Consider the following 288,358-nt stretch of genomic DNA (forward strand, 5'->3'; position numbering starts at 1 on the left):
TCGATATTACCAGTCCCTTGCCTTTGTTGATTAACATTGAGGTCACCTCATCTATAGACACACTTGTGGCGTTTGGTCTTTGCGTCATAGATTTCATGAGGACTTTGATTTTTTTTACGGTGAAGAACAATACGCCGTAGAAGTGACGTCATAATCGGATTAACCACCATAGCAATAGATGCATACAATTTTTGAATAGACCACCCTGCATTAAAAGCAGATTGCACTAATCACCTGTGTATGTCAGCAAACATAGATTGAATACAATACCGCTCTTTTCAAAGATACTTATCTTAAGCTGGACATACACGAGGCAATTTTCCACGCAATTGCCTGTTGCAGACCACCTCAGTACACCTTGCAAGTGCAACAAGATTGCTCCGTGTATTTTGGATTTGCAAGGTGAAATTAATCCCCCGAGCAACATGAAAAAGTAGAGACATGCTCTACTTTCAAGGTTGTTGCACGCAATCTACCTTCCTCCAGCCAATCAGCTGAGGGAACATCAGCTGGTCGCTGCATTCATTTGGGAAATGTAGGGACCAATTTGATTCACCAACATTGTAATGTGTGCTACATTGCATTGTATAATACACTTGTAGGCCTGTGCTGTTATTGGCGTACCCAACAAGCCCTTTTGATTTTTGTTTACCTTCTCTGTCTCTTTAAGATAAGTTGCATAGGCTTAGGAACCGGGGCTTGGTGGGGGGGCTCAACCCCTAAATAATTTTGGTCAGTGCGGGGCTGGAATACCTTTAATCCAATAATCCTAGGTGAAGTTGAAAAATTGTGATAAAATAGAGGGAAAATGGGTATTTATGACCTATATTTTACACAATTCTCTGACGCCCAGGAAGGAAACCCCCTCAGGCACCCCCATGGTGGCCCACCAAAAACTTTTTCAATTATCAGCCCCTCTCCGCCATGTTGAAAATTTTCCTAAGCCAATGAGTTGTATAGATATACACAGGATGGCGATCTTTTGTTGGCTAGACAGCACAGGTGCCATTTTGATATGATTATGAAAATCTGTAACCACTATGTTTCAGTATATCTCCAAACTATTCACCATAGTCAGGGAATTGCAAGGCCCCACATTGCTTCGTGTATTTCGACCAATTGCTGAGCTTCATGGTCAGTGAGCACATAACTCACTCACTAAATAATAGGCCTTGCAATTGAAATTGCCTCGTGTATGTCCTTCTTTCCAGGTGCGAGTGATCAGCCTTTCCTTGACATCTATGGTTCAATGCATCGGTACCGCGTGAACGATGTAGTGCGGCGCGGTATAGTCAAAATTTTATTCATCTATTGCTATGGTATTTAATCCGATTAACTACATCACTTCTACGGCGTATACTGTGCCTAGCCCGAAAACCGCAGCTATAGATATCTTGTGATTTCTTCGAAGATTGCGCTGGACGAAGTACGCGCTTACACTAAGTAAAATCCGCTACACGGGAACAATTTTCAAAGCGCTGTTTTCCGATCCCGTTTTCTTCTCTAAATAGCGAAGAGCTCGACTCATTCTGGCACCCCTAAGTACGATTAGCAACGAAAAAACCCCTTTTTGCAAAAGACGTCGACGACGTCATATGTCAAAAAATTACCCCTTTCGACGCTTTTTGTGTTCGCGGTTGCGTAGCCAATCATTAGGTGATCCCCGGACTGACAAAATAGCTATAGACTACTGTGATATTTGGGTAAATATTATTAGTTATCCGGTAACCCCTGTTTGTTCATACGATACGAAAAATATCAGTGGTTTGAGGTCGTATCCACTGACTTCATACGATACAAAAGATATCAGTGGTTTGAGGTCGTATCCACTGACCTCTATACATGGATAGCGAAAAGTGAAACCACTTGGCCGCCATATTGGTGAGGGCAAACAAAATATCACCTCACTGATGAGTAAAAAACCAGAATCCCCACCCAACTCTGTATAAAGGAAGGTATACATTAAAATTGAAAAAAATCCATAGAGGTCAGTCGTATCACACGAGGCCGCAACCAGTCATATTGTTCGTATTGCATGAACAGGCAGGAGGTAACGAATTTATCATTCAGTAGACATGAATTATAAATGACACCACAATCCTCCTAAAATTGTCAAGTTATACTCAAACTCTTCCAACGAGTTAACTCGTAATTGCCGTCTCTTCCGCATACGCGATTATCCCGCTGATTGCCAGTGCTGATTAACGAAAGGGAATTATATTATTTGACTATTAACAAAGTCTACTGAATGATAATAGTGTATCCACCACAACTGGGGGTATACGCTGGGTGTAAACGCTGATCAGTAGTACACTGAAGATGGAATTGGTATCGATATTTGGATGATGGGTTTCCTATCAACACATAGTCCGACGAGTAGGACCTGCTTTTTTCTTACACTGAAAAAATATTTGGTGTAATTTTCACACCAAAACTAGTGTCCAAAAATGGGTCCTCAGGTGGCCACCTAAATGTGTCAAATTTACTCTTTTATGGGTGTAAGAAATTGACACCTTTGGGTGTCATGTTCATTTTGACACCTAGGGTGGCCACCTGAGGACCCGTTTTCAAAAAAGGTCATTACACCCAAAACAGGGTGTTAAATTAGCTCTGTAAGGTGTCATATTGAGATATATTTACACCCTAATTGGGGCGTATCTTGGGAAATTTTTTCCATGCTATCGAGTCTGTATGTACTTATAACTGCAAGATTTCAGGACATTTTGATCATAATCATGATATACGATAACTAATCCAAAATCACCTGATACATCCATTGCATCATTTCATGATTTTGTTTTCATTAATCATTCAACCAGTGAGTAAGCTTACCAACACAGCAGCCCAAAATGCACAAAATTCCAAGTCTCTGACAGTGAAATTGCAATTTACTTCTTCATTCAGTCGACGCAAAAGTAATCAAAGCTTACATAATTTCGTCGTCGTCGATCTACTCATATCTGAGTATTCGTGACCTTTCTGATGAAGTTTCTCCACTCATGTCGATCTTGTGCTTTGGTGTAGCAGCTGTAAATTGACATTTTGGTTAACGAAACAATCCCATCTGTCCACCTGAGTCTCTGTCTTCCTCTGCTTCTTTTCCCCTCAACTTTTCCAAACATTATCACTTTCTCTAGATTGATTCCTTCTCGCCTGGCAACATGTCCAAAATACTGTAGCTTCTGTTTCATCACTGAGTTGATGAGTGAGAATTTCTCTCCTATTTCATGTCGAACACTCTCATTTGTCCTTTGGCGGTCCATGGGATGCATAGAAGTTTTCTCCAACACCACATCTCAAACGATTCAATCCTTCTCTGATCTGCCGCATTGATCACCCACGTTTCACACGCATATGTTGCGATCGGGAAAATCAAAGAGGAGACAAGTCTAATCTTTGTTGACTTGCTGATGCTTCTGTCCTTCCATAAGTTGTGCATGGTGCACATTGATGTTTTTGCCATTGCTATGCGACGTCTGATCTCAGTAGAGCATCCGCCTTGGTTTGAAATCATGGATCCAATAACCTCAATTGCTTGGTTTCCTGCATAAACAGTGGTGTTCTCTTCTTGTTGGTTGATTACCATCACCTTGGTTTTGCTTACATTTAGAAAAAGGCCAAACTTTTCACTCTCCGTTCTCACTCTTTCAATCAGCTCCTCAAGTTCACAAGCACTGTCTGCTAGTAGGGTAGTGTCGTCCGCATACCGTAAGTTGTTGATGGTTCTGCCTCCGACAGATATTCCAATGCTGCAACTCTCAAGGGCCATTCTCATAATATACTCTGCATATGCATTAAACAGATGAGGAGACAAAATGCATCCTTGTCTCACCCCTTGCTCGATTTTGAACCAGGTACTGTCACCACATGTTGTTCTAACAATTGATTCCTGATCGTCATAGAGTGTCCTAAGCAGTTCTACCACATGTTTTGGGAAGCCCATTGATACTAAGGTGTCCCACAGTTTTTGATGTTGAACAGTATCAAATGCTTTTGAATAGTCGATGAAGCACATGTTTACATAATTTACGCTAATGTTATCATGATTATTATCACAAATGTCTGGAAGTGTGGTACAAGAATGGCGACAAGAATGTCGAGACACTTCTGTTTGTGCCAAGGCGCATGCGTTAATATGTTGTCAGACGCTCAAATTTTGCGCTGTTCCCGCCACTTTTTGACACCCTAGGAGTCATTTCAATTAATCTTACGCCGGTTTTGGCGTAAATCACTAAATGATCACCGAAAGGTGTCGGTCGGACACTTACGGTGTCACCGTAAATTAAATTATAACATATTTGCTTTGCTTGCTTGCGTGACGTTTTTTTTATGATGCACTCGCGCTTGCGTTTGCTTCATGTTTTGAAATGTTTCCATCGTATAAACCTCATAAATCTATAATTTATATCCCATTTCAAGTTGAGAGTATAATGTTTGATTTCACATTGGCAGATTCGAATCGCGTGCGCTAAAGTTTGTTCGGTTTAAAATAGGCCAAGAAAATTAGACTCATAACATCGTGTATTGATATAGAATGGCATACACGCAGTTGGGAGCAGCACTTACGCCCGGGGCACTTACGCTAGACTGGCGAACTCTCATGTGAATTTACGCGAGCATAAGTTGGGACTTTATTGACGCGCGCTAAATCCTTCGGGGTGTATAATACAAACGCAATGATTAGAATCTTCCACTGCAAAATCCAACATGGCGGTACTCTCAACTCAACGAGACACGGCACCCGTACTCTCACCTGATGGCGCTCGAGGCCCAAAAATGTGTGAATTAAATTTCCTTTGCGGCATTACATTATACTTAGTTGTGTATGTTTCTTTTCTATAGGCTATATCAACTTATTTGAGATATTATATTTTTGTTTTATAGGTGAATGATCGTGTGGTTTTGCGGGACTGTTTCAGTTGGGAGTGTGTGGGGTGGGTTAAGGGATATGTATATTTTGATCAGCTCGTAATACAGGCAAGAATTATTCGGTTTTTGTGACTGCTCGAGTCAATAAACCCCAACTTACGCTCATGTAAATTCACAAAAGCGCGCGTCAGTCACGCAATACTTAGTTGTGTATGTTTCTTTTCTATAGGCTATATCAACTTATTTGAGATATTATATTTTTGTTTTATAGGTGAATGATCATGTGGTTTTGCGGGACTGTTTCAGTTGGGAGTGTGTGGGGGTGGGTTAAGGGGATATGTATATTTTGATCAGCTCGTAATATAGGCAAGAATTATTCGGTTTTTGTGACTGCTCGAGTCAATAAACCCCAACTTACGCTCATGTAAATTCACAAAAGCGCGCGTCAGTCACGCAATACGCAAAGCGCAGTTCGCGTAAATGATGCGCCAAGCTATGTGAGTATTGACCCTTTTCCCTCTATCCCACAATGCACTATTCCAGGGGGTATGACGTAGTTTATCAACCTCATAGATCGTGTGCATCCGATGGTCTTTGCAATTATTTGGTCTTAATATGGGCATACTGATTCCATATATGCATTTATCGTAAAGGCCATCGATGTTACCAATTATGCAATTATTGAATACACGAGTAATGCAGTTTTGGAGCGATGCAGAACATCTGTGTAAGAGATTTTTGTTTACATTTTTTTTCATCTCCGAAAAAAAGTGAAACGGACGCCGACAAAATATCACTGCGTGTCCCGTCATTAGTTTTTCACCTTTTAGGTCTATAAAATGTGTACAAAGTTAGGTTTCAATAGCAGGAACATTTTTTTGCGATGACACCATGTCAATAAGGCATAGAAATGTTGTTTTTTGCCCCCGAAAGGTATTAGTGATCGTGCGCCATTATCATGATTATCGGTGATTCCTTTTTGTGATGAAGGCACCAGCCGAAATGTCCGTATTCCAATATGTAATCAACATAACTCTGTACTCCCCCGTGGAGATGATGTATTTTGCGACACGCATACCCCCTGGATGGGAAAGAGGGAAAAAGGTCTATAGGAAAAGTTTGTTCGGCTTATAATAGGCAAAAAACTATATAAACATCGTGTATTGATATAGAATGGTATGCACGAAGTTTGGCACTGCATTTACGTGAGTAGCGTAATACGTGACCATGGTGACTTGCGCACGAATTTACAAGAGCAATAGTTGGGAATTTTGACCAAAATAGCCGAAAAAACCCCATTTGTGTGGGTGGGTTGCGTGCGTATGCATGTTTGTATGTCATTGGAGGTGTGTACAAGTAAGCGCAAATTAACCCTCCACCTATCGCAAACGACAACTGTGCTTGCAGACCAGGAACTTTAAAATTTAATGGAAATTTGTGAAAGCACCTTTATAAGCCTATTACCTATACATGTTACATGTATATGTAGCGATTATCATTATACAATAATACAATACTAAATGGTTACCTCTCCTAAAATTATAAAACATTTCTTTGCATAACTTGACATACATTTCGCTGATTTGAAAAACCTACCCACCCAAAGTTCTTTCTTGGGTCAATCTTGGAATTGAAAAATCGGCCAAAATAAAGTATCTCTAAACTACTCCTTTTTATTCATAAATCAAAGGCAGTCCTTGGAATTGAAACATCGGCCAAAATAAAGTATCTATAGGGAGTGTTCATAAATACTTTGGTGGGGGGGGTGGGGGGGTGGCTGGAAAATATGTAGGGGGTCATACAATTTTAGAAGTTCTGAATGGGGGGTTAAAAAGTTTTGGGTGTATGAACAGGGGGTAAAATTTTTTGGGCACGTAGGGGGGGGGTGTAAAACTTAAGCAACATTAGTCCTGAAGCAAAAAAATATAAAATAGCCTGAAATTTTTTCGCCCGCTACGCGCAAATGTTCCATTAAAACCAGAACAAAGGTTCATTCCAGATAAGGGTATTTGATCAGGTCCTTTATGTATTTTGACAAGTTATTCAATAGTCAAAGATATATATTAAAGTATGAAGTGTTAAAATTGTCTTGTTGTCTATAACTTAATTTTGAGGTTTGTGTCAGTTCCTTCTGGTCTGCTCTTTAAATCACTAAAAGCTGCAATATCTTTGCTCTTCTTCAATGTTGACAATTTTTACAATAATGTTTCATGCAGTACAGATTATTAATTTATTATCACTGATATATACAACTAAATCATGTTGCATTACAATCATAGGTAGAGGAAGCTTGGAGAACCGGGGTACACGTTTCCACCCGCTAATTGTTTCATGTGGGACATCCCCCTAAAAATCCTAGTAGGAGAAAAAAAACCCAATAATTGCCCTATACTTTTTTAGCACATGGAAAAGCACTGTGTTTTTGGCCCCTTTGCACAATTTTGCGCTTCGCGATCACACGAACGGGCCCATTAAATATCAAAACACACCATTTCGGCAGTAGCATAGCCAGGGGGGGGGCAAGCTGGGAAAGTGTCCCTTGACAAAGATGAAAGAAAAAATTCCCGTGTCAAAAATGAAAGATAAAATCTGCAGGGCAAAGGAAAAGAAAAGGGGCAAGGAGCCCCTTTTCCAACTAAATTCACCCCGATCATGGGCCAAAATAGAGTAAAATACAAAATGTTTGTGCGCTGTGTACGCACATTGTCACAATAAAGGCATCCCCATCATGGTCAAAAAAAGTCGAAGGTCGAAAATACAACATTTTTGCACATCGTCACAATAAAGCCTTTTTTGGAAGCTCAAATACATGAAATGCTCAAATACAGTCTCTCTAAAAAACAAAACTGGTATATGTGAATTTATTTGCAACTGCAATTATTTTGTCAACTGTGCCCCCAAATTCCAGTAAAACCAGAACAAAATATACTCGCCCCGACCCCCTAAATTTCAATGCTTCCATTGCCACTGATTCCAATCATAAATGGATGTTTTTTAATACTGGGTTCCGGGTTGCATAAAACATACTTACATGAGCTACTTTACAAAATAATAAAACATTTCCACAATTTCACATATTTTATATCAATGACATGGACGTACAATTTCATTGCACATCAATACAAATTTTAGTATCATTAATATATTTCCTTTGATGTAGAATGGTACATTAAAATGAGGGGAGGGGGTCAAAATAGTTTTGAATCATACCTTAATCCTTACATTGAAAGGAGTTACTGCAAGGTCTTTTGTTGACAATGCATAAACTAATTGTTTTGGCATAAAACAATGCAATGCAAATTGGGATACCTTTCATTGAGCCTATTTTCGGCAATGCCCCCTTCCTAAGTACTTATAATGCATGGTGGAGTTACTAGTATAAGAAAACAATACACGGGTAATCGGGCGTAGTTATAGTAAATTTTAGTAAAAATCTTGGTAATGCATTAATGAAATAATATTAATAAAGTTTATCAAGTACACCTGCGGCTATAATTTGCTCAACAGCTTATAGTCACTTTTTTGTTTTAATCCTCCACTTTATGGTAACGTATGTTACATCTCTTTAAATAACGTTCTGAACCTTCGAATTTCCTAGGATTTCTTTCTCAAATACATAAATCATGTGAACCTGATAACATTACTAACATATAACTTGCATGATAAACCGTATATTTAAGGACACTTTGGTTTAATTTCAGTGTTTGCAACGACTAAGGTACGTGTTAACATATCGGGGTAACGTAGGTTTTACGAAACCTTGCAACATATTTCGATGATATTAAAAAAATTCAAAGTAGGCCATGGCATTTAAATTTTCGCTGCTTTGTATCAATATAGATTGTTACTTCAAATACGAGCCATGATCCAACTGAATGCACGTATCAGTTAGGACGCTGGACAACCAATTCTTTAGAAATGCATAGTCGCGCTAAAAGTCGATCGATACATGTTAAAATCAGCACAATTCAGAGATACACCTTTTTGCTATGAAATTTATTTTCTCGGTCAAATATAAAGCAATATTTTTTTTTTCTTCAGTAATATCAGTTAAAGACATAGTGCTTGGATATACATTTTTTTAAAATCCTGGTGTTAAAATTCAAGCATCATATTTTGTCTTTTAGTGTGATATTTTTGATTTTTATAGTTCGCCCGCGAGGTTTTTACGGAATTCATTTTTTAGCGTCTCAAACTAATATAGTTTGATAAAGAAAGATATTTCCCACCTCTGTAAAGCACATCGTGTGGGTCTATATATTATAGTTTTGTCAGAATTTCCGTTTTTATTTTACCCTTTTTCCCTTCATGCTCCGAAAATGTACTTTATACTCAGTACTTTATCTGGAGAGCAACCAGCAGAAATAATCGATATTTCAATTGTTGTCAACCAGGTCCCTTTTCCATTGAAAACCAGGATTGCCTGACCAGCGATTTGGTAGCCCAAATCCCCAATTCTGGTATATGAGGTGAATTTTGGAAATTTGCTCCCGTGATAGCCTGCAATTGCAATTCATAGGGGCTATGGATTCCATGATTATGAAAACCATTTTGTCTGTTTGTTTGTTTGTTTATTTACCTAGGATGAGGTCCATGGGAAAATCCACTGTTCAAACCTAAAAAAATTCGCGTGTTATTAGAGGGGATTTTAATTTTCTGTCCCTCCTATCTCCAGGTGAATTTTGAATGACCCCCCCCATCGCGGGTTGGCATTTTCATTACACCCTTCAGACTTGCGTTCGGGTTTGTGTAGGCCTATTTGTCATAATTCAGCGCTATAGGACCTACTTTCTAAATGTATAGCTATAGCCGTGCTATATAAATATTATAAGGTACCGGTATGTAATATTATGTAGGCCTATGGGGGTGGGGTGGGTACTCAACACATTTTAACCATGACTTACAATGCAATGATTTTTCCTTTAGGTCATTATAATAGGTTGTTATAAACTTCCATGTTTGACCTTGTATTGTTTTGGCTGCTTCATTATGACTTTCGGTGGGTTTAAGCAATTTCAAACAAACACAAACAAAAGGCACTATACCCAGTCACCTTCATGACAATTGAAACACTAGGTAATTTCTTTGCTATATTGAAGTTCTGGCAACACTGTATCCAGGCCGGGCACCCAGAGATATCGATCCACAATGCTAGTATTAGCCTAAGATTTCACGCGTGGATTTGAACATTTTTCAGCTGGTAGTCAAAAATTATGGAATCAAAACGGAAATTCTGACAAAACTATGATATATCGCTCACGGTGATGTGCGTTAGAAAGTTGGGAAAAATCCTTCTTTAGCGAACTATATTTCTTTGAAAAGCTAAAAGGTTGATCCAAAAAAAGGCTCGCGCAGCAGAGTTGAAGCCTATCAAAATCGAAAATCTTACACTAAATGACTGAATTTCACGACTAAGTTTAACACTAAGATTTGAAAAAAAATACAGTATCAAGCATTACAGTTTTTCCTGACATTTACTGAAAAAATGAAAATTATTGCTTTTCATTTGGCCGAGAAAAAAAATTTTACACTGAAAAGGTGTAACTCAAAAATTTGTTCATTTGAATACCAAATTCGATCGTTTGTATTGCCTTATTAAATGACTGAGTGAGCCTTGCAGAACAATAACAATCGGTTGTCCAGCGTCCTAACTAGTATGGTTAAGAATGAGCAACATTAAATATCAAAATTATTACACCTGCGACACAGTGTTTTGACCCTAAATCCCTCAAACAACCTGCCGCTGTTTATAAAGGGAATTAATGCAAGATTAAAAAACATTACCATTTTTTCTAAGTGTAGTCTGGTTGTTTGATCATACAAAAGAAATTAACAATGGAAGTTAAAGCATTCATGAAAATTATTATTCAATGCGTGCGACACTATTTTTTCCAAGTACTGCCGATTTATCGGTTTTGACTGTCAAAATCTTTTTGCTTTGGTCAAAAATCAACATCATATACATGTAATGTACAAAAACATTCTCGATATCAATGGAATATGATTGATTTAATGGTGTTTTTGTTTTTCTTTAATTTTTATGTACACGATAACCCAGTCATCTTGTAAGACGATGATTCATTCAATGATTCATTCATTGATGACATGTACGGGTTTTTCTAGAAGGTTTTATTGTGCCCGTGTTTCAAAATCGTAAAATCAATTTAGGAGTTACAAAATATTTCTTTGCATAACTTGACATTCATCTTGTTGATTTGAAAAATTTAAAACTTGTGAATAGAGGAATCTTTTTGCTACCCTACCATATTTATTCCTTCTCGAAATCCTTTTGTTTTTGTCAAGAATAATCACATTTATTAAAAATGATGCTTTATATGCTAGTCTCAGATTGATCACGCTGAAATTCTAAGCTAAAATTTTTTTAATTTTAATTTTAGGCCAAATATTTCTCATGATATTGATATACATATGAATTGTAGTATCACAATTTACTAATACAGGGTGTCCCAGAAAAAATTACCGAGTGAATAAAATTGAACGTAAGTCGCGAAGTAGACATCAAAATTAAAACATTTCAAATGTAGCGCATAGCCTATTTTATTGTGCATCACATACGAAAATTTTGATTGATTCGGTTGTCTGGTTGTGAAGAAATTAACGATTACATAATGCGCACATCAATGCAGTTCATTCCAAGTTTGGTCATAGGCGCTTTTTTCATACTCGCTCACCGCAGTTTGTGTATCTCATTAAATTTAGTCCACATAATCCATTCTATAATCCGATGATGTTATGTTATTCATGCTTTCACTGAAGATGAATAACAGTTTGTCCGAGAAAACTTCGATTTCTGTAACTGGAAGCTTTCCAACTTTAATTCTTTAGGTTGTGCAAAAATGTTATATTTTAACTTTCCAAAGAACATTTGAGCCAAGAATAACAATGATCAAGCATGCAACAATAATGTTGAAGCTTTAAACGATTTAAACTTTGCATTACAATTTCTAAGAAACATTCCAAAAACTTTATTGTGTGTGAGAAATATTTTAAGTCAGCTGGAATTATTTTATGAAATAATTCTTTATGCAACATTATCAACATTAACGAAAAAAGATATTTACAAGTACCGAGCATCTTACATGCAAGCTTTCATTTTCAATATCGTGCAGGTTGTCAAATTTAAACAAAACCTAATTAAATGTTTTGCAAGAAACAGATTGTAAGAGCGAAAAGACCTGAAAGTGATTTCACAGAACAAAACATGAAGCCCATTGACAGTTAACCAATATAGCGCGCATTGTGTTGAATGATGATCTTTCTTTCAAACTTGGAATGAAGGGAATTGACGCATGCGTTATGTAATCACTCATTTCTTCGCAATCAGTCAACCGATTCCAGTAAAATTGATGTATAGGATGCAGAATAAAATGGGCTATACGCTGATGTTTAGATGTTTGGATTCTAATGTCTATTTCTCGACTTGCGTCCAAATTTATTCGCCCGGTAATTTTTTTCTGGGACACCCTGTATATAAAAAAAAAACGGCAAATTTTATCCATATGTTTAAAAACTATTAAATTTGTAATACTTAATTCAGAGCTTTTTCTGTGAACAACAACAGTATACGTTCTGTGCACATTGAGAATGTTTATAGTCCCTTCTCGCAGAGCAGGCACAGTCATTTCATGACGTCAACTTTTTTCTAGGTCAAATCTGTCTCGTTCGAAGGAACTCATCTTTTAAGTTGGTTTTTGCGGAATATCAATTTTAAACGCCTTATTTTCTCAAAAAAAGAGTCATTTTCATTGTCCTCATAATATTATCTTGCCAATGATACGATGTTGTCCGAGCAATATACCTGACCTTTAAATTAAAGTGGGCTTACGTCCCGGTACGCTTATTCATTGTCTGCATGGCTGTTTCTGTTATGAACTTACCCCCCTCTGAAATAAAGCGCATGAAAACCCTTTGGCTAACCTTCAGCATAGCCGAGTTAACAAAAATACAAAAATAAGTTGGTTGTGGCTTTTACGCAAAATTGATCATTGATAAAAACCAACAATCATAGTCGATTCAGAATGCTCATTGGAACGTTTGAGTAAGGTCAAATGAATAGATAATTATTAGAGACAACCTGCACTTAAAACGTTGAAAGCTATAGGCGTAGCCATATTCTGATATTGATGTGGAAAATAATGGTAGAAAATGGAAAAATAAAACCCCAGGATATACTCTATCTGTCATGGATCATCCACGGGTATTGTTATTGTTGATTCTTCTTACACGCTATTGGATACAAATTACAGGACAAAGTGAGTAAAATATAAAAAAAGTTGTTTGATATATTTGAAATAAGTCACGACATGAGCGGTTATACATAAGTAGAACTACGTGAAAGCTGATGGTGTGACGTATGTTGAGGTGGGGGGGGGGGAGGGGTGTCGGGGAGGGGTGGAATATCAATAATCATCCGAAAATGAATTCGGTACCCGTGGCTGCAAACTACTAAATTGTTCGAACACTTTAATGTCCTCCCCTGTTTTTTTTTCTTTGAAAAAATCAGCCCGGCATATTTCAGCCAATCAGCCCCTAATAAATAATATATGCAGGTGCACTTCGTGCCCCTGGGCTAGCCAGTTTCTAGTCCGCCCCTGAGTCATTTATAATTCTTAGTTTCCAGTGACAGACATTGTTTCTGAGATTGTAGCCTAGGCCTACCATAATCAATCCAGTGGGAAAGAATTATTGTGAAAGATGCTATGGGTGATTCTTTCTGGTCGGCAAGTCGGCATACTATTACATGTACTAACTTTTTTGTCCAACGCGGGCCACCGCGAGCTCGCATATACCTCAGGTCTCAGCGCGGCCAGAGAAACCGACCGGCCGGGGAACTAGGTAGGGAAAGAAAACCTGAACAAACTGGGAATCCTCGCCAGGGTCCTCGAGGAGGTTTATAAAGGTTGTGGTGAAGTCATTCACCGCCGCGTGCCCAGAAAGTAGAACCAGGTCACTACTCTTGCAAGCTCCTAACCTTGAAAGACTACCCACGGGTATTCACGATATTAAACGAATCGATGAAGAAACCTAAAACAAAACAGAGGAAAACGTCAGTTGAGGAACACACGAAGAAGTTGATCATGCATATATCAGGATCCAGGCCCTGCCAGCCTGCCAGGATCATCAGTGTTAAGTAACTGAAAGTTGATGAAAATGCCAATATGAGGCCGCGAAAAGCAAGCCAAATAGCATGCGATCCAGTGTATTAGATATAGGGAATGCGCCTTCTTAAGGGGGTATAATACCCTGATTTTCATCAGTACCCCTCTTCTTTTTTTTGTTGCAAATTTATGAAGTACATAAATATGTTCATCACCTCATGTCCTGAACTTATAAAATATATATCTCTACATACAAAGTGCTTTTAAACCATTTTACTAAATCATTTTAGCCCTATATATTTTTTGTTTACTGTATCCTAGTAACTCAGATGTGTGTTTCATAACAAACCATAATTTATTCTATTCAACATGTTCAAGTAGAGTACATGAATAGAATACATTAAATCCTTTGTTATACTATCTATAGAAATGTACTCAACGATTCATGCTAAATAACACTGAATAAATTAAATAAGCTCTTCCACATGTGGATGCATAGCCAATTTAATACTACACAATGTATGTATCTTCTATAATGTATTGTTAGGAAAAGAGATTTAAAAAGGCTATCTAGGTCATCATAGGTCAGTTTATAGGTCACTTGGTTCAGGTCAAATGTAGGCATCCATTTTGAATACATGTGATAGTCTGTGATATCATAATGAGGCATCAATTTTGATATTTTGTCTGTTACTGGATATATGATGGAAATGTGTGAGGTGGATATACTAAAATACCTTGGGATGCAAATGGTGAGTACCTAGTTGAGATGGATTGGGCAAAAATATAAAATAGTTACCAAAATCACAAAAGTGAAGCTTACGGAAAACTACATAATATGGTGGTATAGGTGACAAGAAATACAATTTTTTCAACATTGCTGTAGTGTGGTTGTGGTAACCTGTTACCTATGGCTTAATTAAGTTTCAGTGAAATAATGTCGCAAGTTAAAAATACAAAATATAGCTCAACAATGAAAATAGAAGCATTTTAACCAGTTCGTTTTTTGTGGTGTGGAGCACCAAGTTCATGAAGTCATAAAAGAAGTCAGGAACCACTTATTCTTAATTTTAACGAAATCCGTTGATAGTAAGCTTTCCAAAATGAAGTGAATTTAAAACATCAGTGATGTACCACCTTTTGGCTTATACCATCAGTAGCATGTAAGCTACATTGATACCGATGCCACCAATAGAACGAGAAGATTTGCCCCTTTATTTTGCATACCACTTTGTCCAATTTTTTTCTCATTTCTTCACAAATTGCAAAAAAAAAAAAAAAAAAATGCAATGGGTGTAGTACCCCCTTAACAACATTAGTATAGTATATTTATTAAAAACACATTGCAGCCAAGTAGCTGAATTACATGAATTTTACAATTTGATTTAAAAAGTATAATACATCAAATAACATTAAGAGACATTAGAAATTGTAAAACATCAAATTAAATTCATGCACACAAGGAACATTTACATATTATAAAAAACATAAAATATTGCACATTAGAAATAATTAATAATACCTAACAAAAATGAGAACATGGGGGATTTATACACAGAACAGACCAGCTGTTTGAAAGGGGCTTAATTTGAAAATGGGGGGGGGGGTACATATGAATTATATATTCATATGAATTATATATTCATATGAATATAAATATTTGAACAAATAGATAAAAATAAAATAGCTATCACAGAAAATTTTTTGCATTGTTAGAAAGTAGAATGTAGGCCTCTCACCTGGGATGTACCAATAACAATAACAATAAATTTCTAAATAGGTTCAGTTAAGGAGAATACACGAGAAAGTATTGATTCGTAGATCCGAATCCACGAGCGATAGCGAGTGGATTGGGATCTACGAATCAATACTTTCTCGTGTATTCTCTGACTTAAACCATTGCCCCAAATATAAATAGGCCCAGAGAGTGGATACATTTTTTTAATTATTTATTTATTTATTTCAATTTCTTTCTTTCTTTCTTTCTTTCTTTTTTTCTTTCTTTCTTTCTTTCTTTCTTTCTTTCTTTCTTTCTTTCTTTCTTTCTTTCTTTCTTTCTTTCTTTCTTTCTTTCTCTCTTTCTTCATTTATTTAAGTATTTATTTATTCATCTTTTCATTATTTTTTTTTCACTTATTTTTTTATTGATCTATTATTATTTTATTTATTTGAAATTATTATTATTATTTCATTTACTGCATGAATATTTATTGCATGACTAGGTCCAGTGAGTGGATACATTATTTATTATTTATTTTTTTATTTTTATTTCTTTCTTTCTTACTTACTTTCTTTCTTTTTTTAAATTTATTTATTCTCTCTTTCTTTCTTTATATATTAATTTTTCTCATTTATTTAATTATTTATTTATTCATCTTTTCATATATTTTTTTATTCATTTATTTATTTATTGATCTATTATTTATTTATTTGAAATTATTATTATTATTTCATTTATTGCATGAATATTTATTGCATGACTAGGCCCAGAGAGTGGATACATTTTTTATTACTTTTTTTTTCTTTCTTTCTTTCTTTCTTTCTTTCTTTCTTTCTTTCTTTCTTTCTTTCTTTCTTTCTTTCTTTCTTTCTTTCTTTCTTTCTTTCTTTCTTTCTTTCTTTCTTTCTTTCTTTCTTTCTTTCTTTCTTTCTTTCTTTCTTTCTTTTCTTTCTTTCTTTCTTTCTTTCTTTCTCTCTTTTCTCTTTTTTAAAATTTATTCTCTCTTTCTTTCTTTCTTTCTTTATATATTCATTTTTCTCATTAATTTAATTATTTATTTATTCATCTTTACATATATTTTTTTATTTATTTTTTATTTATTGATCTATTATTTAATTATTTGAAATTATTATCATTATTTCATTTATTGCATGAATGTTTATTGCATGACTACGCACAGAGAGTGGAAACATTTTTTATTACTTATTTTTTCTTTCTTTCTTTCTTTCTTTCTTTCTTTTTTCTTTCTTTCTTTTTCACTTTCTTTCCTTCTTTCTTTCCTTCTTTCTTTCTTTCTTTCTTTTTCTTTCTTTCCTTCTTTCTTTCTTTCTTTCTTTCTTTCTTTCTTTCTTTCTTTCTTTCATTCTTTTTTATTCATTTATCTATATATTTATTTAACTATTTATTTATTCATCTTTTCATAATAAGCTTTTATTCATATATTTATTTATTGATCTATTATTTATCTATTGAAAATTATTATTATTTCTTTTATGCATTTTTTAAATTTAGGCATATTCATTGTATATATATATTGTATTCATTGTATATGTTTGTAATTTACTTTTTAAAAGCACTTCTAATAATATTTAGTCTTCATTTAAAATATTTCATTCACTTCCAGCATTATATTTGTATATATTAAGAACATGCACTAATGCGGCATTAAATCGATTTATATTACCTCACTTGTTATTTTAACACCTTTAAAACCACTTGTTGATTCATCGAATTCCTCCTTGGTCTAACGGGCTAAGGCGCTGGATGTTTAGATTTTCTGTGTTAGACCTATGTAAATGTATTCTTTTATCATGTTGCGGGTTCGATTCCGTGGGTTTTTTTTTTTTTTTTTTTTTTTTTTTTTGTAAATTAAATTAATTGGTGAATTCAATAAAGCATTCACTGCCAAATTCAGTGTAATAAACATGGTAAAGACAAACCTTTCATGAAAAAAAAAAAAAAAACAAAATATTCCATGATTTTACTACGATACGTCAATGGCAGACTTAACTAAGCATTGTTACGTGAATCATCGACAAGGTAGCAATAGTGTAGTGGTCAGCATTGACACCTCTCACGCGTGCGACCCGGGTTCAATCCCCGGTAGATTCGGTGGATTCGTACTTACGAATCCACACTTAACCGTTGATTCGTTCAGAAAAGTGTTGATTCGTAGATAATAATCAACAGTAAATTGAATAGAGTGACGTCACGGCAATGGTTTAAAGATGTGGGAAATGTTGCAAAGTGTTATTTTCATTTAAAAAACAACCGTTATTTGATGACACCTGTGATGGCCCAATGTTTTTGTAGACGCCATATTGTTTTTTAAATTGTTTTTCTAGCTACCTAAACAAGTTTAGATAATGGTGACCTATTCGAGATTTGGCTCGTTGAACAAATTGAAGAAGCTACTAAGCTCACGGTCATTGATTCATTATTATGTTGACCTTGGAAAATCTGACCGGGGTGTAACGTAGAATGAAAGTATTATTTTGATTTGAGCAGACCAAACTACCGGGCCCATCCGGCCGTGTCACTATACACAGGACACGGAGGAGGTAGCATTATAAGGTTACTAAGGGAGTGTTCATAAATACTTTGGTGGGGGGGGGGGTGGCTGGAAATTATTTTTTCATGTCAAAAATTTTGTAACCTCCCTTTTCGTGAACCGAAAACGTTTATGACCCCCCCTGTTAATGGACCTAAATTTTTGACCCCCCCTCATATTAGGTTCAAAACTATTTTGACACCCCCCCCCCTCATTTTAATGTAGCCTACCATTCTACATCAAAGGACAGAGGAAACATATTAATGACAATTATTAATAATTGTATGTCCATGTTATTGATATAAAAAAATTATGTAAAATTATGGAATTGTTTTATCATTTTGTAAAGTAGCTCATAAGTATGTTTTATGCAACCCAGTATCAATAAAACATCCATTTATGTGATTTAGGTTATGATTGGAATCAGTGGCGATGGAAGCATTGAAATTTAGGGGGTCGGGGGACGAGTTTATTTTATTCTGGTTTTACTGGAACTGGGGGGGCGTAACAGCAGAGGTCACGTCGGTAAAAATTACCGGAAGTGAGCTAAGTTGCCGTCGTACTGCCGAGTATTGAAAACAATGACGTTAAAATTATGGATTTCGTTCTTATTTCAACTGGTTTCATCGATACAATATAAATCGTGTTTTGTTTAATACCATAATTCTTTCCCAAGAATATCAGCATTCGCTTGACATTTTCAGATACAGTGAGTTTAAAGTTTTCTGTAACCTATGTCATTGTTTTAAATATCATTTTCTTCAAATGTCCTTCTTATAGTTTGTATTCAACAAACAAAACGAAATTACAAATTGAAAATAAATGTGTAGTTTTATATTAGGCCTAGGCCCCACACCTTCTCAGACCCATCCGCACAATAAAAAAAAAAAAATAAATAAATAAATAAATAAATAAATAAATAAATAAATAAATATGCATACATGCTGGACAATTTTTCCTGATGCGGATGGTCGAATAAATAACATCTCAACGCATCTAATTATTATGACATTCGTCCCATTGCACTTAATGGATTGATTCAAGTTTATGGTACTCGAAGTTCTACAGCTTTTTATAAAAATGTCGCGGGAAAGACCAACATTGAAAAGAAATGGGGTTTCAAATTGAACTTTGGAATTTGAAAAGAATAAATCACGTTGGGTCTAAGGCTGTGCTAACACTTTTCTTTGACGACTTTTACCACAATTTATTATTTTATCAAATATCTAAAAAATGCAAAAATCTAAGCTAATTGAACGAACAGTAGTACCGATAGGGAGCGTGACGAGCTTTCAATAAGTGAGCACGTAAAATGTGATGCGAGCAAGCAAAATCAGTCGGAGCTCGGAAATATTAAATTTTCAGTTTCTTATAGGATAGTAAAAACCCTTTCACAAGCTGCATTTTGCAGAAAGCCCCATTGAAATTGAACAACCAGTTCCTTCCAAAGATATGAGCAATTAAAGAGTTCCAAAACAAGAGGTAACAAAAGGAAATATTTCCTTTCTTTCGCTATATCCCAAAATCAATATTTCCGAGTTCCGACTGATTTTGCTTGATCGCATCACAAATCGTTCTCTCTTTTGATTCTTGTTGATTCTTCTTACACGCTATTGGATACAAATTACATGACAAAGTGAGTAAAATAAAAAAACAAGTTGTTTGATATATTTGAAATAAGTCACGACATGAGCGGTTATACATAAGTAGAACTACGTGAAAGCTGATGGTGTGTATGTTGAGGTGGGGAAGGGGTGCCGGGGAGGGGTGGAATATCAATAATCATCCGAATATGAATTCGGTACCCGTGGCTGCAAACTACACAATTGTTCGAAAACTTTAAGGCCCTCCCCTGGTTTTTTTTTGTTGAAAAAATCCGGGCAAAAATCAGCCCGGCATATTTCAGCCACTCCAGCCCCTAGTAAATAATGTACGCAGGTGCACTTTGTGCCCCTGGGGTAACCAATTTCTAGTCCGCCCCTGAGTCATTTATAATTCTTAGTTTCCAGTGACTGACATTGTTTCTGAGATTGTAGCCTAGGCCTACCATAATTAATCAATCCAGTGGGCAAGAATTATTGTGAAAGATGAAATATGTTATGGGTGAATTCTTTCTGGTCGGCAAGGCGGCATACTTATTACATGTACTAACTGTTTTGTCAAACGAGCTCGCATATACCTCAGGCCTCAGCGCGGCCAGAGAAACCGAGCGGCCGGGGAACTAGGTAGGGAAAGAAAACCTGAACAAACTGGGAATCCTTGCCCGGGTCCTCGAGGAGGTTTATAGAGTATGTGGTCAAGTCATTCACCGCCGCGTGCCCAGGAAGTAGAACCAGGTCACTACTCTTGCAAGCTCCTAACCTTGAAAGACTACCCACGGGTATTCACGATAACGAATCGATGGAGAAACCTAAAACAAAACGGAGGAAAACGTCAGTTGAGGAACACACGAAGAAGTTGATCATGCATATATCAGGATCCAGGTCCTGGCAGCCTGCCAGGATCATCAGGGTTAAGTAGCTGAAAGTTGATGAAAATGCCAATAATTATGAGGCTGCGAAAAGCAAGCCAAATAGAATTCGCTCCAGTGTATTAGATAGGGAATGCGCCTTCTTAACAACATTAGTATATAGTATATTTATTAAAAACACATTGCAGCCAAGTAGCTGAATTAGGCCTACATGAATTTAACAATTTGATTAAAAAAGTATATAAACATCAAATAACATTAAGACACATTTAGAAATTGTAAAAACATCAAATTACATTTAGAATAATTGCACACAAGAAACATTTATATATTATAAAAAAAAACCATAAAATATTGCACATTAGAAATAATTAATAATACCTAACAAAAATGAGAACATGGGGATTACACAGAACAGACCAGCTGTTTTAAAGGGGCTTAATTTGAAAATGGGGGTGGGGGTACATATGAATTACATATTCATATGAATATAAATATTTGAAAAAATATATAAAAATGAAATAGCTATCACACAAAAAAATGCACTGAGCAGACCAGCTTTATATGCACTGAGCAGACCAGCATTGTTAGAAAGTAGAATGTAGGCCTCTCATCTGGGATGTATCAATAACAGTTCTTAATCTTTTTTTGAATATAGACACAGACGCCGATTCCCTGATGTCAACGGGGAGACTATTCCAAAGGCGAGGTGCAACAACAACAAAGGAATGAGCAGCATGGATACTGATATTGGACTCTGTCATTCTTGACATTTGCTTAAAAAATTCCTTTTTTCAGAGCAGGGCCGTCGCGATCCCCCAAAAAGGAGAAAAAGAGAGAAAGGAAGAGAAGGGAGATAGAAGGGGAGAGAGGAGAGAGGGAGGGAGAGAGAAAGAGGGGGATGGAGAGAGGGAGAGAGGAGATAAAAACTACAATAAGTTCATATAGCGCCTATTGGGCCGGTTGGGCCGCTATATTGGGCCTATACAATGATGTTTGCCAGGCTTGTTGATGCAGACAATGAACTAATAATTTTGCAAGATCGGCAAAATATGTCATGTAGGCCTAATGTGCGCACCTCATCACCAGTGATCACCTCCACCCTTCATCAGCATAGGCATAGATCTTGGGGGATGGGGGATAAATCCCTTCAATATTTTGCTTGGGGCCCAATGTTGACGCCCGTATGTGGGTTTCTGACCAAATAAACTTCATATTTGGCCATTTTAGACACGTGTCAATTTTTGCGCGAATTTATTCCACTTTTGCACGATATTTCACCAGTTAAGCTTCAATATGGCACATTTTTTTCGCGCGCTTCGCGCGAATTCATCATAAACTTATTCTGTCGCCAAAGGCTGCTGGATTCACTAGGGCAGCTCCTCTGGTGCCTGGAAAGAGCATAAAACTTGTATTCTATATCAAAATACCGGGACTAAATTAACCAAAAGTTGTAAAAGGCATAGATGCATCTTCCTTTGGCACGATTTTAGGGCACAAGTTGTCCTCAATTTTGTTCATTAGCATTGATATTGCAATTTTTCGCGCGCATTTTTCCCAGTAATGTTCTTTCAGATCAGTAGGTCGAGTTGGAAATTTTACCCCTGGCTCGATGACTTCGGTACATTCCCCTTTGAATTTTTAGCACTGAAATAGCAAATTTTCGCGCTTTGGTTTACAGTTGTGGGGAGGGGTGTCTTCTATCCGAAGAGCCGGAGGTGGCAATCATGTTGCCTTGCCCAGGGGCCATCAAAAGGTAAATTCGGCCATATACCAGAACAAAATTCTTGACACCCCCCCCCCCCCTGAGAAACTGGTCTAGTGACGGCCCTGTTTCAGAGTCTTGGTTAGCAGCGACGTAGCTTGCGACACCATCACGGCGTCTTCATTCAGCGTAAAGTTTACAATACTCCGGTAACATGACCACCCGATGGGTGGTCAAGTGTCAGCAGATCATTGTAGATGGCGGGCAGGTCGTATCCGTATAACAAAGTCACCATATACCGCAAACCAAAGCATACCGACCAATATTTGAACTTTGACTCGAACCACCATCTGGAGCATAAAAGGTCGGTAGTCAGAACGCTGATGGATAGAGTAGACAAGTTGGTCACCACAGACGAGGACAAACAACAGGAAACGAGCCATTTTAAAACTGCACTCAAGGCAAACGGCTATAAATCCTGGATGTTCAAAACCCCTAAACCAAAGAAAAAGAAAGATCGCAAGGAAACAACTGGACAGTACGAGCGCAAAATCAATGTCCCCTTGCCTTACATCAAAGGACTTTCTGAGAAGTTATCTTACATTTTCCGTGGCCCCGGGGTCAATGCTTACCACAAACCGGTCAATACCATCAGATTCTTTTTAGTACACCCGAAGGACAAGACCCCAAACACCAACAAATGTGGTGTAATTTACAGAATCAGCTGCCCCGAATGTGAGAACACTTATGTTGGCGAGACAAGTAGAAATCTTGGTACCCGGTTCAAAGAACATACTAGAACCACCACCCCCGAACAGCAGTCGGTGACCACAAAGCTGATCACAAACACGACATCAGCATGGACGATGTGGAAGTCATCGGCAGGGAGGATCGCTTCTGGAACAGAAAAATCAGGGAAGCCATAGAGATAAAGACACTGAAACCTACACTCAACAGGGACGCTGGATACGACCTGCCCGCCATCTACAATGATCTGCTGACACTTGACCACCCATCGGGTGGTCATGTGACCGGAGGATTGTAAACACTACGAAGAGCAAAAAAAAAAAATGCTTTTTCAGGTTTGGTACTATAACTTCAAAAGTTTACATTAGAACCCAATAAAAGTATATATTCTGAGAGCATATACTCAGACGATGTCAGAAACCATACAATGGGAGTAATTATACAGGATGGCCCATATAATATACAGGGTGTAACAAGCAAAATAAGAATGAAAATATTAATTCAGTTAGGGGTGTCACCCCTCGACGTACATTGATAATGTAAAGTTTTGACACAAATGTTTAATATACTTAATTGCCCACCTAGCCATACTTTTAGCGGTCAAGTACTTCAATTATGTAGATACAGGGTGGTCAAAATATGTCAATATTTATATTAATTTCTTTAAACCACCCCTTATCTGGCACTGGAGATGCAAATTTCCATGATTGAGACATGAAACTAGTTGTACAATAAGCTCAACAATCCAGTTTTGAAAGTTAAAAGAGAATTCGACAAAGCGTTTTCGTAAAAATGGACTTTTTGGATCAAAATTGAGCATGAGGGCGCTCTTTCAGATTTGTCGCAAACTTTCTATATTTTACTAGTTTTTAGTTTACTGAAGTAAAGAGGATCACAACCAAGGTCTGCTCAAGAAATTTGAGCCTTTTATCATATTTCGTTTGTCCGTAGCCTTTCATATAAATCAATAGTATCTCGCTATCAGTTGCAGGATATTTAATCCGATTCAACTCGGCGTGTCATCATATTTTATTCGTTGCCGTATATATTTTGACGTCACAAAAAGTATTCGACAACGAATATTCACCTTCGAATATTCACTATGAACCGACCCTTATTATTGATTTATATGAAAGGCTCGAGGTCACCTGAATATCGTTCGACGAACGATGATTTCAAAAATCCCCAATGAAAATTAACCTGCACAGTTGTGCAAAATCTGATAACGAGCTGAAAGAAAACGTTATTAGTGCGGTACAAACCCATTTTATATGACATAAAAGTAAAGAACTTTATAAAGACGTCCAGAAAAAGGAAAATGGCTGGCAGGCAATAGCATTCCAATGCTGTAGTAATGGAAAGTTATGTTTTATGCAAATAATATGATATTTAGGCTTACAAACATAACCTACAAATGTACAAGTGTACGGTTCATTGTTTGCTAAATCCAAGCGAGATCACCCGAAAATCTATGCTGGAGAAATTTCTACTGCTGCTGATGAAAAATCCTAGAGTGCGTTTGGAGTTTTTTTCTGCACTTTACCAGAAGGCCTAATAAATTCATAAAAAAATAAAAATCAAATAAACATTCAGAGCGAACGTTTTTACTCACTGCTCATCTGATCCACTTTCCCAGGAAATATCGATACTCCTTAGTTTTTTTCCCTGACTTTCCAGACATAATTATGAGTAAACATCAAAATTAATGTTTACAAAACAATCAAATATATATACAGGGTGTCCCAAAAGTCTCGATACCTTTTTAAACCATTGTATCTTTAAGAAGAAATAGTATACAGAAAATATGAAAACATATTTAGAAAGAGGACATTTGGGCAATTTTTTTGGTACCAAACTTGCTAATAGTTGCATGTTGTAGTATGAAGATACGAGCAAATGTTTATCATATTGGAAAATCGTTCTTTCAACCGGAGAAACAAAAACACTTAATTAAATGCAAACGAATTGTCAAATTAACACCCTCTTCTGCATTTGCTCACAATCCTAACAAAGTGACTTGGTAAAGTAATTTTCCTTATCTCAAGGATTTTATAATGTTTTGATTGAGTTGATACCCCTATCATTACTGAATTGTCACATTGAAACTCCCTTTTTCAGTCAGAAGACATTATGCATGAATATAGCGCATATGCAAAAATGGTTAATGGGAACAAATCACCAGGAACATTGTCAAATTGTAACACTATTCCCAACAACTTCACATTATTTTTATTTTGTTCTTCCGTAGTTTGGACTTTTTTTGTTTTGCAAATAGTCTAATAGGAATATGTTCAAGATGTCCATCATATAAATTCGCACACTCGTGTACTCTGACGGTGAAGTACTGAATGACGCTTCTGCAGGTGTCTCTTTCAAGTTTTCTTATCTCACTCTTTATGTTTTCCTTCAAGTCGGGTATGCTGCGAGGTTTTGTGCTATACACTCGGTCTTTGAGATGGCCCCACAGAAAAAAATCAGGTTGACTTAAATCCGGAGAATTAGGTGGCCAAGTTTGATCAGTTTTGAGGAACATGATCTTCTCATGGAAACGATTTTCAAGCCATTGGAGAGTCACTTTGGCTGTGTGTGGAGTCGCACCGTCCTGTTGAAACCATTGTTTTGCTCTGCATTCAAGCGGTTTGTTTTTGCACGGTGCTGACATTTTGTATGCACGAATAAGTGATAAATGGCGTTGTATCAACATTACTTACAATATTCAACAACAAATTCACATCCTTTGGTTTTATGCCGAAACGAAATCGGTCAAACTTACTCAAAAGAAGTTCAACGAACATTATCAACTCACTGGACATGCTCGAGCACCATCAAAATGCTGCCTAAAAACATTGTCAACAAATTCTTTAAGACAGGATCAGTACGTGATTCAGTGCGCTATGGACGTAGGAAGACAAGGCGATACACGAAACATTGATAAAGTAAGACGTGCTGTATCAGCAAGCCCAAGAAGATCTGTGAATGTTCAGAAAGGGAATGACTGCTGTATGGTACTACGCGTTATGTGCATATACATTCATCTAACATTATTTTTAAGTAGGAGGCACAAAAGGGGGCAAGTTTGGTACCAAAAAAATTGCCCAAGTGTCTTCTTTCCAAATATGTTTTCAAATTTTTTATATACCATTTCTTCTTAAAGATACAAAGGTTTCAAAAGGTATCGAGACTTTTGGGACACCCTGTATATACATTCGTTTGCATTTTGTACATTAATATTAATATTAATAATGTACAAACATTCAAAAGGGGGCTTAAGAGTATGTCTATTTTTAATCATATACTAATTCCGCCATGCCCAAACATATTCTTTTATATGAAATCGTGTAAAAACTTACCCTTTGTAATTCTATGGAACCCCAAATTCCAATCAAAAATAAAAACAACTTTGTTATCAAATACACTAGGACTATACATTGTATTACAGGAATTTAATAGATGGTGCATTTTAATAAATAAATAGATTAACACGTTTAATGGACGAGAAATATTTGGCAATACTGGATTTACCACATAGGCAGTGAATAAAGAAATTAATAAAAATTAAAATAAATTAAATGAGAAAATGAAAGCAAGGACATTTGGTGAAGTATTGTTTTAGAATGCGAAGGAGTCCTACATGTTATCCTGGCCCAGGACACTGATTAATGTAAATTCGACAATAGTTATTTTATCTACTTTTGCCAGCATTCAACCTGTTCAAGGTGATTTATGCCTATTTTAAATAAAATTCCGAAATCTGAAGTATCAACGTTGTATCGTGCACAAATTATGATCCGAGACTATTTCATTTGACACGGTTGTATGGATTTCAAAAGATCGGTCCTATAATAGATATCGATTAGAGAATTACAGCAAGAGACTTTGAGGATGCCGTAATCCTTTTGACCATCAACCAATCAGATAGACATATTTCAGAAATATATTCGTAGAGTTGAAACTCGTTCAACTCTGGAAATATATATTTCAAGTAGTCTCGTTTCACATTTAGCAGCACTTTGGCTTGCAATAAAGCCACGAAGGGGGCGGTAATGCTAATATACGATTTCAGTCAAATATTGGTGCAAATATACAATTTCGGTCAACTATTTGGCTATTCTTTGCCCAAAATTATGAAATGTATATCAGTAACAACTCTTAGGAGGGTTTTCGAGTAATGTTAACGAAATAATGAGGTAAAATAAAAGAAAACCCACGTACAATTTTGGATTTGACGCTTAACTGTGGTGTTCTAGGGGAATTAAAATATCACAATTAACATGTTTAATTCAAAATCCTTGTCCTACAAGCACATGTTAAATGGCTCGATTCACATTAGGTATAAGTTGGGACATTGTCAGATTGTGTGAACATTACAAATACAAACAATAAGGTTGAAAAAGAAAAAGCCATTTAAAAATGAATTTAAAAGATCGTCTATTTGTAATTTTATGACACTGAATAGGCCAAATATCTGCCTCTGACGAAAAAAAAATGTTTTCCATGCTGATTTGTTTTTGTAACGAGTATGTCATTTCAAAAAGAAAAAAAAAAAGGCGGATATTACTTTTTAAAAACTGAACGCATTACTATTTAATAAGCCTATAATTATAATTATAATGTTATACTTGATTATATAACAATTAGCCATGTGTTTGATAATTACAGAAAATAAAATATGCAAAATTGCTTCTCAAAGCCTGGAATATGATTGTATGGTGTTAAAGTATGCAATTTAAAGTGAATTGTCAACAAAATGTGAAAAAAGAAATGGACCTCTTGCATTATATGACCACTGGGGGTCACTTATATTCAATTTGCTCCTCCTAATCGTCCTCCACCCCGCATATTATGCTAATTATATACCAATTATTCAAATGTTAATAATTTTTTACAACATTTATTATGCTTACTGTATTGGTCTCATCACAAGCTTTAGTTTGACACCAAATTTTACTACATAGGATGTAGGCCTCCCCGGGGTAGGCCTATTATTATGAACCCAAAAATGTTACATCTCCACTTAAAACGCATGGCCACTTATTGACTTATTTATGGACTTATTTATTTCTTTATTAACTTATTAATTAATTTATTCATTTTTATTTTACAGACATTAAATCATGACAGTAGTTCAATATTGAGTTTACCTATTATTGTATTGGCTACGTTAAAGAAATTCTCTAAATTTTGCTTACCTAGGTCAACGGGCAATACTTGTTAACAGTCGGGCAACGCTGTGAATTGTAGAAATATATCTTTCTCCGGTTCATAGTTTTATAATCGAAGCCGCATATATTTTGACGACCAAAAAGTATTCGAAGCCGAATATTCGCCTTCGAATATACACTTTGAACCGGCCTTCACAGGATTTTATTTGAATGAGGATGACTCTGTCATACTCGACGTCATATTGCATAATCTCTATACAGTATATGCAATTCGCTGTCGTAGTGCACGTTACAATATGGCCGTTGCCAGGTCAACTGGATCACGCTTTCTTTGTTACGACCACTGATCGAAATGATCACAACACAAAGCCTATGGCATATCAAAATTCGGAACAGGTGTATGAGCCCAGGCTTGGAGCAGTAACCAATGGTTACTAACGTGCACTACGACAGCGAATAAACCAACCAGAACAGTATAACAATTGATATAGGCACGTTGGAGGGCAGTTCTAATATAGGTTAAGATGACAGAGGGACAAGTCTCTAGATTCCACAACCATTCATACCTATCACCTGTTTTACTGCAAAATCATGCGAAGTGCTCTGTAGTACCCTAAAGACAGAATTTTATTCGGAAAGTATATAACGTCACAGACACGCCCCCGGTACAAACAGATGTAATTTGTAAAAAAGCGTGATTATGACAAAAAACATTTAAAAATTATACTTTAAGGTATTGTTTTGTTAATTTTTGCATGGCACAACATACATACACATATGCTGAGGTCAAAACGGTAACTATTTTCTTTTTGACCCCTGACTCACCTGCCATTCCAAACAACCCCTTAAGTAAGATAAATAAAAATTCCTTTAAAAAAGGAACGGGGCGCCCAATGTGAGCTTGGATGTGATGGTGAATTCCATGGTGTGTAGATTTGGTATTATAATGATTTTTCTAGGGAAGAGTAGAAGATGATCAAATGCAAGAGAAATGTGTTTGATTGGGGAAGGTGTTCTGACAATCCAAATATATCATAGTCCACCTCAGATGACCTATAACAATTTTGGCGCAGAATTGTGATCGACATTACTTAATTCACCTCGGATGACTTTGACCTGACATTCAACATTTTCGCGCTTACACCAATCATGTCCATAACAATTTCCAATCAGGTGGTGAATGACGTGCATTCTCTAAATTCAGTAAATTTCCATCGTCAACCGCGTAATTGAATGGGATTATTTTGAATTTTTAAAACGCTTGAAATATCACAAACAAATAGGCCTATGTTAATAAATAATATAAATAGAAGCTAAAACCGTTCGGGTTTGATAGTGAACCCCACAAAACTAACCGAGTATGTGGAAAATGCCATACGGCCGGACGGTTTCACAAGTTGCCGGCTCTATCATTTCACTCGCCGCCTGGAATTAATCTTGCATTTTCCGAATGAATTGAATTGTCAAATTATGTCGTAAAAACTTTATTTGTGAACGGATTTCCATCGTTAAAAAAACAAAATGCATGTTTAATATATCAATTATTTCAATGAGAGCAGTTCCATTAACTTTCTTCCATAAATAATCACAGATTATTATCTGTTTACAAAATAAGCGGTTTTTATTCAGATTTAATTAGCGTGCTGTGTGTGACTGCAATTATCATTATCAGTATACTACTCAAAAACATGGCCTTGTTCATGTTTACATAGTCACTGCCTTGTTTGATCTTAGGCCAATAAAAAAAATTGTTTGCTTGCTCTCAAATGAATTGTCAAAATTGGGTCGGTCGGCCGTGGGATTTCTTTTTTTTTTTTTTTCTTCTTTTTTTCTTTTTTTTTTATTACTAGCAAACTCTAATGTTTGTATTAATTAAGGTTCAAAATATGAAAAATCAGACAATTTTGGTGTCAGAACATTCATTCTTCATAAAAGTAGCTACCCAGCAAACACAAAACGTTTTCGACATCATTCGCAAAAGGTTATAAAAGGTTGTCAGAAAACGTTTAAATGTCGGTTATATAAAAGGGTACATTAAGAGTATAAAACGTTTTCATAACATTAAATAACATTTGTTGGTAATTTACTGCATAGCAAACACAAATGTTTTACAGAAACATTTAAATGTCGGGTTATATAAAGGGTATAAAAACGTTTTAATAACATTCCAAAAACATTTGTAAAAACTTGGTACAAATCATTCTAAACAGAATGTTATTTTGGGGTTGAAAAATTTTTTGCAAAAAATGTTTGCCCAAAATATTTTAAATAACGTTTTATAATGTTTTCACGACCTTTATATAACCCGACATTTAAATGTTATTAAAACGTTTTGTAAAAAACATTGTAAGAATATTTCTGTGTTTGCTAGGTGCAAATATTTTAACATAATGTTATTTAAGTGTTGACAAAATATCAATACTGCTGGGTACCAAACTTTTTGATACAGCTTGTATAGTAATTTGTTCTAATTTCCATGCAAAAGGAGCCAGTTCTTTCATCCTTAAAACAAATACACATATTTTCAATTACATGCAGATAGATAAGACCTTGGTAAGATAAGCATGTTAATTGTTATGTCACTATCACTATCTTGATCTTGATAAGATGCCTACCATGCTGCAGCGTATTAAACAAGGACATTCATTGAATGACTTTGAAACTTTGGGTACAAAAAACTCATACTCTGCAAGTTAGGTCAAATTTTGCACTATGATTGTTTATTTGAGGTTATTGGACTATGCCATTGAGATTAGGCTATTGTAGTCCATAGTGTTGGTCACCGTCTATCGGGTTCTAAGAGGCGGTAAACTGGTTAAGCCATACAAAGGTCAAAGGTCTCGATTTATTTGGTGTTTTTATAAATCCATTAATTTTGTATTTTAAACAAAGAATATACGCACACCATTTTATCCCGTGCATATCAGAAAACAATAATAAAATAAAATCCAAGCATATTGTGGTTTTATTTCTGAGCAAGGGCATAATTTTAGCAAAACAATAACCGGAGTAAATCTAGTAAGAGTGAAATTAGAAATGCCTATATGGTGGGCGCCTCCGTAGAGGGCGCCCCAAAAATAAGTGGGCCGTGTGTGTTGGCACTGTTGGGGTCATAATGGGGTCAAATTAATTCATCCTCATATTTTAGTTCAACCGTCACATCTCCTAAATCTTGCATCGGTACTCTCTCACTCGCTGACAGGAAAATGGCCGTGCTAGGGGGACCACCACTACACTCCTCATGGTCCACCTGAATCGATGAATTATTAGTTTTAAATTGTGCTTCACATAATGTGTACGTCAGATGCACAGATCATGAAATAAAGCCAGTGCAGAAGTTTAAAAAATGCTTTGTACATGGTTAAATGTAGGAAAATGGACATTTTAAAGTGCTGTAACTTGAAAACAGATCTCTTTGAAAAATTTTTTCTATGAATTCCATTTGCTATTGTCATTTTTCAATGTGAAAATACATAGGCCTACTTGTTGTGAAAAATAATAATCATCAGTGGCTTCAGGCCAATTCTGATTCGCTCCCTGGCCGTAATGAAGCCAATTGCTTATTATTGGTGCCTAATAATGTCCGAAGGGATATAGGGAAGCTTTCCCCTTCGCCTAATGGCCAGGAAGGGACGGAGGGAGGAAGGGAATGACTCTTTTTCTTCTCCCCCTCCTCTCTTCCTCTCCCTCCTCTCTTTCTCCCCCTCCCTCCTCTCCTCCCACTTCTCTTTATCTTTTCCTTTTTGGACATCATGTTGCGCCGTCCCTGCTATAATGCGTTAAAAAAATTTATATGCCATTAAATGTGTTATGTTTTCTTCTAAAAAATCCGGTAAATTTTAGGCTTAATAAATAAATGTAAGGTGCGTTTTGGGAGCTTGTAAAGCCATGTTGTATGTTTTTTCCCTCACCACTACTCCAAGTACTGGGAATAAAAGAATAACAAGCTCGGTCTGTAAAAGATCACAGACCTCAAGATACATGTCAGCACAAAAATAGTACTATTTTGAATATTACTAGAAAAAAAGTTATTATCAGGGACGGAAATTACAGGGCTACCTGACAACTTTGACGTTTGTCACATAATTGCGCCCTCAACGATGTTTCACCATTTTGAGTAACGCTAACGCCATTCGTGTGGTGCATTTAAAGGAGTATTTCGTGATCCTAGCATCCTCTTTTTATGACATTTTTCGGTAGATATCCACGAAAAAAGCTTATTCCCAAAATTTCAGTGGATTCTGATTTTGCGTTTGCGAGTTATGCATGATTATGTGTATTCACTGCTCCATAGACAATGTGTTGTAATTTCGTTCTAGTGCACCAGAACGAAATTCAAATTTGGCGATATTTTTGCTAAACGAATTAATCTGCAAGAAATATTTGGTACATAAACATTATGTAGCCAGAGGTATCCAGTGGTGTAAAAATCTCAACTTTTTTTGGGAAAAGTGGGGGGATGAGGCTGTGGATCACGAAATGCCCCTTTAATTCAAATAGTACATGTACAGTGTAGTATATCCCTTTTCTGTTAGTAAAGTGAGTGAGATCAAACAGATGAAGAAATAATTAATTATATTTTCAAATTCGAAAACCAGTGGGAGTAGTCTACACCTCCATAATGCTGAAAACGCTAACCAACCTAGCAAAAACGTTATAGTCTAGGTAAGATTATGATACAGTCCCGGGGATACAGTTTCAGGTTTGAAATCAGTTACAGTTTGTTACCACTACCTTTGATACTCGTAAAACGTTACTCGTAAAATTCGTAAAAACCATGTTAAAATCTAATGTATTATATTAATAATATTTTCTCTTCTGTATCTCTCCAGCTACCGAGACTGTGGGTTTCAGTATAATAAACCGTGAAAATCAAGTAAACTCTGGAAGTGTTATCACCGAAATTTATCCAACAAAAACAATAACCAATCCTGGAACAGTCACACAATGGGATTTTTGGCCCAACGCTGCACAGCCTTTCAAATTTATAGTCGTTAGACTAGATACGGGGATGACATGGGATATTGTGGGCATTAATGACATCACAGCTGGAGACATCACACCAGGTCAGGCTAATACGAAAGTAGTGCCACTTCTTGACCAATTTCAAGTCCAAGCTGGAGATGTAATAGGATTATCAGTTGGAAATCCAGGTCCAGAGTTCGATTTTTTCTTCAGTAGGTCAGGGTGAAGCAGTTGGTACTAATGCTCAGTGGGTGATCGGCACGGGTCCAGCCAGCCTTGTGGTTGGAAATCAAATAACATTTACAACTGTTGGGGACCGAGCATGGTCTCTTTCCGCGGAAATAACAGGTAAGGTAGTAATACACATTGTCATTATTTTATTGGCCGTGTTTAGAGAAGATATTTTCTCCGCCCCCGTTTCCGCCCCATCAGATAATCAATCATTTACGTCATTTTACTCTTGCATGGAAGTTGGAAGAGACGAATCTTATAACAAAACCTGACGTTTTGATTTTTAAATTGGACACGCTCTCATTTTGTCAATTTGTCCATTTTGGTGAAAAAATAAAATGCCCCATGCAAAATTTTCTTTGGAATCAAAATTTAGAGGGCGCTATTTTATTATTTTGGAGAGATAACAAAAAATGTCATAATATCATTTGTTTAAGTTTGTCCTGTGGGTGAGAATGCTTGTGCTGATGGCATGGGATGCTATACTGATATAGAGGCGTGTGATGGCAATAATGACTGTACAGATATGAGCGATGAAGCAGCCCCACCGACAGGAACATGTAAGTAGATGTTATTATTGTTCTTCATGTTCTATGATTCTATTGTTATTTGTTATTCCAGGTTTTTAAAGTTTATTTTCGATTCTCATCAACCTTGGTATAGTTTTTATTGTTTATTCACGGGAGGATGATCTACGCCTAGACTAAATTTTGAATGATCAGTAATAAAAGGTTAGATTGTATTGTAGAATTATAGCATGTTATAACATTTTTCGTATATGGTCAATTCCAGCCAAAGCGGGACAAAATTCTCTCTGGGGGCCATTTTGAAAATGTTTTCCTTTTCAATTCTAGACTTATCAAATGAGACGATCATATCTAGTGAATCATCAGGTGGAAGTGCCATCGGATTGAAAAATAACTTTTCTTGCTAGACCAAATAAAGTGTTAAATGCGCATATGCATGTTACCCACGAATTCAAGCCTTTTTTCACCTGTTGTACGCCATAAAATTTCACTTTCTTTAATATCTTTCAATATTTTATGTGTGACTCATATACACTAGAAATCGGTGAAGACTTTGAACTTAAAATAGAATTTTATTACATATATCTACAAGAAATATTTTGGTTATTACAAATTTTAAGAAAGAACCAGATGTACAGTTAAGATTGTGTCAATTCTTCGAACTCTTTCCAAAGTGGCTGTCATTTAACATTACTGTATTATTTCGAAAGATTAGAATAAATGCTTCATATAAATATAAAGTTAGATTTTGTATCTCGTCGCAGGATGAGGATCTCGGATGGATTCGTGGGTAACAGCGTCTGGAAAATAGCAATTCCTATTAATGTTTTTCAATAAAAATAAAAAATACTTTCCCGTATGTCAATAATTCAGGCTGCAATGGCACTAAAATGAATTTTAATCAAAATACAAACTACATGGAATATTTAGAATGGATCATTATGGCATTTTGGGTATAAAAATCTTGAGAATAATGAAGTTGCCAAATTCAAATAGACAGATCAAATAGTTTTATATTATTATTTTAGTAAAATCATTCCATATTTTCATGCAGCAATATTCTATTAACTCGTGTTTGACAGTTCCTATTAACTAAAACACTATCAATACATTGTTAACGATAATTTAAGTAGGGATTCGTGGGTAACCAAGAGGGTCGTGGGTAACACATATTTGAAGGTATGTATTGGTAAGCGGCAAAATGAAAATATTACAGAAGGTTGGAAACTATCATGCGGTTATTCCTCCATTGTGTTTCAATGACTCCCGTTTCTCTAACCAATTGCATTTACCCCAAAAATGGTAATTTAGGATAATCAATCAAAACTTCATGATACAGCTTCAGTATACCTTCAAGAGGACGCTATTAAACAGGACTGTTTTGGAACCTATTTCGCATGTTTTCAAAATGTTAAGATGCATAAGAAACATATAATTTACGAGTAAATCCTTGGATTCGTGGGTAACGCCGAATTCGTGGGTAAAGCTATAAGTACTGTAGTACCGTTTGGGGTTTGCGTTTCTTAGGTGCATAAACTGTAAGTACTGTAAAAATTATAGCATACCCATGGCTTGAATATGTGCTGATTTAAACTTAAAATAAACAATCTCCTTGTTTTTCAAGGTTAGCATCTATTCGGGATTCGTGGGTAACAAAAGTTTAAACCGTCGTAGATTCTTTTTTAAAGCGGTGAACTTATTTTTACGATTTACAATTTTAAGCGCTTGTCAAACTAAATTCAGTGTCCAAAGTCATTAAATATTAATTTAAGTTATGGCAATTATATTAGCTGGACTCGTGGGTAACAGTTGATACGTGGGTAACGTCAAATTTGATTTTATGGGTAAAACGTATTTGCATAAAATAATCACTTGGACCTCAGAATTATAGAACGAAACTTCGTTTCATGATATAGTCATTTATGGCATATTCACTTAACTTTTTTCAGAACGATCATTTTATTTTTGATACGCGGGTAACAAAATTATTAGCCAAATTGACTTAATGGCCTCTAGAGTCCACAAACTTCGGTGGAATTCAATCGTTTTACATATGATGAGAGATCATGCAAACGTCTTTCTAACGGTAATAATTTCATTTTGATTGAAGGACATTCAATGACATATATGGTGCTTTATCTTTGAATTCGTGGGTAACGCCAATTCATTTAAGCCATCATAACTTGTCCCCTGGTATGACTTGCTAGTAAAGGCATATATGCACAAAGAGAGCACATTGGACTTGACATGATATGCTCCATCAAGAACGTGATTTCCTTTATTAATGACATTTTAAAGTGGAAAGTTAACATAGAGAGAATTTTGTCCCGCTTTCGCTGGAATTGACCATATATAAAAGTGAAATTAAGGGCTGGGGTATGAACGTTTGGACAGTATTTATTTTGGGACATTGGAGCACATCAGACATATCGAATTTCATTCTGAATACGAAGAATGTCATTCTGATATCAAATAATTTTGATTTTTGAAATTCGCAATTTAATACACATTTTATGGCAAATCATTAAAATTGATATTTTTGATATTTAACAGTACTTGAAGTAAACTTTATAAATCTGATGATTTATACTTAAAGTGTATATATGTAGGTGGGATGAAAAGCCGACGATCAATTGAAAATTTTGACCTTTCGTATTGAAGATATGGATTTTGTTTCCAAAACACCCAAAAAATTAGGTCTTTTTGGGAAAAAATCCATATCTTCAATATGAAAGGTCAAAATTTTCAATTGACCGTCGGCTTTTCCTCCTGCTACATACACTTTAAGAATATATCATTAGATTTATATAATTTACTTCGAGGACTGTTATATATCAAAATTTGAAAAATATCAAATTTTTATAATTTGTCATAAAATTTGTATTATATTGTGATTTTTAAAAAACGAAAATTATTTGATATCAGAAAGACATGCTTCGTATTCAGAATACAATTCGATAGGTCTGAAGTGCTCTCATGTCCAACAAAAAATACTGTCGAAACGCAATAAACGCTCATTTTGGATCCCTTAAAGGGTGCTGGACAAATGTGACATTTCTTACCAAAAATGAATAATTTCAACAACAAAAATATCGACTGGTATAAATTATTTATAATTTGATTTACATAATGGCGCACTTGGACTGCTTTGTCTTAGGGTAAAGTCATGTGCAAATAGAGACCCCCTCTTTTGAAATCCCAAATGCCCTTATTTGCTGGTGGTAATTTTACCGTTAAAATGACACTTATGTCAAGTGAGCCCATATATAGCGTCATTAGGCGAATTTTGACGGTGTTGGTGTGTGCGTAGAAGCATGCATATAAGAAGTGCAGTCTCAAGATCTACATACAGGACAGCTCACTGAAGAATAGGTTCTAGGAAATGGTAAGCACCTTAAATGGTTCTTTCATGCTTGGTAGAACCTTTTTAGTCCTTTAAGACAGGACATTTTCGGGGACTGACATTTTAAAGGCCCATGCAGAAAAATCAGATGTTAATAAAAATTCCCTTTAAAAGGGAAGGCCAGCCTCAATGCAGAAGAGGTCTTGTAAATAGTTTGGGTCACCGTGAAAGGCATTTATTAGGATCACGCTTACATCCATGTTACATGACAGTTCACCAAACCATCAATGGTGAGAACATGCACACTGAAACAGCAAAAAGCATTAACTCCTATAACTCCTGTCAACTCTTTAATTCATTACTCCAAATTGTTCTGTAGGCCTATTTCTGTCTTGACTGCTTTTTACCCATGCTTATTATTAAAATCAAGAAATACACTGCAGTTGTTAGTTAATTCGCTATGTAAACTCAACTTACATGCACATTTTATTTTAAAATGATTTTATATTATTTTATGAATCAAATAAAAAAGATAGAAAGTGGCCTCACTTTAGTTATGTGTCATTTTACAGTATTTATAATTTATAAAGTAAGACAATAATTTATTTATTTTCTATAAGTGCATGTCAAAATATGGGATATACGAGCGTATTGTTCAATATTATAGCTAGCCCCTAAAAACTTTATTTTCCATCGGATTTTTTCTGTTGAAAAGACAAAACTGATGTTAAAGATAGCAATAATATCATCAATAACATTTTGAGTCAATTTTATCCATAAAACGATACAGAATTACTTTGACTTCAATGTGGTCCATATAATGAAGATTTTGATTCTACAACATTATTAGATCTGTTATCAACATATCAATTATGCACTCACAGGCAACCAAACATCATGCGATGCTCAGTAGTCCACTGATATGACCTTGTTCCATCATTCCCTGCTAATTACTAATTGTTGACCATGTCATTTTTTTTGATATGCTGATTGCTGAACAAGTTTATGTTTATATGTGTAGGCCTAACCTAAACTTTTTAAGTCAGAATTAATTCAAACATAACTTTGGCAATACTCAATCGTTTTCGTTCGTTGAAACGGAAAAACATACTTTCTTTTCCTTGCAAATCGAATTAGCAGATATCAAAAACATTTCCACCACAAGAAGTAAAAAAAATAATTCATACCAATAGAAGAAGGCTATAATCTTAGCTAATCTTTAGTGTACACAAATCCCATCTCAGAATTAGATACCAGCCCTATGGCTGGCGAAAATAAACTGAGGTCCATTGTAGTTCTATGCAATACATACAAGCCCTTAGGAAGGTCAATCCAGTTCCTTTAAGGTTATACTTGGAGCGGGACTTGGAGCTTTTTATCGAAGAGTGTGGCTGTATGTCTTCTTAAAGCCATATTATAACATTAGCTGAGGAGGACGCCCTCAATATTGTTCAAATTCTTTTTTATTACACGATTATATTTTACTTTATGAAACCAACATACCCTGCAAAAATCAAGACTCTAGGTGCTGTAGTTTAGTCAAAATCCGAGATTGTGAATAAAACGCAGGAACCGTCGTTTTATTATTACGATGGAATTATTAGTCGAACGCATACAGCCCTGCGCATACACTAAAGGAACTGAACAAAAAGGTGTTGTTCAACGATGTTTTAATATATACTCTTAACGTTTTCCTGCGCATACACGATGTTCATAATACAAGCTAACACAGTACCGTACACGGTGTGCGGAGCAGTGATCTACACAACAAAGGATCGTTGGTACTTGGTAGTAAATTCCAATTTTCATTGATTTGCCTGAGTTATTCGGCTCAAAAATAAAAGGGGGTATATCTGACAGTAAAAGCTAACATTTTATGGCAAAGAAATACTAATCTATTTTGTATGAAAATGTTATAATATGGCTTTAATGATATACGTTCCCAGGTTGTTTTCTGCCAGATGTTCTCTGCGCAGACGGATTATTATGTTATGATTCAACAACTGAAGCATGTAATGGAGCAAATGACTGTGCAGATATGAGCGACGAAGCAGCACCACCAACAGGACCATGTAAGTAGATGATATTCTTTCTCTTGATCTTGTTGATGTTGATTTTGATTGTTGTTTCACTTTTTTGCGAATCTTATCAACACATGGTATTGGTTTTTATCCTTTGCACATTCAGATGCAACCAGAGTAATTACGTCATCACAATATTACATCTTTATTTTTCAAACACTTTCACGCATAAGATGAACTTAAATGTTTGCATAGTATCTTTTGTGGGAGATGACAGTATACCAATTGAATTATGAATACGAGGAATGTCCTTCTGATATCATGTTGTTTTTGTTTTTTTTGATATTTAACGGTCCTCGAAGTAAATGTTATAAATCTAATGATATGTACTTAAGTTAAAGTGTATGTAGCTGGGATGAAAATTTTTTTTTTCCCAAAAAGACAATTCATATTTGCACACCGGCGTCGGACTTTGCCAGTATTGATTGTAAACTGAACAAGTAAAATTTACCATTTGAAGCTTGCTCTCTCTTTTTCCCTTTCTTTCTTACTGTTTCATGACTTCCACTCACTTAAGCTTCTCTTACCCACACACTGGCATGTTTAGCCAGAAAATATCAATTTGTCCAGCTTAGCACCAGTACTGACCCAATTCAACGCCGGTGTGTAAACATTTATCGACCCAATACCGGTGTCCAGTTTTGGACTTTATTGGCCGAGTATTGGCCCAGTACTACAATGTTTGCTGGGATACAGGGTGTATCAAAATGATTGGTACCGGGCTATGTGACATTTTCAAAAATTAATCAAAAATATAAAATTGCCAATTAATATAGTTTTTGTACTATAAATAGAAAGGGGCATATGTTAACTTATTGATCTAATAATCTGAAGTTGATAGGTAGATGCATCTGGGATCTATTGTCATTTAAACGAAGATCGACGTAATCATGGTGAACACAAGATGAATAGGTTCACTGCTTTAACCATTTATTGCATACATGCTCTTCAATATCTGATATCTCACCTCAGTCTACATAACATAAAATTGCTTTACACACGCTTTTAGAACGATAGTTCCTGAAGTCCCTGCCTTACGACTCTAACAGTGTGAGGTGAAGCCCTATCTTGAAAGAACTTAACTCCTGGGATGGATCCATTCTGTAACTGCAAGCCCATATCAAATTTTGAAACATTGCAAGTTATAGCTTGTTTGCATGAGATATTCCTTGCGATTGGCAACTGTCTTCTAAATCTTCTCTGCACTTCTCCATAGCTTCGTGTCAACCAGTCATTCTCAACTATGAATGCACACTGAAGTAACAATAACCCTTACCAGGTCTAAACTAAAATACGCTGTCTACAGTCTATATAGCCATTCTTCCACACCATCTACTTAGTAATCTCAATACTACAATTTAAATTACCGCCCTGGAAGGTGTTGATACACAAACTTCTTTCACCCCACCTAAATTAATCAAGTCAATAATATTACTCTCAACCAATAAATATTGATTATAACATTTATATATATTATGAATGAAGAAATAGGCAAGGAAAATATTTAACATTTCCATGATTTTCAACATATCATTCTCACAAGGTATTTGCAGTAAAATAGAGCTTTGAAAATGGTGCGCTGCTGATCCAGCGTTACGATGAAAAGTGTAAAAACACCTACTTTCCTTTAGAATCATGTAACTTCTGAACAGAGTGTGCTATCGTTATGATCTAAAATTATTAGAGAAGATAAAACTACTATAATTACAAATATTGAAGCAATTAATCCCAAACTGACACAAAAACTAGTAAAAAAATTCGGCAAAAATGAGAAGTCTTCGGTACCAATCATTTTGATACACCCTGTAGTTGGCTTTTCATCCCATCTAGACACTTCAAGTACATATCATTAGATTTAAATACATCCAAGTAAGGTAAATCATCCACAGTAAAGTGCTTAACAAAGAAGGGAGCTGGAATGCATATAAAATAGACTTTAAATTTAGACAGTTCAATTCAATTGACTGCTTATATGTTATGTAACCATTTTTGGACTGTCTATATATCTAGCACTAGCTCCACGCGCTTGCCGTCGCCGCCGCTTCGCGACGTGAGCGCTCCGCGCTAGATATCGGGGCATCATAATCAGTTTCCAGTGAATAGCATATTCTGATGAGTGTAGGTCAGCTTTGGCTGGCCTGCATGAAACAATATTGTAAATAATGCTATAATAAACCACCAAGTCTATTTGTAAATGTATCATTAGATTTACAAAGTTTTTATTTTTTAATAATTTGCAATAAAATGTGTATGAGATGCCGTTTTTTGAGTGTACAGATCACAAAATAGCTTTTCATAGACTTCACGTTGTAAATAGGGGTTGTGTATTAGGCCATAAGTCGAGATACCTTGAACTTTGAAATATATATTTGATATCATCTTAATCAGAACAGAATTCTGCATAACAAATCTGAAAATGACTCCACATTTCCAGTCTACTTTTGAGAAAATTAGCGCTATATAAAAAGTCCAGATATTCATCCGACTGCTAACCGCGTTTTGGCCTCGTATGTTCATGCCCACATAATCGTAAACATCATTCAAATTTCCGCGTTTTCTTTTCAAAAGTTTATGCAAAGTTGAGACAATAATAGGCGTGATAAACTTTTGCCGGAAACCGCTTCACAGGCGGATTTAGTGGTATACACCCTTGACGTCACGCCGATGTGCACATCGCTTAGCGGACATCACTACTGCGAATTTGAAAGTGCGCACTGATCTAACCGCAAAGAATTATGAAATTTACCGAAAAGATAAATTCTAATGCCCAGATAGACCAAACTGAGGTTAATTTTGGTTTGAAACTGTTCCAAAGAAAGCTAAAGAAATAATAACAAATATAGCTCGATTTTGTACCGGTATTTTGAGCAAGAGGAAATGTGCCCAATTTATTGGCGTATATGCCTATTCGTAGCCTATAGAAGTAAGCATGTGCGTAACAATGGGCGATCTCTACACTTTTTAGGGACATAATATAACGTAATGGCTGTATGTTTTCTTGATGATATATATTCCCAGGTTGTACTCTTCCTGAGGTAATCTGCACAGACGGCTTGGCATGTTACAATTCAGATACTGAAGCGTGTGATGGTGTTGACGATTGTGCGGATGGTAGTGATGAACTCTCCTGCCGAGGTAAATAAATTGATACCCAGTGGGCACACGGGTCAGTTTCTGACGTTGTATCGACGTTGTATCAACGTCCGATTTCGACGTTGAAATAAGGTTGAAATCACGTTGTATTTGCAAATGGGCATCAACCTTGATACAACGTTGTATCGACGTTGTATCAACGTCGAAATTCAACCTGATTTCAACCTGATTTCAACCCGTTTTCAACCCGATTTCAACCTGATTATAACCCGATTTTATCCCGATTTTGTAAATTACCATTCAAATATAGGGCCTAAGTACTAAATAATAGTAATAAATTGATACTTACCCGTGTAGAGTTTCACAATCGGCCGGCTGGTGTATTATATCATGATTATAGGCCTGGTATCGCCCTGGGGAATTGCCACGGGTATATCGCCCGCATCGTAGTCGGTGCAGAATGCGCAGTTGGCACTCATACGCGGGAGCCCGCGCGGGAGGCAACCCGGTGTGGAGTTGGTAGGTCGTGCGCAGCGGTCATGCGTTGTGGTCGGTGCAGAGGGCCCCGTGCAGTAGGCACCCATACGCGGCAGGCAACCGGGTGTGGAGTGCCGTGTGCAGCGGTCACATTTTGACCAAAAATCACATTTTTGACTAAAAATCACATTTTTGACCAAAAATCTCATTTTTGGCCAAAAATCTGATCTTTGACCAAAAATCTCATTTTTGACCAAAAATCACATTTTTTGATCAAAAATCACATTTTTGACAAAAATTCACAATTTTGACCAAAAATCTCATATTTGACCAAAAATCTCATTTTGACCAAAAATCTCATTTTGACCAAAAATCATTTTTCATTTTGACCAAAAATCTCATTTTTGACCAAAAATCTCACTTTGACCAAAAATCTCATTTTTGACCAAAAATCTCATTTTGACCAAAAATCTACTTTTTGACCAAAAATCTACTTTTTGACCAAAAATCTCATTTTTGACCAAAAATCTTTTTGACCAAAAATCTCATTTTTGACTAAAAATCTCATTTTTGACCAAAAATCTCATTTTGACCAAAAATCAAATTTTTGACCAATTTGTTTTTTCAAGATGGCCACCACTGAGTAAACCTGCAACCTTGTGCTAATTTCTCACCTTTTCATATCAGTTTACCGTAATAAGCCTCAATTTGATGATTGGACCTACTTTTAACCTTCAAATCCTAAATGGCCGCCAAATTTATCAGCGCACATAGGCTCTAATTAAAGCACTGATCATGCTGAATTGAGGGTGCAAAATACACGATACCCAGTTAAATTGCACTACATGCAAGCATTAGATATTGATTAAAGTATTTGAACAAAAATACAGCAATTTAATTATTTTCAGAAATAAATCTGTAATGACTTCCACATAGATGTAGGCCACCTTTTAAATCAAACTTGCCTTTTTTTTCAGACCGTTTCCGGCGCACCAAATCTGTATTCGCTTCAACAAACACATCTTAAAAACCAAACATTACATTTAATAACTTTTATTTTGTAGCCAAGATGTAAGGGTATAATCATCCCAGCAAACACAAAAACGTTTAAAAAACGTTTTAGATAAGTTATATTTTGGCTTTTGGCTTAGGTAAAAACGTATTTATAACATCAAAATGTCGGGTTATATAAAGATCATGAAAACGTTTTAAAACGTTTTGTATAAAAAACACACTACAACAATATTTTACCAATGTTTTCAAAATGCTATTGTAAACTATCAACGCAAACATTTTTGCCAAATATTTTGTCAACACTTAACTAATTATGTTAAAATATTTGCATCCAGCAAACACAGAAATGTTCTTAAATGGTTTTTTTTTCAAAACGTTTTAATAACATTTAAATGTCGGGTTATATAAATGTCATGAAAACGTTTTTAAAACGTTACTGCAAATATTTTAGGCAAACATTTTTCGCAAAATATTTTTTCAACCCCAAAATAACATTCTGTTCAGAATGTTTTGTATCAAGTTTTCAAAAATGTTTTTGGAATGTTATTAAGACGTTTTTATACCCTTTATATAACCCGACATACGTTTCTGTAATACATTTTGTGTTTGCTGGGCAGAAGATTATCAAAAATGTTTTTAATGTTATGAAAACGTTTTATAACCTTAATATAACCCGACATTTAAACGTTTTCTGACAACCTTTTATAACCTTTTGCGAATGATCTCAAAAACATTTTGTGTTTGCTGGGATGTTTAATTTCAATTGCCTGATACGTAAGATAGAGAGGTGACGATGGAGGTAGAACTTTTTGAATGAACCTCGTATTTAATGTTAATAAGGGGTTTCCCTGGCTTGCGCATTTGGAATATCCATTCAATACTAACTTGAAGAAAACGCGTAAAAATCTTCTTTTCACGTTACAACTTACTTAAAACTTCTGATACCATGCAAGGTATCTTTAACATATGGTTTCTAAGTCTTGACTTTTGATACGCTAACTAAACTGGAAATTGTTGACAGATTATACAACTAAATACTTTTATTTTTCTCATGGAAGAACTTCACACTAACTTTCTTAGACTGATGATCAGATCATACAGAGAATGTAATCAATAGTTTTGGAACTGTTCTGCGCTTGCACCCTTCAACACATGTTCAAAGGATCCTTGTCGTGCTCAGTTTTAGCTGAAGGAGATAAGCATCGAAAACGTCAACCCTATCAGTAGGCTTATTTCGCATTGATGATGTCATCACTACCAATATCAAGAAAATCTAGACCAGAATCTGTATTGCTTGCTTAGTTGTAGTTGTTCACCTTCTTTCTTTGTATGTTAAGACACATATCAAGGCAATAACAGCTGTTATCATTAAGCTGATGGGTTGGCGCCTAGATAGTTGTTAACCTCCGTTTTGAAGCTGGTCCGTTTCACAATTCCTGGAATTTGAGGCGGGAGTGCATTCCATCTGCGGGATTTAGATGGAATGAAGGACCCTTTGACCCTTCATGACTAACAAGGTTAGAACTTGAACTGATGAGTAGTACGTCTGCTCTATGATGGACCCAAAGGCAGAATTTGCAGGAAGAAGGAGGGTTGATCTAGGAGTTGCTCCATGCCATTGTTTTAAAATTACGGCTCTCTCAAGTGGCCAGTTCATCCGAAATCTTTGGCTGCATCTAACCTTTCTGATGTTAAGTCAATTTTCTTGATGCTTTATACATTGTACATTGTCATGGACTATAGTCTGTCTATTGCATGGCCAATCTTCACTGATCTTGTTTTGATTCCTTTATCATGTGGCGCAACGACACGTCAGCTGTAACGACAAAAATAACAATTTAGGGATTATCATTTAAAATAAAAACACAACTATTTCCATAATTTACACAGAAACATTATATTTGACATAGATATGCAGTATGATTAAATATGCGTAATGTAAGTTGTAAGATAGCCCTACTGAAGGTAGACCAGTTACTCCTGACTGTTTATAGGGTCATTCTGCTGTACATTTCTTAGGGCCATTCTTCGGACCAAAAAGAGGGAAATTGTAGCTTATTTTTGCTCTAGTTTCTATACATGTTTAAAAAAAAAACTGAGTTCGCTGAGCTGATTTACATTGAATGGCAAGTCAGACTAAGGGCGCATTACACCAAATCACTGCGCGAAAGGTGCAATTGTGATGAGTTCCGGTTAAAAGTATATGGCTATATTGGAGACAATGTGGTGTCCTTAGGGACCATGTTCTTCGTGAGGTCGGCATGTTCTGATTTAAATGAAAGATGCTAACCTATTAATGACTAAAATAGATATGAAATTATACAAATCGATTTCACAAGAAAAGTAGGCCCTGACCGAATTACTGCTAACGGAACAAGTTTTAATGCTAGTTTTGCCGTTGAAATAGCGGCGTCGCCTTTCAACATTTTTTTAATAAAAAACTGAATCTGTAAAGTTCCCCAAAATTGAAGCTCAAATGAAAGGTCAGTCCTTATTAATACAGAGATTACGTGAAAAAGTTAAAAATTCTAAACGTCTTTAGCTTAGGAACCGGGGTCAATCCGGCCGGTAAAACCTGTTTGACATCTCAGTAATATAGGCCATATAGAATAGGTTTTTAAGGTCTTCTTCCGGGTGCGTGCACAATACTAATAAATTTCCCTACACTTTGTATTCAAAATGGCCTCTGTTCAAATGGCTCTATATACCTTTGCACAGATTTTTTGTGGGACCTGAAAGCACATCAGACATATCGAAAATTTTGAATACGGGGATGTCCTTCTGATATTTATAAATTCGATTTTTTGAAATTCGCGATACAATAAAAAAGTTTAGGGCAAATTATTAAAAATTGCAACTTTTGACATTTAACAGTCCTCAAAGTAAACTTAATAAATCAAATGACATGTACTTAAAAGGGCATTTCGTGATCCAAAGCCTGAGATTTTTAAACCACTGGAAACCTCTGGCTACATACTGTTTATGTACCAAAATTTTCTTGCAGATTAATTTGTTTAGCAAAAATATCGTCAAATTTAAATTTGGTTCTGGTATGTCCAGAACGAAATTACAACAATGGCCTATATAGACTAGTAGTAGTATATTATAGGGCCTACACATAATCATGCATAACTCGCTAACGCAAAATCGGAATCAACTGAAATTTTGGGAATACGCTTTTTTCGTGGATTATTAACTATTGATAAATATCATAAAAAGAGGATGATAGGATCACGAAATCCTAATTTAAGTGTAGGCCTATGTAGGCCTACCTGGGATGGATGAAAAGCCGACCATCAATTGAAAGTTTTGACCTTTCATATTGAAGATGTAGATTTTCCCCACATATCATTAGATTTATATAATTTACTTCGAGGACTGTTTCAAAATATCAATTTTAATGATAATCATTTGCCATAAATATTATACATTAAAAAAAAAATAGTATATCGAATTCACAAAATAAAAATTATTTGATATTATTAGAAGGACATTCCTCGTATTCAAAATGCAATTAGATATGTCTGATGTGCTCTCAGGTCCCACACAAAATAGGGGGCCTACGTGAAAACGTCGCTATCCGAGTCCAAAGCCCTATTTATTTGAAAAGAACTTTATTCAACAAATTCCACTAGCCTACCCTTACGAAAATGACACGCTTTTTTTGCAAGCGTGCAGCATGAATGCGCACACATGTCGCACATGTGCATATGAAGCGTGCGCATGCGTGTTTTTGGAAAAAAACACGCATGCACATGCATGCACGGTGCACGGTCTGCACGCTTTTATAGCATGCAGGGCTGCATGCGTGCAGGTGCTGCACGCTTGCAGGAGCTGCATGCACGCGTGCAGGAGCTGCACGTTTGCAGGAGCTGCACGCTTGCAGGAGCAGCATGCGTGCAGGAGCTGCATGCGTGTTTTGGAAAAAAACACGCATGCACATGCATGCACGGTGCAGTCTGCACGCTTTTATAGCATGCAGGACTGCATGCGTGCAGGTGCTGCACGCTTGCAGGAGCTGCATGCACGCGTGCAGGTGCTGCACGCTTGCAGGAGCTGCACGCATAATATACAGGTATTTACACTTCATGCATGTCTGCTGAATTCAACAACTATACTTAGACTATGGTTTCCTGGGGAAAAATAATCATAAAAAACAGACTTTTGAAACTTACGCAATTCGATTTTGCTTGCAGAGACAATTCTTGATATGCTCAACATCAACAAGACAATGATGAAAACCCCTAAAATACACTTAAAACTTATAAATTTTCAAAGTTATTAGGAGCTTCTGAGGAGCCAGCACTTCTGTGATTCTTGGCAGTTGGTGACCTCTGACATCCCATACTGCACTGCTGCTTCCTGCATTTATGCGTGCAGTGCACGCATCAAGTTTGCGTGCAGAGAATATTAGGTGTGCAAATGCGTGCACTGCACACTTTAAAGTGCGTGCAGGGAATAATGTGCAAGTTGCGTGCAGCGCACAGTTTATTATGTGTGCAAATATGTGTGCAATTGATACTTGTGTGCATTGCCTGCACGCACATGGCTAGTTCGCACACATGAACACGCTCTTGCTCGCTTCTGCACACTTTTGCACACTTATTTAAGCGTGCAGCACGCTTCTGCACACATATTTTTTTGCCTGCATTTTCGTAAGGGTAGCCCTAACATTACTAACTAAATATTACTGGTACTACTAATACGCCTAGCCATATTTATAGGTCCCTGGGCCCTGTATCTTTTTCTTCATAAATCATTGTCATTGACATTGAAATTTATGTTTTAAAATCATTAAAAACTTGACGGAGTTACAACCTAGTGTCTCTTCTCGGTAACGTAATGTCTAAATATAAAATCATTTAATACACGACCTAGCACATCATGCACATGCACATGACATGAACATGACTAGGACGTAGTCTAGGGCCTAGGGTTCACCTATCTATGCTCCCAGCAGTACCAGTCCAAGCAAGACCTTTTACTGTACGATATGACTAGGGCTAGGGGCCTAGCATGCCTAGTTTGTTAATTACATTTGCATTGCCCCAGCAAATATTCCAAACTGACCGAGTCTTCTACAAAGTACAAGTCAAGGCACTGTCATGACTGTATTGTGTCTGTCTAATGGTGCATTCATCGTATATAGTATACAGCATGCAGCAGGCATGTTGCTCGAAAAACACTAGCAACGAATTTGCTCACGGATACCCTCGCATTGCGTTAGAGAATATGCTCGAACAACATGAACAACAGGCATGTATCTTAACTGCTTAGTAAGCTTAACTATTTTAACATATCCTGATGATACAAAATGGAAAAAACAAGTTGAAATATACATGCTGCAATATGTCCAAAATTCCAGTAGACTTTTAAAGAAAATTTAAATGTTTACTAACCTGTTTTATTTGCAAATTTAGGCCTCAAGTTCATGTACGTCACTCGTACGTGTGTAACTCCATTTACATGATTTACTTTCTGTACATTGGGCAATATCCCGTAGTGTTGGGCGAAAGCGATATGTACTTGCAAACACCTGCGCACGCACGTGCGTACCCGAAATAACTTTTGAACGCAGGTGCGTATCCATAAACACTTGCAGATGTGCGTGCGTACCCATAAACACTTGCGCACACGCTTGCGTACTTGCAAACACTTACGAACGTGCATGCGTACGCATAAACACTTGCGAACGAGTGTGTACATGCAAACACTTGCGCACACGTGTGCGTACTTTCAAATACTTGCGAACGTGTTTACGTACTCGCAAACATTTGCGAATGGGCATGCGCACATGCAAATAACCTGCGCACGCACGCGAGTACTCATAAACACTTGCGAACGCACATGCAAACACGAAAACACTTGCGAACACTTGCGAACTCGCATGCCAAATGCGTGCCCATTAAACACTTGCGAACGTACGTTTGTACTTGCAAGTACCGTACTTGTGTACGCGCGTGCGTACCCGCAATAACTCGCGAACGCATGTGCGTACCCATAAGACTTGAGCATGTGCATGCGTACCCATAAACCGCAATATCATATAATCACTTGAGATTGCGCATGCGTACTTGCAAACACTTGTGCACGCGCATGCGTACTTGCAAACACTTGCGAACGTGTGTGCATACCGGCAATGTTCGCAAGCGTACGCATGAAAACTTGCAAACGTGAGTGGGTACTCGCAAACATTTACGAACCCGTGTGCGTACTCACCAACACTTGCGAACGCGTGTGTGTAGATGTGCGCGAGCGTACGCACCCACCTACAATAGCTTGCCAAACGTGCGTGTATAGGCCTACCTATAAACACTTGCCGTCCCATGAAAAAATTGAGAGAGTGCGTTCCCCCTCCCCTGCTTTCGCCGACTATGATCGACAACATAGAGGCCTATGATGCAGCCGGCTCCATCCAGCCAGGGGCTAGGGGCCCGACTACATGACCGCTGCGTACGGCCCACTCACTCCACACCCGGTTGCCTCCCGCGTATGGGTGCCGACCTCTGCACCTCTGACGCCGGCGGCGATACCCGGGGCATTACCCGGGGCGATATCACGGGTTAGTCAAATGGTTAAAAGATTATGCGAAATAACAATAGGCCTATTAGGGACCGTTCAAAAACACTTGTTAGGGGGTCTGATGCAAAAAAAATTATCAGTTCTCAAATAGTTCAGGGTCCCTTTTTGACATAAAAATCCCATCGAAAATCATGTAAACTCAATTTTCACAGGAAAATGTTTAGTTTATTTTTTTTCAAGGCCACCCCCCTGGAAGGGTCAAAACTTTTAAGCACCCCCCTTTTTTTGCATCCCCTAACAAGTGTTTGTCGCACCAGCTTCCACCAAGTTGTAGGAATTCCCATATCAACATCAGCCCGCCAATTGAGCGGCGACGGGGCCGTATAGCATACCCCGTACCACCCGGTGTTTTCGCGTAAGTCATTACATGCTTGTTGGAGGTAGTGAACGCCGCGGCGGGCCACTTTTGAAGAAGAGAAACGGAAGTACGGTATAAATCGGGAGATCATGCGGCATGGATATAATTTACTTTAATCATGTTAATATACTAAGCATAGGCCTATTTCGTCCTAATAATATTTTATGTATTAAAAAGGCCATTAAGTTGTGCGTTGAAACATTGGTTGAAATCAGGTTGAAATTTCAACGTTGTATCAACGTTGAAGTTCAACCTGATTTCAACCTTCTTAATTTTTGCATTGAAAGTTGGTTGAAATCAGGTTGAAATTTCAACGTTGTATCGACGTTGAAATTTCAACCTGATTTCAACCAATCTCTAGGTTGAAATCAGGTTGAAATCTGGTTAGGTTAGATTTCGACGTTGTATCAACGTTGATACAACGTCGAAATCCTAACCTGTGCCCACATATAGCCAAATGTATGGAAATGTATAAAAAGACGTGCGCCTACTGATTAAGTCATTATCAACAATTATCAATAGTACATGCAGTTGCTGCTAAACTCACAATCTGACTGGCACCATTGTGCACTTTCTGTTAGAAGCGTAAAAGTTTCCACTCATGAAGTATAATAACCCCGATGTCGATTTTAGATGTAGAGCCATGTTGGATCGGACCTTTGGTGACCGCTATAGGTCACGAAAGGTCATAATGGGGTAAAGAAATTGAAAATGACCAGATGTTGTTGGAAGACATACAAAATTACTAGTTGATCACAAGGATTAAAATTAAAGCAATGCATGATTTGTGATATACGACCTATCGTAAAAAACTTCATCGGACACGAATCGGAAAAAGGTTTTGCCTATGTTCGATGCACCCGGTGTTCATCAATTGGGACAGATGGCAAACATGGCCATTTGTTGACCATATAAGGCCATATAAAAAGCGTTTCACGTCCCCTCCCGCTTCCTTTTTTAAAAGTTTCTTTAATTATATTTGTATTTTTTGATATTCATTTAGGCGTATAACTTTTCAAAAAATATGTCTAGACTTAATACTATTAATACAAGAAACACTTTTGGGAGATTTGTGATGATTAGAGGGGGCCTACCCTCAGAAAAATAAAATAAAAAAGACTTCCTCCTTTTTCCAGGCATTATTGATATGTTAGTAGATAATTAAATCTGGTCGACCAGAAAAACTAACTTTTTGGTCAGATGGAATCACCGACGTTTCGGCCAAAACCTTTGGCCTTCAGCTGGGTGGATGATTTAGGGTCGTCCGAGGTCAATCGATGAGGAAGTTGCTTGATGACCGATCCCAACCATGTGACAGATTAACTCTAACGCCCCCGCTCCTGTTATTGATATGACCTTGAATGTTTTCGGTGCTTAATTGTGATTACATCCACCACTTTTCACGACAATCTGACAATCTAGACTCAGTTGACCACGGATGACCGTGACCTGACCTTGAACGCTGTTCGCACTTACACCCATCATGTTGATTAAAATTTAATAGACATACATGCACCAAATTTGGTGAAAATCCAAAAATCTATACTCAATTGACTATAGCATGACCTTGAATTTTCTGGCACTCAATTGTTATCACATCCACCAAGTTTCACGACAATCTGACATTCTATAATCAGTTGACCTCGGATGACCACCCATCATGTTCCTGACGATCTAACAAGGCCATTAATAATGGGAACATACACCCTTTTTTGTCTTCTACGAATGTTTATTTTAAATTAATATTAAGAAGTACACAGACTGCAATTTTAGAAAGACCCACTCGCCTTAAAAACAACCCCATAATAGCAATACTTTTAAAAGCTCAATAAGCAAGTGTTATTCTGTATAAGTACATCCTGTAAATGAGCCCCTATGTACCTCCCAAAAGTGTGAGCTAATTCCAGGAGAGGGTAAATCCATAATACTCTTCTAAAACCTAATGGAAGAAGAGTTAGCTCTGTTCAACTTTCTTCGAAATCAGCCTCGGGATAATCTAAAATGAATTTAGTTGCCCTTCTCTGGACAAGACAAACTACTAAAATTTCATTTTAAAGTCATTTTTGATAAGAGCCTATTCAATTTTTAACAAGAACCTATTCAATTTTTTAAATGACAAGGTAATCTTATCAAATTTGATGAGTTCCTTGTCATTTTGATTAGAATATCCGATTTTATTTTGAAAAGAAATCTGCTCACTTTGAAGAGAAATCTATTATATCCCCATCTGAATAGTTTCCTCTATCAAATTTGAAAAGTTTCTATTTAAAGATCGTTTTAAGAGTGTACCTCTTTCAGAACGGATATGATGCAAGGAATCCAACTACCACAGCAGAGTTTTTTCTTAAATAAGATGATGAGAAAAGCAGATGATGAGAAAAGTGCCAAATTTGATTTTCCATGCCATTTTCCTTTGTCAACCACAACAATTTACCTTAAATCATCAAATCGATGAAAACTGCATATTTATGTTCTAAAGATACAAAACTAGATAATGATTTTTCAAATATTTGAATTAAGACCTTAAAATATCCAATATTTTGGTCAAAATTGAAAAAAGGTATTTTTATATCATTTTTGACCCATATTATTTAAAACAAAGAAAAATTCTAAAATGTAGCCTATAACAATAGACATTGATAATTAATTTTTCCACAGGTTACTGGATTCATGACGAGCAGTATTTTGTACCTGAAGGGGGTACCGTAACCATCACCATGTTACGAGATGTAACGGACACATGCGATGATGCAGGTAAGGGAAGGAAGGAAGGAAAGAAAGAAAAAAAGAAAAATATTTGACATTTGGGGGAAAATCAGGCCAAAATTTAGCATTTTTTGACCATTTTTGGTGCAAAAGTTGGTCAAAATTCAAAAAAATTTAAGAACGGGTCCTAGATATTTTGATCTAGTTTTTAAAACTTAATAACATTTTTACTCAAGAATTTTTTTGTTATATGGTCCGAAAAAATTTAGGCCAAAAAACCCGTTGTTTTATTTTCTCAAAACTTTTTGCAAAAATTTGACGTCATAGATGAATTTATCAAGTCTTTGCCATTCTAAATATGTATACTTTTATATACTTTAGACCAACAATTTAACAGTTATGATGCTCAAAAGTTTCCATAATTGCAAGGTTAAGACCAACCTTTAAAGACATAATTAATACTCCATTACGACAGGTGAATGCCCATTTAAAAAATAAATAAACATGGCGTTAATATTTTGAATAACTGAATATTGCAATTATTGCTCTTACTGAATTTTCACCATAGCATTTGAATGGGTAGACGCCGGTGCAAACGTTGATGCTTCATTTGGCGACGATTTTGATTTTGCCGAGGACGAACTCACGGAAACAAGTACTATTTCCGGCACTGCAGATAATATCGCATGGGAAGGTGTAGAATGCTACTTGTTTCAGATAGATGAAACCACGTGTGTGACAGCTGATGGTATGGACCTAGCAGACGATGTTATCCAGGCCGAAGTTTGTGTAATTGACCGTACACGTAAGTTACTTTTTATAATAAAACTTTCAAAAGTACAAATAAGGCTAAAACTAGAATAAAAAAGTAAAAATTGAAAGTATCCGTGATTGCGCGTCGTGTCACGGGGTCATTAATTATGTGATTTTTAAAATCTAGACCCCCTAAATTCACATTTCTTGCCAGATTTAATTAAAATTGTTTTTGTAGTTACGATTGCCAAATATAGGACAACTATAATGCATATATAGAAAATTAAGATCACAAGTCATTTAAAATTTGAACAGCGCCCTCACGAATATGAAATTTATTGAAAATCCCACATTTTTAGGGGGCCCAGAGTTAATGTGGTCCGCCTTTCAAAATAAACATAACTTTTATAACCCTCTCAGCAAAGAGATTCATTTGGTAGGATTGTTGAGATCATAAACTGGGTAATTTTGTTAGCCAAATCTAAAATGTATTACTCACGGAACTGAGCTTTTGCCATAGTGTCTGACATGTCTGATGACTTGATCGCAGATGTCCTGGTCCACTGCTTTTCCCGCGAAACTTGGTTGATAACGACGCGACGTATCCTCGGAAGTGATGTTGATTTCAGCAGTGGGCCATATACGAGGGTTGGTCAATAAGTCCTCACAACTACTATATATCTCTGCTGAAGCATGACTTTGATGACAGTTACTTATCATAAATACAAGTTTGTACCTTTGTCTTTCAAAACACATAAAAAGTTTCTATTAGAGTACCTTAAATTACGTAACCTCATTTGCATAAAGTCACTGCTATATATGCACTGACATTATTGTCAACATCGGCGGGAAATTTGATTTGTAGTTAAGGAACGTGTAATTAAAAGTAGCAGAAGTAATAACCAAAGCAGTTTACAAGCTTTGTTTTTGGTATGAGGTAATCTAAGTATATTCACTTGATAATTGCGAGAGAAGAAATGTATCCATTAACAGATGAAGAAAAGGACCGTCTTTTAAAGGCATCAAAAATAGGCCTTAACAACAACCAAAAATGCTGTGAAAATCATAAGAGACGAGCACTCAAGGTAGACACATTAATCAAAATTATCTCCAAAATGAAACAAAAACAAATATGATTATTGGTATGGTGTGAGAGGTTATATTCAGGACAATAGAAATTGTTACAATAAAAATGTAAATATGCGCATGCGTTGCTGGTATATATGATTAAAAGTGCCAAAATGTATGAAAAAGGAAAATTTCATCAAAAAGCGCTAAAATATGACTAAATACAATATTGCGGGACAGTAACAGTGTGAGTGATTTGCTATATTTTATTTTATTTTATTTATTTATTTGGAAAACGCTTTTATAACAGCGGCACCCACCGTCTTGGTATCCATCTTAAAATACTAAAGTAAAAATACTAAAAAGAATACGAAGAATGTCTTTCTGATATCAAATAATTTTCATTTTATGAAATTCACGATATAATACAAATTTTATGACAAATTATTAAAATTTGATATTTTTCACATTTTGGCGATATAATAGTCCTCGAAGTAAATTTTATAAATTTAATGATATAGTCACGGGATATAGTCTTAAAGTGTATGTAGCTGGGAGGAAAAGCCGACGATCAATTGAAAATTTTGACCTTTCATATTGAAGATATGGATTTTTTTCCCAAAAAGACCTAATTTTTTTTGGTGTTTGGGGAAAAATCCATATCTTCAATACAAAAGGTCAAATTTTTCAATTGATCGTCGGCTTTTCATCCCACCTACATACACTTTAGGTAGAAATCATCAGATTTATAAAGTTTACTTTGAGTACTGATAAATATCAAAAATATCAATTTTAATGATTTGCCATAAAATGTGTATTACATTGCGAATTTCAAAAATCAAAATTATTTGATATCAGAAGGCCATTCTTCGTATTCAGAATGCAATTCGATATGTATGATGTGCTCTAATGTCCCACAATAAATACTGTCCAAACGTTCATACCCCTTCCCTTAAATGCAAATGTAATAATCGTTTTCAAATGAAATGCAAAGATGTCTATATTGCCCAGAATCTTTAATGTCTTACCTGAAATAAATTTAGATAATACATAATGTATGTATTAGAGTCACGCGGTAGCCGTGACCAGCAAGTTTCAAAAATAAACGACTGACAAAGAAGACAAAGCAGATGCTCCGCGAGACTATTACACGAAACACTAAAACACGAAACACTAAAATACGTGAGTTCTATTACAGACCAACAGACCAACAGATCTGTATCATACTTAGATACACATAGCATTTTGTATAAGCGCCAATATGGTTTTAGAAAGAACCACAGTACATATATGGCAGTGATAGATTTGGTGAATAAAATTACGGACGCAGTAAATGAAAACAAATTTACTGCTGGTATCTTCCTGGATTTATCGAAAGCGTTCGATACAATTGATCACTCAATACTTCTTAGTAAACTATACCATTATGGCTTTAGAGGTGTATGTTATGACTGGTTCAAAGACTATCTGTGTAACAGAAAACAGTTTGTAACTTACAATGGTGTTTCATCAGAGAGCAAAAATATCACTTGTGGCGTGCCTCAGGGGTCAATATTGGGGCCACTGCTCTTTATTCTGTATGTTAATGATATCCATCTCGTTACAAATTCTCTCGATGTTATATCCTTTGCAGATGATACTAACTTGTTTTTCTCACACAGCCAACTTGAGGAGGTAGAAACAGTAATGAATAAAGAGCTTACTCATATAGACAGATGGTTTAAAGTAAACAAACTATCTGTAAACGCCAAAAAACCAACTACATGTTACTTGGCAGTGGTAAAAATACATGCTCTGACTATACTCTACATCTTTGTCTTGACTCAAATGAAAGTGAAGTCACTCCTCTTGAAAGAATCACCAGCACAAAGTTTCTAGGCCTTCAAATTGATCAAAATCTTACTTGGAAGGAGCATATTGTAAATGTCATTAAAACTTGTTCTCGAAATGTCGGCGTTATTAACAGAGTTAAACATTTTCTACCCAGTGAAGCTTTGTATACATTATATTGTTCGTTAGTCTTGCCGTACATGAATTATAGTATTTTAGCATGGGGATGTGCCTGCTCTTCATATATTCATAATCTGTTTAAAATTCAAAAAAGAGCATTGCGTATTATTAGTAACAGTAATTACAAATCTAAAACTAATCCTCTGTTACTTAAATATAATACTTTAAGGTTAGCAACAACTTTAAACTGTTGCGATTTGGTAGTTTACAGCATCTTGCGAATGGTAATGAGCTTTGGCAAAAATTGCATTGCTCAATTCATAGCGAACTTGTAGAAGAATATAAATATCATAGATATACTTTTGTAGGTCCTGTGGTTCTTGAGTTATGTTGTAAAAAGGGCTGAAACAACAACACTTTTGTAAAACGTGGATAACTCATTAGCAGCAATAAATTAAGCAAGTTATAAAGTATATGATTTGTAGAATAAACTTTTGCAAAAGATCAAAGTGTTATTTTTCAATAATATATTGATTTTGATAATGAAAATCGATTTTTTTTCGGTTGCTTCGACCAACAATACCTCGTCTCCCCTTAAGCATCAAAGATATGTACGCTCTAGAGCTTGGGACATTCATGTATAAACATACAAATTGCTTATTACCCAATGTTTTTGACGACCTTTTTACAAAGCACTCTGAAATTCACGCTATAAACACTAGATATAGAAACAATCTCGTCTTACCTCGAGTCAAGAAAGTCTTTTGTGAGAAATCTATTAAATATGCAGGTATAAAGCTTTGGAATGCTATTGATACTGATATCAAGTGCTCGTCATCAGTGAGGCAATTCCGGAAAAAGTATAAACATCATCTTATGCAAAGCTATTCTTAGTCTTTCAATCATGTGTACCTCACCAATATTTTGTTCACTAATTTCATTAATTTACTTTCAATAATTAGTTTTTGATATGTGCATTTTGTTTTTCTTTGTTTTTCCTTAAATGTTAACATAGGATATGTCATTGATGGACATGACAGCTGGTTGGTTGGACTCGGCATTTTTGTTGTCTACCAACCTGCTGCCATGTCAAATAAATGCCATATACCTGTATCAAGGGGTTACAGAGCTACAGGCCTTAGGGCCTTTACTGTAATTCCTTCACTCATCGTTGTATTATGCATTTCCATAGTTTATTATATGTATTATTCCTGATATCTTTTATAATGTATTATTCTTATGTATTATTCTTGTATCATGTAATGAGTGAAAAGATAATAATAATAAATCTATCTATCTATCTATCTATCTATTGTTCTATGATTTTTCGCTGTGCACAAAATAATTATATCTAAAACCATGCTAAATATTATTTACTGCCCCAAGCAGCTTAATATTTTAACAACTCATTAGTGACAACAATCCAACAGTCAATCAGTGATAATAAACAAACATTCTTGCTTTATTCCGGGGGGCACTTCAATATAGGTGTACATGTAGGGCTGGCACTTTCGCACTAAGGGGCATTCGGTGAGAGCAAATTGTAAAAAATATGGGGTCATTGGGTGAGAGCATAATTTTTGGCATTCGGTGAGAGCAAAATGTAAAAATTATGGGGTCATTGGGTGAGAACATGACCTTTTTTTAAATGGAATCTTTGGGTGAAAGCCGAAATGAAACAGCGCCACAAAAACCTCGAAAATCAAATTAATTTCTAGTTCTAAATGGCTTCAAATAACAAAATCAGTGAAAAATGAAAGTTGCTGTTTAAATTGAACTAGTAAGGGTCTTTGGGTGACAGATCATATGGAAACATAGGGGTCTTCGGGTGACAGAACCAAAATATGTGGGTCTTTGGGTGACAGCGATGCTGAAAAATGGGGTCTTAACAGCCCTACATACGGGTCACCTCCAAAGTTGGAGTGCCCCCGGGTTTTTATTTCACTCGATATTTCATAGCCAAAATTATTGGAAAATAATACTGATATCCAGGATTTTGAACACTACTACAGCCCCAGCTGCGAATCACTTTCGAACTACTTTTTCAGATTCGGTGTTTATGTTTAGATGATGTAAATAAAAATAGAATGGTGAATTGTGGTAACCACATTATCCTAAGTGGAATTGCTATACACGTTTTGCTTTTCATATCAAAACAGCGTGAGCATAGCAATACAACTCAAAATTGGGAAATATGCTGTTTTAATGGAAATTTGAACCAGGCTCGGTGGCCCTCAGTTTTACACCCCTGGTATATGTCTACGGGGGTATTCCACCCATCATATGTATACGGTTTCTTCACAATACGTATTACCAATGGTATTTATTTACTATACTTTTCATAATTATCATTTCTTCTTTACTTAGCATGGGTATACATCGAAGAACCTAAATATATTTGGGGAGAACAAGCTGCAACTAACCTTAATATACGCCTCAGACGTGGTGGTTTTCAACAGCACGGTGACGGCGAAATAACAGTCGGTAAGTTGCAGGCCTATACCATGCCAGTGGTTAAAGGCCTTGTTATGTTTTAAAGCACCACAATTGTGGTTAAAAATTAGCGATGGGTCCGTATTTGGAGTGGGAAAAAATTGCAAAAATTGGGGACACAATCGTCATAGGCCGAATGTTTTTTTAACCGGTAGGCCCTGCCGTAGGCAAGACAATGGACATAGATTCATATAGCTGATTATGGTAAAAATATTGTATTATGTTTTCAAAGAGATTGAAACCACAGCCCTGCGACAGCAATGTCATGTCAGACTGCTAGTAGTTAATGTCTTATTTCTGTCTTCAAAGTGATTACATCGAGCGATGTTACAGCGACGGCTGGTGCGACGGCTGATTACGTTGCCATTAACACACAAACGGTCACCTTCAACCAAGGAGAAGATTGGGCGGATTGCACCGTGCAAATTAACGCAGATAACCAACGTGAAGATGTAGAAACATTCGAACTGTGTATTACCGGCGCTTCTGGAGGTGTTGCTCTCGGGACACCCTCTCGTGATGATCCTGGTGGAATTGACAGGGGATGCGCAATAGTATGCATACTAGATGAGTCAGGTATGTGTTTTTATATACGGCGCGGGAGAGGTGCTTTCAGGGGACAGAATGAAAATGGTCAAAAAAGGCCTCATTGCGGTCAGCATCCAACAGCGAGGGGGGAGCAAGGGTCAGTGTACTACTGTGCCAGCTTCACCCTTGACTACGCCATTGACGGACGTGTCTGAAGAGTGATGTCAGTCTAAGTTACCGAATAAGGGCATACCATATATTTGTCAAAGCCATCAGCAAAAATATTATACAAAATTAATATTGAATGCTTATGAGTTCAATGGTAAGAATATTTCATGAGGTGAGATATGGACAGTTCATATTTCACCGAATAAACATTCAATATTTTGTATAATAATTTCTAAAGCAAACATTGGGGTTTCCCGTTGAAATCCCTACACCCCAATAGAAGACACGACCTTGATCTCCCACACAGGGTTGAAGATTTCAAATGGAGACACCCATTTAAATAACCCCATTTGAAAATCACACACCTTGTGTGACAAATTAATGTCTGGGGTGTATGGATTCAACTGGAATATACATAGCCCACTAACAACCCAATCAAACCTTAAATCGTTTTGTTTAGCCTATATAGTTATAAAGGTGTTCTTTCACACAAGTGGTACCGTTTTTACTCTCTAAATGTAAGAAGAGGGACAACCTGTTAATCACTCGAAGAGAAAGAGAGTACATTTTTTTCTAAGCAGCCTACTTTTTGTAGTTTTGATTTTTTCCACTCAAAAAGGGGTTGTCCTCCATTTCAGTCTCTCACCCCTTTTCCACTCTTTACACTCGGTGTACATTTAGAGAGTATAGTTGTTCAAAAAGGGAGGGGAATTCGTGAAACCAGAGGCCCCACGTTGAAAAACGTGTTTTTGCTTTTAGGTGTTTGTTTCTCTACCCGGTTTTCAATAAATTGAGAAATTAGGTTTTTCGATTAACGAGGTTTAGTGGCGAAAACCCGGTTTTCTCTTTTATTTGTCAATTCACCTTTAAAGTAGTTATGTAACAGGATTAATTACCATAGCGATATTTGAAAACAATTGTTGAATGTATTGCCTTATCACACCATTGATTATCAAAGAATAGGCAAAAGATCTGGATCTATCATGCTCAGTGACGTACTTTATCCGTCTTCATGGCCTGTGTTGGTCTGATGGGTGGGCGTGGGGTGCTGCTGGGTGGGTTGGTTGGGTCCAGGTGGGCCGGGGAGTGGGGGGGGTAAATCCATGTGTCTGATAGGTAGGGGTCACTGAGCAGATTTCCATCTTGTAATAATGTGTACATCCATATCAGGAGGGTGGGCTTGTCGGCTGCTGCATGTGTCTCTTTTCATTTGTTGGCTTTGGGTGGATGCCGGACTCGTCCCGGGTCCCGGTCGCTTGGGGTCGTCCCCGGGTTGCCTGGTTTGGGAATGTTTTCTGTATTCCTTCATGTGGGCAATGTGGCTTGGGGATGATTTGGAGTGGCCTCCACGTGGCATGGGTCTGGTTTTTGTTCCTGGCTGGTAGGTGGGGGGAGACGCGTGTGGTGGCTGGCGGGTGCATCCTTGTGATGTGGATGTACACACAATGTGTTTAACAGTGCAATAGTATATCTTTTTATGTAATTGCCCCAATGGGTTGGAGGAGTCACACCTTTTGGTGACAGTGTCTTGATGCTTCTGACTCTTCCTGGCTAGCCCATTGGGTCTATTTATTTTACTTTTATTTCATTTTGTATGTATTGCGTAATTTTACTTTGCTTTTCGATGTATTTTAGCCGAATTTGTAAAATAAAATAAAATAAAAATAAATAAAATCATGGTGTCTATGGAAATTTCACATTATGCAGAGCACGTGTACGTTTTACTCGGACCGACGGTTAATGTCTTTGAAAAGAGCGGTATGATATTTAATCTATGATAGCACACATAGACAGACATGACCGGTGATGAATGCAGCTTACTTATATTGCAGGGCAATACATTCAAAATTGTTTTCACCTATCGCTATGGTAGATCACTACATCTGCGGGGAATTGATAGATGCGCCTCTTTCTTTGAAGATTATGCTTTAGTTCTTGTTTCATTGCTGAGTTTCTGTCTTTTATGTACCATCAGCCTGTTATTTCATCGAAGAGGCTCAGTATTGGGTTGGTGAAGAAGGACTGACCTTAACCATACGGATCAAAAGGGACGGTTATGTTGATGTTGCAGGAAGTGTGGGTAGGTATTTCCGAGAAGGGGTACTTCCGCCCGAAATATCCCCGTTTTTCATACTCATTTTCCGTTCCGAAGAGACTCTATTAAGCTCTTCATCTATTCTGGAGACCCCATTGGGAATTCATATGAAGTTTTCAAAGACTTTTTGCTAAATTTCCCCCAAACTATCATTTGAGTTCCACTGTTAAGCAGTTAAGTTTTGTGAGAAATGTTACCCACAATAAAACCCCAATTTAGGTCTGGTGATCCCGTATTATGTCCTAAAACTCCGACCCGGAGCCTACATTTTTTAAATATAGGCGTCACTAATACCTACCAAACACATTTCAGTACCCCCATGTGTTTCACTTCGCTGTTGGCTTCGAAGCTTGTGAATTCACAGACAGTATAATGTGAAATAAAAGGTATCTGTGTTATGTTATTTATAAACAATTTTCTCAAAAACTGAGCATTTCTATATCAATCTGATTCGACCAAGTTTTTCCATACTTCTGTTATACGTTAGACCAACAATTTAGTAGTAATGGCTAATGAGTGTCCACAATTCCAGGGTTCATACCAACCTAAAGCAATAACAGTGTGTGATTTCCGTATCAAATATCATCAAATACATGCACTGTGATTCTGGATTTTAGTCCGAGTATTTCATGATTGTATCATAATACCTGCGGATGTAGTTGCATACCAAAATTCACCATTACGTAGGCCTATATAGAACATCATAGTTCAATCGGCGAATGTTATGAGGATTGATTTAAAATGTTTGTTTCAGAAATTGAATAAAGTGGAAAAAAAAAAAGAAGAAAAAAAAAAAAAGAAAAAAAAAAAAAGATATTTGTAATGAAACATAATAGAACAAAAAGAACATATGCCTCTATTCGCAAATCTTAGATTCATGATACAAAATAATAAAAATATAATGGCCGAGTCAAAATGCAAAATATGCGTTGTTATTTTACTTACAAATACAATTTTGTGTACAATTACAAAAGCTCTTTTATATAATTTTGGAAAAACGCTTGAATTGCTGTATCGTACATCAGTTTTCCATAAAATAAATTTTTTGCTCTTTTTTATTTGGTTTCTTCTTATGTCAGATGTAACGGTGGAGGGGTCGGGTGATAATAAGGGAACAGCAACAGGTGGCGGCATTGATTTCTCATACACAGGTGAGTGACACCAGGGAACTTTGGATTGTGGGATGGACAACTGGAATTATGTAACGATCAAGAACATGTAATAGGCGCCATAATTGCAGGAAGGTTAGAGTTCATAGGGCAAACGTTAAAGGTTGAGTAGATTAGGTCACCCAGGCACCGTCTCTAATCATGCTAATTATTAATCACGTTTTGTAATACCTGTAAGTAAAAACATTGATTTGCTAAAATTTCTCGATTCCCAATTGAGCTATTCCAGAAAATAGATGCACACCCCTATAGAGGATTTCGGATTTTCGGACTTTTTGTCCAGTTGTGATTGTTGAAAATCCAGACTTTTTTAAAGTGTCCAAAAGCAAAAAAATCCAGCAGAAAAATAGGTCAAAATCAGAAATCCTCAATTGGAGAGCACATTTTCGTGATTTTGCCTTCATTTAAATTGGATTTTCAGACTTTTCAAGTGACATTAGCAACTGGAATTCCAATCGTTTTCAGAAAACAGACTTGGAAATCCGGACATCTCTTTGATTTGAAGTTACTGCTCTATAGGGGATGTGCACTTATTTTCTGGAATAGCACATTACTAAATATAAGTATAGTACTTTACAAACTATTCTTTGGTAAATCTATCAAATATGACTGTGACTTTTGAGATATCTATGCATCACATTTAAACGTTGTCATGATTCATCTAGAATATGTACGTCGATTATTCTTTGCGCATGGTCAAAGATGCTCTAGACTAGACCACAGACTATCCGGTGGAAACCTTAACAAACAAGGACCATACGTTAATAACTACAAAATGGCGAAATATGTTATATGTATTATGTCGAACATTAAACTAATGAATAGATTTTGAGCAAGTGAAACTATACATCGTGTACTGGTTGCATTGATTGAATTAATTATTACAAGTGATTTTGCTGGAAAAGGCGATTATGAAGTACCATGAGTACGGTATAGCCTAATTGTAATCTGATATTGCAAACAAACACCAAAACAAGGAAAATATTTCGATACTATTAAGGAAACTATGACTCTATTTTCTAGACACGACTGTCAACTTTGCCAAAGATGAATACTGGAAAGAGATAAGCATTACAATTCATCCTGATGCCGTCATCGAGGAGTTAGAAGATTTTACCATCACCCTATCTAATCCGATGCCTGCTACTCAAGCCGCTATTTGTGAACCAAGTGTAGCCACTGTCTTTATCATCGATGAGACATGTATGTATTACACTGTAATTGTGTTTGAGCACATCGTTTAAAGGCTCATTCAGTGATCCCAGCGGTAATGTAAAAACAAATTAATATTGTTTATAAATTGCCTAAAAGGGAAGGATAAGTCAATCAAATTGAGGATATTTTTGAAATGAATAATTTGCCCCCCAAAAAAAAACCACACAAAAAACACACGAAGAAATCAGTAGCATTGACAGTGTACTTCGGGTATATTTATAAATGCGCTTTTATAAATGCCCACGTGACCAGCTGCCCAACGCCCCCTTTGCACTTCATCATTGAAATTCACTGTCAATCACTGACTATTGAGGGAGTGGCTACAGTTGTGACCTTGTTTCGTGGCTAGCACTAGCACGGAACATTGGTTGGAGGTTCAATGCTAATTTGCAAGGGTAATTGATCAAAGGAGAACGCATAGTTCCTTTGATGCCTATTTAATTAATTAATTAATTAATTAATTAATTAATTAATATTAATTAATAATTAATTAATTATTTATTTATTTATTCTATCAATTAATTTCTCTATCACGTCCGCATTAATAGGATAAGGCCTACGGTAAGTAGCGTATAGCCATCAGTAACTGTTGTCTGATGATCGCATTAGCGTAAAACTCAGAGTTACAACTTTCGTTCCACAAGTTCTACTCGTATTTATTTATTTATTTATTTATTTATTTATTAGTTATAATTTACTTATGTACTTACTCCATTATTTTATAGATATTATTTGTTCCCCGTTTCGGCTGGAAAAATCCACCACCTCTTTTACACTCATAATTAGCCTAATTAATAAGTCCCCCCCTTCCGTGTAAAATTAAACTTTATCAGCCGTTTGAACCAAACGGACTCAAATTGAAGTTTACAATTACAATATATAATACCACAACAATAATGTGTATGACGATCTAACTTGCCACACTGGCCGAATACATCATGCCTCACATGCGTGAAATGTACGTCAAATGTATGTACAGATTACCGATTTAGCATGCGGCAACACAAAAAAAGACAAAAAGATGCTTAAAACACATTCTGAATTTGTTTTTATCAATTTTGTTAATTAATTGAATGTGAGCGAGCGAATGAGTAAGTAAGGGTTGAGGGGTCGGGCGGGGACAGCTAGCCTTTTAGTCCGAGGGGGTCATTATTCCGAAAGTTATAGTTTCGTCAATTAACGTTAAAATTAGGGTCAGGGTTATGTTCAGTGGAAATACAATAAATTCATTACCCATGTAATCCTTCCGAAGAAAATAACAGCCCCCTAAGTTCCCTGTCCTCACGTGCAAAAATTATCAAATAACATTATCGGCAGCTACACAGTTAGTTCTGACCTTAATGCCTGTAAGAATCCATTACGTCATCGATATGGCCAATTGCTTTTATATCAGCTATATCTTGCTTTTCCATCGTTTTTTCTGTAATGGAAAACGCAAATAAAGAGTTTATCTTTCGGTTCAAATTATTTTACCCTTTGCAATAAATGCCACTATTTTGCAAGAACAATTTATAAAGGCGCATTTATAAATATAACCGAAGTATACTGATTGACAAAGTTGAAGCTACATTCACGAACCAATAGAGAAATAACCGATTCGTGTAAAACGTCTTCCGTTGTTTGTTACGATCCTACCGTCGGGTGAGTAAATCACTAAAAATAGTTCTCACTAATCTCGTTTCTAGCCGCCTTGTGCTCGTTAAGTTTCAGTGCTCAAAAATGCCGGAAATGTACTGTTCTGTAGAAATTACCCCATATTACGTCACCTTCCGATGCACATCGGAGTGGCGTGTGTGAAGGCCATTCGCATAAAAGCTTCGGAGATTTACTGAATCATTGGAGTCGAGTCGAGTATCGAGTCACTGTGTTTTGCAAAATCTGATTCGAGTCATTTCGTTTTTGAAAAGGTCGAGGTTATTTCATTTCGGATGACTATGTACAAGTTGAGTGCTTGCCCAAAACGCAATTTCAAACGCTTGAACTCAGTAACGATTGTCATCCTATTTAATAGCTTTATTCCGAGTTTTGGTTTTCAATTTATATTCTGTATTAGTTTTTATTTTTCCTTTCAATTTTCAATAGCTGTTTTTTGGATCGAGCAATACCAATACGTTGTCGGAGAAAGAGACAGTACAGTAACTGTCAAAATCCGAAGATCAGAGTATCTCAATAACGAAAATGGAAATGATCCCATTGCTGTTGGTAAGTCTCCTGAAATTTTGACAATAATTTATTATCATCTATTTTTTTACAAAGGGTACCCCTACCATAACTCGCGTCCTAAACATTTTTGTATAGGTCGCGAAGTTGAGGCTTTGTGCATTGAATACTTTACTGGGTCGGTAAGGTTAATTTTTGTGCCCAATAATTAGGGAAGTTATTTATCCATTTATTAAATGTTGCTAGTTAAGGTGGGAAATGCTCTAATTATGCCCCAGAATTACTAGGTGGGGCTGTAATACCCCAAGGTTTTTCATCCGTTGTAAAAACTGCGAGTCTTTACGCCCAAACGACTTAAGCTGTTCGTATATAGATCCATTCTGCGCTCACTTTAGTGCTACAATTTACCGACCTTCAAAGATGACCAAATAGGGGGAGGGGTGAGGCCACCATATGATCCTTACTTGTTTGCGAGTTTGAAATAGTCATTTCCTTTTATCATGTTTATATTTTGAAGAAATTAGGCAAAAATCAAGTTTGCCTATACTTTTGAGCCAGAATCTCCTAATTTTGCATGAGGACGCTCATATTATGACATCATAGCGATATTATGTGGGGAATGTTTCTAGTGATTTTGGTATCACTGGATAGAGGTGACCCATAGCTATACATTAGTGTCAAATATAACGGTATTATGACGTTTATAATTAAAAACAATTATTCACAGTCCATGTTACAAAATATGGCTCAGTATAGTTCTAGGGTTAAGCAGATTAATTAAGTAGGGTAAAGTACCGTAGAAACCCGTCTATAAGGATATACCTAAGAAACGCCCTCAATAAAATTGGTTGCTTTTTGTATTTGGAGTTTGAGCAAATATATACTGGCACTGGGTGGCTATGCATTCCATCTAAGTATGTTGTAACACCAATCAATTGTATTGACATAATAACGACTGTTTCGTATATCAGGATCGTATAGCTCAATTGATAGAGCGTCAGACTTTGGAACTGAAGAGAGCATGGTCCGGGCACCGGTTCCGTTTTTCATTCTCGTTTAATTTTAACTTTTGACATGTTCTTTTTATCTTTCTTCAAATCTACCTTTCTACTTTTAATTTTAGGTGTTTTTTTGGGTTTTTTTTGGTTTTTTTATTTTTAGATAGTTTTTTTTTAGTAATTTTGTGGTTTTATAGAAACTAGTAAAAGCATTTATTCTAAATAATAGCGAAACCCACGGTTAGACAGATGTGTATGTTGTAACTACTTGTCTGTCCTCGTCTTTGCAATAAAAACCTATGTTGCACCTTTGTGCCATCCCAATTCTTGAGGAATGGTAGGTAGGGTGCGTTTTTGGCTTAAGCACGATTTTGTTTCTACATATGTGTTTAAGTGTGTCATCAAAAAGACCGGCCACCACCGTGGCCGCGTCTCTTTTTAGACTAGCTTTCTTGCGGCCAGAACGGTCGACAATGGCAACTGCGTTCTCATCGTGGGGGTTGTCCCTATCCCTGCGAAGTACACCACATTTCGCCATAATACATTCTAGAAACGCTTGCTGTTAGAATAAGAAAAAGTTTAATGCTAATTTATTGCACATTCTAGGAAGCGTGGTTACCTGTTTAAAATAACCGAGTGAGAGGGTTTTCAAGAAAATATTTTTCCTGTCAAAACTGAAGCATCCTCTGTATAAAAGAAAATATGAATATTAACTGCACATCATATATAACGATTCGTGATACCCAATTGTGGCACATTTGATGTCGTTTATGAGGTAGAGAATTTTATTTCAATTTTATATACGCCAAAATATTTTTTAATTGAGCAAGAATAAGGATAGAAAAACGTTGAAAATTCTATGTATAAATAACATTAGACCCGGCAAAAGATTACTGTTTCGTTTTTATGGTAATCTAATCTTTTATTTCCTTCAAAAAATTGGGTCTAATGTCGAATATTCACATACTTGATCAAAACATCGAACGTGTATACAAGAAAATGGTAGGTTTTTCTCTATAGTATTTTACTGACCATGGAAATGTACTGAGACACAAGCACGTGTCAAAATCGATATAATGTATTGTCCATATAGACGCCCAGTTATCATGCTTATCGTTGGATTTTTTGTATAAAACACGCAGTTAACAGCAATTGAGCGCTAATAATACACATAAATGTTTTTATTTGAAATAAAATTCCAAAATATGGTACGTTTTCTGCCTTTGCCTGTCACGTGGTAGGCCTATGTTGAAGTTGCGATTATATCTTCAAATAAGTTTCAAATGAATTCCAACAAGACAAGTGGGCGAGTGGTCTAAGGCGCTAGGTTCATAATCATAGTGTGTCCAAAGCAGTCCGCCGCCGTGAGTTCGAACCCTGCCTCCGCCAAACTTTAATGAAGAAAAATTAAAATTTTACTTTAAAAAAATTTCATATTGGGGAAATGTGACTGGCAGAATTTATGTATGGCGTGGAGTGGTGTGCCTGCGAAGGTAGTAACCTTCCCCTACGACTTGCCCGCTGTTGCCATAATGACGCATTCCGACCGCAAGAAGCCCGCACAAGAACACTTTCATCGTGCTGGAAAATATATGAAGCAAATCTAATCTAAGCATTTTAATGTTGTATACAAGAACCTGTTCCAACTTACTGCAGGGGTGTTCAATTTAGTTAATACTCTTGGTCCTTTTTACGAACTTAATATATGCATCTTCTACCCCTCGCCAGAATGAAAGACTTGTGATGAAATCAAAATAAATATTGTTCTGTTGCCACAATTGCAGTTTTTCAATAAAAAAAATAGATGAGGAATAATAATTATTCCATATTTGAATCTATTGTCCCATCAAGAATAGAGTGTCTTCAAAAACTTCAATCAATTCATCTGACAAAGGAAACTATTCTGGTCATTCAATTTTGTTTCGCTTGCACCTGTTATATCACAGGCGTTGGTAGAGAAGGCACACTTCTCTTGTCTTCACCGAAGTAGTGATGTAAACACTAACATGATTAATTACCATAGCAATGGACATACACTATTTTTTGTTCCACTTGAACCCATACTCATAGGCTATTCGCTGTCGATGTGACGTAATTAATCGGATTAACTACCATAGCAATTGATGAATACAATTTCGAATATATAGCCCTGCACTTCATCGTTCACGTGGCACCTATGCATTGAACCATAGTTGTCAAAGAAATGCTAATCACTCGCCATGTAAGATTAGTATTTATGAAAAGAGTGGTATTCAATCTATGTTTGGTGACATACGCGGGTGATTAGTGCAATCTGCTTGATGGTAGTTATTGCGATTATTACGTCACTTCGACAGCGAATTGTAGTATAGACGAATCCAGAGAAGATGTAAAGAAAGGAGATAGATCCAGCTATCCACAAACAAAATATGTGTGTTGCCGCTCATTCAAAAGCAATCACGCTATTTAGGTTTAACAATAAAATACAACAAAAGGGTTCGAACCCATGACGGGTGTGATACACAAGTTGCTGCTTACTAGTTTTAGGGAAAGGTCAGTGTCTGTATACCATCAATACTGTGCATACCATGCATGCAGATCCTAATATCCAGTTTATTTCAAATAAAATATGACCGAAGTTCCAGGGCAAATAATAATTTTGCACGCTTGGTTACGCTTTCAACCTCTACGATTTATGATACAGCCTATTTTCAATTATCAAAATATCTTTATTAGGTTTGCAGGAAATGACAGGAAAATACATAAAACAATAAAATATAGATGATCAAAAATCATCCCTTTTCTAACAAAATCCTAAAACACTCTCCTAAATAATTAATATATGTTCCAAAATAGGCGGATTTTTTTGGAATCTTTACAAAACTACATTTCTTTCCTATAGTATCCACGTGTGGCATCCCTTCAGAGCAACATCAGGTACTTAACACACACGTGTCATACTTTCAAGGGATTCTCTATAGAAACATTGGATATGGTTTCAATTCTGGAGTGAAAATTAATCAACCGTAGTCGGCAACACACATCACATCAAAGGCTACTTTCGAGTAGATGTGTAACTACTTGAGAATAAAGGACTATGAAAGCTTATGAATAGGTGCGACAGGATTACCTACGGGATTATCTCAAGGATATAATTCCGTTCTCCCTCCTTCTTTTTCAACTTTCCTGGACGAATCCAACAAGCCAAGTGATGGTCAGAATTTATTCGGCCATTATACGCTGGCGAAGTTACGTAATTAATCGGATTAATTACCATAGCAATAGGTGAAAACAATTTTGAACATATCGCGCTGCGCTACAAGCAGGTTACACTCATCACCTGTGCATGTCTGCAATCATAGATTGAATACAATACTGGTCTTTTCAAAGATACTAATCTTACAGGTGCAGCATGATATGGTTCAAAGAGGTACCGCCTGAACGTATCAGTGTAGCGCGGTATATTCAAAATTGTTTTCACCTATTGCTATGGTAGTTAATCCGATTATTACGTAACTTCGCCAGCGTATTGAAATAAATCAGGAGGATGTGAGTTCATAAGGGCAATGTCGGGGATTATAGGTCACAATCGATGTGGAGAGATGAGAGGTCCGACCAACAGCCATTATAGCGAATGGTTCATGTTCAACTAATTCCAGCGGACGGTCTGTGGCTAGTAAGGAATCGTCTTTGACCACATGCGCAGATCTGTCTCGTCCGGAAGATATTTAATATCCCGAATTTATAATAGGCCTATGCCTACCAGTTCCATCGTATAACCGATCTGCTAGAGAATATTTGTTACCATGTTTAATAAATTCGTATTTATCGTATAATAAAATGTAGCCAAATGTATTATTAATGTGTCCATACGCCGCAGAAGTGACGTAGTTAATCGGATTAACTACCATAGCAATAGATGAATACAATTTTGGCTATATCGCCCGCACTACAACGTTCATGCGGTACCGATGCATTGAATCATAGATGTCAAAGAAATGCTAATCACCTGCACCTGTAAGATTAGTCTCTTTGAAAAGAGCGGTATTGTATTCAATCTATCATATGATTGAAGACAGGCGATGAGTTCATCCTGCAGCGCGGTACATTAAAAAATTGTATTTATCTATTGCTATGGTAGTTAATCCGATTATGACGTCACTTCTACGGCGTATAGTGTGTGGATACTCTTCTACGGATTTGGCTACTAAGCATGTCAGGAAGGATATATATGGCCGTATGCTGACCTGTGTCAATATGTTTTGGCCAGATGAAGTCCGACCGATTGCGTACGTCACTGTGTGCGATCATGTGTGACAGGCAATTCCCGATATCATTAAAATTCCCTGTAAACATTCATCCTTCTATTGTCTACGTATAACACGGGTGATGGAATACGTAGGCCTCCAGCCCATAGTACAAAGCAAACAATAATTACATGGTGACAGACTCCTATAGTAATGTTTGCCATTGAGCGCTCTAGGTTTCATCCAACCTGAAATGTGAAATGACGCAGCCTTGGCGGTGACTGTACTCCATCGCCTGTTTTACACTAGACAAACGAATGTCAGCTTACAACACAAGACAATATAAAGTAGATTTTAAGGTAATACACAATTTTAAAGTGTTGCGATTTGGTAGTTTACAACATCTTGCGAATGGTAGTGAGTTTCGGCAAAAATTGCATTGCTCATTTCCTTGCGAGCGTGTAGAAGAATTCAAATATCACAGAAATGCTTTTATAGGTCCTGTGGTTCTTGAGTTATGTTGTAAAGAGGGCTAAAACAACAACACTTTTGTAAAATGTACATAACTCATTAACAACAATAAATTAAGCAAGTTTTCAAAGTATATGATTTGTAGAATGAACTTTTGCAAAACATCAAAGTGTTATTTTTCACTAATATATTGATTTAGACAATAAAAATCGATTTTTTTTGGCTGTTTCGACCAACAATACCCTGTCTACCCTTAAAGCGGGTTTTATGCACTTAATTCGCTGTATAAGTAGTGATGTAACAGGATTAATTACCATAGCAACAGGTTTACACTATTTTTGAATGTATTGCATTTAATATAATGGACTCAGCATAACATAACATTTCTATAGAATTACGACCCGGTCTACATCCCTGTTCTTTGACAGCGTAACGACTTTTGCAAGACAATACACTACTCCGACGAACCAAGTGATGGTCAGAAGTCATTCCGCCATTACTGGGGGGCATCGGCACCAAACTGGTGTTGAAACTGCCCAATTGGATGGAAAAGCCCTGCTTCAAAATCAATCTTATTATTTTTATTGCATTGTAAACTTTCAGCATCCTTTTGTCACACAGCTGATGGAACACAGTTTAAAATTCCCGCAAAGCCTGCATCATTTCACATTTCAGGTTGGACGCCCCCCATCAATGGCTGCCATTGAGATGTAGGAATGCGTGGAATCGGATTTGTCTATTAAGGAATAGTGTAAACCCATTGTTATGATAATTAATCCTGTTACATCACTTCTTTTATGGAGAATAGCCCGGCTTTTCATTTCGGTCTAAATATCCATGCACTAGTCTATAACACAATTACTATGGGATAATAAAATCATGATGTTCCAAACAAGATATGTTATAAAATGACACGACTAAGTTCAAATTTTCGGTGCTGTTTGCTGATGGGGGTTTCTGTGCAGTGGAGGTGGCAGCTCTATAAGAAAGATCATTACGTTCTTTGAATCTGTTGAACCAGCCATTGGAGAAGGAAAGGTGGTGATTGGGGTTCATTTCCTTCTTGAGTTCTTTGGCACGACTTAAAATCCACCACCCTTTGTGCACTTTCATATTTCATTATATTACGGACGAGCCGCCCAAATTGGAATGTTTTCACAAACAATTCCCTCACACCGGGATAGGTTTATTACAGCAAATCCGTAGAAATAGATCCGTGTTTTATTAATCGTCCAAAAACTACAAAATGGGGTAGTTTTTTTTCACAAAAAAAAACCAAAACCTTACACATGAATTGATTCATTTTCGAGAAAAATATCTTCAACAAGCCCAAATTTATACCTCGGGAAGCACATCCCGTGAAGAAAGTAATCTAAATACCCCGGGGTTCGGACTTTGTAATAGAATTCAGTGATTATTGACAGTAACACCCGACATAAATCTGGGGTTCGAACCCCTGAATATCATCTATGAATAAAATCAATGATGTGTAGGTAATAAAAGAAGTTAATTTCATGCATTCCCCTCCCATTTATTGCTGGTTATGTACATGTTCATGCATAATCAGACTCGAGTTAAACATGGCTCCCATTCGCAAAACATATACCAAAGAGTATAAACTCGCAGTTATTGACTTCTATGAGCGTACAAATTTATCCCAAACGCAGAAAAAATACATGCTCAGCGGTACAAATATTATTCGGTGGGCCGCTCAGAAAGTTAAAATAATCTTAAGCAAGAGTAAGAGTCGTAAGATCAAGGGCAGCAGAACAGCGTCTTGGCCGGAATTGGAAAACAGACTTGTTAAGGAGATTCGAGAACAGAGAGAGAAGGGTTTACGTGTCAAAGGGTGGTGGATTTTAAGTCGTGCCAAAGAACTCAAGAAGGAAATGAACCCCAATCACTACCTTTCCTTCTCCAATGGCTGGTTCAACAGATTCAAAGAACGTAATGATCTTTCTTATAGAGCTGTCACCTCCACTGCACAGAAACCCCCATCAGCAAAGGAGAAGACTCTCCAGGACTTTCACCGTTTCATACGGCGGAATGCTGTGAGATGGGCTACCAAGAAGCAGAAGAAGGCTCCTCTTGGGAAGTGGAAGAGAATTATAATTGGCAACATGGACCAAACGCCACTTCCGTTTGTCTTCGGTGGGGGAAAGACATATGCTCCCAAAGGAGACAAGACTGTCTGGGTGCGTGGTGGCCAGTCAGGTCATGACAAGAGGCAGTGCACGGCGCAGCTGACCATCTTCGCTGATGGCGAGCCACGGGTCAAGCCTATGGTAATTTTCCGAGGCACTGGCAACCGCATCAGTAATGTCGAGAGGGAAGCCTGGGACAGCAGGGTCGCAGTATACTTCCAGCAGAATGCATGGTGCGATGAGACAGTCATGCATCGCTGGATCAATGACATGTGGCAACCGGCGGTGGAGGACCTTGGAAGGCACCGGCTCTTGGTAGCAGATGTCCACCGAGCGCAGAAGACGGAATCAGTTCTGCAGCGGTTGAAAGAGTTAGGGACAACTCCAGCTCTGATCCCACCGGGCTGCACATCTCTCATTCAGCCACTTGATGTGAGCTTCAACAAGTCTTTCAAAGAGAAGTGCAGCAACCTCTTCAGTCAACATATGGAGGTACGTATATAAAAATGGTGGGGGTTGGGGTGGGGTGGGTAGTAAGACAGAAAGAAAATTACTATTATCTGTTCGATGACACCTGTCACTTTCAACGAGGTATTAAAGTGTTTTGATGAGGCAGGTGCCCAGTTCAATTTTAGAAACTTATGAAGGCTGTATTGATTACAGATTTAATGCTTCATTGCATTTACACCCACAAAACCACCTCTGACAGTAAAATAGAATTTGTCCAGCGTTACGTCACGAGGTGTCGCGTAGCTGGAACGTACAATGATAAATGAAAGTAAAACTCTTTAGTAATTATGATTTGAATAACTCTCATGTTTTGTCTCCGCAGAGCAACTTGTCTTCGTATATCAATAATGAGGTAACCACAAGCCAAAGACGTGTCCTGATAACTAAGTGGGTTGGACAGGTGTGGGAGGAGATGACCACATCTACTACCATGAAAGCAACAGTCGTCCGTGCGTTTGAGAAGTGCGGGATATGGCATGTGATGGGACAGAAGACCACCTCATCAACATCGAGGGGTTGGCCAACTACAGTGTTGAATGAATAATATGACCAAGTATCCCATTAAAGTCCCATTCAGTGATCCTAGCGAAAGTGTTTAAAAAAATCAAAAATTGTTTATAAGTTGCTTAAAAGTGAAGGATAAGTCATTCAAATTGTCATTTGGTATTTTTTAAATGAAAAAGTTGGCAACAAACCAAGAAAAGAGCAGTATTGACGAAGTTGAAGCCCCATTCAAATACATGTAACTAATTTATATACTGTCAGTATATATATTACAGATTCACGTAAATGCATTATTTTTGTCTTAAATACACGGTTTTCTGCTGAACCACTAGCAGGCTATGTTACCACATCTATGACAATGACAAAGGTGAATTTTGATGATTTTTACGATCGTCCGGATGAGCAAATCACTGAATGGGTCTTTAGTTCCCTCCTCTCCTTATCCTGCCAATATTATATGAATCAAAGAAAAATAAAGAAAAAATAAAATTAAACAAGAAAAAAAGACAAAGAAAACAAAGAAAAGAAACAATAAAAGAAAAGCAATAGAATAAATTAAACTAAATATGAAAAAAAAATGATCACGAAAGGAGTCTTTAGAAAATGCAAGAAAATATAAATGAAAAGTTTGAACAATATTTTGTTTATAAACGTTTGTGTGACCGTGATGAGGCTCGAACTCTTCCGATCTAAAGAACCAAAGTCTTATGCCTTGCCAAGTGAGCTATGCTCGTGAGATGCGAAATAAAGATAAAATAATACATTGTATACCTGCTTGTGTCGGTAAATGATTTGCTCAAATTCCATAATGATATAATTTTGTGGAGGGCGCTAGCGTGAAATTTGCTATCATCACAGTCGCTGCTATTCCTTGTAGACGGGTTTCTACGGTATACTGATCAACATACGGTTTTCATAATGCATAAATGTGTAGGTTACTTCTATTATGCAAACTTTTATCTTGAAACTTTGTCAAAGTGTTTCCAATGTATTCTAATTTATTATATTATATATCCGCCTTCTAATTTGCATAATTAATTAGCTAATTTGCATAAAGGGTAAGTATACAAATGAGTTTCCATTGCTCACTGCAGTTTACTTTCTAAGATCAAATGTGCACTGCAAATAAAAATGTTTAGGTTTGTAAACACATGGACGTGTTTATTAACAACTGAAAATAGTATCCGCATTTTCTAGAAATTACTGGTACATTTTCAGGAACCTCTACTTCTACATATGACAAATACGAAATAAAAGCTAACCTTTTCATTCCTTAACAAATAACCGCTCTCTAAGGTTTATACTGAAACACAACAAAGTGCTATAAACGGTTATAAATGATATAAACGCTTCCTGTTATACAATGTGTAAGTTTAAACATTGTTAATGGTCAGAGTTAAATCTAAAAGTGTTAACCTTAAGGGATCTGCAATGAGCGTTTCAACAGTATTTTTTGTGGGACATGAGAGCACATCAGACATATCAACTTGCATTCTGAATACGGAGAATATCTTTCTGATATCAAATAATTTTCATTTTTTGAAATTCACGATATAATACAAATTTTATGACAAATTATTAAAATTTGAAAAATATATCAGTCCTCGAATTAAATTTGATAAATCGTATGACATATTCTTAAAGTGTATGTAGCTGGGGAAAAAACCGATCAATTGAACATTTTGACCTTTCATATTGAAGATATGGATTTTTTCCCCCAAAAGACCTAATTTTTTGGTGAAAAAATGGGAATAAAATGATCGTCGGCTTTTCATCCCACCTACATTAGCTTGGGGGATAAATGGCAAGGTCAGAATTTCCCACTTGGGAAATGAATAAGACTATCAATACAAGCAATTTGAGACTATCAATAATGTTGTGGCTTAAAAAAAACCGTTCCCCCTTGAAAATCAAAATTTGCCCCCAAAACAACCAAAAATATAGATTTAATAGTACAGGAGTCAATAAGATTTCACGTTAATGAAATCGACTAAGGTAACTATGTATACTACTTGACCTAACATGAACAGATTTGTATTTTAAACAGATTTGGGGGTCTTCAGACCTCACTACTACCATAAGACCCTAAAATTTCAGAATATATGTCGACTTTATGGGGGTCATTGTGTCACCACCACTCTCACATGCTCATAGGTCTGCAAGTACAGAAAGTGTATAGTTTGTAATTACATGGGGACTTCAATACTGATATTAAATAGGTGTACTTCAAATAAACTGATAAGTAGGGTCACCTTGTTAAATGATGTTTACTTCTTGACATAAACAATTGCTCTAACAGGCCAGCTTGTCGAGAGTCTGCTGAAAGTTCTCATAATATAATAGTGTCCTGTCACTTCTCCTCCCCAGGTAGGTATTGAGGGCATCCCCAAACTCCTGCGCAGATTTTAATTTCGCTTACCACTCGGCAGTGTTACCATTATTCTGAAAATGGGGTCTATCTTAGGAAGGAGAGTGGTACTTTCTCTGGCAAACTGTATCTCAAGCTTCATCCACTGTTGCTTTGTACCACCATCCACACTTGGGTCTGCTAGAAAGGTCTCAACGTCCACACTGTCCGTGAAGGGACCACCGCACGACTTGAGCTTGTCCAGCATGTCCAGCCTCTTCCTCTCATTCCTTTGAGCCATTTCTTGTCTCTATTCTGCACCTACTTCAAATTTGTCCTTCATGTTTTTACTCCAGTTGAGTTCAAGCTCCCGCTTAGCTTCTGCTGCTGCCTTGAAGCCGCGGAGGGAAGGAACTGGCCCTGCTCCTAGTTCCTGGCTCTTCTGAAGTATGACTGACCTGCTGACTGCAATCAATGTGCATAGCTGTCTCTGCCTGTAATCTACTGTCCCACAGTGTCTCTCCATGCCAATATTGTGAACCGGTGTTGCATCAATGTCACTTGCTTGGTATTCTAGGATATTCCATTGGGAATGCTTCCATATCAATCCTTAGTCCTTCCCCTGCCTTTCTAGGACAGTCTGCGGGTATGTGGGGTAGTATTAAGTAGGTCAGCTTCTTCACTTCTTCAATGTGTTACTCAGCTAGCTCAGAGACAGCGTATAGACTTCTTCACACCGGAGAATAGATCTTCAGATACCCTGGGGTATTCAGGCTTGATGAATCTTGTAAAGTCTTTACTGATAGGCTGACCATAGGTTACTATCACACTCAACGAAGTAAGTAAATGTGATTCCACATGTGCACAATACAGTATATTGTGTACTCCCTTAATATCATTGATTATAAGAACTAAACTGATTAAGATTTAAACTTACCATCAATTAAATCCCTGTCTACAGTTGAATTAAATCGATATGTCTGATGTGCTCTAATGTCCCACAATAAATACTGTCCAAACGTTCATACCCCTTAAGCACTAAATATTTGGTATGTTAAAGAAAGTATAAACTTAAGAGTGTGATTATTTGAAAAAGGAATGAAAGTGTTAGATTTTGTATTTGTAATATGCAGGAGTTTCTAAAACTACCTGTAATTTCTCGATTATGTGGATACTAACTATTTTCAGTTATTAATAAACACTTTCATGTGTTTACAAAGCGTTACAGAAACCTTAACATTTTTATTTGCAATGTGACTCTCTAATCTCTGATAACTGTTCTCCTCAGCTGTGACAATTGCTGCAGGGACTGCCACCGTCACCGATGATTATACCGACCCAGGTGTAACGATGGCCTCATTTGATGCAGGCGAATATTGTGTTGATATTCCCATCACGATCAAGACAGATGAGCTCTGTGAAGACTTAGAGACGATAACCATTACTATAGCAACTCCCGTTTACACAATGGGTAGCACTGTGGGTAGACCGAACATGGCAACCATATACATCATCGATCAAACTGGTAAGATAAGAAATAAGATAAAGATAACATCAATTTCAACAAAAGAAAGGAAGGAAGAAAGGAAGAAAGAAAGAAAGAAACTTAGGCGCCCTTGTGTTCTTACACAATGCAATTTTCTGCGACAAATCAAAAAAGACTCTTAATGCTACAAAATTCCGGGAAAATAACCTATTAGACTCATATTAACAATAATTATAAAAAGCCATAATGTACGATTTTATTATATGATATTGGTTACTAATGTTTTAAATACGTTTCTTGTTTGATTTGTTTCAGCTTGGTTTGCTCTAGAGCAATCAGTGTATGTTGTTGGCGAACGTTGTGCGACACTATCTGTATGTGTGACTAGGAGAGGCTATGTCTCAGACACCGGCACGGTCAGCGCAAGTAAGAAAGCAAAAGCATTAACGATCAGAAACAATCGAAGGACGACTTTTATTCAGAAGGGTCGCCTTGTCCGAACATTCTTTTCTATGGAAGATCATAATCCCCGACAGATTTTAGTCCGAAGGGTCGTGGTCCGATAATGTCGGCCATTACTCCTAATGGTAATTGTTTGGAAAAATAATTTATCCGAAGGCTTATTACCTACTCAACTAAGATGGCTCTCTTCAAAAGTTTATCTTTAAAGTTACCAATCAGGCAACCAGATGAATGTGTAATATATATAGTTAGGGGCACTATAGATGACCCAAATGGAATGAGTAACATACGATTACAGCCCCTAGTCCTCTCCTTTCAATATTTGCCATGTTCACCACAACAATGGGCTTTCAATGGTAACACACAGTTTGTAGCTGTTTGTAATAAATAGCCAGGGGATCTATTTGACCCAATAGGGAATGAGTAACAAAATCCGTTCTTATGCCATTTGGTCCGGCAATTAGGCATAATGTTACACTGCTTTCTTCTGTCTTTTTTTTTTTTTTGTATGTTGATTGATTGATCATAAAAAGCACTCACTGTTTATGATGTGGACAGCGACCAAGCAGTAGCAATGATTCCAAATTTAAGTGCAGAAGATGACAACGACTTCGACGAACCAATCGATCTTGTCTACACCTTTCAACCAATGAATACCTACATATGTAAGGATTTCGATATCAATACGGACGATTTCATTGAAGACACAGAGAAGTTCGCCGTTAGAATAACCGCAATGACAGGCGGTGCATTGAAGAGTCCGGATACTGCGACAGTGTACATCTTAGATCAGACAGGTGGGTATTATAATTTTCTTTAAGGGGTCTGGTCATTTTGAAGAAATGAGGAAAAATGCAAGGAATCTGCCATATTTACTATGAGTTTTAGTCTAGAAATATTTATCACAGGTGCAAAATTTATGGTGTGAAATTAAGGAGGGAAGTCTTTAGATAAATATTTTAGTATGCTCAATTTTGTTAGCAGATAGAAAATTCTTTGAATAGGCTTATACTCGTAGCGATGCATTTTATCAATCCCTTTGCAGAGGTATTAACAAACCTAGGTTGCTCAAATTTAATACCAGCACTACACCGCTGGCAACACAATAAAATCTGTAAAACTTTGACGAAGCTACAAGTCGTAAAACCGTTCCGGTTGGTTTATTGCATATAGGACATTTCTAAGGTGACAAGTTCGATTCCACAACCATTCAAACGGATCTCCTGTTTTATTGTATTTTCATGCGAATTGGCCCCTGCTACCTTACGGATGCCAGAATTGATTTAATGAGGATGACTTTGTCTTCATGGGTTGAAGCAATAGAGTGTATGCAATAAACTGTACGCAACGGTATAACAATTGAAATGCCAGCCGTGTTGGAGGACAGTTCTAAGATACAGGGTGTCCCAGAATGATCTATGCCATGTTTGAAAATATAATAATAATAATAATAAAAAGTAATCAACAGTGTATTTAATTTTAATACGTGAAATACAATGGCATATACATGTCACCTACTTATTGTGCTACTTTCAAAAAAAAAAAAAAACTCGATTCGTTTTGGCGTTATATTGATATTGTTGAAACTGGACAAAACTGCATATGTGTAATTTACAGGGCATAAGACATTGCTGCTTTATCACTATCGCCAAGCCGTACTTTGCAATATAATTGTAGAAATCATACATTTGTCACATGCAATACACCAAATTTGGTACAGATGTAGAGCTTGAAACACTGAATAATTCTTGATATTGGATTAAGTGAAATGTTTTTCAATATAAGTCCCGATATTTTGCTGAAAACATACTTTTTGGGATAATTTTTACCCCAAAATGTAATTCTTACAGAGGATATAACTTGCTCAAAGAAACCTTGCTGCAAATTTAATCTTCACCGTTACCTAGCTATGGGTTTGCCAATATGGACATAAATACATGCTGTGGCACTAGGACGAATCGTCTCTATAATTTTTTTTTACAACAAATCAATCTCTGCCGGCATTTCAAATGATGAAACTCACACACCGCAATAATTATTTTTCAAAACTGCCGCAAAAGAAGAAATAGTATTTAAAGGTCACCCAAGCTTAACAAATCCTTTATACTATGCATGCAAGGATTGCTTCTTAACATCATAATTAATAGATAGATAACAAACATAGCTGCAAAACTTTTTCCAAATAACTTTGTGCTGAACGGTTATTAATTTTACATATTTTCAAAATAGGTTGTTTTGTCAAAATGAACTTAAACTTCGCCATTTTTACGCATGATTCTGGAACTTCTTTTAGAAACATTCGATTTGATTCCTAAGAAATCTAAATGTATGTGATATTTAGAATTCAATACAATACGACTGATAACAAAATTCAACTTTATGGTATGGATCATTCCGGGACACCCTTTAGCTTAAGATGACAGAGAGACATGTCTCTTAATCGATTCCACGACCATCCATACGTATCATCTGTTTTATTGTAATTAGTAGGGATGCCCACTGTCCATACAGTTTCCACTAGAACGATTTTTCATTTACTGTGTGCGTGCACTCACACACGTATTGTCTATGGAGAAACTGATCGATACAAGAAATCCCAGGCCTGTTAAATGGCGTACATACTTGTTTTTGATCCCAATGTAGGCCTATATCAGGGTGTTTCAAGAAATTCCTGATTCCACCGGAAAACATTAACCAAACTTTTTCCTGATTGGTCAGTAAATAGAGAGGACCCTTCCTCCATGCAGAGATCAACTTTTTTAATGAAAAATTTAATGAGATGAGAACTACAACAGGTTGAAGTGACACCATTCCGTGCATCAGGTGTTCAAACGCAATTATTTCCGAATTTGGAGTGAATCAGACAAGCAAACTTACATAGTCATAAAATGTAACTATTTTTGAAGACAAAATGTACAGGATGTTAAGAAATTTAAGAATGTTTAAGCCTACTGCGGCCCATCTCAAATCATGCACTTCTCACTACCATGTCCATTTCATATGCTATCCATCATGGCTTCCATGCACACACAGTGTATTGCTCAATGTATTAAAGATAAATTTTGAGTTGGAGCAAATTTCTCAAAATTGGTAGTGATTAATATTACCAAACTTATGCCATGATGAAATATAATAATTTTTGAAGATAAAATGTGCTGACCGTAAAAGATTGAACAATGTTTAAGACTACCGCCATTCATTTGAAATAATGCACTTATTGTTCATCTCCTCTATGGAGATATTTTCCATGGCGGCCATCTATGATCATGCTTGCGGTTTCACCAAACAAACCATGGGTTTTGAGGTCTTATATTTTTTGTTGTATGTCAACAAAATCGATTAAATTTTCAGGATGATCTTATTTTCATGTTGTTATAAGCAAATATAATGTTCCAGATAACGCTAGTTAATAAATACATTAAGAAAAAGTACCTTAAAATTGCACTTTCTGTTAGTAATCCTTTTTGGACTTTAACTTTTTAACATTTTCTAGCAGCCCTATATAAAACCGTAACACTCAAAAGGCCATATCTCTGGAATGAAACGTCCGATTAAGATTATTTAAACGCCAAAATGTTTCTTTCATCAATTCCCAGCCAATAAGTTAGGTCTGAATCAATTTAAAAGTACTTCAATTTTTAGTGGACATGCCTACTATTAGCGTTGTTGCGGCTCCCGTATCTGATAACTTTCTTTCTTTCCACTTCCTGCCTCCTCTCGTCTCCCGGCCGGGCCTTTCCCTGCTCCGCTCGCGATTTTTTTCATACATCATATAGGGCCTACATATTTGAAAATTTGTTCCGTTTTTCATAATCAAACACGAAATATTCAAAGCAAAATTGTCTGAAAAATCAGCTGATTTTACCACATGCGATACAAATATGAGGCCTAATTGTGATGTACGGAAAAGTAATCGCCCCGCTCCTATCCTGTCCTCTATCTCTTTTCTTCTTTTCTTCGCCTTTCCTCTCATCTCATCTCCACAGATGTCCGCATCATTCTCAAAGGTTCCTCAAAGTTTAATTTGTTGGGTAGGCCTACACCCCGTCAAACCGAAACACCGTCAGTGCAGTCCGAACCACTCCCTCATTTCAAATATATAGTTTTGGTTTCTCTATTGTTCAGAAACCAAAAATCAAGGGATTAAAATGTGGAGATGAACTGGTATGCAATCATAACACTATTGTGCTGGGAGGACACAAGAGGGTATATATAATCAAAAGTATAATGGCCTATAACCATACGTATATAATAGCCTATTGTGCTAACATTTTCATTATCGATATCTATCAACGCGGGCGACTTTTGCCGTAGGTGGCACACTTCCATGACACCATAAAATTACACCCGAGTTCGATAAGTTATGCATAGACATCGTTGAGACACAAATGATGGATATATACGAGACCTAGGCCTAGGCCCTACATGTAGAAATCATGTGCATATATTGAGGGGGGGGTGTTTTGTTTATTTGTCTGAAATATAAACGATGCATGATGATGTAGATGATTTGATTATGAATTAGATTATTCCCCGGAAAGCACAACCCATACCTCTTACCTATGTTCCTCCGCCACCTATATATAACCTCCTCCTCCCCCTCCCCACACTCGATATCGACTCTTCCCTATTATTCCACTCCACTCTTGAGCCCCCTCTCCCCCTCCTTCCCTTCCCACTTCCAATGCTCTCTCCCTCTGTTTCTCTTTCTCCTTACCCTTACTCCCTCCCCCCCACACACACACACACACACCCTCTTTCCCTGGCGATCTCTTCTATCTCTCTCTCTCTCTCTATTCTCCAATAAATAAATTGAATAAAAGTTAGTTTAAACCAGCTTTCTATGATATTGATCTTCCGTCATGCGACATGCACATAAATAGAGCTATGTATAATAGTGTTGATATCAATGAAGTCATAATCTGTCAAGTGGCTATTGTAATGTCTGTGGAAATATTTCGATGGTCTATATATTTTCACAGTGAAATCAACTTAGGCTAATTCGTAGTCTCAAGTCAATGCTTTCAAACTAAATCAATGCTTTCAAATGTAGACTGCTTTGTTCGACTTCTCTGCTCGTGAATATTGCACTGCGAAATTTAAACATTTCTTTTGTATACTATTTCTTTTGTAGGTAACTTCAAATCAAATAATTTTACGATCCACACCACTTATAAGAAACTGAAACCAAAACCGAAACTGACTGACACAAATGTTCGGTTTTAAACAAAAGGTAGAAACAATGAGTTCGATATCTTATGATTCAAGTGGTTAGGCAGGACAATAGGAAACCACGTGACCAAAACCAAAACCAAAACTAAAACTATATATTTGAAATGAGGCACTGTCAGTCCCAATTTTTAGGGTTAAAGCTAACCCTAAATCTAACCCGAACCCTAAACAATTCGGACTGACGGTGGTTCTGACTGACGGTGGTTCTGACTGACTTTTTGCTCCAATTTTGCGCAAAATGGGTTGATTCTACCCACCCCCTGAAATTCTCCACTGCCCCCTCCCCACCCTTGTACCCACGAAAAATGTCTGCAGCCGCCACTGCCCCCCCCCACACACACACAATCCCCACCTCCCCCACCCCACCACTGATATGGTTAATTTGCGTAAGGGATTAGAGAGACTGCTCAGCTGCGCAAGCCCGTTCAGTGTTATGCGAATTCTCTTCATTGTTTTACCGTACATGTTAGACACCTTAGGTAAAGGTTTACACCCAGTCGCCTTTGGAACAGCGGTTTTATTCAATAAAAGTCAATCAATCGTCGCGATAGCGTAGCGACTGAGTTTAAACTTTTACCTAAGGTGAGTAACCTGTTCCGTAACAAACAATGAAGAGAATTAGCATAACAAGCGACTTGCGCTCTCTAATCCTTTACGGAAACTAACAATGCAGGCACGGAGTAGCCATGGTTCCGGTCATATCCTTTATCCAGAACAATCAAATGTACGGTATCTAACAAAGGAGAATTAACATATTAACAAAGGAGGTACATAGTAGCCATGGTACCCGTGATACATAACAATGAAGGCACGGAGTAGTCATGGTTCCGGTCATATCCTTTATCCAGAACAATCAAACGTACGGTATCTAACAAAGGAGAATTAGCATATTAACAAAGGAGGTACATAGTAGCCATGGTACCCGTGATACATAACAATGAAGGCACGGAGTAGTCATGGTTCCGGTCATATCCTTTATCCAGGACAATCAAACGTACGGTATCTAACAAAAGAGAATTAGCATACTAACAAATGGAGTACCTAACTGTACCTTAGCGGTCATTCACCTAATCCCAGAGAAGTGGGTGTGTTTACATGTTTGTTTAATTTCGAAAGTAACTTGCGAGTTTGTCCACACGAGACGTAGGCCTACTTGTAAGTTTACTCCCTGGAGAGGAGAGAGTGGAGTTGAGAGGGAATGAGAGAGACGGTGTGGGTGGATTGGGGCCATATGTGGGAGAGAGAAGAAAGGGAGATAGAGCAGATAAGGAAAGTGGGTGGATTGGGAGAGGAGGAAGAAGTAATGATACAGGAGGGAAGCGGACTCTGCCATTGTAGTTGGTAACTTCAATCAAAGGCGGTCAGCCCCCCCCCCCCACGCCTAGAGGGAAAGAGGGTGTGTGTATGTATTTCATGGAGTAAAAATTGTGTGTGGAGAGAGAAGAAAGGGAGGGTGGGATGAGAAAGGGACCGGGAGATGAGGGACAGATGAAGAGGGGAAGGGAAAACTTAAATTGGATCAAGTTCCCAACTTAAGGGATCTAAAATGAGCATTTATTGCGTTTCGACAGTATTTTTTGTGGGACATGAAAGTACCTCAGACCTATCGAATTGCATTCTGAATACGAAGCATGTCTTTCTGATATCAAATAATTTTCATTTTTGAAAATCACAATATAATACAAATTTTATGACAAATTATAAAAATTTGATATTTTTCAAATTTTTGATATATAACAGTCCTCGAAGTAAATTATATAAATCTAATGTTATATTCTTAAAGTGTATGTAGCAGGGAGGAAAAGCCGACGGTCAATTGAAAATTTTGACCTTTCATATTGAAGATATGGATTTTTTTCCCAAAAGACCTAATTTTTTTTGGTGTTTTGGGAAAAAATCCATATCTTCAATACGAAAGGTCAAAATTTTCAATTGATCGTCGGCTTTTCATCCCACCTACATACACTTTAAGTATAAATCATCAGATATATAAAGTTTACTTCAAGTACTGTTAAATATCAAAAATATCAATTTTTAATGATTTGCCATAAAATGTGTATTAAATTCCGAATTTCAAAAAATCAAAATTATTTGATATCAGAATGACATTCTTCGTATTCAGAATGCAATTCGATATGTCTGATGTGCTCTAATGTCCCACAATAAATACTGTCCAAACGTTCATACCCCACCCGAGTTGGTTCAAATAGTGATAATAATTATTATCATGAGTGAGAGGGAGAGCAGTGGCGTACCGTGGGGGGGCCGCCCTTCTTCTTTTGCCGCCCTTCTTTTTGCCGCCCTTCTTCTTCCGCCTCCTTCTTTTGGGCCGCCCCATACCTTGACCCCGGGGGCTGGCGCCCCAAAGCCCCCCAAAATACGAGAGCATGGAGAGAGAGGAGAGATAGAGAGGGGCGCCTGACCACTTCAATGACAGTATAATAAGCCCTATATATATCAGTATTTGGCAGCATGCTGAATTCTATTGAAAAAAGATAAATTGATGAGCAAATCTTTGTTAAAGAAGCCAAGTTATAAATCAACTCACATAACCCCTTCGGTTTTCGTTTGGTACAAATACACAAACAGAAATTGAGTTAAATAAATGATTATGATATTACATGTATTATGATGAGAGAGAGATAGAGAAAGGCCGCTTGACCATTTCAAATATAACCAACCATACATAGTATATCCATGGAGGTATATAAATAATTATTTATTTATATACCTCCATGGTATATCTATTAGTATTTAGCAGCATGCTTAATTGTATTTAAAAAGATAAATTGATTTGCAAATCTTGTTTAACATGTTTAAAGAAGGCAAATTATAAATCAACTCACATAACCCCGTTTGTTTTCGTGTGGTACAATAAACAACCAGAAAGTGAGATAAAAAAGACTTTTTGCTCCAATTTTGCGCAAAATGGGTTGATTCTACCCACCCCCATTAAATTCACTTTGCCTCCTCCCCACCCTTGTACCCCCGAAAAATGCTTGTCGCCGCCACTGCCCCCCCGCAACATTCCCCACCTCCCCACCCCACCACTGATATGGTTAATTTGCGTAAGGGATTAGACAGACTGCTCAGCTGCGCAAGCCCGCTCAGTGTTATGCTAATTCTCTCAAGTTCATTGTTTTACCGTACAGTACAGGTTAGACACCTTAGGTTAAGATTTACACCCAGTCGCCTTTGGAACAGCGATTTTATTCAATAAAAGTCAATCAATCGTCGCGAGTTTAAGCCTTTACCTAAGGCGAGTAACCTGTTCCGTAACAAACAATGAAGATAATTAGCATAACAAGCGACTTGCGCTCTCTATAATCCTTTACGGAAACTAACAATGAAGGCACGGAGTAGCCATGGTTCCGGTCATATCCTTTATCCAGAACAATCAAATGTACGGTATCTAACAAAGGAGAATTAGCATATTAACAAAGGAGGTACATAGTAGCCATGGTACCCGTGATACATAACAATGAAGGCACGGAGTAGCCATGGTTCCGGTCATATTCTTTATCCAGAACAATCAAATGTACGGTATCTAACAAAGGAGAATTAGCATATTAACAAAGGAGGTACATAGTAGCCATGGTACCCGTGATACATAACAATGAAGGTACCGAGTAGTCATGGTTACGGTCATATCCTTTATCCAGAACAATCAAACGTACGGTATCTACCAAAGGAGAATTAGCATATACTAACAAAGGAGGTACCTTAGCGGTCATTCACCTAATCCCAGAGAAGTGGGTGTGTTTACATGTTTTTCCGTAATTTCGAAAGTAACTTGCGACTGTGTGTCCACACGAGATGTAGGCCTGCATGTAAGGAGAGAGGAGGAGAGAGACGGGGCCGGTGGGTGGATTGTGGCCATATGTGGGAGAGAGAAGAAAGGGAGAGAGAGCATTATGATGAGAGAGATAGAGAGGGCGCCTGACCACTACAAAGTACCCTAGGCCCCTCCCCATTAATCTAGGGTAAAATTCATAATTTAAAGGTAAAGTTCATAATTTTAAGACCAAATTCACAATTTAAAGGTAAAATTCATGATTTTTTTTTTTTGTATTGTATTGTATTTTACGGTCAAATTCATAATTTTAGGGTATAATTCATAATGTAATTGATTTTAGGTATTTTATGTATGCATTTCAAAACCCGCCCTCCCGCACCCATCCCCTTCGGCATATCGCGTCTCGGAACAGGCTCAAAACAATTGCCCCCCCCCCCCACCTCTCCCTTACAAAATATTCCACAGCTTCTGTCTGCTCCGCTTTGAAATATTAGACCTACTATTATGCATCGATGCACAAACCCTCTCATTGTTATGTATTGTATATACTTAGGATTCGATTTCAAGTGGGATTTATTGATTGATATCAGCACGCTCTTCGTGGTGTGTCACGCAGGTTGAGTACTTCAAATTATACAGCTGATTGACTTTTACCGTCAGTCTATTCATCAAAATCTACGGTGCATAAGCATACGGGAGCCGCAACAACGCTATTATCATGCGAATTGGCTGACTCTGACATGAGAGATGTCGTATAATACCCTCTATACGGAACGTTACGTCACAATTCTGTATCATTATTCAAGGTGGTTACTTGTGTCTATCGACTTACAGGCATGCCCGGTACAAACAGTTGTAACTTGTGGAAAATTGTGTTTATGGCAAGAAACATTAAAAAATGATACTTTAGGGTATCGTTTTGTTAGTTTCTGTATGTCACATCATACATACACGTGTGCTGTGGTCAAAAAGGTAACAATGGGTTTTTTTTACCCCTGACCCACCTGCCTTTTCAGCCAATCCCTTAAATATCATTACAGGTCATGACCATTGAACTTGATAATGAAGGGACATTATGAATACATGTATGATTGAAGTAAAATTCAAAAATGTAATCAAAAATGGTTTGAACCTATATGCTATGGTACTTAATCCGATTATTACATCACTTCGACAACGAATCGTTTACTTGTTACTAAAGTTTTATTCAGATTTCCTTTTACAAATTAAGCGTACTGCTAGCCGTCCAGCGCGTATTATTTGCACAAGGTCCAATGCACACGTTTGACGTCGCACACGTATACGCGATGGTTAAGCTGTCAAAGGAAATCTGAATAAAACTTTATTATTCGTTGAATACTTCCTTGTTGAATTGACGTCCCCGAGTCACACCGACATCGCCTGGTTAATAATTACATTGTACAGCAGAGACACTAAAATCAATACCCGTATCGATACACATGAATGTGCTATGCACAGACGATAACTCTTTGGATACCAGGGTAGAAATTGATGAATATCTCCTTATAATTCTTGTTATTCTAAAGAAGCCATATTTCGATGCTTGCACTTGAATATATGTGTTAAAAGGATATGATAGTCGTTAGCTTGCTTATTGAGAAAGAACCGTGCGTATTGAGCTCAAAAACTGACACAAATTTTGATCTTATATGTGCCGAACTATAGCGCAGCGTAGGCCACACGTGGAGGCAGTCTAAAAGCAGATGACCTCATGGCGTATTATACAAATACAACATGTTTTGAGGGGAAGTAGTCAAAACTACTGGTATCGAGGTGTTGGATGATTTGACTAATTATGTGCCGAACTATAGTGCAGCGTAGGCCACTGGTGGAGGCAGTCTAAAAGCAGATGACCTCATGGCGTATACTGTGCTCACTGACATCTACAGAGGTCAGTCACCAGGCTATTGTCAATAGCCTTAGTCGGATGTCCCTCGGCCCACTATGCGTCTCAAAACTATTAAACAGGTCGGAACAAAATGGCCATGCGTGGCTGTGGATTCAACCTACCATGGCAATTTCTGCCATGAAGATATCGGGGCGATGACACTGCGAGTTTGACCATGATTGATGTACACGACCCATGCCGTGAAAATTTTGCCGTGACATGTTTCTAAAACCCTAGATAGCAATGTTTGTACTAAGTTTTATACTTTTCTTCTTTTACAGCCTACTTTTATATCGAAGAATCCAAGTATATTTTTGGCGAGAGGGCTGGAACCATAAAGGTGCGCTTTAAACGAGGGGGATACAGGTCGGATACAACATCAGCAACTGTTAGTAAGTAACCGGAACCAAATGGGAATAATAATGCCTTTGGTTAAATTCCAATTAAAGCAGAAACATGTTCCATTCTCACAACATTACAAGACACCATTATCATGATTATGCTACTCCTATTATGCCCTGCTTTACCAGTGTACTTCGGTTATATTTATAAATGCGCTTTTATAAATACGCACGTGACTTATGGGCACGACATACCAAGATCAGCAAGCGTGACCAAATCCTCATCAGAAAAGGACAGGAACTCTGTAGATAAATAATAAATTTATTTATTAATTGAATTGCAAAATTATTACACATTTTGCAATTCCGAATTTGTAATATATTATCTAAAACAACATTTTTGAAAGTATTTGACGACGGAAAAAAAATTAAATGACGGAAACGTTTACAATATAATCACAAAGTTGAACAAAATAGACAATTTTGCTGCACAGTAGTCTCGCGTTGTTCCGCATTTGCATTCAAATGTATAGGAAGACCACCCGCTATGTAGAAGGTCACTTCGAGACTTACTATCTACAAGCTGTTATGGCAGCGCGGAGGCGGTCACGTGAGTATTTATAAAAGCGCATTTATAAATATAACCGAAGTACACTGTTTATCGTTTAGAAACTTTAAAGGCCTAGATTTATTAGATGTACATTCACTAGGATTAAAGTAAAGCGTTTGTGTAAATTTTACGTAAAATTGGTATTGGTTGAGACAATTAGTTAATTGGTAGCCGTTTTATATACAGTTGTGCCATTTCCCTCTGCCCTTTGGATCGACCATGCACAGAACAAATCCTGGTGCCGTCACTATGAAAGTATATAACTTTATTTCCTTCTTAAACGATCTCGAACTGGCACTCGCGTAAAATAAGTAAAAACACATGAAATCACTGATATGTATTGATTTTGTTCTATTTCCCCGGAAGATTTTGCCACCGGCGACGTTACAGCAACTATAGAGAACGATTACACAAGTGACGATAGTTCGACGGTCACCTTCAACGCTGGCGAACATACCATCGAGAAAGAGTTTACCATCAATACGGATGACATTCGAGAATCTTTGGAATATTTCACCATTACGCTTGGCTCAGCAACGGGAGGAATTATTCATAAGCCGTCAGTGGCAACTGTTTTCATTGTAGACGAATCTGGTATGTACTCACCCAAAGACATTTTCCCTGTCATGGCGGGGTTAACCCTGAATTGACACTTAATTTAGCTGTAATTTATCTTGGGTCCAATCTCTACCCTGGAAAGTTTGCTATATCTTTATAAATATAACGATTGATTGTTCTAGATTTGGGTTTTAGCGTTTTCATATTTTGAAAGAACTAATATTTAATTGAAATATATCGAAACCACAAACCAAAACTGGGTGCTATGATGTACGATATTGGGCTTCGAGTATACATTTTACCATGTTAGCAATAGGATTTTGCTTTATTTTGCATGCATGACTTTCTTGTGATGACCTTCAAAATGTGGCTATTTTCAGAAAAAGGATCAGGTTGTTCAAGACTTTAGGTGTATATATGAAATGTGCTGTATAAGTAATCAACGGTAATCAACAGTATCTTGCGAATGGCTCATTTTCAGTCCAGATTGACATATTCAAATTGGTTAAATTTTGACCAAAATAGGATCGATATTTTCCTTTGAGTTAACACTTATCCAATTGTGTTTCCCATATTTACCAAATGGCAAAGAAATTCCCAGTGGCCAAAGTTCACTAAATATTATAGTTAGTTATACCACATAACCATCCCTATATCTGAGTTTTTCGCATTACATATACTCAGAAACGGATTTCATAATAAGAAAGTTATCTAGTGCACATAGTCTCCTTCACAGCCAGTTTCTGTCGTGTATGTTTGCGATTGAGCCACAGGCTGGGCCGTACTGTTCAAAGTATCTGTTTTGACTATTACATATGAGTTAGGTTACAATACAATGTTTTTGTCCAGGCAATATCTGTAGTCCTAGCCACTCTACCGGTTTACTGATAAGTGTGCAGGACTAATCATAGATAGACTAATTGAATTCGAACAACAAACGCTTATTTTGTAAACAGATAATACGCTGTGATTATTTTAATATGGATGAAAACTAAGAAAAATGATACTATAAATGAAATAATTAATATATAAAACATACGTTTTGTTTTGTCAACGATGAAAATCCGTCAACAAATAGCACCTATAATATTTGACATTAAACGCGACTTTTGCACAATAATTTCGCAGAAGTATAGTCCTAGCAATCAACACAAAAAAACAGGCGATTGAGTAATCAGTCTTTTTGATTATAATGTGCTTGTAACTAACATTGGGAACAATATATATTAAATAAAATGCCATGCTTTTAAGGGATTACATGTCTGCAGGAGCCATATTTTTCAGTTTTAGCCATTTAATTAAAAAAAACCTGTAGTGTACTAAATGGTAAAAGACAGAAAAGGCAAACAGACAAAAATTTAGAGTTATGAATTAGAGAGTTGTCAGGAAATTGTAAGAGTTAAATTATTGTTATGGACATGATGGGTGTGAGCGCGAAAATGTTGAAGTTCAGGTCAATGTCATCCGAGGTGAATTAAGTATAGATCGTCAGATTGTCGATCACAGTTCTGCGCCAAAATTCTTTAAGGTCATCCGAGGTCGAGTATATATTGTTGGATTGTCAGAATGTTCAATGTCGTGTCATAAAACGTAATCACAATTAAGTATCAAAACCATCAAAGTCATAATAGATATTTGGATTGTCATGGATTGGTTATGATCACCCTTGGGCAGCAAACATTGTTAAGGTCGTCTGAATATAGATTGTTGGATTGTTGTCAAACTCGGTGGATGTGATTTCCATTGATCTCTAAGTATGAATTAAATGTAGACCTATTTAGCACACATTTTTTAATTTAGCTTTCAACATGAAAATTCTTGAGAATTTCCAGTATATCATTGGTGGTATAACCACCCGGTTAGTTGTGTAGGTGCCACACACAAACAATTACTAGCATTCCAAATACTTGTCAATGTAAATTATGAAACGTGAACTTCATCCATGAAATTTTTAAAAACATTTCTTGTTTAATTTTGCTCTCTTGGGTGTTTCTGCTTCAACGTTTTAATGCACTGTCCGTTTTAATGCACTGTCCATGTACGTATGTGACCATAATTTCCCCCAAATTGATTTCGAAATTCTATTTAATTTAGACAAATTTTGTATTATGGCACTGACTGAATACATGTAGCTCCCATATTTAAGAGCTTCTCACAGAATGGCGCTACGATTTTTTTGGCATCAAATCTCTTATTGAACGGTTTTGAATCGCTGCTCACACAATCTCGTTACTTCGGAATATACCTTCTCGGAGCTTCTCGGAATGTATTCACAAACGTGGGCAGTGGCAGTGGTGCAGCCAGGTTTTCGGAACTGGGTGGGGGGTGCCCAACTTGTTAATATACCAACGAAAATATTTTCTCATTGCCGATGGAAGTTCTGAACTATTGACCCAACTTCTTTGTGTCCAGTGCGGCGCTCAAGAATCTTAAAAGTAGTGTGTGTGTGTGTGTGGGGGGGTGGATGGAGTGTTAGATCAAAAAATTTCAAAACGGCTGCAGGCCAAAAGGGAAGCGTCACATCCAATATTGAATTTGTTTCTACTGTTAACCCATTTTTTAACCAACACCCTTAATGTACCGACGGTCTTAGATGCACCGACGGCCATGATGAGCGGGGAGGGAGACAACGGCCGCTGCCCCTGGGCCAGTGGGCAGGGATATAGTACGACTCTGCATGCCCCTCACAATCGTTTAATACTTTGTGAGTCTTTGTCCATACATAATAAATTATAGGCTGTATAATCATTGTTGTTTATTTCAGCGTGGTTGTGTATAGAGGAATCTCAGTACTTTGTGCGTGAAAAAGATGGGAGCGTTACCATTAGAGTTAGACGAGATGGCTATATTTGGGACGGCGCTGACCTTACCGTTGGTGAGTAGGCCAGCTATAATATAAGAGATTCACTGTAGTAGATAATGCATGCGGTAACTCGGTACCCTAGAATACAGCTGTAGTAGACTTGCGTAGTCCTATTGTGCTATATTGGTGGTCTGATAGTTATAGATGACTGTTTCCAGGAGCATAGTGGGGCAACCGAGCCAAATGGGTCAAAATGTACAAATTGTCCCACTACTACAAATTACTTTACCAGCACAAATGCTCGTGAAGCGCCTGGAAATGTGCAATTTTAACACTAAAATGGTCAAAATTTGTCAATTTTGGCCCGGTATTCCAAACCTGGAGGCAACTTGACCCTTTCCCTCAGTTGGTACTTTCTATCATACCATGGATATGTAATAACTTGTATCGAGTATAATCATGAACAGTTGCATAGTGCTATCATTTTTTATTTCAATTTTTTATTTTTTAGTTTACCTTTATGCATTCTTTATGCAATGTCTCTTTTCTGTACTTTTTTACAATTTTATTGTCGTTTTATTAAGAGATCCATATATTTATATAAATTTTTACCTACAGACTTACTGTATACCGGGACTGCAACCATGGGAACTGGCAGTGGTACCGACTATGCTCAGTCTGCCCCCGACGCTAACCCTATATCATTTACTAAGAATGAATTTGAGGACTACATGGACGTGACGTACACTATTAAGAATGATGGAGTATTGGAAGATACTGAAACTATCATTGTGACACTTGACAACCCATCTGGTACTTATACATCGCTAGATGCCCGTATGTCCACCACGATATACATCGAAGACCAATCAGGTAGGTTTATCAGTCCTTTATATCGAATTTATTAATTCGTAGTAAACAATAAGGCCAGCACTGCAGTGGTTGCCATTAATTACTGCTTATTCAGGAAGCCTGGAAAGGTGACTATCACGCTGTGAAGTTTTGACCAAAATAGGATATTTTCTTTTGAGTTTATACTTGTCAAATTGTGTTTCCCATGCATATTTCGTAATTCGTGAACTTCTACCTATTTTTATAGAATCCTTATAGTTACTGATAACAGATATTTGGATTGTAATGAATTGGTTATGATCACCCTTGGGCAGCAAACATTCTTAAGGTCGTCTGAATATAGATTGTTGGATTGTTGTGAAACTCGGTGGATATGATTTCCATTGATCCATTTGTTACAAGTATGAATTAAATGTAGACCTATTTAGCACACATTTTTCAATTTAGCTTTAAACATGAAAATTCTTGAGAATTTCCTACATGTAGTATGTCATTGGTGGTAGCGATATTTCCCATCCGGTTAGTTGTGCAGGTGCCACACACACAAAATTACTAGCATTCCAAGTCTTTTTTAAAGACATATGTGACGTGTCATGTCAAAAGGAGACACTTTTGGGTAGGATCATAAATGGCGAAATAGCCAAAAATCTGCCCGGGGTGATTTTTTTCACAATTTGGGTTTGTTGTGAAATTGTGATGTTATTAATGTTTTAAATATTGTCTGATAGTTTCAGACCGGAATATAACTGGCATCTTGTATTTTTTGAGACATTTTCAAGGTAATTCCTACTCTCAACATTGTCAATAATATGTTTTATAATACCATAACTTACGAACTCAATATTTTCGCTTATGAATGTCCGATTTCATTGGGGAAAACGGCACTGTGGAGCAAAATATCTCTATATCTAAGATATGTAAAAACCTCAAAATTGATAACCTGCCCAAAAGTGTCTCCTTTTGACATGACACGTCACATATCTTGTTATCATTCAAGTGATAGTCATATAACATGTACAACGACCAGAAAAATAGATTTCTGCCTACTGATGAATACCAGATATTCTATTACCCCCACGACCCATTATTCAAAATTGCGCACTGTGATTTGTTGAAACGCATCACGTGAAAGACTATTAATTAGCAATAAAGTGGCCAGGGCAACGAACTTTATCTTCTTCTCGCATCACAGCGCACAGCAAATATTTCCTTACAGGGAGGGTGAATTTCAAATGTCACCTATAGGAGGTGAGTGGATTTCAACTGGAATGAAAAGTGTAGCGTAAATTGGGCAAAGTTAGAAAAAAAAAAGAATTTTGCTCCTTTTTTCTAAATTGTACACCTAATGACACCTATTTTGTCATTATGTTACACCCAATGATCCCCAGGGGATTAATCCCCTTTTCTTCGAAAGAGCAACTTGTCTCTGTATCAACACCATTGGTATACCTAGCTACGGACATGGATTGTCTTCAACACCATTGGTATACCTAGCTACGGACATGGATTGTCTTCAGTTCAGTGGGCCCTACATTCATTTTGATCCAAAATAGATAGGGGATATTTGAAAGGAATTATTAGTGGCAATAATTTTCGGTAATATTTAGCACATTGTATTTTAGGTTCCAGAATCAGTCTACAGTCAGAACAAAATAATAATTCCGTTGTATTATTCATGTGTTATTGTTCCAAATAGTTTGGTATTACTTTCAAGAGCAAACCTACATCGTTGGAGAACGTACTGCGACTTTGATTACACGAGTGTGTAGAGATGGATGTATTTGGGACGTGGGCTCAGTCGGTAAGTGTTTGTTTGTTGAATAGGGCATGGTAGGGGGGTTACTCTCTTAAATTGTCCGGATGAACATTCAATCAAAAAGATTAAGATTCACGGTTGTTTGATGTGGTCATCTATATATTAAATAGAGGTTATCCGTGTTCTATAAGTTGCATATCCTATCAGCGACTGCTATAGCTTGTTTAGTGCTTTCAAAAGAAGTACCGGCATGTGTAACCATGACTGTTTCAAAATAGCCCGCCAAAGTCATGCAGGTAACTCTGAGGTCATGCATTGAATTGGTTTGAATGAGGAATACTACGGGAACCAGCTCCTTTTGTTAGAAGTCACACATGAGTGAAGTGGATAACCTCTATTTATATAATGTTCCAATTCTGGACAATACCAACTGCAGCTATCACACGAATATACACATATATTTTAGCTATTTTTATATAATTTATTCATCTTTTTCTGCTTTTTTATGGTAAGTTATTCTTCACATTTCATGAAAAAAGTTTTTTTATCATGAAATGTAATTTCCTTGCCATTTGTCACTATTTTTCTTGATAAAGTTTCAATACAGCTCTTGCTTCACGAAATCTTACTGCATTTTTTTTGCACTTTTCATTCTCTGTTTTAGATATAGCCTTTGATGACGCTACGGACACGGCTACTGGAGGCGGGACTGACTACGAAAAGACGGACCCAGTTGGCAAAACTGTTGCCTTCACTACGGGTGTTAAATGCGTCGATGTTGATTTCAACATCGAGAAGGATACTATCATTGAAGACTTGGAGTTCTTTACCATCACTCTAGGAACACCTGTGGGTGGATTCATCAGCGTGCCAGGTGTATCGACAGTGTTTATTGTGGACGAGACGGGTGAGAATTTTTTGTTGATTTAGCAGTTATGGCCCGCAATGTTTTGGTATCGTAAGCCTACAATATAGATCCTTTCTCATTAAGCCTTCCATCCTGAAATTTGACGTTTGGAATTTACCCGAGCTAAAACGCCATCAACGGCAGGAATGGGCCAATTATAAGAAACTCTATAGATTAGTTGATCACAATGTTTAGTTTTTTTAATTTCATGCATTTATACACCACAGTTTTTAGTGTTGGTGGGGAAAGTTGTTTTCCTCATGTAGCATGTGTAGTGGGGGAAGGTTTTTTTTTTTTTTTTTCTAACCCCCACTGTAAAGTCTAATGATGCGTCCCTTATCAATAAAGGCAAGATTATAGGCGCTAGCGACCTAACAGCACGCAATATGGATGTATAGTTCCATTGGTTTCACAATTTTAAAAACATTTTTTCACAATTTTTCCGCCCCTTTTTGCAGCACCTTCTTCTACCACCCTTCTTTTTTTTCCGCCCACCAGCTTTTACCCCGGGGGCTCGCGCCCACAAGCCCCCCCCCCCCACACGCGCGCATGCTTATTGTGATGTTTACAGTGGTAGGAATTTCAAAGGCACGAGCCCGGAACAAAATATGATGTGCGCGCATACCGCCGGGCAATACTGCTAGGCAATGACGTCACTCCTGTTTTAGAACCGACAAAATATCGAAAACATCAACCTAGCTGTAATGTTGATAAATGATAATGTTCTACTTAGTTATATTGTGCATTGTAAGTAATACGTTTTTTAATATCCTTTATTTCTTTACAGCCATCTTTTGGTTAGAAGCCCAATACATAGCCCACGAGGGGAATAATTTGGTTGTTACCGCCCATAGGAAGAGGTATATTGATGCAATGGATGTTGTCAGTAAGTTACTGGAAGTGTGTGTGTGTGTGAGGCCAGGGAGTAGGGTGGTAGGGTGTGGGTGTGGAGTTGATTAAGTGTGGGTGTGTGTTTGCTTGTGTGTCTGCGTGGTGGTGGTGAGGGGGGGGGGGGCGAGTGTCTTGTTTGTGCAAGAATTGTTTCAGTTCCAAAAATTAGTGCATTTGTTTTAAAGCCATATCGTAACATTTGGTGAGCAGGACACCCTCGAGTTTGCTAAGCCTGATAGTAATGTACATTAATAAATATTAACATAATCTGCAAAAATCGATCATGCCTTTATAAAGATGTTGTATTTGTTATAAAATCCGACATTTTCGACACAATCGAAATATTAGTTGAACGCATACACGCGATGTTCATAACATTCATACACTTTACGTACATCATGTCGTATGGGATGATCATAACACATCAAAGGACCGACTTCTGCGCGACCAAAGGAATGAAACGCATTGGCGACATCAGTGCTGGTATTAAATTCCAATTTCCTCTGCTTTCCCTCAGTTGTTCGGCTCAAAATGAATTAATGAAAAGGGGACATATCTGACAGTAAAAGCTAACATTGTGTTGATTAGTTGAACGCACACACGCGATGTTCATAACATTCATACACTTTACGTACATCATGTCGTATGGGATGATCGTAACACATCAAAGGACCGACTTCTGCGCGACCAACGGAATGAAACGCATTGGCGACATCAGTGTTGGTATTAAATTCCAATTTTCTCTGCTTTCCCTCAGTTGTTCGGCTCAAAATGAATTAATAAAAAGGGGACATATCTGACAGTATATAAAAGCTAACATTGTGTTGATTAGTTGAACGCACACACGCGATGTTCATAACATTCATACAATGTACGTACATCATGTCGTATGGGATGGTCATAACAAATCAAAGGACCGTCTTCTGCGCGACCAACGGAATGAAACGCATTGGCGACATCAGTGCTGGTATTAAATTCCAATTTTCTCTGCTTTCCCTCAGTTGTTCGGCTCAAAATGAATTAATGAAAAGGGGACATATCTGACAGTAAAAGCTAACATTGTGTTGATTAGTTGAACGCACACACGCGATGTTCATAACATTCATACAATGTACGTACATCATGTCGTATGGGATGGTCATAACAAATCAAAGGACCGACTTCTGCGCGACCAACGGAATGAAACGCATTGGCGACATCAGTGCTGGTATTAAATTCCAATTTTCTCTGCTTTCCCTCAGTTGTTCGGCTCAAAATGAATTAATGAAAAGGGGACATATCTGACAGTATATAAAAGCTAACATGTTGTTGAAAAGAAATACAAAGCTATAACAATATATGGCTTTAAATGTATGTGCGTATTTCTTGTGTTGGATGCATTATATAGGCTTATGATTTAGCTCATGTTTATCGTGTTTATGATAATCGTTTTCTGTTTTGTTAGCTTTAACTGCTGCAGATGGTATTGGATTATCACCTGCCACTGATCCTGCTGACTACGATTTACCAGTGGACGCGACCATAACCTTTACCGCTTTAGCTACTTCTGGTGACAGCAATCCTATTCTAATCGAGGCGGATGCTATAATAGAAGATACCGAGGACTTTACATTAAGTCTAACCCTGACTGGGACCACTGCCATGTGTAGTGTGGTTATAGACCCCGACCCATCCACTGTATTTATATTGGATCGCACAGGTCAGTCTCTTCTGTCCTTTGTTTAAATAATCATTCATATCAAGGTTTTGTATCGTCTCCTCCGCCATCAATTTGATTCCGCTCGCTCTCCACCCGTCTGCCAATGATAACATTACAAACCATCTTAGCTCCATTTTGATTGGCTAAAATCTTTCCCATCAAATCATATCAGCCACGTCATCAAGCATGACTTGTAACAAGCTTTCAATACGTAATCGGCTAGTATTAAATATTCATTAGGCGTGATCATAGTCACGTGGAGCCTAGAATCTGTGCGTGGAGTGATTGAATATCGAACTTCGTCGAGCTCAAACGTGTGTTGACCTTTTATTTACCCCCTAGTACTGCGCTTACGGTCACTTTTCAATTTTGGGACCATCTAAGGTCTAAGGAACATAAAAAGGTTGGGTTGGCTTACTCCTGGGGTGCAAAGGCTGTGGGGCTATCTTCCCGTCTAGCATTTGTATAGTGGTCGTCTTTGCTTCTTTGACATTAAACACCGGTTTTTTTTAACAGCTTACTTCTGGATTGAAGAGAGGCAGTATATAATTGATGAAGGCGATTTTCTTGATGTTATCTTCCACCGAGGTGGTTTTCTTGGACGGGTAGACACACTCAGTAAGTTACATTGATATCTCATGAGCTACTCATTACTTTGCATAACTACGCAAACCCCTTTATATTTTTTACCAATATTTGAAAATGGTAAAACTCAAACAAGCCCAGTATTAGTTAACTTGTTCTTAAGATACCTCTTAAAGGAGAATTCGTAATCCTAGCATCCACTTTTTATGACATTTTCAGTTGATATCTACGAAAAAAGCTTATTCTCAAAACTCCGATTTTGTGTTTGCAAACTATATATGCATGATTATGTGTATTACACTGCTCCATAGGCCACTGATTTCGTTCTGGTACACCAGAACGTAATCCAATTTGACGATATTTTTGATAAATGAATTAATCTGCAAGATTTTTTTTCATAAACATTATGTAGCCAGAGGTTTCCAGTGGTATACACAATTTTAGAGAAAAGTGGGGGATGGGGATGGATCACGCAATGCCCTTTTAATAGTGTGAGAGAATTTGTTTTAAATGTTGAAGCCTAAACAATTTGTATTTCCATTCTTCACAGCCCTCGCAACTACTGATGGTCGAGCAACAGAAGCAAGCGACTATGATCCCCCTGCCGACGGTACTACGATTACATTCAATGCATTAGACGTTACGTCCACGAAAAGATTTACAATTGATAACAGTAACACTATTGAACATTTGGAGGATTTCGATTTTGCTATAACAGTTGATGCAGGGTCCTCTACTACGGGGACAGTTCACTCTCCAAGCGTCTCTACCGTCATTATTCGCGATCGTAAGTCTGTTGATTTTAGCCTTTTTTAAAAAGTCCTCAAACAATCGGTAATACCGAACATGTCCTCACATCACGGCATTATTGAACACTCGGAGGACATTAATCATGTTAAGCGTATGGTAGGGGGCAATATGGTAGAGGACCTCGTTTTTTCGACATGTTCGACGTTTCCCGAGAACTTGTTGTCCTTGTTGTGTCTGCCACGTATTGTTCAGTTGGAATACTAGGAAGTAATGGAAGGCAAAGGCACAAAAGGGCACCACAAGTGGCGGGTTACTTTGTGTATATCGGATGGGTAATTTCCTAAGTACATTGTAACAATAGGCGGTATAGTTTGTGATAATTATAGTGTCAGAGTCTTTCAGAATAATCAGCCGAATGTTTAGTGTTGAAAAAACTCCCAACAACTTAAGCTTGTTATTGCTTATGTCTTCACACATTTTTTTTATATCCTTTATGTAGCTACTTGGTACAACTTTGACTGCGCAAAATATACCGTATGGGAGGACGCGACAAGTGTCAATATCGCCATACGACGGTTTGGCGACGTCACGTTGGCAGGAAGCGTGGGTAAAGATAGCAAACTATATATTTTTCAAATAGTCTTGTAATCAAAGAAAAGATTAGGATTCAACTCATAAATATTGCAAGGCTGTGGGTTCAAATCTTTGCAGAACTGACTTGTGTAAGGGTATGATGCCTTGCCTTAAAGGCTTCAACCAACCCAGTTGTAAGGGAACTGTTAGGGGAATAAATCAAAGTGCTGAATTAAACTGCCCTGCGCTTTTGTTGTTGAGAGAAAATTATTTTGATGTACATGTGGATTCTGATCTCACTCATTTATATGTAACAAATTGGTGTTTGAAATGGTCAACATCGATATTATTTCACAGGATTTTTGTGGGGATCGTCCAAATTTTAAACAGGAATTCAATGCAAATATGCTTGAGCCTCTAAATGTTTTTTCGATGACACATCCCAGATTTCATGTAAAAATATTGATATTTAAGTTGGATTTAGCTTAAAATATTAAATTTATTTAAAAATATAATCTAGCTCGTCCCAATTATTCCAGTCCCACACACGAGGGAATATTATAACATCAGGAGAACAGTGTCCATTTTTGTCGGCAACAACTTTTATTAACGCAACAAAACCTTTGCAATCACATCCAGTAATCTCGACTCAAGATAGAACCGCCGAAGCAGACAGCGATTATACAGCTCTCACTACTATGACCGTGGCTTTTGGCGCTGGGATGGAGATGGTTAATGTACCCCTGACCATCCTACCAGATGATATCGTAGAAGAGGAAGAGGTTTTGGTGATGACACTAAGTAGTCCTGCTACGGGCGAAGCACTTGGAGATCTCTATAAAGCAACTGCTATGATTTTTGACGATGATGGTGAGTGTATCACTGTTGATGCCTCTATAAAACTTTAAGGGACGTAAGAATTCAGTTATTTGCTCGCGGGCTATGGAGGGCAACAGGGTCAAGCTGATTTCAAAAATCTGTGTCTGAGGGCCAAATACACATTGTGTTTCTTTGTTTACTGTATATATGTTTCAGGACTGCACGAGGGCCAAACACCATTGGTCCGCGGGACGAATCTGGCCCGTAAGCTGCCTATTACGATCCCATGATATAAACCAATATCATTATAATATCGTAAGCCATCCTCTCTACATAGACGGTCAATACTTCCAACCAAATGTCCCTGAAACATTCAACTTGACCATAAGGTGCAATACAATACAATTCAGAGTACCTGCAATCCATGAAATAAATAGATGGCACACTAGCACTAAACAATGGAAATGAGTGCCCTATTAAAATTGGGGAGGCGAGGGAAACATGCATGCAATATATCTGAAGTACAGACTCCCCCTATATCTCACCCTTTCCCACTCCCCATCTTTCAATGTTGGAGGGTCTCACGGACCTGTTGACAACATGGATTGGTCCAACATTGAATTGGGGGGGAGCGGGGGCAGAGATATACCAAAAGACAGGCAAAGTGTGCCAACCTTTTTTTCGTAAATTGCGGGTTTAACATGTTTAATAATAATAATAATAATAATAATAATAATAATAATAATAAAACGGAATTTATCCACGCTTTCTGGATTATCATCCCTCAAAGCGCGCCACGGGTCGATAGGCTGCCAAGCCCCTAAGGGCGGCGCAAGTTGACCTCAATGCTGAGTGTGACAAACAACAGGCCCGGGTTGATCCCCTGCTCTTTACGAAAAGCCCTGCAACTTTCACATGTCCAGATATTGCTCGTCTGGTACACGGGACCACCATTTTACGTGACTCTCCGAACCACGAAACGCTATGAACCCACTGTGGAGTGGGATAGAGGATAAATGAGAAAGCTCATTATCTTACAACCTTCCGACAGATAGCCTAGCACACAAAACTACATGACCACCCTCTACCTCTAGGCTAATACTGTAGCCTTCTAAAGGGTGGACTAAGGATAACCAGCATTTCCCTGCTCCTCTGTTCATCCGCCAGTGGACTGCCGTTGACTTTGAAGGTGGTAACTCATCCTCCTTCACTACCGATGCTGGCTCGTTAGATCCACCGTTGGTCTTCGCCATAACCCTGGCTAGGGAGGCTAAGGGGCACTGCCCCCAAGTCTACGGAAAGGGGAGGGGTGTCTCATCACCGTCCCTCCACGGGCTGCCTTAAAAAGGGTCCCGTGCCGTACCCTAAATCCCCCACAATAATCGCTCTTTGTGTTTTTACTTACGCATGAGGCAAATCAGCCTACATCTATTTTCTAACGCATCTCATTTACATGTACTAGTATATATGGTCATGTTGAGTGTGGAAAGGGAAGAAGTATTTTGTTACGTGGAAGGTTTCCGTTACACAAACCTATTATGAACCATAATTAATAATCCCAGCAAACACAAAACGTTTTAAACAGGTTATATTTCGGGTTTTGGTTTTGGTAAAAACATTTTAAAAACATTAATTATCGGGTTATATAAAGGTTATGAAAACGTTATAAAACATTTTGTATGAAAACACACTACAACACTATTTTTAAAATGTTTTCAAAATGTTATTGGGAAATAGTTTTTGCAAACAATTTTTGCCAAATATATTGGGAACACTTAAGTAACATTATGTTAGAATATTTGCAGTAAGTTATCAAAAAATGTTTTTGAATGTTAGGAAAATGTTTTATGCCTCTTATATACCCTTTGTGTAACCCGACATTTAAACGTTTTCTCTGGTAACCTTTTCTAACCTTTCGCGAATGATGTCGCAAACGTTTTATGTTTGCTGGGATGGCTATAATATAAACCAACAAAATCCAGAAAGTACCCATTTTATGCGAGAAAGTATGGGTTGGGTGAGAAAAGGCAAGCAAAGTCCAGGAAAGTCGACGTGAACACTGGTGAAGATAATTTATTTAAGTCTTGTTCAGATCCTAGGTGGTTTTAGACAGAAAAGGTGAGAAAAGTGAAGAAAGTAGATGGATTATTCTGAAAATAATTACTTTTCTACTTCAATGTACGTCATCATATTTTACAGCATACTATTCGATAGAGAAGGCTATCTATCATTCGACAGAATCAACTCTAATCCTCACAATCAATATATTACGTTTTGGATATACTGGCCGAGCTGGAACTGTTCGTAAGTATGGCTGTATCCCATGCAGTTTGTAGTTAAAGCCATGTTATGTATGATCTTTTAAAATAAAATTGAATGAGTCCCATTCAGTGATCTCAGCGCAAGTGTAAAAAAAATGAAATTGTTTATATTGCTTAAAAGTGAAGGATAAGTCATTCAAATTGTCATTTGGTATTTTTGAAATGAAATATTTGGCAAAAAACGAAGACAACAGCAGTATTGGCGAAGTTGAAGCCCCATTCAAATACATGTGGCTAATTTATATACTGTCAGTATATAAATTACAGATTCATGTAAATGTCTGATTTAGTCTTAAATACATGGCTTTCGGCTGTGACTACTAGCAGGCTATGACAAAGATACCAAAATCTGAATTTTGATGATTTTTACGATCGTCCGGATAAGCAAATCACTGGGCCTTTAATGTAAGCAAGTCTATACCAAGAAAAAACTATTGCCTTTTCATACCAAAACCATACTTGGCATGTATGTTACATTGGACAAAAGTAAAATTAGCCCAGGAGCCACCTCAATTTTGTCCTTAAATCCAAGGTGGCGGCCCAAATCACACTAATAATCCCTGAAAACTCATGTTTACAATCTTAGAATGTAATGAACTATTTCATTTTACCTTCAACCAAAGTATTCTTAGATTCAGTCAAAAAACCAAACACCTGTAGCCCCTATCAAATATTATGTTGTTATTACAGAGCTGAGTACCAGTGATGTCTGTGCAGTTAGCGGTCTAGACTACACCGCACAAACAAATACATTGGTTTCATTTGCCGCGGGTGATAAGTCTCAACCAGTCGCTCTCGGCATACTGAATGATAAGATCGTAGAGGATAACGACTGGTTTCGTTTCAGTCTCAGCAATCCTACACAAGGAGAGTTAGGTGTAATCAGATGTGCCAGAGTTAATATTAAGGATGATGATTGTAAGTTGAATCAGGGAATAGAACAATAATAACAATGGGAAGGGAGAGTACACGGAGTGACGTTACGATTCAATTGCAGGAATGTGAGATTTCATAGGACAACGGTGAAAGGTTGATCATATATTAAATATATGAATAGAATATAATATAATATAATATAATATAATATAATATAATATATTCTTAAACACTTGAGAACGTTCCTGCAATCTTATTGGTTCTTACCCAGCTTTACCCGTGTGATATGACACGATATCACACGGGACAGCGCGTGTGTGTCGTGCATCTATCGTCTCATATAACACGGGCGACATCATTATTTTTGGTGTAAAACAACTCGGCTTCGCCTCGTTGTTTTACTTAAAATAATGATGTCGCCCGTGTTATATGAGACGATAGATGCACTCCAGGGCTAAAAACAATACCTTTATTCTCTAAATATAATATAATATAATATAATATAATATAATATAATTTTCAGGCTTGACATTACGAACTGCCAAGACTAGTCTGGAAGGGGTCTGCATAAACCGCACGGGCTAAATATTAATTGCGGTGTTTCGGGAGATGGTGTAAAATAATTGTTTGACAGAAAATGTGCTTTACATTATGGTTCTCATAATGCAGTGCATTTGCCTAAAATGGCGAATTTAAGGAGGCGTGAATTTGAGCTTTGTGGGGAACACAATTTCGGACTTTATGCAACATTGTTCTGTTATTATCAAATTTATTGGGGTTTGAGGTGAAGAGGTTCGAAGACTAGTGCAATATTTTTCCATCGAGTGCAATATGTTCTTGTATCAAACGAAAATAAGCCATTCATTATTATTATTATTATTATTATTATTATTATTTATATCAGGCTTTCTCTCTGCGGTAAAATGAAAATTTAAGCTTACCTAGCCACCGGCATGACCGGGCCTAACCAATTGGTAGGCCTGTTGTAATTAATGTGAGCTTACTGTTTGACCTTCTTGTTTTCTGCTCTTTCCTTCCCCAAAGACAAATTCGGAAAATATACAGGTTTATTTGTAGATGTGGATTATATTTCCTAGGTTATTCATCATCCAGATTTGCCGCAAACTAAGTTTGTGGTTTTTACTTGTTTATAAAATCTCCTGTGAGCCGGTACGGTGGCCGTGTTGTTGTATTGTGATCATCGATATTAAATAGACTTCGGTGATTGTGATGCGTGTTGGGGCTGTCAGGTGCCGTGACCATGGTTACTCGCGGTGGCGTACGCGTACCGCGTACAATATTAAAAACAATATTGTATTGCATATTTTGCAAAAACTATACAATACATAGTTTTGTTGTATCGCTCAAAAGCCTGATATAAATAATAATATAATAATGACCGTGTCTCGTGACGTAGCTAGAACTACGCTTTACAGTGACCGCGTTACGTGACGTGTTATGCATTGGAACAACTTACGCGGACGCTGGTCGCCGTATTTGGTCATCACATAATTGCGCGCTAGTGTGATTGGTTGCTAGCGGTATTTCTTTAAGGTCCGTTCATACTACCACCGCATTTGCGATGCGTTGCTTTGCGATGCGGTGCGTTGCCGCACTGCATCGTACTGCAAACTACTGCATTGCGATATCGCAATAAAGTTTAATACATTTTAAAAGTCCGTTCATACTACCACCGCATTTGCGACGCGTTGCTTTACGATGCCGATATATCGATTACTTTTTGCCGCAACTCAACGCAACTCCAAGTTAAAATGTATTTAACTTTATTGCGATATCGCAATGAGTTTGCAGCACAATGCAGTGCGGCAACTCACTGCATCGCAAAGCAATGCATCGCAAATGCGGTGGTAGTATGAACGACCTTTACCCGGCTATTCGATTTTTTACAGGGAAAACGAAACTTACAGTTAAAATTGTATTTCGTTTTCAAATTTAAAAGAAGAAAATGTGACGTTAATTGTATTACAAAATTGAAAAGTGACGGTTATGAATACGCCCCGAGGAATATTCCGAGGTCCAAAGCACAATGTTTAGATATTTCACAATACCCGAAAAATAACTGGTGCAAAGTCATTAACCTCTAATTAAGAAAATTAATGGTAATGCGGTATCATTTACACCCACATAATGTGTCCAAGACAATATAAACGTTAATAATGGGCGAGGCGCAGCCGAACCTATTAAAACAAGAATTCCTGAAAAAAATTGGTGTCAGTTCCAATTTACAATGTAATTATTATTTGAATGTAATGTTAAAGAGAAGTTTTGCACTGTAGCACTGACAAGAACATTTAGTGGTAGTTCATATATCATTAAATAGGCCCACATGTTTTGGCGCAACGTCAGCCTTCTATTCTTCAAATCTTTTCAGACGGCGCACCACTAATCACTCCACGATTTATGTACCGGTGAAATTCGGTTAAAATAGTCCACCGCTTATTTGAGCTTGTTGTTGCTTTATTTTCTAAAGATAATTGTCAAAATTCGCCCGTTTTCAGCTCATTTGCTTCTGGCAAATGTCTACATGAAGGAATCTGAGAAAAATCCCAATATTTTATTTCAGAGGTGAAGTTTTGGCGCAAATTCGAACAACGTCCGGTTTCAAAAATGAGTGATTTTTTAGGGTTACATTTGAAATTGAGCCTTGATCTTTGGTTCGAGTTGTATTTTTTCCTGAATGTATTTTATGCTTTCTCTCCCCCACCAGCTCCAAGTACAAATAAATACAAAAAGCTGAAAAAGGAAAAAAAAAAAAAAAAAAGATGTGGACACCGTCGGCTTCCCCGTGTATTATCCGCCGGTGCCATTATCACGTGATTGTAGAAAAATGCTGCTGCCACCAGATATAGGCTAAGTAAAGCGTAATTACTATCAAGACTTATGTTTGAAAGCTGTCCTCAGATTGATGCGTGAAGTTTCCAGTCCATCACACTACGTGTCGATATTATCAAGACAGAGATTGCGTCTGACGTCATCTGTCAAAGTCGTTTATGATGACTTGCTAAGTAACGGCGCCTTATTTTAAGCTTATTGTTAATTTTGCACCTTCAAACCGTACAAACCATCTCAAAAGTTAGGTCTTTATAGTAGGAAACTTTCTTTAGCGGAGGCACCATGTCAACAATGCCTAGAAAAGTTGCTTTTTGCCTTGTAAAAGTACGTAATTTCTCGCCATTTCCTGGTATCAGCATGGAAGCAGGTCGATTCGGCCCAAACCAATTCGTCCACAGTTGACTTGGCCATATGCTAATTCATGCATTGGCCCCAAGCTAAGTCAGCCACAAACCAATTCGATATTGACCAAAAGGGATAAACGATTTAATATGTTAATGAATATATGTGACCGTCCATCACGAAACAGCTGTAAAGTCGGCTGGCGGTCAATTTTGTTTTATTTCGTGTTTAGAAAATATATCATAAGCTTTAAAATGAAAAATCATTTGACTCCAAACGATATCCAGAAGTAAAAAACAAGGGGGTTAAGTGCACAATGTACAAAAAAGTGACTATATCTCATTAACCGATGATCCTACAGATATGCGACCACTGACTTTTCTGTTCCTTTTTGACATATGGCACGACTCTCTAAGATATTTGGTTAAAATTTAAAAAAGTGACTATATCTTATTAACCAATGATCCTACAGATAAGCGACCACTGACTTTTTTTTTTTTTTTATGACAAGGGAAAGTTTGACATATCTCACGACTCTGTAGGAAATGATGTACATCATCATCATCATACATCATCATTTATTTTCATTCAAATCGACATACAAAATATATGTAAAAGACACAACATTTGAATGAGGAGATGCTCAAAAGGCCTGAAGCGAGCACCCCCTTTCACTGCCTTAAGTTACAACATACAATTACACAAAGCTAACCAATAAAAGAAAAAAGAAAGAGGAGAAGAACATGCAAAGAAAGAACCAATATAAATATTTATAACATTTCATATAGACATTCCACAGTTCACAGAAGAAATTGATAGTTGGGGTGGAGATGGGTGGGGATGGGTGAGGTCATTAAATAATGCCTAAATATTAGATGTAATTTTTTATTAGACTTTTCTTTATTTGTAACTTAAACTGGTTTACTGATTTTGCCATCTTTATATATGGAAGCCCGTGTTGTGAGGGCCACAATAACTGCGGCTTCGTACAGATACGCGAACGCTGACTTTTTTTGTTCTTTATGACCAGAGGAAAAGTTCGACATATCACACGACTCTTTAGGATATTTGGTTTAAAAGATAGAGGGTTAAGTGCACAAAGTACAATGAATTGGTTTGTGACCGAATGCAAGACATCAAGGCATCTAAATATACAGATCTGGTGTAAAACAACGGTTATGGAGAAAATCACGAAATAGTTAAATTTGGCCAACTTTTTTTGTACATCAATATACAGGGTTCGAATAAGCATGTGGGCGAATTGGTTTGGGGCTGAATTGACGAATAGTATTGATATCGATATTGATATTTTTACATATTGGCAGTTCTGCAGGAACTGACACAAAAATGAACTGTTCAGGACACATTATTTGGGTGTAAAGGATAATGCTACACCCATTATTTCTATTCTATTACCACAAAACTGCGATTTGAAGAGAAAATATCACTTTTATCAAATAGTTTAGTTGTTTACTTCAAAGTGGAGCACCTACGAGTAAGTGACAGCAGGTATCGTTGCAATATTGGTACGCATAAATAAGCGTAATATATGCGTAAAATGTGAAATGTGCTACGGCGCTTGACCCATTATTAGTGGTGCTCGGTGATTATTGCAAAATAAAGGGCTCTCACGTGATGTGTTTTAACAAATCACAGTTCGCGATTTTGAATAAGGGGGTGTGTGGGTAATATAATGAATATTATGGAAATAAAATTTTAAAATAAAAATTCCCTTTAAAAGGGAAAGCCAGCCTCAATGTAGAAGAGGTCTTGTAATTAGTTTTGGTCAATGTGAAAGGCATTTTAGGATCACGCTTACATCTACATGACAGTCCACCAAACCATCAACGATGAGAACATGCACACTGAAACAGCAGAAAACATTAATTCCTAATCTCATGTAAACTCATTTAATTCATTACATGTACTCCAAATTGTTCTGGTCTGTTTGTTTTGTTGTTGTTGTTGTTGTCGTTGTTTTTTTTGTCTTTTCAGCTTTTTACCCACGATATCTCAATTTCCAATTTTGTAATACCAGAACTTACGAACTCAATATCTTCGCTTAGGAATGTCCGATTTCACTGCTTTCGATATATACACTGCCGGTTTGAGTTAACTTACATGTACATTTTATTTTAAAATAACTTAATTAATTCGCAATGTATAGTTTAAGCCTACTATATTATAATAGATAGTGGCCAGCACATTTATAAAGGACTGGTTACTCACTACAATCTTCACTCTTAAACTGTGTTTTTCTGACTGTGCTGATCATGTTGATTGCTAGTCGGAAACTCCTGCGAAGCTATGGACATGGCATCTTACATACTCCATTCTATAACAGTCTGCCTAGTGCCTTGTGTGTTTTCTCTTCAATCATTTTGTTGAATGTAATTTTATGAATCAAATAGTTATGTGTCATTTTATTTATAATAAAGAAGTTATTAAATTAATAAAGTAAGACAATTTATTTATCTATAAGTGCATGTCAAATGGGGTACATTGTTCAATACTATATGCATAAATTATGCCCATATTATAGCTAGGCCCTAAAAACTTTATTTTGCATCGGATTTTTCCGTTGAAAAGACAAAACTGATGTTTATGATAGCAACCATTTCATCAATAACATTTTGAGTCATTTTTATCCATAAAACGACACAGGATATGATAGATAACTACTTTCACATCAATATGGTCCATATCATCACAGATTGTTGAGAATCTGTGATATGATCCGGGGATATGATGAAGATTTTGATTCTATAGATCTGTTATCAACATGATATCACGCTGTTCAGTGGTCAAGGAGTAAGGACCCCCGGTCAAGGACACTGATATGACATCATAGGTGATGTCAGATTTTCTTCTGCTGACCATATGATGCTATATATATTAACTATTATTGTTACATTTAGGCCTTTAAACTTTTAAAGTCATAATTAATTAGTTCAAACATAACTTTGGTAATACTCACTCGTTTTCGTTCGTTGAAACGGCAAAACATACTTACTTTTCCTAACAAATCGAATTAAAATATTTTTAAAAAAATTTAACCACAAAAAGTAAAAAAAAAAAATCATTCCAATACCACTAAAATATAATCTCTTGAGTAAACTGACCCCAAACCTGAAACAGGTACCAGCCCCGAATGGGCTGGCGACAAAAGGCCAAAACCCAGCGAATAAAACAGCTTCATGTGGCCCTGACCCGGGGCCCTGAGTGAGCAAGGGAGGTGGGTCACAGGCATAGATATTCGTGTTAAACAGCTGTGCCGTTTATGGTTGTTTACCTAAATAATGTTTATCTAAAGCAGAGTATTACTTTTTTGCAGGTTTAATATCTTTTGGAGATGACATATATCATGTGCTTGAAGATACAGAAATGGCCATGATAACTGTCAAGAGGGGTGCCTATATCGAGAAAGAGGCACAAATTGGTAAGTATTGTAGAGATGACAATTTGCCTTTTTTCTTCCTGCATGTCTCACTCGCTACATTTAGTTTTGACGCCAAAAATAAAAGGTATGATTCGTAAAACTCAAGATGTAGGATAATTATGTTACATGCAGCAAAAGCATTAAGGCAACAGGTATGTTCACCTCCTGTATATGCCTATATATTATCTTAAACAAAGCACCCAATTCACACGTAGGCATAAAATATTTACTCTTTGCCTTAGGTATGTTAGCATGTAATACTTACTGTATACAGGTTGTTATTTTCTGTTGGTTACCGGAACTAAAAAAAATTTCTACTAAATAAATATTAGTTACAGCATTCATTATTCATCTTCTGGATTAGTGATAAAAATTAGTTAAGCTATTGTCAAAAATTAGTTGAGTATGATAAACCACGAAACAAATCCCGTGATTTTTGCTATTTTTATAACAAAATTGTCACTAAAAATGTTGGAAAATGCAAGCAAATATAAATGCATCCACCCGCAAGAAAAATGAACGCGTCCAAAATGACTGCGTGTACTACGCGGAGTGCGCGCCCGTGCAATTATACAATATATATGCAAGGCTAGTAATTTACTAACGTTTGCTCTGATTGGTTCCCACTATCTAGGAGTGTATGAAACAAATTTATAGGATGGGTTAACATGCACACGTCAATGCAAGCTGAGCACAGTTTAAATCAACTATCTCGAAAAGATCAATATGTCAGTTATGCCCTTTTGCCGTGGTGGGGCAGTATTGGCTGCATCTGTCTTTGTTTAGGATATTAGGGGTGAAAATTACTGTCTGTATTATAAGACCACATTATCCAAAACAATTAGGGATGATTCTAACCCCATGCTAATTAAGTACAGATATCATCATTATTTCCTTTAATGAAGAAAGCTACCATTTCGTCTCCCTTTCTGTATAGACGGTCAATTACAAGTTCTTCCAAGTGCAATTAGAAGTCCCGGGTTCAACCACTTCTAAATTCCAAACCCACCGATTGCTATTTCAAACTATTATAGTTCCATCACGTCTTTACTTAACCCATAATTCTATTCGGTAATGTTGAGGTAAAATTTTTAAGGACAACCGCCCATTAAATCATATCATGAGGTTCACCAGGCTTTCTCATACCATATATTTTAGACCTGAATTTTAATACGATCGACAAATTTGGTCCTGCTAATGTTAACGTTATATTTTATTGATACTAACTTTTTGTTAGAATGTACTTAATCAAGTTTTCCAAAACAAAAATTGAGAATATTTATTAAAACGTTTTATTCCCTATATATACCCTTTCTATAACCCGACATTTGAATATTTGCTATAAAACTTTTTGTCAACAGAGGTTACAACTGTAGGTTTAAGTGCAGAAGAAAATGTGGACTTCACTGACGTGACACGTACTATTGTCTTTGGTGTTGGAGAAACATCAGTCACTTTCGAAGTACCTATTCGTAATGATGACATCGTAGAGCAAACGGAGAGTTTTGAAATCAGGTTCTCAAACATGCTTGGTGGTCAGATAGGCTACCCAGCCACTGCTGTTGTGTTGATTGAGAATGAGGACGGTGAGTTTTGAAATCAGGTTTTCAATATGCTTGGTGGTCAGAAAGGCTACCATGCAACTGCTTTTGTGCTGATTGAGAATGAGGACAGTGAGGTTTGAAATCAGGTTTTCAAATATGCTTGGTGGTCAGATAGGCTACCATGCCACTGTTGTGTTGATTGAGAATGAGGACGGTGAGTTTAGAAATCAGGTTTTCAAGTATGCTTGGTTGTCAGATAGGCTACCATGCCACTGCTGTTGTGTTGATTGAGAATGAGGACGGTGAGTTTTGCTTTAAAGTGGGTCGGAGAGACCTTGACCTAGTTTGCACTCAATATCGAGGCAAATAAAGCTGACACACAAGAGGACGATAACATGGGTTCTCATAAAAAAGTGTCATTTCCGCCCCATGTGCATAATTTTTCTCGGAAGTGTGAAAAAGCTCAAAACTTTCGTTTTGGTATGTTATTGGCATTAACTCTACAACCACAAGACATGGGAATATATGTGCAGTTATTTAGTTAAGGAATCGGATAGCAACGGTTGCACAGTATTTTTGTGGTACCTGAGAGCACATCAGGTACACCAAATTGTATTCTGAATACGAGATACGTCCTTCTGATATCAAGTAAATTTTTTTGGCAAATTATAAAAATTATATATTTTTTATTTTTGATATTTAAGAGTCCTCGAAGTAAACTTTATAAATCTAATGTTATGAACTTAAATTGTATGTAGCTGGGAGGAGAAACCGTCCTTCATTTGAAAATTTCGTATTGAAGATATACATCTCCCTTCCAAAAGAAATGTATGTCTTCAATACCAAAGGTCAACATTTATTTATTTAATAATGTTAATAATTATTATTTAATAAGTATTTTTAACAGCTTGTACAAAACAGATACGAAATAAATCTCCACGTTCTTGTTTTATTGTAATGATATAAATTAACACATTTAGTGTGTGTTCTTCTTCATTACAGTAACTTATTGTTTTGCCGAGTCTGCGTACACAGTCGTGGAAGAAGAAAGAAAGGTTACAATTACGGTGATAAGGAAGGGCTACAAAGGCAGGGCCACTTCCATAGGTAATACTGCTTTCCATAAGAATAACGTAAATTTTGGTATATAACCATTACTTGATCGTAATCTTGTTACATGAAGTTGAAAAAGACACCCATTTTTAAATTTGTTTTATGTCCTCTGGGTACACATGTTCTATGATTAACATACAGAGTTGTAATTTAACCACTTTAACTGGTGGCATCTAGATTGTATGGATTTACATAAAGTCTTTGCAAGTTGTGACATCATCGCCATCAATGTCCACTTCACTGTCAGTCATTGTATGAGGCACACCGACATCGCCCGGTTAATATTATTACATTAGTACAGCCAGAGACACTGAAATGAATACACGGGATCGATACACGTAAATGTGCTATGCACGATTGATATTCAGACGATAAATCTTTTGATACCGGGGTGGAAAATGATGAATATCTCCGTAAATGATTTCGTATAAAGAAACCAGATGTGGTTCCTTGCACTTGAACATATATGTTCAACATATATTATCGTCGTTATGTTGCGCTTTGAAAAACCAGCGTGCGTCTTGAGCTGAAAAAGTGACCAAAATCATCAGATTTTATATAGCGCAGCGTAGACCCTCGTGGAGGTAGTCTCGGGCCAGACTGTATGTGGCTATCACGAACATACAGGATCGACGAGTGTCAGACCGACTGACACAAACTGACTGTGTAGGAGACTATCGTAAAGGCAGTTAAAAGCATATGACAATGGCGTATGTATGCTCGCTGACCGTACAGAGGTCAGTCACAGGCTAATGTCATTAGCCTTAGTCGGATGTCCTTCAGCCTATTATGTGTTTAAAAACTGTTAAACAGGTGGGAACACAATGGCCATTTGTGGCTGTGGATTCATCCTACCATGGCATTTGCTGCCATGAAGATATCGGGGCGATGACACTGTGTGAGGAGTATTGTCACATAGAACTTCCTCATCACAGCATGTACAGAAGTCTTGCAAAACCGTCCATTCATTTTACATTTGCATCGTTCACTGGCATGACTGGTACACCAGATCTGACCACACTCGCATTTCTCTAAATGTCAGTGCCACGGCATCTGGAGCTGGAGGCAAATGTGTCAGCAGTGGTGTGAAAAGTCCTTTTACCAAGTTCCATCTATGGAGATGGTTTTCATGGTATTCAACAATGTCAATATTCCATTATACCCTATTGGGCTTATTTGCGTTTCAACAGCTACCATCTTATATCTGCGATATCTTCTATTTCCCATTAAGATATATCTTACAGACATAAGCTTCCATAGCAGCTTAGATATTGAATCGGGAACAGTGTCTGTCACACCAAGCTGGGACAATGCTATAATGATGCCGTGGTTAGCATCCAACAGCTGATCCAAATAAAGGCCTTCCAGCATAATGTTCTGCCTTTGCTGGCGAACGTCTCAGCAATCTTGGCCCCAGATAGGCATGAAACCCAGACAGAGCTGCTGCTTTTGATAGCCTTAAAGCATTGTAGATTCGTCCTAGTTTATGACTCCCGTACCTGTTACCATACTTGTGTCAGGTTTGGATAGTGTCTTATAGCCAGGACCAAGACGCCTGTGTCTGGACCAAGACGTCTAAAGTCATAGCGATCAAAGAGTAGCTGCACTCCGCCTTAAGTATTTTACTTCTCCCAGAAACGTTCAATAAAGTGACAGGCTTCGGACGCAACTTATTGGGCACAAAACAAGTTACCCATGAAGAAAGCGAAACTTCACGCATGGTCATCAAGTGCTATAGCAGTGAAAGTCAAGGATGGAAGTAAATTGGGAGAGCTGAGAGAAGGCAGTGTATTATTTGCAGCTATATGCACGACTTTTAGTCGTATCCAAAGCACGAGAGATTGCTCTTAAACACAATATCGGGATGTATGAGTTATCTGTAGTACCCAGAACTCTCTTTGCACCAGGTGGATCACTTCTCTTCCAATGTTAACTTGATGTACCTCCGTGAATCGCTACCATGATTCCACGAGACCATGGATAGTTGACCTAATACTTTGCCTGATCCTTCCTTGCCCGAGGACCCAGTATTGACGCATCTTTTACTGTCCCTGTTAATCCTGTAAATAATTTGCATGAGGATATGAATACTAGTCCTGCTGCTATACCTGACAGTTGTCATTGTGTGGCATTTGTCCCCCGGGATGGTATGGCTGATTTACAGGCACTGGACAAACCAAAGTGTGTGATAACATGCTCAGAATTGGCCTGTCACTTTATTGAACGTTTCTGGGAGAAATATAATAACGATTAAGTACAGCTAGTCTTTGAAGAAAGTGAAAGTATGTTAATGCCAGTTTAATTTAAGACGACCGCCAAACGAAACTATTTACAACTGTGTTAATGACTTTGTTGGAATCCTTGGTATCACAAATATGGGTATTGCCACCGTTTTTTACCTTGTCTGTTGCTCACAAGCCGAGATATAGGTGAAAGTATGTTAAACATGTCAGCCATTTTGAAATTCAAGATGGCCGCCAAACGAAACTACTTACAACTAAGTTAATGGCTTTTATGGACTCCTTGGTTATCACAAACATGGGCATTATCACCAATTTTAACCTTGTATGTTGCTCAAAAGCTGAGACTTTTATAGTGCAAAATATTGTAAAAATAGCGGTCATTTTGAAATCCAAGATGGCCGCCCTCTGCAGCATGTCCAAAATTGCCAACAAAGATTTTCCTGTTTCTAGACGTATGTAAAACATATCTAGATAGGTGGCATTTTCTAATCATCAACATTCTACGGATCTTTACTTGCCCCTCCCCATCTGTTAATAGCATTAATGGCAATATACGTCTGTACGACATGTAGGAGAGATAAGCAGCTTCCCCTAACCCGCTACCTCGCTATAACCAAATCCCGGAACCAAATCATAACCAAAAATGACCGTTCACTTTTCAGAGTTTACAACAGAGAGTGATACTGCCCTCTCCGGTCAGGACTTCACCAATATCGGATCGCTCACCGTGTCCTTCAGTATCGACCAATCTGCAGCAACAGTTGACGTCACCGTCACTGACGACGGGAACTATGAACTAACTGAACATTTCAATGTACTTTTGACAAGTTCGGTTGTAGATGAACTTTCTGTTCCGAGCCTGGCCGTTGTCACGATCATCAGTGATGATGGTAGGTTGAAATGTTTTGTTGTGTATCTGAGAGGGAAAGGGGAGGGAGAGAAGGAAGGATAAAGAAAGAAAGTAAAAATAAAGTAATTTACTGATAATACTGAACCTAAAATGCCCTAAATTTTTACCTTAACTATTTTCGGACTAATGGGCTGTTCTGAAAATTAATACAAACGTTTTTTTCACAACTTTATTCCCTGTATTTGAGTCCGGTTATTCTGTTTTTAACAAGAAAAGAATTATACTATCTTAGAAGATAGCTCTTTAATATTTTTGCATTATCAATGGCTACATTTCTATTTCCACCTGTCTTAAAGGCCCATATAAAAATAACGGATGTGGAAATAAGAGTATAAACTGACCAGTAGATACCAATTGTAGTCCTACCAATTCATAGCTTATTGGATGGCCTAGGGGAAAGTTAGCACATATTTGCAAGACTATCCATGTTAAGAGACCTTTTGAATTACAAATAACATAAATAAACACAATTCTACTATCTATCCAGTGTTTAATAAATAGACAAAACCTGTCACATTATTATATATTTATTGCCCCAAATAGTTTCCCTTTTGATGTCTTCTACAGAAGTTGGCTGAGTATAATCAGTGTGTGATTGATGCAAACATTCAACTACGTTTTTATTCTAAGATATGTTTCGACTTCAAAATAGGAAATAGAGATTAGGTCTCAACGTTCATTTTAGATATCAACAATCCATTTTAAAAATGATTAATGTAATAATTTTTCATTTCGCGTATTCACTGTCGGTAAGTCGTTTAACCCAATTACAATATAGTACTTAGTGTTGGGATTTTACTATATCGGGTATTCTTAAACCTCCCTCAGCATATTCACCAAGCATACATGTTCTTTTTATCTTATCTTTCTTACCAATACATAAAAAGTTAAAAATATTTTAAATTCAACTTTCTTTATTATATAATCAGGTGTTACAATCACATTCATATTATAGTATAGTTTCAATAAAGCCAGTGATTTTAGTACAACTGATTTACCATATAACGCCAGGTCTCTTTTCCTCCACACTGAGAGCAACCTTCTTAATTTATCTAGCTTTGATTCCCAATTTAGTTTTTGAATTTCCAGTTGTCAAGTCCAAAGTATATAACAAAGGATTTGACTGGACCAGAAGTCCACTTAATTTACACCATTTCTGTTTGAATTGGATCTTCCTTCAACAAGATACCTTCAACAAGCTTCTTAGTTCGATTTAGAGTCTTTTGTAAAAATGGTGGTATCATCTGCAACCTGAGTAATTTTGACCTCTGTGACAAAGTCTACTAGATTGAAGGGTACTTTGTCTTCGGATAATTGGAAACCTTGAATATTTTCACGATGTCTTATGTTACATGCTAAACTTTCCACCGAAATAACTTTAAGGAGTGCGGATAAGGCACAACCTTAACGAATACCACGCGAGATATTGAAGTATTCTGAGTTCCAACCTTTGTTTGCTCTATATAGGCCTACATTTAACCATTACGAAATTAAAACCAACATTCAATTTTTCCAGAACTGCAAACATGAAATTTCTTTCTATGCTATCGAAAGCCTTTTCAAAGTCTAAAATAATATAGCTCCACTGGTATTTTGTTCCTGAGACAAATCAATGATATCATTTACCATTCTAATATTCTGTCCTATGAATCTTCCTTTAATATAATGCATAATTGATATGAATTTATTTTTGGTAGAATATGTTGAAGTATTTTAGCAAGAGCAGACGTTAACATTTTATAATCAGTATTCAGAAGACTTATAGTTGTTTTTTTATCATCTTATTTGTAAATGAGCCTGATAATTGCTCGCTTTTGAGTTGCAGAAAGCTCTCCTTTACGAAAGGATTCTGCAAAAAGAGTTATGCGTAGGTTTTGCGATGTAATTCCAGAATTCAACTGGAAGACCATCAGGTCCAGGAGCTTTGTTTGTTTTCATTGACTTAGCTGTCAAGTATAATTTAGTAAATTCTTCCAGCGTCAGTTCTTTATCACAAAATATCTTGTCTTCATTCGAAACAATTGAATCTAGGATGGTGCTATTTAGATACTCATTAATTTCGCCATATTCAATATCTCTCGTGGTATAGAGGCATTTGTAAAATCTTACACATAGTTTTAATCCATCATTGGTTATATCAACTTCTTATTGCATTCCTTTTTTCATTACTCTGCTCTAACCTAAGGAAATACTTGGTAGATTTTCCCCCTTTTACAACCCATTCAGCTCTAGATCGCACTTGAGCACCTTTTGCTTCATAATTATGATGATATTCTAACTTATTTTTAATTTCTTCATATGATCGTACATTCGTAAATTTGCCTCGTTATCATTTTGATCAATTTCCTTTTCAATCACCTCCAGTTGAGTCGGAAGCCATGTCACATCACTCACACTCTTTCACGTGATAGCTTATATGAAAATTAAATGGAAAATTCTTTGCATTTCATTATCAAGAGATCCCACAATAACAGTAATATTGATGCCAATTTGATACTCTTTGTTATCTAATATTGAAATATTTACGCGCCAAAAGCCCTTACCTTTACTAATCTGTTTCACATGAAATTCAAAGGCTATAGCTCTGTGATCAGTTCGAATAGAGGGAATGATTAAATGATTGATCTGTTTATGAGTAAAATGTTGTTTTGTAGGATTTTGAGTTCGCCAAGGGTCAAAGAGGTTAAAATGATTGGTTAAATGTTTTGTTAATTTAAAAGCTTTACTTGAATGTGTCTCCGCAGGAAAACCCCCTTTTTTGTATCAAGATGTTTGTCAACCACCGTGTTAAGGTCTCCACCCATTATCATGATTATTTTATTATACAATTCAATATTATTAAGACAACGTTTAACATCAGCAAAGAAATTTGCCCTCTCGTTTTTACTGACTATTGATGCATATATTGAAATCGGTGACAATTTAGTTCCACCTATGTCACAATTAACAACTAGTTTTCTTCCATCTTGACTCATTATTTCATCTAGAAATGTGAACAGTATATTGTTTTTCATTAGGATAGAGACCAACTATTGTAGGCAGTCCTGGAAAAAAATTAAGAAATTATGGGAAATGTTGTTCTCTTAGAGTGAAATTTGGCTAATCTTTACGGGAAATAAATATTTTTTTAGCCCTGATTGTAGGCCTCCCTATAAGACACCCTACCCAAACAGGTGAGAGACCTATCGCTGCTGTCTCATAATTTGGTGCATTAAGCCCGAACCGAAAGCTTAGGTTTGCCGAGGACACGAACACAGATTATATTCTTAACAAAATGCATGTCATTTGGTTTTCCTTTACAGCTCGATGTGACAGACCATGTCAGAATGGTGGAATATGTATTAATCCTGACGAATGTTTATGCCCAAAACAGTTCACTGGCACCAATTGTGAGAATGGTAAGATATTGACATGTTTTACGGCTCTATAGAGGTAATTGCTTACACTTAGGGCTATTTCAGTAACGGGCTATTTCAGTTGAAATCCATACACCCCTATGGAAGGCATGACCTTAATATTCTATACACCATATACACGGAGTGTTGTTTTTGATGATATGAAAATCTCAACTTAATTGTAGAACGTTGGGAAGATGAGGCTGTGAATCACGAAGTGAAATGAAATGATCACGAATTTAGGTTAAATAGAAGTGCTGCTTTAACGGTGTAACGGTGCTGCTGTAAAGGTATTGTGTGTAATTGCAAGGCTTTTTTTACACTTATTTATTAATCTATTCACTTATAGTGGCTGATTTGTCTCTAATTATCTCCTTTTTACTACTTTTGATTATTAGATGTTGACGAATGCACCCTCCCTAATGTTTGCGCGGACCCGCTACTTACCTGCGTAAATACTAACGGAAGTTACCACTGCGAATGTACAGATCCGAGATTTCAACTGACTGGAGGTACTTGTATAGGTAGGTGTTCATGTTTTTTGTCATTCCCAGAATGTTTTGCAAAGGAACCTTTACTACGTCACCGGCTCAGATCGTCACCTTTACGTCTAGCGTGCACTGTGTGCGCAGTATCTAAGTGCGCATCAACAATGACGTACCGTCAGTTTCATTCGCAAAGGCTTTAGCGGCACCTTCAAATGTTACCATGGTTGTTCAGGATACCCTCAATCCCCTGCCACTCTTATTTACGTGTTCATTTACAACGCAAACCGATATCGAATCCCGGTGGTTTGCGAAAAATCAAATGTCCGCACCCCGGGATCAATTAATCCCTGCTATGACATCATTGTTTATCAACAAAGGCGAGGGATTGGTCTGTCGATATGCCCGAACGAACCGCTTCACTGTTCAATGGCTTTCTTGTACTATATGAAATGTGGTGGAGATTTAAAATACACATGTCCTGAGCAGACTACGATGCGCACGCACACTGCAGGGCAAAGAACAATGGAAAGTACCATAATGCGTGCGAATACTGCCGGGCAATGACGTCACATGTCAAGTGGTCTATAGTGGCTGTATACGGAAAGATTATATTACAATAACAGTTGATTTCGCAGTATTTATAGACGAATCCAACGAGCCAAGTCATGGTCAGGATTTGGTCGGCTATTATTGGGTCCCCGCAGCACCAAACTGGTGTTGTGACTGCCCAATTGGGTGGATTAAAGCCGCTTAAAATTCGATGTTAGATTATTTTGTGTTGTAAACTGTCATCATTCTTTTGTCTACGTGTAACACGGGTGATAGAATGCAGTTTAAAATACCCTCCAAGGCCGCATCATATCACATTTTAGGTGTGATGGAGCCGACAGGGACCCAATTTTGGCTGCCATTGAGGTATAGGAATGCGTGAAATTTGATTCGTCTATAAGTTAATATACTCTAAATACCGGATAAGCACGCTCAATGTAATCGCCACGATCCGTTTTGAAATAATATAAAAGCACTTCAAATAGGAGCCCGCTGAGTTCAATGAACTACGCCCTGAAACCGATGGAGTGGTGCCCCAAAAGAATCTCCTCATACACAAATGAACAAATACAATAGGACAATGCCAGCACCTATGATCTGCTTAGTGACATGTTATTTGAAGTCGTGTTCACACGGTCGGACTTAAGTCACTTAATACCTTTAATAAGTCCCTATTACCGGTTATAAGTCGCCTATTACCGGTAATAACTCACTTATGTCCGATCGTGTGAACACGACTTGAGGTCTTCTAAAGCTAAATATCTTGAAGATTAATGTTTGTTTGTGCATATTTATTGCGCATTTAAGATGCAAAATATAATTTCAAATAATTGGTATTATGACATACGGTATAGGTGGTATATCAAACGACTAATAAAATCATGTCATCATGGCGTCATGTCAAAGGATGTTTATGTCCCTTATTTCCAAAAATTGGCCAAATATTAAAACTCAAGTTTTATTGTCAGTTAGGACTAACCATGGAAGTAATACACATGGAAGCTGGTCAAATACTACATCAAAGTGAGTATCATACTTGCCGCGATACTGAACAAAAGCAGTACAGTTGAAAGTGGAACAATTGAGTCATCGCATGGTCAACGTGTACCATGTCTAAAATCAAAGTTCCCGCTTAAAAATCAATAGCAGTACGAGGTCGTGTACTAAGTCCTGACAATGGGCTGTGTTACCGCAATATTACCGCAATATTACCGCAGTGCATGACTAGTTTTATGAACACAAGCAGATTTTATAAAATCCCTACGAAATGGTCCGAATGCTATCAGTTTAATTGATACAATTTTATTAAAAGTATGTAATTATGTGAAAACCTACCGATTAAATGTATATATATGCTAGACTTTCAGATAGCAGTTTTAAAACAGAAAATGAAATGAAATACAATTTATTTTACGCAAAATGTAAAGATAATACCCGACTCTGGAACATTCTGGTCAACAGCAATTTCGGGCAGCCCCGGGCACACAAATAGATGCGGGATTCATTTTATAATGTAACGCATGTGCCAAGTGCGCATATCAATTATTACCGCTAATTAGCGGTTTAGACGTAAATGCATGATTTCCAATATTTTGAAGTTTAAGAAAATCTGTAAGTATAGGGTAGAAATCGATATTTTGAATGGATTTCTGTAATTATGGATTACAAATCTAACATCCCTGTCATTTTTTCCGAATAAAAACAACATACTTGAAACATAATCAAGAAAAACACGATTTTTGCTCAAAATAATAAACCTGTAAATAAACGAACTGGCAATAAAGGCGGCAAGTCTGATCCACATCAAAGACACGATGACTACATTGTTATCACAATAGCTTGATACGTACCCTCTATAGAATGTTACGTAAATAATTCAATAGGTGTTGGATCGACCAGCTGCCATGTCTCTTACTTCCATGGACTAACTAAAGGATTAGGATTTAGCTATGTTTCATTTGGCAAAACACGATTATATTTTTATCCCAAAAACTAGTGCTGTATTATTCTGCAATAGGGAGTAGGTATTAATAGTCCTTGGATGATATTGTGGACTTCAAAGTCAAACTGATTACATAATAGGAGGTTACCTCATATTGCATTATTTGATTCTTAAAACAAATTCATCAGGTTTGGTAATTAACGAATTTAGAGAATTGAGCATGTATCCAAGCGGACCCATTGGGCACCAAAGCATGAAAACAGAAACCTGGTAGACGGGCTACACCCCTCTATCAATATATTAGTTCTGATGTTATAGGCGTATCTATAGCAGCTGCGTTACTTTTTGTGCATTCTTTATTTATAACCTAATATTTTACACCATTTCTAATAGATGATGGTTGTCCTCTTGATTATTGTCTCAATGGTGGTGTCTGTGTTGCTTCAACAACCTCTGGATATTCCTGCGTGTAAGTATAATTACATTTCTCCCTTTCGTTTGTAAAACCGGACTTTGAACAGTTTCCCAATATAGTGTCAAAAAAACGTTTGGCATGTTTCCCAAAGTCGGACCCCGTGTCTAGTTTCAATATTTCCGTTGAAAAACCGACATGTATTTGTGTACTATATGGTCCGCAACTTATAAGTTCCCCCTAAATACTTTTTTTAATAAATCGAAAAATATTTGACAAAATGCAAACGTGTAAAAAGGTATGAGTAGCCGTATTTGTTTTACACAAGTGGACCAAATTATAGCGTCACACGTCATTGCGTTCAGTCACAATGGTTTATTATGTAAAGAAAGAGACCGTTTTAAACAGTGTTAACAGTAGTTGCATCTGAGTCCATAGGAGTCATCTCTCAAACAATACAGTAGGCCAGGTCTATCCATGTGTTTGTTAAAGAAATCCTGACTGCTATGGACTCAGGTGCCACTTTTAAAACGGTGTGACGCTATAAATTGGTCCACATGTGTAAAACAAATAGGGCTATACATATCTGTTTACATTTTTACATTTTGTAAAATATTTGTTGACTTATTCTAAAAAGTATTAGGGGGGAACTTATAAGTTGTGGACCATATATTACCGTAATTGGGTATTAATCGTGGCTTCCGTAAAAAATTACCCCTATATAGATTGAAAAGGGTTATCCATTACGGTACCTCTGCCTTATTCAAAGTTTGTATTTTCACTTCACATTTTGAGTTCACCACCTTGTAGTATTCTACCTGTCAATTAGGTAGACACAAAAACAGGTTGTTCCCAGTGTTCATATAGGCCAGGTCATACTTTCATTTCACAACTTGAGTTCTCCTGCGGTATTCTGCCTGTCAAATTAGGTTGGCACAGAAACAGGTTGTTAATATAGGCCGGGTCTTCATGTGGTCTATATAAATCATCTTTATTCAACATAAAGAAAAACACATATAAAGCCCAGATCTACTGCAACCCATTCCGGTTGCAGGCAAGGCAGGACAAAAATACAAACATTTAAATAAATAAATAAACAAAGTTGGAAATACTCATGGCGGGAAGAAAAAGTTAAATAATTTCATTTACATTCCAAGATGTTACATATCTGGCGATGAAAATGGAATAAGATGACATTAGCGCCGATTTAATCAACTGGGTCTTGAGATCAGAATACTTTGTGGGAAGATTGAGATCTTTTGACAGACGAGTCAGACTATTCTTGTTGTCGGCGTCAATGAAGCCTCTTGAGCCTACTTCAACAGCAACAAGTGAGCAACAGTACCCGGCGTTAGTGATGTCGGCAACCAGGGAAGAATAGCGATCACGTTTGGTGTAATGAGCTTTACTGATGTTTGGTTCAAATGGTACCGACAACTCAAAGAGAATGACTCGCTTGTCAGAAGGCCAGTATAACACAATGTCCGGTTTTTGAGACGTGGAAATGATATTGGGTGGTATGGTCCCCCCTCCTATGGTATAATTTTCCAGATCGGCATAGATTTTAATATGAGAATTACGAAATGCCTCCGACTGTTGAAATGTGGAAAGAAAAATACGGATGAGGTTGTTGTGTCTCCATAGATACCTGTCCAGCATATTTTGGCAATTATTTAAAATGTGCAGGAGAGTACCTTTCCCCTGACAAAGGGGACAGCTGTCCGTAAGCCTTTTTCCCCATCTTTTCAAATTGGTGAATGATGGCAAGGAATCTATGGAGGCATTGATTGCAAATTTAAGCACACCCTTTGGTAATGAAAACATAATGGATTTCCAAGACAGATCGGAATTACATGTTTCAAGCAGTTTCGGAAACTCCCCCTGGCTCAAGAGGGGCTCAACTACAGATTTCCAGTGGTTATCCGTCTCTTCCTTCAGGATCTTTTTAACATCAGGTTGGACCTTATTCCAATGGGGGTTGACCCGGGCTCCAATAGCAAGTGCATGAACGTTTTCACACTGGTTGGTTATGGAAATTTTACGAGACCACGTAGATTCTCTGTTGAGCTTGAGGTCAAGAGCCAGGTTAGTAACTTCATCAGCTTTGCACCTAGATCTACTATATGATGCGGAATGAGCTTGGCGATAAATATCAGAAATGCGCTGGATGTTAAGCCCTCGGGACATATGGACCAGGGCAGTATTTGCACCATGTTTTGGAATCCCAAGCCATTTCTTAACATACTGCTCGGACATACGGTCTAAAAGCACAAGATTAGAATGGGTCAGGTCATGCACCGTAAGACAGAATCTCATGGAGGGAGGCAGTAACGGGTATATATTGCCAGTTTGTACTCATTGCGAATTAAAGTGGAGTCAATATTATTTAATTTACTATAGAGCTGTGCATAGACATAATCATAAATTTCTTGTTCCTTTCCATGAAACGTTATCAGCGACCCGAGGAATTTTGTGGGTCCTCATTAACGGTTTTCACGACATTTTCACCGATATGGAAATCAATCAGAGTTGGTTTGCCACCACATAAAGAGAGTGAACGACATTTGGATGGTTTTAATGTGAGACCCATGCTGGTAGCCTTCGTATGAAGTTCGTTCATTATTTCTGTGTTGAATTTTGTTATTGGTGATGAGATTGAAATCGTCGGCATATGGGGTAGTGATGATTTTGGTTGTGTCCAAACAAAAGCCGGTCTTCTCACGCATGGTTTCCAGGTATTCGAGCAATGGGTTGAAACACATGAGAAAAATAACGGGGGACAAAGGTTCGCCTTGGAATGTCCCCCTCTTGAATTTAAATGGTAAAGAATTCCAGTTGGGGCCTTGGACGTGGCCGTTAAGGTTAGAATAGAGATTAGTAACATAGGACCGGACATTGTTGGGGAGCTGACAGCGTTCCATGGAGTGAGTAATGAGATCATGGCTTACACTGCCGAAGGCATCAGCCAAATCGAAAAACGTAATATGTACAGTCTTCTTCCGGGTTTTGGCATAAGAGATTGTTTCTTGCAATACTTGATTATGTTCAATACATCCGTTTACTCCCTGAAGAAACGCTTTCTGGATCGCGGGGTCTATGTACAGGTTAGTAGTCAGATATGAGCCTAATCGCTCAGCGACGACTTGGTGGAAAACCTTCGCCATGCAAGAAGTAAGCGAAATCATCCGGAAATTTTCCGGTTTGTCAGTTTCGCCGGCTTTATGAATAAGCACTACCTTGGATTGAGACCAAGACTCCGGAGGAAGAGGGTCAACCAGAAGCATTTTGGTAAAAATGGTGGCCAAAAGATGGTGAGTAGACGGGAGATGCTTGAGCATCCCATACATAAGACCATCATCACCGGGTGCTGAGGTTGCTTTCTTCGTCCGGAGAATGTTTTTGACATCCTTAGGTTTGATAACAGACATATTGAATGAAATGTACGAGTCATCTTTAACTGGAAGGTTCGGGAACCATGAAAGTTGGGTAAGGTCGAGTGTCACTTGTTGAGAGTACTTATTTGGGAAGTATGTGTCGGCAACATCTTTGGTAAAAGTTGGTCGGGCGGAAGTAGAGTCAAGAGTATTATTGGATGCGTTTTTGGCGAAGCTCCAAAAGTTCGAATGATACATTTTTTCCTGATGGGCGACGGTTTTGGTAGTTTTGTTGCTTTTGTCCAGCTTTTTGAGGTATGAGACAGTCTTAACCGCTTGGCGAAACATATTTTTATCTTCACGGGTTGCGTTTGCAGCAAATGCTTTTTTGCGTAAAATGCTCTTCTTTTTTCTGGCCGCGGACAGAGTCTTTGGTTCATGTGATAAGTACGTTTGAGAATGTTTTCTTCAACAAAATCTTCATGGCTACCAAAGTAGGAGACAAGCGTATCGGAAAATTTCTGAGCTGCACAAGCAGGGGATATATCGTCTGCTCCAATTTCGAAGTGGAGCGGACCCAGTAAATCACGGATAGCCTTGTCATGATTACTCCATTCATTGCCGTCAGTGTAAAACACAGAATAAGATAACCACACTTGTCAAAATTGACAGTCTTACTTATTTTGGGGTGTGCTACAGTTTAACCAAATGATTTATTTTAAGGGCTCGGAGAGCGACGTTTAAACAGTATTTTTGTGGGATCTGAGAGCACAGATTTATCCAGGGGTGAAGTACCACCTTAACATTTCATCTTCTATTTCAGCCAAATAGACCCACCTTCGCACGGTATTTTTGTGGGGCCTGTGAGCACATCAGTCACACAAAATTGCATTCTGAATACGAGAAATAATCTTCTGATATCAAATAATTTTGATCTGTTGAAATTCACGATGTAATGCACATTTAATAACAAATTATGAAAAATTGTAGTTTTTGATAGTTAATAATCCTCGAAGTAAACTAATAATATGCACTTAAAGTGTTGGTAGCTGGGATAAAAACCCGTCAATCATTTCGTATTGAAGATATTGGGGATGTATATATTCAATACGAATGGTCAAACCTTTCTTATAATGGACGGCTTTTCTTCCCAGCCACATACACTTTAAGTACATAACATTAGATTTAACATAAATCTAAATTTTAAATTAAATTTTCGCGCGAAATTCACATCTATTTCGCGTAGGCCTATCCGCGTGGGTCGACTTTGCGTATGTTTCATATCCACGCGTCTTTATGCGTAGGCCTATCCGCGTAGGCCTACTTTGCGTATATTTTTTCGGTTCCGTAATCAAGAATCATAACAACAACAGAGCAATAGTCTGACGATCGCCGTGAGGCGTGAAACTACTAGTTACTAAATGCTGAATATTATTTAGCCAAAATTGTTTTATTAACATTAGATTTAAGTACATAACATTAGATTTATAAAGATCAGTTTTTAAAATGTTGCCATAAAATAAAAATTATTTGATATCAGAAGGATATTCCTCGTATTCAGAACCCAATTTTGTGTGTCTGATGTGCTCACATGCCCCACAAAAATACCGTGCGAAGGTGGGTCTATTTGGCTGAAATAGAAGATGAAATGTTAAGGTGGTATTTTACCCCCTGGATATATCTGCGACTATTTTTGCATTTTTCTCAAAAAATAATAACACACTGGTAACAAAAGTTATGTATATTATAGGGCAAGGAATCCAGTTACTACACTGGAATTTCAGTGACTCAAGACATGCGGTACGTTATTTATGATAAGAAAAGAGGTACCGCTAGAATGTACCTCGTTTCTTAACATATATAATGAACCACATGTCTTGTATCACTGAAATTTCAGTGAAGTAATTGGATTCCTTGCCCCTATAATATACATAACTTTTGTTACCAGTGTAGTTATTTTGTGAGAAAAATGCAAAAGTAGTCACAAAATTTATTAGGGGGTGTAGTACCACCTTAAGGCACTTGTAATATGGTCCAACTCGCTACATCGAAGTAATGGACTGCATAATTTGTGTGAAACTTCGCTTAAAGCTGAATTTATATATCGCTCGTACCTTTTGTATTTACTCTCATCACGGCGATAGCGATTGCAGTCGACTATTAAAATATTCTAAATGCCACAAAATACATTTTTTGAACATCCATTGCTGTCAATAACTATTGTTTTGAATTAATTCATCAACGAAAGTTAATAATCGAGTAAGGTAAATTAATTAGGAAAATAATAGATCCAGTTGATACGAAATGATTGGTTGATGCATTCACGTGTCAAGAACGATATCACTCGAAAGTTGAGGTTTCTTCAACTTGCAAAAACGACGTCGTTTTGCCTTGGTGATTTGTATATTTGATCGGCTTGATGCTCTGAAAATGAAAGTAAACACTGAGCACGCGAGAGATTTCGGAATTCTGCAAAAGCGATTGAGTATAAATTCAGCTTAATACATCCTGTGTTGGAAACCAAGTGCGCAAGGATTAATGAATGATTACAAATTGTGTGAATCTTTCAGATGTGCGATTGGTTATTCTGGACAAATTTGTGACGTGTATGACAATCCAAATAATACAGGTAAACCATTGACTTTTATTTCTTGCATTTATGGCATTGGTGTTTGGTTAATGAGAACATTGAAGACGATCTTTTATTTTAAACCTAAACTTTTTTCGGGGGGGGGGGCGGGTGCCAAGATTGACTCAATCTTTATGTCGTCATTAGTTTACCACGTAATCACAAAACTATGACAAATAATTCCAAAGTGTATTATGTTATAAAGCAATATGTTACTAGTCTAAATCCGTTGGGAGTTTTCGTGTGTGACTACGACATGTTATAATATACACTTTAAAAAATCACGTATTTACAACATAGGCCGGTTGGTTTAAACTTTTATCAGCCTGAAATCGGCGGGCTTTACAACATCGCGGATTAATATCAAACATGTGATATATCCCCAGAAGCATCGCGAATTATTAAGTCCTATACTTTGTCTACTTGCTTTAACACACAAAATTGAGACCAGGCAGGTCATCTAATAGCTGGGCTAATAGCACTCTTAACATGGGTCTACTTTTGGCGTAGTGGTAAAAGCCTATTATATCCCGCCTATTACAAGCATATCAAACTACATGTATTATGGTTGACATGTTCACGTTACAAGATGGAGTCTGAGTTCGAGACCCAGTCTCGGCAGATTGGTTTTTCCCATTCAATCTTAATCTAAAATTGTTTATTGTCATGCACTGAGAAATACATTTTCTGTAACGGGGCAAAATGAACAAAAAAGCACCTCGGCTTTCTTGCATAATTGGCTGTTGCCGCATTTGAAGTCATGTTTTACAACCGACCACCATTGTCTGCTTTTGCAATAAATAGCGCGCTCAATGTTCACAAAAAATAAATTTAGATATAAATTATTAAGTAATTAAATATGCAATTAAATGATTCATATCATAAATTAGTATTAGTGTAGATGGATTTGAACATCATTGAGCAAGGTTTAAGTTGCAAATTAAAAGACGTTTTGTTTAAAAAATGCTTTGAAGTCTCATTTTGATTTACCAATAATAAGAACTGAAATGGATGATGCTTTCTTGTTTTCAGATGGGACCCTTTCTGCAGGAGAAATAGGTGCTATCGCAGTGGCGGGCCTGGTGGCTATACTTAGTCTTCTCCTGGCATGTCAGTGCTGCTTTTATTTCTCCCTAATGACCAACAAGAGATATGAGACAAGCCCATAGTGAACAACGGTAAGGATATATCCTCTGATTAGTGGAACATTTCGGTAATTCCAGAAAGCCATTGCATAAGAAACCGAAACCACGTCAATTGACGATACCAACATGCAGTCTGTGCCTAAGACTACTAGTTGAAAATGCGCTATTACGATTGTTCACAGGCTGTTATATCATTTATGCATGTGGACATTTGTGATGAAAATAGTTTTTCATAATGACATTGAATGGCTATTCCAGTTTGAATTCATTTGCCCCTATAGAAGACGTGACTTTAAAGCCACATATTGCTATTTATTGTTTCCCAGGAAGATGTCAAGAGGATAACATGAATAAGACTGTAAATTGTCACCTTGAGCACATGGTTTAATAGTCTAACAATTATGGTCTGATTTCCCCCTAGGCCACATAATTCACCTTACAATAGGCTACATAGTAGGACTAAATGGCAAGTTTAGACCACAACTTTTCACATCTGGAGTTTCATTCGGTGGTTTAATCTTCCGCTGTGGTTACCTGAATGGGTGACTCCATGAAATATACACTCCCTGTGTGGAAATTAACGCACATCTTCAATAGGGGGTGTGTGGATTTAATGTGGAATAGCCCAATGCTCTTCACCGCTACATACATGGTATAACCTAATGATCTCATATGGGTGGTCTTCACAATTCAATATGAAGTCAAAATCGGTGTTTCTATAATACAGATAACTTAAGGAGGCTGTGTACTCTCAGACATGCATGTAGTAAAAGTGTCATAACTTTGCAATTATTCACGCAAGACATATAAAAGTATACATTTTATAAAGGCAAGACATCAATGAATCTCAATATAAATACAGATTTGGTGTAAAAACAACAATTATGAAAAAAATCACAAAAAATTGAATTTTTGGCAATTTTTGTTCGGTACATCGTTCGGTACATCATAACAAAAAAACACTCTTTCCAAACATTTTTTTTTGTTTTTTCGTAGTCTTGAGGCACCATTCCAAAAACGTTTTTTTTAGTGGCCTTTTTTGTGAGATATTGACCATATAAGGCATCAAAATGAACTTTTTAAAATTCACAAACGCCTATTTGCACAAAATGATGCCTAAAATCGGAAATAGACCAAAATATAAAAAATGAGAAAGTCGATCATGCTTTTTATGATGATCATAATTGCTTACCCATAGATACTGTATTTTATTGAGTTATCGTGTACCTAAATCGTCATTTTATCGAGAAAATGAACATTGAAATAAAGGCCGTTGAAGTTTTAAGTGGTCACATTTTGCACTTTGATCGAAGCTCACAGTAGAATACGGCATTTCTCGTTTTTCTACATTACATTACGTAAATATCGGGTAAATCCACAGCCCCTTGAGAAGTTTGGGCGAAATCTTTTCATATATTGATGTTTAAATCGGGGGAAAGAACTTGAAAAAATTCACATTTTATCAGCTAAAACGGAGCCATTTGACCGCTAGGTTTTTGTGAAATCAGTGCTTCCGTGGTGCTTCCATAAGCTGCGTCGCGCATGCAGATAAGCGTTGCGTATGCGTAGCGTATCTGTGCGTTAAAAAATTACGCGATGCGTTGTTGCGCGCGTTTACCCCAATGGTACAACAAAGATTTTCTTTCCTTTTAAATTACGGAAACGAGCGAAATAGTGAAATAAAATCCATAAAATAGAGCAGTTAGAGTTAACAAATCTAGATTTTCTTTCCTTATATTTATTAAAAAAAACATAACAAAGTAAATACATATCAAAAAAGCTCAATTTTGCGAAAGAAACAATGTCTAGAGTACATAGCCACGCTAGTGCGATTTATTCCTTAAAGCTTTATATCGCAATCTGTCCATGATCCAGCTCATCCGTCGGTAATCTAGTGGTATACATACTTATTAGAATGCCGGGGTACCGGTTTCGATTCCCAGTCTGATCAACTTTACTTATTGGTTTCTTTTTTGCAAGTAGAAAAAAACGTAAATCCGAGATATTGGCATCATGACATGGATTTTGGCACCCTCTAACAATTGCCTTTTCAGAATTGAATGATTTATGTTAAGTGTTAACATTCTTATTCCTGGCTTATTTCACAGGTTTTGGATTTGGCAAACTTGCAGCTGTTATATCAGGAGACGACCAAGCACTTGGCAGCGCAATTGTGTAATAGCGTATGAAATGACCATGTGGTGACGGCCTATATATATAATACATTTTCAACTTCGCCATTGGTTTTCAATGTCTACAAAATAGTGTCATATTTTATCAAACAATTTTACAATGTAATATTCAGTCTTGCCAGATTTGTACATGTATATAGTAAGTTTAAAAGATCAAACATATTGGTTGGTCTGAAAGAGTTTGTGGATACACTAGATACGGCACGATTTAGGGTCGAAAAAACCGGACAAGAAACCCTAATACCTCATACTCATTTGAGACACTAAACAATAGCTAACTTTTCAATAAATTTTTATTTTTTGTTAGATTTACAAACCCTAAAAAAAAACAAAGTCAAACATAAGAATCACATTTTTCTCGATGCTTATTTTCTATTCTCATAATGTTCCTCATAATAACAATGAAAAACAAAAGAAATATATTTTCAAACCCTAAACTTTTAAGGATTTCAATAGAGGGCGTGAATGAGAGTGAGGCCTGAAAACCTCATACTAAATGCCCCCACACCACTCTTCGCCATACATACATACATTCTCCCAGCCACATTTCCCTAACATAATATGAAATTTTTAAAAAAAATGAAATTCATTTTGTCAGAGGCGACGGCGAGGTTCGAACTCACGCTGCACTGAGCCGCTATAATGTACTCCTATACAGTATTGACGTAGCACCAGCGCCTTAGACCGCTCGGCTATCAGGGCTTGATGGTGTCATGATGAAAATTTAAAAATATAATCGCAATTTCATTTCTTCAACATGCCACGTAACAAGCAAAGACAGAAAACGTACCATATTTTGGAATTTTATTTGTTTAAAAACATTAATGTGTATTAATAGCGCTCAGTTGTTGATAACTGCGTGTTTTATATACAGAAAATGCTGAGGACTATAAATGAGGCTATACACGCACAATAGTATATCGATTTTGATTCACACGTGCGCTACGAACTCGCCGTGTGCTAAAAGCATAGATTATCAATGTGGCGTGGCCTACCATTTTTCTTTTTTTTTCTTTTATACACGTCGATGTTTTCATCAATTATACAATTAATCCACATTAGACCCCTAATTTTATTTCAGGAAATAAAAGATTAGATTACCATAAAAAGGAAACAGTAATCATTGATGGGTTCTAATGTAATTTATACATGGAATTTTCAACGTTTTTTTTTTTTCCCCATTCTCGCTCAATTAAAAAAATATTTTGGCGTATATAAAATTGAAATAAAATTCTCTGCCTCATAAACGACATCAAATGTGCCACAATTGGGTATCACGAATCGTTATATATGATGTGCAGTTAATATTCATATTTTCTTTTATACAGAGGATGCTTCATATTTTCTTGAAAACCCTCTCACTCGGTTATTTTAAAACGGTAACCACGCTTCCCTAGAATGCGCAATAAATTAGCATTAAAATTTTTCTTATTCTAACAGCAAGCGTTTCTAAAATGCAGTATGGCGAAATATGGTGTAAAATGCCCCCTAAATCGTGCCATAGCTGCAAAACCCGGGGGTCACTCTCCCACATAAGTGCTACCCATCCGATAGATAGATTTAGATAGATTTATTATTATCTTTTCACTCATTACATGATACAAGAATAATACATACTAATAATACATTATAAAGATATAAATAATAATATATATAATAAACTATTGAAATGCATAATACAACGATGAGTGAAGGAATTACAGTTGAGGCCCAAAGGCCTGTAGCTCTGTAACCCTTGATACAGGTATATGGCATTTATTTGACATGGCAGCAGGTTGGTAGACAACAAAAATGCCGAGTCCAACCAACCAGCTGTCATGTCTATCAATGACATATCCTTTGTTAACATTTAAGGAAAAACAAAGAAAAACAAAATGCACATATCAAAAAATAATTATTGAAAGTAAATTAATGAAATTAGTGAACAAAATATTGGTGAGGTACACATGATTGAAAGACTGTATACAATTAAGAATAGTTTTGCATAAGATGTTGTTTATACTTTTTCCGGAATTGCTTCACCGATGACGAGCACTTGATATCAGAATCAATAGCATTCCAAAGCTTTATACCTGCATATTTAATAGATTTCTCACAAAAGACTTTCTTGATTCGAGGTAAGATGAGATTGTTTCTATATCTAGTGTTTATAGCGTGAATTTCAGAGTGCCTTGTAAAAAGGTCGTCAAAAACATTTGGTAATAAACAATTTGTATGTTTATACATGAATGTCCCAAGCTCTAGAGCGTACATATCTTTGATGCTTAAAGTATTATATTTAAGTAACAGAGGATTAGTTCTAGATCTGTAATTACTGTTACAAATAATACGCAATGCTCTTTTTTGAATTTTAAAAAGATTATGAATATATGAAGAGCAGGCACATCCCCATGCTAAAATACTGTAATTCATGTACGGCAAGACTAACGAACAATATAATGTATACAAAGCTTCAATGGACTTTTATTTGAATCAAGTTTATTGATTATTTTGAGAATTTCATGTTCAGTGATGGGTGTAAATAGGACGCTGTTGTTGTTCGCAATCTTACTCTTTGAAAGCTAATGTGAATAGTCAATGCCAGGAATATTGTCAATTGATTGCCCTATATTTGGACCAATGTTTACAAAGAACTCGTTAAAGCCATTAGCAATATCCTTTGAATTAGTGTAAACTTTATTTTTGTCCCGAAATTTGTTGGACTGTTTTAAAACTTTATTCTTATTCAAAATATTTTTTAAAGTTTTCCAAGTATTTCTCATATCATGCTTGTAATTTTCTAATTTATGAGTGAAATAATTTTTCTTAGCTTTCCTTAGCACTGAATTTAATTTGTTTCTATAAAGTTTATATCGATCTTGTTTATCGGCCGTTCGGTGTTTCAGAAACGATTTATATAGTTTATTTTTATGATTAATTGAATTCAGAATACCTTTAGTTATCCATGGCGAAATCGGCTCATTGTTCCTCCTATTTTTTAATTTCTTGGTGGGAATACACTCATCATAATTTATATTATAAAACACTAAATTTATCCATGAATTTATTATACAGCCTGTCTCAAAAAAAATTGTGCAAGTGAAAAGCGCCCTCTTTGGCAATTAGAAAAATCTGTTGTGACATTATGTTTACATCAACGTCAAGGGCGCAGTCTTAGCTCTCAAATGACGTTTGTTCTGTTCACTTTGCTTGTTGCAATCTCGAGATTTATTTAACAACGAAAGGGTCAAATCACAATTGTGCCACTTTTACTATAGGGAAGAGAGCTGTACATGTAAAATCAATGATATAGCTGATGCGTCTAATGCACTCTCCCTTCGGGGCTCGTGCATTAGACGCATTATTCGCATCAACATCAGCGCGCGTGTATTATTTTGTCTAATTTCTCTCCCAACAAGTAATATAAAATAAGGTCCGTATGCACAAAAGAGTTAGACCGGGTCTAAAGTTAGACCTGATCTAAGTGGAATTTAGTACCATGAGAAAGGAAATTTTCCTTTACATTTGCTCTCAGAGGATGATTTAAGCACTTCCCAGCAAGTCTTGCGGTTAGCACAGCTGTGTGAGTGAACATGACACCACTGCCCGCCCACTGCATACACACGTGCATGGTTAAATTTGAATTTGGACAGATATATTTACAGTAAAAACACCTTTAAAAGGTTGGTCGATTTCACATTTTATGTTATGTACAGAAGGTGTGAATGATCCTTCGTGCATACATCACTTTAGATCTGAAATCGACCAACTAATAATGACACACGGGCAATTCTAAAACAACATCTTTTGCACAGAGTTCAATGGGATTTGAAAAGTAAAGTGGCTGTTGAAACTCTAGTGATAACACTTTTACAGTGCATGATGGGGCTTCCTTAAATCATCCTCTGATTTGCTCTAGAACTCTACAAAGTTATTTTGTATTATTTTTGAACGTTGCATTAAAATCTTTAGAATTGGCTAGCTACTATAGGAAGGAAATAATAGTAAAGGACCATTCCCGGTGGAACTTAATTCCAGTCAGATCAGGTCTAACTTTAGACCCTCCCACTCTTTTTTGCATACGGACCGTAGTGTGCAATATTTGTTTGTGTTTTAACATGTCTTGAGTGACTAAGAGAACAGTATTTACCATCATAAAATCATTGACACATTGCACATGTATTTAATTTTACATCAGAATGTAAATATTTATTGATCTTTTCTGTGGAAAAAGAGAATCATTATTCCTGCATCATGATAAAATAGTAAAAACAGTTTAAAAAATTGTATTGTGTAATTGATGCATTCTTTTGATTTCACGAAGAAACTCTTGATAAACTTGATGCTATCGCTGATTTACATGCAAAGCTCTCTTCCCTAGTAAAAGTGACACAATTGTGATTTTACCCTTTCGTCGTTAACTAAGCATATCTCGAGATTAAAACAAGCAAATTGAACAGAATAAACGGTATTTGAGAGCTAAGACCACGCCCGTGACGTTGATGTAAGCATCATGTCACAACGGTATATTCTAATTGCCAAAGAGGGCGGTTTTCACTTGCACAACTTTTTTGAGACAGGCTGTACATTGCGTTAGCATCATTTGGTGATTGACAATTTAAGATATCATCCCAGTTGACTGAAGAAAGTCTGTTGTTTAGTAAGTTTATGTTATCATCTGTAAATTACCTTTTATAGTTGCTTTTATTTTATTTGCATAGCTTATTGTTTTTACTATTTAAATCAATATTAGTCCTGGCAAAGATTGGAAGATGATCACTGATATCTGCTACAAATATACCAGAATGATATTGAGTGTTGTTATTCGTAATTATGTTGTCAATTATAGTAGCAGAAGTTTTGGTGATTCTGGTTGGCTTATTAATTATTGGATGAAATGTATAAGAATAAACCATGTTCAGAAAATCGCCTATTGGTCTATGAATCTCTTCCTTGATCAGCAGGTCTATGTTATAATCACCGAGTAAGTACCTGATTTTATTCTCATTCGAAATCTTATTCAAAGTATAATCAAACTCAGAGTTGAAATGGGCAATGGGGTTATCATTTCCCGGAGGTCTATTCTTGCAATTTTCTCTTTCAATTTCGACAAACACTGATTCAAATGTTTGGGATGTTATTTCAGTTAAGTCAGATCTAATTTTGAAATGTATGTCATTGTGAACAAAAATACCAACGCCACCTTTCGGTCTATCTACTCTGTTTTTATACACAAATTGGTAACCTGGTAGCTGAAAATAATCAGGTGGGGTACATTTAAAGTAAGTTTCGGTGACGGCAATGATCGAGAACTGTTGGTTGATGGATTGCAACAATAACTTCAGTTCATCAAAATGCTTGTTCATACTATCTATATTAAGATGGAAAATTGAAAGACCAGATGTATCTTCACTGATTGAGCTCGAGTTGTTAACATGACTGTTAAAGCTATCATAGGTGAAATAAGTGCTGTTACAGTTTGTGTTTTGCTCGCTTTCATTTGAATTGAGATCATCATCATCTCTTAGAGGATTAAAACACAAGTGATCATAACAATGAATATTATCAGCATTAACATGAAAGTTTGCATCTGATCCTTCAATAGCATCAGTGAAATCGTCATCATCAGTATAATGATTAAAAGGAAAATTAACTATTCTTGTGGTACATTCAGAACAACTCCAAAGATTTGAAGATATTTCATTCCTGTTTACAAGGATGCAATCATTATGAGCATAACCATGACATACAATGCAGTAATTATAGTTGTTATTAATTTCATTAACATATTTGGAACAAATAATACAGATGTGTGCATTCAGCATTTGAAAGTAATTTAAGCTAACTACAACCATGGCCAAAATGTGTTGGGACACTTACGGAAAACGTACACTATATTATGGCCTTATTTCCGTTATTGTTAACGTGATAAAATGGAGGTTTCTTTGGTGACAAGCCTAAAGCCTTTCCTAACACCCCAATCCCCCCCCTTCCCCACCAATCAATGTTGGGTGCCACTAGGCGCGTGTGACCAAAAAAGTAGGATTCAACATTGATCGGGGGAGTGGGGGCTTATTTACATTACCCTATCAAACCGTCCCAACACTTATGGCCAGCATTGTCTCTAAGCTACAAAAATCCAATTTTAAAATGTGTGTTTTGGCCCATATCTCCTCAACCATAGCTTGGATTTTCATCAAATTTTACATGAAAATGGAGAAACTGTTTATTTTTTCACTTATATAAAAACTATTGGATTTTCCTCACGTGATATAACAATACGGTCACTTTTTATATGCAATATCATGTATTTTACAGGGCGTGCTGTACATTATTAGCCTACGTGAACTACGTATTTTGAATAAAATGACGTTTTATTTTGAAAGAGTAGTGATTTAGTCGCCAGAAATACATAATATTTGTTGACAGGAATTGATTGAAGTCTTTTAAAAGAGTGACTTTGGACAAAAAATAATACTTAAATTAAAAAAAGCTAATTTTTAGACTAAATAACAAACTTTAATAATTGTCATCGTTTGCATCAAAAACGTATGTGGTATTTGCAACAAGTATATCGTGTAAATATAATTATAGTCGGCAGGAGTGGGCTTAAATTACGTTTTATGACTGAAATCTATTAAAGCGCTTTCAAAGAAACTTACGTTTGAAAAATAACATAGCACATAAAAAGAGTAATTATTATAACATTACACATAATTCCTAAATCAGAATTTCATCTTCAGAAGATAGCAAACATCATTGACTATTCACCTTCATATCCTATTAGACTAGTCGACTTCCTGCTGAGAAATAGAAGTCTTAGGTGCATTTTTTAGTTAAAAACGGTATCTATGTTTTTAAAGTCAATTTGAGTATGCTGAATCAACAATCATGGATACCATAAATAATTGTAATGTTTGACATTCTAATTTGCATAAAAACAAAATAACCACCAAAATCATTAAATTAGTATGTAAAACTCTAATTATTTTTGTGGTCATTTTGTTTGATGCAAATTAGCAGGTCAAAGCATATACATTATTTTTGGTATCCGTGATTCATGGATTCAGCATAGGTCATGCCGATTTTAAGGATGAATACTAGTAAATATAATAGTTCATGATTTAGAGATAAGTTACAACAAAAGGTGAATGATCTTCATGATACAACATTACCTATATAACACAACAAACGCAGTATATAATACTAAGAAGCCACAATAAATGCCCATAATAGTGACATTTTGCATTTTATTTGAAAAAAGGAGTTTGTTCGTCTGCAAAGTAATTTGAAAGAAAATTGTCACGAAATAATTATAACAAAAAAAAAATTGGATGGAGTCGAACCCGCGCTGTCTATTGGAGATGACCAGCGCGCTAACCAATTGAGCTATCGGAGACCACTGGTGTTCGTATGGTTTTGTTTATTGACAAGTGTCAAATTAATCATGATATTTAAATTGACAATATTGTGCTAAATAAGTTGAATTTCTGAAATGATCATATCGGTAATCCATATTGTTGTGAAAATATTGTGTCGATTTGTAAAACATAACGCCATGAATCCACGATATACCACCGTATTCTTAGAATAAAAGCAATTGACTATGATCAGACTTTATAGCAATGGTTTATCGATGGGATGCATTCATGTGTGTATGGTCATGATGGTGTTTCGTTGGTTTACCGTCGCATCCTTAATACAAAGTCCATACAATATATTTAAATTTCATGATTAGTCTTACTTTAGGAACGAGACTGAATGCGGACATGCTTGAGTTCATGTCACGGTATGTACTATAATAAAAGAGAATCACTACTATCTCTTGATTCAGTTTACGAGTCACTTGAACATGTTAGCTCAGTTGATAAGTTGTCTGTCTTGTACTCAAAAAAGTCCGAGTTCTATTCCTAACTATTTAATTTTTTATTTTTTTTTTGCTTTCTTTTTAAAATAAATAATTTCTCATATCACTGAATTTCTGTTGAAATGAAAATGTGTAGGATTTTTTCATAAATAAGATCACAAATAAAAGCAGAGCATCAACTGAGCTAACACACTGTACTTGTTCATCCATTATTGTATGTAGTCTAAATTAATGCTAACAAGTTGATTTGCTCCGTTACTTCAATTGAGGTAGACAGCATTAAATTGGAAAAACAAGTGTGCATGGGTTCGATTCCTTTATTTGTTTTTGATCACGAGATGTTGTGATAACTTTTATTTTCTTCTATAACTTTAATATAAGATTTTAATTGGTGGAAACAATAATTTTTCATTTTAAAACCTTACTTTTTGACAGTTAAAGTGACGAATAGTGAACTTCAACATGGCCAAAAATATGTCTTTAAGACTTTTTAAGTGACCAGTCCCTAAATTTAAAATGTAGCCATTTATATTTTTTTTTGTGGTCAAGCATAATTATAGGATCTCTTACTGCTCCAAATTTTGTGTCAATATCATAATTACTTTTTGAGTTATAAGCAAAAAACTGAAATTAGATGATTTTTTTTCAACTTTTCAAATACAACCATGGCCAAAATGTGTTGGGACACTTACGGAAAACGTACACTATATTATGGCCTTATTTCCGTTATTGTTAACGTGATAAAATGGAGGTTTCTTTGGTGACAAGCCTAAAGCCTTTCCTAACACCCCAATCCTCCCCTTCCCCACCAATCAATGTTGGGTGCCACTAGGCGCGTGTGACCAAAAAAGTAGGATTCAACATTGATCGGGGGAGTGGGGGCTTATTTACATTACCCTATCAAACCGTCCCAACACTTATGGCCAGCATTGTCTCTAAGCTACAAAAAATCCAATTTTAAAATGTGTGTTTTGGCCCATATCTCCTCAACCATAGCTTGGATTTTCATCAAATTTTACATGAAAATGGAGAAACTGTTTATTTTTTCACTTATATAAAAACTATTGGATTTTCCTCACGTGATATAACAATACGGTCACTTTTTATATGCAATATCATGTATTTTACAGGGCGTGCTGTACATTATTAGCCTACGTGAACTACGTATTTTGAATAAAATGACGTTTTATTTTGAAAGAGTAGTGATTTAGTCGCCAGAAATACATAATATTTGTTGACAGGAATTGATTGAAGTCTTTTAAAAGAGTGACTTTGGACAAAAAATAATACTTAAATTAAAAAAAGCTAATTTTTAGACTAAATAACAAACTTTAATAATTGTCATCGTTTGCATCAAAAACGTATGTGGTATTTGCAACAAGTATATCGTGTAAATATAATTATAGTCGGCAGGAGTGGGCTTAAATTACGTTTTATGACTGAAATCTATTAAAGCGCTTTCAAAGAAACTTACGTTTGAAAAATAACATAGCACATAAAAAGAGTAATTATTATAACATTACACATAATTCCTAAATCAGAATTTCATCTTCAGAAGATAGCAAACATCATTGACTATTCACCTTCATATCCTATTAGACTAGTCGACTTCCTGCTGAGAAATAGAAGTCTTAGGTGCATTTTTTAGTTAAAAACGGTATCTATGTTTTTAAAGTCAATTTGAGTATGCTGAATCCAACAATCATGGATACCATAAATAATTGTAATGTTTGACATTCTAATTTGCATAAAAACAAAATAACCACCAAAATCATTAAATTAGTATGTAAAACTCTAATTATTTTTGTGGTCATTTTGTTTGATGCAAATTAGCAGGTCAAAGCATATACATTATTTTTGGTATCCGTGATTCATGGATTCAGCATAGGTCATGCCGATTTTAAGGATGAATACTAGTAAATATAATAGTTCATGATTTAGAGATAAGTTACAACAAAAGGTGAATGATCTTCATGATACAACATTACCTATATAACACAACAAACGCAGTATATAATACTAAGAAGCCACAATAAATGCCCATAATAGTGACATTTTGCATTTTATTTGAAAAAAGGAGTTTGTTCGTCTGCAAAGTAATTTGAAAGAAAATTGTCACGAAATAATTATAACAACAAAAAAAATTGGATGGAGTCGAACCCGCGCTGTCTATTGGAGATGACCAGCGCGCTAACCAATTGAGCTATCGGAGACCACTGGTGTTCGTATGGTTTTGTTTATTGACAAGTGTCAAATTAATCATGATATTTAAATTGACAATATTGTGCTAAATAAGTTGAATTTCTGAAATGATCATATCGGTAATCCATATTGTTGTGAAAATATTGTGTCGATTTGTAAAACATAACGCCATGAATCCACGATATACCACCGTATTCTTAGAATAAAAGCAATTGACTATGATCAGACTTTATAGCAATGGTTTATCGATGGGATGCATTCATGTGTGTATGGTCATGATGGTGTTTCGTTGGTTTACCGTCGCATCCTTAATACAAAGTCCATACAATATATTTAAATTTCATGATTAGTCTTACTTTAGGAACGAGACTGAATGCGGACATGCTTGAGTTCATGTCACGGTATGTACTATAATAAAAGAGAATCACTACTATCTCTTGATTCAGTTTACGAGTCACTTGAACATGTTAGCTCAGTTGATAAGTTGTCTGTCTTGTACTCAAAAAGTCCGAGTTCTATTCCTAACTATTTAATTTTTTATTTTTTTTTTGCTTTCTTTTTAAAATAAATAATTTCTCATATCACTGAATTTCTGTTGAAATGAAAATGTGTAGGATTTTTTCATAAATAAGATCACAAATAAAAGCAGAGCATCAACTGAGCTAACACACTGTACTTGTTCATCCATTATTGTATGTAGTCTAAATTAATGCTAACAAGTTGATTTGCTCCGTTACTTCAATTGAGGTAGACAGCATTAAATTGGAAAAACAAGTGTGCATGGGTTCGATTCCTTTATTTGTTTTTTGATCACGAGATGTTGTGATAACTTTTATTTTCTTCTATAACTTTAATATAAGATTTTAATTGGTGGAAACAATAATTTGTCATTTTAAAACCTAACTTTTTGACAGTTAAAGTGACGAATAGTGAACTTCAACATGGCCAAAAATATGTCTTTAAGACTTTTTAAGTGACCAGTCCCTAAATTTAAAATGTAGCCATTTATATTTTTTGTGGTCAAGCATAATTATAGGATCTCTTACTGCTCCAAATTTTGTGTCAATATCATAATTACTTTTTTGTTATAAGCAAAAAAAAAACTGAAATTAGATGATTTTTTTTCATCTTTTCAAATACAACCATGGCCAAAATGTGTTGGGACACTTACGGAAAACGTACACTATATTATGGCCTTATTTCCGTTATTGTTAACGTGATAAAATGGAGGTTTCTTTGGTGACAAGCCTAAAGCCTTTCCTAACACCCCAATCCTCACCCTTCCCCACCAATCAATGTTGGGTGCCACTAGGCGCGTGTGACCAAAAAAGTAGGATTCAACATTGATCGGGGGAGTGGGGGCTTATTTACATTACCCTATCAAACCGTCCCAACACTTATGGCCAGCATTGTCTCTAAGCTACAAAAATCCAATTTTAAAATGTGTGTTTTGGCCCATATCTCCTCAACCATAGCTTGGATTTTCATCAAATTTTACATGAAAATGGAGAAACTGTTTATTTTTTCACTTATATAAAAACTATTGGATTTTCCTCACGTGATATAACAATACGGTCACTTTTTATATGCAATATCATGTATTTTACAGGGCGTGCTGTACATTATTAGCCTACGTGAACTACGTATTTTGAATAAAATGACGTTTTATTTTGAAAGAGTAGTGATTTAGTCGCCAGAAATACATAATATTTGTTGACAGGAATTGATTGAAGTCTTTTAAAAGAGTGACTTTGGACAAAAAATAATACTTAAATTAAAAAAAGCTAATTTTTAGACTAAATAACAAACTTTAATAATTGTCATCGTTTGCATCAAAAACGTATGTGGTATTTGCAACAAGTATATCGTGTAAATATAATTATAGTCGGCAGGAGTGGGCTTAAATTACGTTTTATGACTGAAATCTATTAAAGCGCTTTCAAAGAAACTTACGTTTGAAAAATAACATAGCACATAAAAAGAGTAATTATTATAACATTACACATAATTCCTAAATCAGAATTTCATCTTCAGAAGATAGCAAACATCATTGACTATTCACCTTCATATCCTATTAGACTAGTCGACTTCCTGCTGAGAAATAGAAGTCTTAGGTGCATTTTTTAGTTAAAAACGGTATCTATGTTTTTAAAGTCAATTTGAGTATGCTGAATCCAACAATCATGGATACCATAAATAATTGTAATGTTTTGACATTCTAATTTGCATAAAAACAAAATAACCACCAAAATCATTAAATTAGTATGTAAAACTCTAATTATTTTTGTGGTCATTTTGTTTGATGCAAATTAGCAGGTCAAAGCATATACATTATTTTGGTATCCGTGATTCATGGATTCAGCATAGGTCATGCCGATTTTAAGGATGAATACTAGTAAATATAATAGTTCATGATTTAGAGATAAGTTACAACAAAAGGTGAATGATCTTCATGATACAACATTACCTATATAACACAACAAACGCAGTATATAATACTAAGAAGCCACAATAAATGCCCATAATAGTGACATTTTGCATTTTATTTGAAAAAAGGAGTTTGTTCGTCTGCAAAGTAATTTGAAAGAAAATTGTCACGAAATAATTATAACAAAAAAAAATTGGATGGAGTCGAACCCGCGCTGTCTATTGGAGATGACCAGCGCGCTAACCAATTGAGCTATCGGAGACCACTGGTGTTCGTATGGTTTTGTTTATTGACAAGTGTCAAATTAATCATGATATTTAAATTGACAATATTGTGCTAAATAAGTTGAATTTCTGAAATGATCATATCGGTAATCCATATTGTTGTGAAAATATTGTGTCGATTTGTAAAACATAACGCCATGAATCCACGATATACCACCGTATTCTTAGAATAAAAGCAATTGACTATGATCAGACTTTATAGCAATGGTTTATCGATGGGATGCATTCATGTGTGTATGGTCATGATGGTGTTTCGTTGGTTTACCGTCGCATCCTTAATACAAAGTCCATACAATATATTTAAATTTCATGATTAGTCTTACTTTAGGAACGAGACTGAATGCGGACATGCTTGAGTTCATGTCACGGTATGTACTATAATAAAAGAGAATCACTACTATCTCTTGATTCAGTTTACGAGTCACTTGAACATGTTAGCTCAGTTGATAAGTTGTCTGTCTTGTACTCAAAAAGTCCGAGTTCTATTCCTAACTATTTAATTTTTTATTTTTTTTTTTGCTTTCTTTTTAAAATAAATAATTTCTCATATCACTGAATTTCTGTTGAAATGAAAATGTGTAGGATTTTTTCATAAATAAGATCACAAATAAAAGCAGAGCATCAACTGAGCTAACACACTGTACTTGTTCATCCATTATTGTATGTAGTCTAAATTAATGCTAACAAGTTGATTTGCTCCGTTACTTCAATTGAGGTAGACAGCATTAAATTGGAAAAACAAGTGTGCATGGGTTCGATTCCTTTATTTGTTTTTGATCACGAGATGTTGTGATAACTTTTATTTTCTTCTATAACTTTAATATAAGATTTTAATTGGTGGAAACAATAATTTGTCATTTTAAAACCTAACTTTTTGACAGTTAAAGTGACGAATAGTGAACTTCAACATGGCCAAAAATATGGCTTTAAGACTTTTTAAGTGACCAGTCCCTAAATTTAAAATGTAGCCATTTATTTTTTGTGGTCAAGCATAATTATAGGATCTCTTACTGCTCCAAATTTTGTGTCAATATCATAATTACTTTTTTGAGTTATAAGCAAAAACTGAAATTAGATGATTTTTTTCAACTTTTCAAATACAACCATGGCCAAAATGTGTTGGGACACTTACGGAAAACGTACACTATATTATGGCCTTATTTCCGTTATTGTTAACGTGATAAAATGGAGGTTTCTTTGGTGACAAGCCTAAAGCCTTTCCTAACACCCCAATCCTCCCCTTCCCCACCAATCAATGTTGGGTGCCACTAGGCGCGTGTGACCAAAAAAGTAGGATTCAACATTGATCGGGGAGTGGGGGCTTATTTACATTACCCTATCAAACCGTCCCAACACTTATGGCCAGCATTGTCTCTAAGCTACAAAAATCCAATTTTAAAATGTGTGTTTTGGCCCATATCTCCTCAACCATAGCTTGGATTTTCATCAAATTTTACATGAAAATGGAGAAACTGTTTATTTTTTCACTTATATAAAAACTATTGGATTTTCCTCACGTGATATAACAATACGGTCACTTTTTATATGCAATATCATGTATTTTACAGGGCGTGCTGTACATTATTAGCCTACGTGAACTACGTATTTTGAATAAAATGACGTTTTATTTTGAAAGAGTAGTGATTTAGTCGCCAGAAATACATAATATTTGTTGACAGGAATTGATTGAAGTCTTTTAAAAGAGTGACTTTGGACAAAAAATAATACTTAAATTAAAAAAAGCTAATTTTTAGACTAAATAACAAACTTTAATAATTGTCATCGTTTGCATCAAAAACGTATGTGGTATTTGCAACAAGTATATCGTGTAAATATAATTATAGTCGGCAGGAGTGGGCTTAAATTACGTTTTATGACTGAAATCTATTAAAGCGCTTTCAAAGAAACTTACGTTTGAAAAATAACATAGCACATAAAAGAGTAATTATTATAACATTACACATAATTCCTAAATCAGAATTTCATCTTCAGAAGATAGCAAACATCATTGACTATTCACCTTCATATCCTATTAGACTAGTCGACTTCCTGCTGAGAAATAGAAGTCTTAGGTGCATTTTTTAGTTAAAAACGGTATCTATGTTTTTAAAGTCAATTTGAGTATGCTGAATCCAACAATCATGGATACCATAAATAATTGTAATGTTTGACATTCTAATTTGCATAAAAACAAAATAACCACCAAAATCATTAAATTAGTATGTAAAACTCTAATTATTTTTGTGGTCATTTTGTTTGATGCAAATTAGCAGGTCAAAGCATATACATTATTTTTGGTATCCGTGATTCATGGATTCAGCATAGGTCATGCAGATTTTAAGGATGAATACTAGTAAATATAATAGTTCATGATTTAGAGATAAGTTACAACAAAAGGTGAATGATCTTCATGATACAACATTACCTATATAACACAACAAACGCAGTATATAATACTAAGAAGCCACAATAAATGCCCATAATAGTGACATTTTGCATTTTATTTGAAAAAAGGAGTTTGTTCGTCTGCAAAGTAATTTGAAAGAAAATTGTCACGAAATAATTATAACAAAAAAAAAATTGGATGGAGTCGAACCCGCGCTGTCTATTGGAGATGACCAGCGCGCTAACCAATTGAGCTATCGGAGACCACTGGTGTTCGTATGGTTTTGTTTATTGACAAGTGTCAAATTAATCATGATATTTAAATTGACAATATTGTGCTAAATAAGTTGAATTTCTGAAATGATCATATCGGTAATCCATATTGTTGTGAAAATATTGTGTCGATTTGTAAAACATAACGCCATGAATCCACGATATACCACCGTATTCTTAGAATAAAAGCAATTGACTATGATCAGACTTTATAGCAATGGTTTATCGATGGGATGCATTCATGTGTGTATGGTCATGATGGTGTTTCGTTGGTTTACCGTCGCATCCTTAATACAAAGTCCATACAATATATTTAAATTTCATGATTAGTCTTACTTTAGGAACGAGACTGAATGCGGACATGCTTGAGTTCATGTCACGGTATGTACTATAATAAAAGAGAATCACTACTATCTCTTGATTCAGTTTACGAGTCACTTGAACATGTTAGCTCAGTTGATAAGTTGTCTGTCTTGTACTCAAAAAGTCCGAGTTCTATTCCTAACTATTTAATTTTTTTTTTTTTTGCTTTCTTTTTAAAATAAATAATTTCTCATGTCACTGAATTTCTGTTGAAATGAAAATGTGTAGGATTTTTTTCATAAATAAGATCACAAATAAAAGCAGAGCATCAACTGAGCTAACACACTGTACTTGTTCATCCATTATTGTATGTAGTCTAAATTAATGCTAACAAGTTGATTTGCTCCGTTACTTCAATTGAGGTAGACAGCATTAAATTGGAAAAACAAGTGTGCATGGGTTCGATTCCTTTATTTGTTTTTTGATCACGAGATGTTGTGATAACTTTTATTTTCTTCTATAACTTTAATATAAGATTTTAATTGGTGGAAACAATAATTTGTCATTTTAAAACCTAACTTTTTGACAGTTAAAGTGACGAATAGTGAACTTCAACATGGCCAAAAATATGGCTTTAAGACTTTTAAGTGACCAGTCCCTAAATTTAAAATGTAGCCATTTATATTTTTTGTGGTCAAGCATAATTATAGGATCTCTTACTGCTCCAAATTTTGTGTCAATATCATAATTACTTTTTGAGTTATAAGCAAAAAACTGAAATTAGATGATTTTTTTTTTTTTTTTCAAATACAACCATGGCCAAAATGTGTTGGGACACTTACGGAAAACGTACACTATATTATGGCCTTATTTCCGTTATTGTTAACGTGATAAAATGGAGGTTTCTTTGGTGACAAGCCTAAAGCCTTTCCTAACACCCCAATCCTCCCCTTCCCCACCAATCAATGTTGGGTGCCACTAGGCGCGTGTGACCAAAAAGTAGGATTCAACATTGATCGGGGGAGTGGGGGCTTATTTACATTACCCTATCAAACCGTCCCAACACTTATGGCCAGCATTGTCTCTAAGCTACAAAAATCCAATTTTAAAATGTGTGTTTTGGCCCATATCTCCTCAACCATAGCTTGGATTTTCATCAAATTTTACATGAAAATGGAGAAACTGTTTATTTTTTCACTTATATAAAAACTATTGGATTTTCCTCACGTGATATAACAATACGGTCACTTTTTATATGCAATATCATGTATTTTACAGGGCGTGCTGTACATTATTAGCCTACGTGAACTACGTATTTTGAATAAAATGACGTTTTATTTTGAAAGAGTAGTGATTTAGTCGCCAGAAATACATAATATTTGTTGACAGGAATTGATTGAAGTCTTTTAAAAGAGTGACTTTGGACAAAAAATAATACTTAAATTAAAAAAAGCTAATTTTTAGACTAAATAACAAACTTTAATAATTGTCATCGTTTGCATCAAAAACGTATGTGGTATTTGCAACAAGTATATCGTGTAAATATAATTATAGTCGGCAGGAGTGGGCTTAAATTACGTTTTATGACTGAAATCTATTAAAGCGCTTTCAAAGAAACTTACGTTTGAAAAATAACATAGCACATAAAAAGAGTAATTATTATAACATTACACATAATTCCTAAATCAGAATTTCATCTTCAGAAGATAGCAAACATCATTGACTATTCACCTTCATATCCTATTAGACTAGTCGACTTCCTGCTGAGAAATAGAAGTCTTAGGTGCATTTTTTAGTTAAAAACGGTATCTATGTTTTTAAAGTCAATTTGAGTATGCTGAATCCAACAATCATGGATACCATAAATAATTGTAATGTTTTGACATTCTAATTTGCATAAAAACAAAATAACCACCAAAATCATTAAATTAGTATGTAAAACTCTAATTATTTTTGTGGTCATTTTGTTTGATGCAAATTAGCAGGTCAAAGCATATACATTATTTTTGGTATCCGTGATTCATGGATTCAGCATAGGTCATGCCGATTTTAAGGATGAATACTAGTAAATATAATAGTTCATGATTTAGAGATAAGTTACAACAAAAGGTGAATGATCTTCATGATACAACATTACCTATATAACACAACAAACGCAGTATATAATACTAAGAAGCCACAATAAATGCCCATAATAGTGACATTTTGCATTTTATTTGAAAAATGGAGTTTGTTCGTCTGAAAAGTAATTTGAAAGAAAATTGTCACGAAATAATTATAACAAAAAAAAAAAATTGGATGGAGTCGAACCCGCGCTGTCTATTGGAGATGACCAGCGCGCTAACCAATTGAGCTATCGGAGACCACTGGTGTTCGTATGGTTTTGTTTATTGACAAGTGTCAAATTAATCATGATATTTAAATTGACAATATTGTGCTAAATAAGTTGAATTTCTGAAATGATCATATCGGTAATCCATATTGTTGTGAAAATATTGTGTCGATTTGTAAAACATAACGCCATGAATCCACGATATACCACCGTATTCTTAGAATAAAAGCAATTGACTATGATCAGACTTTATAGCAATGGTTTATCGATGGGATGCATTCATGTGTGTATGGTCATGATGGTGTTTCGTTGGTTTACCGTCGCATCCTTAATACAAAGTCCATACAATATATTTAAATTTCATGATTAGTCTTACTTTAGGAACGAGACTGAATGCGGACATGCTTGAGTTCATGTCACGGTATGTACTATAATAAAAGAGAATCACTACTATCTCTTGATTCAGTTTACGAGTCACTTGAACATGTTAGCTCAGTTGATAAGTTGTCTGTCTTGTACTCAAAAAGTCCGAGTTCTATTCCTAACTATTTAATTTTTTATTTTTTTTTGCTTTCTTTTTAAAATAAATAATTTCTCATATCACTGAATTTCTGTTGAAATGAAAATGTGTAGGATTTTTTTCATAAATAAGATCACAAATAAAAGCAGAGCATCAACTGAGCTAACACACTGTACTTGTTCATCCATTATTGTATGTAGTCTAAATTAATGCTAACAAGTTGATTTGCTCCGTTACTTCAATTGAGGTAGACAGCATTAAATTGGAAAAACAAGTGTGCATGGGTTCGATTCCTTTATTTGTTTTTTGATCACGAGATGTTGTGATAACTTTTATTTTCTTCTATAACTTTAATATAAGATTTTAATTGGTGGAAACAATAATTTGTCATTTTAAAACCTAACTTTTGACAGTTAAAGTGACGAATAGTGAACTTCAACATGGCCAAAAATATGGCTTTAAGACTTTTTAAGTGACCAGTCCCTAAATTTAAAATGTAGCCATTTATATTTTTTGTGGTCAAGCATAATTATAGGATCTCTTACTGCTCCAAATTTTGTGTCAATATCATAATTACTTTTTGAGTTATAAGCAAAAAACTGAAATTAGATGATTTTTTTTCTACTTTTCAAATACAACCATGGCCAAAATGTGTTGGGACACTTACGGAAAACGTACACTATATTATGGCCTTATTTCCGTTATTGTTAACGTGATAAAATGGAGGTTTCTTTGGTGACAAGCCTAAAGCCTTTCCTAACACCTCAATCCTCCCCTTCCCCACCAATCAATGTTGGGTGCCACTAGGCGCGTGTGACCAAAAAGTAGGATTCAACATTGATCGGGGGAGTGGGGGCTTATTTACATTACCCTATCAAACCGTCCCAACACTTATGGCCAGCATTGTCTCTAAGCTACAAAAAATCCAATTTTAAAATGTGTGTTTTGGCCCATATCTCCTCAACCATAGCTTGGATTTTCATCAAATTTTACATGAAAATGGAGAAACTGTTTATTTTTTCACTTATATAAAAACTATTGGATTTTCCTCACGTGATATAACAATACGGTCACTTTTTATATGCAATATCATGTATTTTACAGGGCGTGCTGTACATTATTAGCCTACGTGAACTACGTATTTTGAATAAAATGACGTTTTATTTTGAAAGAGTAGTGATTTAGTCGCCAGAAATACATAATATTTGTTGACAGGAATTGATTGAAGTCTTTTAAAAGAGTGACTTTGGACAAAAAATAATACTTAAATTAAAAAAGCTAATTTTAGACTAAATAACAAACTTTAATAATTGTCATCGTTTGCATCAAAAACGTATGTGGTATTTGCAACAAGTATATCGTGTAAATATAATTATAGTCGGCAGGAGTGGGCTTAAATTACGTTTTATGACTGAAATCTATTAAAGCGCTTTCAAAGAAACTTACGTTTGAAAAATAACATAGCACATAAAAAGAGTAATTATTATAACATTACACATAATTCCTAAATCAGAATTTCATCTTCAGAAGATAGCAAACATCATTGACTATTCACCTTCATATCCTATTAGACTAGTCGACTTCCTGCTGAGAAATAGAAGTCTTAGGTGCATTTTTAGTTAAAAACGGTATCTATGTTTTTAAAGTCAATTTGAGTATGCTGAATCCAACAATCATGGATACCATAAATAATTGTAATGTTTTGACATTCTAATTTGCATAAAAACAAAATAACCACCAAAATCATTAAATTAGTATGTAAAACTCTAATTATTTTTGTGGTCATTTTGTTTGATGCAAATTAGCAGGTCAAAGCATATACATTATTTTTGGTATCCGTGATTCATGGATTCAGCATAGGTCATGCCGATTTTAAGGATGAATACTAGTAAATATAATAGTTCATGATTTAGAGATAAGTTACAACAAAAGGTGAATGATCTTCATGATACAACATTACCTATATAACACAACAAACGCAGTATATAATACTAAGAAGCCACAATAAATGCCCATAATAGTGACATTTTGCATTTTATTTGAAAAAAGGAGTTTGTTCGTCTGCAAAGTAATTTGAAAGAAAATTGTCACGAAATAATTATAACAAAAAAAAAAAAAAAATTGGATGGAGTCGAACCCGCGCTGTCTATTGGAGATGACCAGCGCGCTAACCAATTGAGCTATCGGAGACCACTGGTGTTCGTATGGTTTTGTTTATTGACAAGTGTCAAATTAATCATGATATTTAAATTGACAATATTGTGCTAAATAAGTTGAATTTCTGAAATGATCATATCGGTAATCCATATTGTTGTGAAAATATTGTGTCGATTTGTAAAACATAACGCCATGAATCCACGATATACCACCGTATTCTTAGAATAAAAGCAATTGACTATGATCAGACTTTATAGCAATGGTTTATCGATGGGATGCATTCATGTGTGTATGGTCATGATGGTGTTTCGTTGGTTTACCGTCGCATCCTTAATACAAAGTCCATACAATATATTTAAATTTCATGATTAGTCTTACTTTAGGAACGAGACTGAATGCGGACATGCTTGAGTTCATGTCACGGTATGTACTATAATAAAAGAGAATCACTACTATCTCTTGATTCAGTTTACGAGTCACTTGAACATGTTAGCTCAGTTGATAAGTTGTCTGTCTTGTACTCAAAAAGTCCGAGTTCTATTCCTAACTATTTAATTTTTTTATTTTTTTTGCTTTCTTTTTAAAATAAATAATTTCTCATATCACTGAATTTCTGTTGAAATGAAAATGTGTAGGATTTTTTTCATAAATAAGATCACAAATAAAAGCAGAGCATCAACTGAGCTAACACACTGTACTTGTTCATCCATTATTGTATGTAGTCTAAATTAATGCTAACAAGTTGATTTGCTCCGTTACTTCAATTGAGGTAGACAGCATTAAATTGGAAAAACAAGTGTGCATGGGTTCGATTCCTTTATTTGTTTTTTGATCACGAGATGTTGTGATAACTTTTATTTTCTTCTATAACTTTAATATAAGATTTTAATTGGTGGAAACAATAATTTGTCATTTTAAAACCTAACTATTTGACAGTTAAAGTGACGAATAGTGAACTTCAACATGGCCAAAAATATGGCTTTAAGACTTTTTAAGTGACCAGTCCCTAAATTTAAAATGTAGCCATTTATATTTTTTGTGGTCAAGCATAATTATAGGATCTCTTACTGCTCCAAATTTTGTGTCAATATCATAATTACTTTTTGAGTTATAAGCAAAAAACTGAAATTAGATGATTTTTTTCAACTTTTCAATACAATACAACCATGGCCAAAATGTGTTGGGACACTTACGGAAAACGTACACTATATTATGGCCTTATTTCCGTTATTGTTAACGTGATAAAATGGAGGTTTCTTTGGTGACAAGCCTAAAGCCTTTCCTAACACCCCACTCCTCCCCCAGCCCCACCAAGCAATGTTGGGTGCCACTAGGCGCGTGTGACCAAAAAGTAGGATTCAACATTGATCGGGGAGTGGGGGCTTATTTACATTACCCTATCAAACCGTCCCAACACTTATGGCCAGCATTGTCTCTAAGCTACAAAACATCCAATTTTAAAATGTGTGTTTTGGCCCATATCTCCTCAACCATAGCTTGGATTTTCATCAAATTTTACATGAAAATGGAGAAACTGTTTATTTTTTCACTTATATAAAAACTATTGGATTTTCCTCACGTGATATAACAATACGGTCACTTTTTATATGCAATATCATGTATTTTACAGGGCGTGCTGTACATTATTAGCCTACGTGAACTACGTATTTTGAATAAAATGACGTTTTATTTTGAAAGAGTAGTGATTTAGTCGCCAGAAATACATAATATTTGTTGACAGGAATTGATTGAAGTCTTTTAAAAGAGTGAAAAAAAAAAAAAATAATACTTAAATTAAAAAAAGCTAATTTTAGACTAAATAACAAACTTTAATAATTGTCATCGTTTGCATCAAAACGTATGTGGTATTTGCAACAAGTATATCGTGTAAATATAATTATAGTCGGCAGGAGTGGGCTTAAATTACGTTTTATGACTGAAATCTATTAAAGCGCTTTCAAAGAAACTTACGTTTGAAAAATAACATAGCACATAAAAAGAGTAATTATTATAACATTACACATAATTCCTAAATCAGAATTTCATCTTCAGAAGATAGCAAACATCATTGACTATTCACCTTCATATCCTATTAGACTAGTCGACTTCCTGCTGAGAAATAGAAGTCTTAGGTGCATTTTTTAGTTAAAAACGGTATCTATGTTTTTAAAGTCAATTTGAGTATGCTGAATCCAACAATCATGGATACCATAAATAATTGTAATGTTTTGACATTCTAATTTGCATAAAAACAAAATAACCACCAAAATCATTAAATTAGTATGTAAAACTCTAATTATTTTTGTGGTCATTTTGTTTGATGCAAATTAGCAGGTCAAAGCATATACATTATTTTTGGTATCCGTGATTCATGGATTCAGCATAGGTCATGCCGATTTTAAGGATGAATACTAGTAAATATAATAGTTCATGATTTAGAGATAAGTTACAACAAAAGGTGAATGATCTTCATGATACAACATTACCTATATAACACAACAAACGCAGTATATAATACTAAGAAGCCACAATAAATGCCCATAATAGTGACATTTTGCATTTTATTTGAAAAAGGAGTTTGTTCGTCTGCAAAGTAATTTGAAAGAAAATTGTCACGAAATAATTATAACAAAAAAAAAATTGGATGGAGTCGAACCCGCGCTGTCTATTGGAGATGACCAGCGCGCTAACCAATTGAGCTATCGGAGACCACTGGTGTTCGTATGGTTTTGTTTATTGACAAGTGTCAAATTAATCATGATATTTAAATTGACAATATTGTGCTAAATAAGTTGAATTTCTGAAATGATCATATCGGTAATCCATATTGTTGTGAAAATATTGTGTCGATTTGTAAAACATAACGCCATGAATCCACGATATACCACCGTATTCTTAGAATAAAAGCAATTGACTATGATCAGACTTTATAGCAATGGTTTATCGATGGGATGCATTCATGTGTGTATGGTCATGATGGTGTTTCGTTGGTTTACCGTCGCATCCTTAATACAAAGTCCATACAATATATTTAAATTTCATGATTAGTCTTACTTTAGGAACGAGACTGAATGCGGACATGCTTGAGTTCATGTCACGGTATGTACTATAATAAAAGAGAATCACTACTATCTCTTGATTCAGTTTACGAGTCACTTGAACATGTTAGCTCAGTTGATAAGTTGTCTGTCTTGTACTCAAAAAGTCCGAGTTCTATTCCTAACTATTTAATTTTTTTTTTTTTTTTTGCTTTCTTTTAAAATAAATAATTTCTCATATCACTGAATTTCTGTTGAAATGAAAATGTGTAGGATTTTTTTTCATAAATAAGATCACAAATAAAAAGCAGAGCATCAACTGAGCTAACACACTGTACTTGTTCATCCATTATTGTATGTAGTCTAAATTAATGCTAACAAGTTGATTTGCTCCGTTACTTCAATTGAGGTAGACAGCATTAAATTGGAAAAACAAGTGTGCATGGGTTCGATTCCTTTATTTGTTTTTTGATCACGAGATGTTGTGATAACTTTTATTTTCTTCTATAACTTTAATATAAGATTTTAATTGGTGGAAACAATAATTTGTCATTTTAAAACCTAACTCTTTGACAGTTAAAGTGACGAATAGTGAACTTCAACATGGCCAAAAATATGGCTTTAAGACTTTTTAAGTGACCAGTCCCTAAATTTAAAATGTAGCCATTTATATTTTTTGTGGTCAAGCATAATTATAGGATCTCTTACTGCTCCAAATTTTGTGTCAATATCATAATTACTTTTTGAGTTATAAGCAAAAAACTGAAATTAGATGATTTTTTTTCTTTTTTTCAAATACAACCATGGCCAAAATGTGTTGGGACACTTACGGAAAACGTACACTATATTATGGCCTTATTTCCGTTATTGTTAACGTGATAAAATGGAGGTTTCTTTGGTGACAAGCCTAAAGCCTTTCCTAACACCTCAATCCTCCCCTTCCCCACCAATCAATGTTGGGTGCCACTAGGCGCGTGTGACCAAAAAAGTAGGATTCAACATTGATCGGGGGGAGTGGGGGGCTTATTTACATTACCCTATCAAACCGTCCCAACACTTATGGCCAGCATTGTAGTAAGATAAATAATAAGACAAAATTACACAAACAAACAATATACCTGCAAAATTATTTTTTGCAGCACCTGGTCTCTCGACCAAAATGAAAATTTTAAAAACATGTCTAAGCAATCAATTAAAGGAACTGAGCAAATCAACACTCCAGTAAAATTTGTCTTGCACCTGAGACAGTAATTCAGATGATTTTAAACTAAATATACCAACATTTTATGAAAATATAAATGAAGCAAAATCGTTTAACTGGTTGACCATAACCATCGATGCAAACAGCTAAATAGCAATCTACCAAAAAACGTTGACAACGTAAAGAAAGCAGCAAGTTTAAAAGCCCCACCTCGGCTCACTTTTTGAAACTTGGTCCCATTTTGAATATCAACAGCAAATCGGTGTTTTTAGCATCATTGCCATTAACATGCCTACTTGTTATTCGTTTAATTCAATCATTGATCATGAACTTAATAATTATTATAAAACAAAACATATATAGGATATTGGCCAAGAACAACATAATAACCTTTCTGATCGTTCCAGAATGCTAACAACTTTTAAGTAATATATCGCATCGGCACATTAAAGATTCATAACACTTCTGGAAATGTTTTAAGTTGATAATTATGACAAAGTTTAAATCAGTATATTTTACAAATGGGACCAAGTTTCAAAAAAGTGAGCCGAGGTGGGGGCTTTTAAACTTGCTGCTTTTTTACGTTGTCAACGTTTTTTTGGTAGATTTTGTTTCTTTTTATGAATGAAGCCGAGTAGCTCCAAGCTTGAAAAGTCATCCGGTTACGAAATACTCCATAAGACGAATAAAGCGAAAAATATAAGTTTGAATAATATTATCCTTGATTTATGACAATAAAAAATACGAGTATATGTAGCTATAACTAAAATGTACGTGGTTCTTTGTAGCACTGGGGCAATCTAGTTGGATATCCAAATTTCGCCGTTTGTGGTTCTTTGTAGCCCTGCAGGCAATCTAGTTGGATATCTCTATTGAGCGGCGGTTGTTGGCGGTCTTTCGCGGTTCGTGGTATTCCTTTATTCTTCAAGCCCTGTCCTCTGTCGGGGCTAATTTATTGTTTAAGCTTGTTGGAAATCCATATTTCGCGGTGTGTGGTTCTTTGTAGCCCTGCGGGGCAATATAGTTGGATATCTCTATTGAGGTGGTTGTTGGAGGTCTTTCGCGGTTCGTGGTTATAATTTTCCTTATCCTTCAAGCCTTGCCCTCTATTGAGGGCTAATTTATAGTTAAAACTTGTTGGACATCCATATTTCGCGGTGTGTGGTTCTTTATAGCCCTGCGGGGCAATCTAGTTGGATATTTCTATTGAGCGGCAGTTGTTGGCAGCTTTTCGCGGTTTGTGGTTTTAATTTGTAGGATATCCATATTTCAAGATTTGTGGTTCCTGAGTCCTGCGTGGCAATCTAGCTAGATATCCAAATTTCGCGGTTTGTGGTTCTTTGTAGCCCTGCGGGGCAATCTAGTTGGATATCCCTATTGAGCGGCGGTTGTCGGTGGTCTTTTGAGATTTTCCCTTTAATTTCGGGCCGCCCTCTCCTCTACATCCCGATGATGCTTTTCAATAATTTAAATTATACGGTGTCAACAATTACTATTACTTGGTATGATAACTTATCTTACCATGTTGACTTATATTGTTTGTTAAGGCAACTTTCGCGGTTCGTGGTTATAATTTCCCTAATCCTTCAAGCTTTGCCCTCTATCGAGGGCTAATTTATAGTTAAAACTTGTTGTACATCCATATTTCGCGGTTTATGGTTCTTTATAGCCTTGCGGGGCAATCTAGTTGGATATCCAAATTTCGCGGTTTGTGGTTCTTTGTAGCCCTGCGGGGCAATATAGTTGAATATTTCTATTAAGCGGCAGTTGTTGGCGGTTTTTCGCGGTTTGTGGTTTTAATTTGCAGGATATCCATATTTCAAGATTTGTGGTTCCTGAGTCCTGCGGGGCAATCTAGCTGGATATCGAAATTCCGCGGTTTGTGGTTCTTTGTATTTGCGGGGCAATCTAGTTGGATATCCCTATTGAGCGGCGGTTGTCGGCGGTCTTTTGAGATTTAATTTTACCTTTAATTTCGGGCCGCCCCCTCCTCTACATCCCGAGGATGCTTTTCAATAATTTAAATTATACGGTGTCCAAAATTACTATTCCTTGGTATGATAATTTATCTTACCATGTTGACTTATATTGTTTGTTAAGTCAACTGGACGTGACAAAATATCCTGCTATGTAGACATTAATTTGTTGCTAAATTGACTTGGCATAATAATTTATTTCGGGAAGAAGACATCCATTTTTGGTATGTCGACTTAGCATGATAATTTATCTTGCCATATTGACTTGTTTGTTCAGTTGTCTTGGCGAGATATTTTATATCGTCATGTTGACATAATGCTGATAATAAGTCGACATGGCAAGATAATTATCTTGTCAAGTTGTGTCACATAGACGTTTCCGTACTATATATGCTTGATAAATGTTATTTGGATTTTTTTTCCTGCTGGCCTTCCATACTAGCGGAACAATTTTCCACACCTACAGAGTGTTTGTAATCAACCTACCGGGACGGTATGACAATTGTCATGTTCTACGATAGCTGAAGATGACAGAGAGTCAGGTCTCTTAAGGTTGGTCTGAACCCTGGAAATATGGAAACTTTCGAGCCTCATAACTTCTAAATTGTTGGTCCAAAGCATATAAAAGTATACATATTTAGAATGGCAAAGACTTGATAAGTTCATCTGTGAGGTCAAATTTGGGCCAAAATGGCACTTTTGGGCCAAGATCCCCAAAATAACGGTTTTTGGCCCACTTCTTTTTCGTGCATCGTAACAAAAAAATTCTTGGGCCAAATTGTTTTTTTTATTTTTTTAAAAACTAGATCAAAATATCTAGGACCCGTTTTTTAATTTTTTTGAATTTCGACCAACTTTGAGAAATTTGCCCCAAAAATGGTCAAAAAATGCTGATTTTTCAAAAAAAATCATAAAAAAGCCCGATTTTGGCCCAAATTTCAAATATTTTTGGTGAAATTGGTCAAAATTCAAAAAAATGAAAAAACGGGTCCTAGATATTTTGATCTAGTTTTTAAAAATTAAGAAAAAAAAAATTTTGGCCCAAGAATTTTTTTGTTACGATGCACGAAAAAGAAGTGGGCCAAAAACCATTATTTTTGGGATTTTAAAAAAGTGCCATTTTGGCCCAAATTTGACCTCACAGATGAACTTATCAAGTCTTTGCCATTCTAAATATGTATACTTTTATATACTTTAGACTAACGATTTAAAAGTTATGAAGCCCGAAAGTTTCCATAATTCCAGGGTTCAGACCAACCTTAATCGATTCAACAACCATTCATATATACATATCACAATCATCATTGTCCTATTATCATGCGAATTTGCCCGTGGTAGGACAAAATATATTTAAATGAGAATAACAATGAGTAACGTCGTATTGCATACCCTATAATACCTGATCTGGTTTCTTGTGTTATTCAGATTTCTTTTGATCCTTGATGGTGTTGTATCACATTATGCTGTGTTTTTAAATAGGCCCTTAACACAAAAAACAATTTCCATGAAAATCAAACAACTTGCTTTAATAAAAATAATAATATCACAATAGCACTGGATGTTTAAAATTATGTTATCCTTGATTAATGACAATAAATTGTTTAATAAAACATTGAAAAAAAATTAGTTGGTCACCGGGTTTCGAACTCGGGATAGCGTATCTGGAGTCAAGCGCACTAACCATTAGGCCACGGACCTCTGCTGTAAAATACTGTGTCGAAATACAGCATTTATTATATAAATGGATGCGTCGTCCGATAAGAACAAAAGAATTGTGAAAAACTTGATTTTTTTGGCGAATGGGGCTCAGAATTTGTATGTAGGGTATCCAGGAATCTGCTAGGGTATATTTGGAAGTGAATCTGAAAAAGTAGTGTGAAGGTGATAACCAGGTAGACCTGTAGCAGTGTCCAAAAATTCTGGATCAGTATGATTTGCAACTAATTTTCGCTATGAAATACCGCGTGAAATGGAAGCAAAAATATTTGTTTATTACGAACAATGATTGACTGTAGGATTGGTGGCCCTTTTGGAATTAATGAGTTGTCACGATATTACACCTGGGACTGTAAATAACATTTAGCATGGTTTTAGATACATTTTGTACCCAGCGAAAAATAACATCGAACAATAGAAGTCAAGTGTTTTAATGTTACGTGTAAATATAGTCTCGCGGGAGCATCTGTTATTAGTCTTCTTTATCAGTCTTTTTTTTTTTAACTTGCTGGTCACGGCTACCGCGTGACTCTAATATATAAAACGAATTGACAAACATATCTTGAAATTATCGATGTATATAGATGGCTGATGCAGATACGGGTATATTATCGAGTGCCGATAATAGGACTATGTTTACAAAAACCATGATCCGCGTACACACCTCCAAATTGGACCCTAAATGGCGTCATTCTCGAGAAACCTACCCTTAAAGGCGTATTTGTGTAAATTGTGCCTAATCTGATACCCAATGAGCGTGTTTATAGTGAGCCGGAATATCCGGTATTTAGTGTATATTAGCGTATAAGTACTGCGAAATATGTTGTTATTGCAGTATAATCTTTCCTATACAGCCACTGTTAATAGTGAGCCAGATTATCCGGTATTAAGCGTATAAGTACATATATATGGTATTGATCGCCACTATAAAGAGACCAAAACCGGCAATTACCGTACATTTTATACGGAATAGATATCCTTCGAAATCGATGGATATTGCAGCATAATCTTTCCGTATATAGCCACTGTAAACAGACCGTCAGGGTTCCGCGATACTGTTATTCAGTGAAGTGGAGCAGTGTTATAATTATCATAAAATGATCGTTCTGAAAATGTTATGTGAATATGCCATAAATGACTATATCATGAAACGAAGTTACGTTCTATAATTCTGAGGTCCAAGTGATTATTTTATGCAAATACGTTTTACCCATAAAATTCCATAAAATCAAATTTGACGTTACCCACGTATCAACTGTTACCCACGAGTCCAGCAAATATAATTGCCATAACTTAAATTAACATTTAATGACTTTGGACACTGAATTTAGTTTGACAAGCGCTTAAAATTGTAAATCGTAAAAATACGTTCACCGCTTCAATAAAGAATCTACGACGGTTTAAACTTTTGTTACCCACGAATCCCGAATAGATGCTAACCTTGAAAAATAAGGAGATTGTTTATTTTAAGTTTAAATCAGCACATATTCAAGCCATGGGTATGCTATAATTTTGACAGTACTTACAGTTTATACACCTAAGAAACGCAAACCCCAAACGGTACTATAGTACGTATAGCTTAACCCACGAATTCGGCGTTACCCACGAATCCAAGGATTTACTCGTAAATTATATGTTTCTTATGCATCCTAACATTTTGAAAACATACGAAATAGGTTCCAAAACAGTCCTGTTTAATAGCGTCCTCTTGAAGGTATACCGTACTGAAGCTGCATCATGAAGTTTTGATTGATTATCCTAATTACCATTTTTTGGGGTTAATGCAATTGGTTAGAGAAACGGGAATCATTGAAACACAATGGAGGAATAACCGCATGGTGGTTTCCAACCTTCTGTAATATTTTCTATTTTGCCGCTTACCAATACGTACCGTCAAATATATGTTACCCACGAACATTTTTGTTACCCACGAATCCCTACTTAAATTATAGTTAACAATGTATTGATATTGTTTTATTTCATGAGAACTGTCAAACACGAGTTAATAGAATATTGCTGCATGAAAATATGGAATGATTTTACTAAAATAATAATATAAAACTGTTTGCTCTGTCTATTTGAATTTGGCAACTTCATTATTCTCAAAACTTTTATACCCAAAATGCCATAATGATCCATTCTAAATATTCTATGTAGTCTGTATTTTGATTAAAATTCATTTTAGTGCCATTGTAGCCTGAATTATTGACATACGGAAAAGTATTTTTTATTTTTATTTAAAAAAAAAATAGGAATTGCTATTTTCCAGACGCTGTTACCACGAATCCATCCGAGATCCTCATCCTGCGACGAGATACAAAATCTAACTTTATATTATATGAAGCATTTATTCTAATCTTTCGAAATAATACAGTAATGTTAAATGACAGCCACTTTGGAAAGAGTTTCGAAGAATTGACACAATCTTAACTGTATACACCTGGTTCTTTCTTAAAATTTGTAATAACCAAAATATTTCTTTGTAAATATATGTAATAAAATTCTATTTTACGTTCAAAGTCTTCACCGATTTCTAGTGTATATGAGTCACACATAAAATATTGAAAGATATTAAAGAAAGTGAAATTTTATGGCGTACAACAGGTGAAAAATGCTTGAATTCGTGGGTAACATGCATATGCGCATTTAACACTTTATTTGGTCTAGCAAAAAAAGTTATTTTTCAATCCGATGGCACTTCCACCTGATGATTCACTAGACATGATCGTCTCATTTGATAAGTCTAGAATTGAAAAGGAAAACATTTTCAAAATGGCCCCCCAGAGAGAATTTTGGCCCGCTTTGGCTGGAATTGACCATATACACATATATTCCGCTGAGTGCACCAAATCCGCGTAACTTACTAGTTTAGTAGCTTACTTCTTTAGTAACTACTCTGCAACTGCCGCGTATCTTACTAAACTAGTATTTTTGGGACTTGCGCTAAAGCGTATCTGGCGAGTAACTACTTCTTTAGTATCTTCATTAATGGAGCAGTAAATCACAATCAGCACCTTTAATATCACGTTTTTAACCACGCGGTCAATTGTTATTTAATTTCAACAATAGGCAGTGTTATGTCACTAAATAACCCGGTACAAACAAAATACCATATCAGTGTATTTAGCGTGCTTTGTAGTAGTAGGCCTGTAGGTTTATGATTATGAAATCTATTTTGTCACACCATGACAGAAGGGGTAACACGCCGAGGGTGGGGGACTCAGCAGTGTAGTTTTTGTACAAATCCTTTCGGGGTCAAAGTAGTTTACGTGTTCAGTCGCGTATCAGTTGTAGGAGGGGAAAAAAAAAAAAATGGTGGGTATGTGTTATTGTGATAATTGCTCATTTCAATTGTAAGCCTACACCATTTTAGCCCAAAATTAAGGTGATATTTTTGTTTTCTATGCCAAAATTAATTTATTTTGCCCAAATAAGGGTAAAATTGTGTGTTTACAGGGCCATTTTCAATTTTACACTGGGGGTAAGGGGGTGAAATTTTTAGGGGGTTGGTTTTAGGGTGTTAACATTTTCTTTGTGAGGTTGGTTTTAGGGGGTTGGAATTTTCTTTGGGGGGGGGGTAGCAAACCAACCCCCCGCAAAGACCACCTTGGTGCTCAGTTCAAATGACCGTATGTCATAGATAATAAGCCGCAAAATATGGGTCTCATTTTGGGGCTTCTTGTATAATAATGGCTCCCCAATTTTAGTATGAAGGTTTGTATTTTTCTAAAACATCACAAAAAGCGCAAGTTTTAAAAAAATGATATTTGGTAACAATGTCGCAAAATTGTTTTCAATTTGGGCAAAATATCTGACAATCGTGGGCCTACTCTATTCAAACAATAACCAGATGGTATGCCCCAGGGGTAAGATGGGGGAAGGGTATATAGTGTGTAATTTTGCAGCCCTGCAACCAGGCGAACCGGGAATGGAATATACAACAGGATAGACGGGCATATAATTCCTCAAGGGTCAGGAAATATATCATCCAGGGCCAGTCGGATTGGGATATAGCATATGGATCTGCCGTTATCAGAAGAGATTACCATGAGGAAAGAATTTATTTCTGCGATTGTATCCAGCCGTGTGAATGGAATATTTATTTGGCACAAAACTTGCAATTATTCCTAATTCCTGAAGCTTGGGGAGATCCTGAAATAAGATAATTTATATGTAGGCCTATATTAGAGATAGAAGATATCTTGAGTTTTGAAAACATTTTTCCCCAGATATGAAAATATTTGCATAGATTCGAATTATTACTCAGTGTAGTATATAAAGAGTACAATTGGGGACCGTTCACAAACACTTGTTAGGGGGGCCTGATGCAAAAAGGGGGCCCTCAAATATTTTGACCCTCCTGGGGGGCTGAAAAAATGACCACAAATTTTCCTGGGAAAATTGAGTTTATATGCTTTTCTATGGGGTTGACCCATAATTTTCATGTCAAAAAGGGGGGCCCTGAAATTTTTGAGATCTCAAAAGGGGCCCCAGAAAAACTTTCGCAATGAAATTGTTTGCATCAGGCCCCCATAACAAGTGTTTGTGAACGGTCCCTTGTCATAAATTTGTAAGGCATAGAATAAACGCATAAAGTAATGGGACTTTGACTCTATTGTGAAATTTAAACGGTAGGCCTACTATAATTATGCTATCTACTGAAGATACAAATGGAATCCAAAGTGCATTCGCTAATCACTATATATATGTGACACGTCAGAGGGAATGAATAATGATTGATTGATTGATTGATTGATTGAAGAGCGGTTATACTAATTATCGATGATCACCCCCTTCTATATTGTCTTGTTCTCCCTTCCAGAATAAATGTCCCGTCCGTAGGCCTACATGAAAGGTTTGCGGTGCCGCATACGAGACGCTCCACACGCAGAATACACTCTAATGCAAAATATCTTATTATTTACTTTCAAAATCTCATCAATATCAATGATTTTCTCCTCTATCTATGAATTAATTTGCTTACTCGCCAACTTACACCTCCAACGATGAAGAGTACGTTGCCGAGTAAATAACAATAGCTGCGGCGTAACTTTACTAGTTTAGTAACTTACGCACATTTGGAAGTCACGAAATTCTGAGATACTCGCCAACTTACTCCGCAAAAGATGAAGAGTAAGTTGCCGAGTACATAACAATAGAACTTACTAGTCTAGTAACTTACGCCGATTTGAAGTCTCAAAATGCGAGATACTCGCCAACTTACTAAACTAGTAGCTTACTCCGAAGTTACGCGGATTTGGTGCACTCAGCGGACAGTGTAGCAACTTTTAACATAGATTTTCGTTTCTATATCAAATTATTCATCTTTTTCTGCTTTTTGTGGTAATTTGAATTCTATTAACTGTACATTTGTGTGCAAATTGAGGGCGCTATTTACATATATTTTCATGATAAAAAGTTTTTTGAAAATTCCCGTGTCATTTATTAGACAGTTTGCTGATGTTCTAATACCATTTTACAAGTGTCTAGCCCTTGTAAAGATGCAAACAAGATTTTCGATAAATAGCGCCATCATTGTTCAACTTTTCTTTAAAATGACTCACTTTTACATGCAAATCAAACAACCGTGAATACCAAATGTGTTTTGTGACAAAATACTTTATACTGAAGAGTTAATTTTCCTACTGAAATACATTGAAATTGCACTTGATAGAACGATTTGTGCTGTTTGCTGATGGAGTGTTACTATTAAGGCTTGTCAGAGAGGAGCATAACATAAATCTGACTCATAAGAGGAATGGTATTGGGAATGGTAAAGGAGATAACATGATTTTTATCGGGAGGGGAAAACACCCAAAACTCGTTTTGATATTATATATCTTAACCCAAGAACATATGTGGTATGACCAAGCAAAATCAGTCTGAAGTCGGATATATACAATTTTCAGCTTATTATTGAATTGTAACAGTCATTTGCAAAGCTACATTTTGCAGAAAGTCGCATTGAAATTGGACAACTAGTTAAAAGAGTTTCCAAAACATGGAAACAAAAGGAAATAGTTACTTCATTTGTTTGGCTTTATCTTAAAATCAATATTTCCGAGTTCCGACTGATTTTGCTTGATCACATCACAAATAGAAATACAAATGCGATTTTATTGGCTACCTTGAATCATTTCCATTAAGATCAATGCATTAATATCAGAAAAGTACACAGAATTGTTTTTTTAGTTAAACAACTAACATAGTTTCTGTCATCCCACTCGCCTCATATTGGGTTAGACCAGTTAAAACTATCGCCACCACAGTTGCCATTCTGTATTAAAAAGTCAACACACTTTGTACTCTCACTTCCTCAATTATATTCAAAGCGGAAACACTAGTCGCTATAGCAAGATGCCTTCACGCCAATGAACTGGCTTGTACTATTAAGCACAATAAGTATAGACCCGTTTCGTTGGTCAGTGTTCAGACGCTCATCATTAACGATTCATTCATGAAATGATGAAACCAATTATAATGCTTTACATGTATTATACAAAAACCTTACAATGGCCACATCGTCTGATCAGCAAGTACGGCCTATTTTTACCGATAAAGAGCATTATTTTAAAGCTCTGACGCATTTTACTAGCAAGTCTGATAACCTTGAAGTGATTCAATCATGGGTGGATTCGGAGGATTTTGGTCCTGCAATCCTGGATAAAATGGAGCTCCTACTCAAATCCCCGGAAGATGAGCTTCGAATGCTTGGAGTTGGGAGCGGCTCAGGTTGGTATATAATACACCCGATTGTCATGAAAGTGACGTTTAGCACGTACACGGAAATAATTTGGGTATTATGTTTTGCGATGTGGAGTGATTTGTCATATAGTAGTTTTCTATATCACTATTACGCGTTGACCAGTTAAAGGGACATGACCCGATTTAATTACTTGGAAGTTTTCTTCTTGAATTAATGGAATGGCCTTGGCCCACATACCCCATCTACTACAAAGTTTCACACTGGTATATCATTCCGTTTTGATACGAGAGCTGAAAATGTGACTTTTTAAATCCCTATTTAATAAATGTGAAACTGGTAGACCAAATTTGTCACCTTGCAAACTAAACATCTTTCAGCCCTTAACTTTCACATGAGAAAAATGGTAGCTTTCTTCTGACACCAAAATGTTAACTACTTATACGGTAAAATCTGGGAATGAGGGTATCATCGATCGGGCCATACCCTTTTAAATCAAGTTAAGTCACTTCTCGAAACTATGACTGGTTTGCACTTACCCACTTCTGACACTGAGCAGTCGATTTGATCATGAACATTGGTAGGACGATAATAGCTTTCACCCAGTTAGCTTTAAACAGCTGATCGCACGGCCTTATACCAGTTCATAATCTTTGGGTTATTTCCTCTAAAAGGAAGAAAACAAGTCTGTGCGGTTACCAAGGTCACACTTTGATGTTTCAAGAAAATTATGGTATCGTATTTAAAGGGATACTTTGTCCCCGTATCGCAATATTTTGTAATACAGTTTAGGTGTAGTTTTAATAAGTTTTGCATCTTTTTGCTGCACCTCAGTAGTGTTTAGGTCTGTATTTTATATATTCAATTTTCTCGAATTTAGAATTGGTTATAATACGTTCATTTGATTGTAGTAACCTATATGAAGGTATTATCAATGACGGGCTCACTGACTGCACACGTTGCAGTTTAGAAGAGAAAAATATAGCTAAATTCCGTTGCCTATTAACAGAGGTCCAATGCCCTTTAACCTTTCGCCAATACTCCAATTGAAAACTAAATTAATTATAGTAGGTTAGGGGTCTAAGATCATGCAACCTGTACGCCATGCACTTGATAGAACGAACATCAATGCACGCTACATGCTGAACAGTATGCTTCGACTATATTCATAAATACCTATTTATAAATACGCACGTGACCCATGGGCACGACATACTAAAACCAGCAAGCGTGACCTCACCAATATACAGAAAAAGGATAGAAGCTCTATAGATAAAAATCATTTAATTTAAGTATTAATAGAATAGCAAAATTATTACACATGGGGGAGTTTCGAATTTGTAATATACTGTCAAAAACAACATTTTGAAAGTATTTGACGACGGAAAAAATATTCAACGAAAACGAAAACGTTTACAATATAATCACAAAGTTGAACAAAATAGACAATTTTGCTGCCCAGGTAGTCTCATGTTCTGCCTTTGCATTCACGTGTATAGGAAGACCTCCCGGTATGTAGAATGTCACTTGGAGACTTACGGTCTATAAGCTGTTATGGCAGCGCGGAGGTGATCACTTGCGTATTTATAAAAACGTATTATAGAGCCATTCCATGTCAACCGCAGCACCTCTTCAATTTTTTTCTTTTTATGTGTGGTGGTAGATATTAATGAGAAAGTAAAATCCTGAAAATTTGAGCTTCATACTCCATTTCGTTTTCCCGTGTCATCAATTTGAAATTTAGGGGGGTCAGCGTATAAAATGTGTCGCAACGCGAAATACGATGTTTGGAGGGAGGAATCCCTAACAACTTTGAAAAGTATGTATCCTGGGGTACTTTATTGTGTAGAATTCAAATCTGGCATCAGAAAACTCAGTGACTCCTTTACTTTAAAAGATATAGGGCCCTCAAAATGCAACTTCGTCCATCCAGGACCAACTTCAGGGGTCAGAACTCCAAAAGTAAAAATAATTTTATGGTCCATTTTTTGCCAGTCAGAGCCCTTTGGTAGGACATTACTCTTATCCCATATTGAGCATATTAGAATACTTTTAGCTGAGATATTACCCATGCAAAACCCCAATTGTACATTTTTTGTACATTTACAAATTAATGCCACGGGAAAACGAAATGAAGTATGAAGATTAAATATTCAGGATTTTACTTTCTCATCAATATCTACCACCACACAGAAAAAGAAAAAAATTGAAGAGGTGCTGCGGTGCACATCCCTGGAGTTGACATGGAATGGCTCTATAAATATAGTCAAACCATACTGCTGAAGAAGTCGTTAGAAAAATGATATGCAAGTATGCTCGGTAGATATCTTGACACGATCTTGTAGAAAATGTCTTAATGTTTTAAACAACTTAAAGCCTTAATGTACGATTTCCGTCAAATTTTCATTTTGTTATTCTTTATTCAAAATGATGAAATATATTAGTAATAACTGACGAGAAGGGTTGCTGTCCATTTTAAGTTGAAATAACAAGGTAAAGTGAAAGAAACCCCACTGGTTATTTTGGCCATTTAACACGCAGTTCTATTGGAGGACATATTATCATACTTTTTAAATTATGATAATATGCCGAACTTTGCTCTGTTGACATACAAAGACAACAAATTTGACCGATTCCATTTAGGTGCAAGTTGGGACATGTGTAAACATTACAAATATGCAAAAAAATCAGGTTTGAAAAAAATTGACCAATTTCATATTATAAGATCGTACATTAAGGCTTTAACATTACAATGTTTCATTGTCATGATTGTTATTAATAGGAGACATGGAGCTCATCTTTTTGAAAAAGCTTTTAACCCGATTAATGAACATTGAAGCTTGCGTCTTGGAGCCTTGTCGAGATCTAATCTCCAAGTACCAAGATCTTGTTGATGCCAATGAGAAAGATCTTGAAGGAATAGAATACGAATGGAGACAACAAAGCCTGGAGGAATATGGTCAGACGTGTCGGTATTTTGAAGAAGGTCCCAAGTTTCACTTCATAAGTGTTGTGCATTCCATCTACTATGTGAATGAATTAGAATCTGCACTCAAACTACTCCATGGCATGTTGGAACCTGGTGGAGCATTACTCATTACGATTGTAACAGGTGGGATACCATTATTATTGTTTTACACTTAAGTGTTGATTTAAAGGCCCATTCAGTGATTTGCTCATCCGGACGATCTTAAAAATCATCAAAATTCAGATTTTGGTACCTCTGTCATTGTCATAGATGTACTAACATAGCCTGCGAATGGTTCAGCCGAAAGCCGTGTATTTAAGTCCAAATAAGACATTTTACACGAATCTGTAATTTAGATACTAACAGTATCTAAATTAGCTACATGTATTTGAATGGGACTTCAACTTCGTCAGTACTGCTGTTTTCTTCACATTTTTGCCAAATGTGTCATTTCAAAAATACCAAATGACAATTTGAATGACTTATCCTTCACTTAAGTAATTTATAAACAAATTTAATTTTTTTACGCTTGCGCTGGGATCACTGAATCACTGGGTCTTTAAGTGCTAAGTACATCCAGGCAAATACATAGTCCATGGGCCACGGGAGAGATCACTGCCAGTCATGAGGGCCCAACCTATGAATCATGAATTGATATGACAGCCATTCCAATATGGCAGCTTAGTGGAAGAAAATCCAAAACGGTCGCCTAGATCATGTAGATGGCCACTATATATGTTGAATACGACCAAGCGCCAATCTCATCAAGTAATATGACATATTATACTAACCATTTGGGTCAGGCCCGTACGCAGGATTTCATTGGGGTTGGGGGGGGGGGTGCTGATTTTGAAAAAGTGGACCTTTTTTCAAAAGGGGGGGGCGATCTTGTGAAAAGTGGACTTTCTTCCCAAAATTTGGACCCTTTTTGTCCAAAAAAGCGTAAAAAACCTGATTCTGAAATTTTGGGACTTTTTGTATACTTTTCCAAATTGGGGGGGTGCGTCACTGAATCATTGAGCCATAAAACGGGATGCCAGAATTACGAATAAAAACATAAAAATACTTTGTCACAATTTTGTCAATGTAAAAACAATGCAGAAGTATTTGCAAATAAGCACAAACAAAACGTGTACGTGTTAACACTATACGGGCAATAACCCGGATTTCAAGCTTCCTTTGCCAGTATCCTTTGTATCCTATACAGGGTGTATCACAAAAATTGTTACAATTTAAAAAATAATCCTAAAAAACGGAAAGGGATATCGAAAATATTTTCTCGCTTTTGGTGTGTAACATGATGTCGTCAAAGTCATGATTTGTTGCTGTATGATTTGGATAAGGCTTTTATTAGTAACTTTGCATTTGTATTACTGGAGCATGCCAAAACTGACCTAAATTTCAATACATTGAGCCATAGATAATTCAAGATATATTGATCACATGATGCTATAAAGTATAGGAAGATGTAATTTTTTATAACCTCCCGAATTTAGTCGCTTGTCATTTTAATTGTATTCTCATTAATTTTTACTTAAAGCTTCAGCCTTATTATGCAGACAAATTTCATCGAATTTGTCTGCATGATGATAATGATTTTGTTTTGTCCCTTTAGACGATACAACATTAATTGAAAATTTCTTTTACCCGTTTTTTTTTCCATTTTAAATTTTGATTTCCTTACTTTCTTTTACAGAGGACACAGGACTGGGTCTTATCTGGAAGACATTTCCTGATCTAGTCCAACCTACGGCCGAAGAGGGCGCTGCTTCAGGTTGCCCCACGTCAAGACCAAATCATCGTCGGAATTCCACCCAAGTCAAGGAAGCTCTGAATAAACTCAAAATAGAGTATACTTCCTATAATTATACAGTACGGACTGATATTGGATCATGTCTAGAGGATCAATCTACCCCAGAAAGCCATTTGGTTCTAGACTTTCTTGCTCACACAGTTAATTTTCACGAGTCTGCTCCAGAAAAACTGCAAGAAGATTTCTTAAAGTGCCTTAAAGAAAAATGTGTCGAGTTGAAGGACGGGATTAGCTACTTCTTAAATAAAATGGACGTGTTCGTTATATATGGATAAACATTACACGAATGTTCTTAATTGCAAGAAGCAAGAAGTGCCTTTAAGACAAATGTGTCGAGTTTCTTAAAGCCATAATGTACGATCTTTTAAAATGTTTAAACGCAACTTACACCTAATTGGATGCAGCCAAATTCATTGTATTTTAGGACAACAGAGTTAGTTTGAATTAAATTCATAATTGTGACTTTAAAACTCCCATACACATGATAGAATACCACCAATGGCGTAGCCAGTGGGGGGCAGGGGCCGGTGCCCCCTGCTCGTCATGGCTGTCGGTTCATGTAAGGCCGTCGGTACTAGATGGAAGGCGTTGTTGAAAAAATTTTGGGTTAACAATAGACTATTTTTCACGCAGGGTGACAGGAAAAAGGGGGAGAATTGTAAAGAAAGTGATGAAATATTGTGAATTACACATAAAAATAATGTGTTTTTATGTTAGTACCGCCTATTACCCTTTTTTTCTCTTTTTTTTTTCTTTTTGCTCTTCACTTTTTCAAACCATGCAAAAACATTTTGGGTCAACAAATCACAACTTCCGTCGGTAAAAATATTTCCGTCGGTACATTTACAAGTTGTGCCCCCTCGGTTCCAAAATCCTGGCTACGCCCCTGAATACCACAGTTAAGCGGCTAAGTAAGTAAGTGGGTTTTCTTTTTAAGGATTTAAGGAATTAAGGATTTAAATGCTCTAAGGAATCGGATAACAACGTTTGCACAGTACTTTTTGTGGGACCTGGGAGCACATAAGACACACAAAATTGAATTCTGAATACTAGGAGTGTCCTTCTGATATCAAATAATTTTGATTGTTTAAAATTCGCAATATAATACAAATTGTACGGCAAATTATTAAAAACGGATATGTTTCATAATTATTTTTTATATGGAACAATTCTCAAAGTAAATCTAATGATATAAAGTGTATGTAGCTGGGAGGGAAAAAACGTCTATCATTTGAAAATGTTGACCTTCCGTACTTAAGATTCACATTTTTTCCCCAAAAGACCTAAACATTTTTAGGTTCCGCATCGAACCATAGATGTTAAAGAACATGGAATACGGACCTAGATTGTAATTCTATAGAATATTCATATCACGCTGATCACTCGCACCTGTAAGATAAGTATCTTTGAAAAGAGCAGTATTGTATGCAATCTATATTGCCGACATGTGATGAGTGCCACCTGCCTTTAAGGCAGGGCGATATACTCAAAAATTACTTAACCTATTGCTAAGGCGAATTCGGCTACTTCTACGGCGAATAATGAATTCTTGTTGATATTACAGTGTCTTTTCTTATCTTCTCTGCATTCATAGGCGTGATTGTAATAAGTTTTTTTTAATGGATTCAATTTTGCGTTGCGTCATAATACTTAAAAAGAAAATATATTATATCAATACCATACGCTGGCGAAGTTACGTAATTAAACGGATTAATTACCATAGCAATAGGTGAAAACAATTTTGAACATATCGCGCTTCACTACAAGCAGGTTACACTCATCACATGTGTATGTCTGCAATCATAGATTGAATACAATACTGGTCTTTTCAAAGATACTAATCTTACAGGTGCAAGTGATCAGCATGATATGGTTCATGCAGAGGTACCGCGTGAACGTATCAGTGCAGCGCGGTATATTCAAAAATTGTTTTCACCTATTGCTATGGTAGTTAATCCGATTACTACGTAACTTCGCCAGCGTATTGGTATAGATGAGTTGACCTCAATGTTTATCAACAAAGGCAAGGGACCAAGGGACCGGTATATCTTATCTGTATGCTTGAGTGAACCCCATGCATCCACTACACTGTTTAGTAGTCTTAAGGTTCGTTCATACTACCACCGCATTTGCGATGCGTTGCTTTGCGATGCCGATATATCAATTACTTTTTGCCGCAACTCGACGCAACTCGTCGCAATTAATAGTTAAAATGTATTTAACTTCATTGCGATATCGCAATGCAGTAGTTTGCAGTACGATGCAGTGCGGCACCGCACCGCATCGCAAAGCAACGCATCGCAAATGCGGTGGTAGTATGAACGAACCTTTATTGTGATGTGGCGGGAGTTTTAAAAACACGAGTCCTGAACAAAATATGATGCGCCCGCATACTGCCAGGCAAAAACAATAGAAATTGTGATGATGCGTGCGCATACTGCCAGGCAGTGACGTCAGAAGTCAACTCATCTATAGATGAGTTGACTTTAATGTTTATCAACAAAGGCAAGGGACTTGTACATCGATATGCATGAGCGAACTGCATACAACCACTACACTGTTCAATCGCCTTATTGTGATGTGGCGGGAGGTTTAAAGGCACGGGCCCTGAACAAAATATGATGCGCGCATACTGCCAGGCAAAATACAATGGATATTGTGATGATGCGTGCGCATACTGTCAGGCAATGACGTCAGAAGTCAACTCATCTATACATTAGTTCCGAGCAATATTCACAGAGTGGTAGTTAACTTATGCAGTGATTGATTGATTCTCCTAACAAGTCACTGAACTGACAGCGTTTTAATTAAATTTCCTAAATTTACAAACTAAGATATCAATGCAGCAATTAATTACCTATTGTTTTATTATATCTGATGCAGTCGAAAGGTTTATGCAGGATAATTACTTCGCAGAAGTGAATTCGTCAAGATAATCGCACTTAACCGTTGAGATTACTCCCTCGTGCGATTATCTTGACCAATGCACTCTGCTCACTGCTCAGTGAATTAACCTTATCGTACATAGAATTGCAAAACATGTACTACACCAGGCACAAAAAGAAACTCTTCAGTTATATTCATTCTTGCTGTTCAATAACTTGATAATTTTGGATTATTCTGAAATATACATTTTGTTCATTGGACTTCTCTTTCTAATTTGACACCCTGTTCGTGAACATTGAGCAAGAATTGACCAAGATATGCGCCTCCAAAATAAAAAAACAAAAAATGAAAAGTTGCAATTTCAACGATTCAATTGTGCTTTATTGATTGGCCCGTGGGTGCTTGTGTGCAATACAACGACGCGTTCCCATTGAAAAGCGTTGAAAATGCAACTTTTGATTTTGGGGTTTGAGGCTTTGGAGGCGCATATCTTGGTCAATTATTGTTCGTTTTTCACGACCAGGGTGTCAAATCAGAAAGCAAAGTCCAATTAACAAAATGAATATTTCAGAATAATCCAAATTTATCAAGTTATTGAACAGCAAGGATGAATATAACTGACGAGTTTCTTTTTGTGCCTGGTGTTACCTGCCAATATGAATGGCAGTTATTGAACTCTGCCACTGGAGATAAGATAATTTTGACTCGTGATGATTACTGATAAAATGTCAGACTGTCAGAAAAATAATCACACTTCGAATGACAATGGCGACAAAAACCACACCGTCACGGGTATTTCTATGGAGTGTTCCTCGTGCCGTGTCCACGTCGTTTCTCAAATGTATGACATTTGTTGAAAATGCAACCGTGTGGCATGAGCCTTATTTATGGGCCAATTTATGCGGACCTGATGGAACATTCCACTTAAAGGATCAGGCAAAAGACGCCCCATTAGATCTATACAATAAAGATACGGGTGGATATGGCTACGATGCCATAAACCATTCATTTTCGTGGGTGAAAAAACAACTTCAGGCTGAACGTTTTGATACACAGTTAATCTTCGTGAAGGATATGGTACAAGGTATTGACGGCCATTATGAATTCATACCTGACGGTTTCCGTCATACGTTCTTGATTCGACACCCGTATAAAGTTTTTGACTCCTTGCGAAGAATGTTTCATCGCGAAAATCCAGGCATGTGTGTTTCTCTTACAGAAATGCATACACATGATGTTCTCCAAGGTTACTTTTTTAAGGAACTTTGGGATTTATACCAGCATGTCAAAGAGGAGTATGAACCAAACCCTATTATTATTGACAGCGATGATCTATTGTCCAATCCACGAGGCATACTGTAGGGAAATGAATATCCCTTTTACAGAGACATTACTGCTATGGCCAGCAGGAGAGAATGTCATGTTTGGAAAGTGGAAGATCCAAAAAGAAGTCATAGTTCTTTATCGGGTTGGAGGTGTCCACAAAGAGACATTTGAAAGTACTTGTTTTGGTAAACCGACCGATATGCCTAGTCGATCTAGTCTGACTCAGGATGTATTAGAGCTTTCTGATGCAAGTATGAAGTATTATGATGACTTATAAGAACAGCGTCTTACAACTTAAGGACTTTATAAACTATGCCAGACAGAGTAGCGATGCAGATATGAATATACAGGTTAAATCTATTATCATTGTATTGTTGAAGGTCGAGCGGAGGTCGAGTCTTTCAATGATCTGTAAACTCAGGGACAAGAAGATCACATTCCTATGTTTTATATTGAGTTGAATTGATTTCATTCCTAGTTATAATGAAAATAGACTGATGCATGTCGATGGTGTAGATTCTTTTGATAAGATTATATTCTCAAACAGTTGAATACGTCACATTATTTTCGGTCAATTTAAAAACCTTTCGGTGGAATTGTAGTTAAAAAAATGTTTGAAAGAATATAATAATCGTATCTTAGTGGATTGAACTTCCAGTGAGTGTATTGAAAACAAAAAACTGGCAACAAATCGAATTTTCTTGTGTTGACACACAGGATAATGAGCATGCGCAGTTCGTAAAAACGTGTCACTTCAGGTAATGAATGGAAACGCTGTGATATCTCATATCGTTCATGTGATGTCCTTCATTAGCCTGAGTCGCTCGGCCTATCTCGAACAAAATCGCCATGCGTAGCTGTTGAAGAGCTAGTGGATTCGCCTACTATCACGGCAATTTTTGAGGGATGATGACGCTGTGAAGGGTAGACGAGGTATTGTTGGTCGAAGCAGCCAAACAAATAATTGAGTTTCATTATCTAAATCAATATATGTGAGTGGACACTACGAATGAGTCGTAAACTCGGCAAATTGTATTCTGAGATACAGTGCAATGCGGGAGGGTCGTATTCATAGGTGTCTCAATTAGGCGCGACATGTTTCTCATTTGATAGCGTTTAAACCAATCAATAATCCTATTGCTGAAGAGGATAATAATCGTCTACATAAAAAATCATTTAATAGCTCCTAGTCTTTATTTGCTTTGGCTAAATCCTGTTCAAGTGATGGGTTACAATTGCATTGTATTTTGTCTGGGTATTTATAACCAACAATTAACAATGAGAGGACATTCCTCAAGCTCGTTGACTTGGGGATGCTTTGAAACAACCTTTATAGGCCTATACTTATACTTACATGTATACGTATAGCGATTACCATTTTAGTGTAATATAGATATATGGACTGGACATGGCAGCCATAATACATTCTAATGTGTAATCGATCAGCAAGAGCATTCAATTTATTTAAATAAAACGCCTAACGTCAGGTGGGTGGTAAAGATGCTTGCATCGACAGCTAAAGCCTCCTTATAGAGTTCAGGCCCGCACAAGCACACATTTGGGATACGTGAGTACAATGGTACCACTTTACACATGACTGCCCTTACACATGACGGTAGTGTGGTCACTTATTGATACTCGCCTGCTGTGTAGAGCGGTAATATGATGCCGGATCAGTGACCAATTTAATGGCGGAACCCCTTTATTCGAAACAATGGTACCACTTTTATGAATAGCCTGTCGCAACTTCTAATCGGCATCAAACGAACAAAAGATTATATAATATATTGCGACTCTATTTCTATTTAAAAGCTCTTTGCATTGAACCATAGATGTCAAAAAGGCTAATCACTCGCACCTGTAAGATTTAGTATCTTTGAAAAGTGAGGTATAGAGGAATCCAAATTCACGCATTCCTACACCTGACTAGCAGCCTTTAGTTGGGTAGCCGTCGGCTACAATGCACTCAAAATGTGAAATGATTCGGCCTTGGCGGAAATTTTAAACTGCATTCCATCACCCGTTTTACACCTTCCGCGAAAACACAGGTAGACAAAAGAAAGATTAAAGTTTACAACACAATACAGTTCCCAACACAATACAGTTCCCTTCGACAAAACACACAGCTGGTCTATTCGCTGTTGAAGTGACATAATAATCGGATTAACTACACGCGGTATCTATGCATTGATGTACTTCCAAACAAAAGGACTATGTATGAATAGATGCGACGGGATTACCTGCGGAATTATCTCCATTATATATATTATTAGCTATTATTCTATTAACCCTCCTTGTCCTTGCATCTTCTCTAGGTGTTAGGCGGCTTTTATTTGCACAATTGGACGCTCAAAACACCAGGTTGGTGCTAGCGGCTACCCAAAGATGTCCGACCAAATCCTGACCATGACTTGGCTCGTTGGATATGTCTATTGTATTCAATCTATGTTTGCTGACATACACAGGTGATTCGTGCAATCTGCTTGTAGTGCAGGGCGGTCTACTCTATTGCTATGAAAGTTAATCCTATCGAATAGACTAGCTCGAGAATTTTTTTGAAATTCTAGTTTGCTGTTTTATTTAATTTGCATGTATTTTGATGGAAATAAATGTATGTAATACTATGTAGAATGTGCCTTAAGCGTGACTAACCCTCTTTTATAGAGATCAGCCTAGGCGTAATCGTTTTTGTTTCCTGTAGTCCATTTTGTTTTATTGGTTAAATGTGATGTCATCGACTACACAGAAACCAAAATTAAACAGATGCTTGTTTAATAAGTTTAGATACGAAAAAGATAAACCGACCTTATATTTACATATTCAGAAGAAAATATGAAGCTTTAGAAATGTTGTTATATATAATGATAACTTTCCTTGGAGGCAGGGTAAATTTCATCGAGAAATGTACACAATATTCCGCACAATCACTAGTCCCTGAAATATTACTTCTTAACTTAACAATATTTTACAAAAATACTATGTTGAATTGCTTAAAACCTACATTTGTCAATGGTAAACATAATTGAATGTATACAAATTGATATGGTTTACACACCGAGTGCCACAACACTGTGTTTCATGCCCTGCAATCTTCAGGTGACTGAGCACAAATTTAAAACTACTTCTTTTTAATTGAATGTATATACATGCTTATAAATCACGAGGTTCAATAAACTATTAAAAGAAAACGTAAAATAATTAAAACAATACATTATACAAAACATTCGTCGTTCTCATTGGTAGTCCCTGAAACACTTTGTCGGATTGTTGGCCCATCGGAACCTTTGTTACCTAGACCGAGTTCATTTGCGTCTTCATTGTTTGGCAAGGCAGGCGGTATATCCGAGATGACGTCTACAGAAGCAGGGGCAAGCTTCTGTTGGTTAGTACGACCTCTTTCTGCATGGTTTTCAACTGGGAAGATATTGGCAAGCTCATCATTTTGCTGTCTCTGTTCGTCAACATTATTGCTTAGAGTGGTTGTTTGTCCGCGGCTACTGTCTAATTCACATAGTTCAGTTGCAGCAAACTGGGGCAGATGTTCAGCTACGTCACTGCTTTCTGCCATCATATTGCTATGCATTGCGCTCGTATGTCCTGCTGAAAGTACAACATTGGGTACATCCGCTTCTGGAACGTTTGCATTTTCATCACCATTTGTTTCACCGGAGATCTCTACCCCGTCGCCACTCCGACTTGGATTATCCAATCCTTCATTATCACACCCGGGTGGTGACTCACCGTACAGATGATCATACGCCGGAGGTACATCAGCAGTTGCATCCTGATACGTTGGAAGATCACTATCCGGCATGAAATCGGCGAAATCACATCCGGGGTAAGATACTTCGTTTAAACCGTGATCGTTCGGATTGTTGTTTTGCCGATATTGTTTGATATATCTACGGCAAGGTTTATAACACCATAGTAAGATGCATAATACAGCAAGGACCAATCCCAATATGAGAGAGATGTTAGTATATCCACTTTGTTCACTGGTCCCATTTGGATTTTCACCTGCATTGGATAAAATGATGAAATAAATATACATTAATTCAATTCCACAAATGTGGCATTTTGTGATTCTATGATCCTTTTTAGGGTCACACATGCAGCTCAATATAGATATCCACGAAAAAAGTTTATTTCTAGAATTGCAGTTGATTCGGACATTTTATTCACTATATAACAGCGCGATTGATTGGTCGAGAGCCAGGCATAAACAACCATTATGCCGGCCCGGTGCCCCCGATGTGCGATATGGAAATTCACGTGTTTTAATGATGTTACTTGTTATTTTTTGTTATTATTTAGATGAAATAAGAATCACAAAATGTGTCAGGCATAAAGAATCGGGCATAAACAACCGTATAGTCATGAAAATATATGAATGAACCCCTGATTAAGTAGTGCGACTTAGGCATAATTTCATATATTATAGTACCCATAGGCCACTGTGCTGTAATTTATGTCTGCTGACAGACAGAACATACACACATAGGACGATGTCTTTGTCAAACGACCGAATCTGCAAGAACGGTTATACTTACGCACTATTATGTAGTCCTATATCTTTCTGAGGGTATAATGTTTTCGGGCTAGGAAGAGAGAGTGAAAATATTTTTCCGCGATACGTGATGTAATCCCTTACTCTTTGAATACTTTATCTTTATCTTCAGCTATGACTTTATTTCAGCAAAAAATTAGTATTTCTCTTTTATACCGGGGTAATATAATACAAAGGCTTGCAGTACCTTTATAATGTATCAGACGGAAAAACATCAACGTAATGTGCTCGTTTGCGCTCCTCCCATTCTCTCGGTCCGGCTGCCATCACACAAGGGAAAAGCCTTGCAAAACAAGTGTGCGCATGTGTAGTTCCCCTTTCCGAGCTGTTGCAAGAGGGGCAATTTTCGCGGATGTCCGACCGAGTGAATCTCACCCACAGGGGCACTGCATCACCTTTCTATGCATCTGTACTAAAGCCCATTCATATGATTTGGATACCAATATCTCTTTGAACACGCCGGATGACTGAGGATATTCAAACTTCACCATGAGTGTTTTTGAATACCACACTGTTATATTGAGGGGCAAACTTACATTTGATTCCAGCATCTCTAGTATGGTCACAATCTGTATCGAACCAGCTTCCTCGTGCACATTCATCAATTCTGCTCTCGTGGCCGTAACAACTAACGTAATCCAACAACACAGGACCAGACCCTTCTCCAAAATGCGCGGCATAGTAGGCGTCTAAGGCGTCCCCATAACCGAGCTGTCTGCAAGCTACCTGCGCGTCGCTAAGTCCCCATAGAGCATCGCAAATGGTACCCCAAACTCCCTGATAATGTATTTCTAGTCTCCCTTCGTATTTGTTTTTGCCATCAAGCAAACGTAAAGCTGTGGATCATAAAATGAGAACCGCAAAAGACAAAAAAGGCATAAGGAGAAATCATTCTCAAAAATTGAGTAAGGTCAAAATTCCTCTTGTTTATAGATTGTTTCATACTAAAGCCATAACCGTGGAAGCGGGAATTGCATGCTCTCAATTATATGGAATCAAAACTTACTTCCATCTTCAATTCCACATACAACGCCTGCCTCTCTCGTCATATCGCAATCACTACCAATCCCTCCATGCTGATAGCAATCCTCCAATCTCCCCTCCGTCCCAATGCAATTGACCGAATCCAAGTGAATCACCCCAGATCCGAAACCGAACTCCGAGCCTGTAGAAGCATGGAAAGCTTCCGGATAGCCTAGTTGTCGGCATACGACTTGTGCATCGGAATGATCCCAATTAGTGTCGCATATAGAACCCCACAAGCCATCGTAGTAATACTCCACTCGACCTTCCCACGCTCTGGTGCCATCCATGAGACGAATGTCACCTTCGTTATAATCCGGAGCTTCAGAGGAAAAAAAAGCAGTGATTTATAGTTTCTGGAATGGTTGTAATCAGGTGCTTGGTAAGCACAATTGTGACATCCTGGTATTAACCTTGCAAATATGGAAACTTTTTGGCCTACATCTTTGAACTATATGTATATATAAGTATAGAAAGCAAACACGTAGAGGAATAATTATAATGTCGTAAAGCAATTTTTATCACACTTACGCTTTCTTTATTGAATGTCGACACAGTTTATTTACTAATCTATCAAAAATATGTTTGACAAATTTGATTGTACATGTCAGATTTTGGTACCAATGATCAGTTTTGGAGAAATTGATAAAAAGCATGGTTTTGACCCACTCTTTTTGACATTCAAAATCTAAATATGAAGATCTAAAAACTTTTCTTCTTTGTTGCTCAACTTAAATATACGTTACAGCAATAATTTGTGAGGCCAAAAGTTTCCTAATTAAAGGGTTAACACCAACCTTAAGGATACGATAAGTTTATGAACATAAAAGTAATGATTACTGCTCGTCGAGGAAAATAATTGAGAGCCACTTGAGAAGTATTAGATCAGGGATCTTGTGTACACGGTCCCTGATTAGATTCACTCACTTGTGCATAATCGGAACACCGCTATAACAGTTACAAAGTGCCTCGGAGGCATAATGTTAATGTTTCTTTTTGTATGTGAATAAAGTAGAACCTTGCGTTAAATTAGCCCCCCCCCACCCAAGTGTCTAGGCATGCTAGGTAATAAATTGATTACTTTTTGTGTATAGAACAATACAAACAACATTTATTTTCATTTTAGACTTTTTTATAGTCTATATTTTCTTCATTTCAGCTTAATTTAGCAGTAAGTTGTCATGGTTGTGTGCAAATTCCTATTACTATAAGATACGTTGTAATAAAACATGATTTTAAACATTTGTATATTACTTTTCTCTGAGGGCTTGCAGCAAAATTGATATTTTTAGAGTCGTGATGGTGACGATGATGGCAGTGATGAGGGATTTAATTTAGTATGAAATTATCACCCCCCTCCCGCACCCACCAGTCAATGTTGTTTTGATACTGAGACAGGAACGGACAATTGGTCTAGTATTGCTCCAACATTGCTTTGGGGAAGTTGCAAGCAACATGAAACATTAATGTTTGCCTCTCAGTGTTCCTTGCAATGTTTAAACAAAGAGCACGTTTCTATGGTATCAGTCACAGCAGAGAAGATGTAACCTGTTTACTTCTCATGTATGTTTTTGCTTAACACGTGTGCTATGACCCAAAAAATACATCATCTCCAAATACACAGTTCAGTGACCTCGAGGCCTCCATACAACAAGAAAGATAACCTGTTGTTATAGAAGATCATGCATTTATACCAAATACACTCAGAGGTCAATTTATGAGTGCACAAACATTATAGGGTCAACAAACTGTGTCTTTATAATCCGAACAACATGTGACATATTTTTTTAAGGCCAAATCGACTTTAACAATGTTTATTGAAGAGATAACATATGCATAATCTCAGTTTGCGAGTAGATAAGAGGTCAAATTTTTCCATGTTAAAAATATAATTACATGCTAGGCATGTTTGTTCCTCTTTTTCGTTTGTGTATTAATCATCATCATCATCATCATCATCATCATCATCATCATCATCATCGTCATCGTCATCATTATCATCTTTGATTTGATTTGATTTGATTTGTTCATCATCATCATTATCATCATCATTATCATCATCATCATCATCGTCATCGTCATCATTATCATCATCATCGTCGTCGTCGTCATCATCATCATATCATCATCATTACCGGACTACTAACCACAAACCCATACCAAGGAAAATAAAATATCAATTTTATCAATTTTATCAATATCAAGCCCTCAGAGAAAAGTAATATACAAATGTTTAAAATCATGTTTTATTACAACGTATCTAATAGTAATAGGAATTTGCACACAACCATGACAACTGCTAAATTAAGCTGAAATGAAGAAAATATAGACTATAAAAAAGTCTAAAATGAAAATAAATGTTGTTTACAATAAATTACCCACACATGTGCATTATGATGAATGATAGCTATGTACGCTTTCATGGTTCAGCCATGGTTCAGCGATATTTGAACATGGATTGGTTGAAAGCGGCAGGAATTTTGAATATAGGATAGAAACTTGAGAAGCGAATGATCTTTCCACAAAGTATATTTTCTGCGAATACAAATTTCAAAATTGTATCATTTATCTAACCCCATTTTCACCTAAAGCCGCTTTTAATTTACATTTATCATCATCATATCAAACTGATTAATTCAAAATAAAGACCCTTTAATCATACATTTTTTCTATACATGTCAAATTGAAACACTTACTGTTAGTGTATGGGACGTTTCAAGAGCTAAGGTCTGCTCTTTTCATCAGCCAGATGATGCACTGACCTTTCTGAGTTGTTGCTAGTTGCCACAAACTTCTTGTTGGTATTGATTGAAGTAATACACTCATCTCCAGAAATCAATGTGCCATCAACTCTGTTCACAGATTGGGTGCCCCGCCTCCGGATCCAGATGCATTCCTTGCACCCATCGTGTATACTTGCCATTTTCAGTTGTTAGAATCAAACTATCCTCCCAGCCTATAACATTACAACTCAAGCAGATCAGTGCATCATCTGGCTGATGAGAAGAGCAGACATTAGCTCTTGAAACGTCAGTAAGTGTTTCAATTGAAGAAATGTTTGATTAATACAGTCCTTAAGAACTTAATTTAAAAAATGTAGAGAGACCCTCTGCAATAACCTAACAGGAGCTGTATACGTGGCTCCTGATCCTTGTTCGACCCATATACAAACCTGGAGGAGTGCAAAACACCCTTGGTACCATATATTCAGTACAATAATACCACCCATTATGTTCACAGTCAGTCAGTGCAAACTCCCATCCTCCACACGATACCAGTTGAAGATGGTTTGCTCCATCAATCGGTTGGTTCTTAAATTCTATGCCATAAGTTTGTTCTCTATTGAACAACTGTCTGCAAATTACATTCGCTTCTGGTGTGCCAAAGTTTCCTGCACATACCGTTTGCCAGCTATTTTCATGGAATAACTCAACAATCCCTTGATAAAGTTGATGTGGATTGTCGTACACTAATCTGATAGGAGATTCCATACCTGTGGACCAGTTATGAGAATTATATTAATACGAAGGAGTAATTAAACTAGTTTTCAGGGTTGGCGATTTAAAAAAAAATTAAATAAAAAAAAATCGATTTATTTGATTTAAATCGGATTTAAAAAAATTTAAATCGATTAAAAAAATTGATTCCAAGGACTGCTATACCCTATGATAAAGTCAAAAGAGACCAGTGAAATGCTAGACATATGTGCAATCCCATCAGGTATTTACCAAAAATCAAAACGTTTTTCATGTGATCATGTGGCAATAGATAAAATGACATCATAGAGGTATTGTAATTATATCCAAAAAGATGTAGAAGCATCTACGTGCCACCCCGTGCCACTATGACTCTAAGCCACTGCCTGCGTGGCCTTAGCTGATTGTCAGCACTTGTGTCATTTTACCCCGGCATTTTACTTCACTTAAATCGACATTTTCATACCTGGATCACACACCACACCGGCAACATCTGCATTCGTACACCTATCGCTATGTTGGTACCAGCCTGCATGTTGGCAATGACTTAAATGCTCATGGTATTCATTACACGTCACGTTATCCATCAGGATATTGCCAGTCCCTTCACCAAAGTTGTCGCCGCTAGTGGCTTGTAAAGCTCCGTAGAATCCTAGCTCCTTGCATACAACATTTGCATCGACTTTGTCCCAATTGGTATCGCACACACTACCCCATGCACCGTCTACAAATAACTCGACTCTACCTTCGAAAGCAATACTAGCACCTGAAGCCGTCCGCCTGTCATCTACCAGACGAACTCGATATACAGGCCCTGAAAAATGGATTGGATGTATAATTGGCGATGCCCAGTCTATGTTCGTAATCACTGGTATCGCCTAGTGATTAAAATGCTCATTGCTATGTTTTAGCCGCTATCCGCTTATATAATGCCGATTACCAATGGCGTACTTAACCATTTTTAAAGCAAGATATTTATGGCAGGTCAAAAGGGAGGACAAGTGATTTTGGGCAGATATTGAAGCTTATTGATTGGGGTAACACGTCATAAAATGCTTTGGTAAACACTACCGAAACGTTAAAATATGTTGTTTAAGGTTGTTAAACCTAAACCTTAACAGATTTTAAAAGTGGGACCCCAAATATTTGGCATGTACAAAGTTGAGGCAAAGATTTTTTGACAGGCCGAGAGGGGCAAGCAATGTTTGGCAAGTCGTTTGGAAATTATTTTTTGCACAGCCCCCAACTTGTACGCACGAGACCGAGGCCGTGGTTAGATGATAAGACGCTCATTCAAATCAGAGCCCAAAGACAAGTTTATTGCAAGATTTCTTGACCTACCTGGATCACATATGACTCCCAAATCTGTGCTATGATCACATTTATGAACAAACCATCCATTGTGTGTGCAATCTGAGAGATAGTTATCCATTCCATCAGTGCAAAGAATATTTGACAGCATAATCGGAGCATCTACAACACCAAATTCTCCCCCAATAATGACGTCATTGGCTTTAACGTATCCAAGTTGATTACAAATCACGTTAGCTGTTACGTAATCATCCTCCTTGCCGCATATTGTACCCCATTTTCCGTGATGTAAGACTTCCAATCTACCCTCATTTAGGGTTAGTCCCCCAGTCAATCGAACTCGTGGACCTGGATGTAATAATATCGATTACATTATATATTTGAAGGTGCTTAATATGGTTCAATTTTCCTAATTTTAGAATTGTCTACAATTAATGTGGCTGCAGGTATCCCAAACTGTTGAAAATTAACTTGGTTAGAATTATAATTTATATGATTGTTTTGAGATGCAATTTTCATCAAGTAACTTGACAGCTAACATTGTCGTTTTAATGAAAATGTTCTTTATTTCTGATCCAAGGAATGTACTTCCTGTATACATTGCGTTAGCAACTGTTTCTTTTTTTAACATTTGATGAAGATTTCTACTGGAAACTGGTCATTCCATAACAAATTGATTACCCAAATTTTTTTTTGACCGAAGAAATTGTTTTGGAAATGGGACAACTTTGGGAGGGTAGCAAAACGATTCTTCTATTCACAGCTTTTTGAATTTTTTCAAATTAACAAAATGTATGTCAAGTTGTGCAAAGAAATGTTTTGTAATTTAGGGAGTGTATTTCTTTTGAACCCTGTATTACCACATCCAGTACACGAAGTGAAAGTTACAATGTTTTACTTCAAATTCAAAACAGGTTTGATTGATATCAATGGTTATTCCAGTTAAAATCCATATACCCACTAGGACGACATGACTTTAATCTCCCACACAGGGAGTGTGAATTTCAAATGGAGTCACTCATTTGAAATTCACACTCCTGTGTGATAAATTAAGGTCATTCCAAAGGGAGTGTATTATGATTTCTAGAATAGCCAATTTGTAACATACCTCGGCAGTTTACTAAAGCGGCATATCTGCAAGATAGAAATACATTGTGATCACAATCAATCAGTTTGTCTTCAGTTCCGTAACAGTGAAAGTTGCCTAGATAAAAAGGATCGCCTTCCTCTACAGGTGTTTGGCGAGTCATATGCTCTCCTTCTTCATAGCCAAGTTGACGACACACAACCTGGAAATGAAAAGTTGTTTAGAAAATACGGCATAAATTGATAAAGCGCAGCGCAGTGCCCAATGTCCTTAAAAATGTAATTTGCACGGTCAAATAATTTTGTATTTTATTTATATTTATATTGTGCAGAAACGTTTTAAATTTTAGCAGGTAACAAAATTACCCGTACGCTCATATTTAATTCCGTTCAATTTTAATACTGTGTTAAACTTGTGTTCTTAAACAAGTGGTGACTTTCTTTTTAGCAGGTGTTTATTTCACGGAGACACCATAATAATTATATGATATTTTTTGCCTCAAAGGTGGACCATTTCCCGTAGGGGTGCCCAAGACTGGTGGTTATGACCTCCCCCTCCCCGGCGCTTCCACTGCTTTATTTGTATGCCTTTATATTCTTCCTTTTTATGCCTTTATAGTCTTCCTTTGTCATGTTTACCTGTGCATCATTTTGACCCCAGCCTTCACGGCAAATCGATCCCCAGGAGCCGTTGATATAAATCTGCACTATACCTCTATCATACAGGTCATCATAAATGGCATCATCAACTAAACGTATGTCATAATCATCTGCAAAGATAGAAGCATTTCATTTGGTAATTATTAGAGGCGGAAAAAGACCTGTCTTGGATGAAAGGGAAAATGTCTACAATCTCAATCAGCAGAGTAGAGCGAAAACGAGCAGTATTTTGAACTCAGCCAGCCGTTTTCGCCCACAATCAAGCAAGGGGACATACCGTTAATACAAAAGACGTTATACATTGTTGACAAGGAGGAACGCTGATTAGGGACCGATCATTATTTACGGCATGGGGGAATGGGCGTTTTGGGAAAAAATATCGACAAAAAAAATCGCGTTCCCACCATCGCGTCCGCTTAGAATTTTCGCGTTTCCCCTTGTTTTCCCAATTTTCTCCATTTTAAAACTTAACAATCCCCTCTCCTGGTTCAACTAAATATTTCAGGTTCCCTCAAGACCCCCCAAAAAATTCGTGTTCCCCTTGTCGTTGAACAGGAAATGAGGATCAACCTGGCATCAACTCTTGTGCGCGTGGGACCAGTCTCTCACGTGACTTGAATTGGATATCCGATAGATCGAACGCATCGGCGTATTAGCAACACATGTACTAGTAAGTTCTAATATAATGTTGTCATGAACGTTTGTGTTACCAACCCAAGTTACTAACTGAATGAATACTCTACACACAAGATATTATTGTGAAGTTCATTTTATATCATTACAAAGACGGATTCAATACGTCATGAATCTGCAAAATTAATATGTGTTCAAATATAATTTCCGTGTGTTCTTTTTGTTTGGTTTATAATCCTTACCTATATTTTCAAAGCAAACCACACCAGCATCATAACGGTGGTCATCTTTACAACTATTATTGTACAGTCCAGAATGTGAACATTCTATCAGGGTATCTTCCTCCCCCATGCAAGTCATATCACTGAGGAGAATAGGGCCAGATGCAGGATCGAAATGAGTTGCCGATATGATTTGCGCTGCTGTAGCAAATCCAACCTTGGTATCAAATAAAAACAAATCAGTGCAAAATTCAATTTTTGTACATGTAGTGTAGTTCATTTTCATTGGCACCAGTAGAATAATATATAGTTACTTGATCGCCAAGTGAATCCAAGGAAGTTGAATGCATTATGGGAAGGGCGAGTGGAATAATTACATTACGATTCCAGAATATGTATCTTAGGTCTAGACAATAGGCGCCATTAGCGGCCATTTTGCTTCATACATGATATTATTCACGTGTCGAAATACCAAGGGGTGGCACTAAATTCACGGTTGTTCTATTATCATCACCGCAAACCTATGACAAATCACGCTGGTTTGCTATCTAGCAAATGAGGCCAGTTATCGATCGGTTATGAATAATTCATATTCGAACCCTTGATCATGTATGGGTTGATAAAATGTAAGGGTTGACAAATAAAGCCACGTTTAGTTTAGCGAACGTTTTTGTTCAATGCAAGTAACAAGCTTGAAAGCGCGCCCGCTATAAGGGCAGTGACCAAACCAGTAATGGGGCAGACTAGTATTTCCTATCAGGCACCAATGATTTGTGTTTTTACAGAAAGTCTACTAATTTGAGAAGGGACTACTATTTTACAATAGTAATGTGAAATTAGGACATACAGGACACGTGTAAGATATGAAATAATATTTGAAGGCAATAAACCTTTGACACCATATCTGACCTTCCAAAAGTTGGCACTCACAGCAGTATACGCCAAAATCAAAGTGTTTCTAAAATGTTTTTTTTTTTTGACAAAATGCTGATTTATTGCACATGCTAAGGAAGCCTGACTATCCTTTTGAAATAGCTGAGTGGGAGGCTTTTCAATAAAATATTTTTGTGTAAAAACTGAAGCATCCTATGTATAAAAGAATATATGGATATTAACTGTACATCATATATAACCATTCGTGAAACTCAATCGCGGTATATTTAATTTAAATTGTATTAGTTCATATAAGATAAAGCTAACCCTATTGAATGACGCATCTGTAGACCATTTGGCTTCCTCCAGATATTGACGTCAGAACAGTGAGTTGACTTAAGGATACGATACACGATTTAGCGACAAGTGACTCATTTCGGAATGCGATCATGAATTTTGAAGAAAAAAAAGTTCCCACAGGCTTCGAGGGGACTCGAACCAACGATTCCACGCGTCGTTGATTATCAGTCCCGGTCTTTACCGCTCTGCCACGGAGGCAGATGAACGGAAGAGAGTGTAATAATAAAAGATAAATCTCATAATGCTATCTTTAGCCTTTTGTTTACATTAAAATGACGCATTTTGTAAAGATAGATTGGCCGTTTTATGTATAAATAGCACGAACATTTTGAAAAGGGCTCAAACAAATAATAAAGACACTGATACGATGATGAAATTGCACAAGTCGGGGAATATCTGCGTCGCAATGTCTTGTTTTGATTTTAGAAATTTGACCTTAAAATTTACGACGTTAAGACATTATCATGCGAAATAAACAAAAGATATTTCAGCAGTGTATGACAAAATTCTTTCTCTAGAGTGTTTTAGACATGTATGTGAAATAGCTTCAACAATGATTCGCTGCATAGTGGTAAAAACAGCCTTGACCTGAAAAAGGGCGAGAGGTGCCATATTTACGGATTCAGGCTAAATTCAAAATTTGTATTAAACGTTTGGTTTTTGATCGATTACAAAAAATCATTTTTGTCATTAAAAGAAATTGTATCTGGCGTGAATTACACTACAATTTTTATTCCTAGAGCTCTTTGATTTCTTTAAATATTTTTTTATAATGATAGAGTGAATCCCCTGGCCCTCTATAATTACGCACAAAAGACCGCCTCCCCTTAAAGAACAGACATGTGTACATACGCGATCAAAGGCGGTACATCTGTACAGTGTGTACACGCGCGAAGTAACTGCGACAAAGTAATAAATGTCATTATATACCTCATGTATAGATTCCTGTCATCTGTTGGTTAAAAGTGGGGGGATTGTTTTAACTATGCCCCGTATTTGAGAGAATTTCATCAAAATGAACTATTGACCGATCATAGAAATGAACTATTGACCGGTCACGTGCGTCCCGCGATGAAACTGCGCAATCGTAACCACGTACATCCATTCGGTATATAAAACAAATATTTACTGCTTTATATTCGGGACATGGTTAAAATTATAGGCTTGCGGTGATCTCAAAACCATGATATGATCCTCGGCTGCGCCTCGGGTCATAGCATGGTTTTGAGATCACCTTGGGCCTATAATAATTTTAACCATGTCCCTCATAACAGTCAATATTTGTATACTGTCTCAAGAATGTCAAATGGACGATTGTATACCCAAGTAATTGCACTTGATATCCTCACCTGTTTACAGGCTACGTGTGCGTCGTTCATATCCCAATTACTGTTGCAAACGGTATTCCAAGTGTCATTATAATATAGTTCCACTCGTCCAGCTAATTCTCGCCGACCAGTGTCATGACGTACACGAACCGTGAATTCATCCCATTCTGAATACAGACACACATTTTAAATAAAGTTCAATTCATTTCCCTTCTGCAAAACACGGCCATATAGTAATAGTACGTTGGGCTAACGTTAACAGCGATCGTCAAAATCGCCGTTGGGCAACGTCATTTTGGCCGGTAGGCAAACGTTGGTTCAGCGTTGACATTCCAACTATTCAATTGTTCTTTCCCTTTCATTTTCGATTAAAAGGACATTTTGTGATCTATTCACGTTGAAGCAACGCAGAGCCACCGGTCAAAATGACATTGGTAAAACTTACCACATATGAATCCCGCGTCCTCATTATGGAAACAGTTATGGTCGTACCAACCATTGTGATCACACTCAGCCAAAAAGGATTCATTGCCAGTGCATCTGACATTATCTAACATTATTAGCCCGCTGCCTTCGCCATAGTACGCTTCTCTCTTGTAGCACACATAATTATATCCCAACTGCCTGCAAACAACCTATACACAAGTATAAGATAAGATGAACAGATGTAACGATTGGTCTTCCACTTCTTGTGACCTTGTTGGTAACAGAAAATATTGAGCTTCAAATATTTCAATATTGAATTAAAGGCCCATTCAGTGATTTGCTCATCCGGACGATCGTAAAAATCATCAAAATTCAGATTTTGGTACTCTCCACGTACCAACACGCGTTGCGTATTGTTTCTACTACTTATTACATCAGTAGCTACTATTTTAAACAAAATACACAATTTTAACTGTTTTTCATATTTGAATTGACCGTTAGTTTGCCTCGGTGACCTTTAATTGCTTATTTTGTTTTCTACTACAAAAATTAAGCGTCTGTTTTAAATCAATTTAGACTCTACTTCCCCCGTGTTAGAAACACTGGACTAGGAAGTTTTTCCAGTCGATTGGTGGCGCACTGTACGAAAATCTCGATTTTCTCGAGTCGATCTGAGTTGAAGTAGAAAACCTTTCTAAAACCTCTGTTTTTTGACTAATTTGTCGATGTATTCAGGGAAAAGTGGTTTAATGAAATTCTGTAGACTTATTCTTTATTTCTAAGCAACTCTGACAAATTTCCATTTTTTTAATGTTCCTGTGAAATCACTGAAAGGGCCTTTAAGCAAACAATGACCACTGATGTGAATAATGACATTTTTATTAAGCTCCTTCAAGCTCCTTTTTTATACAAGAAAATAGGACCCATTTTTATTGAGCTCCTTCAAATTTACGAGCCAAAAGAACAATCCAATGAGAGTCGAAAACATTTTCCTTCCATGGTTACTGAATACAAGGCATATAGGATTTTGCTGCAGCTTTCAAACCTTGGGATACTTTCATTTAAATGTACTCTGTGACACCAATATTAAGACCATTGCAACAAATGCGCTGAAATAATTGCTTCCAATGCTTTTCACAAATTTGGCATACAATAACGAGTTTTAGAATAATTGAAAATGTTTTAAAAACGTTTTATTGACCTTTCTATAACCATGATAACCCGACAATTATTGATATTCAAACTTGTTGACCTAAACCAAAATACGTAACGTTTTGTGTTTGCTGTGTACGTAATTGATATTCAAGGAATGCTGTAGTTTTTCCTTTTATTATTCAAAGTATAAAAACACACAAAATATAATATTTCCTCACCCTGTAGCTTCCCACACAATAACGTTAATTGCAAATTATGATACATAATTCGATCTGTTGACTAGAACACATAAATTCCTCTCTGTTTTTCTGACATTTGAGTAAGTATCACTATCAATTAAACGTACATTATAATACTAATTAATTTTTACTCTCTCAAGTGATTTTCAACTAAACTCAAATAAAGTCAGGTGGTGGCGGATGCGATATCGCCATTTTTGACGTCGCCATTGGATTAACATATAATCACGAAATCTTCACAAACAATTCTAAATTTGGTTGGTACTGTGAAAGCGCTCCCGGTAAGCGATCAAATTTTAAGTAGTGTTTTTAAGTCAAAAAATTCTTCTAATTCTAAATTTGTTATGTAGTGTCAAAGCAAAATTATCTTACTCTAAAACCGTTGGAGTACGACAATGTACCCCACTGTAAGTACGTTGTTTTTTAATTTATAACTGCTAAGTTTGAATGGGACTGTCAGGCTTGTATTTTCGCCAGCCTTGTACGTCACGTGTTGCGTGTCCTATGCTAGAGCGTGAATACAGGCGTATCCCAAGGTAGCGTACTTGGACCAAGCTTGTTTTTCGTGAGTTGCCTTACCTCTGCGTCTTTCATTCCTATTTGATCATCACACACAGAACCCCATTTATTATCGTGATATACTTCTAGTGTACCTTCAAACGGAGTAGGACCGTTCAAGAGACGAACTGGAAAGAAGTCTTCTGCAAATCAAAATTGGTGACATGATGAAATGTAGCATAATGGGTGCTTCTACGCGGGAGGCGGAATAAATATGTAAATAAATAAACAAATAAATAAATAAATAAATAAATAAATAAATAAATAAATAAATAAATAAATAAATAAATAAATAAATAAATAAATAAATAAATTAATTAATTAATTAATATTAATTAATTAATAAATAAATAAATAAATAAATAAATAAATAAATAAATAAATAAATAAATAAATAAATAAATAAATTATAAAAGAAAGAAAAGTAAACAAAACATGTCATACTATTACAACTGTCACGTGAATGTGTTGATATTACAATTCGTCATGTGACACTCATCAAGATCAATAACATCAGTTTGAAAAAGCCAAGTTAGCGATCGCAAGCCGAAAACTCACGTAAGTGAACAATTTTTGTTGTGAGAAAAGTCATTATTCAAAATATGTCAGAACCACAACCGAACATAACCTTTACCCCTTGAAAGGAGTGGACGTGAACTTTCGATGTATCAGAACCATCACCGCTTTACGCTGCAGTGTAAACACGCGGGATGTACACCGGGAAGTCTGACGTTGAAAACATCTATGAATCTATCGCCGATGTCAGAAAGGATTCGACAAATTATTTTCACTCTGGATCGGGATGCCTTGAATATTCAATTTAATACGTGGACGGTATCTACAACGCCGGACCATATCTACAACAACATCATGGATCATGCACAGAATGTCATGCGCGGTGAACACTTCCGATGTACCTCGCATACATAAATAACGACAAAATCGGCAAATACCAGCAACTCAAGGCAAAATCGCCGGAAAGCAAGTAGGCAAATCCTGATGAAAGCTCATTCGGCTGCGAAGCAGGCGACTACACAGTTTTTCTATGGACTACGATTTGAAGCCAAAGTGGTAATGGCATCTGGCAGTAAAAAGATGTCAAAGTGCCCCAACAGTTTTTGCACATAAGACAAGTAGCATGTTCTTTGCCTTCCAGGTTATCTTTTACCACTTAATGGGGTGTAGAATGCATATCTTCTGCATGGTTCATCTTCCTACATCTTCAGGATATGTCCCAGGACTCGTAGTTGTCGTGATTTGACAAGTGGTGTGAAAAACCTTGACTTTTGCAACTGTTGCAACAGTGATTGTTGGACTTCTCCACAGATGCTCCAGTTTCCAAAATGTATAGCGCCTTCCGTCGGGAGAGGTAACTGTACGTGCTAAAGCCCATCACGGAACCAAGATATTTCAAATCTGCGACGTACTTGATGGGTTCTTCGTATACTTGGAGTAGTGGCTGTGGATTGTAGTTGATGGTCATGTACTCGGTTTTAGGAACACTGATGATGAGACCCAGGCTTTCTGCTGCAGCCGCTGTTCTGGTCAGCTGTCTGGTCAGCTGTTTTCCCTGGGCCTCAAGGAAGAACAGATGATTAATTGTGTTTTCAACTGATTGAGTGTCCCAGGTTAAAGAAGAAATAAAACAAACAAACAAGCTGTGCCTGTGCCCGCGGGATGGAAGATCCAAGTCGTTCAAAACCTTGGCAGGATATCACCTAGCTGGAACGACGCGGATGTGTTTCCACACCACTGTCAGTCCCCTCGGTAGCCATCTTCATCAAATAGTCGATGAGAACAATGGATAGGAAATTAGGAATGGAGCTAGGACATCCCCCTGCAATACTCCAGTAGTCGCTAGTAAGGGATCCGAGATGTTGTCATCTACCAATACGGCGCTTTGTGATTCAGTACACAGTACACGTATTGCCTTTACGATCCTCTCTGGGATACCATAGTGCCGAAAAACAGAAAACATCATCTTCCTGTTGATTGAATCAAAGGCTTTCTTGAAATCAATGAATGTTACAGTGAGTGGGAGTTGGTAACTATGGAAAGCCTCCATGATTCTACGGAGGATATGCGTTTCCTGTACACAGCTTCTGCTTCTTTTTACAGGATTAACATGGTCCCTAATTCTATTCAGTAGGATCCTATTATTATATACCTTAGCTGCAACTGACATCGGTGCGACTCCTCTACAGTTGTTCATGAGGCTGAGGTCTCCTTTCTTTGGAAGGGGAACAATAACATTGGTAATCAACTGTTCCGGCTTTGTAAAACCTTCTTCCAGTATACGCAGAATTTATGGATGATGTCTAACATAGCTTCACCACCACCATGACCACCCTGGAGTGCCTCAGTGGTATTATTCCAGTCCAGCAGTTTTGTTGTTTTTATTGCTTGAATGGCTTATCTTGTCTCTTCTAGGGTGTGGAAATCAGCACAAATAGGTAAGTCCTGATTGTCATGTAAGTTATTTGAAAACAACTTACTTTCAGTTCAACGAGTATTTTTACCAACAGTTGGTATGGACGGCAATGGGCTCCCTGTTTCTCCTATTGTGACCAACCTATCTATGTAGGACTTTGAGCAACGGGCCATTAACTGATTAATATCGCCCCGCACAAGCTTATGATCTTGTGTCGTTATGACGATATCCTCACGGGGCACATCAAGAGTGTAATAATGCCATCAAGTTCACCATCGAAAGAGAAGAGAACAATTCCTTACCTATGCTGGGCACTAAGATCTCAAGACACGCTCATGGTTCATTGTCTTATGTGGTGTATAGAAAAAACACCATTGATATACCAAAAGAGGGAGAACCAAGGAGAAATGCCCGGAACCAAAACAAGGTGTTGTGTGAAGTGTTTACAGCTTGGAATGAGATTCCACAACGTATAGTTAATATCAAAGGTATATTTTAAAACTGGTCAACAACACTCACTTTTTGAACCATTCTCCGTCCTCAGCGGTGTAATGCTGTTGGTAGACTGACTGATGATTCGCCAGTGACAGTGTTTCTAGATGTTATTGACAATGTCCTTTTTGTCCTTTGTGAATGTGTTTCTAGAAGAGAATCATATATTCTAGAAAGTTCTCGGCCCCCGTCCCTATTTAGGGTGGGGCTTGTTTCTTGCCTGATTTTAATGGCTTCCCTCACTTTCCTCGGCAAAACCTTGTCTTCTCTGCAGAGGACTTTAACATTTCCAATGTCCGGTTTATGTCCGGTGTCCTTGCTGTGCTCTGCTAATGCCGACTGATTTGAGGTTGTCTTGGCAGTGTGTTCTTTCAGGCGCTCACCGAGGGTTCGCTTGGTTTCACCCACGTACACTTTCTCGCAGCCTTCACAGGGTACACGGTACACAACTCCTGACTTGTCTTCCTCGCGAGGTTTGTCTTTCGGGGCAACAAGTTCATTCGCGTATAGTTAATAAATTACAACTCAAACTTCACAATCATTTCTTATTGCTTTTTAAATTCAGAATGTATTTCAAAATATTAAAATATTAAAATATTAAAATATTTCTAAATATTAAAATATTTTGTAATATGTGATGCGATCAAGCAAAATCAGTCGGAACTCGGCAATAATAAATTTTCAGTTTCTTACAGGATCGTAACAAACATTTACAAAGCTGGATTTTGCAGAAAACCCCATTGAAATTGAACAACCAGTTCCAAAGATATGAGCAATTAAAGAGTTTCCAAAACAAGAAGAAACAAAAGGAAATATTTCCTTTATTTGGCTATATCTCAAAATCAATATTTCCGAGTTCCGACTGATTTTGCTTGATCGCATCACATATAGCCTATATGAGAAATGTTAATATCAAGCCAGTTTTACTTTATAGATTTTTTGCCCAAAACACAAAAACAAATGTGACTTTTTGGGAAAGTCAAAACTTTCAATATTGATGGTCGGCTTTTCATCCCAGTTACACAAACTTTAAGCACATAATTAGATTCATAAAGTTTATTTCGAGGACTGTTAAATATCAACAATTTCAAATGTTAATGATTTGACATACAATTTGTATTATATTGCGAATTTAAAAAACAAACAATATTATTTGATATCAGAAGGACATTCCTTGTATTCACAATGTTCTCAGGTCCCATAAAAATACTGTACAAACGTTGCTATCCGATTACTTAAGTCAGTCGTAATTTGCTGTAGGCCTTATACGGATTTACAATTCTCTAGGCTGCACAAACACGGATTGTGTACCATTTATTTACCTTACAAATGAAGCCAAATGAGTGCCTACGGCGTGCCTTTTCCACGATACATTTCGACCAAATTAGGTTTTTTTAAAGACTACTTGGCAGCATTAAGCTCTAGTATAAATTTACAAATTAATATTTGCAATGCTGAAAAAATTATATGTACATAAGATCCATAGCAAACAGGGTACTAGTGTATTGTTATTATCTGAAAGACAGGAGGGACAAATGTCTCCAAAGACTCTCAGACAACAGTATTTCCGTTTTACGATAGAGATTAGTTAATGTTTCGAATCAAGCTAAAATAGAAACAAGCTATATCTACATGCTTTGAATAAAAAATTGGTTTTCCCCACAATTTCTCCATGGACTCGAGCAATAAAGTACGCCTTACCTGAAGAAGTTATGGTGCTACTCTGCATACAAACCAGTAAAATCCAAATTAATATATAAAACATAGTATATGATGCTGATTTGGGTAACATGATCAATACATGTTACATCAAAACTGTTGAAAAATGCTATTATACATTAACATTTTGTGACGCATGTATGGTCTGCGATCCCGTATTATATCGTACAATGTAAATATCACTTATGATTTCCAGGATGTGTGATATCATTCAGCCAGCTTGTCTATACTATACACAGCTAGTTGAAACGTCCGATGGTACGAACAAGTCCAAAGTCCGTTGTGACGTGGTGCGGGTGCAGTGATTAGAATAATTATTTTGTTTACTGAGGCATATTTCAAATGAATGTAGCATGATGTAGGAATAATACTCAAAATTTTGAAAGATCAATCATTTTGATATAGTAAAACTAAATTATGTTTAGATTATGGGGATGTCATTTTCTTCGGAAGGGGGGGGGGCACTCAACGCTTCCAGGGGACGGGGCGGCACTCAACACAAATGGCCATACGGGTATGCTCCCCGGAAAGACCCCTTTTGGATTTCGCAGCTCCGAAAGACCCCCTATATTTGACCAATTAGAGCGCCGAAAGCCCGGGGGGCACTTCCATGACAGATATGTATCATGTGCCTCGGGATAGACCCCCTTTTTCAAACTGGCTTGTACCCAATGACCCCCTTTTTGTGTGTTATGGTCCTACATATTACCCAATGACCCCCTTTAAAAAAATTCATGTACTCAATGACCCCCTTTTTCTATTTCCTGCTATACCCAATGACCCCCTTTTAATTCCCAAATTTAGGTGGTATTTGTGTTCTCCTCCAGAAATAATGAGATTTTCACATTTCCAAGGTGGCCAAGTTGTTTTTACGCAGTTTGGCACTTATTTATGTGTACTTAATGATACTCTTTTGGCAATCCTGTACTCAATGACTCCCATTTTACTTTTTGTTACCCCAATGACCATCCTTTTTCAAAGTTTCATACCGAATGACCCCATTTTTATTCAGGTTGTGTACTGAATGACCCCATATTTTTGTAATTGTACATTTGACCTGAATGCCCCCTACTTTTAACATGGCCGAGGCACATCCCTGCCATTTCAGATAGGGAGTGCCTCCCCCGGGGCCGAAAGACCCTTGATTTTGATAATTTCAGCTTTAAAAGTTTTTTTCAGGCGATTTCCAACCAGAAAGCCAAGAAAGACCCTTGATTTTGACTGTTCGCAGCTCCAAAAGTCCCTATCTTACTTGTTACAGCTCCAAAAGACCCCCTTTTACCGGTACGCCGTCAGCTCCCAAAGACCCACCACCTCAAAATTCCGGGGAACATACCCACCAAAATTTTTGATGTGCCCCCCAGGACGCTTAATTTCTTTCTGCAACCATAATGGTAAATGGGCCGCAATATATAACTAACCGCATAGTCCGAGGGAAGTTCCATTATTGTTAGGGTTAGGGTCTTAGGGTTAGGATCTTAGGGTTAGGAATAGGGTTTATGGTTAGGGTTAGGGTTTAAGGTTAGGGTTTAGGGTTAGGATTAGGGTTATGGTTTAGGGTTAGGGGTTAGGGTTAGGATTAGGAGATGATATACGTATTTATAGCACTAATACACTAGTAATAGTATGTATGCACTTTATTGCGTAATCAATAAGTATGATAAACAAACACCTTTCTGGCACAACGATATAGCACAGTGGTGTAGGCATTAGACTTTGAATACATGAGTGTGGGTTCGAACCCCAGGTAAACCGTTGTAGAATTTTAATTCTAGTAGATTTCTTTTTATTTTATTAAGTAAGAGGAAATAATAATGGCAATACACTCGTGTTATATATGGTCTCATACTTACATGTATGTTGGCCTACTATGTATTATCGTAAATTGCGACCCATTATAATTGCAGAAAGAAATAACTCCCCCGGGACGCTTCATCATGCCGCTTACACTTTTCTGCAAGCGGAGCGGCACGTTGCTCTGCTGCAAGCTCCCCCCTAAAAAAGACCCCTCGTTTCGGTATAAAGATTCTATGACCTCCCCAGTATATTCATGACCGCCCCTAAATGACCGCCATTCGTTGTTTTTTGCATGCATGATGCAGTCATGTCTACAGTAGAATTCATCTCGACCTTTGCAGGACTTAACCCCATTAAAAGCTATTAAACCAAGATAACACTCATTGAAACAGCTCAACTGATTAAATCGGATCTTCTCTGGTTGTGCACAAGTGTCTGTTTTCATGTGCGATATCGCAATAAAGCTGGTATTCATAGCTTCAGTTGGGTAACCGATTATAAAGGAAACGAAAGGAAACAATGGTATGTGTGGTTTTGTTCACGAAATGAGACAATGGCGTGCTTTTTGTAAACCAGCATTCTTGAAAATGAGCAACATAATGATTGTTGACTTAACACGGTTTGGAAATAATTTCTTCATATTTTTGGTGTTATCTGTCGTTTACATATCCTTCCTAAAACACAAAAGTGCGACCCTCTCCAAACATCTAAATTAGCTAAAATTTAGGACATGTTACAAAACTATATTTTCTAGAAGTTCTATAGTTAAAATGTAGCTTGTACCGTTTTTGTGTGGCATCCTTCAGAAGTGAGCGGTCCGATACCAATATTTTCGGTCAAATCTCCATTCAATTAACACGGGGAGTTGGCTAGCTATGCCTTGCCCTCACTCATATTTTACAAAAGTGCGACTATTTCTGAACATCTAACGTAGCTGTAATTTTAGGTCATGTTAGAGAAATATATTTGCTAGAAGTTTGGAGAATAGCTAAAATATTTGCTGGTTATTTTTCACACAGTGATGTTAACTAGGCAAGTGCCCATTCTTACAACGTACATCATTTGGAAAGGTCACGCGTCAATGGTGAGAGCACTGTGTATTGTGTATAGGAAAACGGACAGTAACTGCAGTATGGTAAGTTGACATCTTATTTCAAGATTTTTGTAAAAACAATCAAGATAACATATATCTCGTGGCACTCAACTTTTTTTATCACGAAATGTCACCAAAAGGGACCCTCTAGTACATATCACTGCATGATCCGTTCTTTTATTTTATTGGGTTTTTTAAGCCGTGATACCTTTTTTAAAAAGTCTTAAAAGACTTCTTTATTTTCATTCCTTGTACTGGGGTCATCGTCAAAATATCCGAATATGTCCCCAAGAAAAATGCAAAATTATTCAGACTTTCTTCCATGACTATATGTGACCGTTCACGGCGAATGAGCCGTAAATTCCTTCCCGGTCAATTTTGTTTTATTTCGTGTTTAGAAAATATACATTATAAGCTTTAAATGGTATATCATTTGACTTCAAACGATATCCAGAAGCGGGGTTATGGTTTTGTTAAACTTTGCTCCTTCAACAAAATTATAGCTTTTTTGGTTTCTACATGTGTCACTTTTTCCACATTACTGGCAATAAATATCAAACAGTCATAATTGGCGGTCATTTCAAATCATCCCCAAGTCAACGAGGTTTAAGAAAGTTCTCTCATTGTTAATTGTTGGTTATTACATACCTATACAAAATACAATGCCTGGTAACCCACCACTTGAACAGGATTTAGCCAAAGCAAACAAAGAATAGCGCTATTAAAATTTCTATCTAAGGTAGAAGCTTATTATCCACTTCAACAATAGGATTATTGATTGGTGTTTGACTATCAAAATGAGATAGATGTCGTCGCCAGCTTAAGTTACCGCTGAATACGACCTTCGTACACATTTTACACTATAACTCAGAATACAATTTAGGAAATTTACGGCTCATTCGTGCTGTACGGTCACATATGTGACCTGCTACAACGAAATGAGAATAAAGCCTGACTGGGTTGGTGTTCTTTGTTTACCGCGCACCTGTTCAAGCCAGAAGTATGTCTGTAGTATGTCCTTTGTGGATGGGGACATGCGTGCCATTCACGAAGGAAACAAAGATCAGTAGCCAGGGCGTTTCGAAACTACCAACTTGCGACTTTACGCTAATTTCGTGGTAGCAAGTCACATCTATATAATATCGTCTCCCTGTTACGATAATTGCCTTAGTAAAAATATGGTTCAAGCATGCATCAGTTACGTAATCACTCTAATTATATCTGATTATTCCCTTTACTTGGGCTCATACTTATTTGTTTCGTGTGCAAAGATATGTGAATAAATATATTTAAATGCATGCTTGAACCATATTTTGTACTTTGTTCTCAAAATTACAAAAAATTACTTAATCAATTATCGTAGCAGGCTGAAGATATAGTTTCCCACTGAAAGTAACAATTGAAAAAAAATGTGGAACAATGGTAAATAGTAGTACTTGTATATCTTTTATCAATTTGATAACAATGCAAGATGTTGTAAACTGCTGCAGGTGTAAAAGACTGATCACTGATTACTGATTGATGATTGATCAATAGCTGATTATTGATTAATCAGTCACTGACCACTGATTGCTGATCATGCAGTATAGCTGATTACTGAATGGTATCTAATTACTGATTGTTCAGTGGCTGATTACTGATTGGTCAGGAGCTGATTACTGAGTGGAATGCAAACTTGCTGAATGACCCGTTTAAAGGGACGGAATATTTATGGTATACCCTGCGCACAAGTATGACCCAAGCTCTAATCCCAACCCTAACCATGAAAAATAGGATGCGCAGGGTAAAAGACTGAGAATCTTCAAATGCAATACAGTTAGGACGCGGGACTACCGATTGTTATTGTTCTGCAAGGCTCACTCAGTCATTTAATAAGGCAATACCAACGATCGAATTTGGTATTCAAATGAACAAAATTTTGAGTTACACCTTTTCAGTGTAAAAATTTTTTCTCGGCCAAATGAAAAGCAATAATTTTCATTTTTTCAGTAAATGTCAGGAAAAACTGTAATGCTTGATACTGTATTTTTTTTCAAATCTTAGTGTTAAACTTAGTCGTGAAATTCAGTCATTTAGTGTAAGATTTTCGATTTTGATAGGCTTCAACTCTGCCCGCGAGCCTTTTTTTGAATCAATCTTTTAGCTTTTCAAAGTAATATAGTTCGCTAAAGAAGGTTTTTTCCCAACTTTCTAACGCACATCACCGTGAGCGATATATCATAGTTTTGTCAGAATTTCCGTTTTGATTCCATAATTTTTGACTACCAGCTGAAACAAGTATTCCTGAAAAAAATTGGTGTCAGTTCCAATTTACAATGTAACTATTATTTTAATGTAATGTTAAAGAGAAGTTTTGCATTGCAGCACTAGCACTGACAAGAACATTTAGTGGTAGTTCATTTTATCATTAAATAGGCCTAATTATACACTTACATAGGCCTGCGTGTTTTGGCGCAACGTCAGCCTTCTATTCTTCAAATTTTTTCACAGGAGGAAGATGGCGAATTTCATCATTCGATATCAGCAAAGTATCAGGCCCTTGCAACTCCTATACCAGCGCAATACAAAAACATGCTGGATGTTTTTATAAAAATATTGTATGTGATGAAGAAGGGCTGGTGGTTTATTTGTGTAAAGGTCAAAATAGGATTCGGATAGGGTCAGGACTCTGTTTTGTCATCTTCCTTCTGTGGTTCTTTGAACCTGCTCATTGTCTGGTGTGTTTTTGTTTTTTGTTTTTTTGTTTTTTTTTAATTTTGATTTTGAAATGGAGCCTTCATCTTTGGTTCGAGTTGTATTTTTTCCTGAATGTATTTTAATGCTTTCTCTCCCCCACCAGCTCCAAGTACTGATAAAATACAAAAAACTGAAAAAGAAAAAGAAAGAAAGAAAGAAAGAAAGAAAGAAAGAAAGAAAGAAAGAAAGAAAAAAGAAAGAAAGAAAGAAAGAAAGAAAAGAAAGAAAGAAAGAAAGAAAGAAAGAAAGAAAGAAAGAAAGAAAGAAAGAAAGAAAGAAAGAAAGAAAGAAAGAAAGAAAGAAAGAAAGAAAGAAAAAAAGATGTGGACACCGTCAGTTCCCCCCGTGTATTAGAAAAATGCTGCTGCCACCAGATATAGGCTAAGTAAAACAGCGTATTACTATCAAGACTTATGTTTGAAAGCTGTCCTCTGACGTCATCTGATGATGACTTGCAAAACTCACCGGTAAACCGGGCCATGATTTTAAGCTTATTGTTAATTTTGCACCTTCAAACATACAAACCATCTCAAAAGTTAGGTCTTTATAGTAGGAAACTTTCTTTAGCGGGGGCACCATGTCAACAATGCCTAGAAAAGTTGCTTTTTGCCTTGTAAAAGTACGTAATTTTTCGGCATTTCCTGGTAGCAAGGCGATTCGGCCCAAACCAATTCGTCCACAGTTGACTTGGCCATATGCCAATTCATGCATTGGCCCCAAGCTAAGTCAGCCACAAACCAATTCGATATTGACCAAAAGGGATAAACGATTTAATATGTTAATGAATATATGTGACCGTCCATCACGAAACAGCTGTAAAGTAGGCTGGCGGTCAATTTTGTTTTATTTCGTGTTTAGAAAATATATCATAAGCTTTAAAATGAAAAATCATTTGACTCCAAACGATATCCAGAAGTAAAAAACAAGGGGGTTAAGTGCACAACGTACAAAAAAGTGACTATATCTCATTAACCGATGATCCTACAGATATGCGACCACTGACTTTTCTGTTCCTTTTTGACATATGGCACGACTCTCTAAGATATTTGGTTAAAAATTAAAAAAAGTGACTATATCTTATTAACCAATGATCCTACAGATATGCGACCACTGACTTTTTTTTTTTTTTTTTGACCAAAGGAAAAGTTTGACATATCTCACGACTCTGTAGGAAATGATGTACATCATCATCATCATACATCATCATTTTATTTTCATACAAATCGATCATACAAAATATATATAAAAGACACAACATTTGAACGAGGAGATGCTCAAAAGGCCTGAAGCGAGCACCCCTTACACTGCCTTAAGTTACAACATACAATTACACAAATCTAACAAATAAAAGAAAGAGGAGAAGAACATGCAAAGAAAGAAGCAATATAAATATTTATAACATTTCATATAGACATTCCACAGTTCACAGAAGAAGTTGATAGTTGGGGTGGAGATGGGTGGGGATGGGTGAGGTCATTAAATAATGCCTAAATATTAGATGTAATTTTTATTAGACTTTTTTTTTTTGTAACTTAAACTGGTTTACTGATTTTGCCATCTTTATATATTTATCAGTAATATTCCATTTCCTAGGACCGGCAGCTCACCGGAAGCCCGTGTTGTTTATTCCCTGGTACCCCCCTACGTATACAGATACGCGAACGCGACTTGTTTTGTTCTTTATGACCTGTGGAAAAGTTCGACATATCACACGACTCTTTAGGATATTTGGTTTAAAAGATAGAGGGTTAAGTGCACAAAGTACAACGAATTGGTTTGTGACCGAATGCAAGACATCAAGGCATCTAAATATACAGATTTGGTGTAAAAACAACGGTTATGGAGAAAATCACGAAATAGTTAAATTTGGCCAACTTTTTTTGTACATCAATATACAGGGTTCGAATTAGCATGTGGGCGAATTGGTTTGGGGCTGAATTGACGAATAGTATTGATATCGATATTGATATTTTTACCCACGTGATATTTCGATATGATGATCCGAATTGTCACGTGATCGTCAAACCTGTACTAAAGGTGTCAGTTCTGCAGGAACTGACACAAAAATTTCAAATCCACGTGTGAAATCTTAGGCAAATACTAGCAATGTGGATCGATATCTCTGGGTGCCCGGCCTGGATACAGTGTTGCCAGAACTTCAATATAGCAAAGAAATTACCTAGTGTTTCAATTGTCATGAAGGTGACTGGGTATAGTGCCTTTTGTTTGTGTTTGTTTGAAATTGCTTAAACCCACCGAAAGTCATAATGAAGCAGCCAAAACAATACAAGGTTAAACATGGAAGTTTATAACAACCTATTATAATGACCTAAAGGAAAAATCATTTATGGCAACAATGAGCCTTGCATTGTAAGTCATGGTTAAAATGTGTTGAGTACCCACCCCACCCCATAGGCCTACATAATATTACATACCGGTACCTTATAATATTTATATAGCACGGCTATAGCTATAGCCTACATTTAGAAAGTAGGTCCTATAGCGCTAAATTATGACAAATAGGCCTACACCCGGGGGGGGCACTTCCATGACAGATATGCATCATGTGCCTCGGGATAGACCCCCTTTTTCAAACCGGCTTGTACCCAATGACCCCTTTTTGTGTTATGGTCCTACCTATTACCCAATGACCCCCTTAAAAAAAATTCATGTACTCAATGACCCCCTTTTTCTATTTCCTGCTATACCCAATAAATTCCCAAATTTAGGTGGTATTTGTGTTCTCCTCCAGAAATAATGAGATTGTTCACATTTCCAAGGTGGCCAAGTTGTTTTACGCAGTTTGGCACTTATTTATGTGTACTTAATGATACTCTTGGCAATTCTGTACTCAATGACTCCCATTTTACTTTTTGTTACCCCAATGACCATCCTTTTTTCAAAATTGCATACCGAATGACCCCATTTTTTTCAGGTAGTGTACTGAATGACCCCATATTTTTGTAATTGTACATTTGACCTGAATGCCCCCTACTTTTAACATGGCCGAGGCACATCCCTGCCATTTCAGATAGGGAGTGTCCCCCCCCCCCGGGGGGGCCTACACAAACCCGAACGCAAGTCTGAAGGGTGTAATGAAAATGCCAACCCGCGATGGGGGGGGGGGGTCATTCAAAATTCACCTGGAGATTAAAATCCCCTCTAATAACACGCGAATTTTTCTAGGTTTGGACAGTGGATTTTCCCAAGGACCTCATCCTAGGTAAATAAACAAACAAATAAACAGACAAAATGGTTTTCATAATCATGGAATCCATAGCCCCTATAAATTGAAATTGCAGGCTATCACGGGAGCAAATTTCCAAAATTCACCTCATTTACCAGAATTGGAGATTTGGGCTACCAAATCGCTGGTCAGGCAATCCTGGTTTTCAATGCAAAAGGGACCTGGTTGACAACAATTGAAATATCGATTATTTCTGCTGGTTGTTCTCGAGATAAAGTACTGAGTTTGACATTTTCGGAGCAAGAAGGGAAAAAGGGTAAAATAAAAACGGAAATTCGGACAAAACTATAATATATAGACCCACACGATGTGCTTTACAGAGGTGGGAAATATCTTTCTTTAGCAAAATATATTAGTTTGAGACGCTAAAAAATGAATTCCGTAAAAAGCTCACGGGCGAACTAAAGGCCTATAAAAATCAAAAATATCACACTAAAAGACAAAATATGATGCTTGAATTTTAACACCAGGATTTAAAAAAAAATGTATATCCAAGCACTATGTCTTTAACTGACATTACTGAAGAAAAGAAAAATATTGCTTTATATTTGACCGAGAAAATAAATTTCATAGCAAAAAGGTGTATCTCTGAATTGTGCTGATTTTAACATGTATCGATCGACTTTTAGCGCGACTATGCATTTCTAAAGAATTGGTAGTCCCGCGTCCTAACTGGTCAGATGATTATCGCAAAACAATTTTAACGACTTCAATCACGTCAACAATGGTCAACCATGTTCATGATGTGAATACAAATAATTTGTGCGGTAACCCTACTCACGTGCCCTATCATTCCAGTCGAAAATTTTCAGTCTTTTTCAGTCTCGCAATCGTTTGAATAATTTTTTCCTTTTCATTCTATTCCTTATGAATTGCCTCAATGAAATTATTTTTCCATGCTAGGTTTACTCGTTTTCAGTGCTATAGGTCTCGAGGCCGGCCTTGGTCTTGACATCGACACCGGTCTCGAGACCAGCTAAGACTGGCCTTGGTCTCGGTCTCGGACCTGCTGGCCTCGGTCTTGGTCTCAGTCCTCCTGGTCTCGAAGTCTCGGTCCGAGTGAACATCTGGCAGCACAAATCTTCACTTGCGATCGAATGATTTTATTTGAACGGCATGCACGCAATAATGGTCTAACAAAAATAAATAAAGATGAACCAAATCACAAGTTAACAGGACTAGGCCTACTCATTTCTTTTGGGCATTTTGTCATTTTATTTTCATAATCATCCATTTACCTACACGGTTTCTGAAACGATTCCATGAAGAACATTTTAAAAGAGTTTTTAGTTTTTGCTATTGAAATTGCACTCTGCGTCTTGAAAACAATCACTGACGAAAAATCGAATTTTTATGAGTTGGCAACGTTAAAGGGTCATTCTTCGGTAAGGTGCACAATTGCAGTCCCTCCACTTTCAGGAGTCATAACTAAAATACGAAATACTTCAACTTCTTAAAGTGTATGTAGCTGGGAGGAAAAGCCGACGATCAATTGAAAATTTTGACCTTTCATATTGAAGATATGAATTTTTTCCCAAAAAGACCTATTTTTTTTTGGGTGTTTTGGGAAAAAAATCCATATCTTCAATACGAAAGGTCAAAATTGTCAATTGATCGTCGGCTTTTCATCCCACCTACATACACTTTAAGTATAAATCATCAGATTTATAAAGTTTATAAAGAGTACTGTTAAATATCAAAATATCAATTTTTAATCATTTGCCATAAAATGTGTATTACATTGCGAATTTCAAAAAATCAAAATTATTTGATATCAGAAGGACATTCTTCGTATTCAGAATGCAATTCGATATTTCTGATGTGCTCTAATGTCCCAAAATAAATACTGTCCAAACGTTCATACCCCACCCCTTAAAGGGCGGAAAAGGTACATATTTATGAATAGCGCTATCTTGTCGATAATCAATTCCGCACAAAGGACCAATGCGTAATTTCTTTTGTATCCATGTTTATAAAAGAATATCCTTGTCACAAAGTGATCCTATGTCAAGGTTTAAATAATTAACAAAGAGAACTTACTGCAACAGAGGTATTACTCCTTGATGAAATGTGCCGTCTGTAACTTGAAGCCACCGTAAGCAAGAAAAAATGCGAACGTCAAAGAAGAACAGTATAACGTTGAAAAAGACTCCCGGGAAACTTCATGTATACGCACAAGCTTTTATTAACCTATAATTACTACATTTGCTTGAAAAATAAGTGGCTGTTGTCATAGTGTAGGCCTAATACAAATTTTGTAATGCAAGAAATTGCTAACAAATATGAGTTTTTGACCGAAATGCCCCAAATCACGAAAAACATGCATAATATTATGCCTAGTTATGTAGGGTGATTGTTCTGTACTTGCTGGGTCAAGATGGTCAAGTTTGTCCCCTTTCTTGAATACTGGTGTGAATAGGCCTTTACTATAATAATCTTCGTCAGTTTACCTTCTGACCAGGTTGCATTTATGATCTTCAGTAAAAGCTGTCTCATCAGAAGCCACCTGCTTTCAAGGTTTTAGCAGCCACTTTGTTTGCAATGTCTTGTGGCCTCCTCCACTTCATCTATTAAAGGTACACTTGGAGAGTCAGGGTCTGGAATGGTGTGTTTCGTTCTTTCCATTTCAGAAGTCATTGCTTAGACAATAATAACTGCGCACCATCTATTTTGAGGTCATTGTGTGAAATCGGAGGGTTTTGTTTTGGGCTGAGGTATAGGAAAAATACCGAGGCCCAAAACAAAACCCGGCAATTTCACACAATGACCACAAAATAGATGGTACAAAGTTATTATTGTCATTCATTACCGTCGTGTCTAATATTTTGAACAAATCAAAGTGGCATTTTATGTTATTTTATGCCATAAAACGCTGTTAAATATAACCAGTTTTAATCATTGTTGTAACCTACCCTACAAAAAAATCAACCAGGCGAATATAACATTCGCGCCGACAACAAGAGCTACCAATCACAGATGAGCGCGACGGCATCGCGTAGGCGTGTGCGTTGCCATAACGCGTAGCTTATACACGCACGCGCGCGCAGAAGTCATTGTTGCCCGTCCAGACGATGGTGGACTACATTATTCAATGTGGCAACAGCCAAAAGCGTAAACAAAACAGACAATATGACGGCAACACTGCCTGCACGATGGACGCAATTATTTTTTCTCGGAGCCAAGATCCGTTTTTAGCTGTATTGGCCGGGTGGCCCCATTACAGAAAAAAATGCACAAAATATATTTCCCAGTGCAATATATACATTTTCACATGAAAATAAATAATTTTAAATTCAAAGAAAAAAGAAGAATAAAAATTTCTACTCATCGCCGGGGATGGGAATCGATCTCGGGACCCTTTGCATGGGCGGCGAGATCCGTAACCACTACACCACGTAAACTCATTGATACACACAGGGGAAATTTTCAGTATATATCGTAACATATCGTGCGTTATTCATACAAAAAAAATTTTAAAAACAGTACTTGCAATGAGGTTCACTGGCGAACCTCAACGGATTTAGACTGATAAAATAGTGCTTAATAACATACGTACAGTTTTGGAATAATTTGAGACATTTTTGTGTTTACGTGTAAAACCAATGACAACGTCAAAATTGAGCCAATCTTGGCCGGCCCCCCTGTGTCCGTCCGGAGCTATTAAGTTCAAGATTTTGTCTATCGGCATGACATAAAACCAGGGAATAAATAAAGTGATAAAACATTCATATGAAAACCAAAAACACGGATTCTCTCACCATCTGTTGTAACGAGATTTGATCTTAATTGGGGAACGAGGTACCGGGAATACCATGCCTGATTTGGTAAACGTCATCTCTTCGGTAAATCTTCGGTAGACATCTTGGTTGGTAAGGACTCTGTAAAATCTCGAAACCTCAAATCTTTTGTTTCCTCTTGTTTTTGGAAACTCTTTAGTTTTTCTCTCCATTTCAGTTTCAATTTACTCGACAACTCTAACTTCGAATTTGAACACGATAGTTACGCATTCGATGCTAGAGTGCGTTGGTATCATTTTTCGGTCGGACAGCGGTGTAATTTTTTGCACCGGAGGTTATTTATTCTATTAATGTTGAAATTTGGATGAAGTGTGTTTACTTCTGAACCTCCATTGCTTTACACGGTGTCATGCTTCAGCAAATCCGACTAGATTTTGAATGCAATGGTCTCTAGCCTAGAAGGTGAAGCTATCGGTGAGCAAATTCTTGGCTAGACTTCTCGAGCAAGTTTCAATGGGATTTTGTGCAAAATGTAGCTTTGTTACTGTTTTTTCAATCCTATAAGAAACTGAATATTTAGTATTTCCGAGTTCCGACTGATTTTGCTTGATCGCATCACATTATGAGGGCGCATCCAATTGCTCCATCCGTGGAAACATACATATTAAGTTCAAGATGTTGCCTATCGGCATGACATAAAGCATTATATGAAAACCAAAAACACGGATTCCCTCACCATCTGTTGTAACGAGATTTGATCTTAATTGGGGAACGAGGTACCGGGAATACCATGCCTGATTTGGTAAACGTCATCTCTTCTGTAAATCTTCGGTAGACATTTTGGTTGGTATGGACTCTGTAAAATCTCGAAACCTCAAATCTATGAAAGATTCCGTGTTATCGAAGAGGTTTTAAAATAACCTTATACCTAACGCACATAAACACACAAATAGACAACTGAACAAAATATTATGTTCATCTACATTTTAATTTTAAAAACAAACTTACATATGAGGGCGCATCCAACTGCTCCATCCGTGGAAACATACATATTAAGTTCAAGATGTTGTCTATCGGCATGACATAAAGCATTATATGAAAACCCAAAACACGGATTCTTTCACCATCTGTTGTAACGAGATTTGATCTTAATTGGGGAACGAGCAACCGGGAAAACCATGCCTGATTTGGTAAACGTCATCTCTTCTGTAAATCTTCGGTAGACATCTTGGTTGGTAAGGATTCTGTAAAATCTCGAAACCTCAAATCTATGAAAAATTCCGTGTTATCGAAGAGGTCGTAAAATAACCTAAAACCTAACGCACGTAAAAACACAAATATACAACAACTGAACAAAATATTATGTTCATGTATATTTCAATAATATTTTAACTACAAACTTACATATGTGATGCGATCAAGCAAAATCAGTCGGAGCTCGGAAATGTTGATTTTGAGATATATATATATAACCAAACAGAGGAAGTATTTCTTTTTGTTTCCTCTTGTTTTTGGAAACTCTTTAGTTTTTCTCTCCATTTCAGTTTCAATTTACTCGAGAACTCTAGCTTCGAATTTGAACACGATAGTTACGCATTCGATGTGAAGCTATCGGTGCAGCAAATTCTTGGCTAGACTTCTCGAGCAAGTTTCAATGGGATTTTCTGCAAAATGTAGCTTTGTTACTGTTTTTTCTATCCTATAAGAAACTGAATATTTAGTATTTCCGAGTTCCGACTGATTTTACTTGATCGCATCACATTATGAGGGCGCATCCAACTGCTCCATCTGCGGAAACATACATATTAAGTTCAAGATGTTGTCTATCGGCATGACATAAAGCATTGATATGAAAACCAAAAACACGGATTCTCTCACCATCTGTTGTAACGAGATTTGATCTAAATTGGGGAACGAGGTACCGGGAATACCATGTCTGTTTTGGTAAACGTCATCTCTTCTGTAAATCTTCGGTAGACATTTTGGTTGGTATGGATTCTGTAAAATCTCGAAACCTCAAATCTATGAAAGATTCCGTGTTATCGAAGAGGTTTTAAAATAACCTTATACCTAACGCACATAAACACACAAATAGACAACGACTGAATAAAATATTATGTTCATGTATATTTTAATTTCAACTACAAACTTACATATGAGGGCGCATCCAACTGCTCCATCCGTGGAAACATACATATTAAGTTCAAGATGTTGCCTATTGGCATGACATAAGGCATTGATATGAAAACCAAAAACACGGATTCTTTCATTATCTGTTGTAACGAGATTTGATCTTAATTGGGGAACGAGGTACTGGGAATACCATGCCTGTTTGGTAAACGTCATCTCTTCTGTACATCATCGGTAGATATCTTGGTTGGTATGGATTCTGTAAAATCTCGAAACCTCAAATCTATGAAAGATTCCGTGTTATCGAAGAGGTTTTAAAATAACCTTATACCTAACGCACATAAACACACAAATAGACAACTGAACAAAATATTATGTTCATGTACATTTTAATTTTAAAAACAAACTTACATATGAGGGCGCATCCAACTGCTCCATCCGTGGAAACATACATATTAAGTTCAAGATGTTGTCTATCGGCATGACATAAAGCATTGATATGAAAACCAAAAACACGGATTCTCTTACCATCTGTTGTAACGAGATTTGATCTAAATTGGGGAACGAGGTACCGGGAATACCATGTCTGATTTGGTAAACGTCGTCTCTTCTGTAAATCTTCGGTAGACATCTTGGTTGGTAAGGACTCTGTAAAATCTCGAAACCTCAAATCTATGAAAGATTCCGTGTTATCGAAGAGGTCGTAAAATAACCTAAAACCTAACGCATGTAATCACACAAATAGACAATAACTGAACAAAATATTATGTTCATGTATATTTTAATTTTAACTACAAACTTACATGTGAGGGCGCATCCAACTGCTCCATCCAACAAACATGTGAAACCAAATCAGTCAGACGACGGCCTTAAAAACTATAACAGGTGAGCGAAGAATTACGCAGAATTCCCATACCAACGGTATAAAAGAGAAATTGTTTTCTCTTCTACATTAATCCTGTTGACCAAATACATCAGCGCGGCTGAAGATGATGGTATTGTATTCAATCTATGTTTGCTGACATACACAGGTGATTAGTGCAATCTGCTTGTAGTGCAGGGCGGTCTATTCAAAAATTGTATTCATCTATTGCTATGGCAGTTATTATGACGTTACTTCTACGGCGTATACGCTGGCGAATTTACGTAATAATCGGATTAATTACCAGTAGCAATAGGTGAAAACAATTTTTGATTATATCGCGCTGAACTACTACATCCATGGTAATTGAACCGTATCATGCTGGTCACTCGCACCCCAACGCTCTGCAGGGTCTATTGTTCTATTGTTTCCGATTAGAGCGCTGAAATATTGGAAAATGTTGCCAATCAATATTCATGAGAGTGTACATTCAACGTCCAGTTCGAAATTGGGTGACTTGTGTTTGGCAGGTGTGAAATACATCTGACTGGGCGTTTTAATTACGTAACGAATAAAGGCATTGACATCATCGAATGGCTGCCCAGTGCTGTTATGTGTTTAGTTATTATATAGGCCTATAATAATAATTCTTAAATGTATTCATCATTCCTTACTTTTCCCTTCTCTGTACTTATTCTTTCCTAGGCCTACACTTTATCACTCCTTTGCTCTCCTTGTCCCCTCTCAAACTAAGAATAAACTTAATAAAACATTGAAGAAAAACTATTGCAATGATGCTATCAATAATAATATAAATAATTCAAAGAAATTATGGGGTACCATAAGAAAATTAATTCCTAAAAATGTGTCGTCTGCTACTAATGTTCAAACTAAGGACGGTTTTACTTGTAATGATGCTGAAACAGCCAATCAGTTTAATAGTTATTTTACCTCTATTGGAAATACCTTGGCTGAGAAGTTTAAAAATGATGATTGTAATAATATTAATGTTTTGTCTAATAATACTGGGGATTACATGTATGAAGATTTTCAATTTGATATCATAACCCCAGATTTCATCTTTGATCAAATTTATAACTTCGCAAATAATAAGTCTTCAGGTATTGATAACTTTAGTATTAAACTCTTGAAGATAGCTGCTCCAGTAATTTGTCACCCCCTTGCATATATTTGTAATCTTTCCATGTTTACAGCAACCTTTCCCAGTGAATGGAAGAAAGCCAAGGTTACACCTATATTCAAGGGTGGTGACAAAAGTGATGTCAGCAACTTTAGGCCCATTTCAGTTCTTCCATGTATTTCAAAGATTTTAGAACGTGCTGTGCATGATCAATTGTATAATTATCTCGCATGTAACAATATTTTGAATCCATGTCAATCAGGTTTCAGGAAAAATCACAGTACCAACACTGCTCTTTTAGATGTAACAGATTATATTCTCAATAACATAAACAATGGTTAAGTTACAGGTTCAATTTTCTTAGATTTAAAGAAGGCATTTGATACGGTGAACCATGACCTTCTTATTTCTAAACTTAAATCATATGGTATTAAAGGTAATGCAATTAATTGGTTTCATTCTTATCTTAGTGGTAGAGCTCAGGCAGTACATATAAACTCTACCCTTTCAGATTTTAAGGAAATTGGTATCGGTGTTCCTCAAGCATCAATATTGGGACCATTATTATTCATTATATTTGTTAAATCTCTACCTGATTCTGTAAATTCTAATTGTAAGTGTGTGATGTATGCAGATAACTCTTTTACTTAGTTCATCTGATCCCAATATTCTGCAAAATGATCTTAACGCTAACCTAAATAACATTGCTGATTGGTTCCAGGCCAACAATTTAACTCTAAACATAAAGAAAACTAAACTAATGCTGTTTGGAACAAGGCAAGCTCTAAATAAGTTTAACAATGTTTCTCTTATCTATGGAAAAGAAAAAATTGAAAGAGTTGAAAGGTTTAAATATTTAGGAGTTACCTTTGATTCCAATCTATCATGGAATGAACATGTTAATTATTTATCTTCTAACATATCCAAACTCATAGGAGTCATTCGTAGAGTAAAGCAATACCTTCCATGGAAAACTGTTAAAATGCTTTCGCAAGCCCTCGTCTTTCCTCATTTTGACTACTGCAGTTCTGTTTGGTCCAATTTCAGTGCCTGTCACAATAATGAGCTCCAGATTTTGCACAATAGGCTGGCCCGTGTTTTGCTCTCTGCCGATATCAGAACTTCAGTGGACAATATGATGAAAGACCTGGGCTGGGTTAAACTTGGCTGTAGATGGGAGCATCAATTACTTATTTTAACTTTTAAATGTCTCACACACATTGCTCCTGAGTATCTTTCTTCAAATGTTATTTTCACTCATTCTACTCATTCAAAATGCACAAGGGGCCAAGCTCAAAACAGTTTGGTTGCTCCAATATGGAAAACCTCTTCTGGAAAGAAAACTTTCCTTTATAGATCTTCAGTTGCTTGGAACAAGCTTCCTCCCAATCTTCGTGTCAATTTCAATTCAATGAGTTTGGGTGAATTTAAAAATGCTATTGATCTGTAAGTTTTGTATAATAATCTGAGCTATACATTTTTGCATTTTGTTTTGTATCATGCTTAATTCCTTCATTTTGTTAAATATATATTTCTTATTATCTTGTTATCATGTTTATGTATATATAAAATAAGTCTCATAGTGCACTTACGTCCACGGTGAATTCGCCGTGACCTTTCCAGCCATAAACCCGCTTATTGAAGATTAAACCGATATATGCAGTACTAAACCATTATATAGACCACTTGGCATGTGACGTCATTGCCCGGCAGTATGCGCGCGCATTATGGCAATTTCCATTGTTCTTTGCCCTGCAGTGTGCGTACGCATCGTAGTTTGCTAAGGGCACATGCATTTTAAATCGCCCGCCACATTTCATATAGTACAAGAAAGCCATTGAACAGTGTAGCGGCTATTTGAAGCATTTCGATAGACGAGTCCCTCGCCTTTGTTGATAAACAGTGATGTCAAGTGGTCTATAGTCCAATATTGTCCAATGCAAATTTATTACCACCTGATAATATTGATCCAATGAGCGACCGAATTGTCCGCTACGGACGACTAATCCAATCGATAATGACTCTATTGACATGTACCAGCTGAGCTCCACTGACCAAGTTTTGGGATATATTTCACTGGTTTGCAGCTGTTTGCTGTCATTTACTCATCAAGGCAGACGACCGTTATTATAAGGACTATGCCAATTATTTAAAGATTGACATGTAGAGAATAAGCCATAATTGATTGACAGAAAGTACTAAATTTGTACCTATAACGGTTTTATGACACCAATCTTCAAAATACGATCAAAAAATGCTTTTTAATAAAAATGCATGTTCCCCCGTTATTAAAGCTTGTATCGGGTTGAAGATTGAAGATATTTACAAAAGAATAAGTAATTGAAACATATAGAGAAAGTACTAAAATCATAGCTTTTATACTTTTTGATATATGATACTAACTAGTTCGTCCCCAATAGCTACAACACAGCGCTACCAGTAGGGTTCAATTGCCTATTATGAGTGCCCCTGTGTTGTGTGCATACATGTAGTTAACAATAACTGCATGATGTTCCAGGGAGACCAGTACATTTGTATTGATGGAATTTCCTGAATAAATAACGAATAAATAAATAAAATCTCACCCTCCCTCTCTCATTCCCATCATTTTCCTTATATTTCTACTTGACTTTTATATCTTTTCATTTCTCCCTTCCTCCAGCCCTCTCTCATTCTCCATATCCCTCCCCCCCTCTTCCTCCTCCTCCCCTCCCAAGACTCCTGACAGGGGTGACTCTGACCCTTCCCAATCCCCACCCCTCTTTGGGTACGCCATTATTTCTATACCAATCTCCTTCTTAAAATAAAATTAAATGGAAATTTCTTAAAAACAACCTTTATAGGCCTATACTTATACTTACATGTATACGTATAGCGATTTATACCATTATAGTGTAATATATGTGGAAATGGCAGCCTTCATACATTCTAATGTGTAATCGATCAGCAAGAGCATTCAATTTATTTAAATGAAGCGCCTAAAGCCAGGTGGGTGGTAAAGATGATTGCACCGACAGCTAAAGCCTCCTTTATAGACTTCAGACCCACACAAGCACACATTGGGATACATGGGAACAATGGTACCACTTTACACATGACTGCCCTTAAACATGACTGTAATGTGGTCACTTATTGATACTCGCCTGTTGCGTAGAGTGTTAATATGATGCCGGATCAGTGACAAATTTAATGGCGGAACTCCTTTGTTCGAAACAATGGTACCACTTTTATGAATAGCCTGTCGCAACTTCTAATCGGCATCAAAGGAACAAAGCATTATATAATCTATTGCGACTCTATTTCTATTAAAAGCTCTTTGCTCGCACCTGTAAGATTAGTATCTATGAAAGCAGCGGCATTGTATTCAATCTATGATTGCAGACATACACAGATGATGAGTACAACCTGATTGTAGTGCAGCGCAATATAAGGGAACAACCCAAAAGTTCGATGAAGTCCTCTATACGAAAAAGTCTTTCCCCTGTAACGTAAATGTCAAACATCGAAAATTCCAAACCGTATTCATTGGGCACAGGGCCGTCGCTATGGCACATCGTCATCATCCCTATATATTCGTGTCAAAAATTGCCGTGATAGTACGATGAATCCTCTCGTTTTTCAACAGCTACGCATGGCGATTTTGTTCGAGATAGGCCGAGCGACTCAGGCTAAGCATATGAGACAATATGAGATTCCACAGAGCCTGCCACACAGTTTCTATTCATTTGCGTTTGTTGTCAGGTAAATCCCAGGTTTTATTTTTAATACACTAACTGGAAATTAAATACACTAATTAGCGGGGACCGGTATTTTGCTGTGGATATGTTTTACTGCATTTTATAAGTAACGATTTTGAAATCAAAAGTTAAAATTGTGATATATTCAACTGTTTGAGAAATGAATTATATAAAGGAATCCGTGTAAGATCCATAATACAATGTACATAATAATAGAATATTGATTTCAATCGAATTGAATACATCGCTCCATTTTGAGTTTGTAGTTCACCACTGAGCGATCTAGCGATCGATTGCTAGCCAATCAGATAGAACTCCTTTTCTTGCGTTCGGTGAAATACCACTCGCCCGTCGCTCACCAACGGAGTATTAAGTTTATATTTATCATATAGGGTGTCGACACTGTATGGTGGACGGGGGGGTGTGGAGGAGGTGCGACAATGCTATAGACAATTATTTTTGTATTTGACCACTTAGTCGCCGTTGGCGGCGTTTGGTTTAGGGTTAATTTCCTGAAAAAATAAAAGTTCTGATATGATGGTGTAGTATCTTTTGATGTGATTATTCTCTTTAATATATACCGTTATTTTTGCTTTTTGTACAAAACATTTGTAAGACTTGCAGTTGAGTGTATTATGTGTTAAAAGAATATGATAAGCGTTACTGTGCCTATTTCTTAGTAAAAGGGAAATTTCTGGGGGTACAGTACATTTTTATTCCATGTATGGGACCATATGGCTTATAGATACATTGATATAGCTTTTGGCGGACCTAGTTGTTACCATTTTAAGGTTGCTAAAGGTTTACTTGAACCCCTTATTTCTATCTATTTTTTTTAAATACAATTTTGGCGATTTGTTTGAAAACCTAACAGTAAATGATTGCATGATCCATCGTGTACAGTACTAGTAATTAATATACATGAATCATTAATGCGTATTAATTTCAAGCCAGGTCTCGGTCGATGTTTTGATCTCAAAATATTTTTTGCAACACATCAAAATCAATGGCATAACTGGAATAGCTGATTTTGCATATTAACAAATGTGCTCTACACTTCATGTTATTGCATTTTAACATAGTGGGCCTACAGGATGTCCCATTTTAAAATTAGTGTTACACATGAAAGCAAGATCTTGTAGCTGTCATAAAAACAGACCTCATTAAAACAGTTTTGAAGATATGTATCTCGGTAACTCAAGATTAACTCTCAAAACTAGTCGCTAGTCCGACTACACAAATTACCAATTTATACTTAGGGATGCGTCAGTTCGAAAATGCAAAGCACTGCGCTAGTCCGAAAAAAATCGTGCGCTAGTCCGAAAATGAAAACCGGACTGGCAACAGTCCAACACTGCGCTACACAGCGTCATCATCCATATATCTTTTGTCAAAAATTGCCGTGATAGTACGGCGAATCCACTCGTTCTTCAAAAGCTACGCATAGCGATTTTGTTCGAGATAGGCCGAGCGACTCAGGCTAAGCATATCACTCAGCACTGGCTATAGAATATTAAATCACAAGTCTATAATACAGTACAGCACAGTGTGACAACTATACAACTTTCTTTATCTGCGTCAATAATACAATATTGAATTTAATACATCTCTATAGGCCTACATCTGAGTTCGGAAAGGCGAGGTATCTTATTGGCGAAATACCAATCGCCCGTCGCTCACCAACGGAGTATTATGACGTGATTCATTGCAGGGAAAAATATTTATTTAGAGGCTCTCGACACTGTGTCTCTCTCAGTGTTCTTCAGATTCGGACTAGCGCAGTGTTTTCAGCAATGGTTTTCAGTTTCGGCTAAGCGCAGTGTTTTTTAGATTCTAGCGCAGTGTCGGACTGAATAGGAGTGTTTACCAGATTCGGATAGAGCAGTGGTTTTCAGTTTCGGACTAGCACAGTGGTTTTCAGATTCCCACTAGAGCAATGTAGGACTGAAGAAGCGTTTCGAGATTCGGACAAGCGGTGTGTCGGACTAGCGGCTTCTGGGGCCAACCCAAACAAACCTCTTACACAAGGACATAAAAACACAAATAAGGCCAAAGGGAACTTTTTACACCTTTAAATAAAAATAAAACGGCATTCTAGACTACATAACTCAAAGTGGTAAATTTGAATAAAAAAACCCAAAGTACTTTAATTGTCCTATTGTGCTACATAAGAAAGGAAAGCTGCTGTTGTTATTTGAATTCTCGGAAAGTGTGTATGTGCCTTTCCGCATGCGCAAAGTGACTGCGTATATACTTCACAGAAGCACTCGATGTTTTCAAATGTACATGCCGTGTCCTAGAATTTAAGTCATATTGTAATATTTGCTGAGGAGGACGCCCACAACATTTTTCAAAATGATGGTTCTGACACGATTGTTATGTATGTACTTAGGTAAACTAACATACGCTGCAAAAATCAAGTTTTGTCAAAATCCGAGATTTTGAAGACGGTTTATTATTACGATGGAAATATTAGTCGAACGCGTACACGATGTTCATAACACAGTACGTACATGGCGTGCGGGCAGTTGTAACATATCAAAGAACCGACACGACTCTTGCTCGTTCGAAGGAGTGACTCGCATTGGCGACATACCGTAAAACCCCGTCTACAAGCATATAGAGTGCTTCTGATGAAAGCTACATTAATCCAGGCACCATTATGGAGTTCGAACAAATAAATTACGGATCCAAGCAATGCCAACAGGTATTATTTTAAGACCAATCTATTGTATTGGTATATTTACGCTTGCTTCGAATTAATTTAGCTTTCATAAAAAACACTATATATGCTTGTAGACGGGGTTTTACGGTATGCGCCTGTATTAATTAGCGATTTTGTATTGCCTCATCTGTTTGAGCCCAAATTAAAAGAGGGCATTATCTAAGAGTAAAAATAACATTTTGTGGAAAAACATAATTATATTTCTTATTTTAATGTTATAATACCGCAAAACCCCGTCTACAAGCATATATAGTGCTACATTAATCCAGGCGCCATTATGGAGTTTGAGTAAATAAATTACGGATCCAAGCATATACAAACAAGTATTATTTTAAGACCAATCTATTGTATTGGTATATTAACCCTTGCTTCGAATTAATTTAACTTTCATAAAAAACACTATATATGCTTGTAGACGGGATTTTACGGTATGGCTTTAAATGTAGCAACAGGTAGTCCAACACTCGATACTGACATAGTGAATGAGATGCTAAACTTGGGCTGCATTGTTCGTCTCCAGTTCTGATGTGCTGAAATATATTCAACAATATTGAAACAATTTAAATATGGCTAAAATGAAAACAAAATTGAGTGGCCCAGTATAAAAACGGCCCATGGCACATTTTTCGTCATTGGGAGAAATCGGCACTGTAAATGTATGAATGTTCAATAAAATACATAAGAAATTTGATGCTTAAAAGATTAAATTGACAACATTCCCGAGTTACATTCATGATGTGTTGTTTGTATGGATGACCTTTGGTGACCTTTGACATTTTTCAACAGCGGCCTCTATTTTTCAAAATATGCCATGGGCCGTTTGTATACTGGGCCACTCAATTATGAACAGAATTTATTATTATGTAACTTGTAAGAGCTTATTAGGGTGGAAGGAGGAAGATACACACAAGTATTGTAATATCTCCAAAATAAAGGTTTCTGTTACAAATAAATTAACGCTCAATCGGCTGCTATAAATTCTACATTCAATATTCTTTGCATGAAACCGTTAACAATACTAGCCAAGTCCACAGCGCGAAGTGGTGTTTAGTTATTAAAAAACGAGAGCTTTTAAAAAATGGCGGAAGTCCAAGAAATCGTCTAACGCAAGGAGTCTTAGACCATTGGTTCGTAGAATATCCGGAAGGCTTCATTAAAGGTGCCAAAGGGTTCATTGGCTTGGACAAGGTGTGCAAGAGATAGTGACGACAGAAAGTTGCACAGGTCAAAAGAAATCGACAAAGAGAGAGGACAGAAGTAGCCTATTCCAAAGTTAACGAGACTGAAAAAAAACCTGATAATTTTCAACTGCAATAATAAGGTCAGGCGACTTTAATCACGTGAAGGACACTGCGACCATGTTCATGGTGTGAATAAAAATAAATCACGTGCCCTATCATTGCAGTCGAAGATTTGTAGTCTTTTTCAGTCTCGCAATCTTTTGAAAACTTCTGTCTTCTTTCCCTATCGGCTTCTTCTGATCATCACTTTTGGCTTGTGTGCAAGTTTCTTCCGTCACCATCTCTAGATCCTGGACACGCAACCCTGGGCAAAACCATGGTGACAGCTCTCTAGTCCGAAGGTTCCCTTGCCCGAAAGCTCCTTAGTCCGAAGGTTCGCTAGTCCGAACACATAATTTACCATTCGCTAGTCCGAATTCTGAAAAAGGTTCGCTAGTCCGAATATCAGGTTCTCTAGTCCGAATAATAAATATGGTTTTGTAGTCCGAACATAGAATAAGGCTCGCTAACCCTAACACTAACCCTAACCCAAACCCTAACCGTAACTCTAACCTTAACCCTTATACTATATTCGGACTAGAAAACCTTCGGATTAGCGAACTTAATTTGGTTTTCTGACTGGCAACCCTTCGGACTAGAGAACCTTCAGACTAGCGACCCCGAACTAGGGAAAAGTCACGAAAACCATTTGGTTCCAATGCTGAAGTCTTTCCGGTATTATCTATACCAAAAGCCGCAATCTCTCTCCGTTAGACAAGTCCTTACACTTCCTCCATTTTAAAGGATGACTCCGGCAATCACAACTTTATGCCTTATATGTTAGAAAAACAATTATCAAGCACGAATCACATGGGTTTATTTGAAACAAACTCGTATTGCCCATAAAAATGAATAAAAACATCCGTCTCTCAACACGCGATATTCAAAATTCCCGGGCGCCGATATTTTCGAGTGCAATGACGTCCCAGTAATACAAATGAAGGCTGACGACGATTGAGCACAGATAGCCATTACGTCATTGCACTTAAACAATTTCGGCCCGGGAATTTTGAATATCGCGTGCTGAGAGCCGGCTGTCTTTATCAATTTTATTGCCAATATGAGTTTGTTTCAAATAAAACCACATGATTCGTGCTTGATAATTAATTTTCTTTCATATAAGGCATAATGTTGTGATTGCCGGAGTCATCCTTTAAGCGCAGACTGTAACTTGAGTGTTACCACCAAAGTGAACATCTTTTTGCTCTTTGACGAGGTTAGTATTAACTGTTTCATGAATGGAATATGTACCTTTTTACTTTGACGTAAATAGCAACAGCCACACCTAAAGCAACGAGGAAGACGACGACAGAAATGGCAGCTTTTCCTTCAGGCTTTGTCCCAATTAGTTGCAAAACATAGTTACCTGTGTGAAAGCATTAAACATGACAAGACTTAAGGTGGGTCGGAGGGGAGCGTAACCTAGCGGTGCATTTTGAGCTCAAATATTGAACAGAAGTGAAGATGACACTCAAGTGGTTCTATAAAGAACATCCCATGGCTTGATATAGGTGTGTCATATTTTCTGCCACATGCCCATGATTTTTCCCAAGAGAGAAAAACACCAAATTACCTGGAGTTTGTTCCTTTCCCGTACTATAAGACTTCTTTTTTGACATTGCGTTTAAAAATATGCCAAATTTTGTTATGTTTAAGGGCTGGGGTATGAACGTTTGGACAGTATTTATTTTGGGACATTAGAGCACATCAGACATATCGAATTGCATTCTGAATACGAAGAATGCCATTCTGATATCAAATAATTTTGATTTGTGGAAATTCGCAATTTAGTACACATTTTATGGCAAATCATTAAAAATTGATATTTTTAATATTTAACAGTACTTGAAGTAAACTTTATAAATCTGATGATTTATACTTAAAGTGTATGTAGGTGGGATAAAAAGCCGACGATCAGTTGAAAATTTTGACCTTTCGTATTGAAGATATGGATTTTTTCCCAAAACACCAACAAATATTAGGTCTTTTGGGGAAAAATCCATATCTTCAATATGAAAGGTCAACATTTTCAATTGACCGTCGGCTTTTCCTCCTCCCTGCTACATACACTTTAAGAATATATCATTAGATTTATATAATTACTTCGAGGACTGTTATATATCAAAAATTTGAAAATATCAAATTTTATAATTTGTCATAAAATTTGTATTATATTGTGATTTTCAAAAATGAAAATTATTTGATATCAGAAAGACATGCTTCGTATTCAGAATGCAATTCGATAGGTCTGAGGTGCTCTCATGTCCCGCAAAAAATACTGTCGAACTGGCGAAATGCAATAAACGCTCATTTTAGATCCCTTAATGTGTGCAAGTCCTAAAGTTCAAAGACGTCTCATTTCCACCCAAGTTTAATGGCAAGTCTCATATTTCACCAAAGGCAGAGATAGCCATATGCACCATGTACTTTTCCTGTTCTTGAACGTTTTAAACACGTACGTGCCTTACCGGTGTAATTTAAAAGGCCCACTTTTCGCGTGATTTGGCAGTGGCCCTAGTCTATTAATTTTATGCCAATATTGTTACGTAATCAAATTGTTTGAAAGACAAAGGTTTATGTGATCATAAAAAAATTCAATGAAAATAATCCGGCCAACCCTCGTATGTAGTAAATGAGCCCATTTATGAATAAATGTTCTTTTCCCCTATTAATTCGTTTCTTTGCAGCTTTTTGTCCCATCGAACCGACTATGTCGCTTCATTCATGGCTAGGCCTAATGTTTAATTGGGCGAATTAAGCCAGGCACTAGTGTCATTCTACACAAAAATATTATACTTATACCGGATAAAAGGGAATAACTTAAATGTATTTACGTGTTTTACCATTGTACTGAGTGGTTTGTTGTGTTGTCGATAACGTTTTTGTTGCTTGCGTTGTCGGTAACGTTGCCGTTTGTTGTGTTTGTGATAACGTTGCCGGTGACGTTGCCGTTCGTAGGGACAATGTCTGTGACATCATCGATTGCGTTGTCTTGGTTGTCGGTAACGTTGTAGGTGGTTGCGTTGTCGGTAACGTTGTAGGTGGTTGCGTTGTCGGTAACGTTGTCGCTGTAAACGTTGTCGGTAATGTTGCCGTTCGTGGTACCGTTGGGGGTAACTCTGTTGTTTTTAATGTCGTCGATTGCGTTGTTGATTGCATTGTCATTGTTGTTGGAGCACCAGTTGCAACTAAAAGATAGAAAATCGAATACCCGAATTGATTAATGTGTTAAATAAGTATCTGTAAGAAATATAATATAATATATAATTGAGTAACATAATGCAATATGTTATCATGGCTGTTAGGCTATGACTTGGGGTAACCGCAATCTTTTTATCCTAGGAGAAGTTAATCAATATGAACAACAAGACTACGGTGCACCATGAGGGACATGCAAACTAATGTTAATTCAATGCATTGAAATCGAATTGAATTGAAATTAATTTTGGGCGATTTTGATTTCAATGCATTGGAATTGAATTGGAATCGAAATGAGTGGGCTTGGGCATGAATTGAATTAAATTGGAATTGAAATCATGTCAGTGATGAAGAATGAAATGGAATTGAAATGAAAGCCAGCTTTGATTTCAATTCAGCATTTCAATTCACAAGCAGATATCTGTGATTCTAGATCATTCCACCAGTAAAAAGTGCCCTTCCCCCGTTCTGAATTCTGATACACTTCCAGGTCTATTCACACAAGAGACACACATTAAAAACTTTCAGCACTTATCATAAAGCCCCTGTTTTTCTCAAGCTCCCAATTTTTATACTCAAAAGTCATTGTACATTTGCACAAACTGTGAGAAAACCATTAAAGAAATGCTTATATCTTTGACAGCTTTTTTTTCACACTTTTTCAAAGTACAAAGGTTTTGGGTGTAAAATCCCGGTAACCAAGTTTGGTTTTGGTAGGGGTGTGCCGCTGAGAATTTGAAATTGGACCCATAAATATGCCAATTTTTCAAGAAATTTGGACCCAATAAACCAAACGTCATCAAAGTTTTCGGCCCAAATCAACCCAAATTGTCTTAGAAATTTTGGAACCATTCATATACCAAAATTGGCATAGAAAAAGGGGTCAATTATATTCCAAAAGGCCGAATATGCTACATATACCCCCCGGGTAAAATAAATCTTAGGAGGAGCAGGAGACAAGTAGGGGCTATCTAATAGTAGGGATAACCATCAAAATTTCATGTTGACCCTATTGCTACAAAAGATTGTTTTCTGAGTAGAACTAATCAACAGAAGTATTTTGGTGGTTAAATGGTCAAAATCGGTCAAAAACTTTTCGAATTATGAATTATCAAAGTTTCCCATTCTGACCGGTCATTGGAACGAAATAAAATGACAAGGTCCAAAAATAGCAGTTGGGAGCAAAATTGGCATAAGCATATATTTACCTTTATATATTTCTTTATTTTAACATATTTGCAAACATGAAACAAGCATATTATGAAAGTATCAAAGGGGTTTATTATGAAATGGCACTTAACTAGTCACTGGCATAACTTATTTTTTCAAACCAAGGCATTGAAATCATGCATTTAGAGAACATTTGCCAAAAATCATCCAAGATAGCCGATATGGCACAAAATCAAAATTGCACTAAGTAGGTGAACTTTTTTTTCACAACCAAGAATTTCAATGTTATTGGGTTTAATATGACCAATTAGTAGGTGTATGTAAACAAAATCTTAAGTTTTGAAGGTCATTGACTCATTCACAACAATAGAGATTATCCTCATCATGCTCATGTGTATTCCTGTAGTATTCCTCATTCAAACCAAAGTAGCACTCAATACATTATGAGTATCTTTGTTCAAACCAATTCAATGCTTGACCTCGGAGTTACCTGCATGACTATCGCGGGCTATTTTGAAACAGTTATGGTTGCACATTCAGGTACTTCTTTTGAAAGTCCTAAACAAGGTATAGCCAGCAGCAAGTTGTAGATATTATAGGCCTAAATATAAGAAAACGTTTAGGGTTAAGATCAGGTGAACAATACATCGAATGAGCACGAAACTTCACATTTATGTTCAAAAAGGTGTCTTCTTAACATGATTTGAAAGGAATATAAAAATTCCAAAGGGAAGCTGGTGATTTAATTTGTAACTCGAGATCTACTTGTTCAATTCTCGCTATTCACAATAAGGGCGCCGCCAGCGGTTTGCGATGTAATCGTGATGTATCATGGGAAAAGGTCGACATCCAAGTCCGCGCAATACGAATATTACCATGCTATTACATAGGAACAATATTTTTTAGTTTGTCAATATAACGGTATTACACGCAAATCGATAGAAAAAATTAATTGTGCACATTTCAAATCACATTATTAAGTATTATTGAGTATCGATTCGCGTGTAACACCTTTATTTTGACAAACTAAAAAATATTGTCACGTGTTCCTATGTAATAGCATGGTAATATTCACACTATATTCGTATTGCGCGGACTTGGATGTCGACCTTTTCCCATGATACATCACGATTACATCGCAAACCGCTGGCGGCGCCCTTATTGTGAATAGCGAGAATTTGTTAACCTTTTTACAGAGGGTATGATAGAGGTATTACTGGCAACTCTGCCAAATTACAGCTCAGTAGGCCACGTTTTTCACCTGATCTTACTGATTTGAATATTTTGTGCCATTCTTGAGCAGTGCTAAACTCAGCCACTGGCAATTAAGCGCACTGTGGCGATGGACCAATTTTGACTCGCACTTACAGAAAAACAAAATAAGTTATGTTGCTGTAATTTGCAAGATAGTTACAAAATATAATTGGCAGTAACTTCCCCAAATTTTACAGAAAAATATTGAAAAATAAAAGAATGAGATCAATTTAGAAATGTATGTGCAAGCAGTGCACAGTTGAGCTCCCTGCATGTCTATGGGAGTGTTCTAATCAAGTTGATGGTTCATTGGTCATCCCTACTAATAGTATCAAAAACTAAGTGATTTTTGACATTTTTTTGAGGTCAGTGTGGGGACAGGGTCCCATTTAATAATCGATCGTACCACACACCTTAAGTTTAGAAAATAATGTGCATGGTGGACAAGAAGTTAGGTCAGTCAGTCACCTAAAGAACTAAGAAGTTCCAAAGTTTCATAAAATAAGACCCAGCCCCGAGGTCAAGGATCACTCGTATTGTTTGAATGTGAAAAGTGAGTTAACATAAAGTATCTTCTGTTGAGATACTTTCGTGACAAGTACTGAAGTAGTGTACTTAATTTTGACTTTATGTTGGTGACTCATGTGTTACAAAATTGGTAGCAAAATTTAAAACATGCACTGCACAAACAGTGTCTAGATATTAAACAGTATTCTAGACACTATCTTCTCCTCGATTTGTAAACATATCTAAATGCTAACATGTTTAGTAATCTGATGCCTTGTGTTTAGATATTAAACACTTGATGTTTTGAAGTTTGACATTTGTGTTTAGATTTTACATGTGTTTACAAATCGAGGACAAAAAAGTGTTCAATCTCTAGACACAGTTTTTGTAGTGTGCCTTTGGTCAATTAACACATACAGTACTGCAACTGTATTGGGATTGGAATTGAATTGGAATTGAAATGAATGCTCAGAATTGAATTGAAATTGATTAGCTGTTAATTTCACTGCATTGGATTGAAATTGAAATGAAATGAAATGATTTTGAAATTGAAAAATTGAATTGGAATCGAATTGAATTAATTCTAAAGCAAGATTCCAGGCGTAGAAAGAATTGAATTTGAATAGAATTGAAATAAATTTTCTGGAGTGAAATAACAATAATGCAAACTCCAATCACACTCAAATAAGCTTCTACAAACTCAAATAATTTTTTACAAACTCAAATAATTTTCTACAAACTCAAATAATTTTTTACAAACTCAAATAATTTTTTACAAACTCAAATAATTTATTACAAACTCAAATAAATTTTGCAAACTCTAATAAGTTTTTGCAAAATCAAATAATATTTGCAAACTTTAAATCATTTTTGCAAACTTCAAAATCATTTTTGCAACTTTTCGATTTTCACGAGAGTGCGAGATTCAAGCTATCGAGATTCAGCAACCTGCAACAAGCAGCAGTATCACTTCAAGGAGAACGTATAAGGGCGTCCTATAAACATAACTGGTTTCGTTTAGGGAGGAGGGGGGTGAAATACTCGATTACATTTGTACAAAAATAGCGGTCTGAAAAAATGTGTCATTATTATTATTATGTCAAAATGTGCAACATTTTATTATTACGTTTTTGGCATGGAGGGAGGGAGTCGGCTAAGAAACGAAACCAGTTACGTTTAAAGGACTTCGTCGATCTTTTGGTTTGTTCCCTAAACAAAACAGCAGTCGAAAAGTGAAATAACCTTTGCAGGCTGCGTAGAAAACCTAGTATTGTTGATAGATCTGTGTGACATTTTTGGGCTGTAATAAAGTGAATACACCGACCGTGCGTTTTTGTGGCGCGTTCCGACAGGAATAAGTCGCAATAAGCTTCAAAATGATATCAAAATTCATGATATACATAGCATCAATACTTTTCAAGATATGGATAATTTTGTAAATGATACCTTAATTTTGAAATATTGCTAGTCTGAATAATGTGCTGATTAGTTTCCTGCCTTACACAGGATTGAATAGGGATTATCATAGTTCATTTGTCAATTATTAATTAAATAAACCTCTTTTTAGTAAGTATTTTTAGTCAGTTTGTAAAAAATCATTTGACTTTGTAAAAATTTAGTTTAAGTTTACACAAATTATTTGAGTTTGAAAAATATCATTTGAGTTTTTAAAAAAAATATTTGAGTTTGTAAACAATTATTTTAAGTTTGTAAAAATTATTTTAAGTTTGCATGTCCCTCATGGTACACCGTACAAGACGCGCTCATGCTCCTACAGATAGTTAAATGTTTCCGCCAACACAAAGGGCGGTATAGTTGTGTACCATGTAGTTATTAATGGTAATGGCAGGTGCCTGGAGGATTTAAACCATGATGAGATCAGGGCGAACAATCACAAGCCAGATCCATTTAAAGATGCATTACATCATGGCCAATTTTAGTAGGCCAGAAATCCGACAATCTCATCCATAGACAGCCGTGTTGAGCATGCAAACCGCAATCCAAAGTCCACTTGGGAAGCTAACAAACAGAGGGAGTGCGGTGACTTAAAAGCTCGGATGTGAAAATCTATCAATTGTGCACAAATTAATTGAATCATCGGAGTTTTAAGCTTAAATGCAATAGCCAGAGTATGCACAATTGGCAAGTGGACTACGGAGAAGTCTACCTATCGGGGCACTATTAAATAGAATCATCGTTACCTATCGGGGCACCAACAGCGCTATATGGTCAAAGTAAACGTGGTGCCTTGGAAACGACACAATTTTTTAAGGAAAAACTCTCCAAGGTTTTGTAGGTCTTCTCGTCATATCTCTCAATTTGTATCTTAATCTGACCGTGTGTTATTGAGTTATTGGAGAAAGCAAATTCAATTTATTTGCAACATCGTGCTTCAGAATTATGCGGAATATCAAGCGAGTGGGCAGGGTCCAAAAGGTTGCCATCTACAATTTCATAGACAACATGGACACTGTCCACCTCATTGTACGAGCAAGGGTCTGGACGCCAAGTTCCCGGAACCACCGCTAGGTGGCAGCACACAACGAAAGCTTTGATGGAACACCTGAATTACTTTCGTATGCTCAGACCAGGTAATGATCTTAGATGCCCCAGATATCTATTATGTAGCCACAATTTTGACATTGTAGCGCTTGGAATGCCTTAGAATGGTTCCAAATAGGGGTATAGCCCCCTTCATCTGGCCAGACGCCACCAACGGCATCTATCTCTAGTTCCGAAAAACGCTGGGTCATGCCCGGGAGACATGCATTTCTACAAAAATATAGCCTTCGCTCTGTACATTCCACTACACCACTTGAAAGATGAACCCCGGACGACAGAGCGCTAGTGGTTTTACAGTGCTTGACGGAATGCTGGTAATGAAATAATTATAATACATGCAAGAAACATTGTTTATTTCGAATTTTGACATTAATTAGTGCTACAATTTACCATTGTACTGAGTGGTGTCCAATGAGATTTCGTTGCTGGTAGCAGCTAATGTTGTCGTTGGTTGTGTTGTCGGAAATGTTGTCAGTTGCGTTGACGCTGCCGTTGTTTGCATTGTTTTCAATGTCGTTTGTTGCGTTGATGTTGGTAACGTCGTTTGGTGCGTTGTCAGACCCGTTGTCGTTCGTTCCGTTGTCAGTACCGTTGCCGTTTTTTGGGTTGTTAAAGCCATCGGATCCGTTGAAGCATTTAACGTCGATTGGTGCGTTTTCAATTCCGTTGTTGGTTGTGTTGTTTTCACCGTCGTCGGTTCCATTGTCGTTGGTTGTGTTGTTTTCACCGTCGTCGGCTCCATTGTCGTTGGTTGTGTTATTTTCACCGTCGTCGGCTCCATTGTCGTTGGTTGTGTTATTTTCACCGTCGTCGGCTCCATTGTCGTTGGTTGTGTTGTTTTCACCGTCGTCGGTTCCATTGTCGTTGGTTGTGTTGTTTTCACCGTCGTCGGTTCCATTGTCGTTGGTTGTGTTGTTTTCACCGTTGTCGGCTCCATTGTCGTTGGTTGTGTTGTTTTCACCGTCGTCGGTTCCATTGTCGTTGGTTGTGTTGTTTTCACCGTCGTCGGCTCCATTGTCGTTGGTTGTGTTGTTTTCACCGTTGTCGGCTCCATTGTCGTTGGTTGTGTTGTTTTCACCGTCGTCGGCTCCATTGTCGTTGGTTGTGTTGTTTTCACCGTTGTCGGCTCCATTGTCGTTAGTGGCGTTGTTGGTGGAACATCAGTTGTAACTAAAAGAGAGAAAGGTTTGATTTATAACCTAGAGTATTAGCACAGAGCAAATCCTTGAGTGGTCACTGGTTCATTTGCATGGCAGTCGGACTCTTCTATTGTATTTGTTCATTTCTGTATGGATATCAATGGCGACCCTTCATTTTATTTGTTCATTTGTGTATGGAGAGCCATTCTTGGAGCAACTTAGGCTAGCTCCTCAGGTAGAGTCAGACTCTGTATGTACAGTAAGCCAAAACAATTAAGGTAACCAGTTCCGTTCACCCCCTGTATATCCTAAACAACGGCAGATATGTCATAATTGGAACCAACAGCCAATAGCTGCATCTTTTAGCTCGAATTTAAGACCTCATTCGTTAACACTGTTTAAGAAATAAAGACACGACGATCCAAAAACACAAGGAAGATGCCAATTTAAAAGTTGCAGTTTGCTACATTCCATGCCCTATTGATTTGTACACAAAGCGTTCGCGAACAAGAAAACTGGCGCTGTGCTTTCATTGATTAGCACGAAAAACTAGCGTCGTGCTTTCATTGATTAGAACACAAATATGAAACTTTTTATTTCGTATCTTCATCAGGTTTTGGACTACCGTTTCTTTAATTCTCAACCAATTTCAACAAATAAGGTCTTAAATCAGAGCTAAAGAGTACACACATTGGCTGCTTGTTTTAATTTTGACACATTTGTCTTTATTAATTGGACATACAGGGGTGAACACAACTGCTACCTTAATTCTTTTGCTTACTGTACTAGAAATGCCTATTCTTAATTCTTAACGGATGGACATTGTCCACCTTATTGTCCGAGTAAGGGCATGTCAACCCTAGGTCATGCCAGGGGACATTTTCCCAAATGAATAGCCTACATTCCACCACATCGAGATCTCGACGGAATATACTAGCAATAAAATAATACATGAGAGTAACATTTTAAATCATTATTCCGAATTTTCAATTGGTGCTGCAATTTACCATTGTACTCAGTGGTATCAACCAGAGATATTTCACTGGTGGTAATTGAAAACGTTGCCGTTGGTTGCGTTGTCGGAAACGTTGTTGGTTGCATTGACGCTACCGTTGTTTGCGTTATTCTTAACGTCGTTTGCAGCATTGTAGGTGGTAACGTCGTTTGGTGGTGGGTTGTAAGACCCGTCAGTACCGTTGGCGTTGTTTTTAACATCATCGGTTCTGTTGTTGTTGCCGTTGGTTGTGCTGTCTGTACCACCGTTGCCTTTGGTTGCGTTGTCGCTAACATTGTCGTTGGTTGTGCTGTTTTTACCGTTGTTAGTTCCATTGTCGGTAGTGGCGTTGTTGTTGGAACATCAGTTGTAACTAAAAGAGAGAACAGTTTAATAGCCTGTAAAGAATATTAAACATTATTTGCGACAAAAATCACATGGGATCTTAAGACTGCTCCTTACCACCATCTCACCAAGTTAAATCTCTATACGCCTCACCAGTTCCAAAAAATGGCAAAAAGCCTTTTTAAAAATAAACAAATATGCAAATGAGGTGGCTAATTTGAATATTTTGGGACAAAAATCACGTGGGATCTTAAGACTGTCCCTTTACCACCACCCTACCAAGTTACATCTATATACCCCCTACCAGTTCCGAAAAATGGCAAAAAGCGTTTTTTTTAAATAGAAAAAAAGGCAATGAGGTGGCTGATTTGCATATTTTGTGACAAAAATAGCATCTGATCTTAAGACTGCTCACCCCACCAAATTAAATTTTTATATGCCTCACCAGTTCCGAAAAATGCCCAAAAGCATTTCGACAAATAAAAAAATAGGCAAATGTGGTGACTAATTTGCATATCTTGCGACAAAAATCGCATCGGATCTTCCGACTGCCGCTTACCACAACCTCATCAAGTTACATCAGTATACGCCTCACCAGTTCTTCGAAATGGCAACAACAAAAAACAACCCAAAAACAATTTTTTAAGTTAAATATGCAAATTAGCTACCTAATTTGCATATTTTGCATAAAAAATTGCATCAAGTCTTAGGGCAGCCACTTACCACCACCCTACCAAGTTACACCCCAATACACCTCACCAGCTCCGAGAAACTAACCTGGAAGCCAAAGGCATTTAAAAACAAAGTTCACACAATACAAATCGTCGGACGCATCACATACTGGTCTATCTCGAAAAACACGCATTTCGAGAAAATCGCAATTGAAAATCTTCGTATTAAGTTTACCTTTCTATAATTTAATTAGACCATGGATTTTCATGAAAGTGGTTTTAAATTAAAGCATATAAACAGAGCTCAAAAAGAAACTTATAATTTTTTACAACTTGTGAATCACAGGGTCATATCTTAAAATACTGTCAATCAAAATTAACCAAAATTACACAAAGGATTACCTTAATACTCTACTCAAAACACATGTCAGTAACCAAGCAGTTATCCAACTGACACAACAGCAAAATGCACTGTCATGGGACAGCTTCCTGGACTTCCTTCACTTTCACAGCCCAACATTTGGCACCCAGGACAAAAAATCTGTGAGAATGCACACAAGATCTTTGCACAGATGATAAAATGGTGCTGCTTTCTGCTTTTCATACACTTTTTTCATGAAACAGGGCTGGGCTGTGAATGTGGTCCAGGAAGCTGTCACATGTCAGTGCATTTTGCTGTTGTGTCAGTTGGATAACTGCTTGGTTACTGACATGTGTTAAGAGTAGAGTATTGAAGTAAATCTGTGTGTAATTTTGGTTCAATTTGATGGACAGGATTTCAAGATATGACCTTGTGAAAAATTATAAGTTTCTTTTTGAGCTCAGTTTACTTGTAAGATTTATTTAAGAGGAATCTTGAATTAATATTGCTTAAAACTACACTAAAGTTGTAGTTCTGTATGTGAAATAGTTAATTTCCCTATATCGTATTTAAAGTGCATCACATACTGGTCTATCTTGGGGGCTATCTCGATTTCGCGAACGGTAACGTGAATTTAGACGCATCACATACTGGTCTTTCTTGAAGCTTCTCGAGATAGACCAGTATGTGATGCACTTTAAATACGACATCGGGAAATTAACTATTTCACATACAGAACTACAACTTACGTGTAGGTTTAAGCAATATGGCATACATAAATATAATTAAAAATTCCACTTAAATAAATCTTACAAGTATATGCTTAAATTTAAAACCACTTTTATGAAAATCCATATTCTAATTAAATACGAAGATTTTCAATTGCGATTTTCTATAAATGCGTGGGGTTTTTTTTCGAGATTACGTATTTTACGTATTACGAAATTTACGTATTTTGTAAAAATCATAGATAGTTCAAATTTAATATTTTATAACTAATTATTTAGGGAAAAATTGAGGTCTGTAATTTGTTGAATTAGAAGAGCTCCGTAAAAAAGAACTATATACCAATTTTCTCAGATAGACCAGTATGTGATGCACCCAACGAAATGTATAAGACCCCATTATAGCATAAGGCAATTTATAAGTCGTAAATGATTTTAAATGTGACGTATAAAATTTGTCTATAACACAGGGATATATAAAATGTAGGGATTTGGGTACTTTTTGTTCAATTTTCACAGAAATTGAAGGATTTTGACCCATGTTTTTGTTTGTCTGTTTACCCCAGGGTTGCTGAAACAAAGAATTATATTAATTAAATCACCTAATTTATAATTAATAAAGTACAAAGAAAGATAAAAGCAAAAGTATGTTTCATTTAGTTAAACAATAGTAACATCCCTGTTGTGTACAAAAAATAACTCTATACGACAATGCAAACCAGGATCAATTCATGGACTAAGTGCACAGGCAGAGGGAAATGTTGTTTTCCCAGCGGATGGAACAGCCATTTTTTCAGAGGGAGTATGTAAATTAAATGGAACAGCTATTTTGGGGCCATTATTTCAGAGGGAGTATGTAAATTAAATGGAACAGCCAAAATGCCAATGGGTATGTAATTTAACTAGAACAGCCTTAAATTGATATCGATATTAATATTGACGTCACAGATTCGATTTGTCACGTGATCGTCAAACCTGTAGGAGAAGGTGTCAGTTCTTCAGGAACTGACATAAAAGGCCCATTCTCCGTTAAAGCGTCCAAGTTTGGTCTCAGGAATGACAAAATGCCAAACACAAAGAATTCATAAAATTCATTCAGAATCGTAAACTCTAATAGTTTAAGAACACAAAACAATGCATGGGTGATTTTTCAACAATATTTCATTTTTGAGCAATATTACTTGTACGTATTGGGGGTAACGTATCAGTGGTAACGTATCTGTGAAACCCTTTCCCATCTTTGTCTTAATCGTGCAAGTGTATAAACTGACCGACTTAATACCCATACTTGATCAGTCATCACCCAATGTACTAAAGTCTGGTATGGTATTTGGCTTAATTTATCACATCGTTTTTTCCCAGGGGAGTAGAATTTAGGTAACGTATCTGTGAAGGCATGAACGTAACGTCAGAACTTTTTGCCATTAATAGACCTGATTATTTTTACTTTGAAACCATTGGGTGTTGTTCCATATATATAATATAACTATGGAGCCTGCTTGATCCATCACATATGAGAACATTCATCTAGCCAATTATTTTCACAGATTGTTATCCATTAGAAATATGGTAACGTATCTGTGAACAATATTGGCGACATAGTCTGAAAGACCTGTTGGAAAAATTTAATAATCTGTGTTGTGATGATTTATACTTTATAATTAGGGCATGATACCAGCTAATGAAAAGTACCTATAATCCATTATGTGCGGGCATGTTTAGAGAGCAGGGACACGTTATACTGAACACACCTTGGCTGGCGACATGAAGGAAAACAATGGACATGCATAATCAGCTTTATTGTTTTATACTTTCTAGGCATGTTACAACCTCTAGCCTCACACATTTTAAAAAGCAACTCCTAAGTATAAGTTATATTAATAAAAGTTATTTCTTTCTGAAGAAACAAGTCTGAATACGACTTGAAACTATGGGCGACACATATTTGGCATTTTGAACACTTTATCGGAGAATGTGCCAAAAATACTGTACATTGGTATGGTTTTTATTAAGCTTTATTGGTATGGTTTTTATTAAGATTTTTATTTTTTTTATTTTTACTTTTCTGAAATGAATTGTGATTAGTGGTGGGTGATTTCATACTTTGACTGGTATTATTAGGTCACAACTCAACAGTGTATTCGGCAAAAACATATTTGCAAGTGTTCTCAATGTGGTACCAGAGCCAAAATTTAAACAGTTCGTCGGCTTCATTCTATAGTGGCTTAAGATGGGCATCGCGAATAAACAACTTTTCGAGAAAATAGGGTTTGAAGAAATGCCAATATTGAGTTGTGAAATCAGACATATTCCTTATACATGTATGTTGTATTTGATGTTAAATAATATATAGAATTTATCTTCATATGTACAACTTTCAAAAGAAATAAAGACATTATTACTGGCACGAGCTAGTATGTGAGTATGGAATTATACCTATCCTTACGCCACCACGTAATCCCGTTGGCGTTAATATACGTTGGCCTCATTTCATAGGTAAGCTAAGTGATACGCCAGTATCACGTGCGACGTTTTTAGACAGTCGTTGACGAAGTCACGACTGTCTACTGTTTCTTTCCTATTTCTTTCTTTCTTCTTGTTCTTCTTATATCCAGTGTCTCTAGGGTGTTCACAAATTTGGGGCCAAAGGTCATAAGGGGTCACCAACATCCTAAAAGCAATGTAGTTTGTTTTTTCTTGCCAGTTATTTTCTGATATTGTTCCAAATCCAGTCAAGTGCAATTATAATGTGTTCTTATTTATTTGTATATTTTTTAATGTTTGAGTATTTTAATTATAAATGTATGTATTTTTCATTATGCTATTTTTAATGTCATGCAATTCAGCCGTTGGCTGCTATGTGATTTCTAATAAATATACAATACAATAAGACGTCTAATATGTATCTAAGATGCAATCTTAGACGTGTAAGATGCGATCTTAGACGTCTAAGAATTTCGCGGTAGACTTAAATCAACGAATCCCAAATCCCAAATAACCAATCATCTTAGGCGTATTCAATAATTGACCAATGAAATCTTCGACGCCTAAGATTTTACACGCCTAAGATTTTTCATACACATCCAAGATTGACGCAAATGTATAGATGCTCTCACTACTGGCACCTGTTGTTGTTGATCCGGTTGTTAACCAGACCCAGGTGTAGCTGATGTTGCAGGTTGTGCTGGCATGGTTGACGGTCGTGTTATTTGGTCAACCTGTTCTACTGCCTGATACAAAATTGGGCGGCGATTTGCCATAATTCTGCCGGATTATAACGGTACTTCCTTGAGAATAGTGAATAAAATTATTCGTAACTTATATATAAACTGAACTGATCTGATTATTCCGCCGTACTTTATGATCGATCACGAGCTGCTAGTAGTCTTCTAAGGTGCTTTTGCGAGCTATCACATTGGTGATACCATGCATCACTACAATCATTAATCTTGGAAGTGTAAGAAATCTTAGGCGTGTAAAATCTTAAGCGTCTAAGATTTCATTGGTCAATAATTGAATACGCTTAAATTTTAGATGATTGGCTGTTTGAGATTTCTGGTCCTATGATTGGTTGATTTAAGTCTACCGCAAAAGGTTAGGCGTGTTCTTACGCGTACTTATATAATTATGGCCTATTTCAGCGTCGAAGTGAAAGATTGATTTCCAATGCAACAGACTGATGAATTCTTTGAACAAGTTCATTTGGAATGTTGGATTGAACTGTAAACATGGTTCGTTTTGAACAATTCCAGTGCAAAAAGATGTTGATCCATCAATTGGGAGGACTCAAAAGTTATCGACAGGGAAGCTGACAAGACCACCAGATGGCTAAAAGAGGCTATCTGGATACGCCGAAAAGGAAAAGACACTTTAAACAAGGACGAGGAGGCCTATTCACTCAACAACATCTTTGACCAAGTCATCACGCCCTCAACGGCTACTGTTGACTATACAAGGAAGCAGTCTAGATGTGATGAGTTCCAGTCTGAAGAAACCACTAGTATAGTGGTGAAACGTCACTGAAAATGTGAGTAGATCAACATCTTTTTGCACTGGAATTGTTCAAAACGAACCATGTTTACAGACTGATGACGTCATTATATTAACGGAAGTGGTTATATCGCGGCCGTTGTTATGAGCACACTCCCCCCTACGTCATACATGAATTCGCATTCCCATTTCCCTAATATAAAAAAACCCCAGGATACTCAAGTCCAGCGCGCTAATCCATTGCACCACATGACTTATTGGTAGCCAAATTGGTAGTCAGTTCCGATCCAAATGTCGCCAAATTTATACGGTAGATCGAGGGATATACGATAACGGCAAGGAAATTTGGTTTAAAACCGTCAAGACATGGCCCTAAAATCAGTGAAAATGGGATTTTCCCGGGGTATTTTTGTTGTCAATGGTTGCCAACTGAGCACGTACCGTATCTAATTGGCAGCACGTATAGCGTTTGCGTCGGCGTACAAGTAATGTGACGGGTGTCCCGCAAGTCGTAATAATAAACCGTCTTGTTCAGATGGTTTATTCAAAATCTCGGATTTTGACAAAACTACAGCACCTAAAGTCTTGAGTTTTACAGGGTATGTTAGTTTACTTTTACATAACAGTCATGTAAAAACAGAATTTTGAAAAATATTGAGGGCGTTCCCCTCAGCAAATGTTACAATAATTATGGATTTAAATCGCAACGGCTTTCTGGATTTTAAAAATGGTTTATTTCTTTGATAAAATCCGAACTTTTGTATGTTAATTCCGCAAAATCGAAGTAAAATACTAGTAAGTAAAAATGCATAAATATCATCCTACTTCATGTTTTCTTATAATTTTGTAATCTGGTCAATAAAAAGTATAAATATAAAATATATATATCAAATATTTTTTACTTTATAGCACCAATGCCATAACTTGTGCTTGCTTGTTTGTTTAAACAGTTGCTCCATGCGGAGACACAACTTACTTCAGACCGAGATATTGCTCAATGCTCCATGTAGTAACAAAGGAGCAAAGACTTATATATTTAAATAAATTCATAACTAATGTAGATTTAATTTCAGTGTGTCCTTATTTTGATAACATTTACTGTGTTTCGTATTTTGTTAAGTTGATGTCCCATATGCGTGCGTTGGTGTAATTCAGTCCAGTAGTAGCGTGTGCGTATAAGATGATCTGGCGACACAAGAATCGAGGTTTATCGGTGTAATACCCAAACGTATCATTCTGTCCCAGGATTCTCTCCAGGTTGACAATCGATGGATGGCTAGCATTAGGGGCTGTGCAATACTTATGAGCCTTGGGGGAAGGGTAAAATTGGGTGGGCAAGAATGTTTCGACAATATAATTAGAGAATAAAAGATAGGATTTTGTCTTTTGCCTATCCAATATAGTGTCATAATGGATGGGCTGGCCAATATTTTGAGTAGTGGGTGCCGGCGCAGCCGGTATCCACTACGATAAAAATATTGGACCTGCCTGTCGTCTATCATAGGTAGAGGTTAGGCAAAATAAAAATTTCTATCGTTTATTCTCATTCTTAGTCAAAAATAGTACGGACACGCAATATATATCTAGACCATTTAAGGTGTGGAAATTGGGAGCATAAAAATTGACATGCGTAAGGGGGGCAAAGATTTTTGGCCTGTCTAAGAGGGGGCAAGCTATTTTTGACAGGCCGAGAGGGGAGGTCAAGCGATTTGTTGGCACGCCGTCTGGAAATTCCCCCCCCCCCCCGCTCATAATTATTGCACAACCCCTTAGTGTCCATTGCATTACAAGACTTTATGTTAAAGACTCGGATTCTTATCATACTCCTTTATGCGTTTCTTTGGTTCCTGATACTGGATGAAGATCAAGGTACGTTGGACTTGTTGTGTTTTTAGCATCAGTAGCTCCATTCCCCATGTGTTGTTTTTCTTTATTGTCATCTGTGCCAAAATGTCTGAAAGACAATTTCATAAATTGACATTAGTTTATTGAAATCAGTAATTCATTTGTAAACGTATGTCAACTAATAAGCTTGACATAACCAATAAATTCGTCATACATAAAACCCTGGGGATGGAATTCAGCATCTTAGACAGATTCTAAATAAAAACACTACGTTTGGCTTTCAATGCAAATGTCACTATACTATGAATGGTTTTTTCTTTCAAGTTTGGCATTTGAGGCACGTATCCATGGAAATTACTCTTAGAGGACACCGCAAAAAATGATGGGGTGACTGCCTGAAAGCAGACTACAACAGAAGAAACGTCAACTCCCTGATCAAGACCACGCAGAAAACAGAAATGACTGGTAAGGCAAATGGCACCAATATTATACCCCCACGTTGGAGTGAACTTACTGAACTGCAAGGTAAAGCTCCACTTTGATCATGATTATTTGCTAATTAACAGTCTCTTTCACCCAATCCTGAACGAAGATCCTTTTCAGGGTTAAACTATGGTATTAACATGTTCAATGCTTCAAGAATAAATGGAATTTTGGGGAATATATTAAACAGAATAAAATGCATATTCATATATTTAGATTTATTCCGCTAAATACGGAGCATGTCACCCATTATAAATTTGCTGGACCCTTCAAATTTGGATTTAGAGCCTATACTAGTACAATTACCAAGATCTTCTGGATGCATAGTTATAGGAGACATTATTGAGTAACTATCACTCTACGCCACTTGAATGACATTAATAGATCCAATCTAGGAGAGCCCCATAGGGCTAGAAAAACTGCTCTAAAATGCTTGATATTAACACTTTGCGACATGTTGCATAGTAGAGACTGGGTTGTAAAAATATACTCGTATTTACACCAAAATGACCAGTCTTGTGACAAAACGTGCGGTTACATATGGCATGAGCAATTTGAGTATTCAAAACAATGGTTCTCCTGTTCCATCTATATTGTCAAACAATAGAGCAAGAGCGACTGCTTGTCACCAATCAATTTCAAAAACGCCAAAAATTGCGCCCTCCTACTGTATAGAGTGTATGCTTTACGTACCCTTTTATCTTGATGTAAATGGCAACAGCAACAACTATAATAACGAGCAAGATGACAACAGAAATGGCCGCTTTTGCACCAGAGGCTAACCCAGCCGGTCGCACATGGTTTCCTGTATGAAGAAAGCATAATATTTTGCAGTAAGTTAGGAAACTAGAACACATATGTTTATATCTTCTGTTTATATTAATTAAAAGTAGCAGATTCATATTAGGACCATGCGCGTCAATCCTGGGGGTGGGCCAGGGGGGCACGTCTCCCACGTTTTTAGATGGGAGATCAAATATCAATTTTAATCACATATTAAGTCACAATTAATAATGTTGTTTGACCCGACACTCCGCTAGTCTGACACGCCGCTAGTCCGAATCTGAAATGCGCTGCACCAGTCCGACACGCCGCTAGTCCTAATCTAAAATACATTCTGTCAGTCCAACACGCCGCTAGTCCTAAAATAAAAAACACTGCGCTAGTCCGAAACTGAAAACCACTGCGCTAGACCGAATCTGGAAAACACTCTTTCAGTCTGACACTACGCTAATCCTATTCTAAAAAATACTGCGCTAGTTCGAAACTGAAAACCATTGCGACAGTCCGAATTTGAAAAACACTGCGCTAGTCCAAATTTGTGAACCAGTGCGGTAGTCTGAATCTGTAAAAAAAAATTGATATGGACTAGCGCAGGGTTTTTCAGATTCGGACTACCGCTGTGGTTTTCAGTTTCGGACTAGCGCTATGGTTTTCAGTTTCAGACTAGCGCCATAATGTTCAGATTCGGACTAGCGCAGTGTCAGACTGTAGAAGTGGTTTCCAGAATCAGACTAGCGCAGTGTATTTCGGATTCGGACTAACGGCGTGTCGGACTGAAAAACTGTTTGCAGATTCGGACTAGCGGCGTGTCGGACTGTTGCAGTGGTTTTCATTTTCGGACTAGCGCATACTTTTTTTTCGGACTAGCACAGTGGTTTTCAGTTTCGGACTGACGCACCACAAAGTATAGGGAATTTGTGTATTCGGACTAGCGGCGTTTGATTAGATCAAGCACGAAATTAAAGTATATTATACTTCATTTTGAGGGCTGTGCTACTATATAAACCAACAATAGTATACAAAAAATGTGCACCAAATGGCCTTAATTGGAGCGTCACTTTGAAAACATTTCCAACTTCTCAGGGGCGCATCCCTCAGACACCCTCTACCCGTGTAAGTCTATACTAGACTTACATTTTGAAGTCTGTTCTACTATAACCAATAATAAAAAAGAGTAGCTTGTGTGTTGGTGGTTACCGTTTGTGACCTTTTGCATCTCTCCGGTGTCTTCATGCAAGTTGCCTTTTTTCATATTTTTGCCGTAAATGTGTATTTGGTTTATTTCATAATAATCAGTTGTGTTTCTTGTATAATGCAATTCGGGCATTTGGCCGCGATGTTGAACAGGTTAAAAAAAACATGTGCACCAAATGGCTTCAATTGTGGCTTCATTTTGAAAACTTTCCAACTTTTAGAGACACCCCACTGCAGTCGCGCCATTTGTATAGATATCTTGTTTCTGTATTGTAATACTATGATTGTCCTGTACTCGAAATGTTTTATATTTTATCATTTTTTTGCATTTGTTTTTCATATAAGCATTCAACATTACGTATCTTTCTTTTCCTGTCGCCGTAAAATGCTCAAACAAACCGCCAAATAGCTCTATGCACTTGTTCGACCATCCGTTTGCGCTCATTTTGCGGAAAAATTAATCTACCCGGAGGTGTGGTGAGAACCCTTTCAACTTTTGAGGGTGAGAAAGGGGTTGTTGAGACCCATGTTGAGGCATCAAAACTTCCAATATACATGATTGTATGTCATAATAGTTTTTCCTATCATTACCACTGACAAATACAGCATAAAAAATGTTTCCAATGATTTTTGCGGAAATTCAATTTGGGCCAATCTTTACTAAAAATCAGCTATTTATGAGATTGTGATCAATTATAACGTCAATGTGACATCAATTTGGAGATGTTTGCACTTTTTTTTTATATCTATCAATGGAAAATGAGATCAATTCATTAGTGCCAAAATCATAGACATCGTTTATGGCGGAACTGCAGAGGAACAGGGACGTAGCAAGACCCTCGGAGCCCGTGGACAGGAAGCAACGCATGGCCCCTAACCTATAGTCCTAAGCTTTTGCGCAGGGCCTCCACTCGGGACCCCTGGACTTTGTCCACCCTCGTTAGACGTGTAACATAAAAATGCCTTGGTATTAAGTTTTGACATACACGTTGAATTTTGCAGGCAAAATATAAAATAAAGGCAAGTATACAATGTTATTTCGTTCGCAAAGCATTTTACTACTACTACTACTAAAAGTATAACAATTACTAGCCTACAGTACAGAAAACATTGTTAGTCACAAATGTCGATGGACCCAATGGAAATCTTGATATGTGAATGTGAAATATTGTGTAGATAGCAAGCTAGGACAGTAACCCGCTAACATATGGAAACAACAACTTAACTGCCATGGATTTCTTTTTATTTCATTATTTCTATATTTAATAACTAAATTTACTCAAAATGCAGCTGGTACAATGATATTGATTATTGTCTTCCCAGCGATCATGGTGATGTCCATCGGGTACATCGCTGACTATTGATATGCTTCATTGGATAAGGGACGGCTCAACCGCCGATTGCCCGCCGGTTCCGTCCGGTCAGAGCCGGTTTCTATTGTTCGGAACAATGGAACGCGGTTTAACCGCCATCAACAGCTGGTCAACCGGCGGTCTGGTTTTGAAGCCGCCCGTAAGGAATTTCATAAATCAGGACTACAACTGTAATCTATGTTAGTTACCCAGCAAACACAAAACGTTTGCGACATCATTCGCAAAAGGTTATAAAAGGATGTCAAAAAACGTTTAAATGTCGGGTTATATAAAGGTATACATTAAGGGCTGGGGTATGAACGTTTGGACAGTATTTATTTTGGGACGTCAGAGCTCATCAGACATATCGAATTGCATTCTGAATACGAAGAACGTCCTTCTGATATCAAATAATTTTCATTTTTGAAATTCGCAATGTAATACACATTTTATGGCAAATCATTAAAATTGATATTTTGATATTTAACAGTACTTGAAGTAAACTTTATAAAATCTGATGATTTATACTTAAAGTGTATGTAGGTGGGATGAAAAGCCGACGATCAATTGAAAATTTTGACCTTTCGTATTGAAGATATGAATTTTTTCCCCAAAACACCCAAAAAAATAGGTCTTTTTGGGAAAAAAATACATATCTTCAATATGAAAGGTCAAAATTTTCAATTGACTGTCGGCTTTTCCTCCCTGCTACATACACTTTAAGAATATATCATTAGATTTATATAATTTACTTCGAGGACTGTTATATATCAAAAATTTGAAAAATATCAAATTTTTATAATTTGTCATAAAATTTGTATTATATTGTGATTTTCAAAAATGAAAATTATTTGATATCAGAAAGACATGCTTCGTATTCAGAATGCAATTCGATAGGTCTGAGGTGCTCTCATGTCCTACAAAAAATACTGTCGAAACGCAATAAACGCTCATTTTAGATCCCTTAATGGTATAAAACGTTTCCATAACATATTAAATAACATTTGTTGGTAATTTACTGCACAGAAAAAACAAATGTTTTACAGAATACATTTAAATGTCGGGTTATATAAAGGGTATAAAAACGTTTTAATAACATTCCAAAAACATTTTTGAAAACTTGGTAAAAATCATTCTAAACAGAATGTTATTTTGGGGTTGAAAAAATATTTTGCAAAAAATGTTTGCCCAAAATATTTACAATAATGTTTTTAAAATGTTTTCACGACCTTTATATAACCCGACATTTAAATGTTATTAAAACGTTTTGTAAAAAACATTTTAAGAACATTTCTGTGTTTGCTGGGTGCAAATATTTTAACATAATGTTATTTAAGTGTTGACAAAATATTTGGCCAAAAATGTTTGCAAAAATAGTTTACAATGACATTTCGAAATCATTTTTAAAATATTGTTGTAGTGTGTTTTCATACAAAACCTTTTAAAGCGATTGCATGACCTTTATATAACCCGACATTTTAATGTTATTAAAACGTTTTTACCTAAACCAAAACCCAAAATAATAACTTATTTAAAACGTTTTAAAAACGTTTTTGTGTTTGCTGGGTAGTAAGACCAGGCTAGATTAACAAATTAGTCACCGTAGATACCAATTGATACTATGTATCTATTTACTTGATATGCCCACCAAATTATTCCAGTGTACGGATTTTTAGTTAGGAACTATTCGATCTATTCTGTAGTGGAATTATTACTTGCAACATGGATATTATCACCACCGTACAAATTGTGATAAAATAGATGTGAAATGTTGCATTGTTAGCACTCGGGGAAAATAGATAACCTATTCCCCTCTAAACTATGTAGTATTTGTATATTATACAGCTTTTAAGGTCTATTTAAATTACTAGTCAAGAAAAATAGACAAGCATTTGTCCTCCTTGGCACCATTTAGACTAACATTTTAGTCTGCTGCATGTGACTAATATTTTGACTGGTCTTGTGTGCTTCCTTTTGCTGCGTCTATTTCCTCTCATCATGACACCTCATTAGCCACGTGAGCTACATTATTCTTTCTCATTATTTTATGTTCAAAGATGTAGTTGGTGGAAAGGTATGCCAATCACTGAAAGATGAACAAAAACACAAGCATTATAGGTGTTTATATCGTTATGAGTTTGACAGACTGCCGAATCATGATTTGTCTCTTTGTTAAATTCACGTTAAGCATGAATTATGTTGAAATAGATAACAAAGTAATGATTAGTGCTTTAGAGCCAGAGGGCAACAATTATTCAATTATTTAGAGCGAAAGAGGGCGACATACAGGGGTAGTTAACGGTACTGCAGCCTTGTCTCCCCTTTTCGCCAATTCAAGAAAAATCATGCGTGAAATGAATATAACAGGATGACGACTCGATATTCTGCCAGACTCATATCGATGTTATCATTATATCCCGGCTGTTACATTTCAAAATTGTCATGATTTTAGAAAAGAGAGTAGTAACAATATCGCGTATTAATTTATTGGATTAAGAATTGCATAAATAGGCCTATATTTATGTGATCACAAAATACAATACCAATAACACTTAGGCCTATGAATAAGTAGGTATCGGGTAGGTAAACATGACTATTATAACATGACATCATTGGCAAAAGAATACAGACCCATCATAATTATATTAAAATATTAATATCATAATCCCTGAAATTAGGTCTTTAAGGCCTAACGAAACTGACTTCCAAATAGACAGTACAAGGCATCCAAAAAGTAAAAGTTTAAAATGTTGTATTTTATTCATACTTAATATAATAATGTAGGCTTCCCGGAATTTAAAGCATTTACATCTTACAGTCCGTTAAATGATTTATTACGTACATGAACATGTCATCTGGTAATGCCTAAGCTCTGTCAAAGTTGGCCTCTTCATAACTTGATAATTAATTATTTAAACTTATGATCTCAACACAAATGCATGGAAATACAATTTTTAAGATTGTGTGACATCTGACAAGACTGCTTTAAAATCTCTAATTTAAGTTCAATTGTATAACGTATACTTGTTCTTTCCACCCTGCTACATGGGGCAGAAACGTGGGCCTTGAAAAAGGAAGATGAGAATCGTCTGCTTGTCTTCGAGATGATGTACCTGAGAAAAATCCTTAGACAAAATTAGAAACTCAACCATCCGCCAATCGCTAGATATGAACCACACCATCTTAAACATAGTAACTAAGAAACGACTGCGTTTCTTTGGACAAAAGGTATCCAAAACCCTCCTGGAAGCAAACATACCTCCACAACGACCAAAAGGGAGACCAGCAAAGAGATGGACGGATTGCATCAAGACAGACTCCTTAACCATTAACTTGACATCCCTGGTGAAAACTGGAAGGCTCGCAACACAAAGAACAACCTGGCAAAGCATCATGACACAGATGGCAAAGCAGAGTGATCCACCGGTGCCGACGCCTTAGGTCAAGGTCATTGCCAAAATTCATCCGCACGGCATCGGTTTTTAGTAAATATTCGCCCTATCTAATTGTAACTTTCAGTTTCGAGGGCGCACTGTCATTTTAAGGTGTTTACGGTTCAGTGCGTCAAAACAGGAAAAGTCTCAGGTCCCGGGGTACTTAATACAAATGACCATACGGGGACGTGCCGCAAACATGGGTACCATTTTTTTAAAAAGTTTTTAAGTTTTCCAAAATTTTTGAAAAAGTCACATAATTTGGGGGAAACATTGTAAAACTACAATTTGTGTTAAATTTGGCCGAAACTGTTGTCATTCGGCATATCGATGGGTCCTATTTTTTTAAGACACACATCGCTCTATCGCGTATACGCGAAGGCACGCAACGGTGGCGTGATTGTTAGACACGCATGATCGAACGATCGGTCCTCATTAATATGCGATAATTCACAGCATACAAAGCACGGGGATTTGACTGTTGGTAAAGAGTCTGTATTAGTCTATGGTATATTCTTGGTAACTTTTATCGGCCCCGTCACGAGTGAAAGTTGGTTGACTCTGATGTAAATTCTGATTTTTATTTTCAGCATACCGTCTGCTTGGATAGTGACATTCCTCGCCTCTAGTTATGTCGTAAACTTGATGTCCTATAGAACTATCGGTGCCCGGCTAGGTACCGATGGCTGTTAACATCACTCCCTGGATATGTAGTAAATTGTATCAAGCATAGTAATTAACAGTTGCATAGTGTTATTGGTTTTCATTTAAATAAAAAACGAATGCACTGTACAAATGTTCAGGGTATGGTAAAAACTGACATCGGTATCTCTTTGGACACCGATAACGCTATAGAACCAAAAAAAGATGTTGTACCTTAGCGTGAGTTATCATTCACATAACGGAGCCACCACAACGGAGGGTGGGGTTAATCTTATGCATTGCTTCTTGTTCTAATTGTTCCATATTCAAGTTGCAGACGATTAGGGATACCGGCGTTCCCATCGCAGCCCCATGGATTTGTTGGTACATGTAGTAATTTCCATTGTAGGTCTATACAAAGTAGGTACAATTTATACACACTTCGAGAAGTTCCGTGACGTGTCTAGCCGATAGGCAGGTCCGATCACTAAATGTCTTGTCCTATTTCAAACGAGCTTGAATAATGTTCAACGCTCTATCAACGGGTATCGATGTGAAAAGAGCTGTGACATCATAAGATCCTTCTCAACTGTTTTGTCTTTTATTCGATCCGCAAAATACTGAATTGGCAATGTGGTCATGGTGCACTGTATTACAAACATTAGGGGCTAAAACGTTATCTGACAATTTTTCACAATTGTACGATCAAGTTTAGGGGTCAAGTATCCGAAGGGTCACTGATCTCGGTTACCAGTCTCCTGATGAATGTCATAGTAAGTGACCGAAAATTTGAGGTACGTTTTAAGTTTGTGTCGAAAACGTAAGTTGAAATAATGAATTATGCATAACGGCACATCTCGCCATATAATATAAGTTAGCTAGTATAATGAATTATGCATAACGGCACATCTCGCCATATAATATAAGTTAGCTAGTATTATTTTTTAATGAAATTTACATGATCAATAGATCAATATAATTAAACAAAAAGGAAACCTTGCCATTCTACTTACCCTTGAAATCTTGTCAGTTGAAACTGGTTTTGCTTCCACGTCGTCATCGGCACACTCGGCCTACTTGAGTACACCGGAAATAGGCATACCGGAAGTGCAGACCTGTCAGGTCATTTATCCATGTGGATGATGAGAAAGTTCCAGTTTGTAATGTTGCGACACCTAGAAACATCCCGCTACCGATGTCTTTGTCAATTTCAAATACCCTATCGAAGATGCGACGATCCAGCGAGCCCGCGGTATACAATTTTTCACTTTGGCGGGGCAAGGACGTGAGTGCGCATATCATTGGGCGCAGCTTCACCGTGGGAGCGTGCGCTGAAAGGGGCGCAACAGTAATTCAGCGTCATATAGATGTGAACGATAATTATGCCTAGTTTACTTGCCATTCCTGATTGCGATGCAATACATTGGGTGATAAATTTGGTATCAAGTTAAAGCTGTGTTTCTGTAGATTTCAAAACATACCGGCATATATTGCTGACCACTGCTTTTCTCGCTATTCGGAAATCAAAAAATATAACTCATCACTCAAGTTGAAAGTTGTGTTAATCCGTCACAAAATATAGAGTGTATGCAATAAACCAACGGAACGGTATAACAATTGAAATGGCAGCCATGCTGGAGGACAGTTCTAAGATAACTTAAGATGACAGAGGGACAGGTCTCTAGATCGATTTCACAACCATTCATACCTATCACGTTATATTGTATTATCATGCGAATTTTCCCGTGGTACCTTATGAAGGACAGAATTTTATTTAAATGAGGATGACTCTGTCATGAGTGACGTCGTATTGCATACCCTCTATATCGCTTTAGAGATAAAATGTCTGATTTGTTCTACATGTAACAAATGAAGACACTAGTCGAAATAATATAATTAGGTGATTTAAAGTGCATATAGGCTCGCTACAATATCATCTTCACTAGTGCATGTTTGCCGAATTTCGTTCTTACATTATAGTAGTGTGCTCTCTCAAATCGCTGGTGGAACGAGAAACGGCTGCCTCAACGCGTTGACGTCACTATCTCGATGATATACACCGGGCACAGAAAGAAACTTGTCAGTTGTAGTTATCCTTCCTGCGCAACAACCTGATAATTTTGGATTATTCTGAAATATACATTTTGGTATTGGACTTTGCAGGCTCATTTTACACCATGTTCGTGAAAATCGAGCAAGAATTGACCAAGATAATGCGCCTCCAAACCCTCAAACCCCAAAATAAAAAAGGTTGCAATTTTAACGATTCATTGTGCCTGTTACATTGTGTGCTTTATTGATTGGCCCGTGGTGCTTGTGTGCAATACAACGATGCGTTCCCATTGAAAATCGTTGAAATTGCAACTTTTGATTTTGGGGTTTGACGGTTTGGAGGCGCATATCTTGGTCAATACTTGTTCGATTTTCACGAACAGGGTGTCAAATGAGAAAGCAAAGTCCAATTGATAAAATGTATGTTTCAGAATAATCCAAAATTATCAGGTTGTTGAACAGCAAGGATGACTATAACTGACGAGTTCCTTTTTGTGCCTGGTGTATAATAAGTACAATAGTAACCCGCTTCCCTATTGACATGATAGGCAACTGGAGGACAGTCGGATTTTAATAGGTCAGAATACGTCATACTTTACCTTCGGTCGATGAGGGTGCTGTTGTAAGTTCTTCAGTCGTGACTGAATCTAAAAAGAAAGAAATATAATAACAGTTAGCGATAATGGCAATACAAAACTCATTTATTTGACTTGATATGCAAAAGAAAAGAGTTTCAGATTATCACAATCTTTCTCAAATTAAAGTAATAATAATAAATAATAATAATAATACACAGACTTCGAGAGCGCTTTTTTAAATGAAGAAACAAAACGTTATGAAAAAGACAAAAATGCAAGAGAGAGGAAATATTAGGTGAATAGGTGAGTTTTCAGGTTCTTCTTGAAGGTTTGGACATTGACAGAGTCACGAATGAGGGAAGGCAAGCCATTCCATAAACAGGGGCAATGATGGAAATTGCTCTGTCTCCAGCCAACTTGTGGGATCTGGGAATGGAAAGGCAAGTGACAGCAGTAGAGCGCAATGAGTACCCAGAATGACGAGTGTAAGGATGGAGGACAGATATTCAGGTAGTGTGGATGAAGCAAGACCCTTATAAACATGGGTGAGAGTGGGAAACTGGACACGTTTAGCAACTGGAAGCCAGTGCAGACGGTGAAGGAAAGGAGAAGTATGAGTATATTTTGGCTCTCTGAAGATGAGGCTGGCGCACTTATTATGGAGAAGCTGCAGGCGGGTGGGGTTTTTCTGGGAGATGTCATTATAAGCAGGGAGGAGCAGTAATTAATCTTGGACAGGACGAGAGTCCTAACCACATTGGTACATACGTGCGCAACATAACTGGACATCTTCATGTCATAGTCAAAGATGACCAGCAGAAATAATCGATATTTCTATTGTGACTTGCAAAATCATCCATCCATGGATACATTCGGGAGTTGATTGTTGGTAGTCGAAACTGAAAAATGGTGCAATCAAAACTGAAATTCTGACAAAACTATGATAAATATAGCCATATATGATGTGCGTTAGAAAGTTGGGAAATATCTTTCATATGACCCCCAAAAAAGCTTATGGGGCAAGTTTAAGCCTGTGAAAATCGAAAATCTTACACTAAAAGCTTACATTTCATACCTAAGTTTAACACCAGGGTTTGAAAAGTATACAGTACTATTAAAACATTATAGGCCTAGTTTTTTCCTGACATTTACTGAAAAGTATTGCTTTACATTTGGCCGAGAGAATTAATTTTACAGTGAAAAAGTGTAACTCAAACTTTTACTCATGAATTTCAACACCAAATTTGATCGTTTCTATTGCCTCATTAAATGACTGAGTGAGCCTCGTATAACAACAGCCATCGATTCACTAGCGTTCTGAGCGCATGGAATAACAAGTGTAATTGACTACACATCCAACAACAACAGTGGAAAGCTAAAACTGTGTACAGGTATGGCACCCATGTGCTAGATGACACAAGATGATGATGTATAAACAAGTCACAGTTAATATTTCCATAATAGTTGTTAATAGAAACTTCAAAACAATGTGTCCACTTTGAAAGGTATCTACGTTCTGTTGAATGCAAATGACAAAGTGAAATCTTTTTCAGGGGAGAGACCCTGAAGGGTACGTATTGGGATGGAAGTGAGAAGAAAATTTGGTCCATTGTAAAATGAGATTTTTTATCTGCCAATACCTGATTATAGTCTCAGGCCAATACCCAACCTCGATAGACCCTTACTAACTTTTTCCCCGTGTAACTTTGTGTCAGGTCATTCGATCCCATAAACAAATGTGTGAATAACTAAAGCGTTCCTTGGAAATTCTATGTTCTTTCGATATTGTACATATTTACTGTGATTACAATCATCAATGGCGATCATATTTGAATAATCACGATAATTATAAGACTGATTATTGTACCGCGATTTACCGTTGTACTGAATGGTTACAGATGACGTCGTTGCAGGTTGCGTTGTTGTTGGTTGCGTTGTCGTTGGTGGCGTTGTCGTTGGTTGTATTGTCGTTGGAGCAGCCGTCGTAACTAAAAAACACAAAGTATTATGGTATAGCGTTTCAAATTACTATTACCCATTTAGTCCGAGGCTTGTTTTGATGTTTTGATGTCCAGAAAAAAGTATACTTTTACCTTTTAAATAAACTCATCAGGACTGTTCCATAAAACTGTATATTTATTCATATACTAGTCCAAGTTCAACACACTTACGTGTAGACGTTTCGATAGCTACCAGCTATCTTTCTCTCTGCTACTGTTGATGTGATGATCGCTGAACAGCTGTTGTTGATCGCTGCTTGGCAACGGAGTTGCCAGACGATTTCTCCATCAACTGGAGATTTGTCCTCAACAGGAGACATTTCTTCATAAACAGTGTGGATTAACGGACTGGTGTGTGGAAAAAGTCAAAAGCAAAATGGCTACACCTAAGCAAAAAGGAAAGAAATCTAAAGACGACAGTGAAAAATCCAGGGGATTGATGACGTTACCGTATGTTGAAGGGGTGTCCGAGCGTGTTGTTAGAGTCATGGAATCTTACAACATCCATGCCGTGCCGCCATGAAACCCCACAGCACTTTACGCAATCTTCTTGTCCATCCGAAAGATAAACGCGAGCCGCAAAATTATAAATCAGCGATAACTCAGCGATCAGCAATATTCATATCATCAATTGGGAGGAGGCAAGGATTGTCGGCAAAGAGAGTGACAAATACACAAGATGGATAAAGAAGGCCATCACCATCAGGAAGCAAGGAACAACAATGAACCAAGACGAGGGCCAGTACAACCTAAGTCACATCTATGACGATCTGTTGATGGTGAAATCGTCTGGCAACTCCGTTGCTAAGCAGCGATCAACAACAGCTGTTCAGAGATCATCACATCAACAGTAGCATTGAGAAAGATAGCTGGTAGTTATCGAAACGTCTGCACGTAAGTGTGTTTTACTTGGACTAGTAGGCCTATATGGAAAAATATTCAGTATACTTTTACCTATCTGTGACATACCCTTCTGGAGTTATAAGCTAAAAGGTCAAATGTCACGATTTGAGCTCCACAGGGGTCAAAACCTGACAAATGCTCCGATCTTCATTGGAGTATTTTTCAGGTTTTGACCCCTGTGGAGGTCAGATGGTGATCTTTGACCTTTCTACTTTAACTCCAGAAGGGAATGTCAGAGATATTTTCTGGATCGTTATAACAAGAGGAATAATTTGATGAACTTTTCAACAGCATTTGAGCAGTTTGAGTTTTGATCTCTGTATGAACTTTGACCCTAAATAGTCAAAATGTTCAATGCTGACAGAGGTATTTGAAATTGGTGTCTTGAGAAACAAAATCTATTAAAAACAAAACTATGGACACCAAAACAACGTAAAACTGGCAATCAGACTATTTGCACTGAAACGTCTTCTTCTATCTTCGATTTGCATTACTCATCACCGTACTCTGTTTATACAAGAGAATTGTGCAAAGGGGAGGCTGCGACACTTTACTTGCCCCAAAACACTATACCTACATTCCAAGTTTGATGAAAATTTATCGGTTTTATCCTTTTTTGCCATTATAAAACCCAGGTTATAAAATCTCAATCAAATTAAATTAATATGCAAATGAGCTACTTAAAAATCCGGGCTTGAACTTATATAAAAAAAAACGTTGGAGGTACAATGTAGGCCTACTTTTACACCGCCTCGAGGCAACTTACTACACTCTTCATCTCCCGCGGCCGCTGTAAAAGCAAAAGAACAACAAAGGTCGAAAGTCAGTCATTTACAAAGTAATGGGAGCGTCATTTGTTGAAATGAGGGGATATACTGTGTTGCAAATGATTCTGGGTAGGGAAGGATTTTGCACAAGTCAGTACTTTATTTCGAATTCAAGCAGCAGGGATAATCGATATTGTTGTTGTATTCTACAAAATGGGTGTTCAAAATCGAAAATCTTACACTAGATGACCAAATTTCACGCCTAAGTTTAACACCAGGTTTTTAAAAAAACCATAGTGTTAAGCATTATGGTTTTCTACTGATGTTTACTGAAAAAATAAAAATTATTGCTTTTCATTTGGTCGAGAAAATTTATCAGATACTAATCTTACAAGGTGTGAGTGATCAGCATAATATGAATATTTTATAGAATTACGATCCAGGTCTTTATCTCTGTTCTTTGACATCTATGGTTCAATAAGCCTAGCGCGTGAACGTACTAGTGAGGTGCGATATATTCAAAAATTGTTTAAACCTATTGCTATGGTAGTTAATCATGTTACATTGTCACCTCTACGGCGAATACATGTATTAAGTCGCGTCGTGTAAGTGAGTTATTACCGGTAATAAGCGACTTACAACCGGTAATAGTGATTTATTACCGGTAATAGGTGACTTAAAAGTCCAACCGTGGGAACACGACTTCAGGCTATTCGCTGTAAAAGTAGTTACGTAACAGGATTAATTATCAGAGAAATGGGTTTACACTATCTTTGAATGTATTGCCCTGCACTGTAAGCAGGATGCACGAATGTGTACAATGATAAAGACTGCACAAAAAGTAACGCAGCTGTAATATAAATACGCCTATAGCGTCAGAACTTTTGTGTTCACAATATTTCAACATAGAAGGAAGGGTGATTTATTTCCGCGCATATTACCAACACAGCAGTTTTTTTTAAAGAAAAATACCCGAATTTAAAAGTTGCAGCTATTTGTATTGATTTGAAGTCAGCGAGAAGATAATGGAGGGTTTTACGTGCTACAATGCTTGAGTAATAACCATTGATTGCTGTAAACTGCAACTTTTAAATTCGGGTATTTTTCTTTTAAAGCACTACTGTGTTGTTAATATTGAACGACATTTGACAAATGGGGTATCAAAATGCCGGCAAAATGCGCGTAAATAAATCTTCATTCTTTCTATGTAGAACTATTCTGGAAACAATTATTAAGGGATGGGGCCATTTTTTAAGCGATCTACAAAAAGTTTTTTGATACGTTCTTTGATTTCTAAAAAGTAAAAATCGCAGTTTAACAAATAACGGTTAAAATGAAAGCCATTATTGGGAGGCTAATTATTGTATCAATTTGAAAGTCCTGACACCAATATAAACATTTGTTTCGGTGACCCAAGTTCATAGTCACAAACGCTCACGCACTTTTTTACAGATGGCCTAGAATTGCATATTTCGGTTTCAGCGATTGCCCGAAAAAGGTTGTATGTTTTTGAAAAGCGTTTCCGCTTGGAATGTAGATAGTTATTGTTGATATTACTGTTCGCGATTTTTATTTATGCACTCTTTAGCCGACAATTTTCAATGCATTTTACACGATAGAAATGTCGCTTGCATAAATACAGATATTTTTAACAGTATCGGGTTTTTTAACCAAAATACCTTCCACATTAGTTCCCAAGAATTGGATGAAACCATAGATACCATATCAGACTGCAGGTGACGGATAGATTTTAAACTAGAATTAAAAAAGAATCAGCGTAGGCCCTCTCAAAATTTAGTTTCGAGATATATCGCCTTGTGCAATTTTGGACAGCTTTTTGGCTGTTTTTTATAACAAGGAAATGTTTTACTTACCCCAAACTTCTCACGTAGTCCTTACTCAATGTCCGTTGCTGTTTGGTATTATTCCAGTAATCCGATTTTAGTTATTTAATTACATTTTAGCACAAGTTTGCACACCGAAGGGTGTGCTATATTCCCAAAACTGTTAATGGCGTCAGGCTGGCCTTATTTCAAACCAAGTCGTAGATGTGTGACACTAAATTCACGGTTTTTATATTGGCAATTCAAACCTACGACAGATTTAGTGGTTTGCGATAGGCGATACCATTTTCCACGATTTTATGATATCCAGCTATATAGGCCTAGCATTTCATTTGATTACACTGAACATCGACATGATGAAGCTAAATCTCTACAGCCATCATGCACTGATCATTATTTTGCAGACCCGGCCTTTCGCATCGGTTCCACATGTAGTAGTCCTAAGCACCACATTAGATTATGTTAACAAAAAATATTTATAAAATATGCAGGGCCGGATTTTCCATTGGGTCAGATGGACCAGGGCCCAGGGCCCCTGAAATCTGGGGGCCCCAATTTGGCATGTGCGTGTTTTTTTAGCCCGAATACACCATATTTTGCACCAAAATATGCTAACATTGCAAATTTTACGCGCTTCGCGCCCATTGGCCTTTTATAATTATAACAAAATTCACCTTCATTTTGGGCTAAAATTGTCTGAAATCGAAATGTTTCTCGCACTTCTTGCGCAAATGTCTTAGTAAAAGCCATCTTATTGTAGGCCCCTTATTTGTAAACCAAAACTTGGTCACTTGATTGCACATGCCTTCCACACGGTGAGTTTGGGGGCCTCCAAATTTTGGCCTGGCCCAGGGCCCCAAAAAAGGTAAATCCGGCCCTGAAAATATATATACAAAATTAAATTCATGTTAGATTTATATATCGCACACCTATCCGCTGCTAAGATTGTAACATCATCACCAAAATTATTACAATATGGAATTTTGAGCGCTATGAATGAGCAAGAGCCGCCTCCTGTGTGAAATCTGCTATGGGAGATTTGATGATCATATCTAGAGCAACACCTGTGTTGATTCAATTCAATGCCTCTCTTTTATCTATTGACCTCAAATAAAAGGATTCGAATCATTATAAATAGCGTCCCTGACCTAATGTGACACATATTTAATGAGGCGAAAAGGATTGGTCTGGAATATAAGCTTGACTGAACTCAATGCGATCAGTACACTGTCCTATGCCTTATTGTGATGAGGCGGGAGTTTTAAAAACACGGCCCCTGAACATAACATAAAGCCCGAACATATTTCCAGACAAGGAACAATAGCCACAATACAGACAAACTGTCTGGCAATGACGTCACAATAGTCTATAGTATGATCAGTACAAAATATAGTCTGTGATCGTCTACAGTATAATCAGTACTAAAAGTCCAGAGCGATTTTTCATTTATTTTCTAAAATTAAAAGAACCACTTTTCAGCGGGAATTTTGTTAAGTTGCACAGCTGAAGTTGTGAAAGGGTTGAAAGACTATTATATGACGGCATAAACACGAATATGTTTGTTTGGTCTTTATTCATATAGGTACATCCCTTAATTCTGACGTATAGGCGTATTTATAACAACTGTGTTACTCTTTGTGCAGACTTAAGATTGATCACGGCGCTCCATTCAAAGAGACTAATCTTACAGGTGCGGGTGATCAGCATGATGTAAAAATTCTATCGATCCAGGTCTTTATCATGGCGTCGTCTAGTTCAGAGCAATACATTCAAACGTAGTGTAAGCCCATTGCTATGGGAATTAATCCTGTTACATCACTTCTACTGCGAATATAATAAGTTTTAATTAACTCGTGTGTACGTTAGCTTACGTTGAATTACCAGTGTACAGCTGAATATAAAAACATTACAAAACGACATCGTTGATTGATTGATTGATTGATTGATTGATTGATTGATTGATTGATTGCTTGATTGATTGATTAAGACTTACCACAGCGGCCGCACATTAAGGGACATTTTTCAGGAATTGCTGGATGCTCTCCACAGTAAGCGCGACTCGGCCAGCCTGGACTTCTGCCGCATTTTGAGTCTTTATTCTCACACACCTCTAAAAGAAATGAGTCGACAGTTTTGACTTTATTATACATGCGGCCAGTTTTCAAGAAAGGAAACGAGTTTGTTTGGACCACACATAATTGCAGTGCTGTGTCCATCGAAATGTAAAAATCGATCCTGCATAATTTTCTTGACGAATCACTTCGAAACCTGGGCTATGAGATAACGTTCACATAAAAAAGTTTCTTACTAGCTCCAGTTTTGTTTTATATTCACTCAGATAAAAAACAAAAAGGTGAACTATTATTTGAAAAATAAAAGACATATCAGTTTAGCAATGATTGGATGTCTCACCTGAGCATTGGTCTCCGTGCCACCCGTCAAAGCAATTACAACGACAATCAGATGTAGATGTCGCACAATTGTCACATGCTTGACGACAGTCTGAAAGAAAACAAATTCAAATTGGTTATAGACATTGCTTTCTTTGACATGAGAGATCACATCACTTTATTATCAAAATACGTATAAAACCATTAAACAATAAATGAATACAATAAGCCCAGGACAGGTCGTCTAAAAGATCACGCAGGGCGAACAATACAATATAAAAACATATAAGCACTGGAAATAACAATAAAAGACATAAAAGGTAGAGGTCTGGGGTTGAAGTCCCCGCACAGGCAGGTATGTCCGGAGTTTTTTCTCTGGTATATCTGCCTATGCATGTTATGTTTCCATTTGTAAATTCGTGTTTAAATGTGCCAGTGTGCGATGCGTAATTCTTCTTTCCCCTGTATATTGATATATTAAGAATAACGATTAAGCATCATTAATTTGATCTCGTGCGCTAGTTGTAACGTTTGAATGTTTCCATGTTCCAGTGTATGATGCGTAAGCCTCTTCCTCTGCTTATAAGATTTCATTTGTATCTATTATGCACTGAGCAAATTGCACTGGTCCCAAGACCTTTCGTCTTTGGCATGGTAAATGACAAAAGAGGCAATGGTCAATGACGGACAATTTGGAAACCTTGTCGCGGAAATCCTTGAAACAAATCGGGAAGTGAACTAAAGAAATGAATGATTTAAGCCTGTCGACATTATCTTGTGAAATGAAACCTCTCGAGCCAACTTCAACAGGAATGTAAGTAACATCGAAATCCTTTTCCTGAATATCAGAAATAAGAGGCGCATACTTATTGACCTTCAACTGATGGGCCCTGTCAATACCATGCTCAAAGGGTACGGTCAGTTCAACAATCAAAGGTTTCAGAGAATGACCAGATCAGGTTTGAGGTTGGTTGGAGAACATTCAGTAGGAATGGTAGTGACACCGGCAAAGCCAGCTTCACCTGGGATGTCATGTAAAATGGTTGTATCCGAATCTTTGAGTCCAGCTCGTGCGGCAGATATGAAATATTTCAGAACACTATTATGACGATAGGTGTAACGGCCTTGGTCCAGGACTTTACAGTTATTTAGAACATGATTGAGAGTCTCTTTGTTGCAGCAATGTAAACATTTGTTAGAAATAGATTTAGGCCTACCCCACCTAGCAAGGTTGACCCTTGACTGTGTTCAGAGAGTCGCCAAGGGCGTTAACCAAAAATTTGCTGGCTCTCGAAGGAAGATTGAAAATGATACTACGCCATGAGAGTGCAGGAAGACTCCTTGGAAAGGAGATCATAAAAACGTCCTTGCACTGGAAGAGAACGAACATGAAAAATTCAGAAATAGCATCGGTAAACGTTTTCTTGGCGGAAGTTTTCTGAAACGAACTGCTAAAACGCTTGATGAAGTTAGACGGTCAAAAACAAAATTACGCAAAAAGGCTTTCAGAGAAAATGTCAACGCTGACCATAGAAAACTGTTTTATGACGCCCTTCACACGTATGATACTTTTCGTAAACAAGAAAAGCTAAGGACTCTGAACGAGAAGACACCTTCGGTAGTGTTCAACAGCGTATCTATCACACTCTGAAGAGATTATACTAAGTTGATAAATTGAACATTCGTAACACTAATTGCGTTTTTCTTATGCTGGCAAATTGTTGGATATGCAAATTGTGGGATGTCAATGGTTTAAAGTATCCTGCATACCAAATTTCAATTTAACTTCAAATTTAATCCATCATGCAGAATATTACTAAACCTGAATTTATACTCCATCGCCGTGTCTTTCTAGTAGCATATCCAGCACGTCATAATTTGATTATCATCCATCACAGGAAGTCCATTCTTATAGAGCAAATTACACCGTTTTTCTATTTTTTTATACGTACCGCATTCTTCGGTTCCGTTGGTGTACTCTGAACATAGCCCTACAAACATTAAGAATAATGTGTTTTTAAAGCAACAAATTTCAGGAGTAGGCTTTATTTAAAATACGTTTGATACATATTCAGCCACAGTTAACAGATGAAAGTGTCAGCTAATTCATCGCGCACATTTCAACCAAAACAACAATAGAAGAGATAGAGCATCAACAAATGCGAAAGAGAAGTAGAAAAAAGAAGCACAAGTAAAAACAAGAAAAGAGAACAAGAGGACCAGCTGATTGTTTAACAAACAAATGAGGGTTACCCGCATCTTATAGTGGACCTTAAGTACCCGCAGTGTCCTGAAGCCTCTGTATTATTTTGTAAAGAAACGGGTGGCTCTTTGGGGCCTGCGGCCCATAATGTTTGACTTTGGGACACACACAGCCATGCAAATGTTTGATGCTCAAGTGCTATATGTAAAAGAAGACTAGAAGACGAAAAAGACGACGAAGGAAAAGGATAAGAATAAGAAAGCTGAAGCAAAGAACAAAACACTTACTACATGCATTGTTGTAACACGATCCACTGCCAGACCCGCAACGTGTACAACTTGGACCACTCCTAAATGGTTTAGCTCCTACGTAATTTCCTCTGCAATTATAAATCGAGTAATCAATCAATCAATCAATCAATCAATCAATCAATCAATAGATTGGTCGATCGCTCAATCGTCAAGTCAAATAGTGTAGCAATATGAATCACCATGACAAAAACTGAAAGGATATCACTTAAACCACTAGAGAGGTTCCATACCATACTTCTTACACCTAACGACCATTAGCTTTAAAAGTTAGACTTTCCTTTGAATGCTCAATACCCTTGATTGTCTTTAACATATTGCAAAGCGGACCAAGTTTGTGCATTTTCTGCGTTATCCGCGCGTTTATTTCGTACATGTAGAATCTTCAATACTGGCTAAATAAGCGCCCTCACTCCATTGACAGGAGAGTGATATTGAATAGTTGGACAGGAAACGAACACGGCGTATTGCAGTTGTTGTCCCGTGGGATTCATGCTCTGTATGCTCATTTGGTTGGTAAAGTAGATTTAAGGGGGTACTACACCCCTGGCCAATTTTGTGCCTATTTTTGCATTTTTCTCAAAAATTATAGCATATTAGTGACAAGTAAGATATGTTCTTGAAGAAATTCATCAGGTTTGTTTGATACAATTAACAGAATGTTCTTCTTGTCAAAACCAATTAATTTTACTGACCTGACAGTTTCGGCCATCTTGGTCGAAGGCCATCATCGGAGTGATGGTACTTGATCCTTCCTTCTGGTTGATTGGTCACCAACAGAGGGCGCACTAGCGCCCAGAAGTGGATCGTATACGTGACTGAGAAAATGGGCCCCCTCATCTCTGTTCATGGTGTTTGGAGCTCTCTTTCTTATCCACATGGATTCTTTGATGCGGCGTGCCCCCGAATCACATTCTTTGTCAAGGATTTTGGCGCCGTCCCAGTTGATTACATGATTATGCTGAACTGCGTGGTCTGCGATTGCTGATTTGGATTGTTCGCTTTGAGATTGTTTCCTGGTTTGTCTAGTAAAGATACCTTTACTTTTTGCTACTTTGTCCGATTCCTTCTTATGTTCACCCAATCTGGTTTCAAAACGACGACCTGTCTCACCCACATAAGTAGTGTCACAATTGGCGCAAGGTATCTCATACACACAATCGGTCGTACAAAGGGGGTCTCTTTTGTCCTTGGGGTGGACTAACAATTTCCTCAGGGTAGTATGAGGGCGTACCGCGGTGGCGATGCCATGCTTTCTAAAAATGCGAGTGGTCGTTTCAGACAATTTCTCAACATAAGGAATGATGACAAGTCCTTTGTTTTTCTCTGTGGAGTCCTTGCTCTTGTTCGGTTTTGCCACCTGTTTATTGTCCATTTTGCGTTTTACCTGGTTAAACGTCCACTCCGGGTACCCACATTGTTTTAGGGCGCGTTTGATTTTGTCCTCTTCCTGTTCTATATCCTTCTTTTCCGTAACAACACAGTTCATCCTATCCAACAGCGTGCGGACCACACCTAGCTTATGATGTATGGGGTGATGCGAAGCGAAATTGAGGTACTGGTCTGTGTGCGTTGCTTTCCTGTAAACCAGCAGTTTTACAGTACCATCGGGTTTGCGGACGATAAGTGTATCGAGAAACGGTATTGACCCCTCATGTTCTTTCTCATAGGTGAACTTAATATTGTCCGTAGGGTCGGTTTGATTCAGATGAGTGGTTAAATTATCAACTTGGTTTTCGTTGACAATCTCCAAAATGTCATCGACATACCGTTTCCAGAGCCGTGGTTTACAGTCTAATGGGGCTGTCGCAATGGCTTGTTGCTCTAAAAACTCCATATACAAATTCGCGACCACCGGGGACACCGGACTCCCCATCGCTACACCAAATCTTTGTTTGTAGATTTTCCCTCGAAACAAGAAATAGGTGGTGGTGAGTACAAATCTTAGAAGGTCGATCACATCGTCTACCGCGAGCAAAGTCCTGTTTTTGAGAGTCTTGTCTTGTTGTAATCTGATTTTAATGACATTCAACGATTCATCAATCGGCGTGTTGGTAAACAGCGAGACGACATCGTGAGAATTGAAAATCTCACCCTCCTCTATTATGACTTCCGCTAAGCCCTCGGCAAGATGTTTAGAGTTCAGCATAATCATGTAATCAACTGGGACGGCGCCAAAATCCTTGACAAAGAATGTGATTCGGGGGCACGCCGCATCAAAGAATCCATGTGGATAAGAAAGAGAGCTCCAAACACCATGAACAGAGATGAGGGGGCCCATTTTCTCGGTCACGTATACGATCCACTTCTGGGCGCTAGTGCGCCCTCTGTTGATGACCAATCAACCAGAAGGAAGGATCAAGTACCATCACTCCGATGATGGCCTTCGACCAAGATGGCCGAAACTGTCAGGTCAGTAAAATTAATTGGTTTTGACAAGAAGAACATTCTGTTAAAAGTAAGATATGTATATTATAGGGGCAAGGACTACAACTACTGTACTGAAAAATTCAGCAACTCAAAGCAAGTAGTTATTGATTTATTGATCAAATATTGGTTTCCCCTCATTTTTGACTGTAACTCCACAACTGTTGTCTGTGCTGAAATAAAATTTCCAGTGCAGTAGTTGTAGTCCTTGCCCCTACAATATACATATCTTACTTGTCCCCATTGCGCTATAATTTTTGAGAAAAATGCAGAAATAGGCATAAAATTGGGCAGGGGTGTAGTACCCCCTTAACCTGCCATTCAACACAACGAATGCGGCGTTGTCATTCATCAACTGACATGACTCATTATTACGTACTGCGCACGAAAATTACTCACCTTCAACGTTGCCAAGTTAAGAAAATTCGATTTTTGTCAGTTTTTGTTTTCAAAGCGCAGTCTGGAAGTTTCCAGCCATAAACCCGCTTAGTGAAGATTAAACCGAGATATGCAGTACTAAACCATTAAACTAATCGATTGTCCAACGCAAATTTATTACCACGTGATAATATTAATCCAATGAGCGATCGAATTTCCGCTACGGTCGACTAATCCAATCGATAATGACGCTATTGACATGTACGGGCGGAGCTCCACCCAGTTTTGGGGTATTTTTCACTGGTTTGCTGTCATTTACTCATCAAGGCGGTCCATCGTTATTATAAGGACTATGCTAATGATTTAAAGATTGACATACCATACTTGATTGACAGAAAGTACTAAATTTGTACCTATTACGGTTTCGTGACACCGCTCTTGCAAATGTGACCAAGCCAGGGCGGCCCAGTGAAGCAAATTGTGCATTGGAATAACACGGGAGTTTGGATATAGATGGTATATTTCTTTTTCATACAAATGTATGGTCCCCGTTATTAAAGCTTGTACCGGGTTGAAAATTCAGATATTTGAAAAGAATAAGTAATTGAAACATAGAGAAAGTACTAAAATCATAGCATTTATACTTTTTCATATATGACGCTAACTAGTTCATCTCATATATCTACAACACAGCGCTACCAGTATGGTTCAATTGCCTATTGTGAGTGCCCCTGTGTTGTGTGCATACATGTAGTTAACAATAACTGCATGATGGATAGTTTTTACAAATACCAAAAATAGCGGGATATATTCAAGGATTTGAGCTATAATTATACATGGGAATATCAAAAGAATATACACCACCAGACCACCACAGTCCTTTTCATTCATAGCTAGGAATAAAATCAATTCATATCAATATGCAACTATGTGCTTGAGGAATGTCACTGAGTTTTCTATTCTATACATACATGACACAGTCGACTTTCAACAATATAATAGGATTTAGCCTGAAAGACAGCTCATATGTGAATTAATTACATCGTAGAGCTATTAGCGATTGTTTTTAGCCAATGATTGGTTTTTTAACCAATCGCTCACCGTGCGGGGAGTATAATAAGTTCAGCTTATGTCGTAATAGCAGCTACTCTCAGAAGCCGGCTGGCAGTTCTTTGATTAAAATCAAATTTCAATGTGCTTTGATTAAAATCAAATTTCAATTGGTTTGTTTACGGATAACTCTTCACCTGGTGTGGACGATGTGAACCGTACAATATAAGATACACATGGAACAAGACATTATTTCTACCATCAGAAAAAGTCTCCCATTCACCCGTGTGAGATGAATTGACCACGCGTTAATCACACACTCAAGGGTATGGGCCAATTGCACGTATATACTCCTTTCAAAAGCCGCTATCTTGCTAAACAAATGTAATTAGGCCAAAATATCACAATTAATATTGATTTGAATAATTATGTTATCTTCATTTTACACGCAAAAAACTTATAACCGACACAGATACCTCATGTAATTTCAACCAAGCATTTCACTGTTTCGTAGTGAATGTGGATGTGGATGACGGCGTCCTACCATTAATACTACAATTTATTTATAAAAATATCAAATTCATTCGATAGTAATGACCATAAGGTATATTCTAGCCAAATTTGGACACCATCCAGCTATTATCTTTATAGGTACAATGCAACATTCATAAATATTGTTCATAAATGCCCATATTTTGGAAATACACAAATATTATATACACAGAAATATATACGCCAGAAAAAAAAAAAAAACAGCTAGCTCCTCTTTTGATATTTGCTGAGGTATGGCGAGTGTGGCCGTCAGCCCCAGCACGTAAAATTGGGAAAGCTATTTAGCATAACAAAGGGTTCCCCTAAACAACGACAATCATTACATACTTCGTCGGACAAAGTTGCTGTTTGCTGTTGTTGTCGCCGTCATAATCGTCGTCGTTGTTGTTATTGTTTTGTTGTTTAAGTTATACTTACGCTGGTGCATAATTACAAGCTTCTATCCATCTATTTGTTTCACCGTTGAAATTTCCTTCATTATCTATTAATTTACTACACCAAGCACGACTACATCCTAACTCTCGAGAAGTTGCCCATACAACCTGGAAGAAGAAGAAAAAAATTAATATTAAAAAGAAATATGCATTTATTTCACATTCTGGTGATCCCCACAATCAGTAGAGTTCGGTTATATATATAAATGCGCTTTTATAAATGCGCACGTGACCAGATGGCCAGCGCCATATTTGCATTACATCACTGTCAATCACTGAAATAGCGACCATTGAGGCAGTGGCTACAGTTGTAACCTTGTTTCGTGGCTAGCACTGACAAGGAACATCTGCTGGAGGTTCGATGCTAATTTGCAAGGATAAACCATGGATATCGAAGGATAAACAATAGATTACGTAACGTATTGTTCCTGTGATGCCGATTTAATTTACCCCCTGGCTCATGATTATTGCACAGCACCCCCTGTACAAACATTACTAAATTGTAATTTACCTTTCGACTTGGCAAAATCCCCCCTTACACTCGTTAAATTAATTGGTTTTTTTTTTAGCTCTAAGTCCCCCCTACCGTGTAAAATAAAACTTTATAAGCCGTTTGAACCAAACTGAACAAAATTGACGTATACAATTACAATATAATACCACGACAATAATGTGTATGACGATCTAACTGGCATAAACCATACATCGCACCTGACAGATAGACAGGCTACAGATAGTCGGATGCTTTACCTGTTTATAATGCCCACAAGCTCTGTTGCATGCTCCAGTGCTATAGTTGTAGTTCTCGACTTCGGCGTCATGCCATGCTATAACGGTACCAACTCCAGGTTTTCCAGGTCCCACCCCTAAATTCTGACCAATGCTGCCGAAGCTGTGAGAGTGATTAGTGTCTCCATGACCAAAATAGCATACTGATGCCCACAGACCAGCCAACCTGGCTAGTTCTTCATTCCAATACTGTAATGATAATGATAAGGCCATCTTAATTTAATAGTTCGTCTCAAAGCCCTTCCAAAAGTTTTTTTTTAAAGTTTAATTTTGTTTTGACAAGAATATACCACCTTTCCATCTCATTCTTCAAAGAGATTTCTCCGTGGTCAAGATGAAGAAATCTCATTCTTCAACGAGATTTCTCCGTGGTCAAGATGAAGAAATCTCATTCTTCAACGAGATTTCTCCGTGGTCAAGATGAAGAATTTTATTGAGATTTGCGATTTAGACTATTTTGACGTCTGGCGAGACGTGAGACTTTTGTGTGGTGGATTTGAAAAAAATAAATAAACCAGTGGAAACAAGAAGAGTCTTTCAAAAAGACACAGTTCACGGATCAGGTGTATAGTAATTTGTTCCAACTTTCCATTTTCATATCAAACCTACTCTGCACTGATCTTACATTAGTGATTTGAGGCATAATGATACCTACATTCTGACTCTGGCTTATAACTCTCCATCCAGCAAGAAACTCATTGAAATACAAACTTTAAAATCAATAGGCCTATCACTATCATGGAATTAATTAATATACCATGCAGATAATAACCTTGGTCCAATAATTATTTAGGTTCCAATTAAGATAAGCAAACATTACTGGGTATACAGGAACTAAATGGTGTCAGTTGGAAGTATTAAATTGAGTAAATCGCCTGTATCAAAATAGCAGTGTATTTTTCATATATGCAGTAATATGCTCAGCCTTATCACAAAATAAACAATAGCATTGACCTTACCCACAAATCAGTAAAGCCTATTATAATCATGTGATGGCTCAATCCAATAGTAAACATGCTTAGAAAAAAGGCAAAAAAATAGTCCTGGCTGCCATTGTCTCAATACAAGATAAGATGTGCTAAAAAGTCCTTGTCATGTGGGGCAGGATTAGATAAAGGAATACAAACATGGGTATGAGACATTAGGAATTATTTCATAGCCTCTTAATCACAGGGTTGATGGGCTACAATAGATATTCAAGACACAGTGTATGTAAGGGATAAGCTGTGCATATGAGATGTGGGTTCAAGTGGGGGAAATGTTCACTCCGTGAACAAAAATGAATAACGCAAAAAGCGTGTGATTTTACTGGTGCAGGAGGGGGGGGGGGGTGTTGAGACAAACTATTTAATTAAGATGGCCTAATCGTATGATAAAGATTTCTATGCGCTGTGCTCCTTCATGAGGACAATCTAGCATGGGAACCGAAAAGCTTCGAAACTAGCCATATGTAAGCACACCGTTAAATCAACGCGCCATTTGTGTAACCCTAATGAGTTTCGGTAAAATACGATAACTTTTGAGGTATGTTGGTGTGTATACTGTTTACTTATATGGGGTTTCTTACCAAGAAACACTTCTCGGCATTGAAGGGCATCTGCCAAGTGTGCTGCCATTGGTCAAGGATTTGGAGATCCTGTTGTAATTTAACAGTGTCAGAGGTGGATGCTATATGTGACCGTCCACCACAAACCAGCCGTTGGCCCGGTCAATTTTGCTTTATTTCGTGTTTAGAAAAAATATATCATAAACTTAAAAATGGTATATCATTTGACTTCAAACGATATCCAGAAGCAGGGTTATGGTTTGTTGAACTTTGCTCCTCCAACGAAATAGTACCTTATTCGACTCTACATGTGTCTCTTTTTCCACATTGCTGCAAAGTAATAAATATCATATCTATTGCAAAAACACGTTTAACTCCATTCGAAGAGAATAATTATTACATTACAAGTTGACACTCATTGCAATTTTTTAATTTTTTTATTCGTATTTCTCCTGAAAAAAGAGAAATTGTGTTGGTAAAATGCTGGCTCGCACGGCCCTCCGCCGATCGAAGCGAAATTGATTTCCAACGCAGCCGACTGATGACGTACCGTTTATGAAGATTAGTCTCCTCCGCAGCCAGTTTGTCTAACCAAATTACCTGTGTAGGACACTATAATGTTCACGAGCAGTACATACACATTAGCTCTCAGAGAGCTCTTTTGATATACATTGGTGTATATAATGCGCGACCTCGTACACGAGAAATTGGGAAGGGACAACAGTATATGTTCTGTGCATTGAGAGTGTTGACAGTCCATTCTCTCAAAGCTGGCAATAGTCATATCATGACACCACTGTAGTTTCTAGGTCAAATCTCGTTCGAAAGAACTCACCGCTTTTAAACGACTTATTTTCTCAAAAAAGGAATCATTTTCATTGTCCTCATAATAATTAGCTTGTCAATGATATGATGTTGTCCGAGCAATATACACGCCTTTAATCGGCGAAAAATGAGTTTTTTACCCTACTACCCGCCTATAGAGTTTACCTCGTCGCAGCGTTAAACCCCGTTTCGGTATTACCGACTTTTTGAGCACATCGACACACTGAGGAAATTTCGTCATTTTTCAGGTCCTCGGAAGTATTTGTAATGCACGGGGGGTCGTGCTGTGTTCTTATAGTATATTTTACTTTTAGTTTTCACGGATCTGTTGGTTGTAGTTATAGTACATAAAAGCTACAATTCTCAGTTTTACAAGTTATTTACTGAACAAAAATCCGATATTTACATGTTGTTACGGAAAATATCCTCTTTGATTTGACACCTCATTTGTGACATTTGATCAAGAAACAATGGAGATCTTGGCCCAGAAATTCCGTTTATCAAAAGTGACATTTGGTGAGATTGAAATGGGCATCGTAGAAAGTTTGTTTCGTTCACTGATATGTTATAGCCGTGCCGTGATATTCCATTTATTTGACTTGGCAAATCTCTTCAACTTGGACGACGAACGGAATTTCTGGCCCAAGATCTCCATTGTTTCTTGCTCAATTTTCAATGAGGTGTCAAATTACAGAAGACATCTTCCATAACAACATGTAGATTTGGAATTGAATGGCTTGCTCGCTGCTACTGGATTGAAGTGGATTTGTATGCATACGGTACAACTTTGTACAATGACTTTTAAAATGATTATTTAATTGTCTGGTACGTAAAGCTGACTAAGGTTTAAAACAAGAAATGTCTTTAAAAAGACAACGCCATGGATGCAGATCATGTTTCATAATTTTACATTGCAAGTACTTTGAATGCTAGTAAATTTGAATGTTTGGTACAACTAACCGGGTGCGAAATATTGGCATTTATTGGTAAATACCACCAATGACATACTAGGAAATACTCAAAATTTTCATGCTGAAAGCGGAATTGAAAAATGTGTGCTAAATAGGTCTACATATTTTAATTCATACCTGAACAAATGGCTTTAATTGAAATAACATCCTCTGAGTTTTACAACAATACAACATTCTATATTCAGACAACCTTTAAGAATGTTTGCTGCTTAAGGGATTTCATATCAACCAAGTTTCATGACAATCCAACTATCTATTATCAGTAACTTTAACCTTGATATGACCTTGATGGTTTCCACAATCTGACAATCTATACTCAATTCACCTTGGATGACCTTGACCTGACATTCAACATTTTCCCGCTTACTAACTCATCCTGTCCATAACCCCCATAACAATCTGTCCTTTTACCTTTTCTGTGTTTTACCATTTACCAATATTTAGTAAATTACAGTTAAACTCCATTAAAAGCATGGTATTTTATTTAAGATATATTTATTCACAATGTATAGTTTACTGGTAGTTACAATCTACCCCAATTACTGGTATTTACCCTCCCCCTGACGACTAGCGTCACTCCCAACATCAATTATTGATGGTAGTAGTGGCACCTGCACTGTTTATACCCAGCTTGTTTCCTTGTTTGGTCAGATCAGGGAATGGTCACTCAGATTAATGCTCATTATTATTGTTGAATTAGTGGTCACACTTGTTGCAGGTTATCAGTAGCCTGGATCAGCAGGAGTGCAATTGTATCCTTTTTCATAGAGCAATGATTGTTCAAAATGTTTAATGTCAAATGGTTTCTAAAAACCTTATTTGTGAACGGATTTTCATCGTTGAAAAAACAAAATGCATGTTTAATATAGTAATTATTTCATTAATAGCAATTTCCTAAGTTCCATCCATATATAACCAAAGAGCATTATCCGTTTACAAAATAAGTGTTTATTTCAGATTTCCAATTATAGCCATGTTATCAGTATACTGATAAGAGGCCAAATCCAGACCTTCTGGTCATATTTACATTGTTATAGTCAAAAACGGATACTTTGTCCTGGTAGTCCCTGGCAACCCAGTCTGCATGTGGCTCAGTCGCAAACATACACGACAGAAACCGGCTGTGAAGGAGTCTATATGCACGTAAACAACTTTAATTCTTATTATAAAATCCGTTTTTGAGTCTAATAGGAAAAAACTCAGATACCATGGATGGATACTGACTATATATTTAGAGAACTTTGCCTACTAGGAATTTCATTGAAACATAATGGGATAGGTGGAAAACAATTGGACAAGTATTAATTCAAAAGAAAATATCCTATTTTGGTCAAAATTTAACCAATTTGAATATGTTGGGTGTCAATCTAGACTGAAAATGAGCCATTCGCCAGATTTCGTTGATTACAGCAAATTTCATCCATAAACAAAAAACTTATTCAGCACATTTCATATCTACCTAAACTCTTGAACAACCTCATCCTTTGTTTCTGAAAATAACCACATTTTGAAGGTTATCACAAGAAACTCATGCATATGCAAAATGAAGCAATTCCCTATTGCTAACTTGGTAAAATGCACACTTGTAGCCCAATCTCGTACGTCATAGCACCCAGTTTTGGTTTGTTGTTTCAAAATATTGCAATTACACATTAGTTCTTTCAAATATAAAACACTAAAACCCAAATCTAGAACAATCGAACATAACTGATCATTATATTTATAAAGATATAGCAAACTTTCCACGATAGAGATTCGACCCAAGATAAATTACACCTAAATTAAGTGTCAATTCAGTATTATACCCGCATGGCGGGAAAAATGTGTAGAATACGAAATTACTTTGACGAGCCCGTGAGTTATGTGTATGAATCACAAAAGGTGGTCGAACCTTGATGTTTAAATAGGTAAGAATGAAATCGTATTTCCATGAGCAACCGAAATGTTACTCATTCGTGGGAAAATATTACGAAAAAATAAATTTGTAAAGAATCAAATACAATATTTGACAGCAACGTTTCTCAAGATTGATGGTATATTAACGGTGGTGAAAACGGGGATAATAATAACAATATATTTTCATTGTGTCTGCGTTGTTATTGTGGTATTGTTTGGACTAGAACGCTTTGGAGGGTTGCATTGGTCGCAAATTAACCGCCTAATTGGGGTACTGTGCGTATAACCTTTCTATACATGTGGGAACTTTTTTCTTCTATGATCGAAACGAATGACACTGGAAAGACAACCATAAGAAGTATAGTAGTGCTGGAGACGAAAATAGCAACACTCGGTAAATGGCTTAGTCATGGCAGAATAACGGAACTTAACTTATTAAAGTGATACTAACATGGCAAAATGTCCATATATTATTGTCTTCATATCAAAATATACCCTATGGGTCCTTTTGAAAGTATTAAGACTTTATATACTTGAAAGAATAAAGAAAAAGCTTTAAAATTTTATCTTGTTTTTTAAATTTGAGGTGATAGGCTGCTTTTGAAAATATGAAGAAACGTGTAACATTTTTTCTAATTAATTGGTTTATATTTTACAAGTTTGAAAATTAAATGATATAAGAAGGACATTCCTCGTATTTAGAATGCAATTTGATGTATCTGATGTGTTCTCAAGGTCCCACCAAATTACTGTGCAAACGTTGCTATCCGATTCCTTAAGGTACACTTTGATAAAACTTCAGCGTATGTTATCTAAAAAAGTTGCAATCCAAAGAAAAGGTATTCATATTATAAGGGAACTCTTTGTATACCAGAATCAGGAGAAAACAGAATAACCTCAAAACAATGGCTTTTATCATTCTGAAAGTTTTACCTCCTTCTTATAACTTTGATTCTGTAAATTAGCTTCTTCAAAGTCAGCATGATGATACATTGGAATGTCATCTACAAATGAGAGCAAATTAATGTAGATTGATAGAATTTTGTAGGTGACCTCAGAATGAAAATAAAATAAAAAATCATAAAACACTATTTACATAAAAATGGGCGTGTATCCGTCCTACGAGATTTGCCCGATATACAAGTGCTATGATTATGCCAACAGTTTATAACTGAAACAATATTAAATGAGCAACCAAACAGCAAGATGACCATTAATAAAAAAATGTATATAAATTATGCAAAAAAAAAAAAAAAAAAAAAAAAAAAAGATTATCGAAATCATGCTATGCATCCCCAACGAAAATATATATTTTTAAACCAGACAGCAAGCTCAGAGCAACAATAAGCTGTGTCTTAAGGGTAGACGAGGTATTGTTGGTCGAAGCAACCTAAAAATTGATTTTCATTATCTAGATCAATATATTATTGAAAAACAACACCTTGATGTTTTGCAAAAGTTCATTCTACAAATCGTATACATTGCAAACTTGCTTAATTTATTGTTGTAAATGAGTTATGTATACGTTTTACAAAAGTGTTGTCGTTTCAGCCCTCTTTACAACGTAACTAAAGAACCGCAGCACCTATAAAAGTATATCTGTGATATTTTCATTCTTCTACACACTCGCTATGAATTGAGCAATGCACTTTTTGCCAAAGCTCACTACCATTCGTAAGATGCTGTGAACTACCAAATCACAACAGTTTAAAATAATTAATAACCTTAACTCAATGGAAGCAAGTTCACTACTGTTATAGGCTATTTCATTTAAAATCTGTCATACCCCTGAGGAAACATCTTCCATAGAGGGAGTAGGTTTTTCAAATGGAATTGGCTAGAGTTAATTATTTTGAAACCCATATGCGGGAGTATTACTCCCTCTGTATAAATGGCTTTACCCATATCTTCCGCAACTGGTGTATTTCAAATGGAAATTATTCAATTGTCTGTTCTATTTAAAACACATAACCCCTCTGTGGAAGACTTAAGGTAAATCTTCTACAGGGGAGTGTCAATTTCAAATGGAATATCGAAATGTAGCCACTTACCATATATTCCATGTTACTCGCTTCTGGGTTAGTTCGACTTCTATATTCAATATGCTTGGCTAAGATGGCATCTTTCTCATCTTGAGAATGCTCATTAATTCTCTCCTCATGATAAAGATGCCTTATCTTCGACACATCGGCTCTTTTAACTCTCAAATTCTCTTTGAAATCCTCAAAGTTCAAGTTGAAATCAGATTTATCGGAATCCACCTGCTCTGCATTAGGCCTACAAATAACATTAATTAAGAATAAAATAATGATTGGAGTATATGCTAATAGTAGTGTACTGCGTGATACCAGGTCCATGTTGAAGTGTATATTCACTGTCGTTTACCGTTTTAAGACCAACCACGTTATGCGTCAGAAGCACTGAACCGAGTTGTGATAAAGATTGACTTTTAAAGAACACTACTTGGACAGAAACATGAGAAACTCCCATTATATTATTTGTAGTAACAACAATTAGAGTAAATACTAATTTATTATGTACTACAAATACTACATGATACCAGGTCACTAGTCCATGTGAATGTGTATATTCACTGCCATTTACCAATTTTACGACCGGAGGCATTGAACCGTAACTTAAGTATACAAATTGACTAAAGAAAAACACTACCTTGACAGAAACATAAAACAAACTTTCACTGTATTTCTAGTACTTTTTTTTTTTTTGGGGGGGCAAAACACATTATGTAGTAATAAACAAACCCTGCATGTAACTTTACTGTATCGATACTAATAACGTTAAGTTCATATAAAGACATAATTATAGTAACACCGGAGAGAATACTTATGAAGTGTAATTACGGACAAAAATGACAGTACAAATGTTTCTGAATTATTTCGTGCACCTTTTACCTTAAACCAACTATACCAAGGTCGTTTACTTTGGATATTTTGTTTAGTTTTGTTTCCGCTTCCGTGAATCCTAGACTAGCAACCAATTTTTAAGCATGATGAACGCATTCAGTTGAACTTGAATTTAATAAAAATCCCTTTAAAAAGGGATGTGCTGGGACAAGTTGCTCACAATGAGTAATATCATAGCCTATATATTTCTTCAATAAAATTGTCAAAATATTTTAAAATTTGACCCGTTGAGGGTTGACACTGACCCCCGCTAGATGACCCATGACCTCAAAACATCTTCAATCACCTGATGCTCTTTACCCAGAGATTTGCGGCTTTAGAGTCCTCTCCATCAAAAACTTGTTGTCATCAGAACACTCATGGACAGAAAGGACAACATAGTAACAGAAGAAATGGACAAAAAAGAGGAGATAAATAAAATCTGAAATGCTCTTTCAGAATGTGGCTACCCCAAATGGGCGCTAGACAGAGTGAAACAAGAGATGAAGGACAAAAACAAAAGAAATCAAAGAAAACGGAAGAAACCCCATCTGTGTGTATCAACCCCGTATGTGGAAGGGCTAGCAGAAAAGCTACAGCGGATCTTTAAAAAGCACAAGAGCTCCACAACGATGCGTCCAACCAATAGGCCTACCCTGAAAAACATTCTGGTTCACCCGAAGGACAAGAAAGACATGATGGAAACCAGTGATGCGATCTATAATATCCAAAGGCTGCGATAAATCGTACATCGGCGAAACTGGAAGACCCTTTGGTGTCCGGACGGGAACACCAGAAAGACACTGAAACTCTCAAAGACACTAATTCACCAGATCCAACAGAAAGGCTTCCACGACAGAACAACACAAATCTGCAATCACAGACCATATCGCTCAACAAAACCACGTCATCAACGTGCCTGTAGTGCGGGAGGTTGAAAGTTCGAACCCTACCATAGCGTTTTGATTTAAAAAAAAAATAATTATCGAAATATTTATGATATTAGTAAACAACTTTCAGGAAGGGTTTCTGGTCAGTCATTTGAAGTAGAAATAATGAGGTAAAATGAAAGAAAGCATTTTTTTTTTATCTTGACCGCTTAACTGTTGTGTTCTATTGGAGATCATCAAAGTTGCTCTAGTTGCTCTAATTGATTCAAGCGAGAGATGGCTTGTATTCCATTTTATGAGTATTTCCAAAAAACCGCCTTTGCCGTCTTATTTTCAACATTTTGTTACGTAACAGCAAAGGTCACGCCGGTAAAAATTACCGGAAGTGATCTCAGTTGCCGTCGTACTGTATGCAAACGGTGTCACTCATTATAGAGTCATCCTCATCATGTTCATTTGACATCCGTAAGGTAGCACGGATAAATTCGCATGATTATACAGGTAAAAACAGGTATGTATGGTTTTGAATTCGAACTACACAGTCACCTATTCCTCTGTCACCTTAGACCTGTTCCATATGCAATAAACCATAAACTATAAACCGTAACGGTATAACAATTGATATGCCAGTCGTGTGTTGGGCCCTGGATAATGTTTCAATTTGGACACACCTCAGTGACCAAATTGCATGAATGTCCATATTTGTGGAATATATTGGCGAGTTGTGATTTACTTTGCAGAGTTTTAAAATACTGCGACATTAATCCTAACATAAGCTTTGATCCTTAACCTAAACCTAGCCCTATAACCACTAACCCCTGGTTTCTGAATCCTAATTCTGACTTCTACCTCCTCACCCATGCACGCCTCACATACCCCGCAGCAACCACATCAACAAATCCACACTCCATCGACTTCAAACACAATCCTATCCCCAAATACCCCCACTCTGCTCTAACTCTACTAATAAATAACTCGTTCCTAAAAACTCAAAAAATAATAGATTAGTTGTCGTTTTCTGTGAAAGCTTTTACAGATCTTTGTCCCTCCCACTCACTGATTTAGATCGGACGTTTTATAGTTCAATAGATCCTCAAAGCGCTATCCCATTGTTCCTTGCCCCAGATCACAATAAGACTATTGAACAGTATATAGAATAAGCCGGTCCCTGCAATGTAGTCGCGAACCGATGCGACAATGTATGAAGACATACATTTTAGTATCTCCAGCAGAGAAGCGTTCAGAAGCGTGCATTGACAACCTACATTAATTTTAATGGACAAAATAGCAAGTAGAAATAGACGGTTCCAAGCTTGCAAAATCACGTCGAATTGTCTGCATTGACGAGATTTATTAAGGCATATGCCGTTTTCTAAAGTTTGAAGTAATAAGCATAATTATTTAATGGGGGTGTTCAACGTACCAAGGCTAAGTTGTGGGGAAATCTCCGCCAGGGAAATTTAATGAAATCTTGGCTGCAAACAAAAAGTGCGTGATGAGCTAAATGCAACATCAAATTATTTAAGCCTATTTACATAATCTTCTAGGGCCTTACACAAGTGTTCATGCTAAAAATAAAACTATAGAGTTTGGTCATCAATTTTGAACCTGTGATCAATATTTCTAGGCAAAATTCGCCGCAAACATTGACAGATTCATTTCATTTCTGGGCAATTAAAAAAAAATTCCTCGAACCTTTAATCTTTCTTGAGCGGTCAGAGTCTATAGTTGGTAACTAAGAAAAAAATTGTTTTAAGCTAAAACGACAAATTCATTCTTATTTCCCCTTTTTCCCTGTAAAATCATAAAATTCCGAGACATATTTTGAAGAAAATTTCCTTGATTTGATACTCGCATTGTTTAGGTACGGTATAAAACAACGGCTATTTGTATTTCCACTTGTGTAAATCAACCATAGGCGTAGATCCCGGGGTGTGAAGTTAAATCCCAAATATTTTGATGGGGTGGTGGTCCATACAACCATCCCCCATGTTGACCCCTGTATGTGGGTTTTTGACCAAATTAACCTCATATTTGGCTATTTTAGCCTAAAGAGCCAATTTTGCATACTTCGCGCGAATTTATTTCAAATTTTCCACCATATTTCACCAATTTAGCTTCAATATAGCGAAATTTTTCGCTCGCTTAATATTCTGTCGCCAAATGGTGTTGGATTCACTATACTTCAAGAATTTTTTGTCAACCCCATCCTCTAATGTCAAAAAGAAATCATTAAAACAAGTATTCCTGAAAAAAATTGGTGTCAGTTCCAATATACAATGTAATTATTATTTGAATGTAATGTTAAAGAGAAGTTTTGCACTGTAGCGCTGACAAGAACATGAGTGGGTAGTTCATATATCATTAAATAGGCCCACATGTTTTGGCGCAACGTCAGCCTTCTATTCTTCAAATCTTTTCAGAGGGCGCACCACCAAATCACTCCACGATTTATGTACCAGTGAAATTCGGTTAAAATAGTCCACCGCTTATTTGAGCTTGTTGTGGCTTTATTTTCAAAAGATAATTGTCAAAATTCGCCCGTTTTCAGCTCATTTGCTTCTGGCAAGTGTCTACATGAAGGAATCTGAGAAAAAATCCCAATATTTTATTTCAGAGGTGAAGTTTTGGCGCAAATTTGAACAACGTTCGGTTTCAAAAATGAGTGATTTTAGAGGTTTAAATTTGAAATGGAGCCTTGATTTTTCCCTGAATGTATTTTATGCTTTCTCTCCCCCACCAGCTCCAAGTACAGATAAAATACAAAAAGCTGAAAAAGGAAAAAAAAAGATGTGGACACCGTCGGCTTCCCCCGTGTATTATCGGCCGGTGCCATTATCACGTGACTGTAGAAAAATGCTGTTGCCACCAGATATAGGCTAATTAAAACTGCGTATTTACTATCAAGACTTCTGTTTGAAAGCTGTCCTCAGATCGATGCGTGAAGTTTCCAGTCCATCACACTACGTGCTCTATATATTATTCCATGTCGATATTATCAAGACAGAGATTGCGTCTGATGACGTCATCTGTCAAAGTCGTTGATGATGAACCGGCGGTAACGGCGTCTTATTTTAAGCTTATTGTTAATTTTGCACCTTCAAACCGTACAAACCATCTCAAAAGTTAGGTCTTTATAGTAGGAAACTTTCTTTAGCGGGGGCACCATGTCAGCAATGCCTAGAAAAGTTGCTTTTTGCCTTGTAAAGTACGTGATTTTTCGGCATTTCCTGGTATCAGGTCGATTCGGCCCAAACCAATTCGTCCACAGTTGACTTGGCCATATGCCAATTCATGCATTGGCCCCAAGCTAAGTCAGCCACAAACCAATTCGATATCGACCAAAAGGGATAAACGATTTAATATGTTAATGAATATATGTGACCGTCCATCACGAAACAGTTGTAAAGTCGGCTGGCGGTCAATTTTGTTTTATTTCGTGTTTAGAAAATATATCATAAGCTTTAAAATGAAAAATCATTTGACTCCAAACGATATCCAGAAGTAAAAAACAAGGGGGTTAAGTGCACAACGTATAAAAAAGTGACTATATCTCATTAACCGATGATCCTACAGATATGCGACCACTGACTTTTCTGTTCCTTATGACTAAGGGAAAAGTTTGACATATCTCACGACTCTGTAGGAAATGATGTACATCATCATCATCATACATCATCATTTTATTTTCATACAAATCGACATACAAAATATATATAAAAGACACAACATTTGAATGATTTGATGCTCAAAAGGCCTGAAGCGAGCGCCCCCTTACACTGCCTTAAGTTACAACATACAATTACACAAAGCTAACAAATAAAAGAAAGAGGAGAAGAACATGCAAAGAAAGAAGCAATATAAATAGGCCTATTTATAACATTTCATATAGACATTCCACAGTTCACAGAAGAAATTGATAGTTGGGGTGGAGATGGGTGGGGATGGGTGAGGTCATTAAATAATGCCTAAATATTAGATGTAATTTTTTATTAGACTTCTTTATTTGTAACTTAAACTGGTTTACTGATTTTGCCATCTTTATATATTTATCAGTAATATTCCATTTCCTAGGACCGGCAGCTCACTGGAAGCCCGTGTTGTGAGGGCCACAATAACTGCGGCTACGTACCCGGGCTACGTATAGATACGCGAACGCTGACTTTTTTTGTTCTTTATGACCTGAGGAAAAGTTCGACATATCACACGACTCTTTAGGATATTTGGTTTAAAAGATAGAGGGTTAAGTGCACGAAGTACAACGAATTGGTTTGTGACCGAATGCAACACATCAAGGCATCTAAATATACAGATTTGGTGTAAAAACAACGGTTATGGAGAAAATCACGAAATAGTTTTGGCCAACTTTTTTGTACATCAATATACAGGGTTCGAATTAGCATGTGGGCGAATTGGTTTGGGGCTGAATTGACGAATAGTATTGATATCGATATTGATATTTTTACCCACGTGATATTTCGATATGATGATTCGAATTGTCACGTGATCGTCAAACCTGTACTAAAGGTGTCAGTTCTGCAGGAACTGACACAAAAAACCTCCGCACTCCACATTCGTTTTTGAAACTACCAAGGGATTTGAGACAGCGTTATTTTTTGAGCCGTATCAACAACTGCATGATGTTGAAATACTTAGCGTTAAGTCTAAACATTCAAACATTTTGGTACTAGTTTCCGACTAGTTTATGCCACACACCGACATCGCCTGGCTAATAATTATTTGATGCAGCAGAGATATTAAAATAAATACACGTGTATTACACGTGAATTGCTATGCACGATTTTGATATCAGACGAAAATCTTCGGATACCGGGTTGGAAAATGATGAATATCTCCCGTAAATGATTTTTTCTCAAGAAACCAGATGTGGTCTCATACACTTGAAAATACGTGTTGAACAGATATGATAGTCGTTAGTTTGCGCTTTGAAAAACTAGCGTGCGTCTTGAGCTGAAAAAGTGACCAAAATTCAGATTTTATATAGCGCAGCGTAAACCCTCGTGGAGGTAGTCTCGGGCCAGACTGTATATGGCTATGACGAACATACAGGATCGACGAGTGTCAGACCGACTGACACAAACTGACTGCATAGGAGACTATCGTAAAGGCAGTTTAAAAGCATATGACAATGGCGTATGTATGCTCGCTGACCGTACAGAGGTCAGTCACAGGCTAATGTCACTAGCCTTAGTCGGATGTCCTTCAGCCTATTATGTGTTTAAAACACTATTAAACAGGTGGGAATACAATGGCCATTCGTGGCCGTGGATTCACCCTACCATGGCATTTTCTGCCATGAAGATATCGGGGCGATGACATTGTGTGCCAGAACATTACACCCTCTCATCTTAATTTCATTATTGGTCACTCCAGAGACAAGGAGGTTCTCGAACCACACGTCTCGCCTCCTTTCGCGACCGGCTGCTTCCGCAATTGCTTTTGATCACAGAGTTACAAAAATAGGGATTGTTTCGAAATAGGGCATCCACAAATGACCCCTGATATGACCTTTGTCCTCCAGTTGACTTTTTCCATGTTCTCCTCATGATTTGCAACAAGTCGGGCAAATTTTAACAGTTACTTGACATCGGGTGACCTGAGGTTGGCTTTTTCATGTTCGACGGTCATATCACGGATACTTTGCTCCCAGTTACAGCTCAATCGGGCCCATTTTACCATTAACCTAAAGTTGACTTTTTCACATTCTCCTCATATCAAGAATTCCTTGCACCAAGTTTAAGCCCAATTGGGTCCATTTTAACATTTGACCTTTGACCTCGGGTGACCTGAGGTTGACTTTTATCACGTTCCCCTCATATCACTGATTCTTTGCACCAAGTTTAACCCCAAACGGGCAAATTTTAACATTCGACCTCGGGTGACCTGAGGTTGACTTTTTCACGCTCCCTTCATATCACCTTGACTTTTTTCATGGTTCCCTCATATCAAGGATGATGTGCACCAAATTTTTAAATTCTCGAACACATTGAACATTTCACCTAATTTGTCCTTTGACCTCATGTGAGGTTGACTTTTTCATGTTCCAGGGATGAAAACAAGCACTGACACAATTACTTGCAACTGCTTGACGATTTCCGGAAATTCTGTATTTCCATATAACTTTGTACAAGTAAGATCCAAGCAAAATTTCCTGAAGATTTACATCCGTGATGTTCCCCGCATATCAAGAATTCTTTGCACCAAGTTTAAGCCCAATTTAACATTTGACCTCAGGTGACCGGTTTTTTTTCACGTTCCCCTCATATC

The 288,358-nt window shown here is 36.8% G+C and overlaps 5 protein-coding genes across 6 annotated transcripts; 3 read left to right on the forward strand and 2 right to left on the reverse strand.

Annotated features, from left to right (window-relative positions):
* The first annotated feature begins 22,691 nt into the window (after positions 1 to 22,691).
* On the forward strand, positions 22,692 to 23,360 carry LOC140172716 (uncharacterized). The gene has a single exon (XM_072195848.1). The coding sequence runs from the start codon at positions 22,692 to 22,694 to the stop codon at positions 23,358 to 23,360; it is 669 nt and encodes a 222-aa protein (XP_072051949.1).
* Positions 23,361 to 26,075: 2,715 nt separating this feature from the next.
* LOC140172717 (uncharacterized) lies at positions 26,076 to 136,275 on the forward strand. Its single transcript, XM_072195849.1, has 40 exons — positions 26,076 to 26,181; positions 33,176 to 33,520; positions 33,977 to 34,099; positions 39,356 to 39,481; positions 42,509 to 42,625; positions 53,673 to 53,768; positions 54,289 to 54,525; positions 59,859 to 59,975; positions 60,294 to 60,560; positions 62,656 to 62,760; positions 63,855 to 63,926; positions 64,968 to 65,147; positions 67,242 to 67,361; positions 79,808 to 80,044; positions 80,321 to 80,431; positions 81,001 to 81,264; positions 91,686 to 91,796; positions 92,722 to 92,949; positions 95,678 to 95,788; positions 96,335 to 96,589; positions 98,265 to 98,369; positions 98,989 to 99,231; positions 100,019 to 100,117; positions 101,567 to 101,821; positions 102,338 to 102,439; positions 102,957 to 103,193; positions 103,656 to 103,763; positions 104,369 to 104,599; positions 106,748 to 106,852; positions 107,560 to 107,787; positions 114,275 to 114,379; positions 115,741 to 115,965; positions 116,926 to 117,030; positions 119,942 to 120,169; positions 123,492 to 123,587; positions 123,983 to 124,108; positions 126,957 to 127,032; positions 132,920 to 132,978; positions 134,011 to 134,156; positions 136,232 to 136,275. Exons 1-39 carry the CDS (start codon positions 26,076 to 26,078, stop codon positions 134,145 to 134,147), a joined length of 6,198 nt encoding a protein of 2,065 aa, XP_072051950.1. The 3' UTR covers positions 134,148 to 134,156; positions 136,232 to 136,275.
* Positions 136,276 to 171,385: 35,110 nt separating this feature from the next.
* On the forward strand, positions 171,386 to 178,069 carry LOC140136116 (histamine N-methyltransferase-like). Its single transcript, XM_072157821.1, has 3 exons — positions 171,386 to 171,708; positions 174,462 to 174,791; positions 176,344 to 178,069. The coding sequence occupies exons 1-3, from the start codon at positions 171,489 to 171,491 to the stop codon at positions 176,733 to 176,735; spliced, it is 942 nt and encodes a 313-aa protein (XP_072013922.1). The 5' UTR covers positions 171,386 to 171,488; the 3' UTR covers positions 176,736 to 178,069.
* Positions 178,070 to 183,551: 5,482 nt separating this feature from the next.
* LOC140172718 (scavenger receptor cysteine-rich domain-containing protein DMBT1-like) lies at positions 183,552 to 218,601 on the reverse strand. Its single transcript, XM_072195850.1, has 13 exons — positions 218,499 to 218,601; positions 198,610 to 198,731; positions 196,656 to 196,845; positions 196,232 to 196,377; positions 193,671 to 193,866; positions 192,775 to 192,905; positions 192,158 to 192,338; positions 191,080 to 191,397; positions 190,205 to 190,552; positions 189,435 to 189,755; positions 186,246 to 186,584; positions 185,776 to 186,075; positions 183,552 to 184,689 (listed from the first exon to the last, which is right to left on the reverse strand). The coding sequence occupies exons 1-13, from the start codon at positions 218,599 to 218,601 to the stop codon at positions 183,884 to 183,886; spliced, it is 3,501 nt and encodes a 1,166-aa protein (XP_072051951.1). The 3' UTR covers positions 183,552 to 183,883.
* A 7,195-nt stretch (positions 218,602 to 225,796) lies between these two features.
* LOC140136117 (uncharacterized) lies at positions 225,797 to 280,893 on the reverse strand. Of its 2 annotated transcripts, XM_072157822.1 has the most exons (15): positions 280,329 to 280,893; positions 273,001 to 273,228; positions 272,234 to 272,358; positions 267,389 to 267,480; positions 266,851 to 266,889; positions 264,921 to 265,010; positions 264,502 to 264,618; positions 260,664 to 260,687; positions 258,872 to 258,982; positions 257,016 to 257,063; positions 238,553 to 238,912; positions 236,797 to 237,576; positions 230,559 to 230,903; positions 228,967 to 229,081; positions 225,797 to 226,965 (listed from the first exon to the last, which is right to left on the reverse strand). In XM_072157822.1, exons 1-15 carry the CDS (start codon positions 280,632 to 280,634, stop codon positions 226,926 to 226,928), a joined length of 2,820 nt encoding a protein of 939 aa, XP_072013923.1. In that variant the 5' UTR covers positions 280,635 to 280,893; the 3' UTR covers positions 225,797 to 226,925. The 2 variants fall into 2 exon arrangements, with proteins under 2 accessions (XP_072013923.1, XP_072013924.1); XM_072157823.1 differs by lacking the exon at positions 236,797 to 237,576 and having other exon boundaries at positions 225,800 to 226,965; positions 280,329 to 280,889.
* Positions 280,894 to 288,358: the final 7,465 nt, after the last annotated feature.

This window comes from Amphiura filiformis, chromosome 16 (genome assembly GCF_039555335.1).
Source record: "Amphiura filiformis chromosome 16, Afil_fr2py, whole genome shotgun sequence".
Taxonomy (NCBI): domain Eukaryota; kingdom Metazoa; phylum Echinodermata; class Ophiuroidea; order Amphilepidida; family Amphiuridae; genus Amphiura; species Amphiura filiformis.

Bases quoted from the DNA above. Each gene is read 5' to 3' on its own strand.
- LOC140136116 (XM_072157821.1), top strand. From the start codon at position 171,489: ATGGCCACATCGTCTGATCAGCAAGTACGGCCTATTTTTACCGATAAA. The intron at 171,709-174,461 runs GTTGGTATATAA...TGTTATTAATAG, and splicing joins TGGAGTTGGGAGCGGCTCAG to GAGACATGGAGCTCATCTTT. The intron at 174,792-176,343 runs GTGGGATACCAT...TTTCTTTTACAG, and splicing joins ACTCATTACGATTGTAACAG to AGGACACAGGACTGGGTCTT.
- LOC140172718 (XM_072195850.1), bottom strand. From the start codon at position 218,601: ATGTCTACCGAAGATTTACAGAAGAGACGACGTTTACCAAATCAGACA. The intron at 192,906-193,670 runs GTAAGGATTATA...CTATCTTTGCAG, and splicing joins GGTTTGCTTTGAAAATATAG to ATGATTATGACATACGTTTA. The intron at 186,076-186,245 runs GTAAGTTTTGAT...TATGATCCACAG, and splicing joins ATGTGGAATTGAAGATGGAA to CTTTACGTTTGCTTGATGGC.
- LOC140172717 (XM_072195849.1), top strand. From the start codon at position 26,076: ATGGACGTAGGAAGACAAGGCGATACACGAAACATTGATAAAGTAAGA. The intron at 42,626-53,672 runs GTAAATAAATTG...ATTTTTCCACAG, and splicing joins TGATGAACTCTCCTGCCGAG to GTTACTGGATTCATGACGAG. The intron at 96,590-98,264 runs GTAGGTTTATCA...TGTTCCAAATAG, and splicing joins ATACATCGAAGACCAATCAG to TTTGGTATTACTTTCAAGAG.
- LOC140172716 (XM_072195848.1), top strand. From the start codon at position 22,692: ATGGCGGGCAGGTCGTATCCGTATAACAAAGTCACCATATACCGCAAA.
- LOC140136117 (XM_072157822.1), bottom strand. From the start codon at position 280,634: ATGGACCTGGTATCACGCAGTACACTACTATTAGCATATACTCCAATC. The intron at 264,619-264,920 runs GTGAGACATCCA...CATTTCTTTTAG, and splicing joins GCACGGAGACCAATGCTCAG to AGGTGTGTGAGAATAAAGAC. The intron at 237,577-238,552 runs GTAAATTGCAGC...TCTCTCTTTTAG, and splicing joins TGATACCACTGAGTACAATG to TTACAACTGATGTTCCACCA.